Genomic DNA, 288,358 nt, shown 5'->3' with positions numbered 1-288,358 from the left:
AGTTCTAGCAAGGAAGGTAGATACCTGTTGAATGATGGGGGAGGAGGATAAATGAGTTCTTCCCATTTCATAACTTCATTCTCAAATAAACCCATGAGGAGGACACTGCACTCCTTAAGCTTTTCAAGAAAACATTGCCTTGATGTCTCCCTCCAGTTTCTCCGTTTATGAGAAACTAGGACTCTGTGATCAATTAAAGTGTTCTGTAACTTCCTGTAAACATCTCTCACGTAATTCTTTCAGTTTCTATTCCACATCAGCGGAGCATTTATTAAACCCATCACTTTGTCGATCAGAGTTCCAAATTTCGAAGTAACTGTTTGAATTCTTAGCAGGGGTATGTAAAATTCTGTTAAATGTGTGCCATGTGCTTAAAAGTTAACCATGGAGTTGTATCCCTTCTTCTCTCAGATTGTGGCCCAAATCCTCCCTCTTCTACCTTGAGCTTGGCTTGCTCAAGGAGTAACTTTGGGATTCAAACAGCTCGGTGTCCAGCTTAGTGGCCCCTCCTCTGCAGCTGGCCATGCTGACCCCTTGCCTCCTCCCTCCGGACTCTGCTTATATGTGTAAGTGCACACACAAACACACACACGTGCACACAAGCATGCCTATGTTACTTTCCAATTACTTAACTTCAGGCAAGCCACTCAGGTATTTGGATTCTAAATCTTAAAATTGACAGTGGGAAGCAAAGGAGATACAGGGACTTCTGAAGCACAAAAATAAAAGCAATCCAGAATGAGTAAAGTAGGTAGGCTGCCATATTTCTAGGTTCATCTCCTGGTTTACTGCCGACCTCTCACAGAGCAGCACATCTTCTTCATAGGACATTCTAAAGAGAGAATTTATCCTGTATGCCCAATGAGACTGAACCCTAAGTAACACATCCTCTGTTCTAAGAGATGCCTGAAAGGGCAACCATTCAACAGTTCAAAGATTTACACCTTTAGATAAGACAATGGGGTTTCTTTTCCTGGGAACTAAAGTTTGCATTTCAAGTTACAGAATTTTTGTTTATTTGCTTGTTGTTTGTTTGTTTGTTTTGGGGGGATTGTTTGATTTTTTCTTGTTACAGTATTGGGGTCCAACCCAGGGCCTTTCACATGTTAGGTAAGCTCTCTTACACTGAGCTACATCCTCAGCCTTAGCATCAGAGATTTTTTGGATACCACAATTAACGATGGATTATCTCACAGTTATACTAGAATTCTTGCAAATAACATAATAATTATATTAAGCATTTAATAAGCTTGTTCGCCTTTCTAAAAAACAAGTACGTAAACAATGATGTACAAGGACAGAGATTAAGTGCACCTATTTGTACATACATCAACTATCTCAAAACAGAGTCAAATTATCTGGTTCTCACAAAATCTCTTATTTTCTGTGTTCTGCATGAAAGAGAAGTGTTAATGAGTACAGAAATGTCTCAAAGCCAGGCAGCAAAAAGGAGGGGAAAGTATAACAGGATTGAAATAGTTCTGATCTAGATTGTTTACTCCCTGAAAAATTGAGAACTGACCTTCAGTCTGAAAGACACTTTGAAAAGATCAGTTTTGTTTTGGTTTTATATGACTGCTCAAGATTGTGACGATCCAGTCTTCCCTCACTCCCTTTTATGTGAAGAGACAAATTCCCAGAAGGTGAAGTGTCTCCCTGATGCCACCTTCAGAGCAGGCAGGAATTCCTGCCTTTAAAGAGATTAATTCTATGGAATCCATACTTCCAGCAGAACAAGGCAGGGATCCAAGTTGTTTCCTGCAAATCCAGTGCTCTCTGCCTTTTGTTAAAGGACACTGATTGGGTGGAGGCTGCAGTCATCTGTAGCCACCTCCCGTTGGGTGATTGATGTCACCATGGCACGTGTGCCCTGGCAGGCAGGAAGACAGGCGCTAGGTTGGGGAGGGGCCTGAAGCTCCAGTCCCTGCTGTGCCTCAGAGCAGGATGGATTCATGGATAGAAAAAACTGACAGCTATAAAAAAAAAAAAAAAAAAAACACAGACCGGTGGTTGCTACAAATCAATAATAATTTTAAGAAAATTAAACTCTGGCTGGAAAGGGGTGAAAAGCTTTTAAGGCTCTGAGGCTCTAAGTAGCTGCAGAAGGGCTCACCTGCTGAAGGAGCTCTTGTGTTCCTGCTGGAGCCTTGGTTTGTGTGGACCATTCTCTAACTCCTTATCAGCTCATTATCTCAGATGACAGGGTTCCGGGCCTTCACTGTATAAACAATTGCTTAGAGATGGGAAGTCAACTGGGGGTGGACCGGCTATCATTTATTTGTATCTGTTGACTCTGAAAGGATTACTAAATGAAAGCCCTGGGGTTGTCAGGGCCCTGACACAGGCATACAAAAAGCAGCCCAGAGACATTTTTACAAAAGAAGGAATGACACAAATACTATGTAATCACAACTGAGGATTTTCCCCTCTCGGATTGTGCAATTATCTAACATATCTCCTTTGGCCCAAAAAGGCTTATTTCCAAGACATATCCTAGAATGGTGAATAAGGAACGATTCTGAAGAAGATCCAACACTTAACTCCCTCCCCAATTGACACATAAAAAGCCACTTAATAACTTTCTAAAGTGATTAATATGCTGGTTCAAGCCAACCTCATAGATTAAAGACTTTGTTTTTATTAGAGCCTGGATTGGACTGGAAACCCTCTCCAGTTTTCCACCACTCTCCTCCAAGGGAGGAAATGATGTAACTCCCAAAGGCATGGGATTTAAAAATAATAATAATAATAATGTTCCCTCTTAGTCCTGCCCACCTACCTATACCTTCAGAAAGTCAAAATTTGTCCATTTTTGTGTCCATGGTTATGCTAGACCCATCTGTAGGAATATTCACTGGCAATAAGAAGCGTGTGGGGCTAGGGCCAGGCCAGCAGACCACCATGGAGCTGGCATTTTGAGGAAGGATCTTTTTTAAAAAAACTGGAAGGGAGCAGGGATGGGAATAGGAAAGACAGTGGAATTAACTGGACATAACTTTCCTATGTTCATCTTTTAAACTCCACATCATGTACAACCACAGAATGAGATCCTAATTAGAATAAGTTATACTCCATGTATGTATAATATGTCAAAACACACTTTACTGTCATGTATATCGAAAAAGAACAACAACAACAAAAAAAAAAAACATTTAAAAAGACTAGCAGGAAAAAAAAAGACAAGACTGCACTAAATCAACTAGGTGAGCTCTGCTCCCAGGTGTTCTATGTCAAGGTAAATCCCTCCAATAGCATGCAAGGACACCTATGAGATCTTGGCTTTTTACATTTTACAAAGCGTGCGTGTCCTTCCAGATTATTCAACAGATGCACACAGCAATTTTTGAAGTAAGCAAGGCAGGTATTTTCAGTCACCATATTATTTAGACATTTTTTAAATATTAAATCATTTGCTCAAGACACTGCAGCCAGAAAGAAGCAGAGAACATAGACAAGAACTCAGGCTCTCATACTTGGCCCAGTACAGCTTCTGCTATGAATTTGCTTCCTATAATTCTTTTGCAAGAAGAGCCTTGACTATTTTCAAGAAATGGAAAAAAATAAACCTTAAAATTACCCCCAAGAGACTGAGACTGAGAGACTCAATTTGCCCTCTATTGCCTGAAAGAGTTCAGAAACCATTTAAAAAGCTTTGATTCAAGCCATCAAGAATTCAAATAATAATAAATGCTGGAGAGGGTGTGGAGAAAAAGGAACCCTTTTAGTGTTGGTAGGACTATAAATGAGTACAACCACTATGGAAATTAGAATGGAGGCTCCTCAAAAGACCAGGCATGAAACCACCATATAACCCAGCTAGACAAACTCTCAGTACTTATACAAAAGAATTAAAGGCATGGGACTGGGCTTGTGGCACAGCTGTAGAGCGCTCACCTAGCACATGCAAGGCCCTGGGTTTGATCCTCAGCACCACATAGAAATAAATAAATAAAATAAAGGATGTTGTGTCCCACTACAACCAAAAAATCAGTATTAAAACAAAACAGAATTAAAGGCATCTTACTACAATGATATATGCATACTCATGTTTAGAGCAACACAATTCATAAGAGCCAAACTATGGAACCAGCCTAGGTGTCCATCCACATATGAATGGATAAAGAAAATGTAGTATATATACACAATGGAGTTTTATTCAGCCATAGAGAAAAATTAAATTACGGCATTTGCAGGAAAATGTATGGAACTAGAGACCATCATGTTAAGTGAAATAAGTCAAACTCTGAAGATTAAAGGTCATATGTTTTCTCTCATATGGGAATGATAGAGAGGGAAAAAGGAAAACAAAAGTGGGGGTGAAGCTCCTAAAAATCAGTAGAGGAAAAGAACCAAAGAGTGGGGGGTAGGGAGAGAGGCGGGAAATACTGGAGAATGATATTGGCCAAATTATTTTATTATATTGTGTGAGTATGCAAATATGTGACAACAAATCCCATAAATATATACAGCTGTAATGCACCAATAAAAAATGAGGGGGAAAAAAAAGAAACCACTGGGGCATAAATATGATGGATGGATAAGTACTTTTCATGTGCTGGGCTGAATGATGGCTCCCCAAATGTGTCCATGTCCAAATCCCTGGAGCCTGTGAATGTTACTTTACATAATAAAAAGGACTTTGCAGGGTTGATTAAGACTTTGGGGATGGTGAGGTTAGCCTGTGTTTTCCAGGTGGACCCAATGGAATCACCAGGGTCCTTACAAGGCTAAAGCACAAAGGGTGAGGAAAGCAGGCACTACGATGTGACCACCAAAGAGGAAGTTGGAAATGAGATGCGGTGAAAAAGCAGAGGTCAAAGAAAGAGAGATGGGAAGCTGCTACACTTCTGGCTCTGAAGACAGAGAAAGGAGATCATGAGACAAGGAATTAAAGTGATCTTAAGAAGCTAAAAAAGACACACACACACACCCCGCCCCCGAAAAACAAAAATGGATTCTCTTCTAAGGCCTTCAGAATGAAGGCTCTCTTCTAACATCTTAATTTTTGTGCATTAAGACTTATGTCAAACTTCTGACCTATAGGACTGTAAGATAATAAATTTATGGTGTAGTAAGCCAATAAGCTTGTGGTGATTTGTTATAGCAGCAATAGGGAACCAAGAATCACACTTCAGATTTCCCTCTCATTTACTCCAAAATATGTTTTCCTAAAACTGCACAGACAACTTGCCATCTCAGCCCACTGAAATTTAAAAACAACTGCCAAAGGTGATTATTTCAAGATCTATGAGTGCTCAGCATATGCCATGTAACATTGTACATCATGTGTCTATGTGTGCATGTACATGCGTATGTATGTGATCTCACTGAATTCTCACCATAACCTTAATTATTTCACCTTTCCTTGCCTCATTCCCTTAACTGTAAAATGGGTACAATGGAGTACCTACTGCATATACTCTGCTGTGGTAGCCAGCCTCCTAATCACAATATCCTGGTATTCATGTCCTCATGCTATACCCTCCCATATGGAATAGGCTAACCTTGGAACCAACAGGATATTGCAAAAATAATAAAGTGTACTTTCTAAGGTTAGGTTATTAAACTGTTATAGCTTCCACTTTGCTCTCTTGGATTGCTGACCCTGGTCGAGGCAGTCAGCTAACAGCAATCTTCAGAACAGGTTCTCTAAGTGAGAACTCAGCCTTCTACCAACAAACAGCACTAACTTGCCAGACACATGAGCAAATCACCTCAGAAGCAAATCCTCCAGTTCTGGTCAGGACTTCAGATGACTGCAGCCTCAGCCAGAAACTTGACTATAACTTCATAACAGACCCTGAAACAAACACCCTCCAGCAAGGTTATTCCCAAAGGGAATTTCTAAGGGTCAAGAAACTGTGAGATAATCAACGTCTGTTGCTTCTTTAAGCCACTAAGTTGTGGAGTTATTTGTTACACAGCAATAGTTATCTAATTCAGTTGTAATGAGGATAAAATTAGCTAATATTTTAATTAATAGAGTGGTTAAAATAGTACATTGCATACTATAGATACCATTTAATTGTGTTCATATTCTATCACTATAGTGAAATACCTGATATTAAAAAAAAAACTCAAAATGTTTATTTTGGCTCAGTTTTGGAGGTTCCAGTCCAAGGTCAGACAGACCCATTGCTTTGGGGCTTGTGGTGAGGCAATAAATCATAGCTGGAGTGACAAAGCAAAACTGCTTATGTCATGACCAGAAAGCAAAAGAAAACAGTAAAGGTCCAGAGTTTCATAATCCCCTTCAGGGCCATGCCTTAGTGACCTAAAGACCTCCCATGAGGCCCCACCTCCCAAAGTGCAGCTCTGTGAACCAAGAACAGATAGGCCTTTGGGCAACATTCAAGATCAACAACAATACAACCTACTATGAGCTGGACCTCAATAAGTAACTAGGATTACAAAGAAGATAAACATGTAATACCTATCTGCAAGTAGCCTCTCATTGAGGGGAAGGAGAGGGGATTAATCATATTCATAACATATGTTTTTCACAGCCCACTTATAGAAGACTTAATAATCCATTACAGTTTCTACATTTCAGTATTTGCATATCAAATAAAATGTTTCAACAATTAGAATAAATGTACAAAGTGATTTAATTTTTTCCGTAATATTTTTCTCCTGCTTCCACTAAGTTGTTTCCTTAAACTAGTCTCCAAATAAATTACAAAAAGATGGCATTTTCATATGATCTCAACTTGTAGTCGTGTTTTCAAGGAGCTTTGAATATTAAAATTTCTGTTATTCACTTTATACTATTAATTTCTGCATTCTCTCTCTTAAGCCCACGTGTTGAACCATTAAGAAAACATCCTAAATCACTTAAAAGGTAACATAAGAAATATGTTTAAACGGAGATAAATTTGTTCTTTATTTTCTCCTTATCTTACAAACCATTTGAAAGTGAATCCACTACGCCAGCCTTTATCAAACTAACGTTGGAAAACAGGGATAGTCTATTTTCTGGGAAACCTGAATCAAAAATTATCTGAATGAGTCTAAATGAGACGGAAACACTACGTCCATATATCTCTGCTCTTTTGTGCCAAGATACCCAGCAATTTAGAACACTGAGGTGCAGTAATGGTTCAGGAGATTATTATTTTTTTAAGCCTTTGCTTCTGATGTCCTCATTATTTTTTTGCAAATTCTGCTGTTGATAGAGCCAAAACCAAAATATCATTTTAGCAAAAGAGTACATAGTGAACATTTGTTTTAACACAGATAAATGCTCTAAGAAAAAGAAAGGAAACAAAGAACACCTGTGACTACAAGGACAATCTCTAGTTTCATGGAACACTGGGGATGTGGGAGTTGTCAGCACTTACAATACCTTCCTGAAGTGAATTCAACTTCTCTGCTCAAGTTAAAATGGATTGCGTAACTGAACAGCTGAATACTTTCCATCTTATTAAACCAATGAGTAGTTATTCACGTGGCCTCCCAGTCATCCTCACTGAGCTCTTCTCTCACAGCCCAAAGGTTTTAATTGCATAACCAGCTGTTATTGTCCCTTGAGACCCTAGATGGAGTAATTAGGGCAAAGACACTAAGTTAACCTAAGAGGATTCCAGGAGAATTACATTGTGCCCATAATGGTGCAAACCATCAGGGATGTGTGTGTATAGATAATGACAAACAATCTAGCTCTTAAAATAAGCACACACATGCACACTCACACACACACACACACACAGGATCAAAGATATACATTCGGGTGTGGGGAGAATGTCTGGGCAGGAAATTTTGATCCACCCAAATGGGTGCTCTGAACGATGGCATAATTTACAAGTGACAGTAAACATAAAGACAACACAGAATCATGAGAAGGTCAGTGTATCTGAGAACAGAAAATTGAGTCTGATTGGAAAGAAGCAGGAGCTAAATCTATAAAAAGTGTCCCAGAAGGATTGGGATGGGCTTATATGTAAAGCTACCAAGACTGGATCCCAACTTGGAGGTAACAACAAGGCACCCACACACACGTGCATGTGTGTTCATGTGTCAATCAGATGTATTTCTTTTTTTATATATTCCTTTATTTTATTTATTTATTTTTATGTGGTGCTGAGGATTGAACCCAGTGCTTCACACATGCAAGGTGAGCACTCTACCACTGAGGCACAGCCCCAGCCCCAGATGTATTTCTTCCAAAGATAACCTTGACAGTGGACATAGCTGGAAGAAGAGAGGAGACATCCAGATGTACTGTGAAAAATTATAAAGTCTTGATTCAAATAAATGAGAGTGGATGGTATTTAAGTAAATAAAAACAAACTTTATTCAAACCAAATTCTGAAAAACAAAAGTAAAATAGTTCCTATGAAACTATAAAAACTGGAGCAATTAGGAAGAAAAGGAAGGAAGAAGGAAAGGAGGAATATTTATGGAGGAAGATGAGAGGGATTGGAAAAGGAGATTTCTAAACTTCAAAACCACATATGTGTGGTGGCCAGCATGTTATGAGAATGAGTGAGAAGACAGAAGACAAAAATGACACCTTGATAATTAGTTTGAGAATCAGTCTAAGAGAATGGTGAAGGTTTCCTAAGGACATATAGTTGGAAATGTGGGTCCAAGACTTAGGAGCAATCATGGTTGAAAATTAAAAAAAAAAAAAAAAAACTGGTAGTTATCAGATTGTAGAAAATTACATTTATTCATCACTTGGCCCCCCTCATAAATAATGATATATACTTTAGATGTGTGATCTCTTTTAACAAAAAGCCTCATTCATTTAAAAAAAATTACCTTTTACAAATGAAGAACTCAAGTTGAGGAGGATAAGTAACTTATTCAAAATTATAAAGTTATCAAATGATTGAGCTGGGATCTAAAAATCAGTAGATATTCAGTTTCATTTCTATTTGATCCTTCTAAATATTGTAGGAGACCTCTTATTCTTTCATATACAGGATGAATAGTTGTTGATTAAAGAAAGAATCATTTTAAAAATGGATGCATGAAAATCTTAAATGTTTCATTTTAACTTGAAATGCAAACATGTGCACGCGCACACACACACACACACAGACACCAACCTTCAGATGTTGGACCAAGATCTCTTCTTTCAGTATGGGCCTACCAATGGAGATAATGCACCTCCATAAATCACCCACATAAATCATCCCCATTATCCACAGTGCATGATTTCTAATTTGTGTTTTTTTAAAAAAGGAAAGGAAACCTAAACATTTTATGAAGCAATATAAGTATAGATAAATTTCCTAACATATTTGTTTCATTGCCCACTGAATTTGACAACAATTTTTATGAATTCATTTCATCCAAGTGTTTACAAAGCATTCAACTTAATTTTCAACTTTTTCTTTTCCTACTTGAAGCCTAACAATTTACTTAATATTTTTTTAATAAATTATGTCACTGTAGTAAGTATACTTGGAATTAACTGGTCCAGAAATACACACAAATTTCTTAATAAGAAAACAACTCAACTCTTAGGAGCAGAAATGTGCCGACATTCGGGAAAATAGTTGCCTTGCCTGTAGTGCTCGGTATCACCCAGGTCCATCTTCACTAAAAGGAAACGAGAGCATCAGTTAGTTAACCCAGTGAGATAGTTAAGCAAAGACATGCTAAGAGAGCTCCCACTCTAATCTCATGTCAGAAGAATTGATACTTGGAATAATAAACCTAAATCATAAACATTTTTAGCATGTGAATCATTTTGTGTAAAAGAGCAAGACCTGGTTCCTGGCCCTGAGGGAGTTTTAAAATTTAGTCATTGAAGGGCTGTTAATCATAAAGGAAATATGCAAAATGCTATTTGTTGAATACTTGTAAATACTCCCTTGCACTATTTTAAATGTGGTGCCAGGTTATTTCATAATAACCCTTGTTATTGATACTATTGAGGCCTTCACTTGTCACACAGAGAAAAATGCAATACAGAGGAATAAGGCCACTGGAAGAAGATAACCCATTTGGTAAGCGATGGGTAAATTTCAGATCAAGGCTGTCTAGCTCCACAGCCTGAGCTATTAATCACTATCTCATATTGACAATCTACCATGTGCCAGGACTGTGCCATTCATGTATTTTATCTAATTATTTTTCAAGATCTATATCGACAGTCCCATTTTATACATGTAAGAGAGATAAACAGCAGCAAAATCAGAATTCAAATAGAGATAATTTAACTTTATTTTTGATGTTCTTCACTCGTCGCACTGCCATTTCCCATTATTATTTACAAAGAACTATGTACTCATCTGCATGGAAAAGCCCTGAAGATAGAGAAGCAAACAAACTATATACATCTAACTCAAAGAGCCAGTTAAAATGTATCAGAATCATGGGGTGCCATTACATTCAGATTAATTACCCTTGTTCTAAATAGTAGAACATGATTTTCTCCCAAATAAAGAGAAAAAAATTAGGCAGTTTTTCCAACAGGCTCATTATAGAAAAAAAAAATTAAGTGCAATGAAGTAAAAAATATCCATAATTTCATCATCAGATATAATTTGTTAATATTTTCTCATGTTGTCTACCAGATTTTCGTGTATGTATGCATACAGAAATTTCTCCTGCAGATAGTTTTTTAATGTGAATTGGCAATAAAGTAATTCAATCATTAGGGAACTTTATTACATTATGTGGAGGAGTGTTTTTGTGCCTTTGTGCTTTGTTTACCATCTTTATGGGTGATTAATGAGAGGAGAATTTGAAAGAAATTCTTACAGAGATGGGAAAAAATTCTTGGCTTTCTTCCTATCTCTTTCTGGCTGCTACTTTGTATTTTCCTTGGCACATTCCTCCTCTTCCTCCTCTCACAACTGAATGTTGGTTTGCTTCAGGGCCCCCAACTGAGCACTCCACATTTCTTACTCTTGAATTTCTCCAATGTGATCTCATCCATTCCCACAGTTCCATATTAGAGGTTGAGTGCATCTTATCCAAAATGCTTGGGACCAGGAATACTTCACATTTCAAGGTTATTTGTTTGGTTGGTTTGGTTTGGTTTAGTTTTTTGAACTATTTGCATAGACGTTACCAGTTGAGCATCCCTCATCCAAAAATCTGAAACCCAAAAATGCTCTGAGATCTGACATTTTCTAAATTGATTTGGGGTTTTCTGATCAGATATGCTCAACCTGTACCTATAACCTGATATCTCTTGTGTTTCTATTTCTACTCTATTCTTCACTTCTGAGCCCGAAATCTGGTATTTACAAATATATACCTGACACCTGTCCTTGAATATGTAGACTCCATCTCAAAATCAACTCCTGTGCTATCCCTCACACCTGTTCCTCCTCTTGTCTTTCCTCAGCAGAGATTTAATTAGGCCACAGCTTTGAGAGACTATTGTGACATGTCCCTTTCTCTTACATTCCATAGCCAATTTAATCACAAAATCCATCAGTAACACCCCCCATCTCTCTCTAGTCTTTCTACTTATTTCCAGCCTTACTTTGTTCAAATAACCATCGTCTCTCTTTTGTGAGACAATCATTTTTTTTCTTCCTCAATATTTCTACTCATAAACCCTAACATCCCTTTTATACATAGAAACTGAAGTGATTTTAAAAAAAAAAATAGAAATGGATGGAGCTGGAGACTATCGTGCTAAGTGAAATAAGCCAGTCCCAAAAAAACAAAGGCCGAATGTTCTCTCTGATATGTGGATGGTAACACACAATGCAGGATGGGAATAGAAGTTTATTGAATTATACAAAGGGGAATGAAGGGAAGGGATGGGGATGGGAATAGGAAAGACAGTTGAATGAATTAAACATTACTTTCCTATGCTCATATGTGAATACAAGACTAATGAAACTCCACATCATGTACAACCACAAGTATGGGATCCTAATTAGAATAAGTTATATTCTATATATGGATAATATGTCAAAATACACTCTACTGTCATATATATCTAAAAATAAATAAATACCTACCTTAAATGGTTTCCCATAGAACCTAGCATTAAAACCCAAACTCTTTATGATCTAAATTTTGCATGACCTGCCCATCCTAGTTCTTTGACTCCATCTCTCTCCATATTCTTTGGCTCGGTGCTCTTAAGACCCTTTTCCAGTTCTTCAGATGCAGTTGACCCTCTGAATCCTCAGGTTTCATATCCTCAGATTCAACCAACTTGGATCAAAAATATTCAGGGGGAAAAAAAAAACTCTGTGCTGAACATGTATGTGCTTTTTTCTTGTCATTATTCCCTAATCAATACACATAATAGTTATTTACGTTGTATTAAATATTATAAGTGATACCAAGATTATTTAAAATACAGTATATGGTAGGATATGTATAGGTCATATGCAAATGCTGCCACATTTTATGTAAGGGACTGGAGCAACTAAGGATTTTTATATCTGTGGAGGATTCTGGAACCAATACCTCGTGGATACCAAGGGACAACTATACAATAGATCCTCTCTCTCAAGGCATGGAAAAAACAAGCTTTTGAACAATATCTTTAGTCTGAACAAGATGGAATGACACATTTCTTCCTGTTCCTTCCTGCTAGGCATGATAAACCTTGGAAATAATGCAAGAGACAACCAACAGAAAACTCTGAAAGGCGTTAAGATAAGAAGAGGGCAAACTTGTTTGGAACCATGAGACTTGAGGAACAACACAGTATCAGGGTACTAGGTGCCTCTGCCTCTCAACAAGACTTGAAATCACCAAGACACAGAGTTTTCAGGCCTCTAAACTAACAATGAAAATCAGTCATGTAGGCTCCTTCCTCTCCTTGATTGAACAGAAATCTTGCAGACAAAACAAGGCAAACCCAGAGGAAGTGGCAAGGGACCCGACTAACAGTAAGTGGCCCAGGGAGAGGAACAGCTCTCTTCTCCCATTGGACCTCGGACCCCTCTTCCCCAATGAGAGATACCAGAAATGCCCGGGGCAGGCTGTAAATAGGACCCAGGCACAGCATGAAGTGCAGTCCTAGAAGCCCCATTGACCTCCAGAGGCCTGGTCTCCCCTTCCCCTCTGAGAGACCTCTGGCAGCTCAGCTTGATGAAGCTTCTTCTATCCCCTCAGCCAGCACCAGCAGGTATCAGTGAGAGCTCTAGGAGCAAAAGATAAATCAAGCAGACCAAAATAACACTGTGAAGGCTCTGAAATTAAGCTGTCATTTTAAAGACCTAAAGAAGTAAGCTAGGATCTACATGCTAAAAACAGAATGAGAGCCTGTTAAAATAAAAGATTTAATTAGGACCCAGAGACTCCTAATATAGTAGACAAAAGTCCCAGTAAACAATTACACTCCTTGTTTTGTAACCCTTTTCTTCTAAGCCACAGGCTTCCAACTAGCTCACTTGCTTCCATCATGATATCCCTTTCAATGATCCTCTGCCTTCCTCTTGTAAGAATCCTCATAGTTACAAAGGCCCACCCACTTAATCCAGAACAAGGATCCACCTCAAGATCCTTAACATAGCGAAAGAAATCATCTTACATGGCATGCAAGGTGATATATTTATAGGTTCCTTTAAAGATTGGTGCCGCAGTCTGGCTGGGCACAAATGCCGCAGTCTGGCTGGGCACACAATCACGAGCCACCACACAGCTTGTAGATTCAAACAGCAACTCTTTATTCCCGAACTCACACCAGCCGTCTACAATCACGTTCTGGGGAAATCCACGTTCTCTGCCCAAATCCACCTTCTCTCCCAAATTCACCTCCACTGGGCTTCTATCTCCAAAATATACTGTCTGAATCCCGTGAGAACTCAAGGGGAACTCAGGCAGCAGGATACGCCCTATTCCCAGCAGGAATAAGGAATAATCTTAAACCTTAAACCTGGAACCTAAACTGGGAACGCCCTAAACAAGATTATCTTAAAACCGGGAACACCCTAATCTGCCTTGGTCCTTGAGCAAGGTCACTTACATTCAATGTCACTGCAACATGTCAGCAACATGGGGTACGCTGGCAAGGAAATTGTCATACCTACTTGGCTAATGGCTCCCAGCATCTCCCCCCTTCTGATTAATTAAACAAGCAATGTGGCTTAAGGACCGTGCCTGGTAGGTTGTCCAATTCAACATATGGTTCTTACCCGTCATGGGAAAAACTGACCTTTAGGCGTCAGCCTCCTGTCTTAGGTTGATACCACTGCAATTGAATCATACCCGTCACTGACTACCGGTCCAGCATACAGCCATACTTGTGGATAGGTCTATGCACCAGTGGGGGGGTGAGGTTCTTTGCCTCACCTCTGTTGGCCCCCAAATTTGGCCTTGGTGCCAGTGGGGGAGTGAGGTTAATGTGGCTTATGGACCGTGCCTGGTAGGTTGTCCAATTCAACATATGGTTCTTACCCGTCATCGGAAAACTGACCTTTAGGCGTCAGCCTCCTGTCTTAGGTTGATACCACTGCAATTGGATCATACCCGTCACTGACTACCGGTCCAGCATAAGCCATTGGCCCCCAAATTTTAGACCATCACTAGCAGAAGGGAGGAGGATACAGAAATGCCACGACATCAAGCCAATTGACGGCTCCTTGGGAAAAATTGCATCACTGGTGACACCATCAGCAAAGATATGTCAGCACTACCACAATTAACATGGGGTGCGCTGGCAAGGAAATAAAAATTGCATCACTAGTGACACCATCAGCAAAGATATGCTAGCATTACCACAATTCGCTGCACCAAACGATAGTTACATAGTCCAGGCAAGTTCTGCAAGCAGTTCAAAGCAGAGGAATCTATCAATATGTCCATTTCCTCCCAAAATCCGTTTCCTCCCCAAAGTAAGTTGACTCTTTGATTGAGCATTACTTGTTGAGTTCTTCACCGGCACTGGGATGGAGATAGGAATTCTGGCAATGATGCTAAAGAGACATTATCCTGAAAATAATTATTAAATATAATGAAAAGGAAAGGTGAAAGTAAACAAACAGATCTGTTAACCTACTTTAAAAACAATCCTTAACAGCCTTTTACCTAATTTAAACTAGTAAACAAACAGATCTGTTAACCACCTTTAAAAACAATCCTTAACAGCTGTTTACCTAATTTAAATTAAACCATTTAAATCACGTGAATAAAAAAATAATAATAATTCGGATCCATTTTTTCATGAGCGCTCCTCATACAAGAAATATGGACATACGCACATACAGACATACAACACAAAACACAAGAGTGTACACAAACGTACAACACATAAGAAAATAGTAAAGGCCTTGTAGCTTTACCTAGGTGAAATCTCCATTGCAATGTTTAAAAACTCCACAGTCAAAAAATAAAACTGATAAGAAAAACATTAACCTAGGTTTGTATGAGCTCAAAAAATAAAAATAGAACCTTATGATGTGGAAAAATGCAATAATAAAATAGCTATTGAAAAAAGCATCCTGGTTAATCACTGTCGCAGATGTAAGAATGGCCAAGCTGGAGTTCTGGATATCAGCTGTTATGGATTTGAGTCAAATCATCTTTTTTTCGATCTGTAGAAACCGTTTTAGTTAATCTCTCTGGAATCCAAATGGGCTGCTGTTCTCCCTGTGGAAAAACACAAACAGACCCCCGACTCCAGACAATCACTGGGTCAGGACCTTTCCATTGTCCTGTTAGAATATCTTTCCAAAGTACTTTAGGCTTATGTACATTTTTTGGATACATATGCCTTTCCGCAGCACTAAGTCCTGATGAATCCAAATTTAAAAAGTTTAGAGTAAAAAGCGTTATTTTAAGTTTATCTTTGGGGGATATATACCCCCTTCCAATTCCCTCTTTTTGCTTTAATAAGTATGTTTTAATAGTTTGATGAGCTCTTTCAACTATGCCTTGTCCCTGTGGATTGTATGGGATTCCTGTTATATGAGTAATACCAAATGATGAGCAAAATTGTTTAAAAGAGGTAGAGGTATAGCCAGGACCATTATCGGTTTTTAACTGTTTAGGAACGCCCACAGTGGCAAAATTTTGTAAGCAATGAGCTATAACATCTTTAGTTTTTTCTCCGGCATGAAGGGAGCCCATCAAAAATCCAGAAGAAGTATCGACTGTAACGTGTAAATATTTTAATTTTCCAAATTCTGGCAAGTGTGTGACGTCCATCTGCCAAATATGGTTAGGTATCAGTCCTCTAGGATTGACTCCAAGATTAACTTGTGGTAAAAATGTCACACAATTTTGACATTGTTTTATTATATGTCTGGCTTGTTCCTTAGTTATTTTAAAACGCTTTTGTAAAGTATTAGCATTAACATGAAACCTTTTATGAAAATTTGTAGCTTCTTCAAATGTAGAGAAAATATGTATGTCATGTGTAGTTTTATCTGCTAAATCATTGCCTAAACTAAGGGCTCCAGGCAATCCTGTATGTGCCCTAATATGTCCTATAAAGAATGGATCTTTTCTGTCCCAGATTAGACTTTGTATAGTGGAAAACAAAGAGAAAACAGTAGAAGAAGGGGAAATCCTACCAGCATCTTCAAGAGATACTATAGCATTAACTACATACTGACTATCAGAAAATAAATTAAATACAGAATCTTTAAACATCAAAAAAGCTTGTAAAACTGCATTAAGCTCTACCTTTTGAGCTGATTGTTTGGGTACTAAAAATGTAAAAGTTTGATCAGGGGTAACTACTGCTGCTGTACCATTATTTGACCCATCAGTGAATATATTTGGAGCATTCATGATAGGTGTTTTTCTTGTCATTTTAGGAAAAACTACAGGATGCTTAGACCAAAAAGACAACAAAGGATTAGATGGTAAATGATTATCAAATGAAACATTAGATTTACACATGATTATTGCCCAAGTATTTAACTCATTAGCTAACTCATCAATTTGATCCATAGTATATGGAGTAATAATTTTATTGGGAGAAATTCCAAACACTCCCTTCGCTGCTTTTATTCCTTTGAGTATTAATTGTCCTACAGCCTCAGGATACCTAGTAAGAATCGTGTTAGGAGAATAAGATAAATGTATCCACAATAATGGACCTTCTTGCCAAAATACTCCTGTAGGAATATTTTTTGTTGGTAGTACAATAAATAATAAAGGCAAACTTATATCAATTCTATCCAAATGTAGGTTTTCCATATATGTTTCAATAATTTTTAATGCCTTTCTTGCTTTAGGAGTTAACATTCGGGGTGAATTTGGATCTGATGGACCTTTTAGAATATCAAATAAAGGTCCCAATTCTCCTGTTGGTATACCTAGATAAGGCCTTATCCAATTTATGTCTCCCAATAACTTTTGAAAGTCGTTAAGTGATTTGAGTTGATCTACTCGTATTTGAATTTTTGGTGGACGGACCATGGTTGAGGATAATAGAACTCCTAAATAATTAATTGGAAAATTTAATTGTACTTTATCTATTGCTATCTCTAGATTATAATTTTTTAATAAGTTTGTAAGTGTGGCATAACATTCCAGCAATATGTTTTTATCTTTATGTGCCAATAATACATCATCCATATAGTGAAATATTTGTAGTTCAGGATTTTGATTTCTAAGTGGCTGGATTGCTTTGTTAACATATATTTGACACATAGTTGGACTGTTAGCCATCCCTTGAGGGAGTACTTTCCATTCATATCTCTGATCAGGACCTTCATGATTTAATGCAGGGATAGTAAATGCAAAACGTGGACTATCCTCGGGATGAATTGGAATTGAAAAAAAACAATCTTTAATATCTATAGCTAAAACATGCCAGGTTTTGGCAAAGCAGACAATTGAGGAATCCCTGATTGAGCAGGTCCCATAACAACCATCTCATTATTAATGGCTCTTAAATCTTGCAATAATCTCCATTTACCAGATTTCTTTTTGATGACAAAAATGGGAGTATTATGGGGAGATATGGAAGGTTGTATATGTCCTTCCGTTAATTGTTGTTTGACCAGATCATGGGCTACTTGTATCTTTTCTTTAGTCAGGGGCCACTGAGGAACCCACACTGGTCTTTCTGATTTCCAAGTAATTTTGATTGTCTCAGTGGCCCTTTCTGAAAATCCAACCCATGTCTGTCTGTTCCTTGATCTATTTGTACTGGTGCTGCTATACCTTGCCCTTGTTTTCCTAATCTTTTTTCTTTCCTAAAGCCTTGTCTCGCCCTAGTAGTGGGCGCATTAGGATTGATGTTATTTGTTAACGTCAAACCTAATTGATCTAGGACATCTCGTCCCCATAAATTTATAGGAAGATGATCCAATACATATGGCTGTATAGTTCCTTCACATCCTTCAGGATCCTTCCACTCTAATATCATAGAACTTCTATGGGGATTAGTCGCCACTCCTAGGCCTCGAAGCGTTTGAGTGGCTTGTTGTAATGGCCAATGTTTTGGCCATTCTTGACGAGATATGATGCTAAGGTCAGCTCCTGTGTCCAGTAGCCCATTAAACTCATGACCTTGAATATTTAGTTTTAGCATTGGGAGAGAATCTAAATTTAAAGACAACATAGCCCAATCTACACCTGTGGAGCCTAATCCCCTGGAACCTCTTTCTACACTATGACTAGGAAATTTATTATGTAGGCTGGGTATTATTAACAACTGTGCTATTCTATCTCCAGGTGAAATTACTGATATACCTCTTGGAGAACTAGCTATAATTTTTATTTCACCTACATAATCGGGATCAATTACGCCAGGACTTATCATAAGTCCTTTTAATGTAGATGAACTACGTCCCAGTAATAAGCCTACTGTTCCTTGGGGAAGAGGTCCTTTTACTCCTGTGGGAATGATTTGAACTCCCATCTCTGGAGTTAATACTGCTCTGGCAGAGGCACAGATGTCCAACCCTGCGCTCCCTCGGGTTTGTCTGATGAGGGATTTAATGGACAATGTGTCCTGGGCACTACCCTGATGGTGTTGCTGGGATCCTCCACTGCCCCGTATATTTGTGGTTGTGGGCCCCGGAGCATTGGGCCCCCCTGTCCGTTTTTTGGCAATGGAGCCTGATGCCTTTCTCCACGATATCGTGGATAAATACCTGGTCTTTGTCCGTTTTTTGATAAGGGAGTACCTTCTATGGTGGTTTGAGAACAGCATTCATTAGCCCAATGTCTCCCTCTACGGCATCGTGGGCAAATACCCGGTATTCTATTCCTTTGATACCTACTTTTGTTAAACCCTCCTCCTATGGGGCAATTCCTTTTAAAATGTCCTGTTTGTTCACAATCATAGCATGTTTTTGGCCTGGCATCTAAAGCCTGTTGTACTGCAGCTGCCAAGACTTGCCCTTGTTCATTAATATCTCTACATAATTTAATATATGTGTTTAAATCTTCATGTCTCCATGGTCTAATAACCTCTCTGCAGCAACGATTTGCTTGGTCATAAGCCAGTTGTTTTATTAATGGCATTGCTTGTTCTGTATCCCCAAAAATTTTGGCAGCCGTTTGAATTAGCCTATCTACAAAGTCAGCGTAAGGTTCATTAGCTCTCTGTATTACCTTAGATAGCTGACCTTGTAAATCTCCATGTCCTTGTAAAGTCTTCCATGCCCTAACTGCGTCTGCAGCAATTTGTGCATATATAGCAGGATCATATTCAATTTGTTGCCGTTGACCCTCATAAGGTCCTTTTCCTAACAACATATCTAGATTTCTTTGAGGGTAACCGGCTGCTGCATTTCGCCTAGCTGTCTCCGTGCAAAATTCCTCATTGGCAACCTTCCATAACAAATATTGTCCTCCATTTAGTACAGATTTACACATGCTAGCCCAATCTGCTGGCGTCATGTCCAAGTTAGTAATGGACTCGACCATGCTTACCGTGAAGGGAGCTTGTGGCCCGTAGGTTGTTACAGCCTCCTTCAACTGCTTCACTGTTTTAAAATCTAAAGCACGGTGAATTCGCTGCCCTCCTGCCTGTTCAAGTACAGGGCATGCTAATCTTTGAGGTCCTGTCTCAGGATCCCATTTATCAACTACGGGGTTTGAGGGCCACTCAGCTGTCTCCATCGGTGGGGCTGTTGGTTGAATTACGCCCTCTTGTGATAAAATGGAGTTAGTAACAGCCTCCTGTTGTGGCCTTTTTCCTAACAACCCCTTTTCCTTTAAATTTTCTTCCTCTGTCTGACTAGCTCGAGAGACCTTCTCTTTTGCTTGATCTAAAATGTCTTTCTCCATGGTCTGAACCTCTAACAATTTACTTAACATCTTTTCGGTTTGTTTTTTACTAATTTCTAATCTACTATAAAGATAACGCAACCCAATAAGATAGCACAAAACAAAGCCGAAACTGAATGAAACAAAAACGGAATAAAAAATCGTTGTATCAATTTTCTCTTCCTCAGGGCCGACAAACTTCAAACCTTTAGTCAACCATTTTTTCCAGTTTGCCTGAGAAATTTCTAGGGATAGGCAGCTTGAAACAAAAACAAGATAAATCAAAACAATAACACATTGTTTTTTGAATTGGTCACCCATTCTTTCGCTCTTCCTCAGGGGCGAGCAATTTCACTTACCTCTAAGCTTCAGAAGTTCCCCGTACGAGCCGCCAAATGCCGCAGTCTGGCTGGGCACAAATGCCGCAGTCTGGCTGGGCACACAATCACGAGCCACCACACAGCTTGTAGATTCAAACAGCAACTCTTTATTCCCGAACTCACACCAGCCGTCTACAATCACGTTCTGGGGAAATCCACGTTCTCTGCCCAAATCCAATGCCACAGTCTGGCTGGGCACAAATGCCGCAGTCTGGCTGGGCACACAATCACGAGCCACCACACAGCTTGTAGATTCAAACAGCAACTCTTTATTCCCGAACTCACACCAGCCGTCTACAATCACGTTCTGGGGAAATCCACGTTCTCTGCCCAAATCCACCTTCTCTCCCAAATTCACCTCCACTGGGCTTCTATCTCCAAAATATACTGTCTGAATCCCGTGAGAACTCAAGGGGAACTCAGGCAGCAGGATACGCCCTATTCCCAGCAGGAATAAGGAATAATCTTAAACCTTAAACCTGGAACCTAAACTGGGAACGCCCTAAACAAGATTATTTTAAAACCGGGAACACCCTAATCTGCCTTGGTCCTTGAGCAAGGTCACTTACATTCAATGTCACTGCAACATGTCAGCAACATGGGGTACGCTGGCAAGGAAATTGTCATACCTACTTGGCTAATGGCTCCCAGCAGATTGGAACATGGACATCTTAGAGAGGAGGGCATTCTGCTTTCTGTACCAGAGATTGTGATGTTAGTATTTCTATATCATAATATCCAAAACAACCACTATGGAAACTTCACTTATATTCAGAAACACTATGAATACATCAAGATTGCATCTCTTTAAAAATTCAACTGACCCATTTGAAGTCAAAAAGGAGAAATTAGAAACAAGAACAAGAGGCAATAAAATAAAAAATATTAAAATAGCACACTTAAGCATTAACATATCAATGTTTCCTTATATGTAAATGATCTGAATGTCCAAATAGCCAGGTTCCCTGGTGTATGCCTGTAATCTGGAAAACTAAGGCAGGAGGATCACAAGGTCAAAGCCAGCCTCAGCAACTTAGCAAGGACCTAAGCAACTTGGCGAGACCCTGTCTCAAAATTAGAAATAAAAAGGGCTAGGGATGTGGATCAGAGGTCAAATGTCCCTGGGTTCAATCCAAATTCAACAATTTTTAAAAATCCAATTAGAAAAGGAGTAAACATCTTAAACAGACATCAAACTGAAGAAGATAAATGGATGACAAATAAGCAAATGAGAAAAGTTCAACATCATCAGCCATCAGGAAAGTACAAGTCAAGACCACAAGATTTCACTGCATAAATTCTCAGAACAGGAAAAAAAAATAGTGACATCCTAAATGATAGTGAGTATATGGAGAAAGGAGAAAGTGGATCACTCATATAGCTGGTGGGAACACAAAATGATATACTCATTCCACAAAACAGTTGGGCATAGCTTATCAAGTTAAACATAAAATTAACTTGGACTTTTATCCCCCAAATTGAAAACCTATATCATACAAAGGTTTACATGAATAATCACAGAAGCTTTATTTGTAAGAGTCAAAAACTGGAGAGAGCACAGATGCCCTTCAGCAGGGAAAGGTTTAAAAAAACTGTGATGTATAGATCCCATGGTGTACTACTACACAAACAACCAGAAAAACAAACTATTAATACACACAAAAGTTTGCATGAATCTCCAGGGAATTACACTGAGGGGAAAAAAAGCCAATGCCTCAAAGTTATATTCTATATGATTCCACTTACATAACATTTTGAAATGGTAAAATTTTAGAAAGATTAGTCACTCAGCAGGGCTAGGAATGGGGTAGGAAGTGGGGAGCCAGGGAGAGTCCAGGAACAGGTAGGTAGGAATGACTGAAAAGGGCAACTGTTGGAATTCTCAACTGAAAACGATTTTACAATAAGTAGAAATTGTTCATGTTAGACACAAAAAGCATGTTGGATAGTTTAACTCTTCAATGAGTACCCTTAAGTGATTTGTCAATCTACAAAGATAAATGTTATTAAGCTGTGAGAGCCAATTACCATTTTTCTTCAAAGACAGAGTGAATTTATATTAGTTAAATTCCTTCCGATATATGTGTTTGTTCTGAAATAGAGACAAACCTAAAATAAACAATGTGAAGTGCAGTGTATTCATCTGAAACTCTCACAGCATTTACTAGGTGGATATTAATACTGTACATACACTTTACTACATGGCATTTTTTATATTTAAAATTAAATCCAATAAAATAGCTTTTACTTTTGCTGCCCCAACTTGTACAATTGTTCCTGCAGATTCTAGAACACTTAACAATTGTTGGAAACCTGCTTCTCCTCACATGTCTCCTTATTTTCTTAATATTACCAAATTGAACATCAATTAGGTCTGTGTCTTAAATTATGTCAATCTAAGCAAAAATTAGTGCCTTTGTTGACATCATTACTAAAGCTTTGTTAATTAATCTGCCTCTCCTGTCATAATTCTATATATAATGTGCATCAAGAATACAAGCAACAATAAATGTTGGCAAGGATGTGGAGGAAAAGACACACTTATACATTGCTGTTGGGACTGCAAATTGGTGCAGCCAATATGGAAAATAGTATGGAGATTTCTTGGAAAACTTGTAAACTTTAAAACTAATTATTTAACCACACATTCCTCTCAAATTGTGAAACTTTAATCTTTTATCAAAATTTTTGTTTACTATAAAAGCAATAAATTCCCATTTCAGAATATTCAGATAAAAAGTTAAAATGTAAATAATCCATAAATGTTTTACCCATAGAAAGTTACAACTAACACATTGTTCTTTATCATTCGATGTTTTTATGCCTCTATAAATACATACCCATAATTATTTTAATAAAAGTTGATAGTATCTTGCATTCTGTTTGATAATTTGACTTCTGCTATGGTTTGAATAAGTTTGAAGTCTTGGTCCACGGCTCATGGCACTATTAGGAAGTAGTGAAACCTCTACAAAATGGAGCCTAGTTAAAGGAAATTAGGTTACTGGGGACATGCCTTTGAAGGGTATATTGAGACTCCAGCCTCTTCCTCTTTCTTCTTGCTTCCCAGTCACCTTGAAGTAAACAGGTCTCCCATTTGTTCCCATCATGATGTACTATGCCACCCCAGGTCCAAACAAAAAGGCCAAGTACCATGGACTGAAACATCTAAAACCATGAGCCAAACTAGCATTTCTTCTTTTTCAGTTCTTTATCTCAGGTATTTTGTCACAGTGATGAAAAGCTGACCAACACAATTTCAAATAACAGTATATTATGAACATCTTTCAAAAAAAAAAAAGTCATGTGCCATCTAATTAACATTACATAGTATTTCCATTACATAAATGTACCAGTCCCCAATGGTTGAACGTTAAGTCTTTTTTTTTTTCCCTCAAAAGTTTGCTATGGTTAAACGTACTAGAGATAAACATTTTACACACCATTATTTCTTTCTTTAAGATAAATTCCTAAAGGTGAAATTGTTTTATAACTTATTTTACAAAAACCTAACAGAAAATATGTAGCCATTTGTACCATCACCAATGATTTTTTTTCAAAAGACCAGGGTGGAGTGTGGTAACCCTGACCTATCACTGTATTTTTACCAACAATAAATATTTTTGTGTGTAAATTCAAGCATTTTTTTCACTTCTGCACGATATATTTAAATATTTTTGTATGTATCTCTCCTTAAGCCATTTTTAATTAATTGTGTTTTATATAATAAAGACATTAATCTTTTGTCAAATGTTATGAATATTTAACATTTTTATTGACAACATTTATGTATTTATTAGATACATGCCCTAGTTTGTGCTATCAAGTCTATCAATCTTCTCATATCTCAGTTCTATTCTCTCTTATGTAAATCAATAATGGGAAGGTACACAGATATATCAGATAATTCAAAGCTACCATTTTATAGTTAAGAAAGAAGATATCTTGAGAGATTTTTATAATTTCCTATAACCATACCACTAATTTCTACTATTTCTAGAACTAAAATCCAGATCCTTTTTTGTTCCAGCTGTGAAAGAACTAAGCGAAAGCCTGATCTTTTCTCCTTCTGAAACAGCATGAAGGAGAGGCTTTGGCTGTTGACAACTCGGGGGGCGAGGGACCTCCACACTCATTTCTTACATGAATTTCTTGAATTTCTTCATTCAGTCTATACTTTCAGTCCTCTGGATGGCACCAGATTCATAGAGACCTGAATATGTCATGTAACATCCCTTGGGTAAAGAAAGTATCTTTTGATGACCACTGAATTGTTCCAATAGCGGGGGATACCTGGAGGTAGGGTTTTGTGAGTGACCACCACACCTGCACTTCCCTTGATTTGAGAGAAGAAAAAAATAAAACGACACTTTTGCTAGTATAGATAACCAAGCATTTACCTTAATGTTTGATAGATTAAGACATAAGGGAGAAATAGCAGAGCTGTAGCCCTTGGGGACTGGTGAACTCTGATGTCTTCCTTGGCCAATACACATTCACTTTCCATCTGGCAAGCTACTTCTCCCAATTCACAACCACTGAACTTCCTTAAATTTGCCCCACAAGGAAGTGTTTCCAAGTCTCTACTTTGCAAGAGGCTGATAATATTAAAGCTGTGGTTCTATTCTTGAGATCCAGAGGTCAGCAGAGACCAACCTTTCTCTCTTGTCCTTGCCAATCAGCTACACAATAAATGCCAACCAAATACCAAATGAGTTTTTAAAAGCAAAATAAATATTTACTGCCTAAGGCAGTCCTATTTTCAATCTACATCTCTACACCTGTCAGACAGCATGGCTGATTAAGGTTTACTTAATCTGCATTAGAACTTCTTCACGGAAGGAATTTCAAGATAAAGGCATCTCAACAATTACAGCTGGATATTTTGCTCACTGAAATCATCCAACAGGACCTCAGAGCCATGCCAATGCTCAGCTGAGAAGAAGAGTCACAAGGTCAAGGCACACACACACTTCCCGCTTATCAGGATTAGCCACCACCGTCCAAGAACTTGACTTTGAAGTGCTTGATTATCCAGCCAGAGAAGGATGTGCTCCAAAAGATTACAGAGAGGGAAAGTGTTTTCACTATGACCTGGTTAAAAACTGAGGCAGAGTAAAAGGCAGACACAAGGAAAAGAGAAAAGGCTGATATTGCAATGGTTATTGGAAAGAAAGAGGCCAGGTACCATTTTTTTTTTTAATAAAGCAGACTAAACCAGAACCTTTCTCATTTGTTCACCATATTTGGTATACATATAAGTGTGTGTGTGTGTGTATGGGTGTGTGTGTATAATTTTAAACCAGTCAAATATTTGAACCAAACTTAAATTATTTTCCCTCTTCCCCTCCTCCAAAAAAAAAAAAAAAATTACATTGAAAAAAAAAATCATTCTCTGAACCATCGTTGAACATCTAATTATAGCATACACTACTTAGTGCTATGATCATAACCATTTTAAGGAGATGAAGATTCTCTTTGCTCAGTAGGGGAGGGACAAAAAGGTCTGTTTTTTTCAGGAAAATATAGATTGTCAAATGAATGTGACTTGAAATAAAATCAGCTTTAACTCTGCTGGAAATGGACCCTCCGACCTCTGGCTTCCCAGCCTCCACCACCACACCCACAGGCCTCCATTTCATGTTTCACCCTGGCGGGTCCCCAGGATACCAAGCTACAGAACTCCCTCCCATTAGCTGCAGGAATCCAGAATATCCATGGCAACCGGTCTCTAACCCCAGGGAGAAGGCAGCAGAATTGAAAGGCTCCATTCTGTTTCTACATCCACAGCTCAGTGAATTGACAGCTTGGTGGTTCCCTTAGTTCCATTAGATTAGGATGCACTTTTCTTTCTTTGTATCATTTTTTTACCTGTATAGGTCTTAGCTGCCATTAAGGAGTTTTTTTTTTTTAATGAATATCCTCTACCCCCACTATCTCTGCACCCACCCAGAAGAATACTCCTTAAACATTCTTTGTTTTGCAGCATTTTTCTAAGGAAAACAAACCCAAGTTTTGCCGTTGGTCTTTCTGCCTTCCTAAAAAAAAAAAAAATCCCACGTTTGGTGTGCATGTTGTGCAAATTACCAATGGGTATCTGATTTCAGGCAAATCAAGTCGTTTGTGCAACATTATCTTATAAAAACTGGCAGAGAGATAACAAAATACATATAATTTTATCATGAAATTAAGTTGTAGCATCAAATAACTATAATCATGTTTAAGTCATTGTTTGTGCCACAGATATTTAGACAGGATAACAGATTGCATAGTGCTTTCACTGTTTGCCAATGGAGCCTGAATAACTAATTTGCACTCCATGCCCTGTGGAATGGCAGCTGAGTCCCCAGTGGATATGGAGAGAAGTTGACAGAAGCAGACCATTTGGTCTGCAGAATCAAAATGAGGCAGAAACATTATGTACAGTACACAATCTAGAGTCATATTTTGTGTCTATATTTGCCTAATAACAGAATCGCATAAGGAGGTCAACCTGTCCATCAGCACTTCTTAACCCATTTGGGTAAAGTAGACACATTATAAAGCTAATAAGAGGTATAGGTTCTCCTGCCAGGGGAATGTATATGTGTGTGAAATGGGAAGTTAAAGACAAATTCCCTATTTCTCAGAGTTTTGGCAGAAATCTTAAAGGAAGACAGTATGGCTTGCATTAAGAACCACCCCAACGTGCTAAGGGAAGTCACTGCCTAAAACAATAACTACAAGAGTAGTAGGCATCCCTGAAGGTACACCAGGATTTCTAAAGGGGTAATAAGCATAGATGGCTTTAAGAAATTAATTTCTGGATTCTCAACTTCCTGGTATATTTTTTTCTTAAGACTCTTCTATGAAAGGGTTTGTATCTTCCAATGCAGAAGCCCTTCTCCCTTGTTTTGCAAGAAAAGTAAATGATGTCTTACCCATCCCTAGCTCAATTCTGGTATTCATTCTGCAATTCCATAACCCCAAGTAAAGAGAAAAGAGAAATATCTGTATCTGTTGAACTGCTTTTCGACAAAGCCCAAGGTTTGAGTCCTACCAGTATGTTTTGTGTGATTTCAATAACACAAAGTTGAAAAGTTCCAAGTTTGCTGATAACAGATTAACCTTAGAGACAGGAGTAAAAAAGAATATGATTAAAAGTTAATTAGAGTATTCTATCTTCTTGAACATTTATCCAGAGTTTTGTTAAAGAAGAATATTTCAAGGGGACAAGAGGGCAGGAAAGATGGTGGAATGAGATGGACATCATTACCCTAGGTACATGTATGACTGCACATATTGTGCAACACTACATCGTGTACAACCAGAGAAATGAAAGTCGTGCTGCAATTGTGTACAATAAATCAAAATGCATTCTGCTGTCATATAGACCTAATTAAAATAAATTAATTAATAAAAAAGGAAATATATTTCAATGATACTTGTTAAAACACAGTTTTGTTAGGTATAACAATATATTCTTATACCTGTGATAGGTATAAGAACCACTGAAGAAGAGTTTTGCAGCAAGGGAGAGAGTCGGGCTCAACTCCAAAAACAGGGTGAACCAATGAGAATTCATGGGCAAGGACCAGGATAGGAGTCGGTGGATGGAAAATGACTGAGAGGACACTCAGCAATGAATGAGATTCTGATTAAACTGACCTCATGGGATCCCTGCAAAAGACAAGCCAGGTGACCAGGGGACAGTGGAAAATGAGGAACCTGATCAGATATCAAGGGTAGGGGTTCTTCCTAAGCTGACCTAGTCTTGCACTTTGCTAAAACTGGATTTCACAAGAAAGTACACAGATGTGCCCAGGAGAAGCATCAGAAACCTGAAGGAAGTTTAGCCAAGCAAAGAATCTTTGTCACTGTTAAATCATTCTTTAAGTTTTGCCAAAAGATTATAGAATACATGAAGTATTTTATTTGTATTGCTTATTGCCATTCATTAAGTACTTCTCCCCTCGGTTCCACTCTGATGTCATGTACTTATTTTATTTGGATTCACTTAATGGGGAGGCATTATACGTTTCACTCAAAGTAATGCAAGTGAGGTTTGTGATAAATCTTCTAAAGTCCCATACTTATTCATAGCTCAGTGCTTTCTTTTCCGTTTATGGCTGATTTCTACTAAATGCTAACCAGCCTCGAAATTGGAAGAGAAAGGAGGACGAAGACAGAGGAACAGGAGGGGAAGGAGGAGGGAAACAGAAGAAGAGGGGAAGAAAAGGAGAAATAGGAATTACAAGAGAAGGAGAAGGAAGAGCCTCAGTTTCTTTTAGAAAGCACATTTCTGATTTCTTATTTTTTTTTCTTCTAATGATACCAGTGACGAGTTACCAGTGACGAGTCCTGCTTCCTCACATGTTCCTCACATGTTGAAGTATGACATTAGAGAAGCACACCAAGGCAAGCATATGAAACAGGGCTTAAAAGGGTGTAACACAGCTTCTCCCTGGGAGAGAGAAGAGAGCGCTAGCTGGTATCCTGGTATCCCCCAAGAAGTGAGAGCATTTTGCCTTTTCATATGTCCTAGACTTCCTTTGTTCTGCTGTTCCCTTCCCGCTCATCTCTCCTTCCTGCCTATGTGTCTAGGCCAGGAAATGCTCAGTGGGATGGCCAAAAGGTGGGAAAAAGGTGGGCGGGAGGGACCTCCCAGGAAGAGGGAAGGGCAGGAAGGGGTCATAATTAACAACTCTCAATAGGGAGGGACAATCCCTGGGACAGGTTACCTTAGCAACAGGTTGGAGCAGGGGCAGTTACCTTGATAAGGGTGGAGGAAGGGCTCTGAAGGAATTAACATTTCAATTCCTCCATTCTCTGGATCTGACCCTTGCCCATCTCCTTAATTCTGGCTTCACTAAGAGAAACCCAGAGAACAAACACAGGGATCCAGTGAGCAGTGTTCCCAGGATCAGGGTGGATCCCAGGAAGAGCACTAAGGGCTCAGGGGCATGACAAGTCACGTGTGGAAGTCTAAAGAAGTGCCACTTTACAATCCCCAGTCGTGGAGACTCCTGGAAAAATACATAGAGCCCTATGAGAGAAAGAGTCAGCTGTTGACAACTTGTCTCTCACAGCCAAAGCATCCACACCAGATAAAAAAATGAACTTGAGGTTAATTTTTTTAACTCTTTCCTCTCCTGGAGGGGCTTCAGAAACGATTAGCCAGTGAATGAGAAACTGAAGAAAAACAGTTCCTTCCTCCCTGGGGCATCTAAGTAGGCACAACTAGGGTTATGAGAAGCAAATGGGATTAGGGTTGGTGTTATATAATTTAAAAACTGGACTGTCTTTTATTATTACTTAACCAAGCAAAACATGACTCCTACCCAAAATTGGAGACTAACAAGAGAAAGTAGATTTGATGGGGTAGTGGTGGGAAAGAATAAAGGTGCTTTCAGCTTCCTCCCGTTGAATCCAATATGCTCAATAAACCAGTTATATTCCCATGCAACAGGAAAAGCCATAAACACTCACCCCTGCACCCAGGTTTCTTCATGGGAGGCCAGAAGTGACCAGGAAAGAAGGTTCCAGAAGAGGGATAAATTTGTATTAAAAGGAAGATTGAGTTAACTTCATATTTAAACCGGAAGAGACCTTAGAAGATCATGAGTTAATTTATTTTTTCCCACAAATACAAAGATTGTGGGGGGGGGAGGGGTAAAGCAAAATTGTGTCCTTCATTAAAATATTAAATACAACACCTTTGCATATCTAGGTTGTATTTCAGACTTTCTATAAACATAAAAATAGAGCATGATTGGAGAGTTGGACATCCATAGGATCATGGATGGATATGAATTGAGAAGGGTTTGGACATGAAATTAAAAAGCCCCAAAATTTAAGGAGTTGCCCAAAGAAAGAGATCACAGGACACAGCGAGAATAAACAGCAAGAGAGAGAGAGAGAGGCAGAATGTGAGAAGAAAGTCCCCATGCCAGGGAAAGAATTTTGGGGAGGAAGTGGTCTACATTTTTGTTTTCTTTTTTTTTTTTAATTTTTTTTATTGTTGGTTGTTCAAAACATTACATAGTTCTTGATATATCATATTTCACACTTTGATTCAAGTGGGTTATGAACTCCCATTTTTACCCCATATACAGATTACAGAATCACATCAGTTACACATCCATTGATTTACATATTGCCATACTAGTGTCTGTTGTGTTCTGCTGCCTTTCCTATCCTCTACTATCCCCCCTCCCCTCCCCTCCCCTCGCCTCTTCTCTCTCTACCCCCTCTACTGTCATTCATTTCTCCCCCTTGTATTATTTTTCCCTTTCCCCTCACTTCCTCTTGTATGTACTTTTGTATAACCCTGAGGGTCTCCTTCCATTTCCATGCAATTTCCCTTCTCTCTCCCTTTCCCTCCCACCTCTCATCCCTGTTTAATGTTAATCTTCTTCTCATGCTCTTCGACCCTACTCTGTTCTTAGTTACTCTCCTTATATCAAAGAAGACATTTGGCATTTGTTTTTTAGGGATTGGCTAGCTTCACTTAGCATAATCTGCTCTAATGCCATCCATTTCCCTGTAAATTCTATGATTTTGTCATTTTTTAATGCAGAGTAATACTCCATTATGTATAAATGCCACATTTTTTTTATCCATTCGTCTATTGAAAGGCATCTAGGTTGGTTCCACAGTCTTGCTATTGTGAATTGTGCTGCTATGAACATCGATGTAGCAGTGTCCCTATAGCATGCTCTTTTTAGGTCTTTAGGGAATAGACCGAGAAGGGGAATAGCTGGGTCAAATGGTGGCTCCATTCCCAGCTTTCCAAGAAATCTCCATACTGCTTTCCAAATTGGCTGCACCAATTTGCAATCCCACCAGCAATGTACAAGTGTACCCTTTTCCCCACATCCTTGCCAGCACTTGTTGTTGTTTGACTTCATAATGGCTGCCAATCTTACTGGAGTGAGATGGTATCTTAGGGTGGTTTTGATTTGCATTTCTCTGACTGCTAGAGATGGTGAGCATTTTTTCATGTACTTGTTGATTGATTGTATGTCCTCCTCTGAGAAGTGTCTGTTCAGGTCCTTGGCCCATTTGTTGATTGGGTTGTTTGTTCTCTTATTGTCTAATTTTTTGAGTTCTTTGTATACTCTGGATATTAGGGCTCTATCTGAAGTGTGAGGAGTAAAGATTTGTTCCCAGGATGTAGGCTCCCTATTTACCTCTCTTATTGTTTCTTTTGCTGAGAAAAAACTTTTTAGTTTGAGTAAGTCCCATTTGTTGATTCTAGTTATTAACTTTTGTGCTATGGGTGTCCTATTGAGGAATTTGGAGCCCGACCCCACAGTATGTAGATTGTAGCCAACTTTTTCTTCTATCAGACGCCATGTCTCTGATTTGATATCAAGCTCCTTGATCCATGTTGAATTCACTTTTGTGCATGGCGAGAGAAAGGGATTCAGTTTCATTTTGTTGCATATGGATTTCCAGTTTTCCCAGCACCATTTGTTGAAGATGCTATCCTTCCTCCATTGCATGCTTTTAGCCCCTTACATTTTTGTTTTCTTTTTTAAATTTAAATCTAGTTTCTTTTTAAATACACAGCATATACATACTAATAGGGTAGCATATGATGTTTTGAGACATGTATATGTTGTCATGTTTAAATCGGGGAACCATATCTCCTCAAGCACATATCATTCCTTCATGGTTGAAAGCTTTCAAAATCCTTTCTTCCAGCTTTTTCGAAAGATAGAGGACATTATCAGTGCAGTAGCACACCAGAGCTTCTTGCCCTATCTAACTGTGACAGTCGCTGTTGACCAACCTTTCCCATCCCCTTCTTTGGTAACCACCATTCTATCACCTTCCATGAGATCAACTCTTTTAGACTGGCAAAAGTCAAGTACTATATAACTAGAAAATGCCTTTTGGGTTTAGCAATGAGAAAAGAGCCTGTAGCCTTGACAAGAGCAGTTTGGAGTGGTAGAGGCAGAAAATAGGTTGAAACAGAGATGTGAAATACAGACAACTCTTAAAAAAAATTTAAAAGTCTAGCAGGTTATATTGTAATTATTCTCTTCCCTTAGCACAAGGAGATTGCTCATCCCTGCCCACCACCTTGTAATTCACCTGTAGAAGGCAGGTATTTTTCCATCCTCTTGACACAGAGCCTGGTTATGTGGCTGACTTTGGATAATGGAACACAGCAGCATCTGAGACAGGAAATTTAGTCAAAGAAGATTTTATTGCTAAGACAGGGGAAAAGTAAGGCATGTTTAAGGACTTAGAGGAAAGAGCCAGTGTGAAGGAGAAGCTTCAACATACAGACAAACTCAACTAACCAAAGAAGCAAGAATCCTGAGAAGGCAGATGAGGATTGACACTCCCTCCGCCACCACCACCAAATAAATGAAGAAGACTTCCCTGATTGGATGAAGGTGCTGCTCCTGTTAATAAGAAGGAAGGCAGGAGGGATCCATGTGAGGGTAGGTTTGTGGGGTGAGCGCTGGCAGAGAGCTGAGATGCCTCGAACTTTCCCATGAAAGTGTGAAGTTTCTGGGTAAGGACCAGGAGGAGGAAAGGGAAGTAGTATTTTGGAGTATGGAAGACTTTTCAAAATAAAGACATTCTAGAGAACAAAGCATAAAAGAATCAGAAGCAGTATCGTGCCGCAGTCTGGCTGGGCACAAATCACGAGCCACTCAAGCAGGAACAAACTTTATTTCTGAACTCCACCAGCACACTCCACACACGCTCCCCGGGAACTCTCCCGAACGTCACCCACGCCGCTCCTCCAGGAACACCACACACCAACCGGAACTCCCACCACCAGAACTTTTCCAACCAATGCGAACGCTTCAGGAATCCCCGCGAGAGCTCAACCGGAACTCAACGGGAACTCCGCGAGAACTCAAAAGTCATCATCTTAATGGCTCTCTGGCGTCACCTCTCAACCACTACTTCTGGCAAAAATGCCATTCGTCATCCCGACTTGGCTGTGGCCCTCAACAGTATTGAAGCCCAAATCAGTGTTGGGGATCAATCCTCTTGTCTCAGCCTCACCAGCCGCTGGGATTACAGGCATGTGCCACCACGCTCAGCTCCTCCCTACTTTCTTAATAACAGGGTTGAAGTTCCATCCTGTTGATAAAAAAATGCTGCTTCCTTTTTTCCCACTTACTTAGGTCTCTTCAATACATTTTCAATAAGGTCCTATAATATTTCCATGCAAGTTATCTTACTTTTTCTTTTCTTTTTTTTCTGTTATAAATTATATCTTTTTTCTTGTTACACTTGTGATTCTTTTAGTTGAGCAAATCACCTCCCAGAAAAGAACATTCATTTCTCCAGTTTTTCTTGGATATAGATACAGTCACATAACTACTAAGTTCTGGACAATGACATACAAGTAGAAGTATTGTAGGCAACTCCCAAGGAGCAGACTTAAAAGGACACTGACCTGGAGTATCCTATTGTAGTTTTATTTTTCCTAGAATGTGAAGGCAATGTCTAGAGCCCCAGCAGCCATCTTACACCCTGAGGATAATTTGAAAACAGAAGCCAAGTTCTGGACATGGAGGTGCCACAAGGAGTCCGGAAATTGTCACTTCCTTTCCCGTTGTCAGCATTCTGGTCCTCAAATTTAAATGCCTCCATGCTCCTCTGTGCCTTCTGATTCCTAAAATATCAGGTTCAGAAGTCCCTCTTTCAGGTATAGACTTGAAGAGGCTTCCTGTTCTCTGAGTCAAAATACTTTAAAATTGCATTAAAAGACTCTTCACAGTTTAAACCCCCTCTCAAACTTTCCTCACCCAATTCTCCTTACATTAGCAAAGCTTTCATCAAATTGATTTCTTTGCCTGCAAAGTATTTTTACCTCTGCAACTAAAGTCCTGATTTTCCCCCTCCTGGAGAGGCCCGGATCTTTCCCTTTAGGTACCCATCATATGGAAAATATTTGCTACATTGGGAAGCACTATAAAAACAAAAGAAAGGTTTTGCTTTGTTTTGTTTGACATATAGTGCAGTCCAGGGAGAAAGCATGAAGCTCCCCAGCCCAATCATACACTCTCTAATGGCTTGTTCAACCTCTTGGCCACTCAGCAAGGCTACAATCACCCAGTCTAGTTGAGGGCAGAGGTTGTGTCTATTTAAGGCTGGAATTCCAAGACCTAACAGTGTTAGACATATCTGGTGAATGAATAAATGTTGAATATCAGTAACTGCTGAGTAAGTTGCAGAAGTCGAATTCAACCTAAACCTTTGACAGTTTCCTTGGGTCTATTTCTTAAATCTATAAAAGAGCAAACTGTTTTCATACAACAAATATGACTTCTGCATCCAACTCGAACTTTTCGCCCTAAGATTTCCTCATAACATAGTGAAGTATCTTTGCCCTCCAGATAAATGATGGCAGTGCAAGCTAAAATCCTGGGGTCATAAAACATTTACTACAGCCCCTGGTGTACACTGGACACTAAATAATGTTTGTGGAAGGAATGAAGGAGAGGAAGGAACAAAGGAAACCAAAAAGACAAGATAAATGAAGGAAGAGAGAAAGAGAGATATAACAGAGACTAATGGCTGTTCCCGATATCTATTCTTCTCCTATTTGATTATTACAGAGTTTTTAGCTAAGGACGTGTCTGGACCTAGTAAAAACTAACTTTCTAGTTTCCTTGACAGTAGGTATCATTGTGCAGTTAAGTTGTGGTTTATATGCAAAGACAAGTTTTGTGGGGCAGCTTCTTGGAACCTTCCTCCAAGAAACATCTGGATAACATCTTCTACAAATCCTTCTTTTTTAATATTTATTTTTTAGTTTTAGGTGGACACAATATCTTTATTTTACATTTATGCGGTGCTGAGGATTGAACCCAGTGTTTCATGCATGCTAGGCAAGTGCTCTACCACTGAGCTACAATCCCAGCCCTACAAACCCTTCTTCATACCTGCCTTCTTTCTGGTGCACTGAAGGTGGCGTCCACTTCTTGTATTACATCTTAGGGTTCACAGGGAGGTGAACTGGTGAGAGACTGGATCTTTCCAGTAAGAGGACTCTGTAAAGCACACTCACCTTAGATGGCTTACCACCAGCCTTGTGCATGAAAGAAAAATAACTACCTTGTTTGAGAGTCACAGTCAAAACTAACTCCTAGTCAAGAGTCAAGAGATAAGGGCAGATACCAGTGAGAACAGTATGCAGCAGGACAAGCATGATCCCTGCCCTCAAGGAACATGCGGTCCACAGACAGAAAAGCTCCAGAGTTCAGAACTACCTGCTTTTGGGGATACTAGGAAATCAACAAAAGAAAGTGGCCACCAAGATGGGGCTTCATCCCTTTCTCAAAATTAGCCATGGAGACACTCTAGCAGAGGAGAAAAGTCATTAACCACCAACAACTGTAAACACCACTGGGGAAACAGAAAATCAACTTAAAGTGACAGGGGATGACTAGAGGAAAGCTCATAAATTGCTGGTCCTCTCTCCCAAGCCTCATCTAAGGATGAGCGGTGCCTAGCACCTACACCATTGAGGAAAGCTATGTGGAATCTAAGCAGTCAGTCTGAGATGGTTGAACATGTCCCCCACCCAGTGTCCATGTGCTGGAAACTTAACCCCCAATGCCACAAAGGGGAGTAGGTCGTGGGCTTTGCCCTGTGCGTGGATTAATGTTTTTATTGCAGAAGTGGTTAATAATCTCAAGAGTCAGCTTGTTTTAAAAGCAAATTCAGACACGAATTGGTGCATATACTTTATACACAACCAGAGATACGAAATATTGTGCTCTCTCTGTGTAATAAGAATTGTAATGCATTCCGCTGTCATTTTTTTTAATTAATTAAATAAATAAAAGCAAGCTCAGTCCCTTCATCTCTTGCTCTTGCTCTCAGCTTCTCTTGCCCTCTGCCTTCCAGCTTGGGATCACACAGCCCTTGCCAGGTGCCATGCACCTGGACTTCTTAGCCTCCAGAACTGTGATCCAGATGAATTTCTTTTCTTGATAAATTACCCAGTCTGTAGGATTCTGCTATAGCAACCTAAAACTGACTAAGACATAGTCTTTCTTCTCTTTAGCCTCACCAGAGTGGACACAGATTGAGACATAACCTTTAATCCTTTCTTAAAACACAGAATATAGAAATTGATATCTCTAGAGGACCATGAGCTCACAAGGCAACATACCTACACCTGAGAAGCAGGGCTCTGCAAAGACAGCAACAGGTAGAGTACCTGATGCAGATTCCTCAGACTTTATGAAGATTGTAAAATAATCAAGGCATCAAATATCTTTCAGAATGTATTAGTAACATGGAAACTAAACAGGAAATCATAAGAAGTCATTGAAAATATTAGGTGTTGTTGGGAGCCACGGCCAGGTCGGGATGGCGCCTGGCGTTTTGCCAGAGGGAATGGTTGAGAGATGACACCGGTGAGCCATTAAGATGATAATTAAGTTAAGCTGTGTATAATTATTAAGATAATGACTGATTGCTATAACTGGATGATGCTGAATTGAAACAAGCTGTGTATGTAGACCTCTGCTGTACAGCAATAGGGCGGCTCCTGCTACCTCGGGTGCCCACTACTTTTGAGTTCTCGCGGAGTTCCCATTGAGTTCCTGTTGAGTTCTCGCGGAGTTCCCTTTGAGTTCCCATTGGTTCTCGCGGAGTTTCAGTAGAGTTCTAGAGAGTTCCCGTTGGGTTGGGGAATAAAGTAGTTCCTGTTTAAACCTACAAGTGGCTCGTGACCGCCCGGTTATTTTGTGCCCAGCCAGACTGCGGCAAGGTGTAAAAATATAATGGTTGAAATTTTAAAATCGAGTAATTAGTAAATGGAAAATGTTAGATTATAAATTTTTAAGCTGGAAGTAAATTGAGAAACTCCCCAGAAGGCACTGGGAAAAAATAAGGAGTTTTTCTTTTTTAACTTAAAGATAAGAGATACTGATGATAGAAATAGAAATATCAATATGCAGATAAAAGAAGTTTCACAAAGATGGGGAGCTGGGAGACAGAATAGAAGGACATAGTTTAAGAAATAATGAAGATAAATATCCCAGGATTTAAAACAAGATAAAAGACCTAAAGTAATAGTGTCCATAGAATACCAGATATGAAGAAAAAAATGTATCTAAACCCAGAAGAGTAAAATATAAAGACAATAAAAAGATTATTCTAAATTTTTGCAGAAAGATCAGTAACCAACAAATAAAATCAGACTAAATCAGATTTTCAACAGTGAAATGACAAAGAAGTGATGATTTTAAAACATGTTTTACAAAGACCTTTGAACCTACCACACAAGATCAACCTTGCAGATATAAAGAATATATGAAACCAAAAAGACATTAGAATATGTAAAATTATGTTCTTTTTAAAGGAAAAAAATATTTTTTATAAATTTCAAAAATCAATTGGGGTGGTAGGGTGCTGTGGCATATACCTATAATCCCAACAGTTTGGGAGGCTGAGGCAGGAGGATTGCAAATTCAAAGTCAGCCTCAGCAACTTAGAGAGGCCCTAAGCAACTTAGCAAGACCCTGTCTCTAAGTTAAATATATATTTTTTAAAAAAGAGGTGGGACTGAGGATACAGCTCAGTGGTTAAGTGTTTGGGGGTTCAATCCCCAGTATTTAAAAAAAATTAATCGGAAGAAAAAATATGAGAATGAGTCTTACTTAAAAGTCAGGGTAACTACCAAAGTAATATTAAAATAAAATGTGAACCTTTACAAACAGAAAAAGAACATTTGTCTTTCTAAAGAAAAGTAAGTACAGAAAGGATGAAAGAAAAAGAATGAAAAGTGAGCAAATGGAAACTATAAAACAACAAAAGTAAATTTTTCAAAAATTAACATTTAGAGTCTGGGGATATAGCTCAGTTGAAAGAGTGCTTGCCTTGCATGTACAAGACCCTGGGTTCAATCCCCAGCACCACAAACTAACAAACAAAAATTAACATTTCAATTAAGAAATACTGGGGCTGGGGTCATGGTTCAGTGGTAGAGTGCTTGCCTAGCACATGTGAGGCACTGACTCAATCCTCAGCACCACAAAAAAGTCAATAAAGGTATTATGTCCATCTACATATACAAATATACATACACACACACGTGTATATATATATATATATATATACACGTGTGTGTGTATGTATATATATGTGTGTGTGTGTGTGTGTGTGTGTGTGTGTGTGTATATATATATACATACTCATGGAATACATTTACCAACCAAAATGCAGAAATTCACATGTGGAATTGAAAAATAATCCAACTGTCTGTCATCTACCAATCAACCAACATAAAAATTGAAAAGTTATAAGAAAATATCGACCTGAAATAAACTGTATTCACCATCCAAATGTCTTTCAAAGTGTTCACCTAATATTACAAAGAAAGTGTAACCCAAAACCAGGGCTCAAGTAGGATGCATCGGACCACCAAGACTATTTTCTGAATCTCTATGTCAGTGCTACAGGCTCCTTTACAAAATGACTTCCAACAGTAGACAAAGATGAGAGAAGAATATAGCTCTCCCCTGTGCTCTGCATTAATTCTAAACATACTGGCAAAATCCCAAGGTACAGTCAGAAGTTAGGACATTTCTGTAGGAGCAGGCTGTCAACATAAACTCTTAATCATTTTTAATTATGTGGCCAAAGTATCCAATTTGACAATTTCTTAGAAACTGTCATGAAGCAATGACCTCTTCACTATCTGTCTGTTGAAATTAAAGTGAAAGAGCTTTTCTTCCCTTTGTAGTTCAAGTACACACAGATACACCCTTCCATGGGGAATGCTGTACACTACAATATGTGTGAGATTGAACAGTGAGCTTTCAAGGACAGGAACAATGACTGGCTCATAAAAAGCAGTCAATACTGTGAGTTAAGTTCAGCCACAGCACACACAGTTTATGTCACAAAACACTGTTGAGGTGTGAATTATTTTTCAACAGAAAAAAATTTCTTAGGCTAAATTTCTTAAAATGTAAATTGACTCAAATACTAAAAAGAACTGTGTTGCGGTAATGCAAGAGAGAGAGATCATTATGAACACTTAGAACAGAGTATACAATTTGATCAAAGGTACAATTGTAAACTACTTTGTAATTCATTTGAAACGTTTTTTTTTTAAATTGAGCTAAAATTCAAATTATGAAAGAAATTTTTAAAACTGTTGAAACTTCCACGTTTAAATGTACTGTCATTTCCATACCTCATAATCATGAGAAAATTACTTTTGTTCACTTTTCAGACATTGGCCAAGCAGTAAGTAATGGAAAAACCTACTTAAAAAAAAATCAAAATATACACATACAGAAATGCGCTGAAAAAACTATACTGAATATGCATAAATATGTCAAATACAGTGTTTTACTAGTAAAATATAATAAACAATCTATAATCTAAAAAAACAAAATTTCCAATATTTATACAGGTTTCAATGGGTAAATATTTTCAGAAACATCAAAAGGTTGACTCAGTCCTTTCAAAAACACCTGAGTTTTGGATACGGTTGGTAGAAACATTTGTCTGAGCAGTTGAGGGATATTTTTCCTGCATCAGCTCTAATGTTCTGTACTTTCCTCTGCTTTCATCAAAGCTAATTATGTCCAGAAAAAAAGCTTCTGCGTAGAACCCGTTTCTCCTTCTGCTCCATCCTGCAGTGAAGTCGCCATAATCTTGTTTTTTACGATACCACAGTCTGTTGCCATGAAAATGATTGCAATGTCATAAATTCGGAATTTCAGCTTTACAGCAGGATCAAGAAGGAAAAGATGACAAAGCCATTCACAGTGGTATAAGTGCTTCTGGTCAATAGCCAGAGGAACATGGAAACAGTAAAATACACAGGGAGAAAGAAAATGGAACTATGGGGCCAAGTCCTTTCCTTTAAGCCACAATATTGCTTCCCACCCTACTCATAAAGGTTTTAACATATGGGCCCTTTTACCAGTAATGACCGTGTGTGCATGGCATGGCCAGTGGACTTCCATGCCCTTCATCACCCAAGCATTTGTTCTTTGAATCCAACCCTAGGCCAGAGATTGAACTTATGTGCTATATATGCACTCAACTTTGAGAAGCACCTGCCATATTATAGGTAGAGTTTTTTACTTCCTCATTAAAGTATTCTAAACCTCACTTTTCAAGGATTGTACACCATTGAGGATTTGAACGGAAGACAGTTCATGACTCAGTTAAACAATTTTGAAGATCAGAGGGAAAACATGACACCCAGATCCTTGAGTCCTCTAAAGCGATCCCTCTGTATTCGGCTCTTTCTAGTGTTTGACACCAGGCCCTCCTTATTTGATGTTATCACTTTCATTTTCTTTTCGTCTTTTTTTAAGTACCAGGAGCAATTAACCACTGAGACACATCCCCAGCCTTTTTTTCTTTTTTAAATATTTTTAGTTGTAGGTGGACACAATACCTTTATTTTTATTTTTTTAATGTGGTGCTGAGGATCAAACCCAGTGCCTCACTCATGCTAGGCAAGCGCTCTACCACTGAGCCACAACCCCAGACCCCCAGTCCTTTTGATTTTGACACAGGGTCTCACTAAGTTGCTTAGGGCCCAGCTAATTTGCTGAGACTGGCTTTGAACTCATGATCCTCTTACCTCAGCCTCCTGAGCCACTGGGGTTACAGGCATGCACCACCAAACCCAGCTAGATCACTTTTGACTCTTATCCCTGTAGTTGTAGACAGCTCTAGAACAAACCTGTCTCTGAGCTCAAGACCTATCTACAGATACCTCACATGCTTTGCTCACTTGGTGATAAAAATGTACCTCAAATTCATCTTTTCAATACTGAACTTGACATCTTCCCAGAAACTTGGCCTTGTTCTTGGGGTCTCTATGTCAGCAAATGGCCATCTTTGTACAAGTCAGAAACCATGTCCCTCTTTGCACTGCACATCTTTCCGTGCCTTTGGCATATCCCATACTTGCCAATTTTATTTCCCAAACAGCTTTCAAATCCATCTGCTTGACCTCATTACCTTGCACACCACCTCATATCATGTGGGCACCACTACCACAGCCTAACTACTGAGCTTCCACATCCATCCAATGACCCCCGCCTCTGCTATCTATGCTGCTGCCAGAGTCATCTTCAAAGTCCAAGTCTGGTTACATTATCTCCCTGCTTAAACCCCTAGGTTCCTTCTAGGTTCTCGTAAAGTAAAGGCCTAATCCTGAACAGGGCCTGTAGGACATACAACATCTATTTGCTTTCCCTTCTCCTTTTTCAGTCTTCAGATGCACCTATTTGTTCTCACCCCAGGACCTTAGCATAGGACATTCCCTCTTTCTTGAGTGCTCTTCCTGCCATGTGTTCCCAGCCAGCCCTGTATTAGATTATCCCACTCATCCTCCTTTACTACTTTGCCCAGGAAGCCTCCCTGATTCTGGGCTGGGGAGTCAAGTTACTGTATTATGGTTTTTCATAGAACCACATTCCTTTCCTGGAGAGCACATATGTCAATGGGTTATTATATGATTAACGGGATAACTATTTAATTAACATCCGACTCCTATTCCACTTTATCAGGTACCTGAAAACAGGCAAGATAACAATTTTTGTGTCCATCATACCCTTTTGTTAGCATACTACCTGCTACATATTATATGCTTAAAACATGTTAGAATTTTTGACTGCTAATTTATTGAGATGTTATAACCAAAAAATTTCAAAAAAATTTTTTTAAAAATTAAACATATCTACCAGGATTACCCAGTCAGTCTAAGTATTCTTCATGGCAGTTTTATTCACAATAGGAAAAGGAAAGAGAAAACACCAAAAATAACTCATTACTCAGCAACAGATGAGAAGGCAAAATGTGAAGCATTCATACAATAAATAAATATACAGCAAGAATATATGCTCAAAAATATCTTTTATGCTGAAAAGATGTTTTAAAAGGAATGAACTATTTTACCTGCAACAGCACAGCAAGCCTCAAAATGCTGAGTGAAAGAAGCCAGACACAAAAAGTATATGTTGCATTATTTCATTTATATGAAGTTCTAGAAAATGTGAACTAGATTATAATGATGGCAAAATGGCAGTGGAGCAGGGGAAAAGAGGAGCATAAAGAAACCTTTGCGAGTTTATGGAAATGTTAATTATCTTCAGTATAGTGACCATCTCATGTGTGCACATATAAAAACCATCAATGATAGCCTTTAAATGTATGCAATTTATCTATTATACCTTAAAAAGTTGTAAAAATTATATAAATTTAATAGCAGTCATTAATAAATGAATGCAACTTGTTGAGATTTAATGTAAATATAATTTACGAAAAAATTCCAATGAAAAGGGGGATTAAAATTTCAAACCTTGACGTTACTTCATTCAAAAAATATGTCATATTTGTAACCGAAACCAGGACATACAACAATTAAGAAATCTTAGAACTTGCAACCAAAAAATTATAAAAATAGCATTCATTCCCTCTCAAAAATTTATAGTCAAATTAAAGACAATAATACAATATTTTTATTCAGATATTTACTTGCTAGGAATTTTTAGAAAATGCCATGATTTGAATGCCAGAATCTTTGAGGACCATTATATACAATGGCTTTGGAAGACAGCATAGCCAGAATTTAAAATAAATGAGAAGGAGCATGATGTTTTTAAAGTCAATATTTCCAACAATAATGACAGCAAACAATTCTTCTACTCCTTACCTTCCTGTCTATTTATTTTTCATTTGAATCTGGTGATCTGTGTTTAAGTAAAATCTCTGAGCATTTTTGCTACAGGCAAAATTTTTCTATTCTCTTAGTTCTGTGATATGGAGAAGTCAGCTATTTTAAATTTTTGCAGACTAAATAGAATATTAATGGACCTAATGATTTTTAAATACTATTTGCAAGGTTGTTTAAAATGTCTTAGCAACAATCAATAAGGTAATGAATGTGAAAATACTTTGTACATGGCAAAGCGCTGCCTGAGCATAAGTGAAAAGATTAAAATATTTTTAAAATTATTTTTCAAATGAAAGTCATTTGAAAAAATAGAATGGATGGTAAACAATCATAACTTATCTGAAGAGAGGAAGTATGAGAAGCAAATTCCAGACTGGCATAGGCCACTTGAGAAAGTAGAAGCCCACAGTTTATTATTTTAAAACAGGAAGGGATAATGTTCCAAATTTTAAAAAGTAAACCAAACCAAAGGTGTGCTACCTTTTTAAGCATTCAGAGAGAAATGTGCTTTCACTACCTTTCGTTCTGAGAATCTTAAAGCCAGAACAGTGCTTGCCAAAATATTTTCATGAAACTCTTCTACATGAACAAAGAATTTCAGAGCCAAATAAGTCTAGGGCATTTAAAGTGATTAAAGTAATCTTCATAAACTCTAATCTGATGATATTGATAACATGAAAGATAATATGAAGAGAAAAATATATTATACAGTCTTTTTATAAACTTCCTTGACTACAGAATTATTTTTGACTCAGAGCCTCTCCTGATTCTAACAGGGTCAACCCCTTTTTAGAAACACCATGAGTTAATGAGTTTAGGTGATTTAGGAATTCAGGAGCCAAATGAAGACCAGAATACATGAGGCTAGCAAAAAAAAAAAAAAGGCTTAATTTTAATACATTGTGGTTTGAATCAATGAGAAGATCATTACCAAAGTTGCATGAAATCAGAAGGAATTTGGTTAGAGAGAGATCTGGAAGAAGTCTACATCTAAATGGAGGAGTGAATTGAGAGAATAAATTTTGACTAATACATTAGTCAAAAATGACTTGCATTTCATGAATCCTGACTTTGTGAAAAATCAGAGCTCCAATTAAAGCAAATTCTAAAACTCAGGATATGGTGAGAATTCAAGAACATGGGGATAGCTACAGGTAAATGTTTCTCAAACTGGAATGCATGGAGCCCTGACCATCTGTTGAGTTCTCTAAGACCTCAATACTGCCTGGTCCCTGGATGGCTTGCACAAGAGAGACTGGTTCTACCACCCAGTTCCCTAAGCATTCTTCACCCCCATTTGCTGGCCTGGGAAACTCAATCACTTTCAGAACATCACACTGGAAGATAGAGGTTCTGGGAAATGATTCTCAGGCTCAGGGGTTTCGTGTGTAATTGAGCCACGTGAGCAATGCACAAAGACCTCTGGCCAAGGGAGCAAATGGGGCCCGAAATCCAATCAGCATCACATTCATCTAGCAGTAGGCCCTGGGCTGCTTCAGTCTGAAGGAAGAGGGTCTTTGACTTTTGCAAAATGGCACTGGTCAGCTGGCCAAGCCTGCACCTGCTAGCCTTTCTCCATGCCTTCTTCTGATTTTTCCAACCAGAGATTTTCCTAATTCTCACAATGGCAACCTACTGGCTTATCACGCCCTGATTGGGTCCATCTGCCTCCAACTTTTGCTCAGTTATTTCAACTCCATAGTCTGAGAAGTGCCCACTGGCTTCTGTGATATGAATAAAGGACTTCACTACACGGCAACACACAAATACCGAAGTTGAACTTGTTAGCCCAGGAAGGCTAGAAAGGCACCTCCCCTGCTGTCCCTTTCCCCAGAGCAAAAACAGCAGGAGGACTTCAGAAAAACAAAGAGAACAGCTGGAAAGTGGATACAGGCCAGGTGTGTTCTGAAAGTAAAACCCTGTTGCAGATCCTGTTGGCCCAAACCAGCCTCTGGATGGAGCGTTCCTGGGCCCAGCGTCCACCTTCTTGCTCCATTCCACGTAGCCAGAGGAGGTGGCAGGGCTGGCTGCTGGCAGTGCCGACAGTGGTGTATTTTTGCAGAGAAAGAGAATACTGTTTTTCTCTAATCTTGAGGATAATCATAATATTTTTTTATAAGTTAAAGAGCCCTGCTTTCTGACCATTCCACATTGTTTTATATTTCAACTTCTTGAACTATAACTTTCATTTGCACTTTATTCAGGTTTAAATTCTCCTTGTAGGTGTGAAACTGAGAGTTTTATAAGCACTCTGCTAAAGGTCTGAATCCTGAGATATACGAGGGAGAACGACTTTGTGATTCATCATGGGTCTGTGCCTGTTTTCAGCTTCTAATAGCAAGTTCACCTTTTCAAGCATTTTCACATTGATGTTCCTCTTGGTCCTCCCAAGGAATTGAGGAAGGGGAAAATCAGCCAGCCCCCTTCCACAAGGGGGATGGCTTTGTGAAGCGATGATCCCAGCTCCTCCCCAAATTCCTCCATCCATTCTGTTCCTGCCTGAATCCAAAAATCATCTGGACGCAACTGTGACCCTCAAAATAATATTTAGGAAGGGAAAAAATAAACAAGCAAGCAAAAACCCAATTAGATACTGACAAAGTAATCAGCTTTACTCTTTCCCAAGAAAATTAAAGCACTGGGGTTCAACATGCCCCACTCTGACAGAGCCCCAGACACTTGAATGAGGAAGTGCATAGAGCTTTGACTTGAGGAAGGTGGGAGATGGGTAAGGCTAGAAAGAAAAATTAAAAGAACCTCTGTTGTCCCCAAGAACCCCATGCACTGAGGCCAACACAGAATTTTCCCAGGCCTAAAACTGTGATTTGGTAACAGATACTGTAGTAAAGAGAGACATCAAAAGGAATGACCATGGGGTTTCTGACAACTTAAACACAATCAGAAGACAGCTCAGGAAGGCTCCTTTGGAATCCCAGTCCCCCTGTCCTTCAGGGAGAATGAGCAATGCTTACTTCTTCCCTGTTAGAATTAGTTTAACACTAATTCTAATGCTCTCTCTCTCTGTGCCAGGACACTGCTAATTCATCTTCGGGACATTCTGCTACTGGGGGACCCTATTCCTCTGTAGGAAAACAAAGCACATACCACAGCCCTCCTAGAAAAGCCAACTGCTTTCTCCTGGAATCCTCAGCAGATTTCTCCCCACCAGCGTGTGCAAACCATTTGCAGCTGGTTATTTTCCTGCTTGTGAAACAACACTGTCTTCCCAGCAGAGCAGGACCTATTTGATGAATGGTGGCAGAGGGCTAAGGTGGAAGTGGGTTTTGATTGCCTTGATTGCAAGAATCCAGGCTTTTAAAAATGACCTCAGTGGCTTAACCCCTTCTTTTCTCATCTGTGCTACAGTAAAAGATAGAACCAAAAAGAACCTTTTATAGGCTCAAGACACAGATCAGAAAATGAAACTGGCATATTTTTCCAGCATGTTGGAAGCACTGTGAGCACATGTACAGTCAGTCTTCAAAAACTATCTCATTGCATAAATAATATTTCAACAAAAAGATTCAAACTATAGAATTAGAGTAAAATGAAATAGTTTTTGCCCCATATACACTCCCATTTTTCTCCCCATAGTAACTAAATTTACAGTTATGAGTTTCTATGAGTTTCTGCCTGTTGCTATTTACACTTAGTACATCTCTGAGGTCCTCCCATTTCAGTACATATAGGGCTGCCTCACTTTTGAATGGCTGCAGAGCTGTTATGGGTTGGTGCAGTAGAAAATTATAAGTATGCTTTCATGGTTAAAAAGAACTTTGAAAATAAAAAGTACTATTTGCCTGGTTTTGCAGTAACTTTTTGAAAAATTAAGTGGTAACTTGCAAACACATGCTTAAATTGGTTAAGTCTCTGAAAAACTGCTTAGGACTGGGGATGTAGCTCAGTGGTGGAGCGCTTGCTTAGCATACACAAGGTCCTGGTTCAAGCCCCAGCACTGCCAAAAGAAAAACTGCTTAGCAACATGAAGCACATTGCTCACTGCTCCCAGAAGCAGCTTAGTAAGGCATATGCCTTATAATCTAAGAGGTCTTGGTGGAAGTTCTTTGGTTCCCTTTCTTTGCAATACTCTCTTGAAACTGGTCAAGTTAAAATAATTTCCAAACCTGACAGTGCTTTTCCATATAACCTGTATTATCCAGGGACTCTGGAAATCTTTATTTCAAGAAAAGGTCAGGGGGTGGGGGTAAAGAAAAGAAATAGAACAGCATTGGATTGTTCAGTTGATTTTCATTCAATTGGGTGTTCTTGATTGGATTCCTCAGCTAGTTATAACATGGTCTCTACTTTCTCTGTAAATGATTACTCTCTTGCTTCTGGCAAGTTAAAGTTTCTTTAACCTTTATGATAAACTAAATTTCAGTTACTACACAGATAGATATGTATCATGAGAAGGTTTCTAGGACCTCCTTTTTCTACTTACAAAAATAAATGAGGAGCTGTAGCTCAGTGGCAGAGCGCTTGCCTAGCATGCGTGAGGCACTGGCTTCCATTCTCAGCACCACATAAACACAAACAAATAAAATAAAGGCATTCTGTCCATCTACAACTACAAAAAAAATAAGATGAGCATGAAATTTGGGAGCAAAAATAATAAAATAAAACTAACAGCATCCTGTTTTCCTCAGGAGGCTACACTTTTCAGTAAAAGTGTGTGTTAGCTTCTCCCCAGGAGCTAAGAACATAATCATTTCATGTCAGCTTGTAATGAATTAGTACAACTCTTTGATCAATGGCATCAAAGGCTATTGATAGTACCGATAATATAGATGTTAGGAAATTCTGCATTGATTTAATGCCTGACATCAACCAACTTTTCACCATTCCCTTTCCCTTCCATTACTCCCACAGAGTCACATATAATATTCAGATCCTCAATCTCCAGAGCCTCCCAAGAAGCAGGGAGTGAGACCTACTGGAAAATCTGTCTGCCCATTAACAGGTACTGGATTTGAACCCATCAAAAGATATGGTGGGTCATTTCACCACTCGAAGCGCATTCCTCCCCCAAGAAAATGTCAAAACTCAAGTGGCCATTGCACTTTGAGATGGTTTCTTTATAGGACTTTCTGGTTTCACAATTCACAATCCACTTTCTGGTTTAACAATCCACAGCGGTTACTCAGGATCCGTGATGGCAGCAGGGCCTCGCAGCCAAGACAAAGTCTGAATGCAGCTCAGGCTTTCCTCCACATTCCATTTGTTCAAGTAACTTTTCCAGGGCTATGCAGTCAGGCCAATTATCTTAGAAACAAGCAATTATAACCACATTCACAGCTCCCTAAAAGGGTGAGTGCATTCTAGTAACAATTTCTCATGAAAGAAAAACAGTAATTGAAGGATTGGCGAGGCTATTGCAACAGACCAAGACCTCTGGAAAGACATTTAATAGCGTTCGCGTGCACACGTGCGCACACACAGTGCCCTTGCTTTCCTGCCAGAGAAGTTTTTCGTTTCTATCCAAATCTACCCAATATTTCTAGAAGGTAAAAAACACATAAAGAGACCACAGAAAGTGAAAATTATGAAGTTTTAGCTGGAATTCTGGGCTCTCATGCAATGTTCTTTAAAATCTATATGTTCATCTCTTGCTTACATCTTGTTGAATGTAAGTCACAATGTAAAATGTTTGCAGAGTATTGTCCCAGAGATAATACATGTGTGAAGTGCTTTAGAAAAGAGAAATTACTCTACCAATTTAAGACAAATTTAGTCCTTTTGGGAAATTACTCCACATCTTTAGCAATAAAGCATAGTATCAGCTCAAATCAAGGGGCAACCAAACCATTCTGCATGCATTGCTAGACATATTGCTCTAAAACTCTATAACATCCCTTCATATTTCAATCTTAAATGAATATTGTACACACACCAGAGTACATCTGAAGCCTATACACATGCAAATGCATCTACACATTGCTCTAGCACTAATTGTCCAAGGCTATTTTTCTGGAACTAGGTGGTAAATTCCTTGAGAGTAACAATTTATTTTTGTATGCCCCACATCAGAGTATAAGGTTTCCCCCATCAACTCAGTAACAAGTTATTGAATTAACAATCATTCTTGATATTTCTATAGACATTGGACTTCTGAAATAACAAGTAAACATTTGACTTGACTGGTAAAAACCTTGTCAACAAACATTGACTTTTACACATAGGAAAGAAATATTTACTGATTGATGTTTACTGATATTTTTATTTTAGGCAAAAGTAAACGGGAAACATATCTGTAAATGTAATATACATATATATACAAACACATGCACATATATGTCAAGGCCACTGTTCCACTTGATTCTGGAAACAAGAAAGGTAAACCATTGTGGGAGAGAAAGCAGACGACTAACCTCCACGCTTTGTTTTTCATGCATCCTACCACAGTATTAGGACAGAGGGGAGACAAAAGGTAATTGAGCTGGGATTCTGGGGAAGCATTTTGTAAGTGAATAAAAGGCCTCAGTGATGAGTTCAGTGGCGGAGGGAGTTCCCAAACACATCTCCCGGGACTCGAGAGTGAACCTAAATACAAACTCTTTCTTTTCTCAGAAATGCATATAATGCTAGGTTTAATATTTTGCCTCTTGCCAGCGCGGGCGACATGGATTTTGGGTTTGAATAGGAGAGTCCAGCCCTTGGTGTCACGGCTGCCTGGGTGACTGAGTGGGGACGGAGCGCCACCTACAGGCCGCAAGAGCAAGGAGCGCCGGGTCCGCTTCGTCTCCCAGAGCCGAGCCTCCAAGCAAATCGTGCATCATTTAAGTCAAGAAGGCTTTTGGAACCGGAGGCTCCACAGAGAAATGACAAAGCACATATACTTTTTACCCCATCCCTAGATCTCCGCCCCCAATTATCCTTGGGAAGAAAATATAGAGGAAAAGAAATGGAAATTTCCCCTTAAAAACACAGGGAGTGGCAGGGATTTTGTCTGCCTGGAGAAAAGGAAAGAATGGGGCTCTTTTTTTTTTTGCCTCTCCAGCCAGGTTTTAGAAAAGACTTGAACCTTTGCTGGGCCCATCTCCACTTCCTCAGCTCCTCTAGCTAATGAGGTTGCTGGATATCCGGAGCCTGCTGGAATGACCTGGCATCAAGGGGCAGTGGAACAAGGCTGCAGTCAGATCAGGCCTGGGCTGCACTGTGAGGACCTGCCAATCCTGACCTAGACTAGATGCCTTCACCCCAAGAGGATAAAAAAGCCACGCCTTCCTTTGTGCTGGTTGGAATCACAGCCTCCTTTTGGACCACCTGTGTCTCCCAGGACTACAGGAGACCACCAGCCCCTAAAAGAGCATCTCTTTATGGAGGGGCCTGTTTTCTACCAATGGTCCCCCAACCTCCTTCAGACCTCAGAGTAGTTGATCCTCCCCACCCTGGTTGATTTATGACAAGAGTTGTGGTGGTCCCACCACAGGCAGACCCCCCTTGGGGTCTTGGACCTCTGAATGGCCACTGTGAAGTCCCCACCCCCAAGAAATTCAAAAGAACCACAGGATTCTCTCTGTCAAAGGTTTAGCAAAGCAAAGCTAATATCCGCTCCAAGACCCAAATTAGGAACAGTTTCTTAGCTATCATGTTGGAAGAATAGAAGAACACATCTCTTACTTCTGTGAGATTTCTGATATGTGACTCCTAAGACAAGAAGCCATTTAAAGCACAGTGACATTAGGTTAGCAGGTGTGGTGAGCACAGTGGGGCAACAGGTTCCTCCGCCTGCTCTTCTCTAAGGCTTCTTCCCTTAGGCCTGCAGTTAGCCCCAACACTGGCCCTGCTTCTCAACAAAATCCCTACAAGTAAATCTCGGAGGCTGGCACTTCTTTGACTCCACAATTGACAAACAACTCTTCTTAAGAGAACAGAAAACGTGTGTTTTCAAAGGATTTAATGACTATTTTCTGAAAATGAGGCAAGGAACATTGATTTATTTAATTAATCCCAGGTTATCTCCATTATGTCAATTACCCATAAAATCAAAATAATATGGGGGGAAAATGGTACACCTTGAGTGTATTTTGCAGACTTAAAACATTTAACAGAGGGGACCATATGATCTAATTGCTTAGGTTTAGGTCTTAAATGACTTATATCCAAACAACACTCTCTATATGAAAGAAGCAGGGATGTGTTACATTGTGTACTAGAATGGTGGTTGCAACAGAAGTTTCTAGTGTCAAGAATCTGAAAAACTGCAGTTCTTTGTATGACACCATGTCCATTTCCTTTTCCAAAAGCTGTATAATATTTAAGGCCTTCTTGTTTCAGAAAACTAAATTTTAACCTCTAGGAAATTTATTTAATGAAGCACACCTGAATGGATGTGTGTAACGGTGCTAATAAAACGTGAGGTGGAGCCTGTTGTGGTGGCACACGCCTGTAATCCCAGTGGCGAGGGAGGCTGAGGCAGAAGGATCATGAGTTCAAAGCCAGCCTCAGCAAAAGCAAGATGCTAAACAATTCAGTGAGACCCTGTCTCTAAATAAAATACAAAATAGGACCGGAGATGTGGCTCAGTGGTGGAGTGCCCCTGAGTTTAATCCCTGGTACAAAAAAAAAAAGTGGGGTCCAGTGGGGAACAGGGAGATAGTCCTGATGAACATGTCCCTGTGCATTCTTCCTGTGTTGACCACACCCTCGTTGTTAAAGCATCAGCTCCTTCTGGAGAGACTCTGTTTTCCTTTCTACTCCAGGTTTCAGGTTCCTAACACAGGGCGCTGAAGAAAGCAAGAATTCAGCTGCTCCCAACAGCACACCCTGCCTCAATTTTGAAGCAAATCCATACTTAAGTGGGAGCATAAAAAGGACACAGCTATCTCCACAAGGCTCTTAGTAGCCACCTCAGATTCAGAATCGGGAACTAGAGAGCAAGCCCAGAACAACTGCATTGTCTTAGGTTCCACTTGGGTTTTGCATTCTCAGGGAGAATAGGGCTCTTTCCTGTGGCCACCACCATGGTGGTCTTGCATTAGACAGTCTCCTGCTACAGATCTCTGTGTCTGGACTCTGTCTGATAACGCCAGCCAATATCCCTATCCCGTCTGAGCACAAAGATTCCTATTAAACTCCCTGAATATCCCTGAACTCTGCTCTTGAATGATGACCAGTACCTGTTTGCCTGGACTGTTAAACATTGAACACCCCTCTCTCTTGGACTTTGATTCCTTGCTATTTTATCTCATCTTGAATTCCATTAGTATAAACGATTGATTTTGACCGATATTGTTGATTTTTTTTTTTGCACACCTTTGTGTGCCCAAGAGGTGCCCATATAGAAGAGTTAAATCTACAACAAATGTTGGAAAACAAATGAACAAATTAATAAATTGATATTACTAGTATCACCCAATTGAGATTATTTCTTGAGCAAGGTCTATAGCTCTCAAGAACAAACGCATCCCTAATAGATATATTGTGTGTCTGGACTCACCATCTCCTGTCTGCTGCTTTTCCTTCTAGAGATAAGTTAATGCCCCAGACTTCTTCCCGAGTCTAGCCATTCCAGCAAGTAGGTGTTTAACCAAACCCAAGTCTTTCAGAAGTACCATTCAGTCATGAGGCTTCTGGTGAGTTTGCAACCTGTTGCCCATAGAATTAGGATAAATTCAGACTAACCACCCACCAGGCCCCCCCATTTTATTTTGCCATCCCTAACAATGTACTGACTTTTTTCAAGGCACTCATTTAATCCTTATAATACCTCATGGGTTGTCATCTTCTTTGACCCATGAGAAAATTGAAACAGCAATGTTTAGTTGCCTGTCCAAAGTCACATGGTGGCAGAGCATTGAATTTGGGCAGCCAGGCTCCAGAGCCTATGTTCGTGTCCTCTGGACTATGCTGACCCCTCTGTGCTGTGTTGATTTTTGTGTTTAGTCCAGTCATCCTGTCAAGAAAAAAGGCAAGGATAATTTGCAATGACTCAAACTTTTGCCAAGTATAAAACGATGAAACCAATGCATCTAGTCTGTTCATCTATTCTGCCTCCCTCAAAAAAAAATGGTACTTAATTTAAAGCTGGGATGAGGACATGGTAACTCTTCAGTTGAGAGGTAAGGAGATGACTTACTTCCCTTTGTGCTAAAAAAAAATATAAAGATGATCAAAATAGCCCAAAAAGTAAACATCACACAAATGACACCTCTACAAAATCATAAAACAATATGAAAATAATTTAGACCTACAGAAATTTCCACTTACCTAAAACTTGATTATATTCTTCTCACAGGAACATTCAGATATATCATGGAATGCACAATATTATACACTTCGATGATTTCACAGTTCCAGCTTACACATGGGCATGATTATCTGTTCAATGGCTGGGGCCACACTTCTGGCCAGGGGAGTCCAGGAGGCCGAGGCCCATCTGCACTCCAGATTCCTGTTCATCTCCCCAGGAGGCTTGCAGGAGACCAGGCTGTGGTGAGGAACGCCTGCCAGACAGGCCCCAGGTGTGGAAAGCATACACAGACGTGGTCTGTACCTCACCCAGGAGGGGTATGGCCAGCTGGGCCCTGCTCAGAGGAATTCAGGACTGAGACCAAAAATTTGACTTAAAGCAGAACATTTCTGTGGTAAAGGAATCATAAGATATAATGTTAGAAATATGCATGGGATGCTTCCTATAACCTCAGTTGGCTGTAGAAATACAGAAACATGAGTCTGTGACTAGGGAGGGACAGTTCAGATAATCTCTTTCTAGAAAAGACATTTCAGCACAATAGATTTGGGACTAGCTTATATTCACATGTAGCCAGTTTTCCAGTGACTCACTGTTTTCTACCACCATCTTTCCTCTTACTTTCCCCATTCCAGTCTCACAGAAAGCCCATGTGAAATCCACATCTACACTTCCTGTTACAATGTACCTCTGGCCATTGAATGTGTTTTCCCCTGGAACTTCTGTGGTCAGTGTGACTTGAGTGCAGTCAATCAATAGTATCTCCCTCATGGGTTCACAGGATCTAGGATTACCAACAAAGCAAAAATACAGGACTCCAGTGTTTTAGTCAGGATTTTCACTGCTGTGACCAAAAGACCCTACCAGAACAACGGTAGAGAAGGAAAAATGTTTGTAGGGGCTCACAGTTTGGGAAGTCTCAGTTTTGCAGACAGTGGCTCCATTCCTCGGGGCTGGAGGTGAGGCTGAATATCATGGTAGGAGAGTGTGGTAGAGGAAAGCATCTCACATGATGATCAGGAAGAAGAGGAGGTGTGGGGGAGGAGAGGAGAAGAGAGGCAAGGGGAGGGAGAGGGAGAGACTCCACTCACCAGATACGAATATATACCACGAATCCATGCCCCCAGTATCCCACCTTCTCCAACAACACCGCACCTGCCTTCAGTTATCACTTAATTAATTTCATCATGTGACTAATTTAGTGACTAGGTTAAGGCTCTTCCAATCATTTATCCTCCAAACCTCCTTGTATTGTCTCACACATGAGTTTTTAGGGGGACACCTCACACCCAAACCATAACACTCCAGTTAGATCAGAATTTTGGTAGATGACTATTCCATGGAATATATGAATATTCCTACACCATAATATTATGTTTCACAAGTCTAAAATTCAAATTTAACCAGGCATTCCTATGTGGGGTCCAAAAGTGTTTGAGTGTCAATAGCTTTGGGATTAAAAAAAAAAAATCTCCTACAAAAATGCAAGTTCCCATAGCAGAGGCAAAAATAAGCTGCTGCTAAATATAATAAAGGACTCAAAATTCATCTTCAATTAAACCCTGCCAGAATCTTCTTCTCTTCCTGTTTTCCTAATCTTAGCAGTTAATTCACCCAACTTGCAATTCTGGGGACCATCCTAGAATTCACACTTGACATCAACCCCTACAGTCACTGGGCCACAAATCTATTCCTTAATACTGTTAAGGACTGAATTGAATCCCCCAAATTCATATGTTCAAACCCTAGTCATCAATGTGACTGATTTTTGGAAATTATGTCTTAAGGTTAAACAAAGTTATAAGGGTGGGACCCAAATACAACATGATAGCTATTATTATAAGGGGAGGATGACACATTGAGGATGTGAGCACAGACAAAATGCCACCCAAGAACAGAGCAAGAAGGTGACCATTTGCAAGAAAAGGAGAGAAGCCTCAGAAGAACTTAAGCCCACTGCCACCTTGATCTTGGACTTCCAGCCTCCAGCACTTTAAGAAAATAGACTTTTGAAAAACCACCCAACTTGTGGTGCTCTGTTATGGTAGCCCTTGCAAACAAACAAATCAATTTTCATACCTGCCCCTCTCCTTCTGCCACACTGTTTAATCTCTTGCCAAAATATTGTCATAGTCTTCTAAGGGATCCAACTCCATTGGATCTTTTTAAAGTGATCCTATAGACATAAATCCATGTAAAGCCCAAATATAATGGAGTCATTCTGCTTGAAGCTTTTTAACAGTTCCTTGTGGGGACTTCTTTGTTGTCAGTGCTGTCCTGCAGCTAGCTTACACAGGCTCAGCAAAGTCTCTTATGCACGATTCTCATCAGTGTTCATTGAATGGCACCATGTTGTCAGCTTGGAACAGACCAAGGTGGGAATATTTACTCCAGAATCAGCAAATATGAAAAATAATGAGCTTTTATCCTTTTTAATTGGAGAGCTGTTGATAAATAATACCAGCCCACAATTACCTCTTCAGATGGGATACATTAAGCTACAAGAAACAGAAAGTGCTACCAAATTATAAATCAAGCCAGTGATTCTCAAAATGTAGCCCCAGACCCATAGCAATAGCTCAGAACTTGTTAAAAACACGAATACTTAGGGTCCTCCTAGAAGTACAACGTTAAAGGTTGGCCCCCAAAATCTGTGTTTTTACAAGAATCCAGCTAGGATTTACTAGAATCTCAGTAAGGTTTGAGAACTATTGACTTAAACTTATGTTCTCAAACTTAGGCATTTTATATGAACTGGGGATCTTGTTAAAATGCAGATCTGATTCTTTAGATCTGGAGAGAGGCTTAAAATTCTACATTGTGAACAATGTTATACCAACAGTGCTGATTGAATAAACACATATTTGAGTTATCAAGGACTTAATCCACAAAGACTTTGGTAATTTATTTAATAAGAAGACTAGAAGGAGGCAAGACTTGTTCAGTGATATGACTGCACCCTGTCTTTGTGTTCAGTCCAGTAGTTCGCTAGTAAATTTTAACAAGTGGTACAGGGAAGGGGGACCATTGATGTATGACATTTGCCAATTTCCATGGTGTAAATACCACCCCCACCACCACCATAATTCATCTCAATCTACCAATGTGATGCCAACTGTCTTGCAAAAATCCCCAAAATTTCGCAATCAAATCTCACAAGCCAGTATGAGTTGGCTCCAGGACACCACTGAATGTAGAGCTGTGATGACAGAGTAAAATAATGTTAATACTGGAGGGAGACCATGTTCTGAGCACAGAAGTCCTCAGCTGTACAGATCCATGGCAAGTCAGCAAGATTCTGTTCCAGGCCAATGGATGAGCAGTAAACCCATTCCTGGTTGACGTTATTCTACACAGATGAGGACTATCGTGTGTTTGAAAATTCTGTGTTTCTGTGTGAGAGGGAGGGATACAAAGAAAAATCCCTTGAGAGGGTGAATGTGAACGTGGTCCATAAATCAATCCACTGTACAAATGCACCTCCAGTGTCCCAGACATGATGTTGTGGTGAACATGGCATCCAGGACTTTCTTTAAAGTGCTTACTTCCCAAAAGCAGAGCTGACACCCCAGTTGAGAAAATGAAATATTCAATGGGAAAGTACAAACATAGCATAAGAAACGACAAATATACAAAGCCTGAGAATGGGTGCTCTATAAGGGAAAGGATTTGGGTTTATTTTGCCCACAGCTTTATCCCCAGCACCTCCCACTTCCTGGCATGTAATACTCCATAGTTACCTGCTGAAACAACTACAGGGAAGCCACTGGTCTGTGCAGTGTGACAGTTTAACATTCAGACCAGAAGAGGAACCAGGGACTTATGAAATTCATCCTGGAAGGAACAGGTGAGGCTTCATTAAAGTCATGTTCCTTGAGAAAGCCACAGTGTCAAGATGTGCTATCTGCTGCCCTGTGAGGTTCTTCACTTAGTTCAGGAAGAAATCCCACAAAATTTATAGTAAGACCTAAATAGGACAGATATTAAGAGGAGAGAAATACCCAGGGCTTGGCAGAGGGCTCTGGGTCCCATGTTTCTTGGCACTTACCTGAATTCACAAGGAATCAGCAGCAAAGGAAAGCCTTTGCCCTCTGTGTGTGTTTCTCTCAGAGTTGTGACTCCTTCTGTGAGTGGATTTCTTTCCCTTTAATGCCAAACAATTTTCCCTAGATTAGAGGAGAAACTGACCCCAAACTTACGTTTTTAATACCCTCTTGTGAAATTTAAACTAAATAAAAAGAGGGGGAAACATTTCTGTTTCAAATCCTGAGGATGAGTGCTGAGCTCTGAAAAGGCCAGGTGAGGTGGACTTAAATGTGACAAAGAGATGGCCCAGCAGGAAACTTACTCACTAATAGAAGTCTCTGTTGGCAAGAAATCTATCTCAGTTATGGAGAAGAGATCCCAAGGAAAAGAAAACCGTCTTTAAGTCGATAGCACTTAAATGAGTTGTATTTTTAGGGCTCCCCTGTAATTTTAAAAAACTAATTAAAGTTAGGTTTCAAATTACTACAGACTAAATCATGCCCCCCCTCATTCATATGTTGAGGCCCCAGCTCCCAATATGATAGTATTTGGACATGAGGCTTTTGGGAGATAATTAGGATTAGAGGAGGTCATGAGGGTGGGGTCCTCATGATTCCTCATGACAGGACTAGTGACCTTATAAAAAGAGAGAGAGAGATCTTAAGATTTCCCATCCCACCCCTCAGGTGCGTGCACCAAGGAGAGGTCAGGTGAGAACACATACAGATGATGACTGTACACAATCTAGGAAGGGTGCCCTCACCTGAAGGTAGGGAGCTCTGAAATTCACTTCCTTCCACAAACAAGTACTGACTGTTATGGTTTAGATGTGGAGTCCCTCTTAAAAGTTCACATGTGAGACAATGAAAGAAGATTCAGAGAAGAAATGATTGGGTTATGAGAGTCTTAACCCAGTCAGTGAATTAACTGCCTGATAGGGATTAATTGAGAAGTAACTAAAGTGGTTGTGTGGTTGGAAGGCGTGGGAAGTAGGGGCATTGCTTTGGAGTATACATTTGTAATTGACAAGTAGAATCTCTCTCTCTCTCTCTCTCTCTCTCTCTCTCTCTCTCTCTCTCTCTCTGCTTTCTGATCATCATGTGAACTGAGTCCTTCCATCACACTCTTCTGCCACATTGTTCTGCCTCACCTTGGGCCCTAAGAATGGAGCCGGCTGTCCATGGACTGAGACCTCTGAAATTGTGAACCCCCCAAATAAACTTTTCGTACTCTACAATTGGCTGGTCCGGTCTTTTAGTCCCAGCAAAAACTGACTAAAACACTGACAATATTAGTCAAAAATCAACTTTTGGGAAATCTGAAAATGAACCCAGGGCCTACAACAATTCAAGGAGCATTTATTTGGGGTTGTGGGGACTCCTGACTCTCATTAAGAACAGAAAGCTTGGTGGCATTTTAACCTGCTCTGTTTCCTTCATAGTCTTTCACATCTGTGGCAGCTCTAGGAACTTCCCAACCATGGTAGCCACAAAGCAGCAGCCTAGCAGCTACCAGAGGGGGCAAAATGGGCTTAGAGCTCCCCAAGAAGCCTCATTCCCATAGAACTGTTAATATTTGACTTGTCTGGAAGGTTCTAGGAAAGTTGCCTTCATAAACTTTGACTTTATTTGATCTGACTCTGAGCTTATTAACCAGGAGATGCCCTACCTCTGGGTGCTGTTTAAAATTAGAACTTCCTGAGGCAGTGATACCAGTTGGTACAAACAAGAAACTGGCCGAACAATCTAAAAGAAAAATCTGTGGAGTGAAATGTCTATGATGGACTTTACAGTATATTCCTGGACAGACATAGAAGTTATACAATCCCCACAAAGATCTGAAAAGGCCCTAAGCTGTCATCTCTGGTTGACCTCGAGGCTCTGCACACGCAAGAAGTGAAGGCTAAGGCAGAATTGTAAACTGCGCATTCCAGGTTGACTGTAGTTAGATCCCAGTGCTGCTGCAACAAAGCACCATAAACTCAGTGCTTAAGGCAAGATGAATTTATGATCTTCTATTTCTAGAGATCAGAAGTCTGAAATGGGTTTCAATGGGCAAAAATCAAAGTAGTGATAGGGCTTTATTCTTTCTGAAGAACCAGGGGGGAATTTGTTTCCTATCTTTTTTTTTCCTTTTTATTTCCTCTTTTTATTTGTCTTTTAGAGTCTATCATTATCCCTTGGCTTGTGACCCCACATCACTCCAACCTCAGTTCCTGTTGTCATATCTCTGGCTCCTACCTTCTTGTCTCCTTATTTCCCTTATAACGACTTAGAAGACTACGAAAAACTTGTACAGGCAAATTAGATAACCTAGAAAAATGTACACATTTTTAGAAAAAGATAAACTACCAAAACTGACTCAAAAATAAATTAAAAATCTGAATAAAACTATACAAAGTATAGAGACTGAGTTAGTAATTTAAAACTTTCCACGAAGAAAGCCTAGGAGCAGCTGGCTTCACTGGTGAATTCTACCAAACATTTAAACAAGAATACCAAAAACATTTTAAAAAAAAAAGGAAGAAGTAGAAGAAGGAGGAGGAGGAGGAGGAAGAAGATAAGAGGAAGTAGAAGTAATAGTAGAAGAGGAAAAGAAAGAAGAAGGCCAATTTTTCACAAAACTTCCAAAAATAATAATAAAAGAGGTAAATTTTCCATACTTGTTCTGTGAGTCCAGGATTACACTAATAGCAAGACTCAAAAAAAATATCACAAGAAAGAAAATAACAGACTATATCCAATATAAATGTAGATACAAAGATCTTCAATTAAATACTTGAAACATATTAAACACCATGACCAACACCTGATAGCTGCCTCAGGAATGCAAGGTTGGTTTAACAACTGGTAGTCAATCAGTGTATACCAAATAGAATAAAAGGCAAAAACCACGTGATCACCTTAATAGATGCAGAAAAGGCATTTTACAAAGTCCAACCCTCCTCCTTTTAACAACATTCAACAAACTAGAAATAAAATTTCATTACCTAGATAAAGGAAATTCCACAGATGAGCCCATACTTCATGGTGAAAGTCTAAATACATTTCCCCTAAGACCTGGAACAAGATAAACATGCCTGCTCTCATACTTCTATTTAGCACTCTCTTGGCAGCTATGGTTAGCACAATTAGGCAAGAGGGGGCGGGGCATGAAGATCATAAAAGAAGTCGTAAAATTAATCTCTATCACAGTCAAGGCCTGTGTTCTAAGTGCACTGCCGCCCAGTGCCTCCCTTTGCTCACTCTCCCTTTCTTTGTTCCTCAACACTTCCTCCCAACACTGTCTGCCTGCAAATCTCAAGAGTTTACCTCCAGGAATTCTTCAATAAAAACAATCATATTAATAAACTTACCTTGCAAACTGTGAAGTGCTACTCATATGATTTACATGGTCCCACCAGCCTGGGAGTGCACTTAGGGAGTAAAACATCAGTCACAAAACAGCTACCATAACTCCAAATAGCTCAGTGAACCAAACTTCCAGTCTCCTCACCGTTCTTGACACCAACACTTCCTCTAGCCGCTAAACAGGGGGTACGAACTTCCCAGATGCATGCATCAGTTACTAACAGCAGCAACCCTAGAAATGTAGTGAAGGAAGGGGTGCCCCCAGCAGAACTGAGAGCTCAGGGAGCATCCCTTTCCCTGTTAAGCCTCCGTGACTGCTGCTTTAAGATCCCTGTTCAGCTTCTGCTGTATTATTGCCTCATCTCTGCAAGAGCAGACACCTTCAGTACAGCTAACCTACCCTCTTCCCATGGCCCACATAGTTCTTTGAATCTTTCCTTTTCCTGGATCCTGGGCAAAGAACTTTCCCAAGAGTAAAGGATCTTAGAAATTAAAGGTCCTGCTATCCAGGGGGAAAAAAGCAATGGAGAATAGAGTTATTCCCTTCTCAAATATTAAGTGAGTTGCCTCTTAAGGAAGACAAATGAGGAAATAGGAAAATCAAATCAGATAAAAATAGTAATCAGTAGGGCATGGGGTGGGATAGAAAAAGGTAAGATAGTGACTGAAATGATATCTGTGGGGGAAAGAAGAGGGAGACTAATGCAAAAATCCTAAGTGTGGATGGGAATTTTAAATATATTTTATGTGCTTATATACTTAAAGCTTATTATTTCCTCATGTGAAAAAAAAACCCTCCACCTCAATAAAGAGGAGGAGGAAAAGAGAGCTTTAAAAATTGCATGCTTCAGGCTTGTGAAAACCTATTGTCTGCCAGAATCAGACATGTATTTACTTGAGGCCATATGCAGCCATGTACAGTATTTCAAAACTGCCACCTAGTAATTTAAAATGACAAGAAAAATAATTTAATGGATGCATGCCTGATTTCTCCTTCTCCCATCCCACAATAAGGGTGAGGGTATGAAGGCTCTTGATGATTCTCTCAACGGAGGTAGCAAAAGACTTTGAAAAGAGCAAAATGGGGTTTGATTTCTACTTGGGTATTTTTCTCCATGACCTGAAACTCATGGATTTATTCCCCAGAAAGAGAAGGAGCACATTGAGGGTATAGCCTGAGCAAGAGGAAGGACTGACGGTGCCATGGTCTGAATGTTTGGGTCTTCCCAAAATTTACATGTCGGAGCCTGATCACCAATGTGATGGTGTTAGGAAGTGGGGCCTTTGGAAGGTGATTAGGTCATGAGCACAGAATACTCATAATGAGATCAGTGCCACTGTAAAAGAGGCACAAAGGATCTTGTATGTTCCTTCCACCTTGTTAGGACACAGAGAGAGATGCCACCGATGAATCATGAATTCAGTGCCCTCGCCAGGCACTGAATCTGCTGGCACCCTGGTCTTGGACTTTGCAGCCTCCAGTACTGTGAGAAGTCATTTCTGTTGTTTATACCCTGTTTGGATATTTTGTTAGCAGCTAGAAGAGACCAAGGCAGGTGCTGCATCTGTCTTGCCCTGTGTGGAGAGCTTTCCCTGTCAGAGATGCACGCATAGGACCTTGAAGAGTTCCGGAAACAAATCTGACCTAATCACTGACTTAAAACTTTTGGAAATTCCACATGGTGGGATCTTTCACCATAGGTCCTAAATTTACATTTTTCCTGAGCATATCTCCCACCTGTTCTTCCCCACACTCTACTCACCCAAGCACACAGACACCCTCACATCTTGTAAGGAAAAATTGCCAGACTCATACTCATTCTTGTCTCCCTCCTGTGTACCTTCTGATCCCCTGCCTGGGATTCTCACCTCCACCCAGTTCTCACTGTTCCTAAGAAGGAATTCACTTCTTGGGAAAAACTTTACCACTCCACCACAACTATGAAACATGTCCAAGAAGAGGAGAAGAGGAAACCTAGGAGAAAAGTGAGATTGATAACATCTATGTAAAATCCCAAGGTTCATCCTTAATTTTTAAGAATTTTATATATGTAAATCTAAACAGTGATAATGGCTACTAACATCACAAAAACAGAGACAATCAGTTATTTGAGACTCTATTAATGGAAGTATGCAACACCATCTATGAAGTTTTTGTTTGTTTGTTATACCTGGGATTGAACCAATAGGCACTCAACCACTGAGCTACTCAGTTCTTTTTTTTTTTTTTTTTTTTGAGACAGGGTCTCACTAAGTTGTTTAGGGACTCATTAATTTGCTTACTCAAACTTGCAATCGTCCTGCCTCAGCCTCCCAAGTCACTGAGATTACAGGTGTGCATCACCATACTCAGTCCCACCTATGAAGTCGTCTTGCCCCCCCTCCAACAATCAAAACTAAGTCAGATCAGACCTCTCAATCTAAAGCCTGTTTGTAGACAACACAGACGAGAATAGCATAAAGGTACTACCAATGAATCCAAGTTACGGGCAACTTTACAAGATGAAATAGTGACATTGTTTTGTCAACAATGTAATTACTAGAAAAATAAAATGAGGTGTTGGGAGCTTTAGAGTTAAAAGAGTCTTGGCATTTCAGCCAATTGCAATATATGGACCCTATTTGGATCCTGCTTCAAAGGAACTATTTTAAATATACATGAAACATCAGGAATCTCACTTGTTAATGTTAAGGAATCATTATTCACTTTCAGGTGTGTAAATTGATGTCATGGTCATATTTGAAAAAATATGAATACTTGAAACATGTCCAAGAAGAGGAGAAGAGGAAACCTAGGAGAAAAGTGAAATTGATAACATCTATGTAAAATCCCAAGGTTCATCTATTGGCCTCATTTTACTCCCTTACACTCACCTCAGCTTTAACAATGAGACTCCTCAGCTTGGGGATAATATCATACGACTCAAGAAGAAATTACAATGTTCTTTACTTCTAAGATCAAAAGGTGCTTCCCCAGTGAAAGAAAACTAAAACTCGAAAAGAGACATGAACACTTTGCTAAAGGACAGTTTTCAAAATACTCAAAACATGACTGTCCGACCAATATAAAATTATCCCATCCATTTTTATTCAACCCCCTCATTAATGGGGGAAAACAGATATATAAATATATATGTATATGCATGTGTGCACATATTCTGTTGTGCATGTATATAAATAAAAACAAGAATGTGAAAATAAATTTTCTAATAGATGCAAAACTGGTTGTCATCTCATATGGCAATAAAATAGAATATTATGATCATGTTTTATTCAGGAAGGAGTCGAGACTACGGCCAGTAGTCAAAATTTATTTGCATTGTTAGGGACCAGAGTCATTTGCATTACTACCAATTTTCAACAGTGATACAGTCTAGTTGATAGAAAGGCAATCAAAGGCAATCACTCCCATGGAGGTGGCAGAGATTAGCCATTGGCTTATTTAGGCCCAGGAAAGTTGGAGACAGCCCCTGGAGTTTGATAATTCCTAGGACTTCCAGAGACAGGGACATTGAAGCAGAAACAATAGGAGTCTTCCTCAGAAGGACTCTGTGTGGGCAGTCTTCTATGGGGACAAGTGGCATCTCAGAAGACTGTAGGCTCCAGGGAGCTGAGGGGAGCCCAGGCAGGTGTCAGTCGTATTCGTACCATGTTCTGCTGGGCTGAGGGCCAAGGGCACAGGTCTTTGGCTGGCACAGGAGTCACACAGGACAACTCTTAGCTCTCCCCCATCTCCCCTGCCTTATCCCTACCACAAGTCCATGGGGAAAGGTAAGACTAGTGTCCTGAGGGTGACGGGACTAAGACTGAATTGACTGAGGCATCTTCAAACGTAACAGAATTTCCAAGAGATTGCTTGATAGTTTTATGCCACACTCAAAACGGGAGCTCTGGGCCTTAAAATGAAATTTTGTAAACAATGAATTTATATTTTGCACACTCAAGTTTGTGACAAGAAAGCTAGAAACCTGAGTTCTTCCTACAGAGAGGCACGGAGCTGGCTCTGGAGAAGGTTAAGTCTGAACAAAGAGAAGGAACAATAACCAGTGGGCAACATGGCTCCCCTGTGCACCACACCACCTGTAAGAAAACCCAGGGCACTGGCCAGTGCCCAAGGCATGGTTTCGAGCTGCCACAAAAATACCTATAGCACGGAATCTATACTAATATCTGGTTGTTTTCAAAGCACCATTTCTTTTTTCATACATTTTAGCCACTGCAAATGAGTTGTGATCAGAAGATACAGATATCCAGAAAACAGACCACCCAAGATTTCAATCTACTGTTTTAATTTCAAGATAAATACTTTGTTCTGCTGATGCTTTGATGTCATCAGTAAAGAGAAGGAACAGGCTATTGGCTACAAGAGAAAGAGTGTTCCAGACAGAAGGAAGACCCATTCAAAAACCAGTGCACGTGTTTGAGGAGCAATAAGAAAGCCACAGGGGAAGGAGCCAGTGAGCCAGTGTAGAGGAGGGTCGGAGGTAAGGACAGAAAAGAAACTGAAGCAATGAATGTAGGGTCTGCAGGTCATGGAAAGGACTTTGGGGCCCAATTCTACTGAGATGGGATCTCCCCCCAATGGAATGTTGAAGAGATGCATGGGTTGATCTGACTTGCTGCTATGTTTAAAATAGACTATTAAAGTTACAAATGGAAAATCTACTTAGAGGTTTTATAGAGGCTCACCCTAGAGGCCATGTTGGACCAGTGTAGTAACAATAGAGTGGCTGAGAAGTTGGTTTATTTCGGATTCACATAGAAGGGAGAGTCACCAGGTTTTGCTGAAGGATTACACACAAAGTCTGAAATTAAGAAAAGAGTCAAAACAATCCAAATTTTTGAACTTTAGTTTCATTCATTGAAAACTAAGTTTAAAAAAAAAAGACTGGTTGGCAGGAGAATCAAAAATTTGTAAATGTTAAGTAGACATTAGATATTTGAGTCTAGAATCCAGGAAAAAAGTTAGAGCTGAGAAGACATCAACATGTGGATGGTATTTACAGTCATGTACTTCATGAGTTCCAAATTTGTGAAGAAATGTTGTTGATTTATAGCCTGAAAAAAAACTAGCTTGTAGAAAAGGTATTTTTTAATCTTTTACATCTGTCAAAAATATTTCAGCAAGATAAGACAAAAACTATTTCTATCATGACAGATAGTGTACTGGGTAGGTAAGGTCAAAAATCCAGATTTATTGAAATTTTAAAACAAGAGACTGACATTTCTCCTCTTATTGCTTTCTTCCACTGTCTGATACATATTAAAAATGTTTGTGCTCAGTTTTCTGAAGCGAACTCCATGACAAATGTCACAGATACATTGTTGAAATAATTCAGTAGATATGTGCAAATTACTAATCATTGCCAGTTAATAGAATTGTTAAAACAAGTAGGCAACAGATTAAAATACCTTGTGCTCTTTGCCTGTGGTGTTTGAGTCATGGAAGCATTTTATAAAAACTTATTTTTGCTGTTAACTCCCATTAAAATAATTGTTTGAAATGCCATTAGACTGACAAGCTCAAGTGCCTTGGATTCCAACAGAAGCAAACAGCTACCCAACTCAGCATAATCCGTCAGATTCTAAGAAAATGTAACTTAAGTGTAACCAATCAAAACCTGGCAACTGGGGTTGGGGTTGTAGATCAGCCGTAGAGCCCTTGCTTAACGTGTGAGGCTCTGGGCTCAATCGTCAGCACCACATAAAAATAAATAAATAAAATAAATGTATTGTGTTCATCTACAAATAAAAAAAAATTAAACTGTCAACTAACCTCTAACTAGAGACTTTACCACTTTAACAATCCACATAGGGCTACTGCTCCCCTTTAACCCATCAAGTAATTTCACCACTCTGCTCCTGCATTCACCCTATAATAGTTTCCACTTCAATCAGCTTCCGCAGAGCCCCTGAACCACTTCCCATTTGGAGCTGCCCAATTCAAATATTGCTGTTGCTCAAGTAAACTCCTTAATGTTTAAATAGCGACGCTTTTTAAGCCTGGATAAATAGCTGAAGTTTGTTTTTGTTTTGTTTTTATTCGATAAGGCATTCATTTTCTGTTGATACTTTAAGCAGGAAGTATTTTTTCCCACCTAAAAAGATTTAAATTCATCTGCTAGCATTAAACTTGATAAATTTGGCAAGTGGTAAAGTATCTAAAGACTAAGCAATCAGGTTAAAGAGAAACAGAAATCATATTCCAATATTTTATAGTGAGCCAGGCACTCAGCCTTTTACAAAACATTTTATTAAAAAAAATCAACATTTTTGAATAAAATTTAGTATATAGATACTAAATGAGTACATGAGCAAAGATCAACTTCCACATTTTGTAATAGGATTCCTAAAAATAGGGGAGCATAGCATGTGATGAGTTTACAGGAAAGGATCTACAAAGCCAGAAAGAAAAAGAGGCTTTCCTGACGTAGAAGCCAGGCTATTCTGTTAGGTGTACTAGCTAAGTATTGCCTATGATGATTTGATAAGAAAGAACTGGAAGTTAATATTAAAACTCATGACAAACTGGTCATAGTTGGTGCATATTTATGTAGTTATTATTTATAAAGTAAAAATGATAGAGAAATCATTCGATAATGTAAGTTCATAGACTCATGACTTAAATATTTAACATTTTCAAGAAAATATAACTTTAACAGTTTATCTAGGGGTATTCATGGGAAGATATAGGGACTGAATGGTCTGTCCCTATTAAGAAAAGGAAGACAGTAAAAAAAGAGAGAAAAAGAAAAAAAAAAACAGTCCCTCTTAAAGAATTATCGCTGGATGCCTGCTCCTGTCTACATATATGATAACTTGCCTTACACCTTCCCAAATTGGGAAAGAACCAAACACAATTACATCAACATTTGGACTATATATGCCTATTCTGAAGAAAAATACAGGAAAGAGATTACTTGATGATATATTGATATACTTAATACCTTCAAAATACTTTTAAAGAGAAAGAGCCAAAGAATTAGATAGCTGGCCATGAATCTGTTCATGCTGGGAATTTACTTTACCTTTCTACAATTTCTTTTCTCCTTCTCTTTACACATGAATATGAAATTTAGAGTTCTCATCAGAGTCCCCTCAATTTAGAGAATACCATCAGAATCCCCTAAGAAGTTCCTGTAAATATATTCCCACCTCTGAGAGATTCTTACCTGCCATGTCGGAGGGAGGAGGAGATGATCAGAAAGGTCTGTCATGTGGGTTTTGGAAAAGCTTCCAAGCTGAATCCCATGCTGTTTTCCTTGCCCACCCCATCCTCCACCTCCATTTCCAGCCAATTTGTAACCACTGGACTAGATAAATCACCACAGTCCTTCCCAACTAAAACAATCCTGATTCTGTGACTCATTGAATCATGAAATAATCTAATGGGTATGACATAATACAAGGGATCTCTTGCCCACTGAATTTGGTGACATTTGAGAGCAGATAGCCTTTAGAAGATAATGAAGTTCCTGTGACTAAGCCACTCCAACTCCCCCCGAAGACGCCTTAACAACCTCCCTGTAACTTATTCAAATCAGTTTCACGTACAAACCAGACCCAAATTAGAAAATTAAACCTAGCAGACAGAAATGCACCACACATTTGCAGAATAAGCACATGGAAAGTACAAAAATCAGTTTTTATTATGAAATTTGTAAAAGCAACTCGCTTCCAATTTGGAATCTTCTTCCTAATGAAATCATTTTTCTCATCCTCCCAGCTGTGCGGGAGGGTGAGTTATCACAGGCCTCGCTGTCGTAACTCCAGTTCCATGGAAATCTGAGGAGTAAATGAGCTGCTCTCTCACCATATTGAACTGATGTTAGGGCTTTCAGATTTTAGCCAACCAAGAGCACATTCTGCATATGTTGTCTTTCTCAAGTGTTTGGACATCATTTAGCATGTAAACCAGGGTACTGAAGGGTAATTCAACCAATAAATGTGTTCTCTGTTCTTAAAATGTTCTCTGTTCTACAACTAAAGTGTTTCTCTAGGAGTATTTTATTTTGATGATACGCTTGGAGATTGAAGCAACACCTAAAATTACATTTAAAATAACAATATAGGGGCTGGGGTTGTGGCTCAGCAGTAGAACACTCGCCTAGCATGTGTGAGGCCCTGAGTTCGATCCTGAGAACCACATAAAAATAAATAAAATAAAGGTTTTATGTCCAACTACAACTAAAAAATAAATATTTTTTAAAAAATAAAATAAAATAACAATATAGATGAAAAAGATTGCATGAAATATTTCTCCAGGCTTCCTGAAAACACCCTGTGAGGTATTTTTTGGTTTTGTCCACAGTTGTGGAGGTTGATAATCCCCTCCACAGGAAAGCCATGGAACCTAGACTTCTTTGCCCCAATTCAGGTCACAGAAACTCTAATCCTCCTCTGCCTTGGAGTTAGCTGAAAAGAAATTCCCTGAACTAACTTGTCTGATAGTAAATATTAAGACCCCCGTTTGAGAGGGTATCCTGCCTCATTCCCAAGAAGAAGGAATGCTGGGCAGACAGGCCCAGAAGAATTGGGACAGGCTTGGCTGGGTTTCCCCACATCGTCTATTAGAATTAAGTATGCGATGAAATCTCCATAAAACGCCCAGAAGAAACATGTTCTGAGAACGTAGAGAACTGACCACATGTAGGTTCCCAATGGGTGGTGCCCGAGGAAGGCATGGGAGCTCTGCACCCTTGCCACATGCTTTGCCCCTCCATCTCTTCATTCGTATCCTTTGTATTATCTTCTCTAACGAACCAGGCAACCGGGGGAGGCCTTTGAGAAGCTCAGAAAATTAACTGAACCCAAAGAGGAAATGTGAGATCCCTGATGTATAGAAAAGCACAGGTGAGACAACCAGAAGCTAGCAACAGGCATCTCAACCCGAGATTGTCTCCAGGCAGTATCAGAATTGAATTGAAGGACACCCAGCTGATGTGTGCAGCAGAATTGATTGCTTGGATATTATGCCTTTGAGGGTCACAAAAGTGATCTGTGTTGTGAGTGTAGAGTGGGAAGTTGAGTTAGAGTCTTATTTTTCCACCATATCTTCAAAGTAGAAATTTTTAGATTGACAGTAAAATGGTATGTAAACACAAGTGGAAGCAATGCTTTTGTTCTTTCTGCAATAAAAGTTTTGAAATTTCTTTTCTCTCTCTCTCCCTCTCTCATATATATATATCTCAAAAATAATAATAGTAAATTCTAAAATAGAGCAAGAAATATAGTTTAAATTTATATGTATTCAAAGCACCATAACAAAAACAAGAAGTCCAATGTCTTTAGTTGTGTGCATGGGCTATCATTAACACCTTCAAATAGTACAAAATTTTTATAAACTCACTTATTGTTGGGCTTCGAGTAACAGAAGATAAAACCTATAGACAATGTTATTTGTTATTTTTTGAAGAAAACTTACAGCTCTGCACTTACGGTTATGTCTTTCACTCTACAGTTATTTGATTAATTTGCTTCTTATTTCTTTGTTTTACCAATACTTAACATTCTATTGTTCAAATAGCATGTATTTATTTGGCAAAATAAATATTTTTCAATCCTATTATCAAGGTATGATTACTATTAACACTGTCTGTGGACTTTCCAAGAGAAAGAGAGAGTTGAGAAGAAATTTTAAAATAAGGATTTGTTCCTATAACTCTTGAATTTATGCACATAATGAGACATCTTGGAGCAAACTTTTCCAAGGAAACGTCACTTGTCCAACCCATCTTGGTTGGTCAAAATTAAGGGTAGCAGGTGTCTATTATTATGGGGGAATATTATAACAGAATCATTGGAAACTGACTGTCTCCCCTCTCCATAGCCCTTTGTAGATGGAGTCGGCATTTGTACAAGTTCACACCAAGGTCTAGGAGACTCCTGGGAAGAAAGGAAGATGAATCTGACCTTTTCTCTTTTGAAGCTCAACATTATTAGAATGTTTGGGATATTCTTGTCAATGCCCTATAGGGACCATAAGGGCTCCAAGTGAGCTCTCTAGAAGGGTAGGGGAAGTCTGCGGTGAGTCTTTCTTTCAAAGGAAGGGCCTGAAATCTGGGGAGGGTTTGTCCCAGCCCAGAATGTGGCTGATCTAGAAGATCCTCAAGACCTAACCTGTTATGCAAATCCAATTAAACCAACACAAAAGAGGTGAGCTTGGATTCTGAGCATAAAGCCCCTTGAGGCCTATGTGGAGATCACTGGCAGCCACAGATCACTGTCTCACTGCAGGGGGAACAGAGAACATGAGGTAGTGCTCTTAGAGCTGCCTGTGGTCCAGAGAACTCGTGCAATAAAGAAAGCAAATAAGAAAAGAAATGGGTCCAATTTACCAAGAGCAATAACTGAATAGATCAGATTGTTGCTGGAACTTTTACAATGAACACACCCCTGAGGCTGAGGAACCATTCTGGCTTTGTCCTCTAGAAAGGTACAAAAAACTTTCTCCTAAAATACAACTCTGGAATCCCAAGAGATTTGAGGAGAGGAAGGTTATTTGTATTTCCATGCTGATGAAGTAACATAAAGTAACAATCATAAAGTAACAATCATACTGATAAAGTATGATTATGTATGATTATGATTATGTATGATGAATTTAAAAAGAGAACATACAATTTTTAAAAATACAAATTTTTTTAAATTGCTAATTTTTCTCTTGGGTTTTTATACATTGATTCAGATATTTATTCACTTATTCAATAAACATTTTTCAAACACCTACTATGTACCAGCACTCAGGGTACTGATTAGTAATGCATTGCCCACTTCAAAGGTTTGGGAGTATAGTAGGGAAAACAATCAATTCCAACACAATTTGGTAAGTGTTAGTGGCCGAGTCAGAGGAACACTGACGATGCTACTGGATTTGATACTTAGCAGCTCATGGCTAAATCTCTCAAAAGAACAATTTTTTTTAAGTACAATCTTTGCACCTTGACAATTTAGGACCTGATACAACAGCTCCTTTTAACAGAGTTTAGTAAGGAATTTTTGATAATCTTTTAGAATATTCTGCAAACAGTAGTTATTATTATTCCCACTCTGGATCTCTGTCCCCTTCACTCTAAATACAGAGCAAAGAACCTACCATTTACTTCTGGAAATTCCCTTTTTCCCCAGGACAATGGGAGGTTGGGCCTTACTCCACTGGCCCCTTGCCTGTGAGCAGGCTGTACAAGGTATGAAGTGCAGGCCCCTCGTCCATCTTTACATACATACTTTGCATTGAGAGAAAAGTCTGTGTCTATGGAAGCACTGGGAAAGACTACCTTTCCTTGAAGAAAGATAAAGGGGATTCTGTGCACTCTCGTCTAGGTGTCAGGCAACCCCACTACACCATGCCTTCCTGGCTTCCTGGAGTCAACATGGTGCTTTACTACTGAAGAGATAAGATAATTTCTAACTTCCCAATTCCATCTTCACAAAGAGATATTCCTTCAGCTCCTTCCCATTATTTTCTACCTCTTCTCTAAGAAGACAGTATGGATACTTAAAAGTGGGAAAGGGGGGCCTCAGAACTTGCAGTTTTATAAGCAGCTAATACTATAAAAGTAAAGTCACTTGATAGATCCATTCACTCATCAAACTGTACCTGGTTGCAGTTAACAACTGCCCACACAATTTCCCTTTAAAAAATCACAACGGGAAAGGGGGGAGGGGCAATAACTGTAGGTCCACTGGCAGCTGATCTGTTTTTACAAAGTGCAGGAGTCACCATCTAAAACCTATAAACTGTCACAGTCTGTCATCATTGAAAAGATGTGGCCATTATTTAAATTAGACTGTGAATGACTTTTTTCCCTCTGTGATGGCTTTTCAGCTGGCGATATGTCATACCAAGCCACAATAAACTGGCACTAAGCATTCTCAATGCATTAGTCCTGCCCGTAATTTGGTGCTTTCAGGAAAGCAGATTGATGATATGAAAAAGATTTTGTCTCTGTTTATGCCTGCCAAAAAAAAAAAAAAAAAAATTCAAGAAAATACATTTGACATAATTACCTGAATATAAGCTGGGTGTTATGACTTCTGCATGTAGGAAAAGATAAACAGACCTCACTTATTACCAGCTTGGATAGATCCTTGATGAAAGGTCTCTTTGGATATCTCTTTCTATCTTTCTGTCTATCTTTCTCCCTGCAGTGCTAGGGATTGAACCCAGGGTCGTGTGCATACTAAGCAGGTGGTCTACCACTGGGCTTCACCCACAGCACTCCTGCAGGGGGAACAGAGAATATGAGGTATGTTTTGCATTTTATACATGAAGAAACTGTAGCTCAGAACATTTTTTTAAGAAATTGATGAACCATTATTTTATTCATTTATTTATATGTGGTTGCTGAGAATCAAACCCAGTACCTCACACATGCTAGACAAGTGCTCTACCACTGAGCTACAACCCCAGCCTCCATCAGAAGATTTTTCACTTGAGGTTACAAAGTAAATGAGAACAACCTAAACCCAATCTCCCCCCTTCAGGACTCCTTAGTAAAGCCTCGTGTTCAGTCTCTTCTGGCTTTAACCTCTTTTGCAGACTGAATTCCTTTTCAAGTGTTTCAAAGAGATGAAAAGTCAAGTTCAGGAGACAAAATCTTAGTGCAGTGGTTCTCACTCTTCTCAAGCTGCATATTAGAATCACACTGGGGAGAGTTTAAAAGTCCTAATTCCCAAGCCACCATGAAACCCAAACAAATCGGATTATGTCTGCATTGCTAGGGGTGGGGGACTGCAAATTGGTGCAACCACTCTGGAAAGCAGTATGAAGATTCCTTAGAAAACGTGAATGGAGCCACCATTTGACCCAGTTATCTCACTCCTCAGTCTATACCCAAAGGACTTAAAATCAGCCTACTACAGTGATGCAGCCACCTCAATGTTTACAGCAGCTCAATTCACAATAGCTGGAGTATGGAACCAACCTAGATGCCCTTCAATAGATGAATGGATAAAGAAAATGTGATACGTATACACAATGGAATGTTACTCAGCCTTAAACAAGAATGAAATTATGGCATTTTCAGGTAAGTGGATGAAACTAAAGAATATCGTGCCACGCGAAATAAGCCAATCCCCAAAAAACCAAAGGCCAAATGTTTTCTCTGATAAGTGGATGCTGATCCATGGAGGGGGCAAGGGCAGGAGGATGAAGGAACGTTGGATTGTGCAGAGGGAGTGAGAGGAGGGGTGGGATGGTGGGGATGGGATGGATAGTAGAATGAGACAGACATTATTACCCTATATACATGTATGATTACACTACTGGTGTGAGTCTGTACCATGTTCAGCCAGAGGAAGGAGAAGTTATGTTCCACTTGTGTAAAATGTGTCAAAATGCATTCTCCTGTCATGTATAACTAATTTAAACAAATTTTTTAAAAAAACAAATCAAATTTATCTGGGGATGAGACCAGACTGCAGCAATTTTTTTTTTTAACTTCCAAGAAATCACAAAATGTTAAGTTCTCAAAATTGCTGGGTATTACCCAGAGAAGCCTGTCCTCCCCTCTACACCATTTGATTTGTTAGAAACAGATAGAACTCTAGTGCCTGAATGTTTAGCAAGTTCCCCCACTGATTGTGACGCACAAGAAGTTTGAGAACCACTGCTCTGAGGGTTCAGGTCAACCTTTAGTTAGATGAGCTTGGATTTGGCAGTTCTGCCACGTGCCAGCTGTGTGACTCTAAACAAGTTATTAAACTCTCCAAGCTTCAGTTCCCTTATCTATAAGGAGGAGATAATTGTGGTACTTATCTTTTACAGTTGTATTGACATTTAAATGACACCATGTGGAGTTCTCAAAGTGTGGTCCCTGGATCAACAGCATCAATATCGCCTAGGGTCTGGTCAGAAACATACAAATGATTAGGCCTATTGAATCAGAAACTCTGAGAGTGAGAACTAGAAGTATTTAACATGAGGCCCTTTAAATTAGTGTTTATGTATACTAATATTTGATCAATGATATAATGCTTAAAAAGGGATTAGTCCAGTGCCTGATACATTGTACATATTCAATGAATATTAGATATTATTTTGTGAAAATATCATCATTGTCATTATTGTCATCATCCCCATTTGTGTGCAAGAATTCTAAAGCATGGTAAAAACAACCTCAAAAAAATCTCAGATGGAGATGAAAATACAAAGGAAGGGCAGGCACGAAGTCAAGATTACTATTACAGGGGCTGTGGTTGTGGCTCAGTGGTAGGACGCTTGCCTAGCATAAGTAAAGCACTGGATTTGATCCTCAGCACCACATAAAAATAAATAAAAGTACTGTGTCCATCTACAAACTTAAAAAAAATTAATAGATTACTACTACAGCTGTCAGATACAAATGGCTTTTGTCTTCAAGACCCATTCACCATTCCTGGTAGATTATAACCATTTGACTGCATCATTCCCCTTAAAATCACCCCCAATAGTGTTCACTGTCCATAGTACAAAATCTAAATTCTGATCCTAATCTTCATCACCAGACAGGTGTGTACAACCATCTGTACTGCCCATATAGCTCCCAACACAGGTCTGTTTCCATTTTTTAAGATCTTTCAACAAGTCACATTCCCGTCTACTTCCTGATTCCTGACAATTGCCCTTCCCATTATCTTCCCAGAAAAGAAAAGAGTACAAAGTAAGCTGAGTAGTTAGTTGAAATAGAAATGCTAAATTCCTACTTGTGCTGGGGCTTTGTAGATAAATAAAATAGACCTTATCCCTAACTCGATGGAGTGTAATGGAGGGAAAACAGACGTTCAACAAATGCTCACAAATAATTAAATCACTACATGTGTGCAAAATTCTACAACGGACGAACACAAGGTACAAGGGAGAACAGCACAGAGCATACGACTGGGTGTGTGTGGCAGTGACTCCTGAGAACATGATGTTTATTCTCAGATTGCAGATGCGCAGAGACTAGACAAGAAGAAAGAGCACTGGGTGGGGGCTCATGAGCTTCCGGTTAGCAGGAATAACAAGTGTAACCTCCGATGTGAGAAAGAACATGATGGTCTGTCTAGGACAAGTAGCACTGACACGTCCCTGCCCACTCAACCTCTTTTATCAACAGCAGAAGGAATTAAGCAGCTGAAGCCAATATTCGTTTCATTCTCTGTATTTGAGAACCAAAGAAACTGTTGGTAGGTCACATGGCTGAAACTCTGGAAAACCAGCAAACAAATTGACCATGAGCAAAACCCAGATTCTTGGAATATTTTGGAATCCATAATCCTAGATCTGATTTTTAAAATCATTAAAAATTAGGTACAGTGGCTGGTAAGAAATGTGCTCAGAGTTAAAAGAAATTACATTATTTTTGCCTTAGGAAAAGAAAGATTAAAATCAATTTTATGTTGGCCTGTTTTTGAAACGTTTTTATATATAGGAAGATGATCTGTTTTTCCTCATCTCCATGGAGAACACGGGGGTGGGGGGAGCTTTTAAACAGAAGTACTGAAAATATAGAAGTGATATGAAATAATTCATCGACAATAAAGAGAATTAAGTTTTAGGTATGTTACAAAAGGAGAATTAAGTAGTTCCCTGAAGGCATTCCTAAAACAGCTAAATTTTCTTACATTGGAGCTAGTTTACTTGGAAACCGAATGGTGAACTACTTTTCTTTTTTTTTATTTATTTATTTTATTTTTATTTTTTTTTATTTTTTTTATTGGTTGTTCAAAACATTATAAAGCTCTTGACATATCATATTTCATACATTAGATTCAAGTTGGTTATGAACTCCCAATTTTACCCCAAATACAGATTGCAGAATCACATCGGTTACACATCCACATTTTTACATAATGCCCTATTAGTAACTGTTGTATTCTGCTACCTTTCCTATCCTCTACCATCCCCCCTCCCTCCCCTCCCATCTTCTCTCTCTACCCCATCCACTGTAATTCATATCTCTCCTTGTTTATTTTCCCATTCCCCTCACAACCTCTTATATGTAATTTTGTATAACAATGAGGGTCTCCCTCCATTACCATGCAATTTCCCTTTTCTCTCCCTTTCCATCCCACCTCATGTATCTGTTTAATGTTAATCTTTTCTTCCTGCTCTTCCTCCCTGCTCTGTTCTTAGTTGCTCTCATTATATCAAAGAAGACATTTGGTATTTGTTTTTTAGGGATTGGCTAGCTACTTTTCTTCAAGTATCTTGCCATCCTATGAAGTTCATTCCAAGCCAAGATCAAGGAGAATAAATTAAGACAACATTGCCATCTAGTGGGAGTTCTAGGAATAACATTCAATATGTCATTCTATGATAAAAGACATCCTTATAATACTTTTAAAAATTTAACTGGTTTTATATTAATTTTTATTTATATATGACAGCTAAATGCATTAAAATTCTTATTACACATATAGAGCATGATCTTTTCTATCTCTGGTTGTATACAAAGTATATTCACACCAATTCATGTCTTTATACATGTACTTTGGATAATAATGTCCATCACATTGCACCATCATTAATAACCTCATGCCCTCTCCTTTCCCCTCCAACTCCTCTGCCCTATCTAGAGTTTGTTTATTTCTCTCATTCTCCCGCTCCCTACCCCACTCTGAATCAGCCTCCTTTAAGCTTCGAGAGTTTAAATAATTTGTTTAGAGTCACACAGCTGGCACGTGGCAGAACTGCCAAATCCAAGCTCATCTAACTATAGGCTGATCTGAACACTCAGAGCAATGGTTCTCAAACTTCTTGTGCATCACAATCAGTGGGGGAACTTGCTAAACATTAAGGCACCAGAGTTCTGTCTGTTTCTAACAAATCAAACCATGTATAGAAGAGGACAGGCTTCTCTGGGTAATGCCCAGCAATTTTGAGAACTGAACATTTTGTGATTTCTTGGAAGTTAAAAAAATTGCTGCAGTCTGATCTCATCCCCAGATAAATCTGATTTGCTTTTTTTTTAAATTGTGTTTATATTAGTTATACATTAAATGAAACACTATATCAGAGAAAACATTCAGCATTAGGTTTTTGGGGATTGGCTAACTTCACTTAGCATTATCTTCTCTAACTTCACTGCAAATGCCATGATTTTATTCTCTTTTATTGTTGAGTAAATATTCCATTGTGTATATATGCCACATTTTTTTATCCATTCATCTATTGAAGGGCATCTAGGTTGGTTCCACAGTTTAGCTGTTGTGAATTGTGCTGCTATAAACATTGATGTGGCTGTATCCATGTATTTTGCTGGTTTTAAGTCCTCTGGGTATAGACTGAGGACAAAACTCAACTCAAAATGGATCAAGAACCTAGGAATTAAACCAGATACTCTGCATTTAATAGAAGAAAAAGTAGGCCCTAATCTCCATCATGTGGGATTAGGCCCCAATTTCCTTAACAAGACTCCTTTGGCACAAGAATTAAAATCAAGAATCAATAAATGGAATGGACTCAAACTAAAAAGTTTCTTCTCAGCAAAAGAAACAAACTGTGAGGTGAATAGAGAGCCTACATATTGGGAGCAGATCTTTACCCCTCACACATCAGATAGAGCACTGATTTCTAAGGTATATAAAGAACTCAAAAAGCGAAGCATCAAAAAAACAAATAACCCAATAAATAAATGGGCCAAGGACCTGAACAGACACTTCTCAGAAGAGGATATACAATTAATCAACAAATATATGAAAAAATGTTCATCTTCTCTAGCAATTAGAGAAATGCAAATTAAAACTACTTTAAGATTTCATCTCACTCCTGCCAGAATGGCAGCTATTATGTTTACAAACAACAATAAATGTTGGCGAGGATATGGGGAAAAAGGTATACTCATACACTGTTGGTGGGACTGCAAATTGGTGCAGCCAACCTGGAAAGCAGTATGGAGATTTCTTGGGAAATTGGGAATGGAACCACCATTTGACCCAGCTATCTCTCTCCTCAGTCTATACCCAAAGGACTTACATACTTTAAATATAAAAATTGTTTGAAGCTAGATGCAAACTTGTTTGAAAGGATATTTTTCCATTCATGCCTCTAACACATACACTGAAGGGAAAGACAAGCTTCAAAATCATCAGTCTTATTTATGACTAAACCCTTAAGTGGGGAGTGGCAGATTATAAGTATGTCAACAGTCACCATTTAAAGGCTAAACCCAACAGAATTGGAATGCTTTAATTAAATCCTAATAGCCAAACTCCTACTGCATGTCTTGAATATTCCATATTTGAAGCCAAGTGCAAATCTCTGTTGCTGAGTTAAAGGGTGTTTACTGATGTTTGTTCTCAGAAAGTCAAAATGTTCAATGATCCCATAAGCTGCTCTGCTTCTAGTCTCTTCTAAGTGACCCTCAGACATACTCTCATGAAAAATACCTCCTATGTGGTCCTCCTCCTCACTGCATACCCAAAATCCATTGTTGTCAGAACATTCAGAAATACTCAGATTCAAAGCGGTGCCTCATGCCAGTAATGCCTGGGATAGACAGGCTTCTTCTGAGAGCTAAATGAGATGATCGAAAGCATGGCTTACGTGTGGAAACCATATGTGCCCATTATCAATGGATTCCCTTTGACATCCACTCACACCATTTATCCTTTGATTGGCCATTGTGAATCCAGATCCTGTATTTCTCACTTGCAGCTTACATGATAATAAAATTTGAACCTTGTCAGTAAACAATGCTGGAAGGGCCCCACAGGAGGAAGGAGTTTTGCTTTCTGCTTCCGTGGTACCCATCTGGGAGGCTCATCCACCTGGTGCAACTTCCTGCAGAACCTGGCTCCCATGGCACTAGTTGGACAGCAGGAAATGGCACCACCCCTGCCTGGCATTTCTCCCCACTCCCATTGACAGTTTCTCAGAGAAGTGCCCCTGGTCTGGCACCTGCCCAAATGGGTGGTTTGCCTGGAAGCCTTTCTGGGGGACCTCACAGTCTCACTAATTAATATCTCCACCACCCAGGGAGCCACAACCCTTTTCCCATAAAGTCTGGATCTTGGGTTTGGGGTGAGGATCGGAGGAGAGGCAAGTCTGTTACTTCCTTAGCTTCTCACAAGCCCTTAGGGGTTGCCCCCCCCCTTCCCACTTGTCTGCTATTATGTATTCTTTTCTTTCTTTAGTTTAAAATTTGTTCTAATTATTTATATATGACAGTAGCCTGCATTTTGACACATTGTACACAAATGGAGCACAGATTCTCCTTCCTCTGACTGTACATGGTGCAGAGACACACCAGTAGTGTGATCATACATGTATATAATTATATTCATCTCATTCCACCATCCTTCCCGTCCCCACACTATTCTGTAGTCTCTAAAGTTGTTTTTTTTTCACTCCTCTATGGCAAATCCCCATTTTTCCTGTTCCTTATTACATTATGTTAAATATTTCCTGCTCAAATTACTCTGTGGTTTACATCTCCTGATTAGATACATAGAATAAATGGTAGCCAGGGACAGACCTGAGTTTTATGGGATCTATATTTTATATAATTTGGTATCCCCCTTAAAATGGAATGATATGAACTTACTAATATGGAATTAGATATAGAGTCTTGGAAAGACCTCGTGCAAATAAGAGACGTTGAAACACTGGCTTCACAATAATCTACCCCTGATTGTAATTGTTTTTATTAGAAAAAGAATATGTGGCATCAATGGATCTCGAATCTGATTACCATCTTCCTCAGTATCATAGTACTTGGAAGCAGAATTAGTCAGCAGGTGTAGTGTTTTAGGAAAGCTCATCAAGGAATACCAAGGCCTGGTTGATGTCTCTGTGCCATGCCCCTCCCCCGTCTCCCAACTCACACCTTGGATCCTCTTCTAACTCTTCAAGGCTCAGTTAAAAGGTATTTTGCTTTCCTGTCCTGTTGCCTTCCTGCCAGCATCCTGGACACAACTAATCATTTATTACTTATGTATAAATAAAGCTGCAATCATATTGTATTATGGGATTCACCAAGCTGAAATGCAAATATGTATCTGCGTTTCTCTCACCTAGTACAGTGCACACATCAGACATTCAGTAAATGTCATAGGAAAAGAATTGAATAATGCAAATTTCAAGCATGCCTGAGATTAGCCAGTGCCCTTTAAATCACACTTTATGATTGATTATTCCTTCTATTCAAAGCTCTGATGATGAAGTCATTAATACAAACTAAGGCACAATCTCTCAAGTTGAGTTTCATTGACACTAGTCCTAGACTGTACAATGTAATCTAACAAAGTAAGAAGAGATGATGTAACTCTGTTGCACAGAAAGTAGGTATCAGAGAACCAAACACAAACACGTCGATAAAATGCTTTGAAATGGCTTTCATCTAAGTTATATTAACACAGAAGTTATCCACAATGAGTCAACCTCCATCTTTTGTTCTCCCAATAAAAAGGAAGCCCATTTCCTAGATGATCTAGATCATTCTGTCAGGATAAGAGATCCCAGATTTTCCAATAATAGTCCTTACTGACCATTAAGGTTTAGATCTGAAATGTCCCCCAAATGTTAATGTGTTGAAGGCTTGGACCCCAATTGGCATTTACCTAATTAATCATGCTCAGACTCCAAACAAAACATTAATTGCTATCTGCTATATATTAATTTACATACAGGAATCCAGTGAGAAATTGATAGGGGTTTACAGTCACTCTCTGCTTTATTGAAGGCTCTGTTCATCATAGATTTTGAACAGTGAAGGTCATCAGAGATGAGAAGAACCCTTGCTACTGTTTTCTTTCTTCTCTTCTCATTCATCCTCCAAACTTCCCTCTTATCTTTATGCATTATTCCCTTCCTGAATCTTTCTTAAATTATTTATCACTATAGAACCGAGGCTTGAACAAATGCAAAAGAAACAATTCAAGACTTTCTGAGACTTGGAGATGATGCAACATAGATAAACCTCAAAGCCCCAAGCACAGCCAGGTCATTGAGAGGACCAATCCTGCAGGCAGATCACACAGAAATTGAGTCCCACCTTCCCCACTTTATTAGCAGCATTATTTTGCTTTTCTCAATTGTAAAATAAGGATAGAAATTGTATTTTATTCCATAAAATTATTGCAAAAAAATAGAGACAATGCACATAAAATGCACTAATTTAGTAAGCAATCTTGATCATTGTTTTCATTAATATGACATCAGAAGCCTTCCCTTCACGCTCTCAACTTTCAAATCCATTAGAACTGGTGGATTTATGCCATTTTCATGAAGCCAGATTGGCAAAGCAAAAAGCTCTGCAGGGAGATGTTCATGGCTCATCTCGCCTAGGGTCACTCTATTTTCATATTTTACTTCCTCATTTATGGTGTAACTGATCATTAATCAGATCATCTTTCTGTCTTTTCATAGTTGCACAGCGACCTACTGCTACAAGTAGTCACAGCAGTAGCAGAGACAGCCCTATTTAGAGAGAAGACAAACTGGAAACATCATATATTTTATAACTGCAATTAATAAGGCTGCATTTATGACTCATTAATTGCCACAGCCCAGCTGGCTGGGCAAAATAGCTGGGGGGAGTGACAAGCAACTTGTGAAGATTGATACATCGGGAGCCGCTTTATTGCAGGACAGCAGAGGTATATATACTTAACTAATTACACACAGCTTATCTTAATTAACATAAACTAGATACAGCAGTCAACCAATAAGGAATCCTCATCATCTTAATGATTACACACAGCTTAACTTAATTGACATAATCTAGACACAGCAGTCAGTCATTAAGGAATCTCTATCATCTTAATGGCTCGCTGGGGTTACTTCTCAAACCACTCCTCTTGGCAAAGTGCCAAGCGCCATCTTGACTTGTCTGTGGCTCTCAACAATTAATCTCATCTATTGTTGTGTTTTCAGATTAGGGAAAGAGTACTTTTTCAGATTGTGTGTGTGAGTGTGTTTGAGATGGTTGATATTTGAGACAGTACATTATGTGGTGAGCAGGCTGGGGGTTGGGGAATAAAGGGGTCAAGAATGGAAAACACATCTTCAAAATTTGCTGCTGATATGATCACTCCACACAAATAATAAATACCTTCACTGTCTCACTTGCATTATCACTTCCTTTTATATCCTCTTAATTGTGCCTCTTAAGCTTACAGGCTTAGTTCTGACCTAAACCTGCAAAACTTTTTTATGTCTTTTCTGCCTTACATCATGAACAACTTCACCAGTTACTGTCAAGCATTCTAATAAATGTCCCAGCTGAATGAACTGGAGTTAAGAGCCACATCAGACTTCTCCCTGAGAATGTCCACCATACTGACTTGGTCCTTCAAATTGTGTTTTGTTATTCTTCAATTCTGAATGAAGCAAACTCTCTCCAGTTATCTAGAGCCTACAGTGAATTCATGGAACAGGCACATCCAAAAGTTAATACTAGGTAACAGAACCAATTGATCTAAAATAATCTTGGTTTTCCTTCTCCTTAGCCTTCTGGAGGCAAAGAGTCCTGCTTACTGGCTGTCTCAATTCATTGGGGCTGCTAACAAAGTGCCTTCTGCTGGGTAATTTATAAATACCTGAAATTTACTTCTCACAGCTCTCAAGGCCAGGAAGTCCACAAGAGGGCACCAGCAGACCCAGTGTCTAGTGAAGGCCCAATCCACACAGAAGGCACCTTCTGCAAAAATGGGGCTAACAAGCCCTTCATAAAAGGGACCTCTTCTAAAAGGCACTAAACCCAATTCACCAGGACTCCACTTTCATGACCTAATCACCTCCCAATGGTTGGGTACTTCTTAGTACCTTGAGATTTAGTCCTTGAGGCTTAGTCAATGTGTAGACTGAAGGGACACAAACATTTAGACCATGGGTGATCACAGACCAAAATAAAAGAGGCAGAGACGCCAAGGCGATGTGTAAATAGAGAATTGGCTACCTTCCCAGAATGTCTATCATATTGACTTGGTCCTTTGAATTGTGTTTTGTTATTCTTTAATTTTGAATCAAGCAAACTCAGAATGAGGGTTAGAAAATGGTTTAGTAGGTGGTTGGGAATGAAAGCCTCCAGATATGGCAGAATTGAGAAAAGACTTGAGGAGATTTAAGAAGAGGAATTGTGTTTTATCAATGGGATCTTCTTTTTTCTTGAAATTTCTGTTATAATTCATGAAAATGATAACAAAGGAATATCAACACATTAAAGATTATTTGTAGATAGCTAAAGTGATATAAATATTCTTTAAATTTTCAGGGCTTTGTAAGTAATTCCCTATACTAAATTTTAGATTGAGAAAAACATACTAAGTTGTTTAAAATAAGAAATATTGGAGTGAAGTGCTCTGGACTAGAACATACTGATAAGTTTAAGCATAAAATTCTTTCAAGGTCACATAGATGAGATAAATGTCTACTTAAATTTCATTGACTTAATAGTCTTTCTAATCCCACAGGGTTGGCTTGGTGGCCCACAGATTCACTTTTACTAACACCGCCTAGCTGATCTATCCTGATCCATATCTCACGACATTCTACCTGACTATCTATCTGAACTATATTCTGAGCATTTAGCACACTAGCTGGCACCCAGTGGTGTTCATTCAATGCTTGTTGAATGAACAAAATAACATACCCTGCAATTTACTTCACTATTGGCTGTGTTTGCTATTTATGATTTTGAAAACACATCTTCCCCACTAATGTGGGAAGAAAGAGGCAGGACAGCAAACTTCCAGCAGAAGAACTTCATTATACATAGGCCTTTCTCTATTCGCCAAATGCGATTCATTCATGGAATGGCAATGACTATTACCTATGGGACAAAAATTGTTATAGATTTATGAAGGGAACATTTGAGACAAGCACTTATAGAAACACATTTGGTGATACAAAGCCTTTCTTAATCTTTCAAGTTGTAGGGTTTTTTTTTTAAATCAAATTTTAAAATAAAATTTCTTTTTGTGTTTAAATTAGAAGAAAGAATACATCACTTTTCTACCTTCTCTACTCCAATGAGGGCAAGAGTATTTTTTTTAAATGCAGTCATTAGGTGCCAATACTAGGAATGAAGGGGGAATGATTTACACATTTATTTAAAAACAAAAAAGCAAATAAGGCTAATCATATCCTTAGGGAAAAAACTGGCTGGCGTAAAATATTATTTATTTAAATCACTAGTTAGTTGTATGGTATTCTTTAAAAAACAAAGAAATACTGTAAGGCAAAGACAGATTATCATAGACTGAAAGCAAAACCAGAATTCTCTTTCCATGTGCCTTGTGTAATTTACCTGGAGTTTTGGGAAAATCAGTATCTACAGAAATCATAGCTGATGGTCCTCGGTGGCTTAATTTAAGTCTGCCATGTCACAGGTAAGGATACCCAGCTTCTTGAAAGTTTGAGGATTTGCCCAAGTCAATAGTGGGTAAGTGGAGGGTCCAGAGCTTATGTGGATCTACATGTTGAAAGGCCTTGTGCTCTGAACACTGGACTACCTGGCCTCCTTGCCACTCCATGTTCTTCCTGAGGAGTTGCAGGGGTTAAAGGATCTGGGAAGCCTTGAAGGGAAGAGTTTTGTGTAATGTCCCTTAAGCCATTCTGTCTCCCAAACCTATTTGACCGCAGAACTTTAGCACTTACAAGCATTGTCCAGGAATAAATTGGGGGGGAAGTCCGAGGTAATACAAGTACCCCTGCTACAGAGCCATGGGAACTAGATCGCACAGATGCTACCAACAATGTAAACAATTATCAATGCAAAAAATGCAATAATTGACCACGCACACCAGTAAGCCTAGCTGAAGACAGTGCCCACAGAATCATGAGGGCTCACTCACACTGACTGCTGTTGCAGGAAGAGGGAGCCTGCACCGTAAATCCCTGTGTGGCTACCATCCACCAGGATCCTTCAAAGTATGAGCCCCTTCTTAGGGAAAGTGGGGTTTCGATTGTGACAGTGCCTTCAAGTCAGAGGACTCTGCTCTTAATAACTCTTTCTACCACTTCCCCTAGCTTGGGAAGAGAGAGGAACAGAAAATACAATCGCAAGCAAATTTATTTTTCTACTTTGCCCTTGTATTATGTCTGTAATCCTTTACCATATTCTTTTGATATATGGGACAGTTGGGTACATATAGCTGATTATAAGTTAAACTTCGGAAGGAATGGGAAGAAAATCAAGTATATTAACTCACTGGGGTCCCGGTACCTCTCTGCCGGCCTTGCCTTGTGATTTTAAATATAAGTGCTATTAAAGTACTAGTGAATGTGCTAATTACATAAGCTTTAATAGACTTAAACAGCATTAACAGACTTTAATAGACTTAAATAGATTCCTTCCTCTAAGTACCAAATTTACTATAGAAAGGCTAAATTAGGGAGCAAAGGGGACTGGAACAAAGTAATTTATTTGCTAGACAAAATAGAACATAGATGTATAAAGTAAATTGAATATGCACAAGTCAGTGAAAGTCAACATAGGAAATACTGTAGTTCCATTTTGAAACGTCTTATTTCTGAGACATTCCCAAACAGAGTGTAATATTTTAACTGCCATGATTATTTCTGAAGAATAGCATGTTCTATTGAGATGGGCCACTGTGAATTCGCAAATTAACTTAATTTCAAAAGGCAAACATCAGACCACTTCAGAATTCCACTTTGCAAGAGAAAAGTTGAATACTAGCAACATTTAAATAGCTCTTAGAAAAAATACTATTCTCCAGTGTTGGCGAATCAGTATCATTACTGAAAAAAACCAATTTGCCCAACATCAGGCTTGGGCATTCTAGGGTTCTTTTCATGTAATAATAACAACAACAACTCACCCAAAGTGTCATTTCTTGCTGCAACTGTTCCAGTTTAGGGCTCTGAAGGCTGAGCATTTTGATTTCACCAGGTCACAAACCACAGATTTATTCTTCATGAGTGAATTCACAAAATCCCAGCTCCTATGACTGATATATTGATATATAACAGCATTATCCACTACAGTCAAAAGGTGGAAGAAATGCATTAACAGAGGACCGTCTACAGAGTGTGACATTCTATCTACAAAGGAACAAAAAAACCAAAATGTGGTATGTATCCATACAACACAATATTATTCAGATTTTAAAAGAATGGAAATTCTGGCACATGCTACAACATGGATGAACCTGGAAAACATCACGCTAGGTAAAAGAAACCAGTGACCAAAGGCCAAATACTACATGATTCCACTTAGGTGAGGTGCCCAGTCCTCAGATTCAGAAACAAAAATAGAATGGAAATTGTAAGAGGCTAGGGTGGCAGTGAGGGTCACACAACAAAGTGAATGTAGTTAATGCCATTGAACTTAGGAAAAAAAAAAGCAAAGATGCTACAATTTATGTTGTATACATTTTAATCACAATTTTATAATTCTGGAATCCCTTTCATTTATATAGAAAAATAGAATTGTTGCAGGGACTTGAATATTTGCAGTTGTATAACTAACCTAATATTTCTTGGTGACAGAGAGACAAAGCTAAATCATAAATAGAAGGATGCCTTAAGGGAGCGGATGAGTTGGATGCTTAGGGAACCAGCTAAAAATAAGGCACCAGTCTCAGAGTGGAGACAGGCTTGTCTGAAGGGCCAGGACAAGCATTCTGAGCTCAGGACTCCCTGTACTTACTTAGACAATAAGAGCAGACTTGCCAAGGGGTTTGGCAAAGATTCCTTCCAGCTGGATCTGCCAAAACCTGCCTGGTTTTCTTTTTTGTATCTAAGACTAACCAATCTTTTTTGGATTAACCTCATCTAATCTTTCTTTAGTGGTGCAAATATATTTAATTAGATCACAGTCAAATCTTTCAAATCCAGAAAGTATTTCTGCTTAAAGTGACCTTACAGATGAGAGCAAAGATTATTGATTTCACTTCAAAGAATCTCATATTTTCTCTTATTTAAGAGGTTTCAGGGATATTTTATGGTGCAGCCCAGGTATTAAAATTTATAGACCTTACTTACTTGATAGTAAATAAAATATTTAGTTGGAACCAGAGTGTGGGTTTTTTTTTTCTGTATTCTATGTTGGTATCTAGGAAGGTCATCTATACCTAGGAGCCACCAATCATGATATGAAATAATGAGAATTATTGAGAGATCTGAAACAGACAGCATAGGGAAAAAGGGACCAGAAAAAGAAAACAGAAATTAAGTGTAAGATAAACAAAGGACAATGGAAAAACACAAAATAACAGCATGTATGCTATAAAGCACATGAGTACAATATTGCTACTATTATCAAGTGCCATTTGTCACCAACTCGTTGATAAGACAGAACTGAGCTTATTGCTTGTCATGATAAGGGAGAGCACCAACTCTGCAGAGCCTTATGTCCCCAACACAGAAGTCAGGTAGGTATTCCAATGTGGCACTTGATTAAGATGGGTGACCATCATGATAGTTTAAGATTGCTCAAAAAAAAAAAAAAAAACGAAGTGAGCATTTCTAAGGGAGAAGTTCAAAGAGTCTTGAGATAGAAATTATCTATTGAAAAGTTCATAGGACTTAAAAACAGCATACTACGGGGGACACAGCCACATCAATGTTTACAGCAGCACAATTCACAATAGTTAAACTGTGGAACCAACCTAGATGCCCTTTAATAGATGAATGGTTAAAAAAAAAAGTGGCACATATACACAATGGAATATTACTCTGCAATAAAAGAAAATAAAATCATGGCATTTGCAGGTAAATGGATGGAATTAGAGAAGATAATGCTAAGTGAAATTAGCCAATCCCCCAAAACCAAATGCCGAATGTTTTCTTTGGTATAAGGAGGCTGATTCATGGTTGGATAGGGAGAGGGAGCATGGGAGGAATGGATGAACTCTAGATAGGGCACAGGGGTTGGAGGGAAGGGAGGGGGCATGGGGTAATTAATGATGGTGGAATGTGATGATCATTACTATCCAAAGTACAAGTATGAAGACATGAATTGGTGTGAATATACTATGTATACAACCAGAGGTAAGAAAAATTGTGCTCTATATGTGTAATAGAATTGTAATGCAAAAAAAAAAAAAGAGTCTCTTGGATACAAAACTACTCCAATAAATCCTGCTACTCAGTATTCATTGTGAACATGGCCCCTAAACAGTGTGGGACAAGTGGGTCTTTGTTCTTAGTACAATCTGTACATTATATAAAATGTAAAATATCTTATCGACTGCTTTGTTAAACAGCTCCAGAGAGCAGCATCCACACTCTAATCTATGTAAATAATGCTCCTGGATTATTCAGTGCAACAGACCTATTATATTCCCATTACCTAATGTAATATATTTAGTCTGGGGTGTAAGAAACAATACAATACGTCATATATGATATAAATTGTACCTCCTACACAGCATAGAACACTTATGATAAGGAGGAAGCAGTAGAATGCTTTCACAATTTACAAAATGTCCCTTCACACATTTGGATTTTTTGTTTTTTTTTCATAAAAAGGTGCATTTGTCAGATAAGAACTGATTCGATCAAGAGTAAGACCTTTTTGAGGTCCCAACCTCTAGCAAAGTGCTTGACCCACACTGGGCCATCAAGAAACATAAAATGCTAAATACAATTAACCTACCTCTCAATTTACCCGACATCCATTAACATGTTTTTGTAGCAGTGTAACTAGGAAGTTGGCTTTTAGTTGCTTCACCTCATTTGGGGGTGTTGAGAGGTCTGTGAAGTCCAGCAGCCATCTTCCCCTTGCTAAGGCTATGACACCCCTCCCTGGGGTTCACCCTGCCACAGAGACCCAAGGGCATTCTGAAGGAGGGAGCCCAGCGGGATGTGGGAAGGAAGGTGCACTCCAGCCCCTCTGCTGAGAGTGCAGCCTCTACAAAGCCGAAGGACCGCTGGCTCAGAGAGATGGAGTGTACCATTTGCCCAGAACACAGCACAAGACACAGACAGAGGCAGGAGACCCTGACAGGTTATTTATTAGGGAGACTCTTATGTCAAAGGTTGGGCTTGATCCTGGGAGAAAGGGAAAGCCTTTGAAAAGGGGCTTTAGGCTAAAGATAAACTTAATAAGATTAATGTTTTAGGAAGGTCCCTTTGCTTGAGGTAAAGGACACTAATGACCAGAAGCAATCCAGGTAGGAGATGCTAACCCATATTTGGCAGGCTTCCCTCACATGTCCTCTGGTGCCATACATACCTTGGTATAGGATTAGCATCAAAGGAATTCTGGCTCCACATGTGGAGCACCAAGATATTAACATGTACTGAATGTTGCAGGTAGACTGCAGGGAGAAAAGATTACTGAGTAAAACAGAATTCTGCTCCCCAAGTCCCCACTAGACACATTTCTTCTGCTTTTTTCCCTAAGCTTTCAGCTAATTCCATCACAATCCTAGATCCTGCTCACATGCATCTCCTCTGAGCTACCCAACCCTATCCTCTACTTGCATTTGTTACTGTGCGAAACAAGAGACAAGTACCTAATATCTGTGGCTTATGAGCTTGCTCCCAGAAATCAGAAATGGCCTGTTTAACCCACTAAAACAAGGACATGCACTTAGGTAGCTGCTGGGTGGATGGGGAAAATGGGTAAATACTGTGCAGACAAAACCAGCAGGGAAGGGGAGAAGCAAAATTGACTCCCTGAATCCAAGGCCCTTTTCAGGTTCTCACTAATTTTGACTTGGATTTCTATTGCATTTGCCTCATTGCAGTCCTTCTCCCTAGTTTCTACCCAAATGTATCAAATGGATTGTAGCAAACCTGTCTCTCTTCATGTTACTGCTACTTGAGAGCTCAGCCTCCTTTGCATGGTCTGTGAGGACCTTTTGTGAGAGTTCTTGTCTGTAAGGAGACTCCTCTCCCACTACACCCTCATAGGACTACACTCAGTAGAATAACTATACTTAGGCTTAAGGAATGAGTTTTGATTTCTGTGCCATCTTCTCTCATTCATACACTGTTTTACACAAACTACACAACTTCTGCTGGCTTTTGCAGATTCCCAATCAAGCCTCCCTTCCTCCAAACCATTTTCACACCCACTCCAGGTGCTACCCAGCCCTTTCCCTTTGTGGAATACAGAGATTCTTGTCCGGATTACCTTACACACCTGTTACAGTACAAATTCTCTTGTTTTCTAATTAACCCCTTCTTCCCACCTAGACTGTAAGCTCTTTGAGGACAGGACTATAATTTTTCCACCTTTGGATACTTGGCATCCAGCCTGGAATCTGCTCACAAAATCTAATTGTGGAATGAATAAACACCAGTAGTGAAACCAAGATTCAGGTCTAGAATTTTCCACCCTAAATTCAGTGCTTTTTCTTATTATGTCACAGTTAAGATCCTCACATCATGGCAGAGGACCAAATAACTTCACACTATCAGAGGGATAGATTTTTTTTATTCTTCTTCCAGCACTGTGAGAAACAAATTGGTAATTAAATGGGTAAGTCAACATGGTTATTAAGAGACTATACTATTAAGCCTACACTGCCTCCTTTCAAAATGTTTAATTCCCACCTACATTGAAAGATAGCTAAAAATTTTAGTCCTAAAGTTAGCAACATGACATAGTATCCTTCCTTGTATTTTATTGCAAATTTAAGAATATTCGAAAGATCTATTTTTAAGCAAACACATTCATATCATATCCATCAGTAAATGCCCTTAAATATACAGAAGCAATTTTTCCAATTAAAATTCTTATTTTTTCATATTCTCTTTCTTGCTATGAGAGGACCTAGAACATAAAAAGAGTAGAATGAAAATCTGTCAGTGTGGTTGCCTTTTTCTTTCCATAATCAGCAGCAAAATGTTTCACTGATTGAGGAAAAAAAAAGTAAAAATGGTAATAACGTGCTCTCATAAATGTTTCAACATTATCTTTGTGGTATGGGATTCCATAAGGAAGAATATCAGCATAGCAATTTTAAATAGTAATAATATAACCCATGCAGGTTTTATTTAAAGGTCTCTCCCTAAAAAGTAATAAAATCAACAGGTCAAGAAAACTTTAACAATGTATTTATTGGAAATGAACCAGACATTACATTAACCAGATGAAGATGTAAAATGCATGGAGTCTAACTGGTGGGACATTTTTAAAAATCACAAATGAGAAAGAAAATTCATTTTCAAAAGAAAACATTGTATCCAAGTCACCTTAATCTCTGAACACCATAATATAACTCATAATGCTGGCATTAAACATCCAGAATAAAGTTTACTTTAAACTGAATAACAAAAAGAAAAGCTTCCCTCCCCCAACTTGAAGACTTCTTGGCTATCACTTGTGTCACCACACCCATAAGGCAATTTGTCTCACCCATAGAGTGAGATGATATTTGTCATATTCTTTTTTTAAATGTTTTTTTTAGTTGTAAATGAACATAATATATTTATTTTTATTTATTTTTATGTGACGCTGAGGATCAAACCCAGGGCCTCACATGTGCAAGGCAAGCACTCTACCACTGAGCTACTACCCCAGCCCATGTCACATTACTCTTGATAGGGGAAAATTAAAAAAAAAAAAAAAAAAACTTCTAAAGAGAGATTTTCAAGAAATCTAATAACAAGTCAATTGTTGGTTCCCAAGTGAATGGGGTACCTAGAATCATCATTTTCTAGAACCTAGAAGTGATATTAACTTGACTTACTAAAACAAGTCATTGTCTTTTAAGAAACCACTGAGATTCAATGGCATGCTGATCTTCAACAAGAATCCGTACTTTCACTGTTTCCAGTGGTAAGAGGGTTTCAGATGTCTGTCATCTGTTCATGGCGATTTTCTGAAACCTTGAGAGCTTTACTCTTGCACTCTGTAATACATTTCAGCTTGTGTATAACAAACTCTCTTTGAAGAAAATTACCCCCAAATAATCCATCTGTGAAAATCAAAGTGCTGCAAAAAGCAGTGCCGATAAATAGTTTGGAAAGGCAAAAAAACTGCACTGATTTTCAGAGGCACTATCGTAAAATCCTCTCTGAAAGGGAGAATTGCACGTGTACGTTGAAAACGACTTCCCTTCCGTATACCCAGCATGCATGAATGTCTTCTAACGAGCTATTTGCAGGCAGCGGAAGCTCGGAGTCCAAATCAGAATTGTAGGTTTGGGTTGGGCTGGGTGCCACTTCCCCTTCCCTCCCAGTGGATTTCAACAGTTTTTCCTAAACATTTCACAGTTCTCCTAAAGTTTCCCATGAAAGGGGAAGATGATTAATAGCTTATTAGATTCTGTCAATTGGCCAAATTTAGGAAAAATCAATCATAATTGCATTTCCTTATCCTAAAATTGTAGGTCAAAAGAACTAAACTGTGGGCTTTTACAATTTGGTGGGGAAATAGCCAATCTGTGTCACTTGGTTACTGGGGCACCAAGTAACTGTTCACAACTGCAGAAGTCATTTAAATAAAAAGGTAGAAAGCTAACCCAGACAATTTAGATCCTAAATTATATTTTCAAGGCCTGATAGTTTCAGTCTGAGTCATAATGCTGGTCTTGTTTGCTAAAAAATTAGCGACATTCTTTTTCACCTTGAGCTGGGCAGACTCAGCCACAATGTCCTGCTTTCTCCTTATTTGTGTCTAAAGCAAAGCCTCACCAGACTCAAAATACATGAAGATGTAACATGCTCATTGGCACAAAACAGGCAGGACGAAAAGGCCCCACCTTCCCAAAACACTCACTACAGCATGACTAGCAACCACTCATTTTCCTCATTCAGACAATGTCAGTAGAATTTAAGACAGGTACACATGAAGGTACATAAACGTTTCCACCTTCCCACCATTGCGTGAAACATGCTGTTCTTTGGAGAAAAAAATACATTTCATTTTTTTCAAGTATATTTCAATATACAAAGACGCTCTAGCTTTGTTTCACTAAAAAGACAAAAAGACTTCACATGTGTCCAAGGGAAATTTCACTTGAACTTCCCTTTGGTGTGGATTTCATGAAGTTCTGACTAAAAAAAAAATGCTCTAAATATATGTCTACTCATTTTATTTGAAAGTATGAACTCTTTAGATCCATTTCGTATGTATGTACAGAGTTCAGCAACAAGAGTGTGCACATGTACAACGGCTTGGGATGGGAGTGCTCTGATGAGAACGTGGGCCACTTGCTGGCGGGCTCAGCACCAGCGCTGGGTGGTTCGCCCGGCTTCAGTGTCCAGCTTGGGCCAGCAGCGCATGGGCTCTTCCTCTCTAATAGGCTAAGGAGCACTTTGTGCTGAGACAGCACATCTTGAATTATGGCTTATTTCCTGCCTTGGCTTTGTTGTTCGGGTTGCAGTTTAGTTCTTTCAGCAGCGTTTCGCAGTTGGCTAGAGCATCGGCCGGCAGCAGCTTCCGGATCTGCTCCACTGTCTTTTGATAAGCCATTTTTTCTTGTTCCAGGGTCCGGATTAAAGTCTTCATTTTGGTCTCTCTAGTTAAAAGATTTTCCAGGTTTGATTCCAAGGCTTGAATTTTAGCATGAGCCACCTGTTTGGAGGGGAGGGGGGAGTAAAATTATCCAAGTGAAAAATGTAAAGAATCTAGTTCTTAATGACAGCAGCAGCCAGGTCCCATGTCTGTAGTAATCACTGCTATTAAATCACTTAGTAAAATATTATGTGAAGTGTGTAAAAAGGATATTTTGAGATTGCTCAAAAATATAACTATTATACTAATATGACTGATGTCTTCTCACTGACTATACTAATAATGCAATACTAAATCATCACCCCACAATGCTGGGGTCCTCACTCCATGCTCACTGGGGTTCCCTGCAGGAGTGGGGTCTGGCGGGGCTGAAGGTGAAATGGGATTCCTGAAACCATCCTCCAGTGCTCAAAGAAGCTTTCTGCCCTCTCACTGGACATGCAGGTTCTTGAAACACATACTTGGGATTCCAGCAGTTTTTATGGTGTACTCAAGAAACTTAGAGACGACTACATGGAAGTGTCAGAGAAAAAGTCTGTAACAATTAAGAGCAACCTTTAACTTAAATTAAGTGCCAGCTAGCTTTCCCCAGCTAGGAAATGCTCAATTTGTCATGGTTGAAATATCTGAATAAAATAAGGGACAAGATGCCAATTGTTGTTTTTTGTTTTAAATACACCATGTTGGCTCATTTTTTAATAGGAAAAATGATCAAAGTTTCTATGAGCCAGAGCTGATGTGAGATACAATGAGGGAAACTAGGTGTTCCTATTCTAGGGGAGAAACTACTTTAGAAACCCCTTGTTTCTAACCTATTTCCCTCCCAGCTGAATTTGACAGGGGACTCACCAAATGGAAGCAGGGTTTGAGAGTCTTCTAGGTTGGAGGCAGGGTAAATGGCAGGGCAGAAAAGGGGTGTGGGTGAACAGAAGTCAAGGGGCCACTAGGCACCTAAGCTCTAACTCAGAGCTCATCTCCCTGAAGAAGAGTCACCTGCTGCTATGGTTTGGATACAGAGTGTGTCCCCCAAGAGCTCCTGTGTTGGAAGATTGGTCCTCGGTGTGGCAATATTACGAGGTAAGGTGGTGGGGCCTTGAAGAGGTGGGTCTGAGAGGCAGGTCTTTAGGTCACTGGGAGCTGCCCCAGAAGGGAGCAAGGTAGATTTGATAGGACCCTGGTTAGTTCTTAAGGGCAGTTACCAAAGAACAAGACTGGCCCTTCCCAGTGCCTCTGGATTCCTTTCTCACCACATGATCACACCCTCTCCCACAAAGTCTCACCAAGATGACCTTTGACATGTGACACAGGAGGCGATGTGGGGGGGGTTGCATGAGCTAGCACCACACTGTTTAGACTTTCAGCCTCCAAAAGTAGTGAGTTGGAAAATCTTTTCTTTATAAGTTACTCAATTTCAGGTATTTCATTGCAGACAGAAAATAAGACTAATATCCCTACTATCCTCCACTCCTCAAGCACTTTTAAGGGCCTCTCCTCAGGGCATGAACACAGAGCACACATCATACTAACCGCAGACGCAGAATACTACTTTATAATAAAGTGTCTATTGCATTTGTAATATGTATTTATAGATAAATATTTGATATTTCATATTCTCAAGTAATTGTAAACTCCTAGATGGCAGGAACTATGTGTTACATGTTTTTATTCAGTTCACTCCAAAAGTCTCCTTCTCTGCCCCTTTCTGTTTTACTCTAGATAATAATTATCATCCCCAATCAGATTTTTGAAAATGTCTTCTAGTTGGCCTCCCTACATTCTCCCCATCCTAATCTGTCTCTATCAAGATTTTCAGATTCTTAAAAAAAAAAAAAAAAAAAAAAAAAGATTTTCAGGTTCTTCTTTCTAATATATGACTCAAAAACATTGAAAGAGTTCTCTCTTAACAAGATTTAAAGCCATGCTCTTAGATTTGACATGAAAAGTCACCTACACCTCAGCCTCCATCATATTTACCTCACCTCTCCCAATGTAACTCATAAATTAATACCAAGCTAACTCTGTGCTCTGCCACATCCTCCCTATTGGTGCCACTCCCTGGGGGCCCAGTGTAAATGCCCTCTTCACTTCCTGCTTCAAAGAACCAGCTCAAGCTTTCCCAATGTCTCCTATTCAGTTCTTTTTCCCTTGATCTTAGCCAAATGTGTCTAATATTCAATAAGAATTTAACCATATTCTGTTTTGAATTGCCATTCCACCATTTGGGGGGTGTGCATTTTTTTCCTCTTCCAAGTGATATTTAAATCCATAAGTACATTCATACTCCCAGGGTACTTGAACACAATCTGATACATGAGCCCTTAGCAGTGGCTGGATCCACATATACAACCCTATTATTCCCAGTATAGTTTCTGTGCATGCAGGATGCATTCATGCACTTCTTTGGTCAAATGTTTCTCTCTTTACCTGTAATTTTTCTAGTAGATCCATGTTCTGTCTTTTCAGTTGGCTATTGGCCCTCTCCAGTTTCTCTATAGGTTCATTATCCTCACAGGTATATGAAGATTCCTGAAGCTCATCCTGCAGGACGTGATATTCCACCTCATAGGCATGTAACTGTTTAGAAATATCCATCTCAAACACCTGCCACAGAAACACCAGAGGTTAGTCTGGCCTTCAAAAGATTATGATATTATATGATATAAGCTATGATCTCTGTACTGGCATACTTCATGTTACTTCCAAATGCTTATTAATGAAGAACATTAAAACACACAAAAGGGAAAAATAGGTGTGACTATCAATGCAGGAATAAATTGGATATAGATTGGACTGTTATATAAGAACACAGAATATTTTTATACAACTGAAACATTCTGATGAGACAGAGTCATTAGAATAAATTAATGTCCAAGGGTATTTTGCAACGAAGATATTTATAATCTAGAAACTGTCTTCTGAAATGTAGTATACCAGATAAACAACATCAGTTATTGAGTAATTATGTTAGAGATAACTGCTGCTAATTAGTAAGCAAAATTGAATAGTGTATTTCTATACTACAGAGAACAAAAGCATTTCTAATGTATTTGTCAATGGGGCAGAGAGGTCTTTAATAAATGGTTTCCATGTGAGCCTCTGGGGAATCATTTATATATTATATCACAAAGAGAAACCTCAAAAACACACACCCTGAGCACTGTCCAGAGCTGTAAGGTTTAACTAGAGATGCTGATATTCTCCCAGATTATCACCAAATAGGAAGACTATCTGCTTAGAAGTTAGAGGACAAATGACCCTCCCTGGTGTAGACTAACTGGAGGCAGCTGGAGTGAGTGAGGCCGCAGCTACCATTCAGGAAAATATGACTTATCCTACTACTATTAAAAGATACTTCAATATTAGAATTTTATATAAGGGGTTTCTAGACTAACTTATCTTCCTCACAAACAGGCATGCTCTTCCTTGCCTAGCAGGTGAAGATACACTGGACTATTTATTACATGACCACTAAAAGTGGTCATATGGATATGTATTGACTGATGTGGAAAAACATCTAATACTTTTTTTCTACAGTGTTCATAAATAAAGCTCATCAAGATCTCCTCCAATACCAGCAGTTCATTCCAATAATCAATTCTAATTGTTAGGCAGCTCTCTCTAACATCAAATCCAAAATCATCTGCCTATAAATTCTAACTCACAATTCCTGGTAGTAATATATAAAACCAAGCAATTCCCTCTTTAGCTTTTTGTTTTGTTTTTATTGGTAGTGTTGGGGATTGAACCCAGAGTCTTGCACATGCTAGGCAAGCACTCTACCACTGAGCTACACCCCTAGACCTCCTCGTTAACTGAGGTAATATCTGATTTCAAATCCCAAAAGCATAATCTCTGACTGCTTGCCAGTCAAAAAATATTTTCAAATAATAAGTAAATACGTAAATAAAAGCTACCCTTCTCCACTTAGAGTATCTTAACAAATAAAGAACTATTATTGGATATTTACAGAATGTTCTGCTTGTGGTTTAGGTTCCATGCAATGGAAAGATAATCTTATATGTGATAACAGGAGTTCACATTATAGTATATAAAATACTTTAACTTATACTATGAAGACATAATAGGATTTGATTATTGTTCTTCCCTTTTTGTAGGGAAGCTGAGACTCAGAGAGGCTGTCATTCCTCAAAATGACTATTATGTGGTGAGTCACCAAAACAAATCTCAAACTTACTTTCTCTTCTCTAAACTCTTGTCTTCTTTCCGCTATCCCAAGTGCTTCCAGAAAAGTAGTAAACTTTATCAATGCTCACAAAGCATTACTGTACGTTATACAAATCTAGTCTTTAGTTTGTTCACTTCATCTGAACAGCATCAGTGTATAACTAGCACTCACTCACCAGGTCCCTATGAAGAGCCAGGGACTAGATACATGGTGTGCAGATTACTTTCCATTTGCTTTTCGGATCCCTTCTCTTTCTCATCCCCTCTACTATGCACCAGGAGGCAGACTCCTGTGAACCACATGCCCCACAATTCCTTTCTGGCTGGTTTCTGGTTGAGCTTGGTCAATGGGAGGTGCTAGCCGGAGATCAGAAGGGTACAGGTCCTTCTTTTCTAACCCTGTCCTACTTAGTTTACTAAGAGCACAATAACTGAAAGGATCCCCTCCTTCACATTTCTGGCTCCCACTGATTCTGGTAACACCTTATATCCTTCACATGCCCCCCCCAGCACCAGGGAGGAACAGCTTCCCTCTGCTTATAGTTCCTGGGCACCTGAACACAGATGCTGGATTCCCTTAAGCCACCCACACCTCTATAAATGCTTCCTTTGTCTGAATCATCAGAGGGAGAAGTTTCACAAAACTTCTTAGGTCAGTACTGACCCATTTTGGAACTGAGAGAAAACTAGGGTTCTGAAGATTAGGGTGATATTTGCAAGCCACACAACTAATGGGAGACCAACTAATAGATAATAATGTCAGCAAAAAACATTTCTTGGAGAAAAAAAAGCTAGAAGATGGTGCAAACCCAATACTTTCTAATTTCAAAATCTGCACACCTGCATTATGACCTCCTTGTATATTTTACAACAAAATTAAAAATACAAAGGCAAGGGGATCTCATTTTATTCTCAGATCTTCCTGACTGTGAGTTCTATTTTCAGTTTCAATGAAAAGTATTCCTGAAAAACCCATTATATAACACTCTGATTTACATTATGTAAATCACATCTCCTGTGCACAGCCAGATAAACAATGTCACAATATAAAAATTTCACAATAGCATAATTTCTAAATAAAATATATCTGATCAAAGTTAAAAAACATACCTGTCAAGCAAAACTGTACTTGTATGCTAAAGCATTTACCATATAATCAGCAGAGAAACTGCTATATAATCTTATTATTATCATTCAAGTCATACCTGGGTAATAATTTTTTCCATCTCAGAGGTATTCATATCAGGTAGCGTGTTCTTAAGGAATTCAACAATGTTTTCAAAGTTTTCACACTCCATTATAAGAGTCTCTTGGCTACTCAAAAGGCTGAGTGCAACCTTGAATATCACTTCAGTTCCCTGAAGAAAAATAATATCTAAAAGAAGAGATGATAATTTCATGACTGAAATTATTCATTCACTATTATCAAAGGCATATTCTTTGTGCTAAAGGTATTCGTTTTATTATTTCAGCATAACCAGAGAATATTTTGCAAAAGAAAACTGGTCAAAAACACCTAATTTTAAAAATAATAATAATATGGCTAAAACAGACAGATGTGTGACTATTCCCCTTACTTATTAGGAATCTCAGATAAAGCTAGGGGAACACAGGAAAAATTATATATCTGTGTGTCTATGTGTTTTTTATAATTTTTAACAGCAAATTAATGAGACTAGACACTTTCAACTGATATTTAGATTTTTTTTCACAACAGAACATAAAAGCAAATCAACACAGCCAATTATTACTACTCAAGATCTTATAATAAAAAGTAAATGAGACAGTTAATATATAATTAAATCTATATGAGATCAAAAAAATTTAAAAACCTTAAAAGAAAAATCAAAACTAATAACAAAATTATAATCTAAATCAGAAAAGTTACCCTTACTCCAAATTCTGCTTCCTTGCAAATGCAAACATGCAATAGTTTTGAAAAACAGAAAATACATTTGTATAAATATATTTCTCAATATATGCCATTATTTTATCAATAATATACAACACAAAGTCTTTTTAAAAAGAAGGAACTGTGAACTGAACAGACACTTCACTGAAGAAGAAATACAACTGATCAACAAATATATGAAAAAGTATACAACATCTCTAGCAATTAGAGAAATGCAAATCAAAACTACTCTAGGATTTCATCTCACTCCTGTCAGAATGGCAATCATCAAGAATACAGGCAACAATAAATGTTGGCAAGGATGTGGGGGGAAAGACACACTCATACATTGCTGGTGGGACTGCAAATTGGTGCAGCCACTATGGAAAGCAGTATGGAGATTCCTCAGAAAATTGGGAATGGAACCACCATTTGACCCAGCATAACCACTCCTTGGTTTATACCCAAAGGACTTAAAAACAGCATACTATAGTGACTCAGTCACATCAATGTTTATAGCAGCTCAATTCACAATAGCTAGACTATGGAACCAACCTAGATGCCCCTCAATAGATGAATGGATAAAGAAAATGTGGTATATATACTCAATGGATATCACTCAGCTTTAAAAAAAGAGTAAAATTATAGAATTTGCCAGTAAATGGTTGGAGTTGGAGAATATCATGCTAAGTAAATAAGCCAATCCCACCAAACCAAAGGCTGAATGTTTTCTCTAATATGCAGATGCTAATTCACAATAAGGTCGGGGGGCACTAGGAAGAACAGCTTTACCTTAGATTAGGTAGAGGGAAGTGATGGGAAGGGAGGGGAGAGGATGTGGGGATAGGAAAGACAGTAGAATGAAACAGACATTATTACTGTATGTATATAGTGACTACATGGCCAATATGATTCTGCAACATGTACATTCAGAAAAATGAGACATTATATCCCATCTATGTATGATATGTCAAAGTGCATAAATGCATTCTAGTGTCATGTATAACTAATTAAAACAAATTTTTAAAAAATTTTTTAAAAGGAAGGAACTGTGAAAGAAAAAAATGTGGTCCCTCTTCTTGCTCACACATCTTTCCCTTCCTGACAGTCTCTATTTTCTACTAAATTCAAAGAAAAGAATTGAGCAACAATTGTCCAGCTGACAACTCCCATCAGGATCTCATAACAAGAAGCAAGACTACTGGGGACACTTGGTTCTTGAGCTCTGATGGCAAGCTTCCAAGGGCAAGTCGAAGAGATGGCCTGAAACACTATTTCAACTTGACATAGAAATACATATACAAAGGGATTTTATATATTTCTGAGAAATGCATACATAAAAGGATTTCTAAAGACCCATTAATAGGAACCCAAACTCCAGAGTACACTTCACTGGAGAAAAGCAACCATGTATGTTCAATAAACAAGAGAAATCCGGTGACTATCTGACTTAGTACAATCTGATTTCTCCCTCTCGCTAAACTCTGTCTATAGGTTGCATTCCCACTAACATAGTGCTTAACTTTTAAAACCATAGCCCCCTGCAAAGAAAGACACAAAGAATTATAATCTGGTATATGTATACACACTACACCTATGCCTTCAAAACCAAAGTTTCTCCAAATAGCATTTTTCCCATGTTATTTGTAATATCCTGATAAATTTCAATGAATTCTATCTATTCTTCTTCTTTTTCCAAAATGATAGTAATGACCTACAATTGTATCAATACTCACAATTTGACAAAAAAGCTCCAATCTAGCAAAAGCACAGCCATGAACAAGTACTGACTACTTGATGATGGCTTCTAAACAGATGAACAGAACGTAAAAATTGTGTAAGCCCTTTCTGAGGCTACCAAGATCCTAACAACATCATTAGAACAAACCTCTAGTGAATAGTTGTTTTATTTTTTGGCTTTTCATACAATAGATAAACCAAACTAAAGACCTGTGACTAGATTTAACGGCCCCCAAAGGGAGCATAAATCATGTCACACTGTCTCCCTCTCCCGCCTAGTGCTGAACACTATGATTGGAGAAAGACAAAGTTTCTCCAAACAATAGTGTAGCAATGTGCTATCCTGTATAACACATGATAAAATATTCAAGGCATCACATGGCTAGAAGGATATTACCTAGAATAAATAGCACTGTCTCGTTAGGTTGCAAGTATCTCTTACCAAAAACTCTGGCTACAAATCCTAATGGAAATTGAGAGGCAAAGAGTGTGAGAAACCAGGGAGCAGCATAAAGACTGGGGCTGATTTCATTTTCTTCAAGATGATTGTAGAGATCTCTGTGGTAGTCATGAAGGAGCCTGGACAGCTGGTACATTTGAATCTAAAGTTAATTTGGAGAAGAAAAATTAAATATTATGCATTTATCTTAGTGTACATTGGAATTTTAATACTTTAATATTTCATAACAATTCACATATATTCAATAAATAATAAAAATGAGTATGACTTTATTTTTTTCAATTTAAGTTGATATTCAAGTCCAAGTTCATGTTACTGAGGTTCATAAAACAAGTTACTATAAGTCCATATAAATGTCTTGAGCAAGGTCTTAGGGATCATTTACAAACATGGAATTGCTTATGTAATTTAATCAGAACTGTTCTGGCTTTGAATTTCCATAGAAAGTCTTCTAATTTCGGGCCAGTTCCAAAAAAGCACCCATTTTAAGATATCTACGATGTTCAGTGTAGAAACAAAGAATTGCCTCTATTTGCTGGGCTCAGCATCTGATTTATGACATCCTGTGCTGCTGTGATACAGCAGAAGTTTAAAATGTCCTGGGGCCAGAAGCTTTAGGTGTTTCTTCTAATACCCAAATTATTTAAGCAACATATTTTTCATGAGATTAAAATAGTTAGTGCAGTTGTTTCTGAATGCTTCCAGAATTAAAAGAAATTATTTCATTTGGCCACCAAGTTGATTACTGGCATTTCAAGAACATTATGAAGACATCATATAAGAACTAAAAAAAAAAAAAAAGCTCTATGTCTATATTGCCAAAGTTATAGCAATAACAATATATTGTACTTTAATTTAAATTTCGATCCACAGAGTTAAAAAAAATACTGAGATTTCTTGATCAGTTATAAAAGTTTAATATTTTGTGAAGGGTATGTAATATTTTATTAAATCTAGTAGAGTTTCTTTAGAAGAAATTCTTCAAGTATCACCCTACATAGGTAGCTCTATGAAAATACAAATAACCAATTACACCATAAATTCAACAGTAGTTTCCCGAGTACAAAACTAAAAGTAAGGTGACTTATTTGGGAAAAAAAAGTCATAAAATACTATATATAAATACAGCCAGTTATGTTTGACTCTTATGTTTCTCCTGATACACACTTTTGATACACAATATAATTAATAATAATCTAGCTATTTAAGTTGCATAATTAGGTTGTTAACTATCTGTGAATTACTTGGTCTGATATAAGCTTATAAAGGGAAAAAGTATTTGTTACTTATATTAACATTATTGGTTCTATAAACATATAGATTTGTTCAGTGGGGAAATAGGAAGTTTTAATTAGGTGACTGACATTAACATTGATATATCTTTGAAAACTAAGTTTCCACACAAGCTGTCAAAGGAAGAAATCAAAGAGCCACAGGAAGTCATAACTATAAAATAAGCAGCTTAGCTGGAGTCAAACATAAAAGATCTTTTTAAATGAGATTATTATAAATAAATAAATCCAAGCCACTGTGAGACATAAAAAAATGAGAATATTCTCTCAATAAGTCATGGTCAATGATCTACTTATTTCCTTCTACTTTCTAAACTTGGAGTTGAGAATATCAAGGTATATTTGGGCAGATAAGGTGAACATTCAAGCTTCCTTCAAAGAAAGCCCTGATAATAAACTCCTACTTGCTAAAAACAAATAACTTCAACTCTACTTTATTGATAGCAAGGCAGATCTTCAGATGGAAGAATTAGAACTAGAGGGAGAAAGGCAGAGAGATAGGTAGGGGAGAGAAGATAGAAAAAGAGACCACAGACTTTACAAAATAAGTAGAAACACAATGTGATAAAATATAGACATTTAAAGTTGAAAAAGCCAGGAGTGTCCCAGCACACCAACAGTGAAGAAAGAAATCAGAAATCCTGTTAACAGAATACTGACCCACTGCGGCAGGCATTTATGCATACTTGTGAAAGTCTTGATTGGACCAAAACCACTCACTTCCTGCTCTAGAAAGTGAAAAAGTGCTACATCCCACTTTATAAAGCATAAAGGTCTACTCTCCTGAGGTCCCTGATTTTGTAGCCTAGGATGCTGCCATCAATGATTTTTTTTTTTTTTTGATTGGGGAAGAGTGGATACCAGGGATTGAACACAGGGGCACTTAACCCTTGGGCCATATTCCCAACCCTTTTCTAAGTTTTCATTTTGAGACAGGGTCTCACTAAGTTGCTGAGGCTGGCTTTGAACTTGGGATCCTTCTGCCTCAGTCTCCCAAGTCGCTGGGATTACAGGTGTGAGCCACAGTGCCTGGCTATCATCAAAGATTTTTAAACATCTACAATTTCAAAATTAGAGACATAAAATATTTCTTGGTAACTATATGCTTTATTAAGTTAATGTATAAATCCTATGTACATGGACGTTTGTCATGTCAAATTGATGAGTGTGTGTGTGTGTGTGTGTGTTTCTGGGAATTGAACCCAGGGTCCTATGCATGGTAGGCAAGCATTCTACCATTGAGATAGACCACTGAGATACATCTCCAGCTCAATGAGGAATTTTTAAATGGAAAAATCATTGTATTTTAAAACCAACAGCCATGTTTCCATCTTTGGACCAAAATCAAACACTACTCACAGGTACCTTCCATTCTTTGGAACTCTAATGATAGCTACCAAACTGCTGTCTCTGAAAATCAGAGCTATTTAATTCCTCACAATGATGTCAATGCATCCCATCCAATATAACATTTATTTTCAAAATAAAGTAAAAAATAAAATACTGCATAGTCATTATTAAACAGACCTATGAATAGTCTTCAACCAGGAATCAAATCACGGTAATTATGTATCCTGGTGAGCACTCCCCATAGGCAGTGTTAAGTAATTGGGTACTTAGCAAAATCCAAAATCCCACACTCTTAAGACAATGGGACCAAACTTGTTTAAATCTGAACTGTAATTTAGAAGACCAAGATTTCTGGTGACAGCCTCCTGCCTCCTGCACTCCTTGTGAAGAACCACAGCCTCACCTGTAGCGACATCATGTCAGGTCTGTACTGCTTGCGGAAGCCTAGGTCATACATGAGGAACTTCAGCATCTCAAAGGCTTGCTCTTCACTCATGTGCAGAAGCAGGACTCCAGCCACAAAGCTGATCCCCTGACAGTAGCCCACTTCACTGTCCAGCAAAGAGTAGGCCTTTAGGAGGTTAAAGAGTGACAGCTGCCCCGCCCCAAGCTGTACAGAAAAGTAGGGGTGAGTAGGAAATGTCCTTCCTGCAAAGAAAGAGAATACCTCTTAGAGGAGACCAGAGTGTAAATGCAAATTGGTGAACTTCAGGAACAAATGAGCACCCTCCCAAACTGGTGACAGCCACTTGGAATTTTCATCTCATAATTTCTCTCTTTGTTTCAAGCCCCAACTTGTACCTGCCAGCCTCCCATCCCACCTCCACATATATGGTACAGGGGCAAACATTTTACACTAACCAGCATTCCTTCCACCAAACAACAGGATACAATGAAATCCCCAAACAAACAACATATCCAGGAGAGATTGCCAGAGAATAGAACTCAAAATGTATTCTGACTATAAATCAGGACAAATTCTAAATTCACATAAAAACCACCCTCTAACTGAAGTCAGAACTTATATAAGAAGGATCATATTATTGGAAAGGAAATTCTACAACTGGAAGATTAGCCCAGTGACAGAGTGCTTGCCTAGCATGTACAAGAGGCTTTGGTTCAATCCCCAAGCACCAAGAGGGAGAAAAATAAATTTTAAAATTTTAGTAGTCATAAACACATTTATTGCTGCTTTTCTTATAATTTTAATATTGGAAGGGCTTTGTGGTTTTGTTTCACTTTATATTCAGTTTGTCATTTGGGAAATATTTCTTTTTAAAATATCCTTTGTTCTGTGTTTCTTAAAATGCCTTCATGAACCATGAAGATCCCTTTTCTTTTTTCACTATCTCCAAAAAAGATATATGGCTATATCCATATCTATGTTTTATATATATATATATATATATATATATATATATATATATATATATATATATATATATATATATCTGAGGAGGACAAGGAGCATAAAGGGTAGAGCATAAAGGGTATGATATATCAAGAACTATGTAATGTTTTGAACAACCAACAATAACAATTAAAAAAAATAAAGAGAAAGGGAGAAAAAAAAAGTACACACATTCATGATTGTTATGAATTCCAAATGAACTGATCCTTTTATTATTATAAAATATTGTTTTTTTTTGCCTCTAAAAAAAAAAAAGGGTAGAGCTGATTTCAAATAAATTCCCTCCAAATTTAACTCTGGGTAAAAATTAGCACAGAAACACCAGTTAGCAAACAAACACAGTCACTAAAGAGCTGGTGCCAGGTACTAAAACAGACCCATCTTCTCTACCAAAACTGTACATGCTGCTTTGGGACTTGTCTTATGCCACAAAAATGAAGGGGATGTTACTAGCTTCCTTGTGAAATGATTACTCAAGTCAGTTAGAATTTGCAAGAATGTCAGATTTTTTACATGTTTTCTACTACATATGCTTAAAAGTGATTTTTTTTTTCCAGGAACTGATAAGATTAATTCTGCAGAGTAAGGAGAAGAAATGGGAAAATAACAAAAATATGCTGCAGAAACACAGATGGCTACAAGTAGAGCGAAATAAGCAATTTTTCAAATTATCATTTTACTCTCTCACTTAACATTTTTGCAAACAAAAACTAAAAAATACACTATCCAAGAAGCTGAGTCCAGCTCCATATTTGTCAGCCTTTCCTTGTTACCTGATCTCATCTCCCTCTTTGCTAGCAAATCTTGACTAACCCTGATTGCAACACCTCAATCCTATTTCTCATCACCAACATATCGTCCCGGAACTACAGCTCTGCAAGGGATCCCAGGGATTGCCTAGTTCATGCCCCCATTTAACAAGAGCAAATTGCAACTCAGAAGCAAAGCAATCTAGGACCACAGTTAGTGGTAGAATCAAAACAAGAACTCAAGTTTTTAGTGTTTCTATAAAATTTCCATTTTAATTCTACTGGGCTCAGAAAGTATTTAATTAAGCTGGGCCCTTCCCCAAGAAAAGCTGTTTGTCATCCAAAAGGAACAGAGGTAAAAACTAGATTTTAGCCAGTGATTTTTTTTTATATGCCCTAATATGAAATGACCCCAAATATAAGGTAATCCCCTGTTTACCTCATGAGCTCAACTAACATTTCTGGCCAATGGCAATAATCACCTTTTAGGAGTACAGATGAAATAGTCAAACACCAATGGACAATATTTAGATATTTTTAAATAAAATACACAAAACATGTTAATTTAGGGAAAGGAGAGACAATATGATATTTTAAATCATTGGATTTTATTTTTCATAAATTATTTGAAATTCAGCATTAAAAAGATTGCTTTATGATGCCGTCACTGGAAATCCTCCCTCAGGTCATAAGTACCCATTCTTTCATTAGTAACTTAATTTTTCATCCATCTGAGAGGTAGGTATCCATGATGCCTACAGCATAACCATTTATTGTATTGATATTTTTTGTCCCTGGGATGTGGACAGTGGCTCCCTCCATCTTCCTTATAAAGAAACAGGCTGGGCCTATTTTTCTGCCCTCTGAGCTGTCCACTTGCGGTCTTATCAAATGCCATCCAATCACTCCTGAGGTTATAGACAGGCAACCCCTGTATTGTTTGTTTTTTGAAGTGCTGGGGCTTGAATCAAGGGCTTGAATCAATCCCAGGAGCATACTGGGCAAGTGCTGTATACTCTGACTCACATCCCCAGTCCTCTATATTACTTTTTAAAGTGATAACTACAGGCTCGCTTTCAGCCATAGGTCGAGGGTACAACTTTGCTAAATTTTTTTGGTCCTCTTTTAACCTATTTTGAAACCAGCACTGATTAAGATATAATTATCTATCCTAAAAGTCAGTTATTCAAAACACAGAGACCACTCTTTACAGTACCTTTTTCAGAGGGCAAGTTTTGGGATGAAAACTTCATTTTAGACTCAGGCATTTATGGTGTCTTCCATCAGATTTAAGGCTAACTTACCCCAGAGAGGAAGGTCTGCAGTTCTGCTGATACCAACAAACAAATAAAGCCCCAAACCTGCTCTCTTTTGTTAATTACAATCAACATGATGCACATACCCAAATCCACAAGGATAGCATGCTGCTGGGCGGTGAGCCGCTTCAGAAGTTCTTTATAGGATGTGTCTGGGGGTTGGTGCTTGTTAGGCAACCTGTGTCTCAGGCGATATTGCAAAGCCAGGAACTGCCAAATCTCACCTCGTCGACTTTTGGGAACTCCTACAATCACAGAGATATTTAAAAAAAATAAAAATGAAAAAGGTCAGGCTTTTAACTCTGAAATCAAGTTGCTAACTTGCAGTCAAAGAACTATTTAATTCTTGAAAATAGGCAGCTGGACTGGATTGCTTATCAACCCAGGTCACAGTTACGTGGTATAATGTACTGCCTGAACCACTGTTTGACAAGTGTTATCCTATAGCTCCTGATGTCTCATGAACAAAAGTCTTCAAATAACAACCGGGGCCACGATGACAATCATTGGGCAACACTGAGCACCTAATTAAAGATTCTACTGAGGGTGTTAGCCACCAAGTCTCATATGTGCACTCAGAGAACAACCCTAAGAAGTAGGTAACCACTATTATTCCCACTTTACACCCAGAAATGCTGAGGTGGGAGATTATGCAATTTGCCTGAGTTCCCACAGCTAATAAGGGATGGCACAGAATCAGCACTCTGAAAGTCTGGCTTCAACAGCCAAATTCTGAAATCCAAAAATGTATTACTGCCTATTTCTACTTTTTATGTAGCTCAAAGATAGCCACAGACGTTAATCCTCATATTACAATTTTTCTATTTTTCATCCACAAGTAACTTTGCAAAAAAGAATTAAATATCATGGTATGTAATCATAAAATAATAAAAAATAGTAAACACAAGATGAGGGCATCCCCGAGGCAACCAAGAATGTCACTCAGCCTTCGATAAAAAAATACTGAGTACATATAATGAAACTTTGACTCATTCATGCCTGAAAACCAAAGTGTATCACAAGCAGTTCAAAGAATACTACAACTATGTTTTTGTTTCACATGAAGTAAGTATGGGAGGGACAGGATTCAGTTCTGTACAGGGAAGCCAACTTTTTATTTCCCACATCGAGAGTTTTTATTTCAAATAGAATAATCTGAATGGGCCCCTGAGCTCCAGCTGGTTAAGGGAAGGTTTGACAACAGCAATCTCCTCTGACTGCAACACCAGTGTTTGCAAAAGCTGAAAGCATTGCTGCCCAGAGGGTGCTGCCGACCTGCTTTAAGAGGCCCTCCACAGGCTCCAAGCTCTCCTTTTTAGCCCCATTTAGCCCCATTCCCTGACAAACACTAGAAGTTTGTGGTTATTTTCACTTTCCCAATTTCTAGCTCCTGCTATTGCCTTTATGGAATTTTAAGCTAGTGCACGCGCTCGTTTTCTCTCTCTCTCTCTCTCTCTCTCTCTCTCTCTCTCTCTCGATGGCCTCAACTATTTCTGTTCTTCTTTATAGATGATCCGGAATATCACTTTTTCCGTTGAAGCCCTCCCTAACATCTCTAAGCCACATAGTCATTTCCTTTTCACACACCATTCATATTGCAACATTGCCATATTGAATTACAGTTAGCTTTATACTGTATATTTGTATACTTCCCAACATTGATGGTGAACTCCTTGGGAATAGAAATATACTTTCATCTTATATTCTTGGACCTTGTTACTGACATATTTGGGAATGAATGAATGACAGCATATAACATGTCAGTCTTAGAGGGTGACTTTCATTAGCCCACTAAATCAATCACTAATAGTTCTTGGTTGCTGGCTGTTTTAACTACCCATACAACAAAAAAATTACCAAAAAAAAAAAAAAAAAAAACCTTACACACTTTGGCAAAACAGCATCCAGTATGTAATGGAGTATAGAGCGTGGCCTTGAGGATACCTTATCACCCTGAGAAATGAATAAACCCATTCTCAGGAAAATTAGTCTCATCCACCCATTCATTCAGTAAATAACTTGTGAAAAATACTGTTTGGGTGCTATGTGGGTAGTGACAGGGTAAGAAAAACAATAAACACACACACACACACACAAAAAAAAAAAAAACATTACAAACTATGGTATATACACTGATCATGAGAAAGAATAATAAATCAAAACTACTTTATTTTGGAGGTAAGGCAAGGATGGTGCTCTGAGGAAATGATATTTGAGGCCTGAGGGGAGAACAGGATTCGGCTAAGAGTATGGGCAGCTATCACTTCAGGAAGAGATGTGAAGGTCCTGAGAGGGGCAGAGGAAAGAAGAGAGAATGGATAAAATGGAGATGAGAAGAGGGGAGAAGGAAGAGAGATAAGGAAGACCTAGTCTGGGGAGGACTGAAACATTCCACACAAGGACTAGCTTGGGACATACCATCACCCAAAGCAGTTCTACCTCTCTGAGGGACTTATGTATAGAAGGCAGGGAGAGGCGAAGAATGAGACTGGAGAAATGGAGGAAAGAGTTTATGAAGGCTTTGGGTACAGTTTCAACTACATCTATAAGGAATTCAAAGATGAGCACTCCTAAACATGCTTATTTTATTTATTCTTGCAGTGCTGGGGACTGAACCCAGGGTCTTATATAAACTAGGCAAGTGTTTTACCTATACCCCCGCCTATTTAAAAACATCTTTAGAAGTCATACCAAAGAATGGTGAGATCTGTAGTGCACACCCATTCATTAACCACTATTTTTCTCTCCCTAATAATGCAGTCAATGAAAATCTTTGGAATTTACAAATCTTCAAGAAAAAAGAACAGCATATTAGACTTGTAAGTATAGAATCTTATAAAGTAAATCTTACCTTAATCTAAACTATGTTTTACACATTATTATATGCTTTTACAACAAGGAGCTGGGGAGGTAGCTCAGGGGTATAGTGCTCAAGGCCCTGGGTTCAATTCCCAATACTAAACAAAATTTTAGAGAGAAAAAAGAAAATAAGATTGATCTGTCAGATTTTTATTTTACACTCATATTGTGCAAGTCATGGAAATTCTCATTTTAGTATATTTAATGTGAGTCATAGAAATTGTACCTAAAATATTCAAACATTAGTTTTCATTTTAAACTTAAAATGTTTTCTATAATCCCGGTGACCTAGGAGGCTGAGGCAGAAGGGTCACAAGTTCAAGGCCAGCCCTGGCAGTATAGCAAGACCCAGTCTCAAAACAAAAAATAAAAAGGACTGGGAATGTGGCTCAGTGGTAAAGCACTCCTGGGTTCGATCCCTAGAAATTAATTAATTAATTAATTTAAAATGTTTATCGGGCAACAATAAATGCAATGGCTTTAAACAAGTAATTTCTCTAAAATAAATGAAGGAATAAATGGAGAGGGAAACTTGGTTAATTCATCAGAATATAAATCTTACCTATAAAGTCAGATATTGTGAGTGTATCTACACCTTCATATAAGTATACACATATATGTAAACAAATACTTCTGACCAAATTGTGGAAATGAGCCCAGTTTGTAAATCTGAACTAGTTTTCTGGCAGTGATCAAAGATTTGTACCAAGGCATGTGCTTCTTCTTTGGCAAATAATAAAAGCTAAAAAGAGCTGGCTGACACAGTAAAGCCAGCAGAAGAGAATCCTGCTGCCTCCTTGGGACAGGACCTCCATCAGCACCATTTTCTTACCAATCATGTCACCAAGTTGCAGGCAGAAGCACATTACTTTCCTTTTTTATAAGCTAAACACAAAGACAAAATTATTACTGAGATGCACAACTTGTTAAAAAAAAATCTGAGGCTTTTCTTTAAAAAGATTCCAGAGATTATCCCAAGTACCTTCTCTTAGAGAAGTGTGAATATCTTCCATGTCACATCTGATCTTAGCTCTGCAGTTTAACAGCTTCTTATCCCAGGTTATTAAGACCTCCTTCTGACATGCACCAACTTCCTCATAGTCTAACTTGACTTTTCTGGACTGAAGTTCATCTCTTCTTGCTAAAAAAGAAAAAGGATTTATTAAGACCAGTGTGTTAAAATAACCGTTTTAAAATACTGCATTAGTAAAAACATATCAATGACTTTTAGGAATCCATGACCAATATTTACTCAAAGAATAAAATTGAGGATAATATTAAAAGTTCTCAAACTTTCAGTCATTTCCATGAAAAAATACAAGCAAAAACTTTTTAAGAAGATATTACTCTGTCTTATACTGTAACCCCACTAAGCACAAAACTCAAGCACGATAGCCAACATGCTTTGATAGCCAATATGCTTGAGTATCGTGCTTAGTGGGGTTACAGTATAAATTTTAACTTCTTGACAAATGGGGTTGTCTCAGCAGTGACAGCTCACATTGTCTTAAACACCATTAAAGTGTTAATGTTTCAGATGACAAATGAGAAGACAAGAGAGACAAGACATATGAGAAGACATGACCTCATGCTAACTTGTAAAATATTTGACCATCCCAACCTCATAAGTTTCTATAACTACTTTCGAACTTATTCACATATCTCTTAAGAATAGTAGGTTCCTGTGTTCATTTTTAATAACATTTTTCTGGTTTTGGTGCTAAGGATTGAACTCAGAACCTCATGTATATGCACGTACCTCTGAGCTACATTCCATAGCCTCCATTTTTAATAATCTTAAAAAGGAAAACCCACTTCACTGAAGTTAACACTAATTCCACTTTTTAACTAATACAGAATTATCTCGCATTTGTTGATGTAAAAGATGGGCCCAGAGCTCACTAAAAAAAAAAAAAAAATGTCCACAAAATCTATCACTATCTTGACTCATCTTGATCTTGAATAATAGATTGCAAAGGGGAGAAGGAAAGAGACACAGATGAGGGTCTTTACCCTTTCATTGGGGTCCCATGGCCAGGAATCTATCGGAGTGCCCCCTGCCCTTACCTTCTGCAACACAAATCTTTGTCATGCATCCAAAGTCCTCGACAGCACAAAAACAACAGAACGAATGTTACTCTTTACTTAGTGTCTTTGAAACCATTTTCAAAGAATCAAAATGTCTTAAAACAGGCTGCTCTTCAACCAGGACAGTAAAATATCCCTGATTAAATGTATAGATGGAAAAAAGATATATTATGCTACAAAAATATCCCCCCCTGGCTACCACTAGATGGCTGTCTAACACAGTTTAGCTTTGCCTCTCACTTTCTATTTCCTTAACCAATACCTATTAACACTAATACCATCCTACATATAGTTTCACTAATGACTTGCTTCACAGTGAACAAAGTATAACATTCCCTTAGATATTTTTCTCGAACTTTCTTTAGTGTGTTTAAAATAATCACCTATTATTCAGTAGGCCCTAAGGATAAAACGGCAAGATCAGTTAATATCTATCTCCCTACAACTGGTTCACTAGGCAGGAATACAAAACCACCAAGAAATGATTATCAACTGGCTCAAATTTTAATAAACTATATTTATGTCTTTGTTACTTAAGTAAAGAAGTATACGCAGTACTGATAAAGGTTTCTAGTAAGATATTCTAAAATCGCCTCTCCTACCCTCAAAACTATATAGTATAACTGACCTCAAAACATACTTGTGGTCATTTATATTAAAACATTCTATGTCTTTGTATGAGCACATATAGCTAAGCAATACTGTAGCATATTCAGAAAAACCCAAGAGCCACGAGCCCCAGAACTTGTTCTGCTGGTTTATGTGATTATGTGACTTTGGGTTAATTCCTTAGCCTCCCCAAGCTTGTCACTAACTCGGCTACAGAAGGAAGAACCTAGCTAAACAATCCCTAAGGCCCTGCTCCCTCAAATAGTCTATGATTGTAAAACCATCCTTTGACATTTATTATAAGATTGTACTTGTACCTAAGTCCCAACTGAAGTAAAATTTCATGTTTTAAATGTTTTAAGGAAATGGTAACCCTCTTTTTGTCAACATATTTTTCTGTTTATGATTTAATTCAAGATGTAACCAACTGCTTAAAAATATGAATGCAGTTCCTGCAGAAATCTTTGAGAAGCTTGAGTTCATATACAATTTATCAAACAGAACTTTTAAAAGCTGTGTCAATAACAATTAATTGAATTATTAATTTAAAAAGAAGATTTATTTCCTAAGGATATTTAGCATTTTATGTATTTTATCTGCTAAGAAAATAGCAACAAAAAAGAAAAAAGAAACTATGCCTTTGTAAACAAAATATTATTAAAATAAAAAAATGAACAATAGGTGTACTAACAAGAATCTTAACACAGATAATGAATTCAGAAATGTGAAAATCTGCATTAAAAAAAAAAAAAAAACTTTGGAAGACAACACAATAAAAGTGAGAGAAAAACCTGTATTGTTCATTTGACAATAATCATAAGAGTCAGAGGGTCTCTTTAGCCTAAATTGTTCATTATAAGATATAAAACCAAGGGCCTTCTCAGAAGCAATTTGCCCAAGATAATGATATTTATATACCTTTTGCATTTTTGTACTATCTGGACATCTTATTGTGTGATTATATCAGAACAGAAACAAACTGAATCATTTTTGAAAGAAGCTGAAAAACACATTCTAAAGCATTTAGTGTTCAAAAACCCAACAATCCAGTACTACAAATAAAACAATAGTTATTATAAATTATTTGGCTGTAAATTTAACAATTTGACTATGATTTCTTAAAAAGAAAATTTATAAAGCATTAACAAAAAATAGGAACTCTGATTTTATAAGAGGTAATTATAATTAAACAGTTAAAATAGATATAACAGAAAAATAACTTATTTGAAACAAGAATGTTTCACTCATTATAAATATCATTTAGCCTGCAAGTTGAAAATTATATTTAAAAAATAAAGTATACTGTTTCCTATTTAAAGTTTTTTTTTGAGTAATGCACAATGATATTAAGTTTTCAGTCATGTAAAATACATTGAATCCCTGTTACCTATAATCTTTATTAGTCATATATTCCCATAGTCTTCTGATGTTTCAACTCTATCAAACAAAAATGCAAATATCTTTAGCTGATCTTTCCCAAGTCTCATGAAAACAATTAGAATCAATAGATATTTACAGCCCAAGAAAGAGTGTGAGGGTGTGTGTAACATTTGCCCTGTTTGAATAGCTAACCTTCAAGTTTCTGGTTTTCTTTTTCCATTCGAAGCAACAAGATTTGTTGGTGTATAGCTTTTTTCCATAAACTCTTTAGTTCTTTCGATTTCTTTTTTTCTTCGACCTTCTCTGGGTCATCATCACCAGATAAGAATATAACCAGCGGTTCCTCTTCCATGGTGGGAGTGAGAGGGGATAGTGGCAGCAGCTCATTCCTGTCCAGTCCATCTGCAGAGAAGAAAACAGTGAGCGGCATTCCTTAGTAGTAGCTCAGACTACAGAAGCTTCCTTTAGAGTAACACTCTCTCATCTTAATCTTCCACATTTAAAGGTGTTCACAGAGCCACTTTCCCAAGAACTACTGTTTCTGGAACTAGCAATTTAAGTAAATTTACCAGGCTGAATTCCCCTTCCAGATTTCCCTCTGACAATGAAACAAAGGCATATGTCATTTCACCACTTCTTCTTTTTACACAAAAAGACCTGTAAGGGAGTCGCTCCAAAATGAACTGGCCTTTCCCCAGAGTCCAACACTTCTGCAATTTACCTACTTATATTTTGTGGTGCAAAACAGGAATGGGTGGTAGGTAATGGAGATCTCCTAAGGTCCATGCCTCCTGTTAAGAGTCCTCCAGGAGAGTAACAGCTGAGCAATGCTCTGTCCTTCTTGGCTGAGCATCTCACAGGGCCCGCTGCTCCCTCCCCCTGCAAAGTCTCCTTAACTGATCCCCTGCAGCTCATTCTCTCCTTCCATTCTGGCCCATTCCCTGCATACTGCCAATTATTTTCCTATTAACAAACACAATCATATCTCTTAAAACATCTCGATGACTGCATCAGAGAGACCAAGTGCAGACTACTGGGAATAATATAAATCTCGCCAGACTCTGGCCTCAAATCACCTTTCCAGCCTCATGTCTGAAGCTCCTGTCCTCTGCCCCATCATGCAAAGTTTCTCACAACTCTCTGACCTGCAACGTCCTCTCACACAATTCTAGAACTTTGCTAAGACAAGTTTCTTCCAGGGATGAGTTTAAATATTCAGTTTTTCTGTGAAGCTGTCTCGGCCCATCCTAGACAGAGTTAATTTTATCTTTAGCAATGCCAACTGATTTCTTCTTTTTCTCATTGTAATTCACTGATCTCTGCCCCTACTTATATTATTTACTTCCTCAGGTTTTGGTTGTTCATAGATTTTACTTTTAATTCTTTTCCAGCTTCTTGAGTTGAATACCCAGTACATGTGACTTTTGGATTTCTTGATTTTAGATGAACACATTCACGGTTGTGAATTACCCTCAAAATACTGAATGCAGAGCACAGGTTATCATATTTTATTCCTTCTACATTCTACGAGTATAGTTTCCAAACACATAAAAATTTTCAGTTGTCCTTCTTTTCTTTGCAGTCCTGGGTATTGAACTCAAGACCTCTCACATGGTAGGCAGTGATTTACCATAGAGCCACATCCATAACCCTAGCTGTCTTTAATTCATTCTTTCATGCTTGTTTCCTTCCTTCGTTTCTTTTTATTTTGGCACTATGGTCAGAGAATATAATACACATAATCATGATTGTCTGGGATTTATTAAAATATCTTTTGGCCAAGTACATAATCCATTTTTATGAATGTGTCACATGTGGCTAAAAATGGATAAATTTTCTCTACAGAGGCAAAGTTCTATATAAATATTAGATCAAGCTTGTTCAATTGTACCACTCCAATACCATCTATATTTAATTTGCAAAGGGAAATATATTAAAATCTCTTATGAGAGCAGTTGATTTATTTATTCTCAAATTCTTTTAAGTATCATTTTCTAGCTCCTAAGGCTATATAATAATTCATGTTCTCAGTATTGTTTCCCTTTTCATTTATGCTACATTTACTTTGTCCCTCTGGATGTTTTTGCTTTAATTTCTAAAGGGTCTAATATTCGAAGAAAGCTGCTATGCTCTCTTAATTGATATTTGCCTAGAGTGATATTTCCAATTTTTACTGTTCATTTCTCTGTCATTTTATTTTATGCATGACTCTCATAAAAGACTGTATTCTGTATTGCTTTTCTAATAATTAAAAAAAAGAAGAAATCTACAACTTCTTCTGCAGCACTATCATAGTTCCCTGCACATTGTGGAGTAGATTCCAAAGCAGGTTTTGGCAACCCACACGCTCATTCATTCAAAAACAAGTACCGATAAAATAGACATTAGTATTGCTGTATGTATAAACGTGACTGTATAACCAATGTGATTCTGCAACCTGTACACTCAGAAAAATGAGAAATTATACCCCATTTGATTCAAATGTATGATATGGCAAGATCATTGTACTGTCATGTGCAACTAATAAAAATAAATTAAAAATAAAAAAACAAGTACCTAAAGTCTAATGGGTTGTGATGATACCTATCTATCAGATACAGAAGAGAAGTTATGTCTCCACTCGAATCTCTTACATCTTTTTATACACAAACCACTTCCACTGCCTTCCCAAATTCACAGCACTCACAGGGAGAAACTCCTCAGCAATTACACACACACCTTGTTGCTGCATTGCAGAGGGAGATTTGTTCATGGGCGATGCAACGCGAAGGAAAATGCGCTGCCGCCAGGAGATCCTGCGAGGAGTGACAGGGGTTCCTCCAGTATTTAGGGACTCGTTGCTGCAGGTGGATGAGGTCCTTTTCCTCCCTTCTCCATCACTGTGGAATGCCAATAAATATAAAATTTGTAAAGCCGCATAACATGGTACTTCGCAATGAAATGGTAGCACAAGCCATTCACAAGTTCTGCCGCAGGCAAGCACGAGGCACAGGCACCATGGAGCAACGTGGCATGAGCACATTGGTCACCCAGGCCAGCGCATCCTGGGAAAATTGCAATCCAGGACATAGCTGGGTCATGAAAAGCTCACCTGTTTCTACTCATTCCTCAGTAGCCAACCAGTCCTGCCTCTAATTTGAGCAACAGAAGCACTTACACAGGGCAGTAAAGGTTGCTTAAGTAATGAAGTCTTGCTTTGCCAAAGAAATAAAACCCATAGCTTATTCTAAACAATCTAGATATTTAATAAGATGCTCTGAGAAAGCTTTTGCTATAGCTCCTACAGAATTAAGATCTACAAATTGTTAGCTACCGATGGTTGGATCATGGCAGAAAAGAACCCAAATACAGAAGAATGGGAAATGCTGGCTGGTATAGTAAGAAAAAAATATATATGGTCAAATAATTTTAAATAGGCTAAGTTTTTTTAAAAAATATATTAACCAGATTTCTTTACAGCAGGACTCCTTTAAGACTGGCATGAATTGTGACTCTCAATCAGGGAACAGTATACAGAAATTCTACTGTCAAAAGTCCTCCAGGAGGCCTCTGGAGTTCAAGTAATTGACTCTTATTCACCACTCCCAACTTTTCTTCTTCTTCATCTGGGGGAAGATCTCACATTATTCTATGTCAGTGCTTTGTGAAACTCCCATGTGGAAATACTGGTCTGCTCTAAGTATTTCATTTTTTAAGAAAGTTCACTCTGGGTTATATGAGGTCTATCTGCAATAAAAGGTCATAATGACTCGAAGTTACTTTTGAGACCAACTGTATAACTAAAAGACCACACAATCATTGTTGCTGTTCATGGTAGGAATATTTTATTTGTCTATAGTTTCATAGTCTTTAAGTTCTCCTATGAGAATGATGAAGATAACATTTATAAAACGGTGATACCCACAAATGAAAGCTATGGGACTTTGGGTATAATCAAGAAGTTCAGAACTTAGGACAGAAATGAAACCCAGCTAGAAAAGCCACAGCCTCTCAGACACTTAGAGGAACTCAACAATGCTGATGCAATTAATACAATTCTGTTCCTTCCTGTTATATTTTTATTCACTCTGTGTATCCATACTTACAGTTATCAGGCAGTTCAGTTATTTCCAATCTGGGATCTATCTTCCTAAAATATTACTTTAGCTAAACTAAGAGTAAGAAAAGGACATACCTCTGAGCTGATATGCAGATATCAAGTGTCATATTGTGTTATGCTATTTGAGGAAGTAGCTGAGACATACATGTCAATATAGTCACATGTTATGTATCCTACATAAAATTGTAACCCTATTAGGTGTCCAAGGTTCAAAACTCCCTACAATACTGAATAAATAGATTCATCTTTATTTCTCCTTTGGAAAGCAGTCATTCAAATATTACTTTCTCTGTGATTCAAATGTTCTCTATATAATGTGTACATCTTGAATAATACTCTCAGAGTAGTCTGTACCTTAACATTTGTAACAGTATCTCACCTGAATTATTTGCTAACTACCCAGTTCAGGAGTAAATTGCTAGCTCCCACTGTAATAAATAGTAAGCACTAAAGAAATAACCCTTGAATAAATTAATGCTTTATATAACCATATGAAATATTAGCTTAGAAGCTTAAGTAAAATGGAGGAAAAAAATATGGCTGAGGTCTACCTTCTTAATTGATTAGTAGGCATGAGTTTAAATCTTTCTGGCAGAAAGTTCTGGTAGCTGTTTCCCAAAAGTACAGACTGAGCTGTTGATGGCACTGGTAGAGTACATAATGACAAGATTGTTAATCAACAACAAAAAGCACCTTTTTTTCCTAGCAAGTGTAGTTCCTTCCCTATAGGAGGGCTTCAAATTTACAATTTATGCTTTGAAATCTAAATGAAATACTTCTATTAAAGTACCTACTTCAATGCCTCAAAGGGTAAATGTTCTTTCTACAAGTATTCATTTCTCCTGATTTTCTGGTAGCGCTAATAAACGAAATCAGAATAAACCAAATGAAAGAATTCTAAATGTTCATATTTTTATGCTGAAACTAAAACATCATTTTTGAAAAAAATTCACTGTTATGATATAGTAAGTGTTTAGAAAGTACTACTAATCAAAGTGAGTGGTACCCATATCAGTTTCATTACTACCTGCAAAATTCAAGCTTTGGGGGGGAATATGTTATAAACTAGTTGCAGAAATTACCCTGACATTAGTCTACTCCCGCATATTTAAAAATTGTATTACTTCTAAATTTTTAAGCCCTATAATTGAATAAATTATTAAGTGAAAAACTCTCTACCCAGGTCTGGAATTTAACAACCAGTAATAGACAAAAATTAGTAGACAAAATAAAAGATAATAATATACCAAAAAGGGGAACTTAACATAACACATCATTGATCCTTTATCTTGTACTAAAAAACTACATCCTCAAAAAGTAGTGTGGTTGCCCAGATATGTGAGAGCTAATCTGCTTCATTTCATAAGAGGAGACATGTATGAGAAAATCAGGTTCCAGATAAGGTTTCAGCCAGTAGTGCTCATGTGCAGCTAACAGCTGCTCACTGATGTAGCTGACAATCTGACACTCTTAAGGTGGCAATTTCAAGAATCAAAACCATATGAAACACTGTGCATTGAAATTCGTATGTCTCGACTTGGAAACTGCACTGGGAGGTGACATTTCTTTTGTTTTTATTTTTCGTTTTGGCTACAACATTCCTTTTCACTTTAACTTCTTTTATTAAACTTAGCATGGAAGTCAAGTAGAATGTCTACTTTCTGAGTTAAAAAAAAAAAGAAGATAACATGGTGTCTATTGTCATAATAATAGTGGTAATTAAGACTCACACAAAGCTCATGCTACACAGCAGTCATCTTACAAGTATGAAATAATTTTGTCCTCACAGCAACCATCTATGGTAGTGTTATTACTCTTCCCATTTTTGGTAAGAAACCTAAGGTAGAAAGCATCTAAGTAACTTGCCCATAGTCACTCAGATGACAAACAATGGAGCCAGGACTCAAAGCCAGGCAATCCAGAATCCAACATGGAGGCACTATGCTTTATCATGCCAGTGTAAATACTCTGCATTAGTTCCTGCAAAACTCTATAGGACATAAAAACAAAGCTGTCAGGACCCCCAAAATTCTCTGTATTTTGGATGGAAAAAAAATTAGTCTCTAGTCAGAAGTAAGTCTCTTGGTTGGGTAATTTTCTTTCTACTTTTGAATGGAATGATCTATTTCAGCAGAGAACTAACTTCAAAACACTAAAAGGTGCTTTATTTGTGTAAATGCCTCACTTCAGTTTCTCTGAAATAAGTGCAATTCATAATGAATATTCTTGTTGATTTTAAACAAAACAGCTTAATATACTATAATATACATATGTTGCTACTTTATTATCTTTACATTTTTAAAGTCATGAAACAAATTATAGACATTCCCTTATTTTCCCAAATAATCTTTGCCACCTTCATCTGTGTTTTAGAATGTAAACATGTACATTATTAAGTTGCTTCCCCCCCCAAAAAAAAAACATATTCAGGAAGAGTCTTCTGTGCCAGTATTTCCTCTAGCAGAAATTTATGAAATAAAAAATGAGTAGCTAGGAAGGAAGTACAACTTGGAGAATTCTTGCCCAGTTCTGTTTTGGTGTATTCAATATGTACTTCCTACTACTATTTGCCAATTAACTGAGAACCACAATCCATGGATACAAATGAGGGCTTTACAAGGGGAGAAAATAAGCCACATTATATGTTATAATCATGTAGGCTGAGAGGGGCATTTTGCATCTATCAAAAGTTATGGATAAGGTTGGGGTTGTGTGTAGCTCAGTGGTTGAGCACTTGGCTAGTATGCATGAGGCACTGGGTTTGATCCTCAGCACTACAGAAAAAAACGAAATAAACAAAATAAAGATATTGTGTCCATCTACAACTTAAAATATTTTTTAAAGTTATGGATAAAATGTGAACCCCCTAAAGCTGCAAGATGACTTCTTTTTTTTTTTTTTTTTTTGGTACTGTGGATTGAACCCAGGGATGCTTAACCACTGAGTCATATCCCCAGTTCTTTTTCATATTTTATTTAGAAGCAGGGTCTCACTGAGTTGCTTAGGGCCTCACTAAGTTGCTGAGGCTGGCTATGAACTTATTATCCTCCTGCCTCAGCCTCCCGAGCCGCTGGGATTACAGGCAAGTGCCACCATGCCTGGCATAAGATGACTTCTTAATATGACCTTGAACAGTTATAATTTTCATTACATCTACTGTTAACATCTTACTTTTTAAGTTAACAGAACTTTTAATGCATGTGCCTGCTTGGGTAAGAATCAACGCATTGAACATTGTACCTAATGAAGGTGTTCGAACGGTCATTTTCTCACAAGGCCAACACAGATACACTTTGTATAAAAGTCAGCTCTTCTGCCAGCTTCATAAATGTGTTCTGCTGAGCAGCAGACTGTCTCCCATCCCACCACCCAACTCCCTAGCACCAAACTTTAACTACCAGCATCACAAAGCCCAAATAAATGACAAAACACTAGATAAATCTAGCTGGATTGCAGCCCATTACAACGCAAGATAGAACAAAATGTGATTAATTTATTTTGTTTTTATTTTTTATTTCCTTCCCTATAGGAGGGAACTATTTAATGGAAAGGTGAAGAAGCTTTCTTTTCCATGCCTTCAAGCCTGCATAGAACAATATACTGATAAAATTTTTTAGTTTATTCCACAGGATCATAGTACAATTTAACTCATAATTGCCTCCAGTGCAGTAAGAGTTTATATGCAAGTTCAGGTTTTCAACTAGGTACACATCTGTCAGCCTATGGAAAATCTTTACTAATTAAATAACATTGAGATTGAACTACTCTAGTGGAAATCAATAAGTGGTAGCTGAGCTGTGAGTCAAAAGAGACAGATTAGTCAGCGGAACAATGTGTAGGCAAAAAGAGAGAGGAGAACAAAGGGTTTTATTTCCTAAACTCTACACACTGAATGCAGATATTTAAAAATGCTTTGCACCTCGGAATTTAAAACATCCCTGTATGGTACATATGATAACTTAAGATAAGAAAAATGATACCCACCACAATAGAAAACCTCTCTGGGGCTCAATCTAACCATGTGTAAAATAAGGAAACTATAGGCCAGATAATCTCTAAAAGTAATAAGCAGATCAAGTTTTATGCCCATGGTTAGAACCTAAAAGGGTACAAGACAAAACAAACATCTCTACCAGACTTTTGAAAACAGATAAAAAGTATTCTTGAAATGATCACACATCCAACCCACCAAAAAAAAGGGGGAGAGGGGTATATAGGTCAATTAACAAGTCTCAAAAACAAAATCACTTTTTATCTTAGCAATATGGCCAAAATATTTCTCTGAGGACTTTTCTCTCCTTGATGTCTCATTCTAGCATAATCTATGATACTATGTTGTTATTGCAGCTACCAAGAAATCTAAATGTCAGTGGTCACAAATAGGAAGATGGCCACATATGTTTCTCATGAGACTTGTGATATAGTGTAGAAACAGGAGCAAAGCAGATAAATGTTTGCAGTTGAGCTGTTGAGCAATGATTCTGGACATTTTCCACAGAGTGCAGGGGAATCCAAGGAAAAGCTGTCACCAAGGTATGGTGAGGCACCAATAATAAGGAATTAGATGTTTCCCTGTGTCCAGACCAATGGGACATCCACAAGGCTTTACCAAGGTCTCACAGTGACCAGCATGACAGGAATTAAGAGGAATAGAAAAAAAATTAATATTCTTCATCAGGTGAAAACCAGATTCCATTTTACAAGTATGTTACTTTAGGATAAATCATTTCTTCATCTTCTTGGGACTTGGAAGAAACTCCTCAGATGGACATATGTGTCTCCCAACTAAACTTTTATTAATTTAAAATTAAGATTAGGCTTTGGTTGAAAGCCACAGCACAGTTCTAAGGAAATTTCAACATGGAATAGAGTAGAAACAGGATTTTTGTTTGCAATCCACACTTTACATGGTAATTCATGATCTTTGATTACGCCAAGGGTCACATTTCCCTACTGTGTAGACTTAGCACCCAGGAGGCCAGCATGCATTCAGGAGACAACCAAAACTGCTTCTTCGATTAATGATGGCATTCAGTGGGAAAATCTGTGAATTTTTTAAATGAAAATATTTAATCTCTAATCACCTTGATTCTGAAGCAGTGTCCTGTCTAGTAGAACAGGAAAACAAGGAATGTATTAGCAGAGAGATATATGTCCAAAATCAGGACTTAGAATAAAAATACATTTCCTTAAGTCATCATAAGGTTACTTCAACAAATGAAATGTAATGGAGAGTTATGCGATTTTTATCAATGAATACAAGGGAACTATAAAACCAAAACCGTACCACAAGCACTTCAGCAAAAACCTTACTTTCTCATGAAAAGCTTTTTAAGTAAAAAAATGTAATGACTGTCACTCTAAAAAATTATCATTTACTTTTGACCAATAAACTGTAATACAAGTAATTTTTTAAAAATATAAGCTTAAAACCTCAGAAGCAGTTATAAGGAGTAATAAAGATGCCTGTTAATAGAAAAGATATGTATGTCAGAAAAATATATCATCATACAAAATTATAATTTAACCACTGGACAATAAAATGTTAAATTTTCAAAAATTAATTCAAAGTCTGATAAAACAAAAAATGTGCTTATTCCCTTCCCGCTATCATTTCAATTTCATGCAAATTGATCTACTATCCAACAAACCATGATATTAAAAAGATCTTGGCTCCTCCTGCTCAGCAGAAATTCAAGACAGTGGTCCTAAAGAAGTATGCCTAACTTGAATTTAAAATTACAAATAAATATTCTTTTAAAAGAGTAATAGTATTGCTAGCCCACATCCTACCCTATCCTATTCTCTACTTAGTTTTGCATATTTAGAAATCCATTTTATGCAAAAAAGATACTAGGTACCAAGTAACAAGCAAATTACAATTGGTAGTATTATGAATCTCCTCCTCTCCCTATTCTGAATAGTTCCAGAAATCATGGTAACTGTGTATATATGATGTTCACTCTGAAACAAGTGGCAATGTGAAATGCACAAGTCAAAAAACACTGGATCAAACCAAGCTCTTGAATATCTTTGTTTTTGGGAAATACACCATCCTCAAGTATCAAGAGTAAAAGACATGATACATGCAACCTATTCACAAATGGCTCAAAATGAAACAATATGTATGTGCATATAATGCAGAAGTAGATATGTACCTAGACAAAGAGAATGACACAGAAATGCAGCAAAATATCAAAATGGATTAATCTAGATAAAGGATTAAAAGGAATCCTCTATTTTTGCAACTTTTCTATAAATCTGAAATTATTTCAAAGCACAAACATAAAGTCACTCTCTCCAAGACTGCAACTAGTGAACCTATGTCTAAGTCACCTACTAGTTAAAATAACCTAAGCGTGCATTTTGTCCAATAATTTTATTACTGTGTAGGTATTCACCAATAATACATATATGCAATAAATGATACATAGATAATAGTCAAGGCAGAACTCTTTTCAAAAGCAAAGCCTAGAAACAATCAAATGCCAATTCAAAAGAGCATGAATAAACTGTGATCTATTAAATGAAATACTATACAGTATTAAAAATGAATAAAGTACACATAAAAACAGGAATGAACCTCACAATCTAAAGTCAGTGAAAGAAGCCAAATAAAAAAGGAACAGATAATGTATCATCCCAATTATATAACACTCAAAACCAGACAGAACTAACCTATGATATATGAGGCCAGCATAATGGCGACAGGATGGGAAGAAGAGCATGGCACTGCAAGCCTTCTGCTTATAGCCCGGGCAATGGTGACATAGGGGTGTGTCACTGGTGATCCACTGAGCTGTATACTTAGGATCAGTGCACTTTTCAGTGAAAGTGTTTTCACATTGTAAGTATACTTTTTGGCCTACTGATTCTATGATGTCAAACTAAACGAATGTAGAAAAGTGTAAAAGAAAAAAAGAACTACTCTCTGGTTTTTAGAATTACTCATAACCAAGAAAAGCATTTAATAGAGTGGAAAACAGAATGTTAGATCCTGCAAATTGAAAAGGTCTCTGTATTTTAAATACAACCCTTCAAATAAAATAGCTACCAAAAGGTGAAGTTTTTCAACCTAACACTAAATCCTTCTGTTAGGACTGAAGTATCAAGGGCTCTGGAACACTAGTAGCAATAACACTACACACGCCTAAGCAGGAATTCCTGAAAACAAATACACAACCTTATTAAACAATATAAGCAATATTTTAAAAAGTAAGCCTCTTCTTTTGTACTCTATGTCCTATTTATAGTAGACCTTTGACCTTCCCAATGGCAATCTCTAATTGTTACTTTGTAGGAAAGAAACAAGGATTCTTGTATGCTCACTTTAACCCAACAATAAGAAACTGAAACAAGGTTTGATGGTTCCATTCTTATTAGTAGGTGGTATTATGATAGATTTTTATGCACATACAGTCTTGGTTCTTTAAATTCATTGCATATTCCATATATATTATACTATTTTTTGTGACTAACTTCCTTTACAACTTCTCCCACAAAGTTGTCCCTGAAAACTTTAAAATAAACTTTATTATTTTTTTTTTTGGTAGTGCTGGGATTGAACCCAGGGCCTTGTAAGCTCTGTGCTAATTCAGAGCAAACTTCAGATTCATAATTATATAATCCAAATTAATTATCTTTCTTAGAGTGAAAAAAAAATTGCCACTCAGGTAAAAGATAATCAGAAATAATTCAAGTGTTAGTCTAATTTAACCAGCTAATGAGGGTTATCTAGTTATAGTGCTAGCTTTTAGAATATCCTAAGTCTAAATTAAAATAGGCCAAAAGAATATTCAAGAAGATTTTAGTGACACCAAGCCTGGCAGAAGCATGCATTCCTCTCCTTGACAACAAAAATTGCCAATTACCAAACAACTTAAAGCAAACCCAAATGTCCATCAGCAAGAAGGTAGATAACTGTGATGTATCAAATAGAATACTATTTATTGATAAAAAACATGTGAACCAAACTAAATCAAAAAGGAATGCATCTCACAGACTTCTTAGGTCAACAATAACCCCTTTAAAGGGTACCCTTACCCCACCACATTCCAGAGCTGTGCAATACTTCACTAAGAATTCGAATGACTGGTATAATTTCACGTATTTATTTCCATTTTTAAAAAGGAGGCAATTCTCCAAGAATACCCACATCTAATTTTGCACAGCTAAAAGAGCAAGCAACAAGTTTTAACAGGCTACACGTTTTCTCTACTGGGGACAAATATGAAACAAAACAGAATAGCTACAAGATTGAAAAGATCCCTTATGCTAGTTCAGAGCTGCTATCAACACGATCCTGTACCCATTTATTTGATGTACATTAAGTTTCAGAAAGTTAAGTCTGTCATTGAAAAATCAAAAAAGTACCTAAGAAATATTCTACATACTTAGAACTTAAGACATACTTCACTTAAACCTTTAGTCTAATTCAATCAGTGGCTTTTGGGTTCTATGAAACATATCCAGAGAGCTTAAAAAAAAAAAAAAAAAAAGCATGATCGGTTCAAATTTACTTAGTATGTGTTAGCACCAGGTCTTGTTCCAAACAATACAAAGTTTAGACTCTGGGCTCCAAGGCAAAGAAATACAAATAATTTTTAAAAAATTAATTTAAAAAGACAATCATGTCATAAAAAGATCTGAAACTACTCATTTTTAAATTAATTGGAATTAAAGTCAACATATTAGAAACAGATTAGAACAAGCACACAGAAGGATGCATAAATGTCACTCCAAAATTAATCAGCCACTTTTTAGTAACTTATCAGTATATCACTGCAGAAAATTTTGCTTTGCAAACAGAGGACACTGATCTCACCTGATTTCATTTTCATATTGTGGGGACAGTCTACCTGAATTCTGGTAAAAGCTTTTCAGGAAAGAGGGGGCAGTGAAGGAAGGGGCAGAGAAGGAAGTGTGAAGACTTGGAAGACTGGAGGAAGAATTATTCTCCTTGTGCATGCGTCGAACTGGTGGAAGAATGCTGAGTACAGAAAATACAGCAAATTTGTCTTAATTTATATTTTAGCAAAATCTTCATTCACTATGAAAAAGCATATAAACAGGTTGTTGCTATTAATTTAACCTTTCCTTTAAAGGATCAGGGCTGAATCTTATACTCAAAAAAAGCATGCAGTTCTCTGTTGAGGTGACCGGGCTTGAACTGTCACTCTCGAACGAATTGAATTCCTCATCAATGCAGTATCTCTATCCATTGGTGTTCATCTCCTTAAAAATTCTTAACAATTTTAGGATAAAAATTGCTTGTTTTTACATGCAAAAGATAATTCAAGGGTAAAAACTAGGGAAGCGCAAATAATTACAGGAAAACAAGGTCCAGAATGAAAAACTGATTATGAGCAGTTCAAAAACTATTTTAAAGATCTAAACCCTTCTAACTAACTCTTTGACAGCAACATGTCTGCTTGTTGGAAGTCACCATAATACCTCTGGCTTAACAAAGATTAATGGCTGTGTTCTTTCCTGAAGCCTGTGAAATGGTGCCACTATGGTTCAATCCAGAGCCCTAAATCTCCCATTTAGCTCTTTTTCCTTTTTATACACAATAATCTGTGTGGTAAGTTTTTATAAGGACATAAATGACATCTTTTTATATTGATAGAAATTATTTGAACTTATACATTACAAATTGTGCAAAAGCATGAGGGAAGCACTGAGATGTCATTTATAGTCTAAAACAACTGATGGTTTTAATTCTTAAAAGTAATTGTTCCTGCTACAAAATTTGTAGCTCAGTGATAGAGCACTTGCCTAGCATGTGTGAGGCACTAGGTTGATCTGATCCTTAGTACCAATTAAAAATAAATAAATAAAATAAAGGTATACAAAAATACAATAACACTTTTAAAAAGTAATTATTTCTGGGGGGGAAGAGATTTATTATGTTGGGTAAATACAAAATTATAAATAATCATTTTTTAAAAATCATGGTTGCCTATGAATACTTAATCTCCTTCACACACAAAGCAAACTCGAGACAAATGTTTGTTCATACCATAATACCTAATTTGTAGATTTCGAAATCATTCAGAAAACAACAAGAATAAAAACATGCTAGTAAATCTGATAACATTGGCTATCAAGTATTAGCCTTTCTGGAATTTTTACTTCAAGTTTTATTTTATTTCCAACTGGCAACTGGCAATCAACCTTATTTTTTTGTATCAAACTCACAGGTAAAGAAGAGAAACTAAATTATTTCTAAGATATAAATTGGGATCTATGCTACACAGCAAGAAATAGAATCATTTCTAGGTTTATTCCTTTTACTACTTCTTACCATAACAAACAATTTTATTATTTTTTTAAATACCACCTAAGATAATTTCTAATGGCCACTGACTATAATTAGGGTATATTTAGTCTTCTTTCTAATATTGCTTTAGTTTCGATAAAATTTGTAGTGCTTTTCATATTTAGCTTTACTAATAGTAAAATATAGCCAAAAATTATCTCATGTATGAAGGTAACTTAAGTGACTTTTTTTAAAACCTGGAATTTTACTGAGGCCAACAGGAAATTCTACAGCTTTGTTATTTTTAAATTTGCTGACTTTGCTTATTGACAGCCATCATTAAGAAAAACACTGAGTAATATGTGTTGTCAGTAAGTTTTCAGACAAAACAACTGCATGATATCGTGTTTTCTCTAATATTCTTGGGGGAAAAAAAGTTCTCATCCATATGAAATGAGTGCATTAACTCTTTTCTATGAATACACTTTGACCTTGACCCACTTCCCTTAATCACTGAGGTAAAGAAATTCAGTTTATTTTTATGTTCTTTCTAAAAACTAAAAAGTTGGCTAGAGCATGAAGTCACAATCGACCCAGACTCCACAGTGACCCACACAGGGTGACGTGGGAATCTGATTTCACATTGTGGGGAGAGGACTGACTTACCTGCACTGCTCGCTGGAGCTCTGCCTCAGCAGAGGGGAGCGCACCCCGGGAGCCCTCCCATTCTGCAAATTCAGCTTTCTCTTTGTGCTTGAAGGAGGGTGGCTGAACGTGTGAGCCCGTCTTCGAAACTGTGGGGAGTCAGAATCCTCCTCGGGGAACGCTTGCCAAGCAGAGGACAGCGGAGAGGCTGGTGGTGTCCCTGGAGGAGAGTCCCCTGGCGAGTAGTCCTGAAACGCAAGCACAAGGGGTCTCTCTTTCCTACAAGGTTCGCAGTGGACCTGCAGAAGATCAGGGCTCAATGGGGACAGGGTGCCTCATCTTCCTCCTGAGTCATGACAAAACTATTTTTTTTTTCTTTTTTACTCAATCCCTGGTGAAGGCTAATCAGTCTCACCACAGCCCACTTCTGATAAGCAGCTGTAAGACAGCATCCGAAAGATAGGCCAGAAAGTGAAAGGGATCAGAAAAGGTATTCTTTCCCCTGACACGGTGGTAAAATGCTACAGCTACTGTGCTTTTCTCACTGTTGTTGGGGAGATGAAAAGAGACCATGACCAAATGAGGGTGGAGTCTGTGTTAACCCATCTCCTAATTTCCGTGGCATATCGCTGCACGCTTCCTGTACTGTCAAAATGATGTCACAATGCCTAAGTATCCAAGTCTCGTGGCAAAGCCTGAGGGAAAATAAAATAAAGCCTGGTATCTTCCTTCACTCTGGATGTTTCTATTCAACTACATGTTCCCGGAGGTAAAGTTCTTTTAAAAGACACAAAAACAGGAAATGAAAGAAAGGCGAGCTGAGCTGGAATGTGTCTCCTGTTGCATGAATAGATATCATAAATCTTTCAATTCAGTCAGGTATGCATACTTTCCAGAACAGGCACCAATGTAAAAATGTTTCATTTGATAAACCTGGGTTAGGGACAACAGAGGCATATGTAGCCAGACTAAGTCCCCAAACTCCATCAACAAAAAGTTTAATAAAAATATTTAAACATTTTTCCATTAAAGAAAGGTTGCCTATGCCTCGGGTTACATGTTACACAATGCAGAAAACAGGAAACCAAACCTGGGGGGAGTTATCTGTGAGGTAGAAGAGAGGCTAAAGTTGCAGCTGAAATGATAAAACAGGAGGAAAATGGTAATATGGGAAGAGAACAACACAACAACCAAAAAAAATCACTGTACAAGTATAGCAATTAGATGGCTGGTTTTCTATGGCTCTGGATTAATCGTTGCTCAAACACTGTCCCCCAAAGCATACTACCTACAAAAAGTGACAAGTCTGTGAGAACACTATCTGCAGGAGACATGTGTCCCAGCAGAAGGCTTCTCTGAACAAAGACCAGCATGTTTACAGTCAGGGCCTACTTATTTAAAATAACAAAACCTCAATGTTTATATTTTGAAAGCCATAAAGAACTCATAATAAAATAAAGAGGCAGGCATATTATGATATTGGTGTTGGTTTTTACTAAATTGCAATTTGGGGTAAACAAAGGAGATCAGATTAGATACCTTCTCCGAAGCAAGACTGTTAGACCGTTCAAAGCTGTCCATACTTCCAAGCCGACCTCTCATCCTGTTAGCTCCCTGAGTGAAGAGAATAAAATTAACTCCTTATACAGCTTGGATTTTTATTTCAAAACTATAGAAGGCAATTTGAGGTTGCCTTTCCATGTGGGCATTAAATTGATCCATTTGTGGTTCTCTCAAACTTTTCAGCTATTTTAACATCCATGATAGCAGGATAAACAGAAACAGTCCCCATCCCCATTATTTGTTAATCAACTATTAGAGAATAAGATACTCAGATCAAGCTTTTTGAACTCTTTTGGTTACAAGGTTAAACATTATTCATCTATGAGATGAGTGAGAACTCCTGTAACTCTGAATCTCATACAGATAAAACACAAATGTGGAGGGTAGAGCAAAAACCAGAAAAGTTACAAAGATCAAGTTTAATACATACATTGTCTACACCACATGTTACAGACCTTAAGCTCCACATTATAGGATTATAACAGGTTTTAAGAAATAGAAAAAGGGACTTTCAAAATTTATTAATTTTGCTTTATTCATTATTCCATAATGCAAAACTACTCCAGTAAGTCATTTCATTCCAGAAGATTAGGTATCAGCCAGCTTCAAGACTAGCAAACTGATTCTTGATCTTTCCATGTGGTCTTTCGGTGTGAATTTCAAAGATAATCTAAAAAAGAGATCTGACCAATCATTTTGTCTCATCCCCTCACTTTACATAGGAAGAAACTGCAGCTAACTAATGAAGGAAAGAGAATACAAAGGCAGGTTGAGCCACATCCTTCAGAAGGTCTTAAGAGACACAGCACAGACTGAGGAGTTCTATAAACTCCTGCAACACACGAAAAAGTTCTAACAGGAATGACGGGGAAGTACAAGCCAGGTCGATGTGACAGTGACTCTATAAAATAAAAGCATGCACAACATCTGCACAGTGCTTCACAGTTTTAAAGGGTCTCCACACATACCTTGGTTTAATTTGGGAGACAGAGAAGACTAAATTTAATTTCAATTTTTTAAATGTTTTTTTAATTGCAGATGTACACAATACCTTTATTTTATTTGTTTATTTGTTTATTTATTTATTTATGTGGATTGAACTCATACATGTGGATTGCCTCATACATGCTAGGCAAGTGCTCTACCACTGAACCACAATCCTGGCCCATCATTTTAATTTTTAATCAAAGTAATAACCTGCCCAAAGTTTCAAAAGTCAAATTGTACTGCCAAAGCTTGTAATAAAAACTGGAGACCACCAACCCCTACTCCACATTTTCAGTCCCACTCCCCAAACCAAATCTTAAATTATTTATACTGATGCTTCTCTTCTGATGTTCAGCTCAAAATACTATTTTTGAGTCTTTCCACTTTAGGCACTACATATTAATGAGAAGTTAATACTCTTACTTCATTCCCCACCCACTCTAAACACACACATACACACACTTCTCTCTTGCCCTTCTCCCTCAATATAGTTACAACACATATCAGTTGAATCAGTATTTTGTGCTTAAATTATTATGATTTTTAAACACTATTTGCAGATAAGCTACATATTTACTATAATTACATTTGATTACATCTCATGTCTTGTACACTTTATTTCTCACGGAGTTAATGACTGCTCAGAAATCACAAATTTATTGTAAAGCTCTCCAACAGATCGGGATTTAATCACTCATCACATAATTCCTTAATTATAGGGGTTTTTTCCCTTTATCTTTGAACTACTTATTATAGAAACCCGTCTTCTTGCTGCAATCTGGCCCTGCATTACAGATCTTCCGAGCATTTTCTTCACTATCAGTGTAGAAATCTACTTTCACCTTTCTATGTTTTAATTTCTGTCTCCTTGATCCCATGTCTTTCTCTTTTTCAGTTTACTTCCTCATTTAGGTGGAGGACATTCTCCAGGTGTTTTCTGAGAAAAGGGAGACTGGGAGGTAATTTTAATTTGCATGTCTGTGAATGTCATTACTCTGTCTTGTATTTCATTAACAGTTTGGCTGAATACATAATTCTGGTTGGAAACATTCCTTTATACCATGTTAGTATTGCTCAAATGTCCTTCAGTTCAGAAGTCTAATGTCTTAGTCAATCTAAAGGCTGTGTGTAAGCCCTGCTATTTCTTTTTGGAACAGAATCTAAGTTTACCCTTGGGAATTCTGAATTTCACAGCTATGTGCCTTGGCATGACTTTTGTTCAGCTGTTCTCATGTGCACTCTCTGGGCCTATTAAATCTGGAAACTCATGTTCATTAGTTCTAAGAAAAAAACTTAAGTTCTTTCTTTGAAAATTTCCTGCAGGCATGTTCTCTTTCTGGAGTTCCTAATTTTCAGTTTTTGAGTTTCCAGACTGATCCTTTAACTATTTAACCTTGTTCTATTTTTCACTACTTTTTTATTTCATTCTATCTTCTAAAAGATGATTTTCAACTCTAGTTTCCTAGACTTGTATTGAATTTTGCTTTTTATGTCACCTACCAGAAAAATTTAAGTGTTCTTTCTTGTTTTCAATTGACTGCTTTATAATGATAGTATCCTATTTTATTTCATAGAAGCAATACTTATTCATCTATACTATGATAATTATAGTTTCTTTTCTTTTTCTTTTTTTGATGCTGAGGATTGAATTTATGAATACTTTACTTTACCACTGAGCCACATCCCTATTCCTTTTTTTTTTTTTTTTTTTTTGATAGAGGGTCTTGCTAAGGTGCTGAGGCTGACCTTGAACTTTCGATCCTCTTGCCTCAGTTATCCAAGTTGCTGGGATTACAGGTGGGAGCCATGGCACTAGGCCTAATTATAGTTTTCTATTTCTATAGGTACTCTATATAACAACTATATCAATAATAAAATTCATAGCTTCATCTTCTATTACTGAATACTTATCATGGGCCATATACTATGCAAACATTTCACACTGTATTAATTATCTTATTTCATCTTCACAACAATTCTGTGAAGTAGGTATAGTTATTAGTTCAACTTCACAGACAAGGAGACAAGTTCTGATAGATTCTATGGTCCAAGTTCACACAGCCAGTTAAGAGCAGCAATGTGAACAGAGGAAGCTCCATTTCTGGGTGAAGCCCTTGAACTTCTTCTCAGTACTGACTCCCTAAGGTAGAACTTTATGAATGTAGAATCACAAATAAAACTAACTTACCTAGTTGGTTAAGTAGAATTTTACAAATATCCCAAAATCTTATCAAGTTTCCTCAGTTCTTCAGTTCTATGCTATAACTAACATACTTTTAATAATGAACTGTATTTGTGGCTAATAAATTACTGGGTTAGTTGTGTAACCAAGAGGACAGTACAGTAAACATCAAGTTGCTCTCTGCTATTTTTAGCCAGTACTTATACACCCAACTTGTCTGATATCTCAAACATGTTACTTGGTCACAACAGAGAAAGTGGTCATGGGTACCAAGCCATTTCCAGTACTAGAAAAGCAATTTAAATCACATATTTTACTCATTAAGGTATTTTATCCATATGTGTGTGTTGTTTTTACACAAAGAGAAACAAGCATACTTAAGGTTATTCTCTATGACTGTTACTAATTCACTCATTTCCACCAGAAGGCCATGGACACTACTCTGAAGAAGGCATGAAATGAGGACTGTTTTCAAAATGACTCACACAATATATTAAGTATTTCCATTTTAGAAAATTTCAACTTACGAAATAGCAACAAACAACCAGAACCCAAGACTCTGTCCTTTACCTTTGAACAGACAGCTCTTGCAATTTTACTCTATTATGATTTGGTAATTCATTTGTGGTGCCCTTTCCCTCAGACCCACTTTTTAATACTAATGAACTAAGCTTCTAAGCATTTTTTTTAAAAATGGATCCTATTGCATAAACACCTATAATCAGCTAAGTAAAATATTTTGCCACATAAAAATGGCAGGCCATGATGAGCTCAACTCTACGACTGGAGTGTGACTCTTCTGCTGTAAAACTCAGGGGTGGGGATGACAAGTTGTAGGACACAAAACCCCTTTTGCTACATACCATTTAATACAACAAGAAAAAAAAATGCCAGACTTCCTAACAAGTCCTTTCTGCAGCACATGACGCAAGCGAGACCTTGTTAGTTCACAAAGTTTATGGTGTTTGGCATCACTTTGGAACACAAAAGCTACAGTATCCACCTTGACCAAAATAGAATGGCTGTGCCCTTGCTGACAGAGTCACCATAGCAATTCAAGGCATGCAGAGGAGACACTTCAAAGGTGGCCACGCAAGTACTGTGCAGGATGCCAGGGTACTAAACAGAGATAAAGAGAACAACACTCTAAATACCCTTTTGCTATTTTGTAAATGACAGAGTTCTGGGGCTAACCACTGAATATACCACCTCAGATGTATAGTGTCATTTTTTCCCAATATACTGACACTTAATCCTCATGATAAAGTAAATCAGGATTACTATGCACATTTTACAAATGGTGAAACTATGGCTTAGAAAAGCGAAATAAACGCAAGTTCGTACATATAAGCCTGCCAGGGCGGGGTCTTGCCTTCAGGTCCCTTGATCACCTACTTAAATTATCTTTCTAATAAAATTCTTAAGAAACACTGTGTTAAATTCTGATCGCTGATGTTAGTGAATGCTGATTCCTTATTTAGAATGTTAATATCTTAAGAATTAGACTTGTCTAGAATAGCAGCTTTCAAATTTTGCCAGGCATCAGGATGACTTGAAGGGCTAAACATCTGTTATTGGACCCAACTCAAGAATTTCTGATAAAGGAAGCCAGGACTTAGATGCCTAAGAAGTTCTCAGATGATACTAATGCTGCTTATGTGTGACAATACTTTAAAAACAAATAGCCAAAAACATGAAAAATTAAAATAAAAATAAAAGTCATTAGGTATCCTCTAAAAACAAAACAAAAACCAACAAACACAAATGGCCATCCTAGAGCAAAGACAATCACAAATAGTGAGTTAAGTTGCAAAACAAAGAGAGTACATCAGAATCATTCATAGAACTTCTAAATCAGGTGCCTCAGTCCCACACCTGATATTTTGATACATTTTGAGTATAGGGTTGGGCCCACAAATCTGTATTTTTGGAAAGCTCCATAAATGATACTATGATACTGTCATACAACCAATATTGAGGAGGTTGAACCATTCATTTAACTGCTTGTTTCTATGAAATAAGTACTTTGTTAAAATGAAAGTGGACATTCACATTAGGATGACTATTTATTAAACATAAAAAAGCCCAGAATTACAAGTGTTGGCAAGTATGTGGAAAAAAATGTAATTTCTATGGATTGCTGGTGGGAATAAAAAGTGGTACAACCATTATGAAAAACAATATAGTGGGCCTACACAAAGTAAAAAATATGATACTAAATGAATCAGTAAATCCCTCTTCTGGAAAACTGAAAATGAACTGAAAGCAGAGATCTGGATATCTGAATGCCCATATCCAGGACATTATTCACAACAGCCAAAATGTTGAAGTAATCCAGATGTCCACTGACAGATGAATGAATAAACTAAACTAAATGTGGTGTATACATGCAATGGAAATGTTACCTGGCCTTAAAAACAAAGGAATTCTTTTTTTAAATTTATTTCTTACATACATGACAATAGTGGAGTGCATTACATTCACAATTATCCATTCACAGCACAATTTTTCGTAACTCTGTATATAAAGAATATTGATGCCAAATTATGCCATTATACATGAGTGCTCTTATTTTTTTGCATACAATTCTTAATACACCTTTATACCACAATTTATCATATCTCTGCTTGTATATAAGGTATGTTGACACCAAATTCATATCTTCATTCATGTATTTTATATAATGATGACCGTCTCCTTCCACCATCCTTGCTATTCCCCTCTCCCTCCTTTTCCCTCCCACCCTTATTCCCTATCTAGAGGTAATTTTCCTCCTATGTTCTCCCTCCCTACCCCACTTTGAGTCACCCCCCCTTATATCAGAGAAAACATTTGGCATTTGTTTTTTTGGGATTGACTAACTTCACTTAGCATAATCTTCTCTAATGCCATCCATTTCCCTGCAAATGCCATGATTTTATTCTTTTTTACTGCTGAGTAATATTCCATTGAGTATAAATGCCACATTTTTTTTTTTATCCATTCATTCACTGAAGGACATCTAGGTTGGTGCCACAGTTTAGCTATTGTGAATTGGGCTGCTATAAACATTGATGTGGCTGTGTCTCTGTAGTATGCTGTTTTCAGGTCCTTAAAAACAAAGGAATTCTGATAAGTGCTACAACATGGATAAAACTTGAAGATGTTATAGTAAGTGAAATAAACTAGTCACAAAAATACAAATGTTGTGTGATTCTACTTATAATGAATCACTGAGACTAGACAGATTCAGAAACAGAAGGTAGAATGATAGTTATAAGGAACTCGGGTGTGGGAGAGTAAAAGGAAGATGAGTATTGGCAAGAGGGAGAAAGTTCTAGAGATGGATGGTGGTGATGGTTGTATAGCAAAATAAATGTGCTTACATCCACTGAATTATACATTTCAAGTGGTTAAAATGGGACTTTTTATATTACTATATGTATATCTTACCACAACCAAAAAGAAAATGAAAACAAAAATGAGTAAAAATATTTAACTTACTTATTAATGTTATTTAACTTACTTATTAATGTCATCTGTCCTATAAAAGATTAAAAGAAAGAGAAATGCCTTGATTTACAGTACATTCTCCAAAGTCTAACTCTCAGATCCTCCAGGCGTGTCCTCTGAATTTTCTCTAAGGATTGTGATGCTTCAAGTGTGGCCTGGTCCTCACAAAGGGCACGTGCAAATGAATGACTCACCAGCTAACGTGCATCCCGTCAAAGCTCTACGTCGCCATCTACTCTTTTCTCAGCCATGTATTGTGAGCAATTTTTCCCAGTGGCATGACTCAATAAAACTGAATTACGACAGAAACCTTGTAATGGTATAACCCACACATTGGTGAATTCCAACAAATGCTACTTGGCATGTCATAGAATCAACGTAAAAATTCAAAGAGGCACTTTTCCAACATGGTCACGCAGCAGCTCAGAGTTAACTGCTCCTCTGTACACAAAATTGTCTTAATCATCACAGCTACCCTTTTGGCTAACTCTCTGCCAATTCCAAGCACTTCTTGTAAATCTCCTCATTCCTTCCTCACCAAGTCCTTAGGCAGTAAGTACACCCTTGCTTTCATCTCACAGGTGAGGAAACTCAAGTTCAGCAAGGGAAGGAACCTGGTTATCCTATGTCTTAGTCCGATACATTACCACAATACAATACCACAATTAGATATATTATAAAGTTATATGAAGTTACAAAGTTAATTTAATACAATATCACAACTGGATAAATTATAAAGAAAAGAGGCTTATTTGGGGCTCACAGTTCTGGTTCAAGGTCAAGAGGTCACATATGGGCATGACCTCCTTTGCTGTCAGAGTCATAAGGTAGTATGGGGCATCATGTGGCAACAGACAGGAAACTGTAAGAGACCTGACCAAACTGGCTTTTATAGCAGACCCTCTCTGGAAATAACCATTTAACCCCTTAATAGCATGAATGGATTAATTAATTCATGAGAGCATCTCTTAAAGGTCCTACCTAGTTCTACCTCTTAGACTCTCACATGTGGATTAAAATTCAATATCAGTTTGGAGAGAACAAACCACATACCCGGGTAATAAGAGATAAAGCTGGGTTCTAACCAGACATTCTGGCTGCACAACCACTTCATTGCACTGCCTTTAAATGCAGCCTTATTCCTGACGACCTGAAGTCTCTCTAATCCAGTGACAACATTTGCTGACTATTTAGTCTTAAAACCCTAAACGTCTCCTTTTCACCTCTTCTCTAGGAGTAGAAGATGACTTTTAAAATTTGGCTCCAAACACACAAATACATCAGTGTTCCTAGATGACTATGAATGGATGTTGGTTCATTTCTGGATTTAGAAAGAAAGGAAGTAACAAGTGTGTGTGTGTGGGGGGGGGGGGACAAAGGGAAAAAGAGGAAGACGGAAGGAGGAATATTAATTTATAAATTTTGAAAGAAAATGGCATGAAAAATTTAGGGTCAGCTGCATTAACATATTTCTGACAAACTTCCTAGAGGTTCTTACCTAAGAGTCTGTTTTCCACTGATAAGGTAATGGCATTCACAGCTGACCACCATTGCTGCAGGGCTTTTGTTAAAATCAGAAGATCTCAATCATTAAGAGAAATACCTGTAAACGTGTTCTGAGCTCCAGCAAAGAAAGAAAACTAGGAACACTGTGTCCTTAATGCTCTATTGAATAAACAAGGAATAATTCAAAGTGTATCCAACTATTTTATGGACTCATAATGTTATTCATGTTAAACAGTTGTTAAAAAAAAGAAACACTGACCTAGTGTGTACAGGACCCTGGGTTCATCCCCAACACCCCAAAACAAACAAACAAACAAACAAAACCTCACACATTTGCAAACAGAGTTAAATCATTCCTTCAGAACCCTTCTCAACGTCTGAGGATTTATATCCCCATCTGCTTCTTCAAAGGCACATAGAGATCACTGAAGAATTTAATTACAGACTGCAGGCGAAATGTTCATACTCTGTTAGCAGAAAAGTCAAGAAACTTAAAAACAAATCATCAAGAACACCTTGTGAAACTATTCAAAAGAATTAAAATACCTACCACCCGTCTATATACACACATCTGCATTATTGATAGCACATGGCATTATTTATGACCCTTGAATTGTCTGCGATATTTATTCACATGATAAACAACCAAAAACAAACAAACAAAAAAATCCCAAGTGGGCTTTGTAAAGCATGTGACAAGTTTACTATAATCAATTTTTCATGTATCATTTTGAAAAAATCTCTAATGTAGAGAAAAGTTAACACTTCAGTACAAAACATTTTTCCCCAAATCTATAAGTGAATAATCTGGATGGGGGATGTAAGTTTCCTTCATCCTTCAGTACTTCCGTGTACACTTCCTATGAACACGGAATTCAGGAATTCTACACCATTAAAATGCAATTTTCAAGAATAAGAAACTAACATTGATACATTAATACCATTTTGTTCTTAGATTTCATTCTAACTCCAATGGTCCCAGCAACAGCCTGTATAGCAAAAGAATGGGATTCAGAATCTCCACAAATTTTCATGTTCCTTCAGTCTAAACAATTCCTCAGTCTTTTCCTGACTTTCAGGATCTTGACACTTCTGATGATAATAGGCTTGTTATTTTGTAGATTGTCCCTCAGTCTATGTTTGCTGTGTTTTCTCTTGATTAGATTCAAGAGCTGCCTCTGTGGCTGTCAGACCTCTGAAGCTGTGCTCCGTCCATTCCAACAAACCCAGGCACAGGATTTCAGTGTGTTGCTTTGCTGAGGAGGTTCAAGTCATCACTCGACCAAGGTTGTGCCTGGCAGCCCTCTCTGCTCTGAAGTTACTTGCTTCCCGTTGCATCCTACTCATGTGCAGATGTTCAGTGTGCTGAAGTTCATCTCAGAATAAATTTATGGTTCCTACTCAATGGGTCATAGAATCATTACACTGCTGTCATTTACTTGGATGGTCATACTGTTGTCAGATGGCACCAGTTACAGCCCTTTTAAGTTTTTGTTTATGACCATCACCATGGTTCTCTGATGCTCCTTTACTATCCACAAGGCCAAGATGTTCCAGACTTGTACTTTTCCTGCAGCTCTAGAACTGCTTCTCCCAGGACACTGGTTCCTACTAGTACAGGAGGATAGATACAAAATACAGATGCTAGCCGGGTGTGGTGGTGCATGCCTGTAATCCTAGCGGCTAGGGAGGTTGAGGCAGGAGGATTTCAAGTTCAAAGCCAGCCTCAGCAACTTAGCAAGGCCCTAAGCAACTCAGCAAGACCCTGTCTCTAAATAAAATATAAAAAGGGCTGGGGATGTGGCTTAGTGGTTAAGCACCCCTGGGTTAAATCCCCATTATCAAATAATAATAACAACAACAACAACAATAAAAATAATAATAATATAGATGCTAGATTCCACCCAACCAGGCTTATTATCTGATGTGTTCAAAAGAACAACTCCTAAGTTCTCTCAGTGAACAAAGAAAGGGGCTACATGTACACACACACGCACACAAAATATACCCACACAAATACACACAAGCATCTATGAGTGCATACTGAATCCAATAACACAGGGTTCATTCAGATTTCCTCTTTTCATACTTGTAGTTCCCTTCTCCCTGGAGCCCTATTTACCTATTTGGACATGCCCCTGCGTGTGACTGAGCTCCACAACGGCCACTACGTGAATATTCTCCTCAACCCCCTCAGGCTGCAACACCCCATATTGAGGCTGCCATCCCCCAGGTGCATTTCCTCACTCTGCATGGACTCTACCTCCCTGTATAGAAACACTTCTACCTTAACTCTGTTCTGCTGCCTGTAATGGGCCCTCCCTCTACAGGCATGCTCTCCTTGGCCACTTAGGCTCCCATGCCCCAAAACAGGCTGCTCTACTCTGCCAACAGCCCCCTCACCATTCTGGCTCCCAAGCCCCAAACCCCTCCATGGGTTCTGTGTCTTCCTGCTCTGAGCCACCCCTACTCTCTGCCCTAAGATGTCGACTTACAGCTTTAGGACTAAATTATTCAGGAAGAGGAAAATGAAAAGGAAGGGAAAAGATTTTGCCTATATTTAAATAAAATATGAAAATTCACTAAATGAGATTAAAAAAAATTTCCACTAATTTATGCTATTTTTAGCATTTTCTATCAACCCTTAAGAATGGGCCAAAGAAGGGCAGGTTTCTTTTTAAGTTTATGACAAATGATAAGAAGTTCTTACAGTATTGAGCTTTAGTAGTCTATGGCCCCTTTCTATACATGTCTCTACTAGTAAATCTCTATTGCTCAGTTTCACACATGAAAGGCCCCAGAACAAATCTAGATCTCAGAAGAAAATTTATTTCGGCAGATTATCTTAAGAATTAACTAAATTAAAGTTATCCTAATAGTTTTTTTTTTTTGTACTTTTTAAAGTAAATCTTGGGTGAGCTAGCTAAGAATAAAGCCAAACAGTCAGAAAACAAAGACATGTTTAACTAACAGATCTTCAGTTTATCCTTACCCTTGAGAAGATATTTTCCAGGGAGCTAGTTAAGGATCTCTTTGCTTTATTCTTCAGAATGTCAAGTTTGAACCTTCCACCACTTGCTGCGTTTTCTGGGATTGTACTATTTGAAATAGTCTAGAGAAAGAAAAACATAGCAATTTTAGTTTAGACATACTCAAGGTTAAATGAGGCTTTAAATACAGGCTTAAAACTAAGCCATTAAAAAAACACAAGAATTCTTCAGTAGCTCCATTAAGAAGTAATAATTTGGTTCCACACTGTGAACACAAAGATTATGTTTCATGCTTAATATTGTAAGTAATAAAAAAGACAGAACTAAGATCTTTTCTTCATGCCTTTCCTTTCCACTAACATATTACTGCTTCATTTAATGGATATTAAATTTGAGACATCAATTTTTTCTGCTGTTATTCTAGTTAAAGTACCACCATCTCTTTCAAAGGTGCATGTTTTATATTCAAATTAGCAAGGAAAACAGAGAAAATAAGTTCCAAAGAACAAAGCAGCTTGCAAGCAAAATTTAATCCTAGTAATGCCTCTGTTATATTATTCCATTTTCATTTGTGAATATGTTATTTATCCTTTAAGATCTGTAAGTATTCACTGATAGTACTAAACCAAATGAGAGTCTCTAATGTGTCCAACATATTAGATCCTCCACATATTTTATCCCATGGAAATAAGTGGCTCCTGTGCATACTACATGGTCCTTAGGTACATGACAATTTTCAAGAGAGAAACCTTATAATTTTCTGAGGTAAGGAATAACAACACAAAACACATGTAAGTATCAAGGAAGAAAGCGGGAAGATTGGTTTTCTGTCTCAGCCATCAGGGAGAAAGGGATACATGGGGTTCAGACAGGTAGAGAACAGGGATAATGACTTCCCCAGAGCTGGGGGTGGTTGTTGGCAAAATTAGCACGACTAGATTGCTGAAAGGAGAGAGTCAGGAGCTAAAAGAGAAGTGAGCAGTAGAGAGTAACATGAGAAAGTGAGGCTGGAGCAAAAACAATGTGAACAGTTTTAAGTGCCAGGCAAACAGGAAGAACACTGATTCGAATTTAAAAAGAGAAGCATCTCTATGAAGGTCATCTGAAGGTCATCTCTGTGAAGGTCATTTTAGGGAAATTTACCTCCAAGAAGCATTAAAAAACACCTAAAGGTCATGGAAATCAGACTGAAAGGCTTCTGCCTAGTCTATGCGAGAGGGAATAAAAGTCCACACCAGCATCAGCTCCAACAGATCATTCCAGAAGTTATGGATGCAAGAAAGTAGTGAATTAACAACAGAGGGCATTTGTGTCCATAAGAGCTAAACATGTGATGATCCACTCTGATGCTGTTGTAGTGGTCTTACTTTATCTCTGTGAGATGGGAATAAATTCTAAACCATCAGCACAGAAAAGTCATCCTTCCATCTGCAACTAGGGTGGCCACTCACGAGGGACAACTGAGGTTTTCATTCTTGTTTTTTACCACTTGGGCTGTCCAAGCTTTTGATGAAATACAATCTTCATATGAATATTTTTAAAATAATGGATTTTCTCACATATAAAACAATGTATGCTCACTCTACATGATGAAATATATATGCCTGTTTTTTAAAAAACCAAAAATCACAAGTTCTTTTACATTATAAAACTATTATTATTTTATCTCAATGTGCCAGTACCTGCTAAAATTTCCAAATAAACTCTTAAAATGCTGCTCTTTAGCCCTATAGAAGATGAGAGCACAAAGGAAATACTCTTCTTTCATTTTTTTTTCTGTGTTATTTTAAATAAACACATAAACAAAAATAGGTCAAAGGAAAAAACATCTGCTCACCGCTGGGCCTTCCCCAATGTGCACATGTGTCTTCTGCTTGGCTTCACACAGCTGCCTGAGGTGTAAAATCACAAGCTCATTCTCTTCCTGGTCACTGATCGGCTTCATTTTCTGTTGAACAGACAAATCAAGAGTACACTTGCAACACAGCTTTTCTCATCTTTCTTTTCACTCAATTGAGTCTAACAGAAAAGACGGAAATGTAACAATGGCTTTCTGGTTCTACCAAGTAGTCCTATAGGACGCACAGCTTTCACTTCAAACAGAGGGACAAAAAAAGGAACTGGCAACAACAGGATCCACCTCTTTTTCCTTATATTTTATTTATGAGAACTACATATAATGTTACCTGAACTCGTTCAAAGATGTCAGCTTGCTCATTATCTGTCAGTGATGAGAGATGCCTCTGTATCACCAGCTTGGCTCTTGGGGGGTAAAGACCTGAGGGAAAGGATGAGGGAAAGCATGAGAAGAGGCTGCCTGGAGATCTAAGTCTGTTGGGCTGCACTTCACTCCTCCCCAGCAGGCTCTCCACTTCCGTCTCCTCTGGGAGATGTATTCCTGACTCCAACAAACCCTGGAGCAGGACATCGAGATGATTAAAACCTGGTAACAAAACGCTCCATCAAAATCAATAGCCTTCCACGGCAAACCTGGAGTTGGAATTACTAACAAAGAACTTCTAAGTGAGGCCAAGCATACCACTTAATATACTAACAAACCTAGAGAGGCACCTCACAGGCAGATGAACATTATCCCAGGACGTGCCACAGGAACAGAAGCTAAATGCTAACTGTGGCCAAACTATCTAGGCTTACAACTTGACATTTGAAAAAATAATAATTATAATGTTTTATTGTACTAGAGCTGAGTCAGGCTCTCTCCCCATCATGGGGGGCTCCTTCTGCAGGAATAAGGTTTCAAGGATGGCTTTAGTATTCAGTGCACTTTTAGTGCTATTATTTTACCAAGAAGGTTATTTACATCCTTACAGTGTGATATTAACAAATCCTTCTAACTCCCATATATAATTTATATCAAGTCTTCAAGGGGAAATTTTCCCTGAAAACATTTCTGCAATTTTTTCTTGAAGGGAAATTTAATTCATATTTACAATGATTCAAGTGACCATCCGTTTTTAAGGAAGAGTTCCATTGCATTGTTAGGTGTCACTTAAAGAACTGCCACTATTTTTACTATAAACAGAATATGTAGCTATATATAATATTAAATAAACCTTATGCATGGACTGGCATTTTTAAAATCATGATTATAAGGTTTTCTTTCTCAGGTTTTAATGAAATACATTATTACTTGGTTTTAAACCATGTACTCATTATTATTAATTACAAAGAGTAAGACAAAGTAATTTAAAAAAATTTATTTTGGTAAGTTATATCAGAGGTTAGAAATAAATAATATCATAATTTGAATTAGAATATATGTACAGTTTTCTAATTGAATTTATTTCTAAGAAAATATGAGGTGGGAGGTAACTGAAATAAAATGATTGGTTCACATTTTGCCCCTTTTTTGAAGTAAAAAGCTGTTTAGATCTCTACAGCTAGATAGTGCACATGGAATAAATGGGAGAGAATCATTTTTAAATTTTTTTAAAAACAACTGCTTAAATATTTAAGTATTAAAACATTGTTTTTGTTTTTTTGTTTTAGTTTAAAGTAAAATTCTCTTTATGACTGCCAGAATGTGTACACAGCTGATCCACTGTCAGTGTGCTACAAGTACACCTGTTTTTAAGCTACTGTGTGCCATGAAATGGCAAGAAGAACAGTGTCTGCAAACTGCTCACCTCCATCTTTCTTTCTACAACACAACAAACTTCCATGCCAGTCTTCCTGATCACATACAGAAAAGAAAAATCTGTTATGATTGAAGAAACGACTCATGACTCTAGCTTATTAATTGCTGGAAAAGTCTCAAGAGGTTCTCCATATATTATGACACAGATTCACATCCCCAGATGATAAGGAAGACTGACAAAAAGTGCATGCAGGCTGTGAGAGACCAGGGCAAAGTAACAACCCCACACACTGTGGGACCCTGCCTGGATCCCAAAGCCAAAAAGAATGCGTTAGTCAGAAAACTGGTGAAGATCAAATGAAGCATTCCATTTGGATAACAGCATCCTGCCAATGTTAATTTCCGGTTTGGATCATTGTGCTGGGCTATATGAGATGTTTACAATGGGGGAGGAATATTTGGAAGCTCTTCTCAAATTTTCCATAAATCTAAAAAAAAAAAAAAATCAAGATTTTTTTAAAGTAATATATTGTATTATTCATATGTGTATTTTTCAAGATATAACATATATGCTGTATATATTATTGTTCAGCAAGTTCTTTTTTCATCCAACAATATAAACTGATGTTGCCATTCAGTTTAAATTCATTCTCATTAATTGCTTCATGATATAAACGTGCTTCAATGATGATACTGATAAAATTTAAATTTTTTTCTAATTTTCCATTATTTACAAATAATACAACCATGAAAAATGTCAGTTTGGTCACCCATATTTGTATCTCTGATCAAACATGGAAATTCTGATTGACAGGGTATGCACGATTTCAAGTTAATGAGTTTATATTAGTTATCTCCCCAATACGGCTATACCAATTTATACTCCATCATTATTATGTAGATATACCAAAATCCATAACATTTTTCTTAACATTGCCCTAATGAGTATCTTACTGTTGTTCTTATTTTCATTTCTCTGACATCCAGTGAAGTTCAGCAACTTTTCACTTTCATTATTTGACCTTTTAATTTCCTTTTATGAGAAGTGTTTTCTAAGGTGACTTGCACAGTTTCCTACTGAGTTGATTTTATCATTTTCTTATAAAGGTTTTACAAATTCTGGACTAGTACTTTGCTTTGCTACTGCCTTGTTTGTTTCTTATCATTCTATTTCCAAATAAGCAGTTATTAGGTAAACACTTCAATTTGTCAAGTCAAATCTGTGGATGTCTTTTGATAGTTCCTGCCATTGGTGTCTGAATAAAGCCCTCCCTCTTTTTTTAAGTAATAAGAATGTTCTTCTTGTTTTACTTTAATGATTTTAATATTTGGATTGTTTACACTGAGGACTTGGATCCATCTAGAATGTCTTGTAAGTTGAATAAGTGAAAAGAATCTTTCCCCTTTGGATAGCTAATTAATCTAACACCATCTCTGTCATCAGCCCCTGACCCCTGTCACAGATTAATAATACTCCCTTAACCATTCAAAACAGAATGTTCCATTTTTGTAAACATGTTATAAGTTTGAAAACAATGTGCATCCTACAAAATTAGAATTATAAATTTTAAAATCTGAATTGAAATAGTTTGAGTCACACAATTGTCTGGATATTCAACAAATAACTGCTGTTGATCACTGTTGCTGCCAAGGGCCTCAGATTCTGTTTCCTACAGAATAGAAACCACAACTTGCATCTTCGATGACTACAGCCAACTCCTTGCTGTTCTGGGGTTTGTACTCTTTCCATTTACTGTAACACTTATCATACTGAATTGTGTTTCTTTGCTCACATGACTTTTGCTCTCTCTGGACCAAAAGTCTTCTGGGGGCACAGTCCATGTCTCAAACATGTCTGCATACCCAGTGCCCAGCATACTGGCTGGTCCACGGCGGGCACTTAACGAGTGTTTATTAAATTGTTTCCTCTCCTGTGCAGTAATTTTCATCCTTTTTTGTTAGAAAAAGATGAGAAGAAAGATAAGTTGAGTCAGGGGCCACCTCTCCCTCAGGCCCTCCCTCCTCCTCAAAACACAGGAGAGCACCTCCATTATCTCTGCCATTCCCAAATACCTCTTAAAAGTCAAGCAAGTTTTACACAGTTCTAAACCTTTAGAGAAAAGAGACACATTAACAAGTGAGAGGAAACAAAAGAAAGAATTAAACAGCTGTGATGGTTTTTGCTCTCTTCATTCAGGGAACAAATATTTGGTCAGTTCCAACTGTGTCCATAGCAGAGTCTTAAGAACTGTGGGAAATACAAGTCCCTTCCTTGAGTTTGCCTTCAGAAGGAAAAAAGAAGAGAGAGTCAAGCATCTAAGAGACTGACAGCACATTTGGAACTGACTGGACATGAGAATTGATTCTTTGAGTTCTTGTTTCACATAGAAACAAAGAAGTATTCAATGACAGTAGGGACTTTCTCATTTCTCAAATGCCAAAGCAAACTCCTCTTCTGCCAAGTCCAAGTTATACTGTACCTTCAATCCTCTCACAGAGCTTATGCAAAGAGTGCATGGGGCAGGTCTCGCACAGCTTGATCTGAGTTTTGGCACTCTGTAGGGCAGCAGCCGTACTGAAAGCTTGCTTCAGAGTCAGCATTACCTCATCGACCTACAAGAAGGAACAAAGCTCAGGTCGATATAAAAGTTGGCTTGCTTGGAAACACTAAAAACCCAATGGCAATGTGAGCGTTTACTGACTAAATAATAAATAATAGAATTTTGATGACTACAGAGCTGGCAGGGACAAAATATTAAACTTGAAAAGTAGGACCTTTCATCTATTATAATTGGACGGTGGATGAAATAAGATCATTTCAGTATGTGTAATATAATACTGGTCGGCTACTTGAATGCAACTTTCAAATCCCATGGAGGGTGACACTATCATAGACAGAGTAATTAGTAGATCAGGACACGGTTTAATTAAGTGATTTATCAGATAAAGACTTCTTTGGAAGTTTTGCCTGCCATATATAAGGAACAACAAAAGCGGTTCAACATTCACTTGTGTTAACTGTTTATTCTTCTGGATCACTTTCAATAGAAAAATAAACAAAGTAAGTGTTTAAATGAAGTTCTGGGGGGAAAATAAGATCAATGTAAATAACAGTGGGAAATGTCTATGATCATTGCTGGTCTTACCTCCACAGCTTCCCATGGATTACCACTGCACTTCTGAATTACAACAGTTCTGACATCTGGGTATCTAGAAGCTGGGTCTCAATGTTAAGCCAGCAGCTTGCAAAAATCCAGCTGGTTTCTTTCTTGCTCTTCCACTGACCCAGTCCAGAACATTCAATCTAGCCTTTTAGTTTCCTGTTGCTTCTTTGAAACCAACTAACAGCTCATCCTTAGGCACTGTTAAACCCCTCAGGCTTCACCTTCCTTTTCTGTGACCTAATCACCAATACAAAATGTGATTTTTCTGGGCTGGAATTATGGCTCAGTGGTAGAGCGCTCGCCTAGTGCATGCGAGGCCCTAGGTTTGATCCTCAGTACCACATAAAAATAAAATAAAGGTATTTAGTCCAACTACAACTAAATAAACAAAATATTTTTCTAAAAAAGATGTGATTTTCCCGCACTCTAGAACGTAGATCACATTCTGAAACCTACATGGCAGAGCTACTGAACTCTAAGGGCCTCATCCCAACTAACTTTTATATTCAAAAGCATTGGTCATACTTGGCAATCCACTCTTTCTTTTTTAACTTTATTCTTCCCCTCCCCCTATGGCCTGGTTTAAGAATAAGTCATTATCTAAAGAATTTAATCTACTTCTGCATTTCAGTATATGAGGAACCTGGAATATAAAGAAACTCTGCTCTCCAAATATGACTGAAATAAAAGATCAAACCAAACACTAAGCAGTCAGCCATTATTGCTATGCTTTATTGTATTACCAATCTTAAAAAGGTTTATGAATAATTTCATATTCTATCAATAAAAATGAATTGTTCATGTGATCTTACACTATAATTAAAAATAAATACTTCTAATATTAAAACTAAATGTGATTCATGTTTAATGCTTTGCATTCTGATTTTATTTGCTTTGTTTTATATTCAAAGGTAATTTAATTATTTATGCAGATACACATTTATTTCTATTTTCTTGTTTCTCATTTACTTGAGACACTGAAGGGGTTAGAAATTGGCTTAGTAATATAAATAGCTTTAGTTTTGGTAATCTGTCATTTAATTATACTGCCTTGTAAAGCCTCCTGTGGAAATACTGAATGTTTGTATTCTCTTCTCTATTTCTAGATGAAACAAGAAGCCATTTCAAAAGTGTCTAAAATGTGTCTACCAACTTCTCCTGGCCACAACACTTTAACTAATAAAATGTTAAATGTTTTGTTTGCTGAAGTCCACAATTTTTTCCAGATGGCCTATATATTCTATCATGAAATCAGAACAACCAAAAGTTCAAATTAGTACACTAAGAATACCAAAACAAAACAACAACAACAAAAAACTGTAAGTCATGTAAAAAGGTTAAAAGCTAAGGAATGAGCAAAGACAAATCAATCATATGCAAACCAAAGGAAAGTATTCTTGGCATTACCATCTGACAAAATCACATTCCCAGTGAAAAGCATGATATTGGACAAATAAAGCTAATTTATGATATGAAGGAGAAAATATATAATAAATACTCGTAAGCATTATAACCAAATTTAGGTATTATATAGCATTTTAAAGTAAGTCTCTAAGAATAACAGACTTGTGTAAAGACTTCAAAAGATCATCTAGTCTAATTCTCTGGGAAATTTTAAATTCACAAAGTATTCAATAAAGAATGGCACTGATCCATTTTAACAACTGTTAACAAGGTAATGTTCTACTTCAGTGCTAACCAGTCACCCACATATTGAAGTGTTCTCTATGTTTGTTAGATTTTAAGCCCCTCTGTCACATTCTATATTGTGTGTAAATTCTCACGTGACCACTTGTATGCCTAAAGTCTCCTCCCATAGTTCCCAGTCTAAACAATTCCAGTTACTTGCATTTTTATTCAGATGAAAAACATTCCATAGATAATTGCTCATTCCTGAAACATCAACAACTTTTCCTTACCATTGAAATCACAGATCTCAAACTTGAACCTGTCTTTTTACCTGCTATCTTCTCAACTTTGCTCCTTAATAGTTAGAGATTTAATTTTTAGTTTAATCAATACCAGATATAAGAGAAAGATAACTTCCTAAACTGTATACCTCATTCTCCTATCAATATGCTAATATTTTATTTATAATGAATACCATGCTTATTTCATTAATTATTAATATCATATAAATTTTGAGTCTTGGGTAACATGGATTTTTTTCCCCTTTCTTCTTCCTTTTGGTTATACTTTCCCTGAATAGTTTTCTCTGCATCTATGGAATTTAGATATTCTTTGTTTTTTTCACACTCTTTAAAAATCAATTTTGGAGAAAGCACTTTTAATGAATTATTTTCTACAAATTTGAAGAGTTGCTTAGACAAGATGAGCTCTTAATGCTCTTTCAAGGAGGAAGCGAGAGGGATCACTAAGCATTTGAACTTAACCGCAACCCTCTGGAGCCCTTCAGAACACTATAGTATTTACCAACTCATAACAACTGTTACAAAGAAGCAAAAGAAAATGCTAATTGTGTGTTCCTGTTACTCAGAAAAGATGTCAGCATGCACTCCTTTTGAAATATTTTACAAATATTCTACAACTGCCAAGCCACATCAATCAATCTAACACTGCTTGAACTGACATTATTTGGCAATTTTGTTTTGCTCTGTTTGTTGGCTGCTTGAGCCATCCCTCTATTATGCAGAAATGTACAGTTAATGTTTCTTTTGGCTTGCAGATCTGATGTCTCATTATTCATTTTAAGAGGATTAGTGATAAAATTAAATAGGGTTTGAAAGATCCTAGCAGGGGCTGTTCTTAAGAATAATGAGGCTAAAACTTGGACTCTGAAAGTGGTTTAAGTAACAGAAGGGCATTTACAGCCAGTGCAGTCTGTTGCCTTAGTCACAGCGCATGATAGGTGGAAAGACAGCATGTCCAAGACCTTCTGCAATTCCATTTCTAAACCCATTCTACAAGCACTGGAGGTGGGGGGGACACTAAAAATCTATGAAAGAAAATGGAAATAAAAGGGGGTTTACATAGCCTTCCTTTTCATGCAAGGGATGCAGTGAGCAGAGACTGGCCAACACCAGGAAAATGCCTGAAGTTAAGAGCGATATGCTCATTCCATCATTCAAACTATGAAAATACCAGGCTGGGAACATAGCTCAGTGGTACAGCACTTGCCCAGCACACACATGGCCCTGATACAATCCCCACAAAGAAAGAAAGAAACCAACTATCAAAAACAGTACAAGGATATAACGTGAATGAGAAATAAGCCAAACTGTCAACTTCACAGGGGAATGGCTAGTAATGCAAACAGATAAAAGAAGACCGTTGTTTGGCAGGAACTGTAAGAAACTTGTTCAGAGTGTAGTCAGAGTCCTAAAGACAGGACAGTAAAAGACTCAATTCCTCAAAAAAGGGATTCAAAAGGCTTCAGAAGGGTGTGCTATTTTGGCTGGGTCGTGAGTAAAAAGAAGGGGAAGGGCATTCAGATTTTGGTAAGGTGGGCCCACACCTGCTTGACCACTAAAGAGGCAACTCCAGTCCTGCACAATCTCCTTGTAGAGCAGAGGGTGACCCCTTGAGGCCCACATGGTCCCCTTACCCAGACTGGTAGAATGGGAAGCAGTAAGCCCTGGCTGTGGCCTCTTTGGCCACAGTCGTCTCCTCACTCTACAGAGTGGACAGTGACCTCTGAACCATAGCTGCACTCCCCCAAGTCTCCAGGGGCCTTCGGACACTCATTGAAATCATAGATCTCAGGCTGGGGCTGGGAGTGTAGCTCAGTGGTAGAGCTCTGGATTAGTATGTGCAAGGCCCTGATTTCAATCCCCAGTACTGGGCAGGGGGGGATCCTTGCTGGCATGTATGCCCCATGCACTTCATCACCTGCTGGTTTCTGTAAGCACAATCACACCAATGATCAAACCAGTCTCTGTGGTTTGGCTCAGAAAACAGCTTGTGACAGAACAACCTGGGTGAAGGCACAGTTGTGAAGGGCACGGCACTGCAGTGTGTGTGGAGAATCACAGCACAAGAGGTTGAAGAAGAAGGAAGGTAGCCCCATCACATGCTGGACCATCTAGCTATCATCCCTTAATAAGAAACTGTATACTAGGCTCCTGTGGGATTTGGTGAGAAATAGAACTCCAACTTAATGTGGAAAATTTATAGGTGACAGATTAACCCGGTGGCAGAAGGAACATGAAGATCACTGATAAAGGAGTCTAGATAAAGAAGAATCCCCAGAAAGAGCACAGAGGAAAGGGAGGATGGAAGAAAGAGACGTGTCTATCTTCACGACAACAGGTACTGGCAAACAACGGGATACAGAAGGTGACGGAATGCATTAAGGTCCTTAAGTTACAGAGTTGGGTAAATGGTGCTGCCTAAATAAAAACTAGGGGATCCACAAGAGGTTTTGAAAAGGCAGGGCAGGATGGGATCCAGAACATGGTAGAAGGATCAGCCTTAGACAGGAGGAGGGACAAGGTGGGAAGGAGGGAGGTATGAGTGCCAGGGATGAGTAAGGAGTGTGGCACAGATGGCCACACTCCTTATGTTATCCTTTGCTACCAAACTTACATGGCTGTATTTTTCTAGTGTTGTCAATGGTTCTCTTTCCCTCTACCCACTGGGTGTTCACTCACCCCCATGCCTTCCACTATTATTATCTAATGACCACCCTCATATTTCTATCTCACATCCTAAAGTGAACCTAATCAACACAGATCACCTGGTATAAATGTGGACAATTTCCCAAGTATGGTTAATTATCTAGAAGAAAAGTGAAACTCAAATGGAACTTTCTAGAAAAAGAAACTATTAAGGATAGAAATTTTATATTCCCTAGAAAAAAATGTAGAGACCTAGGGGCCCTAGTCAAAAAGTTCCTTCATACCAATCCATTCTCACTTTTTCATTACTCCTAACTTAAAAGTGTTTTCACCGGGAACGTGAAGGCAGGGGAACTATAAGATGCACCAAGGAAATGAGGACAATACTGCCTTGCTTATTTACTTATTCCTAAGTAGATGTGCTGCCCTGGTAGAGATACTAGGCTGGATTACATGTTGTTATGGTTTAGTTATCAGGGGTCTCCCAAAAGCTATGTGTGAGACAATGCAAGAGGGTTTAGAGGTGAAGTATATTTGCTTTTCTCATCTTGTTATCTGAGCAATGGAAAAAGCAACAGCTTTTTCTCTTACGAGTCTTTTCCTATCTCTTAAAACTACTCCTGGTACCATGACTGGGTTTGTCAAATCCATATAAAGTATCCAGAATTAAAAACTGCCACGGCAATTAGTTTTTGTTTCTCTAGTTCTGTGCTGCCTGGAAGGGTAAAAATATATTCCTAGATGCCCTCTTCTTTTCCCTCTGAGGCCTGGGTTCACAAAGACAAGCCTTCTGTAAGAGAGATGTGCTGGCAGAAGCACAGGGTCAGCCTTAACACCACTCACCAGAGATTCACTGGCACACTGGAACACATAACAAACGTACTGGCTCATCCCAGGCTCTGGAGACTCCCGGCAGATAAAGCCAAAGTGATCAACGTGCTTTATACCCTAGATGAGGGGAAAGAAGAACAATAACGAAATTATGGGAACATGTCCTTTTAACAACCATGGGAATCCACCTTGCTTCTACACCTTCCCAGTTTCAGGAATTTCTCCTTCACAGAAAAGTGATGGGGAACATAATGTCACAGCAAATGTACACATGGCCTGTTGACTCATAATATAAAGGATGAGACCAGCTCAGATTGTTTTGTTTCTGATAAACACTCTGACTCAGGGCCACAGGAAGAAAAATAGTGATATCATGATCCACTGAACCTTGTAATAAAACCACTACTCCAATGTTTCCAAGTAACAGTTTTCAATTTATTGTCTTCTTAAAAGAGCAGTCTTCTATATGTAGCTAAGAATCTGAAGAAACTACAACTGACAATATTCAAATACTATGCAATTTGCTGAAATATGAATGAAATACTAGAATATCTATTTATAGACACTCAAAGAGGAACACTGGTAAAAGATGGATATTTTTTTAAAAGATTATTACAGGTCCCAATTATTCACATTCATAAATCACTGTACTTCTTGGACCCAGGCTATATAGCCTCACCTATATTTAATAAAAAATTCAGAACATTTGTCACTTTCCTTCAGTCTGAATATATGCATGCATACCAATAAGTAGATGACCTTATTTTAATAGCAAGCACAGTACTTTGAAAAGCAAGATAGACAAAAAGTTTAAAGTTGTCCTAAAATCACCTAAATCTAAGTGAGAAGAAAACAGACTCTGGAATTAGAATTGTACTTAAACTTAGCTAATCTGCTAGATATGAGACACCGTGCTGGGTTGCTAAAGAGGGATAAGGTTGCAGTGTGGTACAACTCATTAGTGATTCAGGATTATCTTTGGGAGCTGGGGTGTAGTTCAGTGGTAGAGCACTTGCCTAGCATGTTGTGAAGCCCTGGGTTCCATCTCCAGCACCAGCGAAGTGTGGTGGGGATAGTCTCTACTAACTTAGTACTAAATAGGAAAAATTCACAGAACTTCATTAGCTCAGCAGGTCTTCAGGTGCTGGCAATATTCCCAGCAAAAAAAAAAAAAAGAAAAAAAGCCACTCCCTTATTCTCCATGCTTGCCAGGAAAACAGTCATACAGATTTTAAAGAAAGAAACATTTGTAGGTGTGCAGTACTCAAAAACAGGCCTATTTCTTAATACAGTGGCATTGTATCAACTTGAGTCCATGGAAAGAGGTACTGTAATGAGAGAACTTTCCACCAATTTCCCTCATGCTTTTGTTTAATTCTTCTCCTGAACCACAATATCAGAGCTTGCCTTTAATAAAAAAGAAGAGCAAAACTGTATTTGAACTTCCAGTTTTATATATTTGGATCTTCTTTTTCTTCCAATTTTTTTTAACTGGTTTCTTTTGGATATTCCATGAGCACTATTTTTCTTAGTGGGAGACTTGGGAAACACGGGGGCATAGAAATATGTGTGCTTTTAAGGATGTCTCTTGGTACTGTGGGGGCAGGAACTGCACCTGGTTTATGTAGTGCTTTCTCTCCAGCACTCGCACAAGACCCACTATATAGAAAGGGCCCATTCACTCAACATTTACCAAACCCCTAAGGTAACAGTTTCATTTTATTCTAACATCTCACATCAAAGCATAAAACACCTGCCTTCGTGGAGCTTATGATCTTATAGAAATTCCCAGTAAACATATCATAAGGATACTTAATAAGTTCTTTCTCAGGTAAATTAAGAATTTTCTAAAATTCTTTGGTACCAAAAAGAATTTCTACCACATTTCTGTGTCCTTTAAATAGGAATTTAGAAATGTATAATATATGTTCCTCTTAAAATGATGTGCCACTAAGTTATTGGAGTACAGAATGTTTATACATACAAAATAATTTTGTGTATCCATATAATAGAAAAAAATACTATCAATCCCTGGGTCCTTAGGATGCTAGTTTATGCCTAACATTATAATCATATATATATATATATATATATATATATATTTTTTTTTTTTTTTTTTTTTTTTAAGTTGTCCACGGACCTTTATTTTATATGCGGTGCTGAGAATCAAACCCAGTGCCTCACACATGCTAGGCAAGTGCTCTACCACTGAGCCATAACTCCCTAACAAATTATTTTTCTGAAAAAATTATTTTTCAGATTATAATCTTGTACACATTTGGCTGCATCAATTATTTTAACAACATTTAAATACATAGTTTGTGAATTAAAAATAAAAGAACAAAAATACTAAAAATGTTCTTTTCAAAATTTAAGATTTACATTAGCAGAAGCTGAAAACCCTAGTTCTCCTTTTACTACCTGCTATGGTATAAAGAGCAAACATGACTCAGTTATACCCACAAGTCCCACTGCCCAAGGTTAAGGAACACTAACTGTGAAGTACTTTGAAAAGAACTCACCACCAAAAAATTCCAGCAGTGGAAGGGATTTGATGAAGTGTCATGACAAAGAGAAAGAGCTTATTAGTATGAAGACAACTGTTAGGATGGACACTAAGGGACCTGGACAGGATTTGTTACATAAAGAATGAACAAATTTTAATTTTTCATAACAAATTTTATTTTTAAAAAATTAAAAATTAAAGAACATTAAAATGTGAGGGAGTTTATGCCCAGTTATTCTGTGAATAGTTGTGGAAAAAAAAAACTTAATGGGTTTCTTCAAAAACTATTTTACAACTCAATACATACCTGAGAACAAGAGGAGATATCTTTAAAATTCTTTTCTAGCACAACTGATTTTGTGTCTGGACTGATAAGGTTAATCTCAAATCGCCCAACCTTGAAAATAAAAGTATTCCAGTTAATTTCAACTCACAAGGACCTAACATCTTACTTTACTACTAAATATTCAAATAGCAATAATAGATTCAAATTCCTGATATATCCACATGTTCTCCAACATGCAATCCAACCAGTATTTTTTAAAATACTTTTTAGTTGTAGGTGGACACAAAACTTTTATTTTATTTATTTATATGTGGTGCTAAGGATCGAACCCAGTGCCTCACATGTGCTAGGCAAGCACTCTACCACTGAGCCACAACCCCAACCCCTCAAACCAATATTCTGACTCCAAATATCAGTTTTGTAATATCAAAATATTCCTTTTCTTTATCAAAGATAATGAAAATTAAATTGCTCTTAAATTATGATGAAAAATTATTTTTCAGATGAGAAATTGCCTTTCAAAAAATGTGCCATCGTTCCTCATTTCATAATTTCTGAAAGTATCAATTATTTATTTATACTATAATCATTCTTTCTCCCAAATACTCAATGAAATGATATAAACATAACTGAACTAAGTTTAAAATTTTTAAATAAAGAGACATTCAGAAAAATTAACAGTAAGAACTATGACTTGTTAAGAAAAAGAGAAAATGTGACAGCCCAAAAACTTACTTAAACTTATCACCAAAGGAAAGACCAGAGGTACATTAATCATTAACCAAGAGCCTAGAGGACCCCCAGCCCCCGAAAAAGATGAACTTTTTTGCAGGGTGGGGACAGGATGAACTTTTTTTTTTTTTAAATAAACTAGTCCTAGTGCATAAAGCAAATATTATGCACTGGGACTCTTTACTGAAGTACACCCTGGAATTTCCTTCTGGGGTTCTTTAAAGCAGAATAAAAGGGAAGTCATTCTGTTTTTTCTAGAAAACTCAAATGTTAACAAGCTGAAGATGAAAGACCATCTACAAAACACTGTTGTAACTTAAGTTCTTTAAGTAGAGTTTGACATTTTCTGTACCCTGCAGGACATTCAAAAACAGTTTTAGAATTAAGAACTCTTTTTTTTTTTACACCCATAATATGACTGACATTAAATCATTCAATAATCAGTCCAGTGGACGATCAGGCCAGTCGTGTTTCTTTAACCTTTCCTTTGGCATGCACAGTAAGTTGATGTGTTCTCATCTGAAATACACTTAGGAGTCTCTGGAGTTTTCATCTTTCTCTCTAGAAAGATCATCTTTTCTCTCCATGCCAAATAAGACTCCTAGATTACCTCTTCCAATCCTGAAAAGACTGTCTCTCTGCAGTTATTTTAAAAAGAAAAGAAAAAAAAATCTTTAAGAATCAACTCAAGACAATGGTGATAGATAGGAAAGCATCCATCACATGACTAATCTTGGAATACAGAGTGATCCATCCCAGGTTCCACCAGGTCACCATGACGCTCCTCTCATTAGCCCTTTCTCCTCCTCTTCCTCTCCTGGCTACAGCCCATGCTCTATGTCTGCCTCTCTCGCCTTCTAGGTTTTCCTGTGCGCTCTTTCCCCACCGGGACTATCTGCATTTGAGGGGAAAACACATGAAAGTTGGATTCTTTCTCACAACTACTGGAGTGAGCAGGAAGAACTAGGAGGTAAGTGCCCTGTCCAGCCACGTGTGCTGGAGCCGGCAGGGAGCACCCGGTGCTGGTACCTGAAACAGCATCGTTCTGTTCTTCTCCGAATCCGAGGGCTGCACGTGGCTGGGCGCGCTCGCGTGTCTCCTTCGAGGCTGTGATTTCTGGGCGTTCTCGTGAACTTTCCTTTGCAGGGCTCCGGTGACACTGCTGCACCGAGACCGAAACTCCTGCTGTTCATCAAAGCCACAGTCCTCCAAAATCCTCTCGGGGAAACAAACACGGGAGCTGGACAGGGCGGGCTGGCTGGCCACGGCGGGCAGCGCAGGGCGGCTGTTGGCAAGGCCCTCCGCCTCCTCTGGCAAGCTGTCTCCTGGGGACCCAGGCGACTCAGCCTCGAAGACCACCAGATCTTCGCCAGGATCCGCTTGCTGCTCGCCCTGCAGCCGCAGGCGCTGCTGTTCGTGAAGGCTGAACTTCTCAATGCAATCATCAATGAGGCTGGATGGGGCCTTCTTGTGAGTCACTACCACCTTGCCGCAGTACAGGACTTCGAACTTCTGAGAGTTGTAAAAGGCATCCTCGTTGTCTTTGCTGGGTTTGGCATCCTCTTTCATGGCTGCTTTAGATAACTGCCTTATACTACTGATTACATCAGGAACCTGGGGAAAAAATTGAAACACCTGTTCAGCGGAATATTCTCAGACGATTTATATTTACCTAGACCTGCTATTACCATATGAAATGGATTTTCACCCTAAATGGTAGAATATAGGAAACAATAAACCCTGCACAAGATAAAGCAGAAACTTAAACTATACTGTATGACAAAAAATGACTTCAAGGTAAAGTTGAAATTCAATGTAAGTTTATTAAAATTCAAACCTGGTAGGCTGAGACAAGAGGATCACAAGTTCAAAGTCAGCCTCAGCAATTTTGTAAGGCCATAAGCAACTTAATGAGACCCTAACTCAAAATAAAAAATATAAAGGGCTGTGGATGTGGCTTGTGATTGAGTTCCCTGGTTTCAAACCTTGGTACCAGAATAAATAAATAAATAAATAAAGAGATTGAAATAATGAGAGAGTGAGAGAGAGGGGAGGGAGAGAGAGAGAGAGAGAGAGAGAACTTTAATATTTATTTTTTAGTTATCGGCGGATACAACATGTTTGTTTTGTATGTGGTGCTGAGGATCGAACCCGGGCCGCACGCATGCCAGGCGAGCGCGCTACCACTTGAGCCACATCCCCAGCCCCTACTATAAACTTTTAATAAAGCATAATATATCTTTTGATAACTTCTAAAAGTTTTAATGAGTTTTAACAGAAAGGAACCAAAGTTCCAACAATGAGGATAAAACAAACATTCTGGATAAAGAGATTAAAACCCAACACACAGTGTTAGTCATTAGGGAAGATGCAAACTAAAACCACAACCAGATACCACTACTGCTATTAGAAAACCTAACATCAAAAAAGTAAGTGCCAGCAAGGATGTGAAGCAAGTGGAACTCTCATACACTGTATGCAGAATGTATATAAAATGACACAGTCTTTAAAAAGCCGTTTGGCAGTTTCTTTGGTATTAAACATATATCTACATCACAACGAGCGGCCCTTCTACTCCTAGAGATTTTTCTAAGATTAGAAAATATACCCACACAAGGGCTAGTGTGCAAAAATTCATACCAACTTTGATCACAATACCAAAACACTGAAAACGACCCAAATACCCATCAATAAGTGAACACAGAGAGCAAATGTGATACATGCATACAGAGTGACACCACTCATCACCTCTGACCTGGTCTACTGCAGTACACTTTAACTAGGTTTCCTAGACATCCCTCAATCTCCTTTCAAAAGCCAAAATGATCCTTCTTAAACTTCTTGCATGTTTCTTTAGAAAACCAAAGCATGCCACCCCAAAATATGTCACATTGGCATGTCGATTATTTTGAAATAACAGCAGGTGAGTTATAGCAGATGCAATAAGGGCACTCTGACCCTCCTTTTCCTCCTGAAAGCAGAAGACAACTCCCACATGAAAGATGTCCCCCCAGAACTACAAGGAAGGAAGAGTTCAGGTCAAGAGTAACCTGCCAAACAAGCCACATTAAAGTAGCCCATCTCTTAGTCCCTTTTCCACAATTAACCACCATGTCCCAAACCCTTTGTCCTGGCTGATTTTCATAATTTACTACTCTCTGTCTAACCTACTATGAAAACAGTTACCCTGACTGCTTCTTTAGATCTTTGTATTTTCTTGTAAGGGGTCACATGTAAAATTTACTAAATAAAATTTGTATGTTTATCACATGTTACTCTGTCTCATGTCAGTCTCTGCTGGGGAATCTAACAGAATAAAAGAGAAATTTTATCCCTCCTACATTCCTCACCTGCAAAACCCTCCAATAGCTCCCCATTTCTAAACAGTAAAAGCCACAATCCTTGCATCACCCTACGTGGTCCTTACCAACCACGTATGACATACAGATTAAATCTGCACAGTCAGTAGTTACACATCTTTCATAAGACTTTAGAAGGTTACTTTGCAATTTTTCACTCTTCCTGATCTTATCTCCTACTATATTTTCTTCCCACCTACTCTGCTCCACCCACACTGGCCTCCTTGCTAGTTCTTCAACATGCTAAGCAGCTGCCTACCTAAAATTCTCTGAACACTAGGCTCCTACCCCAAATATCCACCTGACTCTAGCTCAACTTGTTAGACGGCGCCCCCATGTGTCTCCCACTCAATGCACGTGTGCACACTTGCTCACACACACACACACACACACACACAGAAAGCCAGCATCTCTGGATTTTCCCCTGCTCCATTGCTCTCCATAGTGCATAACATCTTTACCATTTGGTATGGCTTCTAAGAGGGTCATAATTTTTCTTCCTTTCTTCTTCCATTGTGTCCCCATTGTTTCCCCAGAGCCTAGAATAATTCCTGGTACATAATAGGGTCTCAGTAAGTGATTGGTACCCCAAAAAAAACTTTTTAGTAATTGTTATCTTTGGAAAAAGGCAAAGACCACTTATGTTCAGGGTTGCTTCATATTCGGACATCTATGATATGTCTTTATATCTTCTAGAACCAATTTTAAAACTAGAAATTTATTTTATTTCACATAATTACTTGGAATACACTGCTAGAGCATTCAAAGTTGAAAAATTGCAAGAATTTCAGCTGGCCCGTCTATTTCCTATGAAAGGATAAAGTCCTCGTACAGAAGGTTCGATGACTCACTCTGAACGATTCAACATGTCTCGGGGACACAGCCAGGTGTCTGTGCTAACACCTAACTAGCAATCTTAGCCCTGTGCCATTTTCTTCTTGTCATGTACTCTAACTACCTGATGGAGACCAAAGCATGGGACAGTAAGTGAGGAGATATTCGACCCTGCAAAAAGGCAGATGATTCCAGGGAACTCAGCAAAGCCCTAACAGAATGATGTACTTGCCCTCATTACTCAGGTTCATAAAACCAATGTGCTCCTAAACCTCCTAAAGAATCAGTATTATTATCTGTAGGCCTTTTTAAAAAAAAATCTATAGATGTTTTTATCTGATTACAACTGTTGGTATTATTTGGGTGCTGCCTGAAGAGTCATAGTCTACAAGTGAGAATGCACAAGAGGCCAGTTCCTCCTTAGTCGTATCAAATCCTCTGAATTATTTGGTTGCCCTTTTTCCACTACTGTTATATTGATATCTCTCAAGTGAAAACCTGATTAGTTATGGAAGTTCTGTAGTTACCCAGGACTCCTCCCTGTGGCCACAAGACTCAACACCTAAATGCAGTTCAGAAAATGACCCACTTTATATAAGCAAAGCTTATCATCTTAAATTCTGAATTGAGCAGGTAATTTAATCTTCCAATAATTTGAGGTGTTTATACTATAAAACAGATTCTAATTACCTTTACTACCTTCTCCCGGACTGTGACTAAGCTCAACTTTCAGTGACTGGCTATTCAGAGACTCTAATTGAGAAAATGATCTAACAACATTCAGCTCTATTCCTGCTAATCTTTAAGTGAAAGATACAGTATAAAATTTAGCATTATACAGCCCTGTCTATACACTCATCCCACACTATAAGGAAAACACTGATAATGTAAAATATCCATAATAGAAGAAAAAATTGATTATCAGAGAACTCAAAAACATGAGGCATTTACTTAAAGAATCCATGAGAAATAATGCAAGAGAAATAAAATCTCTATCAATACCTGCATATACATAGTTTTAAATATCAGAATTCTCTTCCAGCAGTATTTACCACCATGTTCATCTGTACAATTATAAATATTGTTGAATGAACTTGATTCCTTTGTGTATGTTTGTATCTTTCCAACATCTCTTTTTCCTGTATCACTACACTGTAAGCGTTTAAGTGAGAAAGACTGAGCTGAGATGATTTTGTTTCTTCCATGCATGCAACCACTAAGAAAATGGTCTTTGCTCAGAAGAACTTGAATAAATGTGATCAGCAAAGAGAGGCATATGCAAAGCAGTAGACAATTACCCAGAATGCTGATGTAAGTTCTCCAGGATTGAAACAGGATTCGTAAATTGTCTTGAATCATCTATTGATGATTTAAGAGATCTGGCACTCTTAAAAATGGAAAGCCATGTCTCCTCACTGTGCTCACGGTTCACCCAAAATAGGAAGTGATGGTGTTTCCAAAATGTCTCCAAATGCTACAGAGCCCCTCACCTACCTACTCCAACTATGTGTTCTAGTTATTCATATTCTAATTACAAATAATTCATTGCACAGACTCTGCCTAAATCCCACAGAGCCGGATGCAGATGTACAGCCAATCTAAGGCAACATTTTCACTCTGTGGCACCATGTAAACAACAAAAAAGACTCCACAAAACTAGGCACTAAGAGGTTTATATTCTATCTCCAGCTGTACCAAACTTTTGCTCAGTACTTTTGAGAGGCAGTGTTTCACCTCTGCAGACTAGAGTTTTTTCCTAGAGCAACATGAAGGAGGAACGATATAGATGGTCAAAAAGATTTCACCTAGATTCAATTCTGTATTTACTTTTAGAGTAAGATAACATACCTTCAAGAAAAGGAAAATTAATGTTAATTATTAAATCAGAAATGCTGGGTATTGTTTTCATTAACACACACTAACCAATTAACAAACAATAAAACAAACAGAGCTTTTTGCAAATGTCTCATGGCATTTTAAAAAAGCACAGTGCCACCTTTAGCAAGTATTTTGTCCTTACACCTTTAGTGACTTCAATAAAACAGCTGAGATTCAAGTACCAAGAATCAGACATTAAAGCAATTGCTCAGACTAGACCAAAAATTTGTTGTCAGATTCCTTGATGCAAGGCTGTTGTTTCTTGTTAATATTATCATAATTACTTATCACGCTCCCAGAGATCCACTGGTATTTTTAAAACTACATTTCACCCAATTTCAAAAGGAAACAAATTCTACAACTACCTCACACTGATGTTTTAAAGATTTACACAAACATGGGAAAAAAAATCTGGATAGCATAAAAAGCACTGAAAAAAAAATACAGATATATACCTCTGATCAGGAAGCCACTTGAACATTGGTGTCTTTCATAAACAACACTGCACAGGTCAAACTGATGTCGTCCTCATTTTTAGAACTTTGACGCACTTAAGAAATTCTCTTTTTATATAAGCCAATGGTAGTTTCACTGTAATTAAGTCCACATTATCACTATGCAGCCAAGAGAGAAACCGTTATTGCTTCAAAAGTTAAGTATTTCCTGAGTCTACAATCAGGAAATACACAGATTGTTCAGGACCAAAGAGCAAAAGTTTTAGCTTCCTTTAAAAAGAACCACTCTAATTTTGATGACCACTGCCTTTCTTATACTGTTTAAATAATCACAAGTGTCCAACAATTACTAATTGTGGAGATATGAGAAGATTAATCTATGATATAATGTTCTGGGGTTTTTTTCCCTACAGAGTTCAAATGAACTTCAGTAAATATTTTTAAGTGAATACAAATATGAATGTGAGAATACCATTCCTAAAATATGTTTAAACAAAAAATAGCAATTGGTCCATCTTCTACAATTGCTATGAGCTTCTTAACTGCTTGGTTCATTATTAACCTTTTTATAATAATTATAAGACTTAGTTAAGGGGGAAAAAATAAAAGGAAACAAACAAGCTGAAATAAATTCCTAACATGGATAATTAAATTATTCTCCTTCAGAGTTAGTATGGAAAAGAAATATATTTGTTTTGGAAGCAATGCATGTCTTTAGGGGAAGTATAGATTTCCTTTATGATTCTGCTTTACTTAAGAAACGATGAAGAATAGTTTATAGAGTCTCCAGGCAACCAAGGAAGAAGCCAAAAGTACAATGGCATGAAGTAAAATTTAGCATTTTTTTAAGAAATGACTAATTTGGTCATTTGATGTTATCATTTCTATTAGGCTTTTCAAAATCTCATTTTCCAATAATGGAGAATGATGGGAGGCTTACCCAGGTCATGAAACAGTTCATTTGTATTAAGGAAACATTTTCCCAGCCTCAGGTGCCTCAGAAGCATATTTCATGTTGTCATTTTTAAAGTGATACTGTCTGACCATTTCATTTTAACTTTCATCCTAAAGTACTTCAGAGATCCTTTGTATTTAATGAGTTAAGAATCTAAATTATTATTTTAAAGTTTCCACAGTAAAATGACATTTCATTTTGACTGAGAATCAAAACAAACAAGAGTAACACAGTGATTTTAAAATCTCAGAATTATACAACCAAAGGTGCCCTTAAAAAAATCACTGGTCCCCTCCTATCTTGTTTTACAGATGTGGAAACAAACTGTCTACATCAAAAGCTAAACCAATGAAGAGGAAAATAATGAGATTGGGAAAGACTAAGCTATTTGGGGCCAAAGAAAGCAGAGTACAGTATCTCTGTGATTTAAACCAGAGTCCTACAAGTAGCTTTGTCTTTGATCCCTGGGCTAGGCGCCAACACAGTTCCTCTCAGCCCAGGCTTGAGTTCTTAGATACCTCAGCCACTTTGCTCCAAACATACTAACAGTTCAGCTCTTCTCTAACTGCTGCTGCCTTGATGCCCCAAGTTAGCAAAATCAGAGGCCAACATAACATGGAGTTAGAGGTCCTCTGTTTAAGGCTCCACTCCAGACCTATTAGTGTCTATAAAAAAGACACCACTCTCAGTGTCAGGTTTATCATCTCCAACATGGAAATTTCAATGCTTATCTCAGAGGTAAGCTTGGAAAATAGAACTAAATGTGCAAAAATGCCTAAAAATGCTGGAACAATGAAAGCATTCGATGATTAATTAAGTCTAAAACATAATTCTGATGTGCACTGGGAAAGTGTGAAAGAAATAAGAAGCTTTTGCTAAGTAAACATCTCTGCCTCATGAAATTTAAGTGGGGAAAGGGAGAAAAAATAATCAATGATAAGTAAAATATCAAATATTTTAGACAGTGAAAAATAACACAAGGAATGGAAAAACTGAGAAGGACAGAATATTTGCAGAGGAATCATTGCAATTTAGAGAAAGGATTCTCTATAAGATGATACCTGAGGAAAAAATCTAAGGTCAGCAAGGACAGGAGCCCTACAAATATCCGGGGTGGAACATTCCAGGCAGACAGAACATCAAGGCCCTGAAACATGCTCAGGAACCTGCACAAAGCCAGTGGGCCTGGGTGCAAGGGAGGGAGCAGACAAATGAGGCAACCGCGGGAGACAGGAGACCTGCAAATCCCATAGAGTCTTGAACAGACTTTGGCTTTTACTCTGAGTGAGACAGAAAGCCACTGGGAGGGTGCTGAGTGGAGAAATGACATGATTTAAGCTGTTTTCAAAGGATCCCTGTGACGAAAATGGACAAATGCCCTGGATGAGGGTGAACCACTGGTGGCTCACACAGGAGCTACTGCCAGGGAGGTGACAGAATTTTAAAGGTACAGACAACATGATTTACCGGTGGGTCTGATATGGGGTGTAGGAGAGGGGAGGAGGCCAGGATGACTTCACTGTTTTTGGCTAGAGGCATCAGAAAAATGGAACTGCAATGAAATAGGTCAGGGGAAGGGTATGGCATAAGCGAACAGGAGCTGAGTTTTTGACATGTTAATTTTGAGAAGCTTATGGACATCCAGAGAGAGATGTCAGGAGGTAGTTCAATATGTGTCTGGAGCTCAGGGTAGAGACCCAGGCTGCAATAGAAAACTCTTGGATAGAGAGGGCATTTTAGGCCATGAGATCAAAGGATTTTATCAAGAATAAGTATAGATGACAAAGAAGGGATAAGGACCGAGACAGAGAGAGCTGGGCAGAGAAAGCAGTTTTTCCAGGGACCAAGCTCGGAGGCACACGATGCTTTATAGTTTAGATGATGAAGTAATGTGAACAAAGGAAAAAAAACAGCAAGAGCCAGGGTACAACCTGCTAAGTATGGCATCCTGAAGCCAGGTAAGAAAGGTATCCAAGAGGAAGGGAGTCACCGATGTGAGAATATGCATGACTTTGCAAGAAAAAGTTGTGGTGGGGGTGGAAGGGCTGAGGGCAAGAACCTTATTGGAAGTGGATTCAAAAGATAATTTCAAAAATGAAATCCCCAAACAATAAGAACAGAGAAGCTACTACGGAAGGAGCTGGATGAATAAGTGAGTCAAAAAGGGTTTTCTCTCAGAGATGGAAGAAATGACAGTTTCCAACAGAGAAGACCCCAGAGTGAACTGGAAGATCCAGACAAAGAGGGCAGGATTGCCAGTGCAATGTTCTTCAGTGGGCAAGGGAACAGACTGAACCGAGCGAAGGGTGGGGACAATTTATTGGAAAGAAAAAAGGCAGAACATAAAGAGATAGATATGGGCCAATATTAGACTTTCTCCTCTGACTTTTAATTTCCTCTGTAAAACAGAAAGCATGCTCATGAGCTGAGATGAAGATGGGGAGAAAGATCTAACAGAATATTGGACATGGCACATTAATTTTTTTTTCTTTTTTTTTAGGTGTAGATGGACACAACACAATGCCTTTATTTTTTATGTGGTGCTGAGGATCGAACACGGGTCCCGCCTGTGCTAGGTGAGCGCTCTACCGCTGAGCCACAATCCCAGTCCTGGCTCATTAAATTTAATTCAAGGCTGACTGTAGGCTAAATTGTGAGGTGAAGTTGTCTTTGGAATCCTCAAACTACCCCTTCTGAGCTCACCTGGGGCCATTTGCATTTTGACCTAAGGTTTAACTACAGATCTATCTCAAGCATCTTTGATAAGCTCAGGAACCAGGCAAGATGAAGAGAAAATCTGTACCATGAAATGAAAGCATGCAGATAAACTGCTTTCCATGCCCAGGAAGAGACTGGGAGCTATTCTATATAAATGGTATTTCTATAAGGAATACATTTTGGAAAAAGTTTGCATGTAATTAGGCAAAAACCACTATTTTACAAACAGCACAGTTGATGATAAAGTTGTTTATCACTTGTGAAAAATAATTCTGTATTTCTTCTCCTGGATATGGATGTGCTTTTTAAAGGTGAAATGAGAAACAAAGTCATCAAAGCGATAAGATAATACTGATTATAAATGTAATCAAAAAAGTTAATCTTTCAATTTCCAACTGTAACACAGACTAGGAGCATCTATGAAATGTTATTTATTTGTCTATACTGAAACTTTGAGAACCATGTTTTTGAAACATAGCATATCCCTCTACACAACCACAAAGCACTCACACTGTGAGATCAAACTAACACCTATTTATTTAACAGGATGCTTCTTACTCATCAAATCAGTCCTATTATGTGCTTTATTTTATTTTGTGTGTGATGCTAGGAATCAAACCCAGACAAAAATCTAGGCAAGTACTCTACCACTGAGCTACATCCCAGCTCATCACTCTTTTTTAAAAGTACACAGTTCAATTCTTCAGATATTAGTAATATACAGTTTTACTTTGGGACTACGAGGTGGGCTAAATATCTATGTTAAAATGATAACTATCTTCAGACTGCCAGTCCTCTGCCAGAATCTGCCTCTGCCTTGGGGGGAATTAGGACTTCAACACATGAATTCTGAAGGCAGACAGGATTCTACCCATAACAACAATGACTGATTAACTTGGGAAGATTCAATATGTTAACCCCACTGTCACCTCTGGGGGAATACTGGGGACCAGGTGTTAGTTCAATACCAGTTGTATTTTCTCGAACGAACACTAGAGGGCACTTTCCTATATGAACTAGTACAGAGAAAAATAAAATTCAAAACAGTATCATATAATACAGAAAAAAATGCCACTTTATAAAACATTGTTATCATTGTTCACATTTTAGGTTTATAAAATTAGCTACAGGGAATGAAATTAACTGGAATTTTAGCTAATTAAACAAGTGTGGAGATAAAATTAGTAAGTTAATAAAGTTAGGCCAAAAAAATTATATCAATCAGGATGTGACATTTGATCTGTTACGTGTTTTCAAATAGGACATAATAAATAAAGGAAAACGATGTCTTGGTCCTTTATCAGGGCATATGAAAGTATAAAGCCATCTAAACAAAATGGAAAACTGGGTGGTTCGTAAGTTGTTTCACTCATGAGATGTCTGAACTCACAAGGAAAGAAGCCTGTGAGGGAGGCTTGGTTGTGCAATGGAATGGGCCTTGGGAAAGAGGCGAGGGAGCGAAGGCTAAGCCCAGAGGGATCTGGACACCACAAGTTCTCGCTGAGATCAGTAGATAAAGTTGTAATATTATCAGGAAACACAAATGCCACACATTTCTCAGAAACCTATTTTTGTCCTGGCCCTTCCATACTACTTCAGATATTTATACCACCACAACAGATTTTTCACGTTGCAAATGAAAAGTAATACGACATTTCTTGGACACGTATTCCAAGACTTCAGTTACTTGTAAACATTACCATGAATCACTAAAGGTACGAATGTCTCCCTTCTTTGAAGAAGAAAAACCCTAATGGCATCCTACCCAAGGATAAAAATGAAAACACGATGAAATGCCTCTCTACAAAAGTGGGCTTCAAGGAAGGGCAACAGAAGCAACCAGACCCTTAATCTCTGACCAGGACTGGTACCTTTCACAGATAAAGGAAGAGCACTGTTCTCCACTGTTCATTTTGGAAGCGCTATAATGCACTGTCACCAACCCTCACAGTAGAATTAAACTCCTGGAAACAAGAGTCATAATACAGTGCGCCTGATACAGCTGCTCCAGACAATGAAAAATTCGTACTATGATGTCTTGCAGCAAGATTGTCTTTTTGGCCCTCATTCCTTCCTCCTGTTTGGGAGTATACTGAACATCACCTAGGAAAGTGTCTGATCACAAAGGACATCTTTGGAGCTGACATGGGCTGTTAAAAAGTATCAAAGCCCTCCTCCCCTCCCCTTCTCTTGTGTGATCTGGCAAAATGTATTCCAAGTTACCTCAAACATCGTGATCTTCCTGTTATCTTTAATTGTGGAAAATGAAAAACTTGAGATTTTCCAGAGTCTTGAAAAAGGAACATATTCCAAAGTGCCTCATGGACATCTGACTTGAAACCAGATTAACAAATATAATATGCACTGCCACAAGCAATAAACCTCTGGCTTTGAGGTCTCTGAAATGTTACCATTTCACTTGAAAGCAACCTGAAAGAGCATACTATATCTTCTCCCCTCAGCAAAGCTCAGCCCCATGACACCATTACCTTTCAGTGAATTGATGTTCATGATTTGTTAAGATTTTAAGTAAACCTTAGTAACTCAGTTTGCCAAAAGACTTTTTTTACTTTTCAAATTTCACGTATGTCAAGGTCAGGGGCTGTGGATCAGTGGTAGCGCACTTGCCTAAATAAATAAAAAATAAAGGTCTATCAACAACTAAAAAATTTTTTAAATTTCATGTATGTCAGGCATGTTGATTTTTAATTCCTTAAATCAGCTCTTTCTTTGGAAATTTAAACTGATTTTGTGACATTAAAATTTTTTTTCAGGATGTAATACTCTAATATCCAAAATATTTCTATATTAACATCTATAATAAAAGGATTCATGATTATAGCAATTCTCCAATATTACCAATATAATCAACAGGAACAAAGATAAAAGAAATTAGGAACATCTCTTCAGTGGTTGCTAATGTTAAACTGTATGGTGTGATAAAATGGCCAAAATTTGTTTTTAATGTTCCCAAATAAGGAATTTATCTATCTTAGCTTCAATTTTTCCAAATGTCACAACTTCAAAGTCAGAAGCCAAATTCAAAGAAAATTAACAGCCCTAACTTTTTACACATGAATTGCTTCCAAGAAAGAATAAGATGATTCTAACTGAAAATCATTTTATGAATGATTTTGCTGTAATAGACACTGATTTATCTAAACAGTATCCTCCATTACTTGGAACAAATGGTTTCAGTGAACCCTGCCAATTCATGCACCCTCCCCTGCTCCAATCTCCCCAACCCTCACAAAGTGACCACAATAAAGAGCACAAAATACAAGCTGCTCTATGACATGTACCAGGATGGGAATGTGACCAAGCCAGGTCAGTCTTGAGTTGTTCCCTAATATCTTTCCATCAGAAGCTGAGGGGCAGCCATTTACCCATCTGAGTTAGCCTAGTACCACAGATGGCCACATACCTTCCCTAGAGAAAGCCAGTCTGCATAAGTGAAACCAAGAGGCAAAAAGAAGTAAATCCAAGAAAGGGAAAGGAGTCCTGGTGGGGTCATGTCCCTGGCTGCAGGCTGAAAGATGAACTTTTCGCCTCCTACAATTCTGGACACCACCCCAGGATCCTTTCACATGGGTGGTGTGGTTTTCACCCATCTTTAAGAGTCCTACCTAGTATACAATCTATAAGAATATATGCTAACATAGCAGACGGTATCTAAAACTATCAACTTCATAAACAGTAGTCAAGGAATCAGTCAACATGACATATAATATGTGGACCCCAATCATTGGGAATGGATTCAATAATTTACCTGACTGAAATCCAGAACAGCAACTGATAACACACAACAAGTTATTTCCCTCTATCTTAAAAGTACTATTAGGGCTGAGGGGCTGTTTTGGCACTTCATCATATCCTCAGGTTATCAAAAACTCAGGTTCCTTCTTTCTTGTTTTTCTACCTTAAAGGCCTTGACCCTATGGTCCAAAATAGGGGTAATTGTATTCTAAGCATCAGAATATGAAGAAAGAATGAATAAAGAGAAAAAGGGGTATCCCTCGCCCCCCACAGACACACACAATAGACAATCTCTTCAGGAAGGTTTCTTAAGGAAGTTGTCATACAATAAATCCACTTACGCTCCTCTGACCATTAACAGAGGAACCTCTAGCAATAAGAGTCGCTTAAAAATGTAGTCTTGGCTCTCGGTGGCCATGTGCCTAGTTTAAAATTCTATTTCAAAAGAAGAGACATCAGAAACAATTTGTATTCTTGTTTTAATTATCAGGGATGCATTAGAGAAAAGGCATCAGTCATGACTTTTCAACAAGGGAAAGGCAGTTTGACAAAAGTTGTTTAGTGATTGCTAATAATCAGCCTGTATGAAGTGATGATGTAGCTTACATCAGTAAGTCAAAGTATTTCAATCATGGCATGATTCTAAAGAAAGGACTCAAGTGAACGCTGCAAAAACGTGTATTAATAAAGAGAAGATCAGACTATGTGCTTCAAAACTATCCCAATTGAAGAAAGAGAAACTCTATTACCAACCCTCAAAGACAGCCTTGGGAGTGACTATTCCTTGTCACCCAAAATAGCAAAGCACTTCTAGTGGTAATATCAGTAAACTACATCTATAGTCACCATGGGAATTTATAAACATTTTTTCCCAATAGAACCTGTTTTTCTGGTGGTGTTTAACTTACATTTTTATAGACAGCGACATGGCAATGACCCACATGGGGAAAGGCTTGTCCAGACACATGGCCCTCAGCAACATGCCTCTCCCTTAGTACCAGAGCTGAGAAAGCTACTGGCCTGTCTGCTCTGGGATGCTCAATCTCCTCATAGTGCCTCCTTAATTTGGGGTAGATACAGTGCAGAAAGAACAGGGTTTCTCCTTTTAAAGAGGAAAAAGACACAAAGGAAAAAATTATTTGGGGTAAAGCTTCGGTACGAGGAACTAACCTGACTAGCCCAAAGCCGCCTCAATGCGTGATCCCTCGTGTTTTGAGGATCACAAGACAAAGAGGGAACTTTGAGTGACGCATAGGTGATGGTGACTAATTCAACTGGCTCAAGAGTCCAAAGCAAGTGTCAAGGGGTGTTTGCCAATGGCTTTAAGGTCCACAGGGGACTGAGGGACGCCTTCCTCCTCCTTGTCTTTTACGTAGGTAGTACTCCATTTGGCACAAGCACTCCTACACTAGGAGGTCTCTGACCCTGAGACCCTGGGAAAGAAATGTGCTCAAACCCAGCCCAAACACAGGTTCAAGGACAGGAAGAGATGGCCCCTGAGAGAAGCACAAACTATAACTGATCTTGCTTCAGTCTCTCTCAGAAGCACCCTAAGTCTCTGGCCTAGGCTACTCCCCAGTGTGAACTCAGGGTCTCTAGAGATGGCAGAGAACCAATTAATCACACAAGGAAGCTCCTTCTGCACTTTAATCTCTTTTTCATGGCCTTTCACCTGATGGTAGAGGGCGGGCCTCACTCAGGGAGCTACTCCATCACAGGCTGAGGTAACTTCTCAGCCTATCTGATGATTCTGTGGCAGAGCCCTACCTGTCAATCCACCAGTATGCGAATGAGTTGCCCCTTTCATTCTCTTTCTCTGCCTTGCAACAACCTACCCCCCCAAAATGGAGCTCAATCTGAGACCCTATTCCCCTAACCCTCAGTTTTATCGGTTTATACTTTATCAGACTACAGGGAAAGATGGTCTTATTCTACTAGGAAGAATAATTGGTCCTTAATTTTCTAGCCCTGCCAGTTTCCCTAGGAAAACCCCCTGTGGCTCTCATTTTAATTGCTCTGACATTGTGTCCACTACCCCCTACCTACTAGGCTAAATAAGGAAAGCAGAGTCAATTATCTGCTCCTTCCCTCCTCCACGTCTCAAACTTTGGGTCTGTTACAATGGCAACATCATCCCTGGCACTATAAATTAGCTTCCTTTTTACAACAACTAGGACAGAACTTTAAAGGCTCTAATTATGAGTAAGATGGCAAATATGGACACCAGGAAAGGCTTAAATCTTGTCCAGGGCACATGGCTCTCAAGAACACATCCCTGCCTTAGCACAACAGCCAGAAAAGTTCTTGGCCTGTCTCCTCTGGGACACTCAACCCTGACTACAATGCTTTCATAATTGGGGGTAAACACAGTACAAAAATAAGGGTTTCTCCATTCTCAGAAGGAAAGGACACACACACACACACACACACACACACACACGGGCAGATTTTAGGTCTTGGGCCAATAAATGGCGACTAATCAGGCCAACACAAGCGTCCTACTCAGACCTCAAGGAATGATCGCCAATGGCTTCGAGGTCCACGGAAGATCAAGAGCACCCTGATCTGGTTTAGACAATGGTGGGATGCCTAGAGACGCCTCTTCCCCCTTGTCTTTTGGTGGGTAACACTCCATCTGGCACGTGGACTCATATTCCCTGGAATCCCTTTGACCATCAAACCCTGGGGGAAAATGCCTAATATTTGCTGTACTCAAGTTTGACCCAAATACTAGTTGGAGAACAGAGAGAGAAAAATCCATCTTACAGCCAGACATATAAGCAATTACCTGAACAGGCTAGAGACCAAAGCAGGGAAAAATGTTAGGTTTAAATCCAAGCCGCTGTGAAACTTGGGTTCTAATCTCTCAGTAAGTCTCAGAAAGGGAGAGAAAAGGAAAAAACAATTGGAAAGAGCCTCCTCCGTTGAATATGAATATGGATAACATAAGAAAAAGGCCCAAAAGGAATTCAAAGCTATTATACAAGCTGAATGTTTTTAGTCTTGTTAATTTCATTTTTTGTTTTCCTTAAAGAACTTTATAACTATTGCCTGTTAATGTTTTAAATAAGTATTTCCTCTAATAGGACAACCTAATTAAAATAAGCCATCACCTATACAGCACACAAAATGTAAGGCTGATATGATTATTATAATAAACTGCTTCTCAGACTCCCTTTCTAGAATTTATGATTCATCACTTCCAGCCTGACAATTTGATTTTTAATTTGTTCTAATTAGTTTTACATGACAGTAGAATTCATTTTGACATATGGAGGACAACTTCTCACCCATCTGGCTATACATGATGTAGTATCACATCAGTAATCATATATGCACATGGGGTAATAATGTCTGATTTATTCTACTATCCTTCCTACGCCCATATCCCCTCTCCTCCCTTCATTCCTCTGTGTGTAATCCCTAATACATCTATTCTTCCCTAGACCCCAACCCCCTTATTGTGAATTACCATCCACCTATCAGAGAATATATTTGGTCTTTGGATTTGGGAGATAGATTTATGATAGCATGATAGTTTCCAGCTCCATCCATTTACCTGCAAATGCCATAATTTCTTCTTCTTTAAGGCTAAATAATATTCCATTTTGTGTGTGTATATATGTATATGTATATATATATAATTTCATTTATCCATTCATCTGTTGAAGGGCATCTAGGTTGGTTCCACAGTTTAGCTATTGTGAACTCAGCTGCTATAAACATTAATGTGGCTGTGTCACTGTAGAATGCTGATTTTATGTCCTTTGGGTATAAATCGAGGAGTGGGATAGCTGGGTCAAATTGTGGTTCCATTCCAAGTTTTCTGAGGAATCTCCATACGGCTTTCCATAATGGTCGCACCAATGTGCCATCCTAGATAATCTGATTTTAATCAAGACCTGGAAAGAAGACAGTCTTCACCCAAGCTAGAAAGGACCTTACCAAGTGCTCCTTATCACCAGGATGGCTATCTGAATTGCTAAAAAGGAGAAAATTTATTACTAGGGGAGATTTCCACCTTAAAAATTTCATGTCTAAGGATACAAAGAAAATAAAACCAAAAAGTATAAAAAGAAAAGGTGCAGGGGGGTGGGGATTTGTGAGAAATAGAAAGTCTCGTGGTTCATTTTCATCATCTAATACTTAGCCTTACTTAGATCCAATTGTAGCCCTTCCCTTTTGCTGGCCCTAATTCTAAAATTAGCCAGTCATATAGATTTAGACCTGCTGGATCAGAGGTGAATTCACGAGAAAAACTGAGCTCAGAAGAGACAAGAGGTTTTTGTTTGTTTGTTTTTGTTTTGTTTTGTTGTTATTTTGTTTTTCCTAAAAACAAATAGAAAGGACAACTGAGCTCAGCTTTTCTCGTGAATTAACCTCGGATCCAACAGTCTAAATTAATAGATATTTTTTCCAATTGGCTGGAATAATATGATGTAAATAATATAATATAATGTAATTATGTTATATTATACTATATTATAACCCCAAACTCCTTGAATCAGAGTGAAGGTCAGTGCTGCATTAGGTTAGAGAAACCAACAGGTGGACTGCCTGCCCAGGCACACCTGATGGCCAGGTTCCCGTAGCGCATCCTTCTGCCAAAAGTAAAGGTTTGCCTTGCCCACCCGCCTTTGGCACGAATTTGCTTTCTTGAAGCACCTCTTTATTTCTAACAATTTCATCATCTTACAGCTCCATGTGCAAGAACAGTGGCCCAAACTGGTTCAAGAGCAGAGGGGGAAAAGGTGTTACTTTCAAATTCAAGCCTCTGTGGGACATAAACAGCTGTTTTATCATCTTATATTCTAGAATTTGGCCCCCTCAGTAACTTCCTCCCCAAAGGCTAGAGAAAGGAGGATACAGAGGAAAGGAATCTGGAGAGGCTTCAGGAAGCTCACAGAACAGGCCTGGGAATGTCGAGGACACCCCCAATTCCCATGGTGTTTTCTCTTCTTTCCAAATGAGCACAGGGTAGAAAAATGGAAAGATCCCATATGTACACATTTTTTTCTTAAAAATCTTTTCCTGAAGACTTCATGGGCTCCCACATTCTTTCAATATCTGGGTGGGCAGCCTAATATGATTCCAAAAGTACACTCTGATAAAGACGATCATGTTCTCCTTTATGGGAGTAATTATGGGTAGTTTTGTTTTTTAGTTTAAAAAAAAAAAAAAAAAAAAACACCCTTGTCTCTTCTGAGCTCAGTTTTTCTCATGAAATCACCTCCAGTCCAACACGTCTAAATTAACAGATATTTTTTCTAATTGGTTGTTTTGTCTAGCTTGAGATTTTTAGGCCCTTTTTCTTTCTTTCTCTCTCTCTCTCTCTTTCTTTCTATCTGTTTTTACTCAGAGGCCAATTATTCAAAGGTTAACTCTCAAATACACTGAAAAAGGAAAGAGAGTCTGCCCCAATGGAGGATGAGTGGCCACCTGACCCTTTAAGTGTCCACCACAGCTGACATACTCTTCTCATATCTCCAAGTGCACAGGCCCTATCTATGTCTGAGTCACAATGTCAAAATCTGTACTGGGCTCTGTTTGAATTTTTAAAGGTTTAAATATAAGAGACACCATAATAAACATCTGTAGCACTTTCATCTCCTACCTATGGAGACCCAATACCTAGTAAAAAGCTGCAAAATCTGTTTCCTTTCTGTTTTATGCATATTAGTATGTATCTGTGTATTGTATGTTATGCGTACATTTATGCTTGTGTCTATATATTGCGTATACACGTGGCACCAAAATTGGCTTATAGATAAATGAGTGCTTATGAATTAAAACATAAAAAATAAAAAGAATCAAATGCCTTTTGGTTCATGTGACTTAAAAAAAATGTTAACTAGAAAGTCCATTTAAGTTAGTAAAAGTAAAGATCTTTCTTTTTGAAATCACTAACCCACATATTTTTCCAGGTGGCCTGACAATCAAGAAAGCATTGGGTTTTATAAAATATTGAAAATACCAGGTCCACAGCTTTCAAGGATTTTTTTTTTTTGGTAGGAAAACTGGTAGTTGAAAGTGTTAACTAAGTTTGTCTAATATCTTAGTTTCCATGGGCAACCTAAAGTTAACTAAATGTTTCTTCATAAATGTTTGTTAATGAGACATCTAATTAATTTGCAAAATTAAGATACATAAATATCAACTGCTAAATATAAATTCAAGTACTCTTGGCTTCTAAAATTCTATAAGACATTATGTTTATGTCTATTAAGTGTGCTTTTATATGTTTGAGATACAAAAGGTTTGCAGAAAGTAGATCTCAAAAGTTTGTGTATGTGATTAAGTTGGTTATAATCTGCACAATTACTTAAAGTTTTTTTCCTAAGGTCAGATTTTAATGTACCAACATAGAGCAATGTCTAATTCTCTAGGTTTAACAAAGAGGGTTTCTTAAAACATTGACTTGCTTATTAAGATAATTTTTTGTGTCTGATAGGTTGGGAAAACTAAGTCTTAAAAGAATTACTGTTTATACCCATTTTAAAGTCTTTTAAATTGTAACTCCACAACTGGTTAAATAAATTGTTATTTTAGGTTCTTACACCCTAAATATAGGTGACTAGAGATGTGTACACCTAAAAACTAAACGTTTGTCTGAGTTTTGTCTGTTATGTAAAAGTTTTTTTTTAATTTTTTTATTTGTTCTAGTTAGTTAATACATGGCAGCGGAATGCATTTCAATTCATTGTACATACATGGAGCACAATTTTTCATTTCTCTGGTTGTTCACAATTTAGAGTCGCACCACATATGCAGTCATACACGTACCTAGGGTAATGATGTTCATCTCATTCCACCACCTTTTCTACCCCCATGCCTGCTTCCCTTTGCCCAATCATAGTTCCTCCAATCACCCCTCCCCCCATTTTGGATCAGCATCCACTTATCAGAGAACATTCAGTATTTGGTTTTGGGGTATTGGCTTAAGTAGCATGATATTCTCTAACTCCATCCATTTACCTGGAAATGCCATAATTTTATTATTTTTTTAATGCTGAGTAATATTCCATTGTGTATATGTACCACAGTTTCTTTACCCATTTCATCTATTGAAGGGTATCTAAGTTGCTTCCACAGTTTGGCTATTGTGAATTGAGCTGCTATGAACATTGATGTAGCTGTGTCTCTATAATACACTGATTTTAAGTCCCTTGGGTATAGACCAATGAGTGGGATAGCTGGGTCAAAAGGTGATTCGATTCCAAGTTTTCTAAGGAATCTCCATACTGCTTTCAACACCAATTTGCAGTCCCACCAGCAATGCATGAGTGTGCCTTTCTACCACATCCTTGCCAACACTTACTGTTGTTTATATTCTTGATAGCTGCCATTCTGACTGGCGTGAGATGAAATCTTTTTTTTAATATTTATTTTTTAGTTGTAGTTGGCACAATACCTTTGTTTCATTTATTTATTTTTATGTGGTGCTGAGGATCAAACCCACAGTTTCACATGTTCAAGGTGAGCGCTGTACTGCTAAACCACAACCGCAGCCCAGCAACCAGATTTCTTTTTTTTTAACAGGTGAAAAGATATTTTTAATAAACCAAGCAGTCTCACAAACATTTCTTCTTCTATGTGTGGTGTGGTGTGTGTGTTTGTATGTGTGTGTGTGTGTGTAAGGGGATAGATGGTCCTCACTCAACTTACTTTACAATGTCATGAAAACATGCACATTCATTAGAAACCATATTTAAAATTTTTAATTATAATCTTTTCTGGAGTATTAATATGGGATACAGAATTGTCAGTGCTCAGTAATGGCATCAGCCAGCTATGCAACAGCTCATGGTGTTGGTAGGGTCTGATATTCTGTGGGTAAGGTATTTTAAATACATCTTTAACTTAAACCAGCTTCTGATAAACCTATGAGCATCTCTGCATATGTGTGTGTATGTGTACAAACATATTTATTTTATTAGTGAGATGAAATCTTAAGAGAAGTTTTGATTTCCATTTCTGTAATTACTAGAGAAGTTGAACATTTTTTCATATATTTGTTGATCATTTGTATTGCTTCTTTTGAGAAGTCTCCATTCAGTTCCTTAGCCTATTTATTGATTGGGTTTTTTATTTTTTGGTGTTAAATTTTTTGAGTTCTTTATATATCCTGGAGATTAGTGCTCTATCTGATGTGCATGTAGTAAAGATGTTCTCCCACTCTGTAGGCTCTCTCTTCATGTAATTGATTGTTTCTTTTGCTGAGAAAAAGCTTTTTAGTTTGAATCCATCCCATTTATTAATTCTTGATTTTATTTCTTGCACTTTAGGAATTTGATTAAGGAAGTCAGGACCTAATCTGACGTGATGAAGATTTGGGCCTATTTTTTCTTTTATTAGATGCAGGGTCACTATGTAAAAGTTTACAAAATGAAAGCTTATGTAGGTCTAATACAGGCAAAGTTACCAATGAGTGCTGTCTTTTATCCATTATATCTGGCATTAAAGGCCACACTGCCATTTTAAAACCTGTTTACATGTGCTTGCTGTGAGTATATATAAAGGTTTTATTAACATACAAATGAGATGTATTTATACATCAAAAAAGTCTTACTGATATTCTATCAATGTGTGTGTGTGTGTGTGTGTGTGTGTTTTCAGCATAATAGAATTCACTGCAGAACAAATTTTCCAGTATGGCAGCTTTATAGTTATTGACACCAACTGAGTAAATTTATTATTTAACAAATCTTAGCTTCTACTTTCAGAGACAAAGTGAATTAATTTAGGTTTTTAGAACACCCACAAAAAAAAAAACCAGTATGTAAGCATTCAATTATGTAACATCATGTCTAAATTTATCACAAATATCCTCTATAAATTACTCTGTAATAAAGAAAATGAAGGCTCACAGAAACTAAATGACTAGTTCAAAGTCATATATCTAAATTAGTACTTGACTTACACAAATGTGAACTTTTATACATACATGGCTTTTTAAATACACCTATGTAAGGAGGCGAATCTCCAATGTTCAATGAAATCAACATCCTCAATGCCAAGCATTACCACAATATATCAGAGTATATTCATTTTTGCAAGTGTTTAAAGTCTGCCAACTTTAACTGTTTAAAGTCTGTCATCTTAGACAGATGACATCGGAATATGACATCGAAAAGATGTCTGGTTTTTTTCACCATTTATACTCCATGTCTGCCACAATGTCTAACACGATTGAGTACTCAATGAATATTTGATAACTGAATTAAATGTTTTAGGCTGTGATTCAACAATGTCTTATATAATATGAATCTCATGTGCTACAATATGTATTTGACTTACGTCTATTACAAACATAGACCCACCAACATGTTGAGCAAAGAGTAAACACTCTTATTAAAGATATTTGATGGTTAATCGGGGCTAGTATTGTGGCTCAGTGGTAGAGTGCTCGCCTAGCATGCACGAGGCACTGGGTTCGATCCTCAGTACCACATAAATGTAAAATGAAGACATTGTGTCCACCTAAAACTTAAGAATAAATATTTTTTTTAAAAAAGATATTTGATGGTTAATTGATGCAGAATTCCTTACAGTCACAGAGTCTTATTCAGAAAATAATTCATCAGCTTCAAAGAGTACCCTTTTATCCTCCTGGGTCAAACAAAACTCCTACTTTCAGCTGATCTAATCAACTAAAAATACATTATCATTGCTGGTAAAATTAAAATATGCAAATGAATGCTAATGTTTAGGTATATCACTGTTGTTCATCTCACACTTCTAATAAAAGGCAGATACTTTTTAATCTGAGATGTCGGTCTCTAAAATACTACTGAGCTAGATAAGGATTATCCTTAAGGAATATAACACTAAATTTATAAATAATCAACTCCCAATTTTCTTCCCTCCACCTCCTCAGCATTTTCTATTCCCACACTTTATCTATTACCTATGAAGAAGGGAAATAGCAATTAAACTCATGTCTCATTATTCTATACCTAGGTTTCCACAAGTCATGTCGTATGGGAGTCCTACCAAAATAAACCTAAGGTAGGCTTCAAAATTCCCAGTGTTTTGCCACTGGGAGAGTTTTCATCATCCAAATGGATAGAAGAGAACACCTGTTCTAGAAAGAGGTCCTTCCTTCCCCTTTTCTTTTACACCCAAATACCCTCTCTGTAACATCCACTCTGCCCAATTATGATCGGGTCACAAATTTTAGTTAAGACATAGCCATGTTCCATTCCCAGCTTGATCACTAACTACGGATATAATTTTAGGCACACTTTATGACCTCTCTTGAGTATCACCATCTATAAAATAGAGAGAAACTTTTAGAATAGGGATCTCTTGAGCATTTTCGTAGTTGGAATTGGTCTTGGTTGGCATTCCTGCCTCCAATCTCTCTCCCTCCCCTTGTTTCTTCATTGCACTCTAAATGATCCAGTCAGATGAATCAGCCTAAATAAAAATATATATGCTCTCATTCTCCTTATAAATTTTTTCACAATAAATTTATTCAATGATTACACAGTGTCAATTAAATTGAGAGATTTACCCTGGTCTGCTTACTGCTTCATGTACATGGCCCATACTTTACTCTCTACACCTTTGCATATTTGAAGTTCTGCCTATGAAAGCTTTTTTCTCTATTCTTCCCCAAGGGCTGGAGATTGGACTCAGGACCTTGCACGGACGAGGCAAGCACTCTACCAATGAACTATTTCCTCAGACCAAAAAGTTTTCTTTTCAATTTCTTTAAAACTATGTAATCCAATATGGTGGCTTCTAGAGACTGGTGGAGAGATGAGCTCAGCTTGTCTAAAGTAGGAATTTTTATATTTTAATTGACTTTAGTTAATTTATATTTATATTTTGAAACATGCCTTATTCAGTTATTAGAAAACAAAAATATGATGGGAAGAAACGGTGCATATTATCTTTCAACTGTTGAGCTTTATAAACTTTACATATAGATCAAGTATTTCCGATGCAAATTTAGTTTCTGAATTGAGTTGTACTGAGTACAAGTAAAATACATGGCAGATTTCAAGGAGTTAATACAAAGAATATTAAATATTTCAGTGATTTTTTAATACTGATTATATGCTGAAATTACAACATTCTAGATAAGCTGGGTTCAAAGAATACTATTAAAATTAATTTTGCCTGCTTCTTTTAATGTAGTTACACCTGTGCCTCACATTATATTTAGCTGGACAGCACTGCATTAGAATTCTATCTCAATTAATCCTTCAGTATCACGTTAGATGTCACAAAGTCTATTGAAATCCTACCCTGAATTCTTTAAGTAGAAGTGATACCACTCCCTATCTCATCCACAGCCTTCAGTAAGCCCTCAATAAACAGCTAAAATATTTTATTTTTATCCTCATGGGACTTCATACATTTGAACTTGTACACAATCTATTTCTTCCTTTGTTCCTCCTACAAGATTCTAGATTCCTGGATTAGTGTCCTTTCACCTCACAACTTCATTTACCTGAAACATCTGGAACCAGAGGTGTTTTGGATCTTGGACTTTTTTCAGATTAGGGAATACTCACATATACCTAATGAGATATTTGAAATGGGACCCAAGTCTAAACATGAAATCCATTTGTTTCACATACACAGAGCCTGAGGTAATTTAGACAATATATTTAGGGCATTTATGTTTTGACTGTAACCAGTCACTGAGGTCAGGTGTAGAATTTTCCACTGGTGGTGTCATGTTGTACTCAGCAAGTTTTGGATTTTGGAGCATCTCAGATTTCATACTAGGGATGTTCAACCTGAATATATTTCCTAGGCACATCAACCGTTGGCTTCCTAAGCCATTCTTTCTCATCACTTGCTCTCCAGCTTTCAACCCATTTCTAAACTTATCTCTAATGACCACACACACTCCTTTTGGGATCCCTTGCAGCAATGCATCCAATCATCCTACTAGTAACACACCAATTTTTCAAAACTTCTACTTCAATTTGGGAACATGAAAAGATGATGGAAAATAACAGGTTTAGAAAATTCCACTGCAAAAAAAATAACAACATGAACCCAAAGATTTGAAAATTCAATGCCAATAAAAGATTTGTTTACCCGGATACCAGTTGAACAGTCTGTGTAGGCTTAACCTACAAGTTTGGGGGAATGACTCGGTAAAAAATAATTTGGTAGAGATAGATTCCTCATCATCTCTGAAATAAACAAAAGTCAATCTTATACTTTAAAAGACTTCAGTTGTGGTTAAAAGAAAAAAAATCTTGAGAAAATTTCTACAAACCTCCTTGCCTCATTAAATATTCCTAAAATTTTCAGCAATATACAAATATTGGGAAAATGACATTTCAACAATAGATAAATACTGGATAAACACATATGCTCCCTTTTAGACTAGTGAATAGAATGTGAAGAACATAAAACATCACAAACAAATCTTCTGTGCACATGGCCTCTAAGGCACATCAGCAGGTGATAAGATGTCCTCAGAGAACAGGAACAGCTGGTAAGAACAAAGCATTCCCTGCTCTTCAGCCTGGGAGGCCCTTCTGCCCACATGCCCCTCAGGAAAACTTCCCTTCCTGGTCCTTTTCAACTGGTGCCCAAGCATGTCACAGCAACATGATCCCCCACTGTGCCCAGGGCTTCCCCAACAAAGCACTTATCCAGCTATATTTAGTCACTCAATGACACGTTTCTCCCACAGATGTGTCTCTTGCCTCTTTATCTAGTGTATGGCGAGCACTAGATATTTGCAAATGAATGAACAAATGAACGGACAGAGAATCAAGGAGAAAAGAGTGATTGTGCTCACCCTCTTGTCTGAACCTAGAGCGTTTTTTACATGAGAAAATAGAACTAATCAAATGACCGTGCCTTAGCTCAGAAGCAGTTGCCTGCCCTAAAAATGAAGCTGGTAACACCCTCTGGAGACCGCTGGTATCATAAACACATCAACAATTTGTAAATGAATAGTTGGACAAATTAAACACTGTAAATAATATCTGCAGTGGACTGACTATGTGCTCTTTCTATATAAGAAACTATCACTTATCAAATATGTGTTATGAGTTAGGCCCTGTTACAAATGCTTTATATGTTTTATCTCCTGCAATCTTTACAAACGTTTGAGGTAATTCTATTATTGTCCTCATTTTACTAATAAGAAATTGTCCCAGATTTTTGCACATTTACTTAACTCACAAAATCTCATTAACTGAAAAGAAAGTGAATATGACATTTTCCAATCTTAAAAGAAGGATGCAATCAAAGACTGTGATTATAACACAAAACAGACATCAAATACCAGGTTTGTGTTGACAGTCTTAGCCTGAGATTAACTGTGTGTGCACAAAGCCCCCAAATTCTGATCTTGAAAACTTATGGTATTTTCGTTAACATCATTAGTTTCATTCTACCCTAAAAGGCTTATTCATGAATATTAAACAGATAACAAACAGATAACTGTTAACACACTGATACATTATCAAATATCTAGATCTGCTGGGTCAAGTTACCAATGACATCATCTCAAACACATTAATTCAAATGACCATATTAAAGTGTTGGGCAATAAATCTGGACCAGAACTCACAACAATAATTTCATATCTCAGACAAATGCACTATGAGAGCAGTTTTTATGCACAAAATGATACACTTTTTATACAGCTTCACAGTTTTTATAAAAATGATAAATGTTATAAGATATGGTTTCTAACATAGTTTTGTTTTCTTTAATGATACATGTTTATTTCAAAATCATAAAAACATAATAACAAATACAAATAAAATATGCAGAGAAAACCCTATGAAATTTTAGTAAACATTCTTTACACATCTCTCAAAAGTAAAATAACATAAAAATCTGAATAAATAGAGTCGTTCTAAACCCATAGTTATATAGCTTCCTTTATATTGGAAAATGTAGCTTTGGTATTTTTCTATGTCAATAATTTAAATCTTCAACATTTTTAAGGTGCTTTCTATAATGGCAATTTTCTCTCTTTAAAATTGTTGAAGGTCAGTGGCTCAGGAGGCTATGGACTGAATGTCCACAAGTTCAAAGCCAGACTCAGCAACTTAGCAAGTCCCCAAGGACCTCAAAAAGACGCTGTCTCTAAAAACTATATAAAAAAGAGCTGGGGATGTGGCTCAGAGCTACCCCTGGATTCAATCCCTGGTACCAAAAAATAAATAAAAAAAAATTGTTGAAGGATCCTTAGCAATGTTTGGCTTTATGTATCAATATTAACACTTAAGAACTTTTGACTGAGAAATTTTCAAATATTAAAATAATAAGTCATGGGGCTGGGGTTGTGGCTCAGTGGTAGAACATTCTCCTAGCATGTGTGAGGCTCTAGGTTCGATCCTCAGTACCATATAAAAATAAATAAAATAAAGGTGTTATGTCCATCTACAACTAAAAAAAAATTTTTAAATAAGTCATTACATATTAACCTACAGGATACTTTTTTTTTGCAAAAATGACTTCATTTTTTCAAAAAAAAATTAGTAAGAGAATACTGGCATTGTTTTACATTTTTGTAAATCTCTTTAATGTCTGACTTAATAATATGCAGTTGTATTCTCTGATCTGGTTCTGCCTTCAATCTGCTATGACATGAAGAAAGTTCAGCCTCATACAAATATATGTAAGTGTAAACAGGAGGATTTTTATTTTTAATTAGTGTATTATAACGTTGGGATTTGTTACATAATCGCACATGCAAACAATGTAACAATATTTGGCCAATATTATTCCCCAGTATTTCCCCTTTCCCTCCTCTCTTCCCTCCTCCCTAGTCCCTTTCCTCTACTCTACTGATCTCCCTTTAATTTTCATGAGATACACCACACATACACCTTTCTTTTCCTTCTTTCCCTCTAGCTTCTCATTTTTTTCATATGAGAGAAAACATATGACCTTTAACTTTCTGAGTTTGGCTTATTTCATTTTACATAATGGTCTCAAGTTCCATCCACTTTTCCTGCCATGACGTAATTTCATTCTTTTTTATGGCTGAATAAAACTCCATTGTGTGTATATACCACATTTTCTTTATTCATTCATCCACTGATGAACACTTAGGCTGGTCCCATAGTTTGGAAAAGGGAGGATCATAAGGGCCTTTTCAGATAATGGGGCGTATTCTCTTTTGATACCATCCATGACCCCAGTCTCCTAAACACGTATCACCACAAATGCTATGTATTTCACCTCCTTACTTTTTAGTATCTGTCTTCTCTCACTAAAATATAAGCCCCTTGAAACTAGTTATTTGCAATAGTTAATAAGCAAACAGTCATATTTTAAAATGCATGCAAATAACCACAAAAAGTCATATTAAAAATTCAAGCAATATGTTCCCAAAATAGATATATCCTCCTTTACACTTCATTTCTACTTCGTTACCGATACTCGTCCTCCCTCCCCTCCCTCAGATAATCACCTATTATTACTCATTCATTTTCTAGTTACCTTGTCCAAAAATAGCAGAGCAGGTCCTCACCACAGACAATCCACTTTCGGCTCACTGGCACTTGTAAGAGCACTTGAATAAGCCCTCTGCTGAGCTCCCCTTCCACTGCAGGATCTCACTGCCTCGCAGCAATTTTCTCTTGCTCTCCTCTAACCCCTGAAGACACTTTCCTTCCCTTCTCTAGAGTCATCATTCATTTTTCCTAAGCCCCTAATCCACCTGCCCTGCACTGGGACTCCATATCCTACCACATGTTTCTTTAAGATCTCTAATCTTTTCTCTTCTGTGGGCTCCATTCTTTTTGAAATCTTAAAAAATAATAATAAATTTAAAATAAACACAGTCTTTGATTGATCTTACTCAAATTTCTTTAATATTTTTTCCTTCCTTTTGCTGCCAAGTTGCCTAAACAGGAAGTAGATGGCCATTCCTTAGACAATGCCAAACCCTTTGCATTCTCCTTGGATCCCTATTCTACCAAGTTGGTTTATTACACTAAACCACCTGTTTAGTCGAATAATTCACATTTTCTTGGTTCCTAATTGACGAGAGCCATCCATGAACTATGTGTGGACCAAACTGGCATCATAGCAAGTGAATAGAAAAATCTGGTATCTGGGAACTTCCCATGGCAATCCTGCTGGTTAAGACTGCCTAGATACACATGAATTGCTCTTCAGCTCTGTCAGGTCCCACACAGCCTCTCAGAAATGGGTGTAGCCTGCCAAGATGCCAATCAACCTGCTGATTGCAAAACATCATGAAGCAAGACTCTACCCCTGAAACCTTATCCCTGCCTTTGATGTACCCCCTTCATATAGCACCTGAGCCATTTTCTAATTGCTCCGTTCCAGCTCTGGTGTGGTCTGGTCTATCAGGGGCTCCCTTAAAACTATTTCTCTTGTCTTTTATTTCTTCACTAACTATTTCAGAGTTTAATTTTTTCAGGTGGCTTATCCCCTCCCGTGCAGGAAGAATTACCCTGGCAAGGTGCTAGTGGCTCAACAATATAATAAAAACTACATAGAGAAGACTGTCTGCCAGATCCTGCTATAAACATTTTACAAGTATGAATGGATGGATCTCTTTCACTGCACACAATTCACTAGAGAATACATGAACCACTCACAGCCACTTGGCTTGCTATGCACAGGCCAGCTCTACAAAGAGCAGGTTTTCCAACAACACAGCAGTTTGGGGGTTACCCACATCTAGGAAATTTATAGGCTCTATGTTCTTCAGTAAAAATTTTTAAATGACATAAATAATATAAGTCTTTTTAGAATAACACTGATGTTTACCTTCTTACAGGAAGAATATGGATCAGTCTATCAGAATGATTTGGTTCCTGAAAACATTTACCTGAGTTGCTTTGAAACAAGGGTTACATAATATGATTTGGTAATTATAACCTTATATATACAGCTTAATAGCTTAAAAGGTGCTTTTCAACTAATTTTAAGTTGACTCCTACAATTACCTTAGTAGGGAGGCAGGACAAACATAATTGGAAAAGTAAAGGTCAACTAGTAAACACAGATCTGAAGCCCAAACTCTGATATTTTAAATGCAAGTTAACTGTTGTCTCAAACCCACTTATTTTGAGCTCAAATCATATTATCATTTTACTTCCTTATTTATTTACGTAAGTTTGGCAGAACCACAGTTTAGATTCCTCAAGTTTTAGACCTTGCCATTAACCCCCATGAATTCTAAATAATAAATAACATTACCAAACACGAGAGGTCATCAAAAGTATTGACAGTCATGAAAAGAACTATGGCATTTTGAAGTGTGTATGAAATCGGCACGCCAGACATTTCAGTTGTATAGTTTTAAAACTTCTAAGGAAAATACAGAAAAGAAAAATGAAATGCTCAGCAAGAACTACTTACATGGCAAAGACTTGCCAGGATATTCATCTTATTATTCAATAGCAAAAATAATTGTATTTCAAATAAAATGGAAGGTGGACTTGGTTGGTCATTCTTTGAAAATATCACAAAGTACGATATATAGCTGGTTGTTTTGTTCACTCATTGTTCATTGTCATTAACTGCAACTCAAGTATGTTCTTAGCAATGATTCCGAGAACTAGGGGCAACAGTACTATGCTTTCAATATAGCCGACTAAGTTACAAGAAAATAATAACAGCCGCAGGACTGTAGCTAACTAATTTCATTCAACAAACATTTATTGAGCAGCTCCAATGTGCAAAAACCTTGCTAGAATTTGGGAGAGTATACAGCAGGGAAGAAAACAACTGCCCTTTGTCAAGAATACGTCCAGTATAGAAGGTACCAACCAAGTATAGAAACGATGATTGACAATCAGAGTAATGGCACTAAATACATAAGTGTGCCTGCACATAGAAGTGTCTGAAATAAGAAGTGAGTTTTCCATATTTAAATTTACTTTCTTAAAAAAAGTTATCAGTTCTTTGAATGTTAAGGTAGTCCTGTAATGGACTAAGGACAATGGTAGAAATTTCTTGAAATGTACTGGTTGGTATCTGCCCAGCAGTGGATAGGCTGAAAAGCACACACCACCACTGAGTCCTCCTTACTCATTCTTCCTCGTTGCCATTGCTCTTACCCAGGCAGTATCTACACAGAAACGAACATGTGAAAAAAGGCTGAGTTCCAACTAGAAGTTTCCTTTCACAAACTCTTTTTTTTTTTTCAAATGAGTGGTAAACTGCAAGGACCATAATATGAAATCTATTCCCCAATGATTATAATAAAATCCCTATATTCTAGCAAATGCTATTTATAAAGATTCTTTGTAAATTACTATCACTCAATGAGTTACTAGAAATAGCAAACTCACAGTTTATGAGGTTCATCATCGACTAGTGAAAATAAATGATACCCTGGTATGTACCTCGGCTCCAAATCAGTTAATATTTGTGTTCCTTCCATTTTCATTGGTTGGCTGATTTGAGCTTCCCTATTTATACACAGGACCTGGTTGTTTTTGCAACCCAATAGCTCTGGACTTCCCTGCAGAGTCCTAGTCTGTCTCATGACCTGCTATTAACACAGTGCCTGCTTTCAAGCAATGTTTGCCACAGGCTTATTTCACCTGCTTATAATTTATGTAAAAGGTGAATATTTAGCCCTGTTTCTTTCATTAAAAATCACACGGTGCAAATTTCACGCCTCCACAGAGGCAGAATACACTTAGTACAGCCTCCTAGACAGTTCCATTCATTATACTAAAACAATAAAGCATATTTTTCTTCTAGCCATAAATGCTGTTAATGGAGTTTATAGCTCAACCTTTATATCCAGCAGCTGTTCCAACGGAGGGCTAGCAGAACTGACCTGAAGAGCAGCACATTCGAGGCCCTGTGAACTGTTTTAAAATGATGATTGGCTCACAGCGGCCCCAGCAACATCTAGCTGATTGGCTCCTCGGCCCCAGCAACATCTAGCTGATTGGCTCCTCTGCGGTGATGCTCATTGGACTGTTTCCCTGCCCTTTCAGACCACGGAGCTGCTCATTGGGGGACTTTTTTGGCTCCGCCCACGTGACCCAGCCAATCGGCCTCAAGAGCAGGAGGATTGTGGGAGGTGGAGAGAAGCTTGTGTGGGAGAGAGAGGCTTGGGGAAAGCCGGTGGTGGCAGTTGAGGCTCTGAGGGTTTTTCCTGAGAGACTATTTTGTTTGTCGTGTGTGGTTCTAAAAATAAAGTTAGTTTCTTTTGACAAGTGGCTCCTGATTGTGCCCAGCCAGACTGCGGCATTTGGTGGCCCGTATGGGGGTCGAACCCGCGACCTTGGCGTTATCAGCACCAATACAAATAGATCAAGTAACAGACAGACATGGGTTGGATTTTCAGAAAGGGCCACTGAGACAATAAAAATTACTTGGAAATCAGAAAGACCAGTATGGGTTCCTCAGTGGCCCCTGACTAAAGAAAAGATACAAGCAGCCCATGACCTGGTCAAACAACAATTAGCAGAAGGACATATACAACCTTCTGTATCTCCCCATAATACTCCCATTTTTGTCATCAAAAAGAAATCTGGTAAATGGAGATTATTGCAAGATTTAAGAGCCATTAATAATGAGATGGTTATTATGGGACCTGCTCAATCAGGGATTCCTCAGTTGTCTGCTTTGCCAAAAACCTGGTATGTTTTAGTTATAGATATTAAAGATTGTTTTTTTTCAATTCCAATTCATCCTGAGGATAGTCCACGTTTTGCATTTACTATCCCTGCACTGAATCATGAAGGTCCTGATCAGAGATATGAATGGAAAGTACTCCCTCAAGGGATGGCTAACAGCCCAACTATGTGTCAAATTTATGTTAACAAAGTAATCCAGCCACTTAGAAATCAAAATCCTGAACTACAAATATTTCACTATATGGATGATGTATTATTAGCACACAAAGATAAAAACACATTGCTAGAATGTTATGCCACACTTACAAACTTATTAAAAAATTATAATCTACAGATAGCAATAGATAAAGTACAATTAAATTTTCCAATTAATTATTTAGGAGTTCTATTATCCTCAACCATGGTCCGTCCACCAAAAATTCAAATACGAGTAGATCAACTCAAATCACTTAATGACTTTCAAAAGTTATTAGGAGACATAAATTGGATAAGGCCTTATTTAGGTATACCAACAGGAGAGTTGGGACCTTTATTTGATATCCTAAAAGGTCCATCAGATCCAAATTCACCCCGAATGTTAACGCCTGAAGCAAGAAAGGCATTAAAAATCATTGAAACATATATGGAAAATATGCATTTGGATAGAATTGATATAAGTTTGCCTTTATTATTTATTGTACTACCAACAAAAAATATTCCTACAGGAGTATTTTGGCAAGAAGGTCCATTATTATGGATACATTTATCTTATTCTCCTAACACTATTCTTACTAGGTATCCTGAGGCTGTAGGACAATTAATACTCAAAGGAATAAAAGTAGCAAAGGGAGTGTTTGGAATTTCTCCCAATAAAATTATTACTCCATATACTATGAATCAAATTGATGAGTTAGCTAATGAGTTAAATACTTGGGCAATAATCATGTGTAAATCTAATGTTTCATTTGATAACCACTTACCATCTAATCCTTTATTGTCTTTTTGGTCATTGCATCCTGTAATTTTTCCAAAAATGACAAGAAAAACACCTATCATAAATGCTCCAAATATATTCACTGATGGGTCAAATAATGGTACAGCAGCAGTAGTTACCCCTGATCAAACTTTTACATTTTTAGTACCCAAACAATCAGCTCAAAAGGTAGAGCTTAATGCAGTTTTACAAGCTTTTGTGATGTTTAAAGATTCTGTATTTAATTTATTTTCTGATAGTCAGTATGTAGTTAATGCTATAGTATCTCTTGAAGATGCTGGTAGGATTTCCCCTTCTTCTACTGTTTTCTCTTTGCTTTCCACTATACAAAGTCTAATCTGGGACAGAAAAGATCCATTCTTTATAGGACATATCAGGGCACATACAGGATTGCCTGGAGCCCTTAGTTTGGGCAATGATTTAGCAGATAAAACTACACATGACATACATATTTTCTCTACACTAGAAGAAGCTATAAATTTTCATAAAAAGTTCCATGTCAATGCTAATACTTTACAAAAGCACTTTAAAATAACTAAGGAACAAGCTAGACAAATAATAAAACAATGTCAAAATTGTGTGACCTTTTTACCACAAGTTAATCTTGGAGTCAATCCTAGAGGATTGATACCTAACCATATTTGGCAGATGGACGTCACACACTTGCCAGAATTTGGAAAATTAAAATATTTGCATGTTACAGTTGATACTTCTTCTGGATTTTTGATGGGCTCCCTTCATGCCGGAGAAAAAACTAAAGATGTTATAGCTCATTGCTTACAAAATTTTGCCACTGTGGGTGTTCCAAAACAGTTAAAAACAGATAATGCCCCTGGTTATACTTCTACCTCTTTTAAACAATTTTGCTCAACATTTGGCATTACTCATATAACAGGAATCCCATACAATCCACAGGGACAAGGCATAGTTGAAAGAGCTCATCAAACTATTAAAATGTACTTATTAAAGCAAAAAGAAGGAATTGGGAAGGGGTATATATTCCCCAAAGATAAACTTAAAATAACCCTTTTTACTCTAAACTTTTTAAATTTGGATTCATCAGGACTTAGTGCTGCAGAAAGGCATATGTGTCCAAAAAATGTACATAAGCCCAAGGTACTTTGGAAGGATATTCTAACAGGACAATGGAAAGGTCCTGACCCAGTAATTGTCTGGAGTCGGGGGTCTGTTTGTGTGTTTCCACAGGGAGAACAGCAGCCGATTTGGATTCCAGAGAGATTAACCAAGGTCCTGACCCAGTGATTGTCTGGAGTCGGGGGTCTGTTTATGTGTTTCCACAGGGAAAACAGCAGCCGATTTGGATTCCAGAAAGATTAACTAAAGCGATTTCTACAGACCAAAAAGAAGATGATTTGGCTCAAATCCATAACAACTGATATCCAAAACTCCAGTTTGGCTATTCTTACATCTGCAACAGAACCAGGATGCTTTTTTCAATATCTATTTTATTATTGCCCTTTGCCATATCATGAAGTTCTATTTTGTTTTTTGAGCTCATACAGACCTAGGTTAATGTTTTGCTGATCAGTTCTATTTTTTGACTATAGAGTTTTTAAGCATTGCAATGGAGATTTCACCTGTAAAAAGTTATAAGGCCTTTACTATAATGTTATGTGTTGTATGTATTATATTATGTGTGCATACTTGTGTTTTGTGTTATATGTTTGAATGTACGTATGTCCATATATCATATATGATGAGCGCTCATGATAAAATGGATCCAAATATTTTTTTTTCACGTGATTTATATGGTTTAATTTAAATTGGGTAAACAACTGTTGAGGATTGTTTTAATATGTAAACAAAAAAGAAAGTTAACAGATCTGTTTGTTTACTTTTACCTTTCCTTTTCATTATATTTAATAATTCTCTTAAAGATAATGTAAATTGTTAAGAAAATTGTTTTCTTTTAGTGCCTTCTGTAATGTTACATAATTTTTTCTTTAGCCATTATTGCCAGAATTCCTATCTTCATCCCAGTGCCGGTGAAGACAATGTAAATTGTTAAGAAAATTGTTTTCTTTTAGTGCCTTCTGTAATGTTACATAATTTTTTCTTTAGCCATTATTGCCAGAATTCCTATCTTCATCCCAGTGCTAGTGAAGTCAAAGATAAAACCAATCTACAGCTTCTACAATAGCCATCACTGAACTGCTTACAGAACTTGCCTGGACACATTGTGAGCTCACCTGTATGCATTGTGAACTATCTGTTGGTACAGCGAATTGTGGTAGTGTTGGGGTATTTTTGCTGATGATGTCACCGGTGGTACAATTTTTCAAAGGAGCCCTCAATTGGCTTAATGTCATGGCATTTTGCATCCTCCTCTACTAGTGATGGTCTAAAATTTGGGGGCCAACAGAGGTGAGGCAAAGAACCTCAGCCCCCCCACTGGTGCAAAGGCCTATCCACAAGTATGGCTGTATGCTGGACCGGTAGTCAGTGACGGGTATGATCCAATTGCAGTGGTACCAACCTAAGACAGGAGGCTGACGCCTAGAGGTCAGTTCATCCGATGACGGGTAAGGACCATATGTTGAATTGGACTGCCTAACAGGCACGGTCCCTAAGCCACATGCTTGTTGTTTAAACAGAGAGGGGGAGATGTTGAGAGCCACAGCCAAAGGGGCCCCAGCAAACTTCCAGCTGCCAGCAAACTTCCAGCTGCTGGCTGATGATTGGCTCACAGCGGCCCCAGCAACATCTAGCTGATTGGCTCCTCGGCCCCAGCAACATCTAGCTGATTGGCTCCTCTGCGGTGATGCTCATTGGACTGTTTCCCTGCCCTTTCAGACCACGGAGCTGCTCATTGGGGGACTTTTTTGGCTCCGCCCACGTGACCCAGCCAATCGGCCTCAAGAGCAGGAGGATTGTGGGAGGTGGAGAGAAGCTTGTGTGGGAGAGAGAGGCTTGGGGAAAGCCGGTGGTGGCAGTTGAGGCTCTGAGGGTTTTTCCTGAGAGACTATTTTGTTTGTCGTGTGTGGTTCTAAAAATAAAGTTAGTTTCTTTTGACAAGTGGCTCCTGATTGTGCCCAGCCAGACTGCGGCAGAAGCCCAAGTTCATCTACAGAGATAATCCTTCCCAAAGCAAAAGTCTGAAGTCCCCCACCACCAGGGGAAGAACAAAGAGATTCTCAAAAACAGAATATGAAAAGGATACTCATTCACTATTTTGTGGTTTCCTCTAAAAGAGGCCTGTCTGTTTGCTGTACAACAATGATTTCCCAGCAAAGCCATCTGGAGAGGATTCTATACATTTGTCATCTAGTGGAATTAATTATCAATTTTTGAAGCCCCACAAGTGATATCTTGTTGTGATTTCTAAAATTCAAAAATATTGACAACAATAAACAAACAAACAACAATGAAGTAGACAAACAGAAGATCATAAAATAGATTTGGGGGAAAAAGGCATCATATCTCCTTACATATGTACAGCATCCTTAGGAGACATTGGTCAGAGTGCTTAGGTATTTCTTTTTATAAAAGGTTGAAAACAAATCCGATCACAGAATAGCCACTTTCAAGACAAGGAAGGATTTGGAAAGTTTACCCTTCAAAGCACCTTGGAGAACCTATCTCAAGATAGGCTGGAGCAAAAGAGAAGAGTGAAATAAGAAACAGGAAGCCATGGGACGTAGGAAAAGTGAACCCACCCTGAGGACTGTGCCTCAGACCAGCCATGGGTCCCCACTGACATAAGGGAGCAGAACTAGTCCAGAAATACCTAGGAAATGAATGAATATTTCAGTGATGAGTTAGTATGTTTGAGATGTGAGAAAAAATTAAGGGTCTGAATAAAGCAGAGAAGGCAAGAAAAAAAAATTGGTAAACAGAGACTCCAGAAAACAAAAGTTGCACAACAAAAGAAGTATAATCATGGCACACTGGTTCTTCCGTAAATATTTACACAGTCACAATAGCATTAAACCTATTACTAAATGATCAACCCATAAAGCATGGTTGATTATGGACACTGCATAATACATTGACATAAATTTTAACAACTCAAAAAATAAAGAGCACGTATGAGAAACTAGAAAGTGGAAGGGAAGGGAAAAAGAAACAAGGAAAGATGGTGAGTTGACACAGAATTGTTAAGAAATACTGTCCATCACTATTAAACTAAGAAGCAGGGAAAAAGGGCAGAAGTTAGGAAAATAGTAACAACGTAAGCAGGCAAGACAGAGGGTCATCAGGCCACAAATCTAGCAAGATTTCTTGGTTTCTTTTCCTTTCTGTTTTTAGAGGTTTAGAGTGGGCTTTTTTGGCTTGTTGGGGGGGGGGGCATTGTTTGTTTGTTTTGCTTTGCTTTTTTGTTTTGGAGTTGGCTTCTTTGAAGTATATCCATAAATGAACTATGAACTTCCTCAGGAAACCTAATTCATGTGAAAAGTATCAAAATCTACAAAGGCTACCTAAATCAGAAGAACCTGGGACTTGACCTAGAACAGTGGATTAGAGGTGGCTACAAATTCCTTATACTTGTCCCATTGACGGGTAAGACTATATACCTTTCCTTGAATCAGGGCTGGCCCTGTGACCACTCTGACCAACAGATGCAGTTAGACATTCTGGGACTTCCAAGCCCAGGCACTAAGAAGGCCTGGATGCTTCCTTTTGCACTCAGAAAAGAAAAAAAAAATGTCAGTAGCTGCAACATAAGTCAGACTGCCACAAGGCCACCATGCAGTGAGGGAGGCCAAGCTAGCCGGTATAAAACACACACACACACAAGAAACAGATACCCAGCAGTCCCCAGATGTTTCAGGCATCTAGCTAAGACTCTAGTCATAAAAGTGACAATGCCACTTTGGAACTTCCAGTTCCAGTGGATGCCAGGTGTGGCTATGGGCTATTCTCACCAAGGAGGACTCAGATTGCAGGGTAGGGAGTGAATAGATGTGGCTGTCATGTTAGGCCACTACATTTGAGAATGGTTTGTCATGCAATAAACAAAATGAAAATCTGAATCTAGAGGGGGGGGTCTGCCATAACAGACAACAGACGCCACTGGTTTGGGGATGGAGCAGTTTGTGGAGGCTGGAAGAGGCTCCAGGAGACTGCTATGGGGAACTGGAAGGCCAGGGTGGGAACTGTGACAAAAGCTGGTGAAAAGAGGATGCAAGTTGTGGACTGTGAAATGAGGAAAGCTGTCGTCTGCAGTCATGTCACTGCAGAAAGACAGCTAATGAAACTGGGGATTGAGTTAAGGAGATTCCCAGGCAGAAAGCTGAAAGATGAACTCTTCTTTTAGCTGTGTATAATAAAGTAGGAAAGAAGCAAGATAAGCTAAGAAGAAACTATGAGTTTCCAAGCCAAAATTAGAGGAGATCATAAAAGAGCCAGGACTTCAAGGGTCCAAAAGTAAAACTGCCTCTTATCCACAATCTCTTTCAGCAAATAACTTTCAAACTGAAAAATAGTGTTAGGCAAAGACCAAAATAGGGCCGGGCACCGTGGTGCACACCTGTAATCCCAGTGGCTTGGGAGGCTGAGGCAGTAGGATCGCGAGTTTAAAGCCAGCCTCAGCAATGGCGAGACACTGAGCAACTCAGGGAGACCCTGTCTCAAAATAAAATACAAAAATAGGGCTGGGGATGAGTGTCCCTGAGTTCAATTACCAAGGACCCCCCTCTCAAAAAAAAGACCAAAATATGGCTCTGACAGTAAAATTTAAAAAGAAAAAAGCCTGAGGACAAATATCAAAAAACTAAAACTTAGAAAAGCCAAAGATCTGAGGACCTCCCTCTTAGACCCACTCTGCTAGTCACAAGGGCTTGTAAAATTTTCAGGCACTGCAACCCATAACCACAGCAACTCACCACCCAGTCTAAAGAAACAATGAATCTCAAAGATATTTCTGATGTGAATTTGTCAGAGTAGATTTTAATTCAATGTACAGAAAGTCCTTAAAATTTTCAGGAGCTATCCTAGCTTGAACTAAAATGAAATGAGACCTTCCAAAGTAAAAAGAGGGCCCTGGACTCCCAAAATTCTATGAGTAGGAAGCAGGATGAAAAGGCTCCAGCTGCAAACATCAGCTGTTTTTTATTGGAAAGGAAGGATGCCACAGAAGACGGGGCCAAGAACCGCAGAAAACCATTCCCAGTGAGAACTGCACTCCAGTGAGGCTCCATTCCTTGTCCCCAGAAGAGGAGGAACGAGCTTTCAAACTTGCTGTGGACTAGTATCTAGTATATGGCTGTAGATACTCTGTGCATCACTCTGGACAGGAGTATCTATCTGCTTATCTGTCCCTATATTGACAATTTGTATCCAAGGAGTGGGATGAGATGGCAGATAACTTGTCCTTTTAGTTCATGAGTACCTGTACCTGAAAAATCATTCCCAACCCTCTCCTCTGCACCTAGATATGATTAACAAATGAAATTCTGATACTGAGTCTAAGCCTGATGTAACAGGTGAGACTGCTAGGCATCTTTGGAGTGGGTGGGTATATTTTGCCTGTGAAGGAATGTGAACAATTTCTGGTAGACTATGGTGGATTAAATGTGTCCACAGATTCTTTGATGGGAGCTGCTTTCCCCCATCTTGAATCTGTTCTGGCTCTGTTGACTGCCCTGACCATAGAATGCAGTCAAACTAAAGTTCTGAGACTTCTGAACCCTAGTATTAGGAAGGCCTTTGGCTTGGACTTTTAAGCTTTGGGAAAAGACTAGCCACTTGTAAGAAGTCAGACTACCATGAGACCGACATGTTGGGAGGAAGCTAAAGCCGGACCTACAACACAAGGATAGGGATTCCTGGCCAGCCCATTAATGGCAGAGCTATCTCAGCTGAGGGACCAGATGGTGAAGAAGCCATCCTGAAAATCCCAGCGCTGGCAGATGCCACATAGAGCAAAGCCCTGCCCTAATGGCAGAATAGCAAGCAAATAAACAGCTGCAGCTGCTGTTGGTTTAAGCCATTAGGTGGTTTAGGAACCCAAGAAAACCAAAACACTTAAGAGTTCTCTCTACTGCTGGGCATGGTGATGGACGCCTATAATCTCAGTGGCTTGGGAGACTGAGGCAGGAGGATCACAAATTCAAAGCCAGCCTCAGCAAAAGCAAGGCACTAAGCAACTCAGTGAGACCCTGTCTCTAAATAAAAAACAAAATAGAGCTGGGGGTGTGACTCACTGGTGGAGTATTCCTGAGTTCAATTCTTGGAATAAAAAAAAAAAAACATAGAAAGTCTCTCTACTTTCACCCCTTCTAATAATTACAAATAATTATTATTTGTAATAATTAACTACCTCTCTAACACAGCTCTAGCCATTCCCTCCTTTCCACTCCCAGGCTATATACAATCTTATCTTCTTTTTTTTTATTACCCTCAGTAGCTGCCTAATATATACTTTCACTCATTAACCCCTGCCACCACCCCCAACATACCCCACTCTCCAAATCGTAGTCAATATTCTTCCTAAATACAAATCTAATGTCCTGTCCATGCTTAAAATCCTTGCTAGCTCTCCATCACACACAGGATGAGTCAAAATTCCTTAGCATGACCCACAATGTTTTCCACAATTTGTCAACAGACCACTTCTCCAACTTTATGATCTGCTATCTCCCATGATCAGTGAGCACTCCAGAAAAAAAAAAATCTAATAGGAAAACCCAGAATAAGTTTTCAGAATTAAAATGAGTACATGGTACCTACCACTAATTAACCCTGTGAACTTATCCAAGCCACTAAATAAGCCGCAGTTTCCCTTACTTAACATTATGTTAGACAAAAACAAGATGTTCTCCTCAACTCTCATCCATCTTAAACATGCTATAATTCTCAAAATGCATTTGTTAAAAAATTAGTCAGAAAAGAAGAAAAATATGTTTCAAAGGGGAAGAAACACGTATCAGGTTCTCCCTGCCCCAGCTCTCCTCTTGGGCCTGCCTGCCAGGATGGACTCCCTTACCTGTTCTAAAGTCCCCCTTTCTTCCTCAAGTCACAGTTTTTTCACAAACACCCAGCTTCCCCACCATGGTGGCTGTCATGGCGGAAGCCCAGAGTGGCAAAAATATCTGCTGTTACATGTCTACATACGCTGTTTTCGAGTCAGGTACTTTCCTAGCCTAGGACTACTTTCAGTCAGTTCCTAGCACCAAGTGACCTTGGCATTATAATGGCAGCTTCTTCAATAGCTGAAAGCAAAGTTAAATCAGAAAGAACATAGCATTTTGCCTTTGCACAATCTACTCATTCTTATTAAGATTTAAGTACAAAATAAAAAATAACAATATTCTGGCAATAAGAAAGCCTCTTTTCAGCAATAAATTATATATTTTACATATAAATTTTATAACTGAAAATACAAATTAATATAGGTTCTCTCACTTGCAGAATGCAGTAGGCTTATTTTCCAGATAATAAAGATGCTTTCAGATTGGATTTGTTTACTTTTTTTTTTTAAAGCCACTGGAGAATAAAGGCAACAAACAAGTTCAACTAGTTTTTGACCTATCAAACCAGAAATCATGGGGGAGACTTTACTGTGAACTCCACGAAGAGAGACACTTTCACAGTCCTGGAGGCTGGAACGATTGTTAAATGAATGTAAGGATGTTTTAACTAATTACTCTAATCAGGAAAATCTGTAGACTTTTGTTTAAACAAACACTTCGAATAAAAATTCTGCTTGGAATTTCCTAAAACATGAAGATCTGGAGCTATTTTTCTTCCAACCACTACAAAGCTACCTATCAGAGCTGCTGTACTATGCAGGATGCCTAACAGTCAGCCATGGGTGCACCAAAGTCAAGGATAAACACAGCTCATATTCTAGTAGAATCACCGTAATTCATAAACTGGAGGGAAGAGGGTTAAAATATTTTTCCTGGTTAGCAATTTAAAACATTTTATATCAAAATAAGATGTATTACAGATTAACTACAATCCACATTAACAAGCAATCCTTGTTGTTTGTCATAGCAATTTAGAGTTTGTAGCAGACTGCAAAAGTCCCCGCTCCCTCCCAGGTATACACCTTCATTTTCCCTTACCCTTAAGCTTTGGCGGAAAAATTCCAAAACACAGAACGAATATTTCACAGAACATTTTGCAATTCTTGTAATACAAAAACTAGCCATTTCCATAATAATGACTCTAATATAATAAATACTTCCATTTGCAGGGAATAGTTCAAAGAAAAGGATAAAACATTTTAAGTTGAGCATTCTAATCACATTCCCCATTTAAAAGGTCATTTTCCTGCCTCACTTCATATATTTATTTAGTACATACACTTTTACTCTAAAAACCATTTCAACGTCCACGTTTTCTCCTGCCCTTAATCAAAGACACACACACACCCACGCACATTCTCCTAATCTTTTATGAAAAGATTTCTAATAAATTATTTTGTATGTGTATTTTAATTCAGGTTAACAGAGAATAAAGGATTAAATTTATAAAGATGGCATAAGTAAGAAGATACAGGAGACTCGTTTCTAAAACTATGTGATACCTAAAAGCACAAAAGGGGAAAGGCAACTCACAGAGAGGTAAAATTGCACAAACACAGGCATCTAAACACCCTCTATCCTCTGTCAGATAGGAGGAAATTGAAGCCTGCCAGTCATCAGGCTCTGAGTTAATGAGCTCCACAGTCCAAGATCACAGTATGTCTGGCATCTGCAGTCATGAAGAAAGAACACACAGCCCCTTTGGCTCCAGGGCCCCTCTCTCAGGGACTGTTCCAAAACAAACCAGAACAGGAGATTGAACTGCCTCTCACCCATGGAGTATGACATATTCCTGTACATGGCAGGGTGCTAAAAGATTCAGGGTCAAGGCACCTAAAAATCCTCACCTTCTACCAGATCCCCAACATCACAACATTATTCACTTTATTTTTTTTTATTAAATTTGTTTTAAACTGGTACATAAAAACATTAAAGTTGTACATACTAATGGCATACCACATGGTATTTCAATATGTGTATACACTACATAGTGTTTAAATCAGGGTAAACATATCTGCTCAAACATTTATCATTTCTTTACGAAAGTATTCCAAATCCTTTCTTCTAGTGCTGTGGATATACAGTACGTTGTTATCTACAGTCACCCTCCCATGCAATAGTAGCCACCAGGGTTTCTCACTCCTATCTACTTTTATCCCACTAAATCCCAAGTTTTCAATTCTGTATTTCATGGAATTGACACAGGTGCATTAAAATAGATTACAACCATAATCTAGAGCTTATAAATCCTTTATATACTTTCCTATACTTTTTCAAATACTGCAATCATGTACCTATTCCTCTTTTCAAAAGAACAGACCTCTAAAGACATATTGATTATTGCAAAGTCATGACAAGTGGTATATTCATTGCTCAGTTTAAGTTTTTATAAGTATTCCACATCTGAGGACAATGGAACAAAATGGGCTAAGAAATATTTGTGTGGCCTTTGGGGAAGAGAGAAAGGACTAAGATATTTACTGGCTAGTAATAAAATTACTTGCTAAAGACAGTTTTTCATTATTACTAAACAAATATTTTTATTATAGGATCTAACTATAAAATTGCTTAAATAAACTACATTCTAAATGTTTCAGGGGTATTTTGTGTACAATAAACTATTTTCAACCTAGAAAATACCTTAAAGAATAAAAAGAGGGAAGTGTAAATAGTTTTGTTTACCAACTCCTACATTTCCAAAATTCACATGTTGTTACAAAACAATTAACACATACACAAAGAAAACAATTTCCTATTTACTATTAATTACTTCTGTATTTTCTTATGATACAAATTTCACCTAGATTAGCTTTTATCATAGTTATACTTTCTCTTCCTAGTTTCATCCACAGCAGCATTATAAAAGAGTACTTAGTTAGCCCCATCTCCCATCTTTTTTTGTGCTTACTATTTGAAGGTTTTGTGTTTACTAATTAAAGAGCTGAAGCAAACTGACAAGAGAAACACACACTCAAGTAGGTCAGATAACTCTAAAGAAAAGTAATAAAAGAAACATAAGGGAGAAGTGTTTAAATTCAAAACTAATTAAAGATTAAATCTAAAAGATGCAGTTTGGGGAAAAGATTATGAAACAACAGATTATACACCATCCTGGAGAAAGTCCAGGATAAATCAGGCACTATATACCAATGGTATGACTCTAAACTAGACTAGGCTTTTGGTTTAAAACAACAACAAAAAAAAAATCCTGCTCAGAATGTTTAATATCTTCATACAACTTAATCCAGTAATTCCACTTTCAGGAATCTATTCTTCCTTTTAAAAAAAATGTCAAATATTTCTGTAGAACCTACAGAATGAGAAAAAAAAATCTTTACCAGCCACTTCTCTGACAGGGGATTAGTATCTAGGATATATAAAGAATTCAAAAACTCAATACCAAAAAAAAACAAATAACCCAATCAATAAATGGACCAAAGAACTAGACAGAAATTTCTCAAAAGAATACAAATAACCAACAAATTATAAAAAAATGTTCAACATCTCTAGTAATCAGGGAAATGCAAATCAAAACTACAGTAAGATTTCATCTTATCAAGAACATGAACAATAATAAATGCTGGTGAGTATGTGAGGGAAAAGGTACAAATTAGTACAACCAGTATGGAAAGCAATATGGAGATTCCTCAAAAAAAACAGAAATGGAACCACCATATGACCCAACTATCCCACTCCTCCATGTTTATCCATATTAAATCAGCATACTATAATGATAAAGCACTTAAATGTTTATACAAAATAATGGCATTTGCTGGTAAATGGATGGAAATGAAGAAAAATCACACTAAGTGATATAAACCAGACTCAAAATTAAGAGATAAAGGTTTTCTCTCATAAATGGAAGCTAGATCCAAATAAGAAAAAGAAGGTGGAGAGGGAAGGTATAGGATATCATGAAGATATAGGGAAGCTCAGTGGAGCAGGAGGAGGAGAATGAAAGGGAGGGAGGGAGGGAGGGAGGAAAGGAGGAAACAAGGGAAAGGGGAAGAAATATGGAATGAATTTTAACAATATTATGTTATAAACATATTTAAAAAATGTACCAAAAAGAATTTCACCTATAAGTACATGTAGAAAATACCAACCAAAAAAATTTTAAAAGGAGTAAAAAATTATATATTTTTGTAGATGATTAAATTCTTCTTAAAAATAAGTATTTTTAAAAAATTTTAAATCCTTTTTTAAAGGGTACGCAAATGACACAGCTGTTCAGTACAGCATTACTTAATACTGGAAACAATTTATATGATATACATATATTTTACTTACAAAATAGATACATATAAAATCTCTCCCACCTAGAAAAAAAATTAGTTACATGAATTATAACACATTCTGAGAACAGTAATCACTAGTTCTGTTTGTTTTTTAAAATGACACAATAAGGAAAATCAGACTGGGCACAGCTGGCCTGTGAGGCTGAGGCAGGAGGTTCCCATGTTAGTGGCCAGCATAGCAACTTAGCAAGATCCTATCCCAAAATGAAAACAGAGAGTTGGGAGTGCAGCTCAGGGATACAGCATCCTGGGCTCAATCCCCAGTACAAAAAAGAAAAGCAAAAATGTATGTTCAGTATTATTACAACACATTTTAAATGATTCACTTTGATTTTTAAAGTATTTCAATTTTACAGAAAGGCTATGAAGAGAATACAAAAAGTTCCCTGAAATCCATCTCCCTTCTCCTTGGTAACCCCCTCCTTTAGCAGGTTACCTTTGTTACCATTAACCAGTTCTGATACGTTATTATAACTAAAGTCCAGACTTCCAGCAGCTATCTTTTGCTTTTTTCCCCAAGGTCCTTTTTCTGCTCCATTACTTAACTTTTAGTCATCCTGTCCCTTTGAGTTCCTCTTGTCTGGGGCAGCTTCTCATACTCTCCTTGTCTTGATGACCCTGTCAGTTTTAAGGGGTGGTACTCATCAGGCATTCTGGAAAATGTTCCTTAATTGGGATTTGTCTGATATTTTTCTTAGGATTAGATGAGGGTGGAGGGTTTTAGGGAGGATGATCCCAGAGGTAAAGTGCTATTTCTTTTCTTTTTTTTTTTTTTTTTTAAAACACAATACCTTTATTTTATTAATTAATTTATTTACTTTTTAATGTAGTGCTGAGGATCAAACCCAGTACCTCACACATACTAGGTAAGTACTCTAACACTAAGCCATAATCCCAGTGAGTCAAGTGCTATTTCTAATAAATCATTTTTTTATACTTTAAACTTAAGAAGATCTTTATTATATGTAAATAGAACAGTATAATAATGTTTGAGAAGTACTCTGAAATATCATTCAATCACAGTATTTGAACCCAATTATGATTTTGGGTATGCTATATTAACTTAATAATGTATGGTCACTTACGTTTTACTATTTTAAACATGTTGTATATTATATACACATATTACTATATTAACTTGATAAACTTCTTTTAATCCACTTATATCAGTAACAAACTTGGTTCTGAGATATACTATAAATATAATTCTTTAAGTTTTAAAAGGTAGCGACAGAGCTCAGAATCTTTTTCTTTTTTTTTTTCTGATTAGTGGATGCTGATCTATGATGGGGCAGCATGAAAAGAATGGAGGAACTTTGGATTGGATAAAGGGGAGGGTGAGGAGGGTTATGAGGATAGGAAAGATGGTGGAACGAGATAGACATCATTACCCTAGGTATGTGTATGATTGCACAAATGGTGCATCTCTACACCTTGTACAACCAGAGAACTGAAATGTTGCACACTCCATTTGTATAAGATACATCGAGATGCATTCTGCTGTCATGTACAACTGAGTAGAACAAATAAAAAAAATTTTTTAAAAAGATTCTAACTACACATTTTATAGAAGGCATTTTAAAAAGAAATATAATAAAATATTTACAGTAATCATGTTTGGGTAATGAGGGCCAATAGATGTCTTCTTTATATTTATCTAAATCATCTTTCAAAATATTTCACTAAAATCATTTGTTATGACTTTAAAAGGAAACATGTAAAGGTAAACCCACACATAGTTAGAAACAATTGCAGAAATAGGACCATCTGCTGTCCTCCACCCACACACAGGAATGAGGATGGTCACACTTGTCCATCAGCTGCTGCTGCTTCTCCGTGTCACCAGCAGCTGTGCAACTGATATGACAGCTACTGAATGACTTCTAGGTACTGGCACATCATGTAGGCAAGGGACTGACAAGAACAAACTGTCTGGGTAAGGCTGCAGCACCCCTTACATCTTTCTTACATGTGGACCATCACGTATCCAATATCCTTATTGATACAAAAAATGGAGAATCCAGGCTATCAAAGCTCACCAATCTAGAAAGACCATGGACTACTAGGTTAAAAAGAAAAAGTACACAATGATTTGGGTTTTCATTTCCTACTATTATACTGTATAAACTCTATTTGCATAAGCTTTTTATATTGAATAATCATATTTTATTATTCAGGAAAGATTGTAAATGACAATACAGGAAAGATCGAAGCCAAGACAGCATTTAAAGAGTTAAATTAACAAATTAAAATGACTTTGAACATGGAATACTAAGATTATAATTCTTCATTTAAATTCAGAATGTCAATGTCATTGTGTGTGTGTGTGTGTGTGTGTTTTAAGTACAGATGTCTGTATTCCTTGCACATCTCTCTTCCCTCCATTATTTTAAGAGGGATATTCATGACAAGCATTATCATGATAGGGAGAGGTTCTTAGCCATAACTGAATTAGTTCACCCAGGTCTTTCAAACCACTCCAGTGTCTAAAAGTATCCCTCTGTGAGGGCTCCACGCCTTCATGTCTCTTCCTTTTAACATCTGTCAAGGGAATCTGTTAAGAAACACATTCAGCAGTTCAAGCCAGAAAAGTAACATTCAAAATCTTCACAGCCAAAATAAATAAATAAAAATAAAAATCTTCACAGCCCTTCAGAAGCCACAGAAAACAATGGGTTCCTTGTAATTTCATGATTCCATAAATTACTTATGAGCAAGACCACTGTGAACCACCTGGGCTTGAAAAATGGCTAAGGTATTTAAGTTTCCCACCTGACTCCACTTAAAGAGTTAAAGCTCTGCAGGCCTTGTTAAAACACCAATAAATATCCTGTCCTCAACAGAGGGCACGTTTTATGCCCTTGTCCTTCATTTCTACTTCAGCACAATTTTCTCAAAGAAAATGCAGCAAAACCCAGAGCAACAAGGAAATGAAACCTTGGAAGGTAAGTGTTGAGGGTAAGTGGATCAGGAGGCATTTAGTGCATCTCAGTAGCTAGCCCAAGGCAATCAATTCAGAAGTCGTTTCTGAACATAGGTCATTTGGGCACTTCATCTCTGTGAAATATATGGTTCTGTTTACTGACGTTTTTATCTTTAATGGGAGAGTGGAATAAAAGAAAGAAATTTACTAGGGACAGAAAGCTCAGGAAAACTCAGGCAAAGGTCCTGCATGACTACACTCTATATTCGATCGGTTTACCCACAAGCAAGATTTAGGGAGGTTCAGGGCAAAAAATAAGGAATCAAAGGCCATGGATATTTGGAAACCAGGCTCAGGACCCAAGGGTCAATTAATTACTCACTCAAGTGCATGCAGAATGTGAGCAACTTAGATCATTAACAACTGGATGCTACTGGAGACCTAATATGGTAGTTACATGCCATCCAGAGTTCTTGATAAACTGAGGCATGTAGAGCTGAGTGCTGAGGAGCTGACCAAAGTGTTTCTGATCTGCATTTGGAAGGCGGAGACACTAGGCATCCAGAACCCTTCTTGTCAACAAAGTAAGTGGCACCAGCTACAAATTCTAGCCCACGTCATTTGAGCAATCATTCATCTCTGCACATCTATTTATTCAGCAAGTGCTTATCTGGGTATTTACTGATTCCATGGCCTATGCTAGATGCTGGGTTTAAAAAGATTAATAAACCATGAGCTCTTTCCTCAAGAACTTTAAAATCTCTTAAGTGGATATTCTTTTTTTCACCAGAACAATTCCTTCCAAATCTGAAAATGAGAAGAAAGAAGCAAATGGAAGCAACAGGGTGTCTCATGGACCTGAAAACACGAGAGCCCAGAGCAGGCACAGATACCCACTATAAATCATGGCCTGCCAATCTGAGCAGAGCAGGTGACACTGGAAGGGTCCTTTCTTTCCAGTCAACAGCTGATTGGAAAGGGCCCACAGCAAGCACTAACAGGCCCAACTCTGGAAACTGACCATCCCGAACTCCCATCTAAGACAGGAACCTAGACTGACAAGAAACTGTTGGGTATTGTTATGGTTTAGATGTGAGATATTCCCAAAAAGATCATGTGTGAGACATGCAATGTTTAGAGGTGAAATGATTGGGTTATGAGAACTTCAACCCAAAGAGTGAATTAATCCCCTAATGAGGATTAACTGGGTGGTAACTTAATAGGTAGGTAAGGTGGGGCTAGAGGAAGTGGGTCCCTGGGGGAGTGCCTTTGGGTATATATTTTGTCCCTGAATAGTGGAGTGTATTCTCTCTCTCTCTCTCTCTCTCAGATCTCTGAAACCCTGAGCCCCCAAATAAACTTTTCCTCCTCTAAAGTTGTTCTTATTGGGTCATTTGGTCACAAGGGCGAAAAAAGCTGACTAAAGCAGGCATGGGATCAAACTGAAGCAAGATAGGACAAAGAGAGAAAAATGAAATAGATAAAAAGAGAGGAATAAGCAAGAAAAATATCAGAAAATTAGCTATCATATTTCTAATATCTTTATGAATATATAACATACATACCATAAATTCACCTTCTTGAAGCATACAATTCACTGGTTTTATATATATCTTCAAAGTTGCAAAATGATCACCATCATCTAATTTTAAAATGTTTTCATCATTCCATACAGAAACCTTGCACCCCTTACCAGCTCTGTCTCCATAACTGACCTTAGTACTTCCCCCAATCCTGGCAACCACCAATATAATTTCTGCATGTATAGATTTGACTATTCTGAACATCTTACATAAATAGTATCATACAGTATATGTCTTTTGATTGGTTTCCTTCATTTAAACACTTTTTGAGGTTCAACCATGCTATAGCATATATTAGTACTTTCTTTCTTTTAATATTTATTTTTTAGTTGTAGGTGGACATAATATCTTTATTTCATTTTTATGTGGTGCTTAGGTTTGAACCCAGTGCCTCATGTGAGCTACTTGAGCTCTCTACCCCTGAGCCAAAACTCCAGCCCCAGTACTTTCTTTTTATCACCAAATACTGTTCCATTGTATGGATATGTCACATTTTGTTTATTCATTAATCACTTGCTGGATATTTGGGTTGTCAACCCAAATAAGTAATGCTATAATAAACAGTTATACGTAAGTTTTTACATGGAGTTATATTTCGTTGTTCTTAGTGGTATTGCTAAGTTACATGGTAAAACTTCACATTTAACCTTTTGAGGAACTGCCAGACTGTTTTCCAAAGTGAGTGCACCAACAGTACGTGAGAGTTCCAATTTCTCCACTTTCTCACCCACATTTATTATTGTTGGTCCTTGTGATTATAGCTGTTCTAATAGGTGTGAAGTAGCATCTCATTGTGTTTTGAGCTGCATTCCCTGATGGAAAATAATATTGAGCATCTTTTTATGTGCTTATTGTCACTTGCCTATCTTCTTTGGGAAAAATGTCCATTCAAATACTCCATTCTATAACTGGATCTTTATTAAGTCCTAAGAATTGTTTATGTATTTTATTTACTTGTCCCTTTAGATATATGATACACAAATATTTTCCCACATTCTGTGGGTTATCTTTTCATTTTCTTTTGGTTTAATTTTGATTAATTAATTGATTTATTCTAATTAGGTCTGTACAATAGCACAATGCATTTTGATTCCTTGTTCACAATTTTGCAGCACAACTTTTCATTTCTCTGGTTGTATGATATAGCATCACATCATATGTGCCATCATAAATGTACCTAGGGTAATGATGTCCATCTCATTCCACCATCTTTCCTGCCCCCATGCCTCCTCCCATCCCCTCCCTCCCCTTTACCTAAAGTTCCTCCTTTTTTCCCATGCCCTCCCCCGCCATTATGGATCAGCATCCACTTATCAGAGACAACATTCAACCTTTGTTTTTTTGGTATTGGCTTACATCACTTAGCATGGTATTCTCCAACTCCATCCATTTATTTGCAAACGTTATAATTTTATTCTTTTTTAATGCTGAGTAATATTCCATTGTGTATATATGCTAGTTTCTTTATCCATTCATCTGTTGGTTCCACAGTTTGGCTATTGTGAATTGAGCTGCTATAAACATTGATGTGACTGCATTACTATAGGATATTGTTTTTAAGTCCTTTGGGTATAGACTAAAAAGTGGGATAGCTGGATCCAATGGTGATTCCATTCCAAGTTTTCTAATGAATCTCCATACTCCTTTCCAGATTGGTTGCACCAATTTGTGGTACCACCAGCAATGCATGAGTGTGCCTTTTCCCCCACATCCTTACTAAAACTTACTGTTCTTTGTATTCTTGATAACTGCTATTCTGACTGGTGTGAGATGAAATCTTAAAGAGTAGTTTTGATTTGCATTTCTCTAATTACTAGAGATGTTGAACATTTTTTCATGTATTTGTTAATCAATTGTATATCTTCTTCTGAGAAGTGTCTGCTCAGTTCCTTAGCCTATTTATTGTGTCTCTTCATTTTCTTGATGGTGAAAACTACAAACTTAAGTTCCTTATCTAGAAAACATCAATCAAAATTAAATAAATGAATGAAAGAAAGATCTGTAGAGTAAAAGAAGAACAGGAGGAGAGAGGAAAGAAGGGAAAGTTGAAGAATAGGGAGTGAAATAGAGTAAATCAAATTCCATGCAGGTATGACTTTGCCAAAATGAACCCAACTGCTATGTATAACCATCATACTCTAATAAAAAAAATTAAGTTCTTAATTTTAATGAAGTCCAACATGAATTTTTTTCTTTTTTGTGTTTTTGGGGTCAAAATCACCAACTAACCCAAAATCATAAGGGTTTATTCCTGTATTTTCTTCTAAGAGTTTTATACCTTTAAGTGTGAGCCCTCTAAATTTGTTCAGTTATTTTAATATTGTTTTGGGTACTCTAGATCCTTGCTTTTTCCATGTGAATTTTAAGATCAGCTTGTTAATTTCAGTAAGAAAGCTCTTTGGGATTCTAATAGAGAACGCATTGAATCTGTAGATCCAGTTAAGGATATCAATTTAACAGTATGCTTCCAATCCATGAATATGGAATGCCTGTCCATTAATTTAATCCTTCTTAGGCCAGATGTGGTGGACCTATAATCCCGTGACTCAGGAGGCTGAAGCAGGAGGATCACAAGTTAAAGGCCAGCCTGGGTAATTTAGTGACCCTGCCTTAAATTAAAAAATAAAAAGGACTGGGAATGAAGCTTAGTGGTGAAGCGCCCTAGATTCAATCCTCAATACAAAAAAAAAAAAAATTAAAACTTTTTTAATGTTCTTCAATGATGTAGTTTTCAGTGTACAAATGTAGCAATTCTGTTAAAATTACTACCAAGTATTTTCTTATTATAAATTGAAGTGTTTCCTGAATGTCATTTTTGGCATTTATAAAACATACAAGATTACATCTTCTGTATAGAGTTCCTTTCCAGTCTAGATGTATAGTAAAGTATGTGTAAGGAGACAGTGGTTAAGATAACTATAGGGCTAGAAATACAGCTCAGTTGGTAGAGTGCTTGCCTTGCATGCACAAGGCCCTGGGTTCAATCCCCAGCACCACAAAAAAAAAAAAAAAAAAAAAAAAGATAATTATAAAAAGTGGTAAGTGCCAGATGGAAATTTCAGGTCTTAATCAAATCACTTCACCTATACTCACTCTACAAATATGTATTGCATATATACATATTTGTACATATAATATAAATACATGTGTGTGCATATAATATTAATCCAGTTTTTCCAGAGCAACTGGTCAGTTACCAGTTTTGTCTTCTATTGAAAGTTATACTTCAAATATATAAACTTATCTTCACATAATTATACACATGTGATTAAGTTTTTGAGGCTAGAGGTGTGTGTGTGTGTGTGTGTGTATATATCTCAGAATTTCAACAATTTCAATGTTCAGAGTCCAGTGATGACTGATTACATGCAAACTTTCCATCTTTGCTCAATTTGGCTTTAAATTTTTCTACTATGAATTTTGTTCTAGATTTAAATTTTTATTCATTTTAAACAGAGTGGTCGCATTAAAAATAGGGAAAAAATGGCTGGGTTCACAGTTACTTTGTTGTTCCATTTCAGTGGTCCATTTTGAATCAAACTTGTATTACTTTCCAGTGTACATTTATTCAAAAAGACTCATTAGTGATTTTCCCCCTTCAAAATACTCTAATAGATAACATAAAGTATTGGCTCCTTCTTGAAGTTTTGAAGATTAATTTAGCTCATTCCATGTGCTGATTCAGACTGATTTTTGGTGAAGCTTCACAGTAAAACATACAAAATCCTAAATACAATTTTAAGAAACAAAAACACAAAGCTCCCTAATGACTCAATATTCTGTTGTGAACAAAGACCTTCAAAGAGAACATGCATGTTCTCACAACCCCAGATTCTTTTTAAACACTTAGATCATTTCAATTAATAAGTTTAGCAAATCTTATCTAAAAGCCATAAAATTTCCTGCAAAACTTCTTTCACGTGTTCTGATCCATTTGCTAAAAGTTTTAACAGATTTTTCTCAGAATCAAGATTTTAAAATCTGTCCACCAAATTCGTTTATCTATCTCGATTTTCCACTAACTGTAAATTTCATTGCCTGCTTTGTACAAAGGAAACAGCAGCACTCCCAGAGCAGTCATAAGGTCTAAATAAGCTAGCGTATATAAAGCAAAGTGTATGTTCATGATAATCACTCAATTAACAGTCGCTTAAGCAGGTAATATTTAATATATATCATGACCTTCTGCTCTTGCCATACTAAAAGTTCCTAAACTTTTGGTGTGCCCTTGAATTTTATGTGCCTAAACCACAGTCACCACAATGCACACAGTAACCCAGGTGTGGACACATCCCATTAGCACGCAAAGGTTAGGGCAGTGTTTCTTCTTCTGTCTCCTTCTCCTCAGAGGACCCTTAACTATTACAACCCATCACCCTAATGAATCATGCCCCAAATAAAATAAAAGCCAATGAAGACTAAAAGTCAAAACTATAAATAAACTCCACACATGCTATATTTGCTTAAGAAGATGGATCACGGCATGCTGCACAGAATTAGTGCCTCTACCTGATGAGCAGATTGCACTTGGTGACCAAAAATTTTAAAATGCCTTTTTTTCAAACAAATGCCGAATGTTTTCTCTGATATAAGGTGGCTGACTCATAATGAGGTAGGGAGAGGGAACACGGGACAAATAGACGAATTCTAGATAGGGCAGAGGGGTGGGAGAGAAAGGGAGGAGGCAGGGGATTAGCAAGGATGGTGGAATGTGATGGACATCATTATCCAAAGTGCATGTATGAAGACATGAATTGGGTGTCAACATACTTTATATACAAACAGAGATATGAAAAATTGTGGTATATATGTATAATAAGAATTGTAATGCAAAAAAAACAAGTACATGTAAAAGACATGAATTGGCGTGAACATACTTTATACAAAGATATGAAAAACTGTGCTGTATATGTGTAATAAGAATTGTAATACATTCCGCTGTTGTGTATTTAAAAAAATAAAATCAATAAAAAAATAATAATGCCTTTTTTTTCTTTTCAGGGATACCACATGGAAAATAAATGTGGGGGAAAAAACTAATTTAGAAATACTAAGGAGAAAATTCCCATCTATCTTTAAGCATAGATACAAAATATTTCAACCAACTTCAAGTGCAAGATGTTTCACATACACCAGGAATCCAAGGAGGAAAGCTAGGAAGTTAAAAGTAGATGAACATTGTGCCACATGTTTAACAACAAATGGTTTAAATGTTCTTCTCTCCTACTGCTCCTTTGCTTTACTGGGGCTAAAAGGTCAGCATATGGGAAATATGACATTCATTTATATTCTGATGCAGATAAGATAGAGTAAAATGAAAAACATGATACCATTCTTTCCAAATATAATACAATGAAATGGAACTAAAACCACAGAGGATAAAGAAGAGGTCTTACAATAAAACCCAACTCATGCTTTCAGTGTGTCTGCCCCAGGAGTCTTCAGTATCATTCTCAAACCCACACATATTTGAAGAAAAGGACTTTTCCTAAAATGCTTCAATGGCAGAGACCATTTGACACAAGTGTTTCAAAGAATAACACCAAAATTGTCCTATGAAGCTGTGGAGATAGCCCCTAGCTACTGGATCAAGGGACAACATAATGCTTACAAACACTCTTAGGACTCAAAAAGCAGTGCCTGTTTGTAATATTAACTTCGGTTAATCCCACAAATTTTCAAAAGACTACAGATTAATCAATCAGCTAAGATTCACTTATAGAAATGACTCTAGTCTAACTACTCCAAACACTGAGCAGGTAATCCTAACCTAGGTTGGGGCAGCATGAGGACAGGAGAGACCTCACGGCAAGGCAGGGAGAAAAGAAGACTGTCTACCACAAGGAAGAGAGCCTGAAAATTTGGAAGAGCTGTAGGAGTTTGGGCTCTGTCCTCCCAATCCATGGATTTTGCTTCCTCTCACACAGAACTCAAATCTGGATGATAACACAAGTTTTCTACCTCATACCACAGTTTGTTTTTAAAATAACGTATAACCTAGTTAAGTCACCCTCAAACAGCTTCCACAGTATTACTGCCCTTAAAGTAAGGTCAAATGGCAAAATAAACCTTACCCATGAATTCAGTGAATCTCAAACAGACAAACAAAAAGAAGAAATAAAGTCATTAGGTATTTCTAGGTCATCATCAAAAAAAAATATTAATTGGAAAAGTTTTTTAGAATATACTGGAAGACTTTTAGAGGAGTTCCAAACCTATTAACATCCAGTTTCCAACACTGCTGCAGGGAAGCTGCCTATCACAATCCACATTTAAGCAACATCCCAGTTTTTTCTTTTTTTTGGCAAGGGGTCTGCGGGGGAACCGGGGACTGAACTCAGGGGCACTCAACCAGTGAGCCACATCTCAGCCCTATTTTTTTTTTTTTTAGAGACAGGATCTCACTGAGTTGCTTAGGGCCTCGCTAAATCGATGAGGCTGGCTTTGAACTTGAGATCCTCCTGTCTCAACCTCCTGAACTGTTGGGATTACAGGCATGCGCCACCGTACCCATCAACATCCCAATTCTTGAGTAAGAGTCATATCTACAAAGTGTGTTCCCTCAATGAGTATTTCTTCTGTGACCTATAACCTGTGAGGCACTGTGCTAGATGGCAGAATGACGCACAAGACAAGAATGGTCCTCTGCCATCATAGAGCTCCAAGTCCAACAGGGGATACAGAAAGAAAGCAAGTGGGTACAGGACAGTGTGGCAAATGCCTTCATAAGGGAAGTGCAAGATGCCCTCGGGGCACACAGGATGGAGAAGAGCCAGAGAAGGCCACAGTGGGGCTACCCAGAAGCACTGAACAGCCAAAAACTGCAGTATTCTTAGTGGTGAGTAACAGTAATTGCATCCAGAATGGTTTGTATTTTAAGTGTAAATATAGAAACTAAGTACTCTTGAGTTTTACAAATAATGATGTCAATAATGCTAATGTGGGCTACTGGGCTTAGGGAAGGTAAAGAACATCCATACATATGACCTAATACGTAGGTCTGGACTTAAAACCAAAGGAAATGAAAGGTGAGCTGCCTATAGTTTCTCTTGCTTATCCTACTAAGCAAGAGGAACCATCCACGGAAAATATTTTAGGATGCTGAAATCATGGAAGTAGATTAAAACAGTTATTTTGACCATGAGCTAGATCAACTGAATAAGTGGGGTGGCAGAATGAGGAAGGGACAGAGGTGGGTGGATATGGGTCTATGGGTGTACATGTGCACATGTGTGTTTGGGGAAGAGAAGACTGAGGAAGCAGACCAGTTAGGATGCTATTCCAGTAATCTGGGTATGAGATGATCCAGCCCTAAACTAGGGATCTGGGAAGGAAAAAAGGAAAAAAAATGAATACAAAGGCCATTCTGTACCCCATAATAGGTGCCTGAGTACTAAGTGAATTGGTGTGGCTGACCGGATTTGAAAGATAACCAGGGTCATGCACAAAGTTCCCATTAGTCAACAGACAAGCTAATCTGAGCTTCAGAACTAGTCCACTGGGAAAATAAACACCCAGAACTGGTCTCCTTATTGGATACTAGCTATTTCATAGAAGAATGAAAATTTAAAATAAGTACCAAAAATTTATCAAAGGTTACTGTTCATTCAGCATCCAATATATAGAAATTCTGTTTTTCAAACCTCAAACCTTGCCTATTCAATTTTGCCAGCATCTGTGTTAAACCTATGCCATGTGTAAATATAAAACTTTAAGAACAAAAGCCCAAACTATTGGTCTTAAAAAAATGGAGTTCCTTCTGCCTCTGGACATCTGCTATGGTTTGGATATGAGACGTCCTCCCAAAGCTCCTGTGGTAATGGAGAAATGTTGGGAGGTAAAATTATTGTATTGTGAGAACTATAACCCAACCAGTCCATCCTAATTTGAAGGGACTGACTAGGTTGTAACTGTAGGCAGGCAGGACATGGCTGGAGGAGGTGGGTCACAATGGGTGTGCCCTGGAAGGCTGCATCCTCCCTATGGCCACTTCACCCCTCTTTCTTCTTCTTGCTGCCATGTCCTGAGCAGCTTTCCTGCATGGGGCCCTTCCCCTATGATGTTCTACCTCATCTTGATCCCAGAACAATGGATTCTGCAGACCATGGACTAAACAACAAAAAGTCTTTCTAATGCTGTCAAGATTTTAGTTATGTGATCTGTGGCTTCATCAGTGTATAAAAGACTGATTATTATACTCCCATCCTATGCTTTTAGTCAGTTTTGTATTGCTGTGATCAAATACCTGACAAAAACAACTTAAAGGGAGGAAAAGTTTATTTTGGCTTATGGTTTCAGAGATTTAGTCCATCTTAGTCAGTTTCATTGCTTTGGAACCAAGCTGAGGTGGAGCATCATGGGCAAAGAGTCCCTCATAGTGGGATCAGGAAGCAAAGACAGAGGCCACGGGGAAAATATATCCTTCCATGGAATGCTCACAGTGACCCACCCCCTCCAGCCATACCCCACCTGCCTGCAGTTACTACCCAGTCCATTCGAACTAGGATGGACTTACTAGATTACAGCTCTCACAATCTAATTATTTGGTTTCTAAATATTCCTACATTAACACGGAAGCCTTGGGGGAACCACCTCATATCTAAACCATAACAGTTCCATAGGGGTTTGTATTCCTGGAACACCTTGCTTCAATGGTTACAAGGCTTCCTGGTTCCCTACAGTATCCCAAATTACCAAAACCAAACACGAATCTCTTTCTACAGCAGTATTTTTCAACTGGGTTTCCACAATGTCAAGAGGGATTCCACAAAAGATTGGGCTTATGATGGAAAAAACATCAGTTCTTAAGTTATACTTAACACTGCGATGCTTGTGCTCACAGTGACGTGCAGGCAAGTAACCACATTAGCAGTTAGAAGCATTTTATCACTTTATGTTACCATAAAGGGTACAACCACATTCATGGAGTTGAGTTCATTCTCAAGTTTTCAACATGACACAGGGAAGATTCTAATCCTAGGTCATTTGCCATCCAGAATGAATTCTAGATACAACAAAAAACAGCTGACATTGTTAAACAGAAATCATTCTGGAGAAAGTCTCCATAATGAGCTCATAAATCTCCTTCTACACACAAATATCCAGGGACACAGCAAAGAAAGAATTCACAACCAACTAAATGAAAGGTGCACTCCTTACAGTCAGACTGAAGTCCAGATCATATCCTACTAAGCAAGAGGAACCAACCATCCACTGAAAAATTTTTATAACTGACAAAAACAACTTAAAGGGAGGAAAAGTTTAAATAACTTTTATTTAAACTTTATTTATGCTGAAATGATGGAAATAGATTCTGACAGTTAATTTGACCATGAGCTAAATCAACTGAAGGAGTGGGGTGGCAGTATAAAGGAAGTGGGGGAGAAGGGAGATGTGGGCCTGTGGGTGTATATGTGCATGTGTGTGTGTGTGTGGGGGGGGGGTTATGGGTAGAGAAGACTGAGGAAGCAGACCAGTTAGGATGCTAAACCAGTAATTCAGGTACGAGATGCCCTAAACTAGGGATTTGGGAAGGAAAAAGGAAAAAAAGGCATACAAAGGCCATTCAAAATCAATAAGCCCCATTTCACAATCAACTGGTGCCATAACTTCCAAAAGGTTGGGATCACTAATTCATAAGTTTGTTTCTTAAATTATTCATATTCTTTCCCCCTCCCCTACACACACACACACAGAGAGAAAGAGTTATTATATAACTCAAGGTATTTTTGCAGTAATTCAAATAAGACTTTGTTTAGCCTTTGTAACTATTTGCAAATCATTTTCATAATTTCATTATATAACAGCCTAAATTTTGCTGTCGCTGAACAGCAGCACACACCTTTAACCCTAGCGGATTAGGAGCCTGAGGCAGGAGGATTGCAAGTTCAAAGCCAGCTTCAGCAACTTAGGAAGACCCTAAAGAACTTAGTGAGACCTTGTCTCAAAATAAAAACTAAAAAGGGCTGGAGATGTAGCTCTGTGGTAGAGCACCCCTGGATTCAATTCCCAGTACCACACACACAAATAATAATAATAATAATAATAATAATAATAATAATAATAATAATAATAATAAAAATGAAAGAAAGTTTCGCTGGAGCTTATTTTGCTGGTCAAATTAAGTCTCAGTCTAAAAGGTGTTTTTAAGTAATCACTTGGTCTATTTCTAGTTCTTCCTTCTTCCCATTCCAGTGCTGGAGGGGAGAAAATAAAAGGCTGTTGAAATGTTTTGCAATGTTTTCGCCCTGCACCTAGGATTTCCCTAAATGAAGGAAAATATTCTTCTAGCTAGGTATCTTTCTTAAATTACAATAGGAAATGTATAAGAACCACCTGGAAGTATAAGGAGGTACAATACAGATAGCCAAAGGGTGAGGCAGAAGTGAACAGCACACACCAATTGGACTCTCCTAATCACTACCATGTTGCACACAAGTTTCATTAAATCCAAAAGTCTTTACTGAGTGATTACTTTCAGTGCATATTATCAGGCTACATGCTATAGATGTATAAAAACAAAGACAGGATATAATGCCTTTTCTCAGAGAGGTGATAAGACAAACAAATAACCAGAGCAGAAGGCCAAATATGAGAAACACTAAAAGAGCACTATACCACTAGCAGGGTTTCGTTTTGGAAGAATAGGAAGGCCTTGTGCAGGAAGTAGCATAGAGCTAGCTTTTGAAGGGCAGGATTTTACTCTGCAGAAATGGGAAGAACACTGCACAAAGAAACAAAGAGGAGAGGAAAGGAAGGTATTTGAAGAGTGGCAAGTAACACGTTTTGGCAGAAAGAGAACAGAGCAGGCAAGGATAGATGGATCTGAAAAATTTCTCAGTAGCAAACTAAGAAATGAGATGTTGCAAGCTTCCAGATGGGAAGGAGAATTAGCACTATGCAAAACAATGGAAATGAGAATGAAAAAGAGATGTTTCCTACGCAAGATAAATTTGGCCCCAGAGAAGTTCCAATGAATGAGGACTAGCACTTCCTACCAGCTATCTCAGCCTTCTAACTCCACAGCACCCACAGTTCAGAGCAGAAGTTATAGTCAAAAACATGTCAGTACAGGACAGGGTGGCATACGCCCGTAATCTCAGTGATTTGGGAGACTAAGGCAGGTAGATCACAAGTTCAAGACCAGCCTTAACAATTTAGCAAGGCCCTAAGCAACTTACTGAGATCCTGTTTCAAAATTTTAAAAATTTTAAAAAGGCTGGGGATGTAGCTCAGTGGTAAAGTGCTCCTAGGTTCAATCCCCAGTCCAGTGGCCAGTATAAGTATATATATACATACATACATACCCCCCCACACACACGCATCAGTTTATGGTATGTAAATGTTAAGTATGGAGTCAGTATAATTGTTACATTTTAAAGGGCTTGAATTTATTTTTAGCATGCTACATCAGCGAGTAATTTTTAAAATCTACAATGTGTATCCTTCCTTCTATGGTTTAAAACTACACCTTCCTCTGGAGGAAAGGGGAAATACTGGGTACTGATATCAGCCAATTACATTGTTATATTGTGTTCATGTACAAATACATAACAACAAATCCCACCATTATGTACAACTATAATGCACTGATAAAAATATGGGAAAAAAGAAAACCATGCAAAAATAAAATAAAACAACATGGTCCTCAAGTGGGGATTTGTTTAAGCAGATAAGCAAGGAATTGAGAAACGCAGACACTTCTGCTTCCAAGAAGCATCCATTCCATCAGGAGTAACCATCAGATCTCTACTAAAGTGTTTCCTTGACCCTAATCCAAAATAACATCGACTTTCAAATTATGCCACACAATTATGCTTCTTGAGATCCTGTGAATTCTTTCTGCCCAACAATAACTATTACACCTAAATATAGCAATGTTATGGTTTGGATGTGTGATGTCCACAAAAGGCTCAAGTGTGAGACAACGCAAGAAAGTTCAGAGGTGGAATGATTAGATTATGAGGTTATGACCCAGTCATTGCATTAACCCACTGATATGGATTGACTGAGCAGTATCTATAGGCAGGTAATGTAAAGCAGGAGGCAGTACATCACTGGGGCATGCCTTTGGAGTTTACATTTTGTCTTGGTGAGCAGAGCTCTCTCTGCTTCCTGGCTGTCATGAACTAAGAAGCACTTCTCAACCACGTTTTTCCATCATGATATTCTGCCTCACTTGGGCCCAGAGCTATAAGAGTCAGCCAACCATGGATTGAACCTCTGAAATTGTGAGCCAAAGTAAACTTTTCCTCCTCTGTGTTGTTCTTGTCAGGTCTTTTGGTCACAGCAATGAAAAAGCTGAGTAAAAAAATTGGTGTATACAGATGCCCTGGGAACTAGAATAGAGGACAAACAGCCCAAGAAAATATTAAGGAGGAAATTATTCATGGTTAAGTGTGAACAAATTCTAGAGGAGAAACAGAGCAACTTAGCAAGGCCCTGTTATACTAGTGTTGAATGAGACTTTAGAAGACAGATCTTGTCAAGCAGAGCAGCCTGTGCCAAAAGCCCAGCTACTTAAGAAGCTGAGGTAGGAAAACCACTTAAACCTAGGAGTTTAATACCTGCGGATTGTGATCAAGAACGCAATAATTGTTGGTGAGGATGTGGGGGGAAAGGTACAGTTATATATTGTTGGTGGGATTACAAACTAGCACAACCATTCTGGAAAGCAGTATGGAGATTCCCCAAAAAGACTAGGCATGAAACTACCAAAAGACTCAGCTGTCCCATTCCTTGGTTTTCATCCAAAAGATTTAATACCAGTATGCGGCACTGATAGATACATACCAAATTTTATAGCAGCACAATTCACAAACAGCCAAGTTTTGGATCCAGTCTAGGTGCCCATCAATAGATGAATGAATAAAGAAAATGTGTTATATATACGTAATAAAGCTCTACTCAGCCATGAAGAATAAAATGATGGCATTCGTTGATAAACGGATAGAACTGGAGAACATCATACTGAGCAAAACAAGCCAGACTCAGAAAGGCAAGGGTCAAATGTTTTCTCTCATATATGGCAGCTAAAGAGAAAATATTAAAAGTGGGGAGGGGGATCTCAGGAAAACAGAAGGGAGAGCAGTGGAGTAGAAGCAGGGGACCAAGGGAGACGAGGAGGGGAGGCAAAGGGGAAGAACTGGGCAATAAAGTTGGCCAAATTATGCTATGTACATGAATGAAGAAGAAATCACAATGCGTTCTAATTTTACATATAATGCACCAATCAAAAAATAAATAGAGGAGCTGGGGTTGTAGCTCAGTGGTAGAGCACTTGCCTAGCACATGAAAGGCACTGGGTTCAATCCTCAGCACCACATAAAAATAAATAAACAAAATCAAATAAATAGATAGATAGACAGACAGACAGACAGACAGACGGACCGACCAACAGAGTAGAAGAAGCAGATCAGGGGAGGGAGGAAAAGAGGAAAGGAGTAGTTAGTACTGGGGACTGACATGGAGAAAACTAGATTATATACATTTATGAATATGTCAACCCCACTATTATGCATAACTACATTGCACTAAAATTTTTAAAAATATTTCAGATCTATAAAAACAAAGTAGAGGATTATAGGTCAGAAGAAACTCCTACTCAAGTCCTCAACAAAGCACTACAAAAATCTCTGCAGGCTGACCACACTTGTATCCATGTTTCTTTGAGAGAAGAAAGAAACGGATGGGCAACACAGGGCATCATTGCAACACAAGAATCTGAGGTCCTTCTGCATGACTCACTCTGGTGCACAGGATTTTGAGGGATGTCACCAAGCCTTTTCTGACCTTTTTGGCCACTTGAGATCTCCACATCCAAGGGGACATTGCTGTTTGGAGTTTTAATCTTTCCCATCCCATTTCCAGTCTCCCGCAGTTTATAGGCCAACTGAGTTCACAGCAGTTCTTGAACCCAGAGTTGGGCTGCACTCGTCTTCACAACCCCTGGGGGCCTGGTAGAATGAGTCCTCATAAGAAAAGTACTGGATTGGAAACTCTGTTATTAAATTTTCCTGGGGAGGATATTTATACATGTTTTCCTGTTACAAAGTGTTCTGAAACAAGAACTCCAAAATAATTATTTTTGCTAAAAACAATTAGACTTCAAAGGAGCACTGAGGTACTTTTATTAGTTGGGTAGAGTCTTAGAAGAAAACATGGTATGAATCAGCATCTTATAGACTGGTCAAAGAGAAACTAAGTTTTAACTAAATTTTAGATTTAAAAACAAAGAAGTATTTTACTAGTGACAACTTAGTTAGCAAAAGATCACGACATTCTAAATCTATACAACATATTTGTTTTAAAGTTAATTATTCTGACTTTACTGACAATGGAATGAATTTTCTTATTCCATTTCACCCAATGTTCTACAAAGACACTTTTTACCCTTTATATGTGTTGAATAAAGGGTATGTACTCAACTGCACACTTCATTTGTTAAATATGGTCTTGAAAGTCACTACTGTGATACACACAGAACTTAGTCCAAGAAGCTAATATTGTGGCCCATGTTGTAAAAATGAAGCAAAGATAAGTCCATCTGTCCTCATGTCTCATGGAAGATATGTGTTAACCAAAAAATAGTGTTGAGAAAATGTCCGGGGGGGGGGGGGGGGGGAGTAATTCAAGCCTGAATTCAGAAAGTCACAGCCCTGTGACAATTGTGAAATCATGAGCATTCCACTCTGGTAACCAAGATGAGAAACTCTCCAGATAGCAGTTCATTTACTTTCATCCTTGATAAGCACATTGCCTTTGTGTCAGGCGAAAATTCATTCAGTAGTCAAGTGTAAAAATTAATTAAATTTTAACTCAATGAAAATCCATTATAAACTATTGAGAAAGTTTTTATTATCAAAGAAAATCCTTTCAAAAATTCAATCCTTCACAATATTTAAATCCATCTTTTATAAAATCATTGTACTTGTAATTACATTTTTACGGAATCATCTTTCATCATTGTGCCAGGAAGACTGGGGAAAGGATCTTCTCTAAGCATTTATGTTAAAAGTAGTATCAGGTAACATTTTTCCTAGTAAAAACACGGAATTTCAAAGGGTGGGGAAATTTCCCTTCTAAATTTCATAGACTACTTAGGGTTTTTGGTTTTGGTGGTACTGGGGATGGAATCCAGGGCCTTATGTATGCTAGGAAGATTATCTTTAATTTAATAATTTGTCAATGCAAACAAAAATTGACAATCCAATCAAGTATTCAGTTCCTTTTAGAGAGAAAGAGTTGTTATGGATTAACTAAACAAGTGATCTACTGCTAAGCTTTAACCCCAGCCCTGGATTTTTTTTTTAAATACATTTTTGCCTTAGTTTTCCATTAATTTGTGTGTCTAGCCAACATCTATTTACCAAGAATTCTTTGATCTACCTTAGTTTTGTTCAAATTTAACTTCAAAAATATCAGTTCAATTTTAGCCCTGAACTCCAGCTGAGTGATCAGTCAACAGAGGATACACACTACAGAGACTTGATAGCACAGTTCATCTTAAGAGGAGGGGAGTTTCAAAACACAATGATATTCTAAATTGAAAACTACAAAAGACACCTAATTTATCCTAAACAAGGTCTAAATAAAGATCTAGGATTTACTATCCATAAACAGAAAGTTGCTACAGTTTGGGGGGATTTGGATAATATATTTCTATTAATTTTTATAGTTAAAGATATCTAAATATTTTAGTGTTTCCTGTTTTTTTAAAACCACTTGGTAAGTCTTCCAAAAATATCTCAGTAAATTGCTATGTAATTTATTTCTAAACAAAGTCATAGAATAACATTTAATTTTACCCAGTTATTCCAGCAATAAATGAAAGCACTGTTTGGGGAAAAAAGAAAAAAGAACTTTAAGGTCAATATCTTCCTACAATATCTTTAAAAAATCATTTTAAAGAAAAGAAAAAGAAAGTATTCCTTTAAAAATTGGAGGTAAAATAGACATGCACAGTAAAGAATGAGATTAAATAATAAAGTTAAATTGAAGGAGATTAACTAGCAAATCAAAGCAGGTGAGAAAATCAGTTCTGTACATCTGAATTCCTGCACTGCTTCTAGGTGTTGAAGGCAGAAGGAAGCTTCTCTCCAAGTCCATTAACAAACATTCCCACTACAGGACAACTCCACGGCTACTCTTCCGTTTAGTCTACATTTTATGGTATTCTTAGTATGGTGCATTTTGGGGTTTCAGTTCTACTTCATACAATAAGTTTTTATTCTCTATCAATAAAAGGTAATTTTTTAAAAAATTATGGCTGGGTAAGGAAGAATGGTGAGTCGTTGTTCACTGGGTAGTTTCAGTTTTGCAAGATGAAAAGCATTCTGGAGATTGCACAACAAATTATAAACAAACTTAACACTACTAAACTGTATTGTTAACAGGTAAGTTGTCAAATTTTATATTATGTGATTTTACCACAATTTGAAAAAAATAGGAATGGAGAACTGTTCTAAGAAAACAATCTCTTCATAAATTTAAAACCTGGGGGCTGGGGCTGGGGCTCAGTGGTAGAGTACTTGCCTAGCAGGTGAGGCACTGGGTTCGATCCTCAGCAACACAAAAAATAAATAAAGGCATTGTGTGCATATACAGCTTCAAAAAAAATTAAAAAAAAACTTTTAATAATATTGGATTCTTTTGTAATTGCTTTTTCAAATAATTTTTATGATTAATATTGTTAAAATGCCCATTTTACCAGAGTCACCTACAGATAGAATCAATGAAATCCCTATCAAAATTCCAATGACATTTTTCACAGAAATAGAAAGGCATACTAAAATTCATATGAACCCTATGAGAATCTGAATAGCAAAAACAGTTGGTTTTGTTGCTGTGGTTTTGTTGTAGTAGAGATTGAACCCAGAGTCGCAAATCTTCACAAGCACTATACTACCAAGCTGCACCTCCAGCCCTTTTCAGATTTTACACTGAGACAGGGGTTGTTAAATTGTGAGGCTAGCCTCTAACCTGGCAATCCTTCTGGGTCAGCCTGCCTGAGTCTGGGATTACAGGCATGCGTAATTGCTCCTAGCTACCTGTCTGCTTTTTTTTTTTTTAATTGGTTGTTCAAAACATTACAAAGCTCTTGACATATCATATTTCATACATTAGATTCAAGTGGGTTATGCTTTTAAACCAGTCCTATGCTGTCTTGATGACTATAACTTTGTAGCAGATTTTGAAATGAGACTATGGTGCCTTCAGCTTTGTCCTTTTAGCTCAAGACAACTTTGGCTGGCTGGGTGTGATGGCACATCCCTGTAATTCCAGTGATTTAGGAGGCTGAAGCAGGAGGATCATAAGCGAGACCCTGTCTCAAAATAAAAAAATAAAATTGAAAAGTGCTGGGGATATAGCTCAGTAAAGGGCCCCTGGGTTCAAGCCTCAATATAACATACACACCTCTATACTACAGAAAAGAAAGCCCAGAAATAAATCCACAAATTCATGGTCAGTTAATCTTCAACCAAGGTATCAAACACACAGTGAGGATAGATGCTATAACAACTGGATATCCACATATGGTAGAATGAAATTAGACCCTCATCTCATTCCACTTACAAAAATAAATTCAACATGGATCAAAGGCTTAAATATAAGACCTGGAATTATAGAACTACTAAATGACATAATGGGAAAGCACGGGGGAAAGCTCCAAAACACTGATCCACACAGTGATATTTTTTAATAGGAACCCAAAATCACAGGCAACAAAGGCGAAAGTAGACAAATGGGAGTATTTAAAACTAAAAAGCTTCCACACAGCAAAGGAAACAAACAACAGAGTGGAGACACAACCTATGCAATGGGAGAAAATATCTGCAAACCATACATCTAATAAGCGGTTAATCCAAAATGTGTAAGAAATTAATCAATAATAGAAATTAAACAACCCAATTAAAAAATGGGGAAAGGACTTGAATAAACATTTCTTAGATGGTGAACAGACATATGAAAACAATGTGCAGCATCACTAATCAGAGAAATGAACACTAAAATCACAATAAGCTATCACCTTGTCTATTAGGATGTCTATTGCCGAAAGGACAGTGAACTGGGGGTTGTAGCTCAATGGTAGAGTACTTAGCTAGCATTCACCAGGCCGTGGGTTTAAGCCCCAGAAGCACAAGGAAAAATAAAAGAGAGAGAGAGAGAGACCAGCAATAACAAGTATTGGCAAGGATATGGAGGAAGAGGGGTAAAGTCATTTTTAATAATGCTTATGCAAGATCAATTCTTTCATTTAAAAAACAAAGTGAAATCACTGATTTCACAGAAAACATGGATTTAACTTATAAGTGGGAAGAGACTAGCCCTTACTGTTATGACTGGCTTTAGCTAAGTCTGTAATTCCAGACATATGATAATAAATGCATCTAAATCAAACAATGCTTGTTCTTATTCTTCTCACATTTGAATTGATTTCTTGGTAACACTGGTATGAGACCCTAGGAATTATACACCTCTAGCTCAACACCTTACAGGATGAAACACACACCTACAAAGGTTTGGTAGCAGTGTTATACAACCCAGTGTGTGTTAATAAACCACAAAAGGCTCTTGATAATCAAAACTAAATGAAGGCTAGAGTTGTAGCTCAATGGTAGAGCACTTAGTGGTAGAGCACTGGTGTATGTGAGGCCCTGGGATCTATCCTTAGCACCACATATAAATAAATTAATTAATTGACTGATTAATTAAATAAAGGTCCATTGACAACTAAAAAAAAGCTAAATGAAAGGGAAAACCAACACTCTTTTAAACAAAAGTAGAAAGAGTCAATAAGTGCAAAACACTTAAGCACGTGTGCATATCAACAATATTATTCAGACAGAACTTTCAGAGCAGCTAGTCAATCTCACACCACCATGGCCCCAATATGAAGCTTCAGACATAATCAGCACTTCCCATTTCTCTTACATTCATCCTACAGTGAATCACCTACATCACACTCCTCTGTAGCCTGAGAATATCTTGGAAGAGCAAGACCATGTGTCTCACTCATCCCTGCATCCCTCTCAACATTCAACTGAAAGGTCTTTAAGGACTACATTTCTGTCTTCCTTTGTTCTGTGTAGCTTAGAAGATCAACAGAAAAATACAAAATTTTTTCATTAATTTATTTTGTGAAGCATTCATTGATTTCTGATATACTTTGGGAAACATTCCTCTCACGTATTTACCAACAAGAGTGAGGCCTCAAATAAAGAATAAATTGAAGAGTAAGAACCACAAAAATAAAGCCAGGAAGCAAGCACTTAATATGCTTATGTATTAGAACTTAAAGGAGATATGAAATGCACCCTTCAATAATGGTACACGTCAGTACTCTGGGGTTTGTTCATTATGGTTTGGGAGGATTTGGGGTGGTGGAGACAAAGAATAAAGTAAGCAAAGTTCAAATACAGTATAAACACTTCAGCTCCTAAGATAGACCTTAAACACACACACCTGCTTTTGTATCACTCTAGGCTTAAGTCTAATATGAACAGCCAAATAAGATGTTTAAAGAACCAGGTGCAGTGGCACATGCCAGTGATCTCAGCTACTGGGAAGGCTAAAGCAGGAAGTTCAAGCATGAGGCTTATCTGGAAGACTTAGCCAGACTCTATCTCAAAAACAAACAAACAAACAAACAAAAACCCAGAAGACTGGGGATATAGCTTCATGGTAGAGCACTTACCTAGCATGTGTGAGGGCCTGGATTCAATCCCTGATGGAAGGGAGGGTTGGAGTTTTCAAGGAAAGAAAATGTAAAGTTTTCCAGGGAAATTTTCATTTTTATATGTAGCTAAAAGACCCGACCAGAACAATTGTAGAGGAGGAAAAGTTTATTTGAGGGCTCACGGCTTCAGAGTTTTCAGTCCACTAACAGCAGGCTCCATTCCTCCGGGCTTCAGGTGAGGTAGAACATCATGGCAGAAGAATGTGGCAGAGGGGAGCAGCTCATGTGATGATCAGAAAGCAGAGAGAAAGATCTCCCTTTGCCAGATACAAATATATACCCCAAAGCCAGGCCCCCAATAACCAACCACTTCCAGCCACACCCGACCCACCTTCAGTTTCCACTCAATTGATCCCATCAGGTGATTAATTCACTGAATGGGTTAAGGCTCTCACAACCCAATCATTTCTTCTCTGAACCTTCCTGCATTGTCTCACCCATGTCTCACCCATCCAAACCATAATGATATCCTTCCAGCATGTTTCTTTCTCTACCTTTACTTTTAAAATCACATACACAGTAAGTATTAGAAAATCAGCATGATGTTAGCAGACATGAATCTTTACTAGATTTCTCTAGAAAAATAAATTAAGAATTAATACAGTTTCATTTAGCTTTTATAAATAAAATCAATACTTATAAGCTAAATCACTCTATGTATAGAGCCAGAAAACCAAACACAACAGAAATGAAAATAGATAGATAAGGAACAGTTTTTTTTCCAAAATAGATTTTGGTAGCATAATTCCCTGGATTCCCTCATCTTCTTCATTTTGTGATGAAATCATTCTTATCTGAGGTAATTACAAAAGCTTTAGCTTTTTGGTCAGTGGCTCACCATAAACACACAAAAGGAAGACTAAGGGAGCGGTAACAGAAGAATGAGACTCTTTACTGTGGGCCTGTGTCACACACCTACTGTGCTCCCACATCCCCAACCACCACAACTTTGGTCTTTGGGACAACAGAGCCAACTTTCAGAGCAGCAATAACCACAGTAGCCCCCTACCCAAACCCAAGCATCCTATGGAGATAAGAATAAATCTCTGGAATCTGCCACTGCTGAACCTCCCAATTACTACAAATTGCTCAGAACACATCCCAGATTATCATTACAGTCACAAAGTAGCAGTCCTAGCTCTGTGTGAGCCTATATTTATTCTTTTTATTTTTTTTAGTATCAACTAAAAATTAAAATCATCTGCTTTTATATCATAAAATCACAAAAAAAGAATGAAACCAACAGACATCAGACATAGTTTATGAGTATCAAGAACTAACAGAATACTAATTAACTCAAATTTAGCATTTTGTGCCCCTGTATTTGCAGACATATGTGGTCTATGCATGGATACGTGCATGTGTAGATAAACACAGAGGTTAACAATGCAAGTATGCACAGGACCTTCACTCATATTGGAAATTATGCCCATGAGCATGGCCCAGGGTAGTATAATCCATTTCATAGGTCTATCATTTACCAATACCATCATACCAATTAAAATGTGAGTCCACTCCCCTGTGCAAATCTATTCAATTTCTGCATCTGGATAAAACATATCTTGATAAGGAGGGATACCTGTATTCCAGATTACTAAAACAGAAAAACAAAGGCGCATCCTCTTCCAAGGCTAGGCTCTTCACAGGCAACCTCCCCCAATGGTTGTCTATTAACTTCCTATCTTGGTTTTTTTTCACATTAGGATCCATGAACAATCAGTGCCACTGAACTACACTCAAGAATTTGGGGCAGTCTCTACAATAGCGCACCCAAAACATAAAATTTAGTATTCCTTGGTTTGCTCAGTAGCCAGTGCTGAACTACCAATTCCATTTTTCATTTTATATAAAACAGATCATACAGAATATATCCAAAGCTGTAATAACACAAAATAAAGCAAAATGAAAAATTTGGAGTCAGTCAAATTTTGATACATTTTCTTAAGCAGTATTTTTGTTTAAATTATCTGTTGATTTAAAAAAAAAAAACAACTCAACTCTCAAAACTGAGGTATTAAGTGCCTTTCCTAGAAGGGCCCATTAACCCAAAACAAAATATTTAGTAGATTGGGAGAATTATCAGATAAAAATATTCAGTGCTTTTTAAAGGAATTAAGAAACAAGTGGATCAAGTGGCCAAGGAAAAGATTTCGGGGACAGCTCTTTTAACAAGGAAGAATGCAGTCATAAAGCTGCAGGACAGTTTCTAGTACCTGACTGAAACTCTGCCATCTGCATCCCCAGCTTTGAACTCCCTCCTAGTCTCCACTTTCATTAGGCCACCAGTGAAAGAGCCAGACTCATGGGGACATGCTTCCTGGCAAAGGGAACCTTTTCACTACAAACCTATGGCGGTGGTAGAAGACTGTGTATGTCTTAGAGTAAAAATGGGTTCTCTACACTTTAGTCAAGTATTATTGATAAATCAAGTTACTCATGTTTATGAATGTTTTTAGTTATTTAAAAAAATCCTCTTACAATTTATTGTGACATTTAATATCCTTTTTTAAATTAACAGTCTCAATGGTAAAGGAAGCATCATTTATTAGAAAAGATAATCAAAATACACATCCTGCACTAGCCCCAGTCACTGCACTTAATGCTGCATACACAAGCTTATTTTCACATCGATAAAAGTGAAATCAAGACATCTGCCCTGGGGCTGGGGTTGTGGCTCAGTGGCAAGAGCCACTCGAAACATGTGAGGCACTGGGTTCAATCCTCAGCACCACATAAAAATGAATAAACAAAATTGTGGTATATATGTGTATTAAGAATTTTTATGCAAAAAAAAGTACATGTATGAAGGCATGAACTGGCGTGAACATACTTTATATACAGAGATATGAAAAATTGTTCTCTATATGTGTAATAAGAATTGTAATGCATTCCACTGCTGTCGTGTATTTAAAAAAAATCAGGGCTGGGGATGTGGCTCAAGTGGTAACGCGCTCGCCTGGCATGCGCGGGGTGTTGGGTTTGATCCTCAGCACCACATAACATAAAATAAAGATGTTGTGTCCACTGAAAACTGAAAAATAAATATTAAAAATTCTCTATCTCTCTCTCTCTCTGTCTCTTAAAAAAATCAATAACAAATTTTTTAAAAAAAGACATTATGCCCATGTGTAGCTAAAAAATATTTAAAAAAAAAAATACATCTGCCCTAGCTGGGTGTGGTGTCACATATTTACAATGCCAGCAACTTGGGAGGCTGAGGTAGAAGGTCACATGTCTCAGCAACTTAGAAAGGCCCTGTCTCAAAACAAAAATATACAAGGCTGAGGATGTAGCTCAGTGGTAGAGAACCCCTGGATTTAATTGCCATAACTGTAAGAAAAAAGAAAAAGAAAAAAAAAAAAAAATATATATATATATATACATATACATATACACCTGTCCTGTCTACTTAACAAGCTCTCAAGAGTTTCAAATGACATGGCTTAGATCAAAGTGCTTTAAAAACCATGTCCCAAAATATTAGCTACTTAAAACAAAAACAAAAAAAAAAAATACAAATAACAATAAATGCTAGTAAGGATGTTGCGGGGAGAGATCTAATTACTTTGGAACTATTTTGCATTTACTTTTGGTTTGGGAGTCACTGAAAAAGTTAATGAAACTATAAAGGTGCTGGGAATCTCTGACCTACACTTTAGGTCTATAGCACTGACCTAAGGAGACTTTCTCTGACCTGATTCCCAGTACCTTTCATCTTCCTTTCCCCTCAGAGGCAATAGTTAGCATGAATTTGGTGTGTATCCTCCCATTCAAATTTTTACATTTATACTGATACTAGATACAAAAGTATAAATTTTTCTGTGTATACTTTCAAATTTACATAAAGTTATCATTTTAGGAAAAAAACAAAACAGAACAAAAATACTAGCTACTACTTTGATTTTCTTCCAGTGTTGAAGTAAAATTAAGACATTTGGGAAAAAAAAAAAAAAACAGAAATACTCCAATTTTAATGAAGACTAGGTCAGTACTAAGTTCTTATCCAATACCCATCCCTAAAGAAAATCATACAAAAGTAGAATCAAGAGATTCAGGAATACTGCACAGAACAGTAAGAAGTACCATGACCAAATAAATATTAACATTTTTACATTGTTAGTAATTCACATCTATGGTATCCTTCGCTTGATGGCTTTCCCTTTCAGGTAACATTGAGCAAAGAAAGTTGAGTGTTGATAAATGTCTTGCTCTACTCTGTAAACTTAAGTAACTCATAATGGAAATCAACAGCTTACCAAAGGCAAAACATTCCTCCCCCTCTCTATAATCTCCACCATTGAATATCTTATTTTCATCTACTCACAAAGAAGAGTCCAGTCCAGTCACAGTTCAATTAATAGACTTGAAGTTTGAATATGGAACAGAGCTTCTAAGGCATGTTTACAAAACAGAGTGATCCCAGTTGATCCAAAGCTTTCCAGATCTTCTGGTCTAAGGCTTTGGGTTTGATGAATGTGGTATTATCTGTCTGTTCAGTTCATGACTGGGCATTTATATTTCTGTTAGATTAGAATCCTTTACAGTTTTTCTTCCAAAAAAAATCCTGATTAAAGGTATTAATTTAAATTTGATCCCAAAATGCTCTTTAAATTTATATAGAACTTGGGGCTGGGGTTGTAGCTCAGAGGTATAGAGTGCTTGCCTTGCAAGCGTGAAGCCCTGGGTTCGATCCTCAGCACCTCATTAGAAAAAAATTAAGATATTGTGTCCATCTACAACTAAAAAGATATATTTTAAAAAATTATGTAGAACTGCTTTTCATAAAAGGGGTTAAAGAAAGGGGAAAAAAATACCTAGGGGAACATTTAGATTTTTTTTTTTTTTTTTTTTTTTTGGTGATACTGGGGATTGAACACAGGGCCTTGCGCATGCAAGGCAAGCACTCTACCAACTGAGCTATATCCCAAGCCCTGGAAAAATTTTAAGAAGGGAAAATTGGGAAAAAAAATCTGGAATTGCTCATAGAACCCACCCTCCAAAAGACACTGAAACACAAAGAGAAGTTTCAAAATACTTTAGTCTAAGAATCCATAAATATTTCAGAGCATAGACTAGTCCTGCAGAACATAAATAGAATGAATAGATTTTTCAAATAAACTTTGTAATCTTACCTAATAATTTATTCCAAAAAATACCCATCTGGAAAAGAAGGAAAACCAGATATAGTTTACATAGAATGAGCTAGGTTGGAAAAAGGCATTTACTCTAAATTTCCAGACTAAGCAGGGTGATTTACTCACTCACTATAAGCAAGCAGACCAATGAACATGAAAAAAAAAAAGAAAGAAAGAAAATTCTGACATATGTATATCAGTTGGGAATCCATGTTTACATTAAATATTTCCACAGTATCTATAGCTATATCTCATTGTAATTTGGAAATGACAAACTTACTCTGTAATCTTGACAGAAACAACAAAAATTACACAGACTTATGTTAGAAGACATTCCTTTCTCCCTGTAAATATGTATGGTTTTCAAGTTAACAAATTTCCACTCTGAATAATGGAGGTTAGCATAATTTCATTCCTTCAAAAAAATTAAACAAGTGGCTTTTTCTGAATACCAAATTAAACAGGCCATTTTCAAAACAGTTAACACTGTCCCCTCACCCCACCCCAAGCATATATTCCCAAACCTCTTTTCTTTCTTAATTTCCCTTGTTTCCAAACATGACCAGAGGGTCAGGACTTGAATTTATAGAGCAGAATGAGGAACTGGCATCCACAGCAGAGGATTCTTCTCCTATTCAGTGTCACAGCTTCACACCAGCCCAGTACTCCATGCTCATCGGGGACAGATGGAGAAATCACAACTTACCAAATGTTTATTATACATGCAGATGGCTGTTTCTGCTTTGAATTTTATTTCCCAGTTAATCTGTATAGATACAAACAGTTGCTTTCTTAAGGCTTGTTCATCATGTGGAATTAGGGCTCCTCTGGCACAACATCACACCCCCCCCCCACCACACACACACACACTTGCTTTTAATATAGACAATAAAGACAGTTCCATCCCTGAGTGTTTGCTCACACTTTGCCTTCCCACACTGCTCCACCCATAATACTGCCCTTGTAACTGAGAATATCCTTGCTGATTCTCCTTCAAAGTCAAGCTTTGGGGCTTAAAATGAACTGGACTCAAGTTCAGCTCTAGGGGTGACCGGCAAACAGACTTCCATATGCTAACGCTCTTCCTGGAGGGGTCCCAGAAAGAATCAAGGAAAACCAGGCTGTCACTTGGCTTTACTAAATTCCTTCAAACAATCAACTATAAGAGATTATCTAGAAATTATAACTGATATAACTCAGTAGCTGATATGTAGATGGGAGTGATATTACATACAAATTAATACTATGAACAATCTGAGTTTTGCCTATTTCCATCCAATTTCATTCTTGAGAACTAAGAGGAAACAGGTGTCATGAATTTATCAAGTATATGAGTAAAAGGATCATAGAAAACTTTTTTGTACATTTTTTTTGCCTTCTAAATTTTCTTAACGATCAAATTTAGGCAAGAACTGTAATGATAAAAGTAAATAGAAGGAATTTGATATTGCGGTCTGGTTGCTCAAGATCTTTGCTAAGAAACTATTTGCATATTGTTCAGAAGAAGGTAAATCATTACCTTGTCATTCAGTGAATTCAACAAATATCTACTGGTACCTACAGTATGCCTGAATATGTACCTGTATTAAGGATTTCTAGGACTCTAATATGAGACATATAATTGTGCACAAATAAGTTTTAAAATGATGTGTTACATATTAAAAAAGAAATATTGAAAACTATGAAAAAAGAAGCCTCCGTCCAGTCTAAAGGTTAAGAAGGATTCAATTTGCTTGAACTGAGCCTAGAGGGGTGAATAAAACTTAGGTAACTAAAATAAAAATGAGAAGGAAGATTCCAGGCCAAGTTTATACTCTTTGGTGAAAAGTAGCAATTATCCAACTCAAACTAGTTTAAGCAAAGAAAGAGCTGGCTTCACGGACAGGAGGAAACATCACCCTTCCAGTTCTGTGACCAGAAAATGGGCTAAAAGGTGAAGTATCCAGGGAAGAGTTCTACCTGGTCTGGCTCGTCCCTGAAGTAAGCTGAAACCAAGGGATAAAAGGACTGCCCAGGTGAAGTTCTATGTCCCCAGAGACCTGGTAGGACGATGACTGAAAACTTTACAGAAAACTCCATGTTCTGAGGCAGTGGTTTCCTGTAGCAGACTTTGGTTCTGAGCAGACAAAACAATAATAGCCACACACAACAGGAATGTCAACAACCACGCAAAGAATGAAACCTTGGGTGAAGCAGACAGGCACATTAAGGATTACAAAGAGGACACAGTGACCAGCAACCTACTGGCACTGACGGAAGGTAAGAATTGGGAAGGTGAGAATTGGGAAGTGTGGCAGTTGGAAACAGCACTGAGAAAGTCATTCTGATGTGCAGTTAATACTTAAGCAGAGTAACTATTCACAGGTAAAGAAGCAGAAAAGGGCTGGGTGTGGTGGCGCTTACCTGTAATCTCAGCAAGGTGGGAGGCTGGGGCAGGAGGATCTCAAGTTCAAGGCCAGTCTAAGCAACTTAGCAAGGTCCTAAGCAACTTGGCAAGATGCTATCTCAAAATTTAAAAATTAAAAGGTCTGGGGATGTGGCTCAGTGGTTAAACACCCATGGGTTCAGTACCCAGTACCCCCCCAAAAAAAAGGTAGAAAAGGGGGACTGATATTTTTAAATGCCTGATATACTTTATCCTAATAACCATAAGTATCATTTTCTTCATATTACAGATAAGTAGACTTAGACTGCAGATTCAAACAGCTTGAAAAGTCCCCATCTTACCATGGTGCCCGTGTGCTTTGCTTGCTGCCTTTCATAAGAGTAGAAAAAAGAAGAGGGGGATGGAATACCATGCAGAAGCACCTCCTTACCAAGGCTCACTGCCTCAATCCTCACCCATCCTTCCCTGCCATTCAGTAAATACCAAGTACCTGCTCTGCTTGAGCCTTTTTCCCTCTCATGCCGTGGCACCCAGCCATGTACTGTCACCCATTCCTGAGACCCCACTTTGGCTATAGCAGCAAGCCTTGGTCTTGTTTTCTCCCACACTCCTGTACACTTTTCCAAAAGGTTCCCTGTACCCTGCTGCCATGCCGTGGAATACTCTCAGGAGGTGTGCAAGTGGGGTCTTTTAAAAGGACTCGTTGCCACTCCTGCCTTCACAGATCAGTTTGAAGTATCGACACAGTATTAAGTCACAGAATAAAAACCATCTACTTTCCCTTTGTCAAGGAATGAAAATACAACCTGCTTTTCCCTATTACAAATGTTGAAGCATGTGTTTGTTAGATAAAAACCAAAGAATACTAGTTAACTTGTTAAATAAATCACCTATGGAATAAACAGATCTTTCCTAACACACTTGATTCATCTATTAGACTGCCTCTAAGACTTACATGACACCAAATTGTCTTGATTCATACAAAAAATAAAAAGAGCCTCAATAATAAATTGAACTGCTTCAGGCGGATAACTAAACATATTTCATACACTGGGTTTTTAAATGTTTTGATAATGTAGACTCAGCCTAACAAGAAATATAATTTGCATATTTTAATATCTGTAGAACAGGGGCTGGGGATGTGGCTCAAGTGGTAGCGCGCTCGACTGGCATGCATGCAGCCCGGGTTCGATCCTCAGCACCACATACAAACAAAGATGTTGTGTCTGCCGAAAACTAAAAAATAAATATTAAAAATTCTCTCTCTCTCTCTCTCTTAAAAAAAAATCTGTAAAACAAAAAGAGTTTTGAGAATTTCACAGATCTAAAAGTGGTTGCTTGCATTGCTTCTAATAAAAATTCAACTATACACAAAATTACAATTTAAAAAATTCTGATATGTGATATAATTATGTGATATATGTAATATAATTAAATGATCTTGAATAGAGATAACATTATTCATTCAGGAAAACTTCAAGAGAATACTTGATCAGTAATAATTCTTTGTAACAGAGTTTTCTAATTTAATCTTTACAATTTTTAAATAGTAGATATTTAAATGCTAAGACAAGCAATAATCTTTATCATGGGACATCATGTTGTTTCTATTTCTTCCTTTAAAAAGATAAGATTAAAGTCAGAGGCATAGTTCAGTTGTAGAGCACGTGTTTAGTAAGCACAGGCCAAATTTAATCCCTAACACCACCAAAAACTAAAATCAAATTTTAAATATGGGATTAAATAAAGCAACCCAATGCAACCAGTTTGAACATGCCACAGAAGACAGCTCTACTCTCTTTCTTCTTGTGCATCTGCACATCTGTGTGAAGCTGCCAGCACTGAGGCTGACACTCAGGAGGCCTTGATATGCGATCAGGACACTAAGCAAGGGGAACTAAGAAAGCAGCTAGTTTGATCAAACATTTTGTTATCTCCAGGGAGATGAAGCAAATAAGTAAATATGTCAAGGATAATGGGAAAACAGGTTTCTCACTGATAAAACAGGTAGTAACAAATTAAAACAGGAGTCTAGGGACAGCCTAAAAATTCCTGTTCAAAAATAACTGGTACTCTGCAAAAATTAAAGAGAAGACTAAGAAAACTTTCAGATTAAAAAAGACTTAGACAAAATAAATAAGTGGACTGGACACAAATCCTGGAATGAAAAAAGGTATTGGAGAAATCACTAGTGCTGGGCTCAGTAGTGCATGCCTGTAAGCCCAGCAGCTTGGGAGGCTGAAGCAGGAGGATCACAAGTTCAAAGTCGGCTCAGCAACAGTAAGGCACTAAGCAACTCAGTGAGACCCTGTCTCTAAATAAAATACAAAATAGGGCTGGGGATGTGGCTCAGTGGTCAAGTATCCCTGCATGTATCCCTGGTACCAAAAAAAAAAAAAAAAATCACTGGTGAAATGTGAATAGGTCAGTGATTAAATGATAATAATAGATTGATATTTATTACCTGATTGTGAGGTAGCATTATGGTTATCTAACAATGTCTTTGTTTTAATGAAAACCTAATTAAATATTAAAGGGGAAGCAGGCATTATGTCTGCAACTTATTTTCAAAGAGTTCAAAAATTTATAGTAATGTAGAAATATATTGCAAGAGAATTACAAAGCAAATTTGGCAACATTAACAAATGTGAAATGAGAGCCAAGGGAGTATAAACGTTCTTTGCACCATTCTTTCAATGTTTCTAAATAAATATTATCTTGTTTTAAAACAAAAAGGTTTTTTAAAGCTACTTTAGTTGTCTATGGTATACACATTGCCTGCGTTCAGTAGAATTCTTCCCATAGAGCTAAATTCTTTGAAGTGATATTCTCTTTATACATATTTTTTTTAAAATGTGAGGTTATTTCTAGCTTCTCCAGAAACCTCAAATATAGAACTTCTTTAATTTGATTCACTGAAAAGTAGCTGATGTCCTGAAAAGTTTGGCAGTTCTCCAGTGGCTGACTGTCAGAGAATAGTTAACTCACCAGTAGCAGCTAATTCCCCTATAAAACTGAGCAGGCTGTTAAGTGGCCTGACTCTCCCAGTGAGAAGGTGCTGATATTCACCATGAACTACTTGAACATGCACTACTTCTTGCTGATTGACATTAGAGGGCTGCCTAAGGGGCAGAGTTGTGCTTGCTATTACTAATAAGCCTATTTTTAAAATCCCTTCTGAAAACATGTAGGGAAAAGATATCTACAATTGTTACAATCGAGGAAATTGTTCTTAGCCTAGAAGAGAGTCAAAAAGTTAAACAAACATGGCAAAAAGAAAATGCAGATTCTCCTATCACACTCCAATTTTCCAATATCATAAACTTTTTTCTACTGCTAGACTTGATAATTAAAATGATGGTGAACTGCCCTTTCAAAGGACAACTTCCACCTTTTGAATTCTCACAGTCAAGGATTCCTCTTGAAGCACAACACCTTCTGCATATCCCATTAGATTTTCCTTGTAATTCCTAGAAAGTTCTGATAAAGAATAAAAGAAGCATCTCTATTAACCTAACCATGGTTAATAAAAACACATAAACACACTCCAAGTGATTCGTTTGAGAAATACTTATGTCCAATATCCTCTAAAAAGATTTCATTATTATGCCTTTGAACGTCAGTTGCTCCTAAGATAACCATCTTAACAAAAGCCTAAAAGTCACTTGCAAATGCGTAAGGACAAAAGAAAAAAGAGTTCTATCCAAGATGTACGAAAAGGGGCAATCAGGTCCATGTCCTTCAAGGCACTTGTCCTTTTAGGAAGCATAACCAGCAATTTACATCCAAATTCTGTAACCATGGTATATCCAAGAGAACACACAAGTCCATAGCATTTGAAATTTCAGATCACAAATAGTACAACATTACAAAAAGCTTTTATGATATTATGACTTTTCATCCTGAAAATCAGTGTGTCCCTTTACTTCTCCTTTGTAGCAGTTTATGTTACCCTCATCTACTACAAGTAAAACATGATTAATCCACACCCCTGTGACTCACATTTTAGAAAAGCTAAACAGTTTCCTACATTTATGTAAAAAGAGCACATGAGATAAAAGTATTTATAGAGCTGAGAATATAACTCAGGGTAGAGTGCTTGTCTAGTATGCCCAAGGCCCTGGGTTTGATCACCAGTATAAAAAAAAAAAAAAAGTATTTGCGGCTTAAGGGAAGTGGAAAGCTAGTTTTTTTAGTACCAAAAATGTTGCACAATAAGTGGATCAAATATTTTGAGAACAAATAACCTAGCTACTGCAGGTCAAGATGAGCTCAACCAACAGAACGAGCAAAGCTGCTGTTTGAAAATCTGTAAATATGTCCATCACTGAGAAATTATCCGGAAAAGTACTTTGCTCCTTATGCAAGAGGTAATTACATTTTCTTAGGGAGACCTTAAGCAAAATTTACCACATCTAAGTTTCATTAAGCTTTATACATGAATTTTCATTTCTACAATATTTATGCTAAATTCAATTCATTTAAGATCAAGAATTGTGACAAAATTCATAACCTTTACTTTTCACAATTCAAACTTAGTATTTTGTCATATGCCTGAATATGCTACTTACAATTCAACAAAACTAAGATACTGGATCTTTTCAACTTGTGTTCCTTCTCCAGTGCAAATCACACTGCTCACTCAAAGATATTTTGTTAATTATACAAAATAATGAGGTTGTCTGAAATGGAGAGTAATTTTACAGAAATTTTGAAGCACTGACTATATCCAAATCTTAGAGTAAGTATATAAAGTCCTCAATCTGGTTGGTTGGTTGGTTGGTTGGTTGGTTTGTTTGTTTCCTTTCAATTACTATTTCTGCTTTACTCTTTAGGAAAACATGAAGGTTTTCAATTAAGTTAAATCTGTATGATAGGCAGAATGATGAGCCTCCCCATAAAATGTTCCTATCCCTGACATATTATATGACTTTGTAGATGTAGATTATAAACCTTGAGGTGAGGCTATTACCCTAGATTTTCCCAGTGGACTTAATGTAATCAGAAGGGTCCTTATAAAGGAAAGTTGTGGCAAGAGGGTCAGAGAAGGAGATAATGACCACAGAAACAGATGTCAGAGTGACGCAATTGCTGGAAGGTAGCCATAAACCCAGGAATGCATGCAGCCTAGAGAAACTAGAAAAAGTAAGAACAGATTCTCCCCTGGAGCAGCCAGAAGGAAAGCAGTCCTGCCAACACCTTGCCTTTAGCTCTGTAAGACCTATTTCAGATAAATGACCTCCATAACTGTAAGGTAATAAATAAATTTGTGTAGTTTTAGATTTGTAGTAATTTGTTGCAGCAGCAATAGTCAATTTTACTAGTTACAACTATAAAGTGAGCCAATATAAAAATTAACCAGTATATATAAAATACCCAAAACTACTTAGAAAATAATATACTAAACATTAAAATTAACATCTAGCTTTGACAGTATCTTTTATTCTATTCTTAATGAACATAATAGTCCTACAGGAGTCTGAGGACAGCACACAATCATTAGGTAAGCATTTTTTTAATTCTGTGTCATAGATACTGGCAATTAAAAGATGAATAATATAAACATATCAAGGTGGAAATCACCTTTAAGAGCTTCCAGAGAGATATACAAGTGATTTAGCAGTTACCATAATGATGTAACTGGAGAAAAAAATTGAAAGATATTTCAACTGGGGGAGGAAAGTACACAAGTGAAATACCAAACTCTTCAAATGGGGATAGATACCTGGAGAAGTACCAGGCTACACTGAGCCAGGTCCTATCATGAAGCAAGCAATAAGCCATGCACAAAACTAAACGTCACCCTTCAAGGAATAAAAAGGAAGGGGCAGGGGGCATTAAGCAATGGAGTAGTTGATACACATCTAGGAGGAAAAAATACTGGGTGGTGATATGAAGACTAGAATGAAAGTAAAAGAATACACATTTTGGAATGTGTCCTAATTATTTTATCAACTGTTGGGAGTAGCCTGACCTGAATGCAGCCATCTTGAGTCATAACCATGACTGCTTTGAGTAACCTTCATGGGTTTTCCAGCATAGATTGCCAGTATAAATAAATGAAACCATTAACGTGGTATAGGGAACTTGACCACAGGACCCTGGCACCATCAGACCCAGTAATATGGTTGACATCTTTGATATTAGCTTGAGATAAGCCAGGTACATTGAAGCTCAGATGAAGTCACTTTTGTCCTATCTACTTTATAAGACCCCTTCCTTCTGACTCAAACAGCAGGGATCCACTGGACTTGCTACCACCTAAGACATGCTTTGGACTTAGGTTCCCCAATAAATTGCACTTTGTACAATCGTGGATGTGTAGGCTTCTTTCTTCAGTCTCACAGCACCTTGCACTCTGTTCTCAGACACTGGGCCTGGATGTTTTGGAACACCGCTATGCCTTAATATGTATTCACATTCAGTGATTTTTTTTTTTAAATCAGGCAGGTGCTATGTAAAATCCTAGGTGATAAAAAAGAGAACAAAACATGATGCACACCTTTGAAATATAGTAGTAGAACTGTATATATAATGTGCAAAATGAAAGCAGCTATCTCTCCTTCAGGAGACTCTTCTAGAAATCATACTTTTAAAAGTAGGTACCAAATTTATACCATAAGAAAACAAAAAAAAAATATGTATGCACTTTTCAAAAATGAAATCTAATAAACTTTAAAATAATAAAAGTGGAAGAAATTACATTCTTCAGGAAAAAAGGATTCAAAATCCTTTTCCCCATAGGTACCATAAAAGCATTATATCTTTAGTATCTATTAAAAGGTGAAAAATATTTTTCATAGCCCATGAACTACACATGGACTATATCCAGCAGCTAGTTTGTTGAGAAACAAAGCAGTAATAACACTGAACCAATTTAAAACTGCCAAACCAGAACTAGATCAGTAAACACAGAAACAGAATGGCATCTCTATAGCCTTCCCAAAACCTGCCAGAAAAATCAGTCATGTCATTCTTGCTCCCACTGTGGTCTTTCCCCTGAATTACAGCAGCCAAGAAAACTGATCTATACTATAGCTTAACATGCATGTGTCTGTCTCATCCATAAGAACACAAAGTAGATCCTCACCCCTCTTTATATCTAATGGTATGGTTTAGCTATCCGCCAATATTATGCTCACTGAATTCAGGGGAACTAAGGTAAATGAACTTAATTAACAATGGCAATTTAAAATTCCCATTTCACAGTTACTCTGATGTTGGTTTCAGAAAATATCTGAACAATTTATATTGTTCATAATATATACTATGCATGTACTGTTTTTTTTTTTACTTCCTCAATTATACAGGGGAAGCTTAAAACAAAAATGTTAGTTTTCAGAAAAGAGGAAGTAGACTTTAGTTCTCAGCACAGATCTTCAGATTTAACCTCTCAAAACCTGCTTTTGTGTTTATGAAATAGCACTATTATAAAAGTGACCCACAGAAATCATCTTAGAACTTTTAAAAATGTTCAACAGAGAACCTAACAAAGAATCAGTGTTCATACATGCTACTCATAGCTCTTATGATTATCAAGGTTATTATTAAGATCCTAATGACCTTGATCACTACATTATATACATGTATTGAAATATACTGTACTCCATAAGTATGATTTGATGTATAAATTAAAAAGAAAAAATCTAAATTAAAAAAAAAATCTCCTAATTATCAACAATAACAAAACAGAGCAATGCTATGCTATGGTTACTCCAAAATAAAAAATAAGTCAAAAATCACTTTAATTTGGTTCTGGAATAATGTAATCTAAAACTAGCACATTTGAATGGGACTGATTGGGGACTTCAAAAATGAAGAAAAAACTGTGAAGGGGGCTCAGAAAACAGACTAGGTTCCAGGAATTGCCTTGGCTGGGAACTCTTCTCTGGGCCTACTCTATGCTAAAAATAGTTTCACCACTCTGCCTGATGAAAGGCTTTGATAGCCTGCTACATGTATCATTGCTCTGTTTATTTTGTGAAGTTTATCTTAGCTCTTCAGGGCTTAGATAAGTAATTAGTTACTTCAGTTCAAAGGCCCCTACTTGGATGCAGGCAGGTAGAAATGTGAAAGCAAACAGTGGCTACAGTATGTCAATGACAATTAACTGTATAGACCTTTTCCCTCTTGAAGTTAGCCATCGAGAACAAAAGGCAAGTCCACCGTAATCCCAGAGACACAGGAGGCTGAGGCAAGAGGATCACAAATTTGAGCGTAGCTTTGGCAACTTAGCAAAGCCCTGAGCAACTTAGCAAGACCCTGTCTCAAAATAAAAAATAAAAGGGGCTGGGAATGTGGCTCAGTGGTTAAGCATTCCTGGGTTAAATCGAGAAGTGTTGTAGGAGGGGAGAAAGAAAGAAAGAGAGGCAAGAGGATATACTGGGGAATGATATTAGCCAAATTATACGGTTATAGTGTGTGCATGTATCCCATCATTATGTACAACTATAATACACCAATAAAAAGAATAAGAGGAGGGGCTGGGGCTGGAGCTCAGAGGTAGCGCACTTGCCTGGCATGTGTGAGGCACTGGGTTCGATTCTCAGTACCACATATAAATAAATAAATAAGATCTATCCATAATTAAAAAAAAATTTAAATAAGACAAAAAAGGACAAAAGGCAGAATTTGTCACAGAGTTTCTAAAGTTTACTATAGGAAAATAAAAATATCCCAGACCCACAAAGATGGCTAGACATGCCATATATCTGGTTTCTAATCAGAGAATGTTTGTGTTTTCCACATGAACTTGATAAGAGTTCTGTATTTTGATTATACAGTAATCATCTGCAAAAACTCAATAGACCATTATACAAAAACATAATTATACATAAATTAAAATACACTGCCAGATGTGAACAAATCAAGCAAATTGTTGCACAAGTTCTCATCTGAATGTGTCCAGAATATGAGAGCTGGGTTTCCTATTAGAACAGAGCACCAATCAAATACCACCTTCCAGACCCTTCCAGAGCTAAAGTCACCTCTGAGAGAATAGCTTGGGACTGGCCCACCTTCTTTTCTTCCACATCAGTGATTCTCAATGAGGGAAAAGGAAGAATGTCAATCCAAATCACAAAAAGTTTTTCCACCTAAATTTGCTTTCCTTCACCCTGAAACTAGACTCTCTTCATAATATCATTCCTGTATCAGAGAACAGAATCAGAACAGAGAAAAATAAATGTCATTTCTCAATTTTACATCATTTTTGTAAAATTTTAAATAATCTCTATATTGTACTTGAAAAACCAACATCTTAAAATATGTAGAACAACACATTTCCTTGTCTGTGCGGCATACTAGAGGTAAAGTATTGTCCCCAGTATGAATTGACTATTGACCTTGAGTGTTATTTTCTCATTTGACCCAAAATAATAAAATCTGCTTTTTTTTAAGTTTTCCTCAGAAACCACAGCAAGGATCCAATGAGATAACATATGCAAAATGCCTTGTAAACTGTGAAATTTTCCACAAATGTAAGGTCCTATAGCACTGAAATTAACATTTATCCAGAGTAGCATTTGGCAATGCCAATATTCATTTCATCCAATTTGCTGTTACTGGTATAAAAGAAAAAAATTGGATTGGTTATCTTACAGTTTACCCACACACAACATAGACTAATGATAGAAAATGTTTCAGGTCTAAATGGAATTTACCACTCACTACTTCCTTAAAAAATGTAAACAGATAAAAAAGTTGTGAAATATGACTACATAACACTTCACAATCTAGTTAGATTATAATTGATTCAATGGGCCTGAGTCAGAGCACAGAAATCTTTGAAGTTTTTCTGGGAATTCTAAGTTACAGTTGCTTTGGGAACAAAACACTTCAGTTGACTCTCCTGCATATAATCACTTTCCTTAACTAAAACCAGATAGCCATACATTGCAAGATATATTCAAAATATAGAGATATAATAGGTGGGAAAAATGTGCATTTTGGAAATAAATGAAATATAGGTAAATTGCAGATACCCACCTTTATTTTAGGGTAACCCACACCACTAGGGGGCACCCAATTTAGTAGTGCAGTAGCTGTACATGGACAGTCTACACACCTCTGGGCATTTCTGATTTTTAAAATAAATTAGAAATACCCAGATCAGGTTACTATAAGTTTTGTTTGTTTTGTTTTGTTCAGAACTCACTACAATACATTATGTTGATTATCATCAACATAAATGATCCGTCAAAATATCAGGACTAGTTGATCAGTTTTTAAAGGTTTTCTAAACTCAAATTGTTCTCAGTCCAGGTACCTATGATGGGACAAAATCATCTCACTCCTATTATTTCATCTTTGAAGCAAGGCAATTGAAGTAGGCTATTCCTAAAGTTACTTCTGGTTTTAAATTCTGCTTCTACTATTAATGTTCTGAAATGGCTTATTACATGCACACTTGATACCTGTATTCTTTCTACCTCCAAAAAACATGTAAGCCAAGGATCTTCAGTAACTTCCCAGGATGTTCATCCATATGGCCCAGTGCAATCCTAAGCTAGACCTCTACCCAGGTAGCACTGGACTTTTCTTCCACCACTCATACTGCCACCTACGATGCTATCATCTTGGGACCTGGGACCTCTCATCATGTCCCTTCCCTTCTCAGAATATTCCAGAACCCTTGATCGCAGTCTCAGTAGTGAAACAGAGAATGCAAACATCTACTGCTAACCCATAACTTTACTACTCTTCCAGCTCCTTCAACAATATTGTCATTTCCTATAGCAAATGTCTTCTGACTGAAAAAGTCAGAATAGTATCTATTCCCCACAATAATTTCTAAGTATCATTCAGTTTATATTATTTGTGTATTCAAACAAAACAATACAAAACGAATTACTTTGTTAATTTGTAATCCCCAAAATGCCAGGGCACTATTGTACCACTGCTCATCCACTCTTAAAGAACTGCACTAAAACTATTTATTATATTAAAATAATTTATGATATATAGATACATGTTGATATCATATACAGTAAAAATAATGTAATTGACAATTATAATCATATAATATATATATGTGTATATATATATATATAATACAGTTCAAATGTGTGAATTTATACACACTAACTCTTCTCGTTGTGTGTGTGTGCACTGCACGAGCTATATTATGATTTTCACATTTTAGGAGTTAATAAATTGAAGCAACTTGTGCAGAATTTCACATAATCTGCTATGTTTAATTTTGTAAAGGGGGGTGAGGATTGCTAAAGATTATTACTTTCTAAAGTATGACCTGGGGAAGTGTTTCAGATCCATTGGGGAAAAGTGTGAATATGCTTTCTCACTACCAAAACAGTGTGTTTCTTGCAAAAAATCCCACTATTTCACGTGCCCTTTAGCTTAGATTTTTTAGCACATCTATTCAGGCCCACACCATAAAAAAATACTAATTTTAATTTATATTTTCATTCTAAAAGGAAAATACTATCTAAAACATACAAATTTTGACATAAATGCAATCTAACATTGCAGTCAACTTGAAAGAAAGAATCCCAACTGATTCATTCATTCATTCAATGAACTATTATTTCACATTTACTTCATGACATGCCCTGTAGGAGGCAGTGAGGCAGCAGCAATACAATGACTAAAAGAGTCCCCATAGGGGATATTTACACAGTCTCAAACTATCATCCCACAGTTTATTAATTACAAAGGAGAAAAGAAAAGTTATCTTTAGATGAAATGATCTAGAAAATACCATCTTAATCTGGTTATCCAAGATATAATGAAATGGAAAGAACATAACCTCATTCATGAAACATTCTTGACATTATGTTTAACCTGAAGTTAACAGGAAATACAACCAGACAAAACCCGACTACCCAGCACTCTAAGAAAACTGGCCTTTACGTTTCAAACCTATCAATATTATGGAAGATAAAAAACAGCCAGGGGCTGGAGACACAGTTCAGTGACAGAATGCTTGCCCAGCATGCAAGAGGGGCTAAATTTAATCCCCAGCACTACAAAACAAAGCAGCCAGTGACTTTGTCTAGATTAAAGAAGACTAAAGAGACATGACAACCAGATGTAAGGCAAGATTCCCATTAGAATCCTGGATTAGGAAAAGGAAAGAAAAACAGCTACAAAGGACGTGTCTGAAACAATTGGGAAAATCTGAACATAGACTACATATCAGAAAATTTTATTATGTCAACATTAAATTTCTTTTAGTTTATTTATTTGTTCTAATCAGTTATACATGATTACAGCAGAATGCTCTTAGATTCATTGTACACAAATAGAGCACAGTTTTTTACTTCTCTGGTTGTACCCAAAGTAGGGTCACAGCATTTGTTCAACCATACATGTACCTAGGGTAATGATATCCGTCTCATTCTACCATCTTTCCTACCCCCAGTCCCCCTCTGTACTTCCCTTTTGCCCCCTCCAAAGTTTCTCCAATCATCCAATACTCACTCCCCATTATGGATTAGCATCCACTTATCAGACAAAACATTTGGGTTTTGGGGATTGGCTTACTTTGCTTAGCATGATATTTCTAACTCCATCCATTTACCTGCAAATGCCATAATTTTATTCTCTTTTATTGCTGAGTAACATTCAATTTTGTATATTTCTTTGTCCACTCATCTACTGAAGAGTATCTAGGTTGCCTCCACAGTTTGACTATAGTACATTGTGCTGCTATGAACATGATGTGGCTGCATAATGGTAGTATGCTGTTTTTAAGTCCTTTGGGTATAGACCAAGGAGTGGGATAGCTGAGTCAAATGGTGGTTCCATTCCAAGTTTTCTAAGGAATCTTCATACTGCTTTCCAGATTGGCTGCACCAATTTGCAGTCCCACTAGCAATGCATGAGTGTGTCTTTCCCCCACATCCTTGCCAACACAACACTTATTGTTGTTTGTATTCTTGATAACTGCCATTCTGACTGGCATGAAATGAAATTTTAGAGTAGTTTTGATTTGCATTTCTCTAATTACTGAAGATGTTGAAGATTTTTTCATATATTTGTTGGTCAATTGTGTATCTTCTGAGAAGTGTCTGGTCAGTTCCTTAGCCCATTTATTGATTTTTTTTTTTTTGGTGTTAATTTTTTTGAGTTTTTTATATATCCTGAAGATTAGTGCTCTATCTGACATGCATGTAACAAAAATTTGCTTCCAAAATGTAGGCTCTGTGTTTACCTCATTGATTGTTTCTTTTGCTGAGAAGCAGCTTTTTAGTTTGAATCCACCTCATTTATTGATTCTTGATTTTATTTCTTGTGTTTTAGGAGTCTTGTTAAGGAAGTCAGGGCCTAATCTGACACGATGAATATTTGGGCCTACTTTTTCCTCTATTAGATGCAGGGCCTCTGTTCTAATTCCTAGGTCCTTGATCCACTTTGAGTTGATTTTTGTGCATGGTGAGAAATAGGGGTTTGGTTTTTAAATTTCTTAACTATAATACTGTTGCAGTGATTATGGAATGAATGAAAATGTCCTCATTTTAGAAAAATGCATACTTAATATCATGTCTGTAACTTTCAAGTTGTTCCACATTTAATAAAGTGGATAATGCAGATGTCTCAAAATGTTAACAACTGGTGAACCTACATGGAAAAAATACTATCTCCATTTTTCCATCTTTCGTAGACTTGAAATATTTGAAATTTAAAATTGGGGGGTAAAATATATAGAGATCTTGCCCATAGTTTATATAATCTGATGTCACTAAATATAAGCCATGGCTTTCAGCAACCACATCTAGAAAATCAAAGTAACAGTAAGAATTCTTGCAGGCGTAGTGGTGCACACCTCTAATCACAGCAGCTCCAAAGGCTAAGGCAGGAAGATCAGGAATTCAAAGCCAGCCTCAGCCTGAGCGAGACCCTATCTCTAAATAAAATATGAAAAGGGCTGAGATGTGACTCAGTAGTTAGATACCCCAGGGTTTAATCCCCAGTACCAAAAAAAAAAATGTGTTTTTTTTTTCTGCATTACATTAGAAGGCAGAGTAAAATGATTATATTCAGTGCTTCCAAATGTGCCATGAAACTGGAACTCTCATAAAATGCTGGTTGTACTATGAATCAGGAAAACCTTTAAGAAAAGCACTTGATAAGGAAAGGGATGGGGGAGAGAGGAAGGGAAGAAAAGGGAAAATAATAGTAAATCATATTGGCAAAATTATATTGTTATAGTGTGTGCATGTACAAATACGTAACAACAAATCCCAACATGATGTATAACCATAATGCACCAATAAAATTATGGGGGGGGGGGCAAAACTCAGGGGAAAAAAAGGCAACTTGAAAGCAGATGTATAAAATCACTAAAACTACCTTAATCCTACCATATTTCCACCATTGACAATAAATATACCAAATCTAATAAGTAATTTGTGCCTATAAACATCCTCTAGTTGTTTCTACATTTGCCATGCACCATGTCCATTGATTACGAGAAGTAAATTCTTTAATAAGTTGTAAATCTTTGTATAAACTGAGGCTTCATAATATCTATGCCTCATTGTATAAAAACGTAGAAAAGATTTTAGCTGTCAAGCTATGACATTCTCCTAATAAATACACAACATCCCCCCTGACTCAACCTGGCTCCCACCCCGTAGCAGGGGTTTCTACCTTAGCCACAAGGGCTCCTGCTGAAGGAAGCCTTCTCCAGCACCTCCTGACAACCTTACATTCTACCCATGTGTAATTTAAAAAAAATAAATAATCTGACCTCCACTATTATGTATAACTACAATACACTAATAAAAACATTAAAAAAATCTGGACTAATTTGGGACCAAGCAAGGAAAGGTCAAATATTTATGGTTCTGCTATCTCTAAAATTTCTATCATTGCCTCACAGAATCATACTAGGCCCTTTGCTTTCACTGAAGGTTATTACAAAAAAAAAAAACTAAAAATGCTTCATTATATTCTGTGAAACTATAATTGCTCAATGTCACAAGTCCCAATTGAGAAGTTTCATTTAGAACTGAGGGTCAAGAAAAACTCTTCTGAGGAGCTAGTATTCTCTCCTTTCAGATAATATCAGATGCAGTTTTATATTCTGTTGTTGAAAGGCTAAAGAGTCAAACCTGATGTTGAATAAAAACTACATTAACACAGATTATATAGTAGCTTCCTTCATCTTTCTCTGGTTCTGAACATCCATCTATTTTATTAATAGCTTTTATTAGAAGCCACTCCCAAGCCCTTTTTAGAAAGAAGCACAGTATAAATAAGTTCTGTGAATAACCACAAACCCCATCATTACAAACAACTATAATGCACCAATAAAACATGAAAAAAAAAACTATAGCATAATGATAAAAATGTTTTGGAACTAGATAGACGTGACAGTTGTACAACATTATGAATGTACCAAAAGAATAGGAGATTTTACTGAAAATAATTAATTCTATACTAGATGAATTTTACCTCAATTTTTTAAAAACAGCACAATATAACTTCAGCAAATAGCATATGGCTAGCAGTCACACAATCATTCAGTTCCTCTCATTTTCACTGTGGTGTGTGGAAAGAAAACTAATCTCTCCCCTGCCATCTGCACTGCCTCTCCCTTGCAATTACTTCTCGATGTTCTAGTATAATTTTCTATTGCTCAACTTATGTTAAAAATCCTTAAATGTTCTGTGAAGCCAATGGTTTCTACATCAGCCTTGTTTTTGGACTCCCAGAATGAATGCTTTCAAATGACATCCTTCATAGAAACTCAGTACATAAATAAAGTTCGTTGCTCTGGTTAAAGAAGTTGAGCAAGAGGCTTCAGACCTCAAGACACTTCCCCTGGACTCCACTTCAGTTTTCCCCATCATACCAACAGGCCACACAGAAAGGTGGAAACCCATACTTTACCAAGAGAAAAAGATTTCCATTTGACACTTCTAGATAACCACAACTCAATGTTATCTTATCTACTGTGATCCGGATAATTACCTCACTCCTCCACTTCACTCACATATCAGGGATTGAAGTCTTTAAAGATAGAGCTCAACCTCCTCCAGTTTCTTTTGGAGAAAAACGCTGTGATAATTTGTAACAACTTGTATGGAATGGTTATGCAATGGAATGTGGGTTAATATTTAATCATAAAAATTAACTGGCAGGTTCTTAGAAAACTATGAAATAAAAATGATTTTTCCATAAACCACAAACTCATTTTTATTGCTTTTACTGCTACAGTTAATAAAGGTTTCAAGTTATATTTCTTCATTTTTAATTGGTGTTTTAATTTAGCTTTGTCAACTAACATGACAAGTTTAGAAAGAAATGCATGTAGTTTCAGAAAGATATGTTCATATCATATGTTCACAGTTTCTGAACACATGGAGTTTTCATTAGTTAGGATAATTTTAATCATAAATTCTAGTATTGTGAAGGGAGTACAAAAAGAATCTAAATTCCTATTTCTGGGCAGACAACAGAATTTAATGAGTTATCTCAGGTGTTATACACAGATTATAAAACACTTGGAATATTGAGTTTACCTAGAAGGAAGAATAAACAAAAATATGTATATAACAAATGTAAGCAACTAACAAAAATACAGTCAAATCTCAAGTAGCCAGCATAATGAAAGCAGTCAAGAGAAAGAGAACATAAAACTAGTCAAGGTATGGTCACAAAGAGATTTACTTATTTGATATAATATCCTGCATGTAGGAATCAATTTACAGATGTTATCAAAAAAAAAATAAGACTAATTCAAGTACAACAGTTTAAACACCAGTCATTACTTGGCTTAACAAAAAAAAAGGCCAAATGTCAAAACAATCATATTATCAATGTCCTGACAAAAGTTTCCTCCCTCTCTCTCTCTCTCTCTCTCTTTTTCTGTGTAAGAGTGTGTGTGTGTGTGTGTATAAATAAAACCTTAAATATATTTTTTAAACCTAAATATTCTACATTTAATATACTTAGTGTATAACAAATTTATTTAATGTATAGTTATGTAACTTAAAATATATTTAATATTTGTTTATATTTAATATAAATATATTTATATAATATATGCTATAAATGCACAAATTATAAGGTACATGTAAAACATACACAAATATTATATATGGTATATATTTAATGTAATATGTTAAACATAAATATACATTTATACATATTCCAAAAAAGATTTAAAATATTTTCATATACATAGAGTGTGTGTGTGCTTTTGTGTGTGTGTGTGTGTGTGTGTGTGTGTGTGTATGTTTTAAGTTGGATAAAGACAGTCCTAGTTGTACGTTCCTAAGTAACAGGGAAAAATTTACCAATTCTTAAATATATCATTTGATTAAGTATAAATATATACAACATAATAGTTACCATTTAACAGAACACTTTTTATGAGCAGACACACTGTAAAACAACTTTATTTCTTCTCTAATAAGTAGATGCTATTAGCTCTATTATACAGACAAGAATAATGAGGCTTAAACAAGTGATTTATCCAAGCCACATAACTAATAGCACAGGAAAGTTCTGATCAAAAGCTCAATGTCCACAGCTTTCAAGTGATATATATATATATATATATATTTGTGCATATATAACTTATATAATTATATAATATTATGTGTGTGTGTGTGTGTGTGCGCGCGCGCATATAAATTGTAAGCCCCTAATAACACATACACTTTCAGGGGAACAGAGCATGTGAGATAAGGATTTGCCCAAGTTCCTGAGAGGTAACTGCTAAATCCCTATTTAGCAGTCAGGTAGCTGCTAATTTCCCTATTTATAGGTACCTTTGTGTTCAGGGGCCCCCTGGAAGCACCTTTCATATTTTTTGCTAATGAGGTGGCTCATAGTGGGTCCTAGACAATTTATAGACTGGCCATGCCAGAAAGACTAATCATGGGATTAGAGAGTGGGATTATTAATTACAGATCAGATCTACTTATGGGGAAAGGGGAAGGGGCTGCAACCCAAACTGGACTATCTACACAATAACTCAATGGATCACGCCAGTGTAATGAAAGCTCAATAAAAAACGCTAGACACTAAGGAACTTGTGAGCTTACCTGTTTGGTAAATACTCTGCGTACTATCAAAAATTGATGTTCCAGAGGTAAATCAGAGTATTGAACACAATGTTATATACTTGTAAGAAGAGGTCATAGTTACCAATTTCATCCTTTCCATTTGTAATTTCCTGGAAAAAAAGCCAGATAACATATCTGTGTGTGTGCATAAAACTTAAGTAAATGTCAAAGATTCTATAAAAAGGCTTACACTAAAGGGTTTGACACCTCTTTCTGAAATTATAAAGTAAATGAGTAGATCACATTAAAATTTGAGACATACATCTTTTCAGTAATGTTGCTACTATCTGCTGCAATATACCTCTAGAGGAAAATGAAATTCTGGGACCCTGCATAATAATGAACAGAAACAAGGGAAGCAATGCAAAAGAAATGAAAAAAAAACTATGGCCACTGTGATGTAAGAAAAGGGCTCAATAAATGCACATTTAATAAACCCATAAATGACCATTTTATGAAAATATTGGTATTGGTAGATTCTTTCCCAAAAAAAAAGGACCAAAATTTTAGAAAAATTATCTTCAAATGAATTAAAACTCTGGCTTGTGTGAATTTTACTGTTGGTCTCTCCAGTATATCTAGAACAAATTAGTCACAACAAGTGATTCCTGAATTAATGAAATTTGGTGTCATATTGCTTTATGAACAGTATAAATAACATTTTTCGGTAAAATTTTGTTTGTTTTCAAGTATCCTTAAGCACTGAGCAGCACATCAGAGTGAAGCAGGGTACAAGATGATTCTAACTATTCTAATTCAAATCCCCTAAGAATTTCTAACCAGTAATATATTTCATGCCGTAGCCTTTATTATCAATACAATAATTTTATAATGAAAACTTAAATTTAGATGTTTTACTAATTCGTGTGTGTGTGTGTGTGTGTGTGTGCGAGCGCTGCTGGGGATTGAACCCAGGGCCTTGTGCATGCAAGACAAACACTCTACCAACTGAGCAACAACCCCAACCCCTCGATAATTCATATTTGTCTCTTCAATACTGCCAAACACTTAAGTTCCACTCAGACATATATAAGCCAAGTTATCCCATTTTCTAAAAGCAATATCAATTATAAGTACAGTAATATATATGCTTCCACCAAAGAAGAAAAATACGTCCTACTTTAAAAGATTTTTGTTTAATAATACTGAACAAATAATGTTTGGAATTTAATAGTTGGCAATGTCAATAATAAGTAAAACAAAATGAAAATAAGAGGAATAATCTATGAAATAATCTTTTCCAACAAATCATTCTATAATCAATCTCCATTGTGATTTCAAAAAAGAGTCTACCATTCTTCATTGTCACTACTTACATTACTTAATAGGGTCCTTTTGGGGCTTTAATAAAAATATCGATACAAATGTCAACATTGACATTCCATTTTGAATTCCATTTTAAATTCTTACGAATCTACAGTACTTGAAAAAATACTGTTCACACTAAAACATTTTAAGTAAAAGATGCAACTGTATCCAACTCTAAACACAAGATTCCACCTTGCTAGATTTATTCAGTTTGCATAGAAAACATATAGGAGCTGCTAGACTTTATGAAGTAATAAGTAGCTTCAAATTGTAGACTGCTTTCCAACAGAATTTATGGGGAGGATTTTGGCATGTTAGTGCAAGAACAATTCTCTAGCTACAAACAAGCAAGACCTAACAAGAACCTGCAGGTGCCAGGTCCTTTTTCCCAGGGTTTATAATGATTTGATCTAAAGATATGTACTTTTTCCTTTAGAAAAATGACCTCTAAAATACTTTACATAACTACATTAGAAACACACTCACGTAGGTTTATAGGTGTCAGATTCCTCTATCTAAGCCAAGTTATTATTTCAAATATATTAAGTATTCTCAGGAAAAATGCAAACATGAATATATAAATGTTCTACCTGGTTAAACATAAAGCTACCCCTTCATCTTATTCTTTAATTCGAAGAATATAGAGACTGTTTCTATATTAACTAGTCAAAATATCTGATTTGCCTTCCTTCCTATCATATCTTTCCAACTACAAGTCTCACTGGAATGGAGAAGCTCTCTTAATGAATCTTCCTATAAAAAAGCTGAGTTAACCTTATTTCCTACTACCTCTGTCAAACACATATGTCCTACGTGCCCCCAGCCCACTGGCAACTGGGGGCATCCTCCATACACCAACACATCTCCGTCCCAGAATTGAATCCTATGTTTTAAAGTCTACATTTGTCCCCATTCCTGCTTATATTCACTATACAGCTTATTATTTATTAAGTACAATATAAACTAATTAAGTATGAGTTCAAAATGAGGGGAAAATGGGTCTTACAGGACTAAGGCAAGTCACTAGAACTAATCAAGTATAAGCAACCTGTAATCTCAGAGGCTGGGGAAGCTGAGGCGGGAGGATCATAAGTTCAAAGCCAGCCTCAGCAAAGGCAAGGTGCTAAGCAACTCTGAGAGACTCTGTCTCTAAATAAAATACAAAATAGGGCTGGGGATGTGGCTCAGTGATCTAGTGCCCCTGAATTCAATTCCCAGTATCCCCCCCCAAAAAAAAAAAGTATAAACAAAGTAGCCCATAAAATAAAATGAGAAAATTTATAAAAACATAAGATGATTTTATACTCAGAACAAATCAAAGTGTCTTTCCATTCTGACTCCACTAAAGATACCTTCAAGGTGTGATGAAGTCACAAGAAGGAACAGACTCCACTTTCCCTAATGCACCCATGTGCAAAGAAAGGGTTTTGACCTGGACCTACCTAAAAAGACTAGCAAATGGCCGCCTTTAAATATTTAAGAAATGTATCCTTTCTGGTACCCTACTTCACCCAAAGTAGTAACCAACCATCTGCCTATCTCAACTTGTCAACTAAAAGAATTCCTCTTCTCATACATGTGTACAAACACACATGTATATTATTAGGCTTTTTATAGAGTATCTAATTTAAAACATCTGTATTATTTAAAAAATAAATAAAGTCTTTAAATCTGTTCACTACAAAGGGCCAAGCTCACATAAAGGCTTGAACATCAAAAGACCTCAGATTTCCTAAAGATACAAGAGCACTAACCATAACAGAAGACTGATAAAATTGGACTGCATTAAAATTAAGAACTTCTGTTTCTCAAAAGACAAAAGAGAATGAAAAGGCAAGCAGCAAACTAGAAGAATACATCCATAATACATATATTTTTAAAAGGACTCATGCATAAAATATAAAGAACTGCTTCACGTCAATAAGAAAAAGACAATCAATTTTATTAATGGGCACAAGATTGGAACAGGCACTTTGCAAGACAGAATATTCAAAAGGCCAATACGTTAGATGAAAAGGGGCTTTGCATGTCATTAGTTTTCTGGAAAATACAAATCCCCATGAGTTACACTTCCACAAGAATGGCTTACATGTAAAAACTGACATGACACACGAGGAAAGAGAGAGCTACTAGAACTGTCACACATTGCTGGTAGGAGCAGAAACTCTTTCAATACTCTAGAAGTTTGTTTGGCAGTATCTAGTAAGGCCAAGCAACACTGTTCTAAAAGCCAAATTTACTCAATGGATGACCATCCAATCCCTCTCCTAGGAACATACGCAAGAGAAATGATTACCTATATCCACCAAAAGATACATACACAAATGTCCCAAAATGGCTGTGTTAATGATAGCTAAAAATTTAAAATAACATAAAACCCATCTACATAAAAATGAATAACATCATTGTAATATACATATCACAAAAATAAAAAAGCACAAAATTCTGCGACATGCAACAATAAAACTCTATCTCCCAGAAAAAAAGTGTCGAGGAAAAGCAGTCACACACAAGAAAGTATATTGTATGATTCCATTTATAGAAAGTTCGGGCACAGGGCTGGGATTATGGCTCAGAGGTAGAGCTCCTGCCTAGGACAGGTGATGCCCTGGGTTCAATCCTCATCATCACATACAAACAAACAACAAAAAATAAATAAATAAAATAAAGGTTAAATTCTTTAAAAAAGAAAGAAAGTTTGGGCACAGGCAAAACTTAAGCTATCGTGACAGAAACTAGGATTATGATTTCTAAGGAAGGAATGGGAATATACTGGGAGAGTACAGAAAGCAATTGGAGTGTTGACAATATTCTACATGTTAATAGGGAGAAGATCATTGTCTCACGAACTAATAACTAATTTATATTAATTAATACAGCCAGATCTTAGGGTTTCTCGACCTTTGTCCTATCCTATTTGGGGCCACATAATTCTTTGTGGGAGGCTGTCCTGGGCACTGTACAACAGTCCTCATTGCCCCTGGCTTCTCTACTCATTAGAGTCCTGTGGCACCCACAGTGCCAAAACAGTATGACAGCCGAAAGTGTCATACTTTTGACAAATGTCCCTTGGGAAATAAAATCACCCCTATTTGAAAATGCCTGTGTTAAACCACAGATCTAAATAGGAGGATATGGTAAACATTCCTTATGGCCTCTCAAAGTAGGAACCAGAGTACAATCAGGCCACAACTTAGAAATTGAGTACTACAATCCTTGACCTACAGGAAGGACTTAAAAGTCTTTCATTGGACACAGGCAATATTTAACTCAAGTTGCCTTATCAGAAGTAACTGAGATGCTTATAAACATGAATTCCTGGGTGCTTACCCTCGACAGATAATTTTAGTAGGTCTGAGGCAGGGCCTAGAAATCTCAATTGTCCAAAATGCACTCCAGGTTATTTTCATAAACAAGCAAATCTGAGAACAGTACTCTAAGACTGCTTTATTTAATGTGTACACCTTAGGCAGAAAACTTTCTGACTACATTGCATGACAAAAATATCAATTCCACAAGCATAATTTTAAAAAAAGCTCTCTAGTGTGTGTAGACTTTAAAAAATAAAAGTCTATTAAAGCTGGAGTGATGAACATAGGAGTTGCCTGATACTGAAGGAAAAGTCACAGGAGTGGCTGTGTGCCCTCCTAGGGACCTGGGAAACTATGGAGTCACTGGATCTCACAGCCTTCCCTTCCACACCAAAGACCTTCGAAAGAGAAAGTACCTTATAAATTTACACTGGGATCTTGTTTCTGATGTCCTTTTTTTTTTTTCCTCAACAATCTACTGACCTCCACCACTGCTCCTGTCACGATCTGCCCCTGCTGCAATTCCCCATTTTCCCCAAGTTAACCTAATTACCAGCTCACTCATTTGGCACACCTGCTTCCACCAGCAGGCCCTGGGCTGGTCATGCTCTGTGATGGCTCCAATCCCAGCAGGAAGCTGATCATTTTTTCAGCAGCCTAGGGCAGGCAATGCCTTAGCTTCAAGGTCGTGTTCTTTTCACTAGTTCTTTGTGTTTTTATTCTCAACTGCTCTAGAAACCCTCTGCCTTTCCCTTCCCCCAACACTGACCTGACATCAGTTCATTCCCAATTTCCTGTTAGCTAATTTGATTCCTCATCTATTGCCTAACCTTTATCTTCTCTCTGCTTCTGACTGCCTGTCTGGCTTTGCTTTCTGTAGTTCCCTTACAAAGGTGCACCTTTAACGCCTAGCCCTACAATTTAATGATAACAACCCTAATAACAATAAATTGCTATTATGAGCACTTCCTTCAGGCATTGTGCTAAATGCTTTGCATGAGCAACCTCATTTCTTTTTCATAATTCTGTGAGATAGGTACTAATGTCTTTACAGATGAGGGAAAGAGACTGAAGATTAAGTAACTGGTTACTTCTCCCAGTTCTGACTAGACGGTTCTCTAGCACTGCTATGGTCTTGCTTTTCCTCCTCAAAGGACATGCTATTCTCTATCCCACTTCTTATATCTCTCCTTTTCTATATAATATAACATCTTTCACCCGTTTCTCTATTGAGGACCTATCTGCTTCCTCTGTGCTCTTTCTTACAGTTAGTGGTACCATTCACTGTCTTTGATTATCTCACATTTTCCTTGTGTATCTCTTCTAACACAACATAAACCTCTAAGCCCAGGTCAAAAAATAAAAAACAAGATTAGACAGCTGCTATTATAAAGATATAAATAAGGGCACACAGTGGAAGAAGCACCTCTCAACAGGAGGATGGAGTGGTCCTAGTTCATTTCATGCTGCTATAGCAGAATAGCACATACTAGGTAATTTATAATGAACAGAAGTGTATTTGGTTCTCAGTTCCAAAGACTGTGAAGACCAAGACTGAGGGTCCAGCATCTGGTGAGGGCCTTCTTTCTACATTATAACATAGCAGACTGTACCATGGAGAGAGTAAGAGGAGGTTAAAGTGGTTCTTTTAAGAGAAGACTACTCCTGAGAAAATAGCATTAATCCATTAAAGAAGGTGGCACCCTCAAGACCTAAATAGCTCAAAGGCCCACCTCCAAACACCTGCACTTTGGGAATCAAGGTTCCAACACATGAACTTCGAGGGACACATTAAACCACAGCAGGAATTGATATCAAAGAAGACTTTATATGGGGGAAAACTGATTTTTGACTGGGATTTGTAAAGATCGGAAGACCAGGATGGTGAATAAGAGGGCATTCCCAACAAAAAGACGTAATGGCTTAAAGAAAAAAGATCTAAAGACTGCATTTATTTGTTCCTCACCTCATTCTAGAAAGGACTGTAAGTGAAAGACTATCTGTACAGATAGAGATACAAGTGGCCAAGTGGGTATGAAGGACAGTGAGAAGTTCAGAGAGGCTGGAAAGAGGAGCTGAAGTTCAAGGTGAGGGAGAGAGAAGTAGAAAAACTCTCAAGCCATGATAAAGAGCTCAAGCATTCATACCCTGAATAACTGCACTGGGCATAAGAAAAAAGAGAGACCAGGGCTGAAGCACATGGTTAAGCCAAATTCAGTCATGGATGACCTAAGAGTCTTCAGACTGCACACTAGCTTTCTACACCATTAAGCTGTACCCATTCATGAGTTTCCATGAATAACCACCATGATTTTCATCATCTTCTTCAATACTATCATGATCTCTGAAGCCACTAGCTCACAAAAGAGTGAATCGAATTATTCTACTGTATATTTGGAGGCCAATGCCATTGAGTGTCTGTCAGCAAAGCAATCAGCTTGAAATCAGTTATTTAACTATTCTTTTCCTTAAAGCTCTTAGAATCTACAACCCACAATGACATGAAAGAAATGCAAGTAACAGTTAAAAGATACTTAAAGCCACGTGTTTTGTTCCTCACCTCAATCTATAAAGGACTGCAAATGAGGGACATCTGTGGATTTCAATTTCACATTTTCTGTAGCTCCCATTTCCATATAAAATGGAACTATAAATTTCTTTAATAATACAGCTTTAAAAAAATCACTAGGTGCTAAAACTTTTCTGCTTTACCAAAGAAGTTCTTTCCAAGTGGCATAATTACATTTCTAAGCAACCTAGAAATCACCATGAAGCCATTTAAAGAAATTTTACCTTAATTAAACCCATAAAGGCTATATTCTTTACAGAAATTAAAGAATGACAGAAAAAGCACTGCCATTAAGACGTCCTAATTTCATTTCCTACATAGACATAGCTACAGTGACTTTTAAAAGTTTCAGATTAAGAAAGACATTTCATTAAATAATGAAAACCTAAAAAAAAAAAAAAGTTTAAATGTTATTTATCACTTGTCTCTAAACTCTTAAAATGGGCCCTGAAGCTGCCATATTCCTTGAGACCAGCAGTAGATCTCCCACGAGGGAATATGAAGCACCCCCACAAATGTGTATTCTCTCCAGTGTCCCCTCATAACAACATGAACTCATGCCATTACCAGTGTTTAGCTGTTACTACAGAAATCACTTACACCTCTTATTCCCTAACCTGCTACGTCTTACACCTGATTAGCTTCAATCAACATTTGCTAATGGCCATGGTAGAGCTGATGACAATGGTGGTGATGAGGATAATTAAAACACTGTGAAGCTACAAGGTTCTCATGGCTTTGACTGATTTATACATAAGCAGAAATCACCCTCTAAAACTCCTAGGCTGACACCATATTTTGAATTGAAATCGGGGATGCTAAAACATTAAGCAATAGCCCAAGTCCTCTTTTTTTTTTTTTTTTCCCTGACAAGGTTCTCATTTAGTTGCCAACGCTGACCTTGAACTGGCAATCCTCCTGCTTCACCCTCCCCCAAGCAGCTGGGATTACAGGCATTCACCAGGGAGCCTGGCTCAGATCAAATCATTTTTCATTTAATTTTTTTAAATTAAACAAAAATTAAATAAATTAAACATTTATTTTTTAAAAATAAATGACAGCAGAATGCATTACAATTCTTATTACATACATACAGCACAATTTTTCATATCTCTGGTTGTGTATAAAGTATGTTCACACCAATTCGTGTCTTCATACATGTACTATGGATAATGATGTCCATCACATGTCCATTTGATTTTGGTTTTTTTGTTTGTTTGTGGGGGGAGGTCCAACTCAGGGCCTTGCCCATGCTAGGCAAGCACACTACCACTGAACCCAACCCCTAGCCTTCAGTTTGATTTTGTATCACAAACCAAAGGAAAAGATGTAAACATATTCAATGCTCTAAAGCTTAATATGATAACCTAAGATAACTACAAAAAAAATATTACTTCAAAAAAAGGTAAGCAATGAGAATGTTATGTTTACATCTTGCTTTCTTTCCAGGGAAGTCAAATCATAAACCTATCATTTACTAGATAAAAGAGTTAATTCACTGTCTACTTGGAAGACTCACAAATCTCCTTCCATCACTCACCATATCCAACCTAGGAGGATGGAGGGGATATTAGAAAACAAAATGTGGCGAAGCAGAGCTAAATACTAACTCTCTCTCTAACACACACACACACACACACACACACACACACACACACACAGGCCCAATGCCTAGAGCATCATTTTCCAAAGCTGAGACAGTCATTTACCACCTTGGGCAAACTGGCTGACTGCCAATGCAGCCCCAAATGACCATGAATAAAATCTTAATTACATTAATTAGAGTAATTTCTTCCTGCATATCATCTCATTATTTGGGGCCCTGTCTCAGCCTTGGAGACAGCACCCTCTTTGACTCCTCCACAGCACTGATCATCTCAGCTCCCCACTGCCCAGAACACTGATCATACTGCTCCTAGACATGTTTTATTGTGTCCTGCACTGGTTTCTTCCTCCTAGACCCCTTCTCTTCATCTGATGATCAATGTCATTTATTGATATTATCTAGATTTGGTAAAGCATGGGTAGTAAAGTCCATTCAACCAACAACCATAGAGGATAACCTTCTACAGAAGCTACCTATCAGGAATGCGATGGACATCATTATCCAAAGTACATGTATAAAGTCACAAACTGGTGTGAGTATACTATGTATACAACTAGAGTCATGAAAAATGGTGCTCTGTATGTGTAATATGAATTGTAATGCATTCCGCTGTCATATATAAGTAAAAAAATTAATAAATATCCATGTAAATACAAAAAAAAAGAAGCTACCTATCACCTGACTTCTCATGGAGTTATCCAGCTATTGATATGTAAAGTGACATCTTAACTATTGATTAAGTGCCAGATGGTTCCAACCATCAAGCAAACATCCAATCATTCAGTAACTGTTAATATACTCACACTATTGCCTAAAGGCCTGCAGTCAGAGACTGTGTTTGATTATTACTATAGAAAAAAATACAGAAGAGTTTGGCCACAGGTGTAATGATGTAATTCATAACATTTTAACAAGACTGTACTATGACAAATCCTATGGCTTTTACTATTTCCTAAGCTTAGGTTAACTGGAATTCGTTTCTAGAGTTGCCATCAAATACACTGTAAGGAAGGGGCACTGGATTAACAACTCCTCAGATCTAGGAAAAGTTTGAGTATAGGTTGAATCCATTCTAATTACCTATTTATTTTATTTTTTTTCTTTAATTTTTATTGTTGGTTGTTCAAAACATTACATAGTTCTTGACAAATCATATTTCACATTTTGATTCAAGTGGGTTATGAACTCCCATTTTTACCCCGTATACAGATTGCAGCATCACATCGGTTACACATCCACTGTTTTACATATTACCTATTTATTTTAGACATTCCCAGAGCCAATTCTGGAGATTCTGATTGTGCATATCCGCAGAGGGGCCCAAAAATGGATGGATGAATGGATGGATGGATAGTTTTTTTTAATCTCCATGAGATGCTTAAATATAATCCAGTTGAAAAATACCAGAATGTTATCCTTCACACTCCCTACCAAGATTCTGGTCTCTTTAGCCCTAGTGTTGGTATAAAGTTTGTCAATTCTCTAATACTCACAATTACTAATGAAAGATGGTATATCTTTTGGTTATATTAGGTCAATGGGTTTGTCAGTTTTTCATTGCTGTGACCAAAAGAACTGACAAAAATAACTTAAAAGGTAAAAAGTAATAATAATTTAAAAGGTAAAAAACCCTGGCTCAGGGTTTCATAGGTTCAGTTCATGGTTACCATGCTCTATTGCTATGGGCAGAGGAAAAATGTTCAATTCATGACAGCCAGGAAGCAAAGAAAGCTTGAGAACAAGGAGCCAGGGATAGTATAATACCCAAGGGCACACCTCAAGTGACCTACTTCCTACAGCTACATCCTCTCTGCCTGCAGTTACCATCTATTAATTCATTCAAACTGTTTACAAATGAGCTTTTGGGGGATACCTCAGATCCAAACCACAACAGTCAGAAAAGGTTTACACATCTCTAATAATTTCCAGTCCTCTCCTTTTAGAAAGGAGAATCCTTGATTTTACCCCTAAATCCTATTTTTCCCCACTCCCCCAACCAGCCTTTCTCATAACTATAAATAGCACCCAATCCACCCAAATAGCATCAGCAAATCTAGGACTCATCCTTAATTGTCATCTCCACAAGAAACTCCCTCTGAACCTTTTTTTGTTTTTGGCTATAAATACAGAAAACTAACTCAGCTCATATAAACTGAAAAAATATACAAGTCAGTGGTAATCAGGTTAGTTTTATCAGATAGTTTTTTTCCAGTTCTAGCATGGCAACCCTCAGCATGGTAACTTCATCATTACTCTAGTAATGAGACAACTTTAACAGTTCCAGTTTTAAAATTCATACACAACAATCAGGAAGGAAACTTTCTCAGAAGCCCCAGGCAAATTTCCTCATCTTCACTGGTACAAAGTGAGATGCATTTCCTGGAACCATTGGATCTCTGGTACATAACTTACCTACTGGCTTGGACCTGGCTTCCTGGTTAAACCAACCGTACAGCAGTCCCCCTGTATCCAGTTTTCCTTTCAGTTACTGGTTTCAGTTACTCACAGTCAATTGTGGTCTTAAATATGATATGGAAAATTCCAGAAATAAACAAAATTCATAAGTTTTAAGTTGTACACCATTTTAAGTAATGTGATGAAATCTCCAACTTTCCCAGTCTAACTACCTGGGACTTGAATTATCCCTTTATCCAGTGTATCCACACTCTATATGCTGCCTGCACATTAATTCTTTAGTAGCAATCTTAGTTACCAGGTCAACCATGGCAGTACTGCAGTGCTTATGCTCAAGTAAACCTCATTTTACTTAATAATGGTCCCACAATGCAAGAGGAGTAATGCTAGTGATTGGGTTTTGTGAAAAAATAAATAAATAAATAAAGTATTTCCTTTAGGTGAAAAGGTGAACATTACTGACTTAATAAGAAAAAAAATCATATATTGAAGTTCCTAAGATCTATGGTAAAAATGAATCTTCTATTCATGAAATTGTCAGGAAAGACAAAGAAATTTGTGCTAGATTTCCTGTCACATCTCAAACTATAAAAGTTGTAGCCACAGTACATAAGAACTTAGTTAAGATGGAAAAGGCATTGAATTTTATATATATGCATAGAAAAAACCTTAGCATACATAGGGTTCAGGACTATCTTCAATTTTAGGCATCCACTAGGGGTCTTGGAACTGGGGATAAGAGCAACTTTCCTGTAGCATAAGGGATAAGTGACAGGAGCAGGAAACTCAATAAAAATTTAAGATTTTATTAGGATAAGAGAAATGAAGAATCTACACATTAAACAACCTAGAGTAAGTTTCCTTTATTTGTTTTCTCATACCACCACATTCTTTTCCTTCATAGCCCTTATCACAAGTGGAAATTGAATATTTGTGGATATACAGCTAACATTCACAGATGTTACTATATGGCACTGTTTACAGGAACGAATTTCCTTAATCCTCACTACAACCTCCTGAGGTAGGCACATTTCCCCATTCCTATATCACAGATGAGAATAATTAAGGCTACAGGGACTTGCCCAAAACCACAAGTGGTGGGGCTTAGAGTCAGACTAGGTCAAGCACTCAGCTACTACATTACTCAGCTTTTTACTTAGTTTTATCTCAATCATAAAAATATAAGATCCACAAAGCAGCAAACACATTTGTTTTACTTCCATTTCAGTGTTCAACAAAGTATCAGGCATATAGGAAACACTCTGAAAAAAAATGAAGAGGCTGTTGAGGGAATGAGAGAATGAATGAATGAGGTCTTGAACAAAGGAAAAACAAGAAAATCACAACCTACATCAATGGATTGTTCATGTTCATGTTACATACTGACTATGAGAGAGAGTGGCCCAGAGCTTCCACATCTTGAGTCCAGTCTGATTTCTATGGTTGGAGGTCTGTTATCTCTGTTTCACATGGTCACACCTGTACAGTCAATAACAAGTGATTTTTTTCTCCTTTGCGAGGCCACCAAACAGCAAATGAAAACTCAAGCTAGAGTCATTCACTCTGTTTAAGACAGATCTTTGTGAACATGATCAAAACACAGAATGATATGAACTAAGGATGGGAGTTTCCTGTACCCAATCTGCACGAAATAAGTCAATATTTTATTCACTGAAGATAAAAACCCACCAAAAAAAAAAAAAATGTGTGTGTGCATGTGCACGCACACACACACACACACACATTCAGGACAAAACTTTAAGCAGTATGACCAGTATCAGGTACAAGCATTTTTAAAACAATATTTTTTAATAAAGTAATCAGTTCCAAATCTTCACTTGAATTATACAGCTCTAAGTATCTGAAAAGCATTTATTGTAACTTTCTTTCATGGTGGCAGCATGGCTTTTAAAAATTGATTTCTGAAAAATGTAGGTAGCTTAGAAAAAATTACAGGGCACACTTATATCAGTTCCCACTATCAACATCCAGAATCGATTAATTCTACTCTTAGAAGAAAACTCAGAGCAAACAAGATTCCCAAATAAGCTATTAATTGGTACAATCACATGCACAAAAACTGGTTCCTAAGTAAACAAGGTAATGTTTTCATGATTCAAATCCAATACCAACAAATATCAACTCTCATATTCAGTATGTACATTGCAGTTTATCCTGCTACAGAAATGACTTGTGAGTTTAACCTCCACTCCAGGAGCAAAAGAAAACAACCTTAGTGAATAAGCCAATGTTATGAAACTGTCCATTTACATGTTTGCCCTCTACCTTAATAAGCAACTATATTTCCTGTTTTGCACAATGCACCAGCAGTGACACTTATGTCTTCAGACCAAGCTTACTTATAAGAAACAGGGTTTTAGAGATCATTTTAATCATTATAAAGGACAACAACAAAACAGAGATGCACATTTATGAGACATGCACAGCTTCATCAATGGTGTAAAGGGCAAAGCTGTACAGAACCCATTACCATAAGAGTTCCCAGGCCCTTTGCAAGTTTCCCATGCTGAGGACACATGGAGGTGGGTATTACTCAGAAATAAAAAGACTACCAAGGAGGAGAAAATGCCCTTTTAAAATGGGGTGGAGTTGTCTTTATACAAAGGAGGCCTGTATTTATAAAGGCATGTGACTTTGCCACTTTTTAGTTTCACTTGAATAAAACCATCTTAGTGTGTACGCTTTTTTTTTTTTTAGAGTAGAAGCCCAACCTAAAAGAATAACACCACCTTACTTGTAGCTTGGTTCATGGCCCAGAGGCCACTGAAAAGCATTACTGACCTATCAAATGCTCTTATTACAAGAGTTAGATAAAACAAATACAAGGGCAGAGATAATTCTGCCCCAAGGGCATGCTGGTTTAGCAAATAAAGAGGTCCCAAATACAAACTCTACCTTTTATCATTGGTCAACAGTTCACTGTGGACATGGGCCATACCTGTCCTCACTCAGATGCATCTCCCCCTCCCCCCTCCCTTTACAATTAAAAAGACCTGCCTTGCCTATTTGTTAGGATAGGACTTAAAAATCAGGGCCAAAGAAAAGGGTCGGTTTTAGATTTGGCAGTAAAATTTACAGTAGTCACTCTCAAGAACTATGTAACTATTGCCTTCCAAATGAGATCCTGTTTCCACTGAAAAGCCCAAACTGAAGTAAAATGAATTTGCAAAACCACCTTGGCTGAACATCTTCCAGTCTCCAAATGCTCCATTCACATAGGCCATGGAGACACCCATACTCATGCAACATTAGTAAACTTCCTGTGTTTTGATTAGGTAGAAAGGACAAAAAAAAAAAGCCCTTTTCATAGTGGTTTATACAAAACCACTATGAAATATTTTCAGAAAATACATAAATTACTTATTAAAAATGTCTGCTTTATATCCCATTTAATATTATAAGCAGTATGTCTCTAACAGCATTCCCTAGAAAAAAAATAATATTGAACAAACAGAGTACAACCAATACTTGTAAAAGATAATGATAAAGGCAGCATATATGGGAACATGTATGTACTGCTTGCCAGTAGACTTTAACTTCTGCCTGTGGACTTAAATTCCTTAAAGACAAGGTCCAATTCTTTCTTACCTTAATGTCAACTGGTTAGAATAAACCCCTGCCTTAGAACTAGGTCCTGGGAGTACAACCAGGAACAGACAAGAGCTCTCCCAGTATGACGCTTACATTCCATTCCAGAGGTGGTAACAGTACCCCAAAAAATTAGTTACGAAAAATTTTAAGGAAGAAATGGGATACCTACTTCAGATAGTTACTGGAAGCCACTCTGAGGAAGTGACAATTGAAACTTAAAATGAAAGCTGAAATGGTGGTGGGGCTAAGAAAAAATAGAAAATACACATGCAAAAGCTTTCAAGTGATCTAAGAGTAGAGCTTGTTAGGACAGGAGAGAAGACTTATATGGCTGAAAGATGCAGCATGCTGGAGAGTGTTAGTCAATGATGAGCCGGGATGAAAATAGGTGCTCCATCACCTGGGATCACACAATACATAATTTCATATTATCCTAAGTGCAAAAGGAGCCTGATTTGATTTGTGTTTTATAAGGACCACTCCTGCTGCTCTATGGAAGAAGGAATTGATGGGATGGTAGGAATACGGCAAGGACAACAGTTAAAAGGTGGTGTAACGGTGCTAGCAAGAGATAACAGTGTTTAGATCCAGGGATGGCAGCAGCCATGCTACTGTGGACATGTTAAAACAAGTGTTTGAGGCAGAAGCAGTATGACTTTCCTCAGGGACTGAAATTAAGAAGTGACATGTAGGACTCAACTATAATTCCTAGATGACCAGCATCAGCAACTACAGATGCAGGTGAACATTTAGAAAAAAGCTGGAGCTCAGAGGAGAGGGCTAAGCTATAGTGATAAATTTAGGAGTCATAAATAAAAATTTACAAAGTAGGCTTTAGAATACACATAGAGGGTGAACTATCACATCTGTTATGGTTTGGATGTGAGATGTCCCCTGAAAGCTCACATGTGAGACAAAGCAAAAAGGTTCAGAGGAGAAATCATTGGCTTATAATGAACTGATCCCTGCTGGGATTAACTGAGTGGTAACTAGAGGCAGGTGGGTGTGGCTGGAGGAAGTGGTTTCACTGGGGGCATATGGGCTTTGGTGTTCATATTTTGTATTTGGATAGTAAAATCTCTCTCTGCTTCCTGATCACCATGTGAGAGCTGCTTCCCTCTGCCGCACTCTTCCCCCATGATGTTCTGCCTCACTGCAGGATTACAGCCGGACTTCTATGGACTAAGCCCTCTGAAACTGTGATCCTTCAAATAAATTCTTCCTCCTCTACAATTGTTCTGATTAGGTCCTTTAGTCACAGAAGGAAAAAAACTTACTAAAACAACAGCTGTCACTTACTGGCTCAGGTCTTTAGAAAGGTTATTTGAGCCTTATTACTCTCATCTATAAAATGGGAATAAAATCCTTATTTTTTTCCACAAGACTAAGAGCAGGGCTTAGTAAACTTTTTCTGTAAAGGGCTAAAGATTTTAGACTTGGGGAATCTTTGTACAAATGCTCAACACTGCCATTATAGCTTGAAAACATAGACAGTATACAAGCAAATAAGCTGTGCTCAAACAAACTGTACTTAGAAATATTAAGGCCACAGTTTGCCAATCTGTGGTCTAGGGCAGTACTCACCAAAACAAGCAGCATCAATATCACTTGTTAGACATGCACATCCTGGACCCACTGAATCAAAGACTATGGGGGTGAGCACCCAGTAATCAGTGTTTTAATGAATCCTTCTAAGCTAATGTTATGAATTTCCAGTCCAGAAAATATACACACATAAAGAAATTGGTTATTATTTTATGCATCTATGATTGTTATAATTCACCCGGCTCCTAGAAGTTTAGGGTACGAAAGATAAAATCGAATGCTGAATAACTGTGGTGTATCAAGCAAAAGAGAGAAAACAATTTTTACTGAACTATAAATTGGGCTTAGGTGAGAATACTTGAGAAATCAAAGATTGTTTTTATATATTCTTTATTCCAAAGAACTACTTCACTTTCTCATATATTTAGATTTAATTTTGTCATGTTCAGACTCCACTTATTAAAATAGACAATACAATTTCAAATATATTTCTCCAACCCAGCTTCCAATAGGAAGCTTGCCAATTAACTTTCAGACCTCTGATGGCATAAAGCTATCTGTTGATAATTTATTGCTATAACTAATAATATACTTTATTACAAACAAATTTAACATCATTTCAACAGAGTGATTTGCCCATTAGAAAGGTTAGGATCTATGCTGTAGGTTAAAAAATAAAAGGCGGACCACAAACACCACCACCCTTTTCAGAATGTTTTAACACTGTGGTTAGAAACTATAGAGATATCTGCCTACTGGACCCGCTTCAAATTAGGAAAAAGAATTATTAATGAATACAGAGGAGTCATGCCCACCACCACTACTCTGTTCATGTCAGCAGGACTCTGCAAAATTCCATGGGAATGAAAATAAAATCTGTACACGGATGGAACAGTCTTGTAGGGAGATAACAGGAACGGGTAAGGACCAGACACCAGATACTCCATGACTAGAACAACATCCAATCAGGCAGGCAGTAGACAATATTTAAAGAGTTAAGCTGAAGGCACTGGGTAGTCTTCAAATGGAGCTGCAGCATCAGGAATGTTGAACACAGGGTAATGAGGTATCCCAACTGGTATCCTAAAGAACAAGCAACTGACAATCTAGGAACAAAAACTATCTGGAAAACCAAGCAGGAAAGCTATCAGTTTAATTTAGGTAAACTCAGAAACTCTCTCTGCCCAGCCAATGGGAATTCAATGAGTGAAACCAAGGCAAGGGGTGAATTGAAGAAGCTGGGAGCCAATTGGAAACAATTCACTTATTGATTTGTAAAAGGTCTAAACCATAATGTATTTGTCCAGATTAGACATTCCATTCTTGAAAATGTATATGAAGATCCAATTTGAAATATAAAAGATTATTAGATGCCCCGAACAGTGGTGAACGCCTGTAATCCCAGTGGCTCAGGAGACTGAGGCAGGAGGATTTAGAGTTCAAAGCCAGCCACAGCAACTTAGTGAGGCCCTAGGCAACTTAGTGAGAACCCATCTCTAAATAAAATATAAAAAAGGGGTAGGGATGTGGCTCAGTGGTTAAGTGCCCCTGGGTTCAATTCCCAGTACCAAAAATAAAAATAAATAAAATTACTAGATGTGCTCAATCAGAAAGTTTGACCTAGAGTCTGACATTGATAATTAGTAGTTTATTACAACTCGCAAGTCATATAAGATGGAGAGCAACAGGTTCCACGTTTTTAACATTGAGAATTTTAGAAATTCACGTGGTAATTCAAGAAGTGATGACTATTCAACTGGTTAAAATAAAAAGAATCAGAGCAGCAAATTTAGGTTTCTATTTTTAGCAAGGAAGATTCCATTACTTGGAGATCCTCTTTCAAACCCCAACATCTTGCAAGAAATGAAACTTGGAAGAGATCAGTAACTTCAAAAACAATAACTCCCATATCCTTTTACTGGGGCTACACAAACTGATTTCAAGATTTACTGAAACTAAACCAACAAAAAATTTTAACTCATATTTTGTCCCTCTGTCACACAATCACAGGTATCGAAACCATTTTAAACAACCTCTGAAAATGTAAACACAGAGTTTATGTGTTGTTTAGAATCTTTTTAAGGATAAATTAAAATGTTAACAATTATTTTGCTGATTTTTTATTTAAGTATTTTGCAAAAATATAGATATAAACTCTTTATGCTTATAGCTCTAGGTTTTAAACAACTCTTAACCTCAAAACCAATTTACAAAATAATAACATAAATGTGAAACCAGTACATTTATACATTTATAGCAGTGTTATAAAAGATGTTATTTTTCAAAACAAGAGAATTACAGCACAGAATGGATTCTATCATATTTTTTTTTATATTTATGTATGTATTCAATAATTTTGCTCTACTTGAACTCACAGACTCATACAGCAATTCACTAGGTCATTGGGCTTAACCTAACTCTACATTTTATAGCTTCACTGTTCTTTTCTCTTCAACCCCAAACAACTGAGATAGTAGACTCAGTGCCAATGTTCCCTGCTTTATTATGTGTTTGATATCAGTGTGAAATGCATGACTTTTGTACTTTATAACTTTTTATTTCATAGTATTCATATATTTTGCATATTATAATGTAGCTTAATAATATTGTTTGTAATTTGCGATAATTTACATATATATATCATTCTTTATAAATCAACCAAATATATTCAAATGCTGGGTTGTACCTGTTCCTAAATGGATATCATAATGATTTCCTATTCTAAAGTTTATCAAGGTTACATATAGACTCATGGTTTATTAACCTGCAATTCCCAAGGACACTAAATAAAAAGGACACCAGAATTCTGCATTACACACCTAACAACTCACACAGACTCTTTATTTCCCCTTAGAACAGAAGTACAGCCGGGCTTGGTGGCGAACACCCATAGTCTTAGATACTTGGGAGGCTGAAGTGGGAGGATTGCTTGAGCCCAAGCTTCAAACCAGTCTGAGCAACACAGCAAACCCTAATCTCTTAAATTTTTTTAATTTCTTTTTTTGAAACAGTATATACTGGCTTAACTATATCTGAGCACCAATTGACCACTATTTTACAAATTTAATAAGCTATTTGTACAGATTTTTTCCACATTTTTGCATTCATTATAGTTGTATGAAATGATGGGATTTGTTGTTACATATTGTGCAGATTTTTAATGAGTATGAAAAAGTGATAAAAGTTTCTAATACTGTCAACTAAAAACTAATTTTCAACAACTGCATTCTAGAGAATGCAATGTAAGAGAACAAGTAAGAGGACAAGCTCCAGAATCTGCCCTGATTGGAATTTGCTTCTATGATAACAAGTCTTTAGACCTGAGGAAAGTAACCTTTCTATACCTCAGTTTTCTCATTTGTAAAATGAAATATTGGTACATACTTTACACAGTTACTCGGAAGCTAAAATTCCATAATTAGGAAAAGCAGTGAGAGTAGTACTGTTACCTCGCAAGGGCTCACAAAAGATCACTTTTAAGTAAATGGATTCAAGAGCTAATCAGATAAACAACAGTATAAAGTAGACTTAAAGTAACATCCTTAGTTGACGCGCCTGAAACAGAATAGGGAGACCCTGTTTCCCAGCACCTCCTTCCACCAGGCTCTCATCCATGACGTAAGCTGTTTTCAAGAGACCTTTCTAGGTTCAAAAGATGTCCAGGATCAGGAGCTCCCACCAAAGCTTGCTACAGACTTTCCCACACCCCCAGTCCGCATGTGCAGAGTGCCTGACCCTGACCACTATAGGATCTACCCAGGGTAGTGGTAGTGGCAGATGGACTCTACGCAATTGGTAGATCATTGTTTCAAGTGCAAAACTTGGTGCTGGGAGCAAAAGATAATGGAACATGTGCAAGAATCCCAAGTCCAGTGCAACAGCCAAGTGCGCCTGCCCAAGTCAGTGACAGGGTTGTAAGAGCTCCCCCCCCTGCCCGGCTCCCTGTGGTGCCTGTCAGTGAGCCAGCTCAGGAACCCTACCCCAGGTGCTTTCTTCCTTGTTCTCAAGCATACGCCCCAATAAAACCTCCATGGGTTGGTACTGCTTATCTTTATTCTGGTAATTTCTATCTGGAATTGAACAAGAAAACCTTGGGTTGATTGGTAACAAATCCAATGAATTGTTAAGCTGGTATTAATATTTGATGCCAACTACATTTCAAGAAAATCTTTTTCTAGTCAAATAATTCTGAATATAACATTAAATAAAATCATAATTAATCTGTCCCTAATTTTATAATGGGGTACATGCAAATAACTGCTTGTTGGCTTGGTTCAGATATGCCAATGTAGCCCAAATGAAATGAAACTTTAAAAACAACCATCTAGATATTTTTAACAAAACAAAGACCTTGAAATTAAAAACAGGAGTAAATAGAATTGTTTGCAACAATTATTCAGTCTGACCATCATCTTACTCACGAAACTGTCAAATCTATTTATTTTTGCCAACTTTCTTGCTGATCATCAAGCATGCTGATATTTTCCTGACTTGGATCTTTTGTCTGACACAAATAACATACCAGATAATCTAGAAAATTCACCAAAATCATTAGTTTCTTACCAAATGATGAATTCACTCATTCCACACTGAGAAAAAGGTATTTGAATAGAATATGTCTTAGTACTGTTTATCAGGGTGCCAATAAAGCTTTCATTTTTACAAAGACTATCATTATTTGACACTAGGATATATCCCTCCCCAAAAAATGAATGGTTTATTCCATCTACAGAACTTAAAACATTTCACTGGAAAACAACTTTTTCATTCAATATATGCATGGTCTGATGGCAAATTGCTGAGAGCCATTGCCAAGTAAGAATGACGCATGGCAATTTCTTTGTCAGCCTACCCCATGTTGCTTAGAGGAAGGACTCTCCATTGTGGAAATGGGCTTGCCTTTGGACCCAGGGCATTTGCAGTGACTTTGCATGAAAGGTGACCTTGCTCAAGGACCAGGGCGGATCCGGGTTTAGGGTGGATCAGGGTTTAGGGCTGATCGGGGTTTAGGGCATTCCGGTTTAGGGCGGTTCCAGGTTTAAGGTGATTCCTGCTGGGAATAGGGCATATCCTGCTGCCTCAGGTGGCCCCGCCCACTCCTTGAGTTCCCGGTGAGTTCTCGCGGGATTCAGAGAGATTTTGGGATTCAGAGCCTGGTGGAGAGTGTGGATTTTGCCCCAGAACGTGCCTGTAGAGTGCCGGTGTGAGTTCGGGAATAAAGAATTGCTGTTTGAATCTACAAGGCTGTGAGTGGCTCGTGATTTTGTGCCCAGCCAGACTGCAGCAGCAAATAATATCTGTCTAGGGAAGATGCCGCTATACCAAAAGATTCAACATTTCTTTCAAATCTTCTGTAGTAAGATATTTATTCCTACCTACATTTACCTTAAATTTTCTAGTCTCAGAATGACTGTAAAAATTACCAAGAAAACAGAAATGGTCATATGACCAACCAAAGGAACACAATAATTTAGGGCAATAGTTCTGGCCTGGTCCCCAGGTCAGTAATCTGAGCATCACCAGAAACATATTCAGAAATTGAAGGTTACACTGTTTTAACAACCCCTCCAGCTGATCTACATACCCATTCAAGACTGAGAACTTCTGGTTTATGGTAATCAAGCTGATACTGAACAGCCTTAATCTTCAGAATGTGGCTCCCATCATAAGGTGCCTGCTCCCTTGCAGCTGAGAGGCCCTCCACACAAGTTTTTAACCTCTGCCCCCATTCCAGACTGCAATCAAGATTCTACCAAGGAGTCAAGGCAGATTAAGACCTCAGACCGGGGAGAGAAAAAAAGAACAAAAAATGATAATAGTAAACAACAAAAAAAACAGATCTACCAGTTGGAAGGCAGAAAGAGGGAAAGAGGTAAAAACTCTGTGATTCTATTTCTCTAGTTTTCTGATTAGTATATTCCCAAATTCACTGAAACCATTAACTATAAAGAATTAAGAGTTGGCCTCTTTGAAACATATTGACAAAATGATGTTGAAATCTGGTTACACAAATAAGGCCTAGACAATAAATATTTTAAGAGGAACAATAAAACTGCAGATTCAGAGAACTAAGAGCTGGAAGGAACTGAAATTACATTCATTATTTTAATTGTAGACATATAATTTGTAAAATCTCTTTAAAGTCATCCTTGCAAACTTCAAAAAATATATTCATAAACACAACCAATTAAAACTATAATTACCATGTTTTTGTCTTAAATATCCATTCATTCCATAATTATGAAATAAAATCACACTGTCAAAGTCTCATGCAAATGTTAATACCTTTAATCTCTAATCCTCATAAACAATAACTGCTTTTTTTGTAAAATATTCGTAACATAAACAACTCTTTTTTAACAGAGAAACTGAGGTAATGTTATACAGTCTCTTTCAGAAAGTAGACAGAGATAAGTAGTTGCAAAACATTAGAGAACTATGCTAGATCTTAAGGAAAGAATCAGGTATTCTTGCTTCCCCAATGGGTTCTAAGTCTACACAACACAAATTATGCCAGTGATTTTAAAGAATATACATATTTAGTTCCTTTCCTAGTTCAAATATCCATGTTAAGTTGAAAAGTGCTAAGCCTGACATTTCTCCTCCATAAGACTACACAGGCTTAAGTAAGTGGGACCCATTCCTTTTGTCAGGTACTTGGCCCCCACCTCCGCCTCTCTTTGCACCTGAAAGCAGAGACTGTGCATTAGGCCCTTCTGGTTGAGTGCAGCTCTGGACTCACATCTCTAAGTTGACTCTGCCCAACAGAGAGATATGGAGCCAGAGGGTACATCACCATGGCAACTCCCCAGACCCAAGCTACAGACACAGCACTCCGAGGTCAGAAAAGAGATTTCAGTAGATATTCTGCACATTATCACTTTTTTAAAACTTTTTTTAGTTGTAGATGGACACAATACCTTTATTTTATTTATTTATATGTGGTGCTGAGGATCAAACCCAGGGCCTCACACATACTAAGCAAATGCTCTACCAATGAGCCACAACCCCAGCCCAACATTATCATTTTCTATTAGAAACCACAATCCTCCAACTCAGTGGCTCAGCATGAACATAAACTTTGCAATTTTCCTATGGTGAATATAGGTCCCAGTTTGCCCTGAACAGTCAAGATTTATAATTTGTTCTGCTTGTATAATTATTAGTGGTGCCCCCTTTCACAATAAAAAATTGCCCCAAATAAAAAAATTTTATGGTCATCCTACAGATGAGTCCACTGTAGAAAAGGGACAGGCATGAGAGACAGTGGCAGGCTCATTGCTCTAGGCTACTCTTCATACTTTGTTCAGTGAATGCAGAAAACAGCGGACTCCCTTAACAATGATCCCAAGGCCAATAAATAATTCTGCCCTTTAAATGTAGAATTCAGGACAAAGCAAACAGCCGGTCTTCTTCCTTCTGATTACAAGGGTACCCAGAACCATCCAGAAACTACTCCATATGCAGCACACTCCTGGATGATAAAAATATGTTGAATTCATCCCTTTAAAACATCTCCCTGCAGAATCACCACTTCTGGGAGTATTAAGACAAATTCTTGAAAAACAATGATCCCAACTCTCCCTCCTATGAGAACTATATGAAGTGAACTCAGATGCCCAAAAGGAAATGTAGGAAACAAGACAGTGTTGATGACTGCACTCAACAAATATACCAGAAGTCCAAAGTGGCAGCCCACCAATCTTTGAAGCCAACCCTCAAATGTATATTGTTTGGCCCAGAGAGGATTTTTAAAAGTTTAAAACATTTGCCATTACTTTAAAATGTGAAGTCAAACAGAAAATTTCAGATTTCCACTTTATCTTTGGAAACTGGAAGTCCGGGCAACACTGAGCTTTGCATTCATATCTGTAACTTCCAGTCGGAGTTGGGTAGCACTCTGAGAAAGGATGCCCACAACCTAGTCGTTCACAGTCCACCTCAGCCCTCTTCTCTAGTTTTTGAGTTTTTAACACTGATTAATGGCTGGAGATAATCCCTAAGGAGATGATGTCTGACCCTTCAAATTAATGATCCTCTGCCAGGGATTCTCTTATTTCAGAGCAAATAAGAGTCCATATCTTTAGATCAAGGACTCATCTGGGAAATGACAATGAACACGAAAGTTGGGGCTTGTTTTAGTTTTTTTCTTTTATCAGAAAGCCATATGGCTTTCAACTGCTGCCACTAGATTAAAAGAGTATAGGCCTAAACACAGTATTTATAAAGTAATAATACATTCTTCTTCTAACACTTAAATATATAATAAAGAAGAATAAAAGGATGTTTTTAACTGCCAACCACTGAGTCCACCAGGGGCTCAACAGTCACTGTTGAGAATCCAAGGTACCATGACAACAATGAAATTAGCAATAATGTGTCATGTACCAGAATTGGGAAAAAAGCAAACAACAGCAACAACAAAAGCCTTAACACAAACTACCAAGAGTCATGAAACATTTCTTTAAGTCCTGGAAAAATGCAATTTATTCCTCCTTACTGCCATAACCAAACATGTTAAATAAATAAAGATGGTGATAACTTTCAGAAACTTTCCAATTTTATCATACATAAGAGCTAAAAATAAATTTTGAACAAATGAACATAAACTAAAATTCACTAATCATGGTTAGGATTTTGAGAGAATCTATACCAAGGCAATCTGCCATATATGTAACAGTGATCACAAATTAAAATTGCTGTCTTCACACTAAGAATTCTGATTATTAATATGTTTAAGTATTTTGCAAAGTAATGAAAACAAATACAATAAACTTTTATTTTCTTCAATTCAGCTACTGGCCTTTTGTGAAAGATTTGGTCAAACAAAATGTCTTTCAGTTACAGACCTAGAATTATGAAATAAGACAAAAATTAAAACCTTATTTATAGGATGTTTTTCTCATCTTTCTATTATTAATTTCCCAGCTAGCAAAAGAACACCACATGGTCCAACCTGAGACTTTATTTATTTATATTTAGACACCTCTATTTTTCCAAAGAACTTAAAGTACTTTATCAACATTAAATAATCATTTTTAAAACAGCACTTTGGGCTTTTCATATTGTTTTTAAAAAATAAACTCTTTACACGTTTTTTAAAGCCTGCTTTCAAAGGCATAATCACTGTGGTAAAGTTTTCCTGTCGCTGTTAGATAAGGACTGTACCTGTTTTGAAGGAAGTCAAAGTTAAGTTTAGTAATAGAACACTTAGATTTTGTAAACTATTGGGTGAAAATGGAAAAGAAAACCATTTTTGTAAATGGCATTTGAAACCTCTTCTATTACACGGGTTTTTAAGTCACCCAAGTATGTATTAATTTTGTTTCCAAAGAGTGTGTCAACACGCGAATAAGGTCTTCTTCCCACACAACATCCAAATGCAGATTCGTATTTTGCTACCAATTTGACAAGGTCTAGTAACTTTTCCCTAAACCCGGCTTGGAAATCGCCTCCGGGACAGGATACCTGCAGGTGCTGCTGTGATCAGGATTCGACCGGTCAAACGGGTTAAGGTGCAGAGCTCCATGAGACTGAGAACAAGGGCCTCTAGGAAGCCAACCCTCTCCTCCGTTCCCAATAACACACTCACACGTGCACACACAAAAACACCAGGGGAGGACAGGCAAGCTCTTTGCAGTCACACCCCTGACACCGCAGAACTCCCAAGACGCGCTTCTCCCCGCGTCTTCCCCTAAAGCCCCAGCTCTTCCTCTGTCCCGGGACTGCTCTCCGCCGCCTCCCTCTCCCTGAGTCTGTGAGCCGTCTGCTCCGGCCGCACGCCCAGCCACCAAACGCCTTCTCGCCCACTCTCAGGTCCCAGGAGACTAGCAAGCGGAGCACTCGAGCGCGCCACGTGGAGCGCGCGCGCCAGCAGCCCAACCACTGCCGGTCCTTAAAGTGGGGTCCCTGCCCTTGAGTCTTGCTCTAGCACCCTCAACAGCCAGGCCCACCCCCGCGCCCGGGACTTGCCTGGTTAGGGTCTGTGGCGCGGAAAACGTGACAGGCCATCTGTGACTCAGGGTCATCGGGTTGCGCCTTGATCAGGTAGGCAAAGTAGGTGAGGTCGTGGCTGTTGTGGATGAAACGCGAGATATGCTGCGCCTTGTGCTCGAAGATGAACACTGCAGGGTTGGGCTGCGTGGCCGCGGGGCCAGCACTCCCCGCGGCCCCGGCGCCGGGCGCGGGGATGCAACGCAGAAAGGGCGCGCTGAGCACCAGGAGTACCTCGCGGGCCGCCGGCGCCCCACAGCCTCCCGCTTCGGGCTTCTGGCTGCGCCGGCGGATCTCAGCCATGAGCCAGGGCAGCATGGGCAGCGTGGTTCTGTGGTCCAGGCACGACCCTCCCACGTACCACAGCCGAAACCGTTTGTCGCCGGGCTTCCCGGAACCGGGCTGCGCTGGTGAGCCCGGCTCTGGCTCCAAGGGGTGCGGGAACGGCTCATCCTGAATGCAGCTGGGCGGCTCCATAACTCGCGCCTCACGAGGGCAGCGGGGTGGCAGACCAGGCGCACCGCGCTCCCAGCTCTGGCTTTGAAGGCTGGGCCGAAACTGTGCCAACTACCACAACGCCCGCCCCCCGCCCGTTTCGGCGCGACGAGACCCCGAACTCGGTGTTTCAGCGGCCCTGCCCCATGGGGCACTTCTCCGGGAGCGGCTCGGAGGCTCTAGCTGCTGGCACCCAGACGAGCGCCCAGCAATGGACGGGCAGGAGGGTGCGGGTTAAATAGACATCCTCCTTTCTCCAGCTCGCGCCTCCGGACCGACTTCCCCCTTCCTCGGCCGTGGGTCTGCAGGGTAAAAGCACCTCGCCAAGGGCCCCAGCCGCCGCCCGCTCCAGCGCTGCAGCCCGCTGCGGCCGCCGCGCTGGCCTCGGGCAGGCACAGGGAGGCTGGGCGGGGAATGGGACTGTGGGCGGGAGGGGGGTGACTTGGGGCGGAGCTGACTCCTACCAGGGTGACCGGCTGTCACCTGGAAGGTCGGGGCCGCCGGGCTGCGGCGCGCTCTGTGCTGGGGAAAAGCCTGCGAGAACTATTCGGATGGAAAATAACAAAAACAAAACGTAGCCTCGCGGGGGCCGCTCCTCCTCCCGCACCGCTGCAGCCCGGCTCGCTGCTCCTCCTCCTCCTCCTGCTGCTGCTGTTCCCGTCCCTCCCTCGCTCCTTCCTTCCTTCCAAGCTGCTTCTTTAATCTGGCAGCTACCCCCTCCTCCCGTCCCGCGGGCAGAGAGCTTCGCCTGCGGAGGCTTATCTATGAATCCGCCTCTCCGCCTCTTCCTCCCGCCCCCGCCCCGCCAATTCGCCCCAGGGAGCAGGAGCCCCAGAGCCTGGCGCGGGCCGAGTCGGCCAATCTCGGTCCCCTCCTGGGTATCTCTGCTGCCCCCTGGAGAAGGGACCACTCGCAATGGGGCACTGGGAAAAAATTTAACAGTACTGCTTGGTTTCAATTTCTTCTCAAGCCTGAACATTATTTTCTGCATCCTCTTTCCTAACAATCTCAAAAACTACTCGTGTTTTGAGTCACAATATTATAAAGTATTTTAATTCCAACTTTTACTTTAAGATTTAAAATAGTTTGACAACATGAATCTTTGGGAGGGAGAGCGGTATGTTATTTGTTTTTTGGTGAGGAAATCCAACTCAGTTGACTTCATGCTAGGCAATGCTCTACCAATGAGCTACATATGAGCCCGCTTCCTATTTCTTAATTCCTATTTTCTTAAAATATGGACAAATCACACTTTGTTATATATACCTCCAGTTAAAATCTAGTGTGTATTTGGATATATGTATTTCCCAAAAAAAAATTCAGAAAATATTTCAGGGATAATTTGACCATTCTAATTTTAAAACAGAAAGGTAGAGGAGTATTCCTTTTCCTATTTTGACACATCATACTCATTCTGTTTACTCTTACTGAGTGGTAAGAATTGCATAAAAGAGAAACACAAAATAATTAGGAAAGACCCTGAACTTCCTGACTTTGTCCCAAATGCTTATAGGAAAAATAAAAACCTCAGTTTCTTATTACTTTTTACTTTAATGGTGTTCTTTCTTTTCCTAATACCCTGGAGCCAATTTTTTCCCCTCCTATTTAGCAATAAGATCAACTGCCATTATTCCTGTGCTGAATTTCTGGGGGCACCCTGGTGGCCTCTTATTAATAAGTACCTTAGCTACAAGATAGAGATATCATTGATCGATTGGGTCAAAGTTGTTTGGGTTAACCACTCCAAAAACCTTTGTGTAAAATAGACGCATATCCTCAAGAAGCAATAATGAGTTCTGAAAACATAGACTAAGACCTTTTAGAACCTTACAGAAAATCTCTCACAAGGATGGCTGCACACATGAGAGTTGAGAAAGAAAAGAACAAAACATATGGAAAAATCACAGAAGTCTTGTAGGTGCCACTACATCAACCAGCTTGGGAGCTAGGATTGATTAGAAACCTCTGGAAGCCCGTTCCTATGGACATAATAAAGTGAAGTAACACCAAACAAATTTTCAATTATTGATGGAAAAATGAGAGGATGGTCTTTTATTTTATGACATGCTTAAGTTAAATTGATTTTTGCTCTGGAATGCCCATCACCCTTTCTTTTGTAAGATTTCTATAATATTTATCTTACTATATTTCTGAGCCTGACACATGGAAAGATAGTTTTTTCTGCCCTCCTAGAAGTTAGCCATGATTATTTATATGATTTATTTTGACAGTGAAATGTGAACAGAAGTGACTTGGGTCACATCTGGAATAGAAGCATTTAATTGCCTGCACAGTAGTCCACAGTCAGCCCACTCTTGCTCTCCAGTGGTCATGGTGAAAACAACACCTCCATATGAAGGTGTCTCCTGATCAGAGCAACCCAGGGTGCTGAGCCACCACACGGTGGGCATCTGTTCTGGAGAATCTCCCAGCCACACAGCAGACTCCTCAAGCATAGGAAATAAGCTCTCATTGAGTTAAGCCACTGAGATTGTTGGCTTGTTTGCTACCTTATTGTTAATCTGTGCTAGACTATCAAATAAAATTTTTATACTCCAGTACATGTTTTGTTTTGTTTTGCTTTGCTATACTGGGAATTGAACCTAGAGGTGCTTTATCACTAAGCTACATCCTCAAGCCTTTTTGTTTGTTTGTTTGTTTATTTCAAGGCAGGATCTCACTAAATTGCTGAGGCTGGCCTCAAACTTGCAATTCTCTTGCCTCAGTATCTGAAGTCACTGGGATTACAGATGTGAGCCACTATGCCCGGCTAAGTACATGTTTAATGTAAGTTATTTTCTAGTCATTCATACATTTGACTTAGTACATAGATGAACTAGATGGTAAACTATCACCATTGTTTCATTGGCACAACTTACAGAATTATACACACAAAAAGTACTCAACTTGAATTCAGAGAAAGATGAGAAGACAAAATGCAACTAAAACGTCTGGGTAGGTATTACACAGAATATGATGTTTACTAAATGGTGAGGCTATAACTATGCCTCAGGCCCCCAACCCTTTTACTTTCAATTTCCCCTACCCCAGCCCCCCAAAAGACCCAAAGAATATGCTCATAAAAAGAACTTTCAACAACCTGATGGAAGATCTTTCCTGAGTTGTCTTGTAGGACTCTCCACCCGTGGTATGCAAACATGAACTTCATATATTTACTTTTAGAGTGTTCCCCTTATATTCCAATGGAAATTGATCAATTCTAATTTGTTGTAAGATACAGTCAAATCTTAGTTTTTAAAAAGAAATATAAGGGCCTGCGCTAATATGATAGTGGAAGATTGCAAAGTTGCGTTGTAATCTCTTAGCTTGTTTCCTTGCTCCCAAGCACATGGTGTGCTCTTTTTCTAACACCCACCCCCTTGTGTAGGAATGCCTCTCTCTGGCTCTCCTCTCTCCCTCTTCCTCCCTTCCTCCCCCACCCCACCCTTTTTGTGACACATACTTTCATTTTTCTTCCCTGCTTAAAAATCTCTAAGCATCTGAGCAACTTAGTGAAACCCTGTCTCAAACTAAAAAATAAAAAGGGCTGGGGATATGGGAGCTGGGGTTATGGCTCAGTGGCAGAGTGCTTGCCTCGTATATGTGAGGCACTGGGTTCGATTCTCAGCACCACATTAAAGTAAATTAAAAAAACAAAATAAAGATATTTAAAAATATATTTTTAAAACAGGGGAGGGCTGGGGATGTGGCTCAGTGGTTAAGCGCCCCTGGGTTCAATCCCCAGTACCCCCCCCCAAAAAAAAAAAGAAAAAAAATCATCTCTAAGCAAAGATACTTTCCCTAAAGCACAGTGATCAAATCTTCACAGTTATATTTGCCTCTTCCCTTCTCCTACTCATATAGCCAGACAACCTCACAGTTTTCAAATATATGACATGCTTTTATGTTATGGGACTACACTGGCTTCTTCTTTCTGATTGCCTTCTACCACCACACAAGGTGAATTCCTCCATCCTTAACTACTTGAACAACTATTCTTTCTTCAAGACCCAACTCAAGGGTCTTCTCTTTTGTGAAGATATTTCTTATCTCCCCAGCCAGAATGAGTGGCTTTCTCTTCTTTGCTCTCTTTTCTATACATTCTGCTAGAATGGGAATGTATTGATGATGGGACGACTGGATTCCACCACAAAGGGAACATCTTAAAGAGAATGGGTTGTTTGATTTGTCTTGGCGTTTCCTCCAGCAAAAAGCCCAGTAGCTGATAATTACTAGGTACTTGGTGAGTATTGAATGTTTGAACAAATGAGTTGAAGTGAGTAAATAGCTAATTGAAATTTAAGAAACTAAGAGTAAGAGTTTTACTGTCACAGAGGTGACATACCAAATTATTTAATTAGCTAATTTCTGGTTAACATACTAAATACACCTACCAGCTAATTATAAAACACTAGAAAAATAACAGAATGACTCTCAAAAATAGTGATGGGATTCTGGCTGGGGATTATAAACACCACAAACTTTTTTTTTTCCCCCTTTGGTGCTGGGGATGGAACCCAGGGCCTTCTGCATGCTAGGCAAGTACTCTATTACTGAGCTATATTCCCCCAGCCCCAAGAATAGTATCTTCAGATGTTGTCAGGGGTTTTCCCCCAGTGTCCCCTGTTCCCTGCGACCTTGCCCCAGCCCTGGCAGCTGTGGCATTCCATCTTCCTGCTTCAGGGAAAGGATGACACAGCAGAACACAGAGAACAAAAGAGTCCATTCTTAGCTTTCAGGCTGCCAAAGCTAAAGACCTGGCAAACGCAAAGGATTTGGAATTTATGTTATAAGTGTCTGTTTATCTTGCTGTAGATACTAAAGTTTTCCCAAACTTGAAAGATGGAGAATAAGAAAGAAGGAGTAAAAGAGGGGTTAAGGTGCTGTGGATCTCCAGAGAGGGAATCTTGGCTATGTCCCCTTTGGCTGAGCCAGTGAAGGGGCCATGGAACCCCAACCAGAGGCTTGAGTGTCTCTTCCTAGGGGGAGCTCAGAAAACAGTAAGACCTGACAGAGCAATTTTTTCCCATGTCCATAATGGGGAGTGAGCTGAAGAAGGACAGATAGGCAGAAGACTGGAAACAACCTCAGAAACAACCTGCATGCCCTGCATGGTACAGGGGGCAGCAGCCTATTTTCTCATGAAGCCACAGGAAGAAAAGCATACAGACAAGCCAGAGTCAGGGAATAGAAGAGGTTTTACTTACTGTCAGGGCAGGATGACAAGGCAGTGACTATGTTACACATACAGTAAAGGCCCAAGGTAACAACTCTCTAGGTCTAGAAATTATCCAATCCAGCCTGAAGCTGAAGGCAGAAAACTTGAAAAAGAAATTCTTTTTTTTTTTTTTTTTTAATTTTTTATTGTGGGTTGTTCAAAACATTACAAATTTCTTGACATATCATATTCCACACTTTGATTCAAGTGGGTTATGAACTCCCACCTTCACCCCATACACAGATTGCAGATTCACATCAGTTACACATCCATTGATTTACAAATTGCCATACTAGTGTCTGTTGTGCTCCGCTGCCTTTCCCATCATCCTGAAAAAGAAATTCTTTAAAAAAAAATTTAAAAATGTGTTGTTCTTGGGCAGGGGACAGGGAAGATGACATAGAATGCAAAGCGTAATTGAATTTCTGCTTCTGTAACAGGTTGGCATGACATAAAGGGATTCTCATTCACCCATGGGAATATATATATAAAAAATGGTCCAAATATATAAAAATGCTAAGATGTGACAGAAAAAAAAATCTTAGGTAACTATGAAAACAGGAAAGATAAATTTACAGATGCCAGAAATGAAGAATTAAAGCAAAACAAAGTAGTAAGTGATAGCTGAAGCCAATGACTTATGAGGCTGTGGGATCTAGAATAGGTCTCATTGCTAAGGAACCATGTTTTAATGTCCATGGGAGATTAAAAATGGAGCTAATAAAAGTTGGGAGCTGAAACTGAACTCCCTGATCAGAGACAGAAGTTCCTGACAAGCTGTCTCATCTACAAATCAGAATAGAAAACTGTCATTAGCCATCTTGGGGAAGCAGTGAAGAGTCTGGCGTA

General features: G+C 37.7%; 1 protein-coding gene and 1 long non-coding RNA gene across 4 annotated transcripts; one reads left to right on the top strand and one right to left on the bottom strand.

The window, feature by feature from the left end:
- Positions 1-91,664: 91,664 nt before the first annotated feature.
- Positions 91,665-282,655, bottom strand: Tbc1d4 (TBC1 domain family member 4). 3 transcript variants are annotated; one of them, XM_046449458.2, is made up of 20 exons: positions 281,776-282,655; positions 159,864-160,448; positions 158,124-158,213; positions 155,323-155,427; positions 149,219-149,351; positions 145,327-145,418; positions 144,978-145,088; positions 143,143-143,262; positions 131,960-132,034; positions 130,442-130,668; positions 128,339-128,503; positions 118,134-118,294; positions 115,608-115,817; positions 112,321-112,479; positions 108,566-108,724; positions 105,407-105,651; positions 102,344-102,503; positions 99,476-99,645; positions 96,510-96,686; positions 91,665-94,145 (listed from the first exon to the last, which is right to left on the bottom strand). In XM_046449458.2, the coding sequence occupies exons 1-20, from the start codon at positions 282,271-282,273 to the stop codon at positions 93,912-93,914; spliced, it is 3,876 nt and encodes a 1,291-aa protein (XP_046305414.1). In that variant the 5' UTR covers positions 282,274-282,655; the 3' UTR covers positions 91,665-93,911. The 3 variants fall into 3 exon arrangements, with proteins under 3 accessions (XP_046305414.1, XP_046305416.1, XP_046305415.1); XM_046449460.2 differs by lacking the exon at positions 281,776-282,655 and adding an exon at positions 165,361-165,535; XM_046449459.2 differs by lacking the exon at positions 128,339-128,503 and having other exon boundaries at positions 281,776-282,653.
- Positions 153,866-162,109, top strand: LOC124095981 (uncharacterized). The gene is made up of 3 exons (XR_006852746.2): positions 153,866-154,171; positions 159,696-159,804; positions 159,981-162,109. It is a non-coding gene; the product is annotated as an uncharacterized LOC124095981 (long non-coding RNA).
- Positions 282,656-288,358: the final 5,703 nt, after the last annotated feature.

The sequence above is a fragment of the Marmota monax genome, unplaced genomic scaffold (genome assembly GCF_021218885.2).
Source record: "Marmota monax isolate L192 unplaced genomic scaffold, Marmota_monax_Labrador192_F-V1.1 WCK01_AAM20220418_F8-fsc00137, whole genome shotgun sequence".
In the NCBI taxonomy this organism is placed as follows: domain Eukaryota; kingdom Metazoa; phylum Chordata; class Mammalia; order Rodentia; family Sciuridae; genus Marmota; species Marmota monax.
The sequence above is the reverse complement of the archived record's forward strand: the minus strand, read 5'-3'. Positions and strand labels throughout refer to the sequence as shown.

Coding starts and splice junctions, on each gene's coding strand:
- Tbc1d4 (XM_046449458.2), bottom strand. CDS start 282,273: ATGGAGCCGCCCAGCTGCATTCAGGATGAGCCGTTCCCGCACCCCTTG. Junction 158,214..159,863: donor ACAGAACGATGCTGTTTCAG/GTACCAGCACCG, acceptor TTTATTTTCAAG/GTTGGGCGATTTGAGATTAA. Junction 115,818..118,133: donor CTCTGCAATGCAGCAACAAG/GTGTGTGTGTAA, acceptor TCTTCTCTGCAG/ATGGACTGGACAGGAATGAG.